The 288,358-nt window shown below is 36.9% G+C and overlaps 2 protein-coding genes and 2 non-coding genes across 15 annotated transcripts; 3 read left to right on the forward strand and 1 right to left on the reverse strand.

Annotated features, from left to right (window-relative positions):
• Window positions 1-13,181: 13,181 nt before the first annotated feature.
• On the forward strand, window positions 13,182-13,288 carry LOC118151837 (U6 spliceosomal RNA). The gene has a single exon (XR_004740242.1). It is a non-coding gene; the product is annotated as a U6 spliceosomal RNA (small nuclear RNA).
• Window positions 13,289-20,968: 7,680 nt separating this feature from the next.
• CCNH (cyclin H) lies at window positions 20,969-71,607 on the forward strand. 11 transcript variants are annotated; one of them, XR_013532251.1, is made up of 13 exons: window positions 20,969-21,229; window positions 22,534-22,656; window positions 24,471-24,544; window positions 25,643-25,853; window positions 35,158-35,321; window positions 38,685-38,755; window positions 40,875-40,986; window positions 44,894-44,954; window positions 45,531-45,610; window positions 47,105-47,234; window positions 64,388-64,506; window positions 65,271-65,366; window positions 71,204-71,607. XR_013532251.1 is itself a non-coding variant. In XM_035291241.3 (10 exons), exons 1-9 carry the CDS (start codon window positions 21,113-21,115, stop codon window positions 45,567-45,569), a joined length of 972 nt encoding a protein of 323 aa, XP_035147132.2. In that variant the 5' UTR covers window positions 20,969-21,112; the 3' UTR covers window positions 45,570-45,610; window positions 62,774-63,036. The 11 variants fall into 11 exon arrangements, 3 of the variants coding, with proteins under 3 accessions (XP_035147132.2, XP_017825288.2, XP_017825289.2); XR_013532248.1 differs by lacking the exon at window positions 45,531-45,610 and having other exon boundaries at window positions 62,774-64,506; XR_013532249.1 differs by lacking the exon at window positions 45,531-45,610.
• On the reverse strand, window positions 48,089-164,843 carry RASA1 (RAS p21 protein activator 1). 2 transcript variants are annotated; one of them, XM_002744778.7, is made up of 25 exons: window positions 163,698-164,843; window positions 104,768-104,920; window positions 103,638-103,773; window positions 102,962-103,032; window positions 98,743-98,860; window positions 95,566-95,597; window positions 90,242-90,294; window positions 86,859-87,009; window positions 83,865-83,943; window positions 76,684-76,804; window positions 75,871-76,027; window positions 69,291-69,378; window positions 67,052-67,129; window positions 64,874-65,031; window positions 64,322-64,398; window positions 62,727-62,899; window positions 62,286-62,445; window positions 61,064-61,206; window positions 59,836-59,951; window positions 59,065-59,151; window positions 56,218-56,285; window positions 54,617-54,705; window positions 53,257-53,334; window positions 50,377-50,511; window positions 48,089-49,190 (listed from the first exon to the last, which is right to left on the reverse strand). In XM_002744778.7, the coding sequence occupies exons 1-25, from the start codon at window positions 164,252-164,254 to the stop codon at window positions 49,107-49,109; spliced, it is 3,162 nt and encodes a 1,053-aa protein (XP_002744824.4). In that variant the 5' UTR covers window positions 164,255-164,843; the 3' UTR covers window positions 48,089-49,106. The 2 variants fall into 2 exon arrangements, with proteins under 2 accessions (XP_002744824.4, XP_008990094.1); XM_008991846.5 differs by having other exon boundaries at window positions 163,573-164,445.
• On the forward strand, window positions 140,067-140,172 carry LOC118151882 (U6 spliceosomal RNA). The gene has a single exon (XR_004740285.1). It is a non-coding gene; the product is annotated as a U6 spliceosomal RNA (small nuclear RNA).
• Window positions 164,844-288,358: the final 123,515 nt, after the last annotated feature.

The following is a 288,358-nucleotide window of genomic DNA, read 5'->3' on the forward strand; positions in this document are numbered from 1 at the left end:
AAAGTTGGAACTGAAATATTAAAGTGGTGGTGTCAGATGTTGGATAGGCACAATGTCTTAGTCTGTTTGAACTGCTATAACAAAATACCATACACGGGGTATTTTACAAACAAAAGAAACTTATTACTCACAGTTCTGGAAGGCAAACAGTTCAATATCAAGGCATCAGCAGATTCAGTGTCTGGTGAGGGACTATTCTCTCATAGATGACATCTTCTAGCTGTGTCTTCACATGGTGGACAAGGGAGGGGACCAGTCTCATAGGGTCTCTTTTATAAGGACAGTGACTTTTTATCTGGATGCTGAGGAGCCCTCATGACCTACTTGCCTCCCAAAAGGCCCTACCTCCTGATACCATCACATTGGAGATTAGGTTTCAATCTTTGAATTTTCAGAAGACAAACGCATTCAGACTATAGTACATAGGCCTGCATATTTCCAGTTCTAGAAGGATCTCACACTTTGGAGTGGTTTTCTCTACCTCTCCTATAGCTTCCTCTATGCCTGGTAGTAGCTATACCAGCAGTGCCATCCAAGCAGGGTTCTCCAAGCTCAGATCATAAAACAAGGTATTTATTCTCCATTTCCCCACTAAGATATTTTTCCAACCCTCTTTTCAGAACATGGGTTCTACCAAATGGCCATGGGGCCCTAGGGCTCGTGCTGATGGGGTTGTCCTGAGACCCCTGCCTGGCCTCTAATCCAGGAGAGCAGACCAAAGAGTGGTAACTCCCAATAGTCAGCACAGCATTTCTTTCTGTGGGACCACACAAGACTGAGTTTTCATAATGGAACCAACAAGCAGCAGATATTGGCTGACTCTCTTAACAATGTAAGACAAGTTTAGGACTCAGGGCTACAAAGAATCTACTCTGAAACTTAAGCTTGATCTGTGTGTATGGTCTAGAATGTGGGCTCGCACTCATCTCTGTTCTGACCACAGTACCACCTTTGATCTAGCACTGAAGAGTATTTTTTACCCTGTGTACCCTTGGCCATCCCTATGGCAGATACCTACCGCTTCTTCAGAGTCCATGCCCCATCTCTGGCAGTTCTCTGTGGTTTGGTCATATTACCTACTCTAAGGTCTTTGGATCTGTATCTACTGTGGCTGTTGATCACTGCGGTAATGTTATGCTTTTGTAAGATGGACTTCTTCACACAAATCAGACCAATCTTTTCCTATCTCACTCCCCTTTCCCCCAAACTCATCTATTCTCTTCTCTGGTAGAGAGAGTCAACTTTAAGAAGATCATATTTTAGGTATGCAGTGATTATAGCCTAAACAGTTCAAGAGAAAACATGGTTGGAAGTCATGTTCTTCTACATTTATGCATTAAAATTCAAAACAGTAAATTTAACATGAGTGGAGAATGAATTGTTTTTCACATGTTTCTGCATAGCCTGGGTAAAGTTTACATTTCTATTTATCATTGAGAAAGCATAGTAACAACATTTAAGAGAGTCTTTGTGGGCCAATAATCGTGGAAGGCACTGTGGATGATGCAAAGTCATCAGCAATCATGTATCCAGAATTAAATACCTGGTATTAGGGAACAGCAGAGGCAAGCTCTGTATTTTTCAATATGAGCAGGTTCCAGCAAGCCAGGACCTTATGGGCAATAACAATGTTGATGCCTCTTTCTTTGAGTGAGAGATACAAAATTAGCCAGGAATGGTACATTTTACAATAAAGAAGAGAGGGTTCCTGTACTTGAGCAAAAAAAAAAAAAAAATGATCCCTGGATACTATTAGAAAATGTCATTTGAGAAATAGGAACACTTTTACACCATTGATGGGACTATAAATTAGTTCAACCATTGTGGCAATTCCTCAAAGATCTAGAAATAGAAATTCCATTTGACTGAGCAATCCCATTGCTAGGTATATACCCAAAGGATTATAAATCATTCTTTTATAAAGACACATGCACAGATGTGTTCGTTGCAGCACTGTTTACAATAACGAAGACCTGGAACCAACCCAAATGCCCATCAATTATAGACTTGACAAAGAAAATGTGGCACATAAACATCATGGAATACTATGCAGCCTTAAAAAAGGATGAGTTCATGTCCTTTGTAGGGACATGGATGACTCTGGAAACGATCATTCTCAGCAAACTGACACAAGTACAGAAAACCAAATACTGCATGTTTTCACTCATAGGCAGGTGTTGAACAATGAGAACACATAGGCACAGGGAGGGGAACATCACACACTGGGGTCTGTTGGGGGCTGGGGGTCTAGGGCAGGGACAGCAGGGTGTGGGGAGGTTGAAGAGGGATAACATGGGAGAAATGCCTGATGTAGGTGGTGGGGGCATGGAGACAGCAAACCACCATGGCATGTGTGTACCTATGCAATAATCCTGCAAGATCTGCACATGTACTGCAGAACTTAAAGGACAATTAAAAAAAGAAAATGTCGGCCAGGCACGGTGGCTCACGCCTGTAATCCCAGCACTTTGGGAGGCCGAGGCGGGTGGATCACGACGTCAAGATATCGACACCATCCTGGTCAACATGGTGAAACCCCGTCTCTACTAAAGATACAAAAAATTAGCTGGGCACGGTGGCGCATGCCTGTAATCCCAGCTGCTCGGGAGGCTGAGGCAGGAGAATTGCCTGAACCCAGGAGGCGGAGGTTGCGGGTGAGCCGAGATCGCGCCATTGCACTCCAGCCTGGGTAACAAGAGAGAAACTCCGTCTCAAAAAAAAAAAAAAAAAGAAAAGAAAATGTCATTTGCCATTGGCCTGATCAGGCTTCCACATTCTTGTTCTGTGTGCCAGATTATAAGCACTATCCATTCCCTGTTACTGATCAGAGCACACAGGCACTAAATAGGTCAAAGTGATCACATTAAGACTCCACGTTTGTTGCAGGGAGGAGTCTGAATGATTTGCTACCTACTACAACATTTTGTAGCTTGATCAGAAAGTCCTGGACCGTTGGGGCCTCTACTTTAATGCAACTCACTGCCTGTATAGGTGTCATCTTAGCCAATTTCACTAAGCCCTGATACTTGACAAGAGAACCAATGCAAATATGCTAATGCTCATGGTTTTTGCTGAACTGTGAGCAATTAAGTCCTTTGTCTCTGACCCAAGTGTCTCCTTTTTTTTTTTTTTTTTTTTTTGCCAGTATCCTTGAAATAGTAGCAAACTAACTTGTTAGATTGCATTAGGGTAAACTCTCAGAACCTTCACAGTTTTTGGCAGATACTACAAAGAATCTCTTCTCAACTCATTATTCTAAATCACCATCAATATGTCACTATAACCCACATGGGCCTGTGAAATTCATATTTAAAATCAAATTAACCACATAGACAAAAGTCTGACAAAAAAAATTTTCCCTAGACTCTGCAAACTCTATGGATGGCCCTAGATAGGTTCCCATTATCTGAATGGCTACTTATGTTGTAAAGTAGAAAATGTACTCAAGTTGGCTTTTTGTTTTGTGAAACTGACAGTCCAGAAATAATCTAATAATCCAAGTGTGTTTATACACATAAAGAAAGATAATTTTAAAATAGCCAACTTTTTATTAAATTAACATATGGCAGGCAGTGATCAAATATTTGAGGAGTCCAATCTCTCTCCCCAACTGCAAGACCCATTGCAGTGGTTCCTGTACCTATTACTGTGAGCCCCTCTTGAATAAAGTCTGTTTTTCCATCTTTAAGAAAAATTTGAAAAAGCTGAGTACAGTGGTGTGGGCCTGTAGTCCTGGCTACTTGGGAGAGGAGCTCTTGAGCCCAAAAATTTGAGTCTAACCTGGTGTGATGTCTCAAAAAAAAAAAAAAAAAAAAAATTCACTTCTTGATCCTTTGGTGAAGATCGAGTATGAATATTTGATATATATTATCTCATTTAATCCTAAAATTCTATTATCCCCAAATTTTGCAACCAATTAACAACGTGCTTAAAGTTTAATCCTTAGTTAATATATTAAAGCATTCTACTCAAAGGTATGGATAAATGTAAGCTTAAGATAAAAAGTGTGTTAAGAAAAGAAGGTGGGTATATTTGCAGGTATTTTTAAAGGACACTGGATCAGCTCATAGATTGAAAATGAATGACCAAGACGAAGAATGGCAAAAAATAGGGTTCTTGAGGATCACAGGAATTATAACTAGAGATGTTAATAACCTTCTCAACGCTGTTTCCTGTCTTCTTTTCTTTGGTTCCCTCTTGTCTTTTATTCCTCTGTCTGCTTAGAACTCCCATTCCAAGGCTGAATTACTACCACTCGTGAATGCTGGATTAATATCGTCACATCTTTACCATCTGAGATAGAAGGGCTCATTCCTCTACCTTAAGCTTAAATTCATAAGAAAGAGTCTGACTGGTCAGACATATGTCTGGTGCCCACTCCTTGGATTAATCACTGTGGGCACAATGTACTATGATTAGCAATCTTTACTAAATGTAAGCTGTTAATCCCAGAAGAAGGGAAAGATGCTGGGTAAAACAAGCAAAGGATGGTTTACCAAAATAATAGTTTAAACAATTAAGAGTTTATCTTTATTTTAAAATTATGAACAAACCACTTCAATATCTTTCATTTATTTTTTGATAGAACGAAGAGTTCTTATTCAAGTTCACAACTTGAATGCCATCTAGGGAGCCAGAACTCACACAGCTAAGAGATTCCTACTACTTATGAACATGACACTGAAGTTGTTTTTTTTTTAAATGTTCTATGTAGCCCAGAAATGTACTATAAACGCATTGTAGTTATCAAGGATCATCAACCTTAAAATATTCCTAGCTCCGAAAAGGGATTCCCTGATATAGTTGATACAGGCAGTAGGGCTTATTATTTATGTTTAATGAAGAATTATATTAACCCTATTCAATGTCATAGAAATATGAGTTAATTAATTCAGCAGCATGTTTGAATTTATATTAGAAAATAAAAACCACTTGTTTAGCATTGTAAATAAATTTCATCCATTTTCTAATCATAAATTTTGACATCAAAAGTGTCAGTTAATGTGAGCTCTTTGCAATGAGCAATACTTTCAAAAACATTTATTTTTATACTTGAAAACTTTGGCAACATATTTAATTAGAGAAAATTTGATAAGAGTGATTTTAAGACAATCTGAGTATAAATGATAGAACGCTATGATTTTTATGACTATACCCATTTCTAGTATTGGCACCTTTCCATTAAGGCAACATCAATATGTGACTGTTCGATATACAGACCACTGGAACAGAACAGAGGCAACACATCTACAACCATCTGATCTTTGACAAACCTTACAAAATCAAGCAATGGGGAAAGGATTCCCTATTTTAACAAATGGTATTGAGAAAACTGGCTAGCCATATGCAGAAAATTGAAACTCTACCCTTTTCTTATACCTTATACAAAAATTAACTCAAAATGGCTTACAGACTTAAATGTAAGACCTAAAACCATAAAAATCCTAGAAGAAAACCTAGGCAATACTATTCAGGACATAGGCATTGGCAAAGACTTCATGAGTAAAACACCAAAAGCAATGGCAACAAAAGCCAAAATTGACAAATGGGGTCTAATTAAACTAAAGAGCTTCTGGACAGCAAAAGAAACCATCATCAGAGTGAACAGGCAACCTACAGAATGGGATAAATTGCTGCAATCTATCCATCTGACAAAGAGCTAATATCCAGAATCTACAAGGAACTTAAACAAATTTACAAGAAAAAAAAATAACACCATCAAAAAGCGGGTAAGTATATGAACAGACATTTCTCAAAAGAAGACATTTATGCGGCCAAGAAACACATGATAAGAAGCTCATCATCTCTGGTCATTAGAGAAATGCAAATCAAAACCACAATGACATACCATCTCACGCCAGTTAGAATGGCAATCATTAAAATGTCAGGAAACAACAGATGCTGGGGGATGGGGAGAAATAGGAACACTTTTACACTGTTCATGTGAGTGTAAATTAGTTCAACCATTGTGGAAGACAGTATGGCAATTCCTCAAGGATCTAGAATCAGAAACACTATTTGACCCAGCAATCCCATTACTGGGTATATACCCAAAGGACTATAAATCATTCTACTATAAAGACACATGAACTCGTTTGTTTATTGCAGTACTATTCACAATAGCAAAGACTTGGTACCAACCCCAGTGGCCATCCATGATAGACTGGATAAAGAAAATGTGACACATAGACACTGTGGAATACTATGCAACCATAAACAAGGATGAGTTAATGTTTTTTGCAGGGACATGGATGAAGCTGGAAACCATCATTCTCAGCAAACTAACACGGGAACAGAAAACCAAACACATGTTCTCACTCATAAGTGGGAGTTGAACAATGAGAACACATGGAAACACGGAGGGGAACATCACACACCTGGGCCTGTTGGGGGGTGGGGCCTAGGGGAGGAATAGCATTAGGAGAAATACCTAATGTAGATGACAAGTTGATGGGTGCAGCAAACCACCATGGCACCTGTATATCTATGTAACAAACCTGCATGTTCTGCACATGTATCCCAGAACTTAAAAGTATAACAATAAAAAAAGAATTTCAAATTTTTTTAAGAGATGTGTCTGTTCAAAAGGAGTAGCTTTGACATGCTAAGTGACTCACTTGGATATAAGAAAGGTACATGCCACAGTGAAAAATCGGGTTAAAGGTATGATTACAGGAACCTTCTAAAGTTGTTTGATATATGAGGACCGGCAACTAACTCTACTTCTCTTGGGGTGGGGGTGGGAAACCGTATTGAGATAGATACTGATGGTCTGAAAATAAAGACCAAGATACCTTACTACCTGCTATCAGTATTACTATGCCATCCTGCAGGCACATCTGAGGAGACATTTCAGGTCTGAAGGGCACCTCCCTGCTTTTTCTGAAATGAGGGCTACATGACATTCCTAGACCCTCACCACCTTTGCCTTCATGGCCAAAATATAATACAATTACATATTGTATTTTATCACTGTGTTGGCATAAAGATGATTATATTATTATTTTGTACTAAAACATTTTCTTTGACTTGAAAGTCTTTTTTTTTCCTTCTAACTTAAAGGACATTATTAAAACATGATTGTGGACCCCTAAAAGCATGGTGGTCCCTAGACACTGCATCTACTGTGCCTAATGGAGGAGGCCCTGACTAAAATCATACCACTTACTCTTCCATAATATCCAGTCTTGAAAATGCAGTTCAATTAGGGTTTTGGCAGTTGAGAACTATGATAAAGCCAAAGATTCTAAATGACTAGCCAGTGGATACAAGGATCCACTAATTTAAAATGAGTATCTACACCATCACTCACATGCAAGCAGTCCATTTTCTGTTAACTTAAACAGAAAAGTTAGAGTTGAGAATTTTAGATTGAAAAGAAGTACAATGTAAGGCCAGGTGCAGTGGCTCGGCCTGTAATCCCAGCACTTTGGGAGGCTGAGGAGCGCGAATCACGAGGTCAGGAGATTGAGACAATCCTGGCCAGCATGATGAAACCCCGGCTCTACTAAAATACAAAAAATTAACCGGGTGTGGTGGCGTACGCCTGTAGTCCCATCTACTCGGGAGGCTAAGGCAGAGGAATCGCTTGAACCAGGAGGTGGAGGTTGCAGTGAGCTAAGATCACGCTGCTGCACTTCAGCCAGGCCACAGAGCGACACTCGGTCTCAAGAAAAAAAAAAAAAAAGAGGGGAGGGGAGGGGATGTAAAAGCAACTGTTTCTAAGGAAGTTTCTGATAATGTTACCTTTGAATTCAATAAGTTTCAGAAAAGTTTCTTCTTTAGAATATATTTAACATTTGTTAGTTGAACTGGTGTCACATTCTGTACTCCAAGCCACCTAAAGGCAAACACTTGAGAGTTGTTTGACAAAAATAAACATCCCTGTCCTAAATGAGAGGAAGACGTTTTACAGTATTCATCTAGTCATTCAATTAATATTAATTAGCGCCTCGTGTATTAGTTGCTAGAGATATGAGGCCATTCTGAAAGTGTGAAAAAGCCTGGTAAATTTAGAAGCCTGCAAGCAACTCTGTAGGCTGGAACTCTGCATGTGTTGTGGGCTGAAAGATGGTGGTGATGCCAGAAAAGCAATCCTCAGATATTGTCGGGACTGTTTGCCTTGTCAATGAGGTTGGTTTTATCCTAAAGTTGATGAAGAGGCAATGAACAATTTTAACTGGAAGAGTGGTGTGATTGATTAGATTTATAACTGTAACAATGTCTGCAGTGGTAGTGTGCACTGGTTTTCAACCTTATTTTCAAATAGAATCACACGTGGAGACTTTAAACGTGTGCCGTTGTCCAGAACCCACACTGCAGATTGCTGCTCAATTAGCCTGAGGTAGGGCTCTCTGCACGAGGGTTTGTGAAAATTGCCCAGGAGTTACCAATGTGCAGCTAAGATTAGCAAATCACTGCTATAAAAGACAGACTGGAAAAGAATAAGACTGCACTCTGCTACAGTGAGTGATCATAAGGAACTAAACTGAGAGAACCAGAGAAAACTACATGCAGGAAGAAGAAATGTGGTTGGTTGGATTCATCATGAGTTATTACAAAACGATGAGGATAATAAAATTGGTGTCTCCAGGATCTAGCCACATGGCTCCACCATGTGGATAAACTCTGATGTACCAAGTTAGCTCATTGCTTTTTTCCTTCTGATCTTGGTTTTTAACGTGACAATATTAGTTTAGAAATAAATTTTAAAAAACAAAATGAATCTGCTAATCAGCAGAAAAATATATATTCACACCTGAAAATATTTAGAATTGCAATATCTTATTCAAACCTAATACTTAAATGTGAAATTCCCTTATAACATTCCCTTGCATACAGCATTTATTTTTAAAAGATATTTATTTTCATTTATTAAGTCCAAAAGGTATTAAGTAGTAAAATTATTATATTTATTTTGGGGTAAAGGATATAAAGTGTATTGCTTTAAGAACTCAAAAGTTGGCTGGGCACAGTGGCTCAAGCCTGTAATCCTAGCACTTTGGGAGGCCGAGGTGGGTGGATGACCTGAGGTCAGGAGTTTAAGATTAGCCTGACCAACATGGTGAAACTCCATCTCTACTAAAAAAAAAAAAAAAAAAAAAAAAAAAGACAAAAATTAGCCAGGCATGGGGGTGGTGGGTGCCTGTAATCCCAGCTACTCAGGAGGCTGAGGCAGGAGAATTGCTTGAACCGGGAGACGCAAGTTGCAATGAGCTGAGATCACACCATTGTACTTCAGCCTGGGTGACAAGAGTGAAACTCTATCTCAAAAAAAAAAAAAAAAAAAAAAAACTCAAAAGTTCATAAAATGCCAAACATATGTAACTGCCTTTTATATCTACATATAAGATTTCTTGAAAGCAGCTTTATATTCATACTACTTTTATTCTTGGAATATACTGAAATAGTTCAGGTAGAAATTTTAAATTGATTAGAAGAAGAGCAAAGTAAATTGGCTAATTTTTATGACAGCAGAAGTTTCTCATCTTATTTGAATTACTCACATAATTTTCTTCAAAAGCTGGATTGTGTAATTTTTAATGCCAAAAGAAAACATTTTCATAGTCTGTAAACTTTCATACCTGATTGGCTATTACAATTTGTTAATATCACTTCAAGCAAACTCTGAAATGAAATTATTAAAGTAGTGAAATTAACATTGCATTTCTAATTCTCCAACATCCAGACAATTTGCACAATAAGCAGTTTTTCAGTTCGTAATTAAGGTGTACTTTTCATCCCAAGACTCAAGACAAGTTTAAATTTCAGTTCGATAGCCTGATTTAATATATTAATCCAAATACTTGTATTTTACTTCAATACTGTCTTTTGTTCAGAAAGAAACACAATTCTTACCACTGAAATTTATCAAAATTATCAAAGAGAAAAAATGAATTAGTTCTAAAAATGTATCAATGGCTAAGAATATCACTTCACGTACTGTGATGATGTACTGTTGATTTAGCTCTATCCTTTCTAGTTGTGGAACAGTAATTAATTTAATAAATCTCTTGAGAATACCTTCTATATGTAAGGAACTGTGCAAGCATAATAGGTAATAGATGCCTAAAAGCAGAATATCCAAATTTAAATCTTTTGAAGGAGTTAAAATAGTCACATATTAAAAAGTCAAACAACTAGGCAACACAGAATACATTGAAAGTCTTAAAGTGTGAAACGAAGTAAGTATAATTTGGAAGAAGAGTTTACAATAAGATGACATAGTTTGGAGAATAAATAGAAGTAACAGAATTTAAGTTCAATGGACCTAAAGAGAAGCTGCATAGGCAGGAGTTTAAGGCATTATAGTTAGGGACTATGACAAGAGCAAAAATTGAGAAATAGAATGTACAATTTTCAGTCTAGCAGCACTGGCCTCACCCAGAAGCATGACAGTAATGGAAAATTTGGCTATGACCTACTGAATCTGAATCAACAATTTAACAAGATCCCCAGTTGATTTGTACATATATTAAAATGTTAAAAGCACTCTTTTAGAACATTAGTGAGCAAAATTTTTTATTGTAAAGGGTCAGATAGCAAATATTTTGGGTTTTGCAAGCCAAATGGTCTCTGTTTCCACTCCTCAGCTCTGCTGTTGTAGCTTGAAAACAGCCAAAGATAACCATATGGAAAAGAACAAGTATGGCTTTGTTTAAATAAAACTCACTGAAGTGTAGGTTTTTATGTTCACTTGACCGGAATGCATGGTGCAAGGTGTTTGGTTGGATGTTGTTCTGGGTGTGCCAGTAAGGACCTATATAAATGAGATTAATATTTGAATCAGTAGACTAAGTGAAGCAGGCTGTCCTCCACAATGTGAGTGGGCCTCAGTCAATCCATTGGAGGCCTGAATAGCACAAAAGGTGGGGTAAGGGAGAATTCACTGTCTGTCAGACTGCTTTTTTCTCCTGTACTTCAGCTGAAACCCACACCAGTAGTTCTCCTGGTCCTTAACCTCATACTGGAATTATACCACTAACTCTCTTGGGTCTCCACCTTGTAGAATGCCATGGACTATCAACGCTCCTGTGTTTATATTTACTATAAGAAATTGGCTACATAATTATGAAGGCTGAGAAGTCTCATGATTTGGATCTGCATTCTACAAGGTGAAGGCCCAGGAGAGTTAGTGGTATAATTCCAGTATGAGGCTAAGGACCAGGAGAACTATTGGTGTGGGTGTCAGCTGAAGTGCAGGAGAAGAAAACAGTCTGACAGACAGTGAATTCTCCCTTACTCCACCTTTTGTGCTATTCAGGTCTCCAGTGGATTGACTGAGGCCCGCTTATATTGTGGAAGGCAGCCTGCTTCACTTCGTCTACTGATTCAAATGTTAATCTCATCTATAAAGGTCCTTACTGACACACCTAAAACAATGTCCAACCAAATACCTTGCACCATGTGAACTGGTAGCAGAGATACACAAAATATCTGTGCTGAACACTCTTAATCAACGACTTCCAAGAAGCAACAAGCTGGGTGACTGTATATATGGTACTTTCAAGCTTTTTTGGAAAATTAATCAATACAATAAGATTGGCTGGTTGTTCCAATGTTGCTGGACAAAGTGGTGAAGGAAAAGAATGAGCTCAGGGACTCAAATTCACAGCTCGAGTACCACATAAATGACCTGAAAATTTGTATATGTGTCCTAGAGGAGACCCTTATCTCCTAAAGCCAAAGGGCTAAGTTGAAAATCAAATGCAGAATACCATCTCCAGACTAAATTACCATTCAAATTATTATAAATTCCCAGCCTTGCTGAATGCTACTGTTAAGGTGTGGGTATTGACTGGGAAAGAGTAAGATCCTGTTTGTTGGGATGACGATGTGTGGGAAGACTTTGACAAAGTTGGAGACATTGTGCCTCTAAATTCTGATCCTCTTTACTAGTGGAAGAGGCCTCCCCACCCCCAGAAGGTGTGGTCTCACCATCCCCAGTGTTAGCGGCCTCCCCACTATCAGTGGCATCAGCCTTTTTAATCCAGTCTGAGGAGATTAACCCTGCATTACCTGAGGAAGGTTTAATGGCCTCCCACAAGACAGTTGCCATGCAAGATAATGCTGACTATCCTTAAGACCCACTCTCTTTGTTGCTAGACCTATGACGAGAATCAAGTCCCAGCAGGCTCCTAAAGTTGAGGTAAAAAGTATGACTCATGAGAGGGTACACTACACTTCAACGGAACTGCTTGAGTTCTCTAATTATACAGACAGAAGTCCAGGAAACAATGTGTGGGAATGAACACTAAGAATGTGGAATAACAGAGCCTAACGTTAGATCAGGCTGAATTTATTGATATGGGCTCAGTAAGCAGAGCCTGCATTTAATGTTACAGCTCACAGAGTTAGAAAGGGCACTATGAATTTATTCAGTTGGTTGGCTGAAACAGGTTCTAAAAGGTGGCCCACAGTAAGTGAATTGAAAATGTCAGACTTGCTTTGGAATAATGCAGAGGAAGACATACAAACCGTTAGGGAGATTGAAATGTTAGAGTGGATTTGTCATGTAAGACCTATCCACCCACATTGAAAGGATCCAAAAAACAAACTTTCACCAGTATTGTGAAATCAACATGTGAGGGGGGGCCCTGGCATCCTTGAAGAGCTCTTTGATGGCTCTTCTCTATAAGCAAGAGTTTAGAGTAGGAACTGCAGAAACTCATCTTGTGCATGGATTTGCATGCAGTGCTTCTGCCAAAACTGTGATCCTGGACTTACAGAATGCCTTATCCACTGGCGCAGTATTACACACAGCATTTCTTCTAAGGAACTTCACAGCAAAGGAATTATGGTAATGGATCCATACTCACACAATGTATAGGCCTTATTGTGTTCCCCACTATCCTGAAACAATTGGCTTGATAGAACAGTGGAACGGTCTTTGGAGAACTTAGTTACAGCAACCAGCTAGGTGGTAATATTTTACAGTGCTGAGGCTACACATTCTCTGAATCAATATCTAATATGTAGATAGAGCTGTTTCTTCCATAGCAAAGACTCATGGGTCCAGGAATAAGGGGCAGAAATAGGAAATAATTTATTCACCATTACTCCTAGTGACCCACTAATAAAATTTTTGCTTCCTGTTCCTATGACCTTTACACTCTACTGGCCTAAAAGTCTTAGTTCCTGAGGGAGAAACGCTTCCACTAGGAGACACAACAATGAAAACTGTGCTCACTTCAGCAGCACGTATACTGAAATTGGAACATTACAGAGAAGATTAGCATGGCCCCTGAGCTAGGATGACATGCAAATTTGTGAAGTGTTCCCTTGAAAAATACATTAATTAATAAAACTGCTGCCCAGCCACTTTGAACTCTTTGTGCCTCTGAATCAACAAGCAAAAATGAGAGTTGCTCTGCTGTCTGCAGTGATTGATCAGAACTAGCAAGGAGAAAGGGACTGCTACTGTGCAGTGGAAGTAAGGTTGAGCATGTCTGAGATGCAGTAAAACCAGTAGGATGCCCGTCTCTACCACATGTCCAGTAAATTAAGGTCAATGTAAAATTACAACCCAATCCAGGCAAAACTCTAATGCCCTAGACCCGTTAGGAATGAAGGCTTGGGTTACTTGACCAGGTAAAGAACCAGCTGTGGGGCTTGCTAAAGGCAAACAAAGGAAGAAACAAAAAACAGGATAGTGAAAGAAGGTGTTTGTAAATATCAGCTGCAACCATGTAACCAGTTACATAAATGAAGACTGTTATGAGTATTCCCCCTTATTTTGTTGTGAAATGTTCATGTGTGTATAGTAAATACCTTTTTCTCCCTCTTATTTCCTTATTATGTAACATATAATGTATTGATTTATTAGCATAATATTTAAGTATTGTTCATAGTATTTTTTTTTTTACATCATAGTGTTTTTTAAGTTACAGGATGTCAAGGAGAAAAGTAAACCTGAAAAACTTTACCTCCTTTTCTAGGGAATGGGTAATGTACATTCAGTTGTATGTGAGATGTATTATGCGAAGTGGAATTATGAGCTTGTTATTATGTTTATTTGGAGATTAAATATGATTTAAGGAGATGTGTATGAATGCCAAGCTGAGAAGGGATAGATTTTGTTTACCAAGTTGACTGGGACAATGGGGTGCCCAGATATTTGGTTGAACACTGTTCTGGGTATGTCTGTGAAGAGTTTATAAATGAAATTAACATTTGAATGAGTAAGGAGGGTGAAGCAGTTTAACCTCCCCAATGTTTTTGGGCCATAACCAATGTATTGGAAGTCTAAATGAAACAAAAGATAAGGAAGAATTTTCTCTTGGTGCCTGACTGTTTTTGTGATGGTGCATTGATCTTTTCTTGCACTTCAACTAGAACTTAAACAATCAGCTCTCCTGGGTCTCCAGCTTGAAGTCAGCAGATCACGGGACTTCTCAGCCTCCATAATTGTGTGAACCAACTCCAATATCCAAACTATTGTGTATTATATACACATATGTATATGTATACACACACGTACACACATACCTCCTATTGGCCTATTGGTTCTGTTTCTCTAGAGAATTCTAATACATCGACACTAAAATTTGAATTTTGTATAATTTTCATGAGTCATGAAATACTACTCTTCTTTTGATTTTTTTCAACCACTTAAAACTGTAAAGACCATTCTTGGCTTGCAGACCATACAAAAATAGGCATTGAGTAAATTTGATCTGTGAGCCAAATTCACATTTTGCTGCCCCCTGTCAATAGAGCAACGACAACAACAACAAAGTATCCTTGCAATTATCTTTATCATCTAAAGTCCAGATGTTAAAACATCAGAAGAATAACAAAGCGGTTGATAATTTTTATTACTCTACAACAAAAGGATATTTCAATTCAACTGTGAGAGAATAAATTTTTTCTTCACCTTTTATTTGTCCAGTGAGAATGTTATTAGTCATTTTTTTCAAATGGATATTACATTTTACCATGATCATGTTGTCTGTATAAGGCCAACAAATGATTAAACATCCTCCATTTTTTTCTCTTAAAAGGTAACAAGGAATAAAAGTATGGTTTTCTTCAATCCAATAGAAAAGGTGAAGATTCTTGACAACAAGGACACCATCATTCTCCCCATTACCCAGGCTATACAAATCAGCTGGAGTAGCAGTTCTCAAACTGTGGTGGTTCAAGTTCCCAGTATTATGTGGAAACTATTTAGAAATGCAAATACTTGGGCCCGCCCAGGACTGGCTGAATTAGAAATTCAGCAATCTGTATTTTAACAAGCTTTCCATGAGTATGATGAACACTAAAGCCTGAAAATCATCAAACTCAAGATAACACTTATGGATCAGATTCAGCTGGGTGCAGTGGCTCACACCTGTAATTCCAGCACTTTGGGAGGCTGAGGCAGGCAGATCACAAGGTCAGGAGTTCGAGACCAGCCTGAACAACATAGTGAATCCTTGTCTCTACTAAAAATACAAAAATTAGCCAGGCATGATGGCTCATGCCTGTAATCCCAACTACTCAGGAGGCTGAGGCAGGAGAATCACTTGAACCCGGGATGCAGAGGTTGCAGTGAGCCAAGATTACATGACACTGCCCTCCAGCCTGGGCAACAGAGCAAGACTTCATCTGAAAACAGAAGGATCCAGATTCCTGGGGCTCCATTCCAGAGTCACTGAATTGGAATCACTGGTTTGTGTTTTAACATGCTCCAGGTGATTGATTTGATCCATATTTGAAAGTCAGTACTTCAGAGTTGCTGTTCCTCTTTCATCCCATCACCTTATCTGCCCTGTAGGACTTTGCCAAGTACTGTAAATTTTACATTTACATTTGCCAAACTTTCAAACAAGATTTTTATAAACCAAAATTCCTAGGCCCTGCTTCATAATTTCACACAAGAATATATCATATGGATAGGTTACATCTCATAGAGCATACATTGTATGATATACACGATATACCACCTATTTCTCTATTTGGAGATACAGAAAGGAATTTCCCTTTATAATCCTGAATCTCATGTAGCTAGTTCAAGAACAGGCATTTGGGTATCACTTACAGAATTAATCCCCTATTCCATTTCAATTTATTTTAATGAGGGCTTTGTAAAGTCTTTGCTATCAAAATAGTCACAAATAATTTCCAGATTAAAGTAATGCAACTATGATCATTTTGTTCTTCCATTGAAAAGTCTTGGCATTCAAAGCCCTCTCATTCTCCAATCAATCAAGCTTTTCTACTTCCTATTCTTTTGACATACCCTGTACATGGTGCCTCTTTGCTTTTATTCAAGCAGATCCTATCCACTGACAGTGCACTCTCCCTCAACATCAATACGAATTCACGAAAATGTTTTATTTTCCAATTAGTCTATGCCATGTGTCAATGAAGTAATAACTAACAATTTAGAACATTTTATAGAAGCCAGCCAGTCTGCTATATCTTCATATGTATTAACTAATTTAATCGTCACAACCACCTTATGAGGTAGCTACAACTATTTACTTCGCTGTATAAGAGATGAAACTTAGGGTAGATAGGTTGAAGTGACTTTCTCAAGAATACTTTATTAATGACACTTGTGAAGAATGGTAAGACCTTTTCAAAGCCAGCTATGGAGATAGCTTTTGGGACTATGGCAGTAAGGTCTGGCAATGGGGAGTGAGATTGGACTCAACTCTAACTCCCATAAGGACAAGTGGGAATTTATAACCAAGAAGCAGGGCAAGGAGCAATGGATGAAAAATTACTAAGAGGACACATAAAGGATAAAGGATTTCTGGCTAAACTTACCTGATAGGATTATTGCTGAAGGCAGGCCATGGTGATAAGATATTGAGGGTGGTCTGATGCCAAGGGTGGGGGATATTCATTAAAGTGATGTGGCAGGATTCTTGCTCCAACTGGATTCTGTAGATGGTTCTCAACTTACAATGACTTGATTTTATGATGATGTGAAAGCCATACGTATTCAATGGAAACATACTTCCTATTTTGAATTTTGCTCTTTTCTCAGGCTAGTGATTTTGCAATATAAGACTTTCTCCTGGTGCTGGGCAGTGACAGTGAGCTGATGCTCTCAGTCAACCATGCAATCACGAGGAGCGTGCTTAAGGTAGGCTGGGCTAAGATATGATGTTCAATAGGTTAGGTATGTTAAGTGAACTTTCCACTTGGAATATTTTCAACTTATAATTTTTTTTTTTTTTTTGCATTGTAACTTCATCCTAAGTCGAGGAGCATCTGTACTAGAGGAAACCCCAAGATCAGGCCTCGTCAAGCAGAGGACTCAGAGAAAAGCCTGACTAAAGTTTTGGTCAAATAAGAGAGTGCATGTTAGCCCTATTCAAGGTTGCTGTCATTGAGAGGGGATCGTATACATACATGTCATAATTCTATTGTCTCAGGACCCTGGGATAGGAACTGTGAGATAATCATTCTTGTGTCCCCATCTCCATGTCACTACCACCTAACAATTAGCACTAGGCCTTGTGTATAGCAGTGATTTAGTAAGTATCCAATGAATTCAGGATGGCTTTATAGGATTTTCTCTTTAGTATGTTGTCATGTCTTCTTTATGCCTTAATTTGTAATAGTCTTAAAGCAATAAAAAAAGCATTTCAGTTTTGAGGGGGTCAAATATATCAATGATATTTTTAAAATGCTATTTCTTCTTTTTGTTTCTTTTCCTTTAGTAGTACTCTGTTTTCTAGAAACTAGGTATTTACTTCAGGTGACTCCTTTTCTTCTCTTAGTTGTAACTTGACAACTGAGAATAAAACTAAGAAAGGATTTTGAGGCCAGTGCAACAAATACAAATTTGTTAATTGTGTATTAACCAAATACAATTGCAAAGGGTTATTAAATATTCATTGCAACGCTGTATTTCAAATGTCAGAAATCCATGTCAGTAGCTGAAGGCATATGGTTTTGTCAGATTTTAAAGTAAGAAAGATATTGTGTGTTTTTGTGAGCATAGATGTGGTTTAGTCTCTACTATCCCTTTTTTTCTTTGTGGCCCTACAATCAGAAATGTGAATATGAGTATGCTGATATGTTAGGGAAATGAGAACCGTAAATGAATCTGACCATTTTATAAGATGTTTTGTATTAGACTGCAAAATTATTCCAGTTGCAAACATATTTCCTGATCACTCCCACAACCTTTTAATTTCCCTTTTCTTCCTTTTCTCCTAAGATCAGACAGTGTGACCTGTTTATTTTTGTTTTTCCCTAAACATTAAGATCACTAGGTAGAGCCCAAAGAGAAAGGAACTCCTAATACCCTCATGGGAATTTTTGGAATAACATGTGGATAAATACAGGGCATTTCTGTGGTAGCCAAACAGATGACACCTGTTTGACATCACCTGATCTCTGATTGACAACCCTTAGTTTATAGTAATGCCTCCAAGTCAAAATATTTAGAATTTATCTGCAAGTACACATCATAGCACAGTTTAACAACTGCAGCACAATAAAAGAGATTATATTTACTTTCAAAAGTCACTGAAATATTTTTTGTTAACATTTCACTTCTGAGTAGTGTCTAATGCGTAGTAATATCTTTGTCAACAAGCTGTGAATTTCCCTATTACTCTTCTAGGAAGAATAGGTTCTGTCTGGTTAGTTGATTTGTTCTTGTCTGAAACATCTTCATTTAGTAGCAGGGAAATTGTGATTTAAAACTAATGGAGTTGGGAGGCTGAGGCAGGTGGATCACTTGAGGCCAGGAGTTCTAGATCAGCCTGGCGAACAAGGTGAGACCACCTTTTCTACTAATACTACAAAAATTAGCTGGGTGTGGTGGCATGCATCTGTAGTCCCAGCTACTCAGGAGGCTGAGGCTGCAGAATGGCTTGAACCCGGGAGGCAGAGGTTACAGTGAGCAGAGATTGTGCCAGAGCACTCCAGCTTGGGCAACAGAGCAAGACTCTGTCTCAAAAAAGAAAAAAAAAAAAAAGAAACTAATGGAGGTGTGGGTGGCCATGTATTGATAATTTTTGAAATATGTTTCTCTGTATTCTCCTATTTGAAATTTTCCATAATTAAAATAAGTAAAAATAATAGAAGTGAAGAGAAACACTTGCTACTTTTTAGTTGAAACTATAAATGGAAATAGGTAAAGGCACAGGTTCTGCATTCCAGTATGCCCTGTGTTAGCAACAGCCAAGAAACGCTGCTGTACAACAGGCTGAGTAGGAGACGTCACTCAGGCTGACTAATACAGCATCCAGCTGCTTACTTTAATAAGAAAAATCAGACGTGAGCCTTAATGTTAGAGCATCAGCAACAATTGTGTTCTGTAGACAGTTAATTTAGACACAACCCAATTCCTACTACGTCTGAAAAATAAGATCAATGTCAATTTTCATAGATCAAAATTTGTTCAAGTTTTAAAAAAAGTTACACGGGCAATGCCAGTTTTCTTGTATATTTTTCCTAAATGACATTCAGAATTTTTACTCATATCCCTGTGGAAATCATAGTCTGCCAACTCTCTTAAATGCCTATTTTTATTTTCCTTTACATAACACTAAGGAGTTGTCAACTATCTTTCAGAAAAACAAAATGAAAAGGATTTATATGATATATATATAACTGTTATGAGTCTAAGACTTTGTATAGACATTTAATTATCTAGATCACTTATTTTCCTACGTTTTGTACCATTATTTTTTTCTTTTATTCTTCTCCCAATATGCAACATTTTAGGTTGTTCACAATTCATTGTAATCAATTTGCCATGCCCTTCAATCTTCTCTTTTTCTCATTTCTTAGCCAATTTACAAGTCCAGATTAGCCACATATGTTGAGTGTGTGGATCTCCAAAATTATAAACTACAAATGGCATAAGTTTGAGGAATTCAAATAACTGTCCAAACTCTATCCTCAACTGCATTCAACAAAAATGAAAGAGAAAAGACTCCCTTTCTTTAGGCTCTAAAAACATTTTCGTAGAAAGCAGACTTAAAGTCGTCCTGCCACTTCTTTTACCTTTTTACCTTTTAGGCTCTTCAAGACCTAAATTCTCCAGGCCTCATCATCTTTCTCTTTCTTTCTTTTTTGGAAATCCATTTTGGATATATAATAAATATGTGGAGGAATAAGGTATGCCTAAATGTGACAAACCAGAATCAATGTATATTTTGAATCTCACCTGCAATTTTGAAAGTCCTATTAATTTAAAAAATTGTAAATATCTTAATATTCATGATAGCTTACCGTAAGTCTCCCTAGAGGCAATGAAAATGGGAATCTCAAGAAAACTAAAACCACCATACATCTTGGCTTCAGAGACGAAAACGGGGGAAGAGGATTGGCTAGTTATCAACAGAAGGGTAAGGAAAAAAAAGTACAGAGAAAGAATAGACAAGGTCACAAAAGTGGCAGAACTCTAAGGGCCAATACATATCCACTGCTTCAAGTTTTTCAGCCATGCTCCATTCTCTGAGATTTTTGGTAGAGCTTCAAGAACACTGGTCTCCAAAGTCTTCCTGACAAGCTCTAGGAATGCTTCTGCATGAAGATCTTACCTATTTTTCTGGGTCCCATGATCTCCCTACATGATTGATCAACCTACTATTTCAACTCTTTCAAGCCTTTGCACAAATGTCAACTTCAGTGAGGCCTCTATTTAAAAACTGACACCCTACCAAGTCCTTTCCTCATTTCTGATTACTCCCTGTGAATTTACAACAGCCTACTCCATAACAATCATGATAGACTGTGTGAATATGCTCACAGTTGGGATGTATTATTTATAAATTAAAAAAGTAGATTATGTCCTAGCTTATGTCCCCTTTGAACACTCTTCGCCAGGCACTTCTCCTTTAAATCCTGAGTGGAAGGGGCGGAGCTATGTCCCAGGCTCCCTAAGAGGAGCTTTCCGTAGGCTCCGCCCACTACGCCTCAGTGAGCGCCCCAAAGAACCCTAGATATGGTCTCTTCCTAGTCCGTTCCGGAAATGCGACTGCGTACGGGCTCGCCACGTGATCGTGACGTCAGCGCGCCGGCGCGGGCGCCGGCTGGCCGGACGCCCAAGGCTTCCGCGACATTTTCGGTGGGTGAAAGGCCGCTTTACGCCACGGTGTTGCTGCGTTTGGGTTCTCTTCTGCAGGCTCTCTGCACCTGGTCACGATTCACAATGTACCACAATAGTAGCCAGAAGCGGCACTGGACTTTCTCCGGTGAAGAGCAGCTGGCAAGATTGCGGGCCGACGCCAACCGCAAATTCAGATGCAAAGCAGTGGCCAACGGGAAGGTGAGGTTCTCAACGGTTGCCCGTTTGCCCTGGTCTCTAAATTCTAAGCAGCTGCGGGGGCTCTTCTGGCTCCCAGGACAATCTCATTCCCTCAATTCTCTGTCTCCACGGCGCGGAATGCGCTTATCTATTTAAACAGGCGAGCACCTTGCCAGTTCCGTGGGTGCAAAGACGAACAACGCCGTCCCCGTAGTAGAATGGCAGACAAGTCTTTGTAACGTGGCGAAGGAGAGACTAAGTAGTGTGCTAAGGTAGTGCCTGGCAAGAGCCGTTCACTTGTCAAACGGTGATGTCGGGGAACATTTTACCCAGTAGCTAATGCGGAGAAAATGGGGAAAGGACATTCTAGGCAGTCAGAGCTACCGTGCAGAGTGGGAGGGAGGTCGGAAATTACAGAACTGGTGCCTGGACGTGTTTGTGGTCGTATATGGTCGAGGTTGAGTACCTGTGCAGGAATTGCTTGGGAGGGTAGGAAGAGAACTTGTAAGTGGAAGTGAGGCGTTTAAAATTTCTACTGAAAGGATGAGGAACCTTTGAAATACTTAAAATGGGAAACTAACCTTATCAGATTTCCGTTCTAGAAACCGCTCTGGCAACCTCGTGGTGAATGGGTTGGATGAGGGAGGGAGACAGGAGACCGAGTACAAACCAACTGACTAAAGATGGTTTGGACTATGGCCCGCTATGTCCCTTCTGTTACGGCTCTCGGACTGGTAAAATCTTTCCTACGAGTTCCACTCCAGCAAGTGTTCAGCGCCTCCAAATTATTGATACAGAGTAATTTCGCTTTCTACTTTAATTCACATCTGTTTCAAATAACTGATTTTAGCACCTGAATTCGTTTCGTAAGGGCTGCCTTAAAATCACCACAAACTGGATAGCTTAAAATAACAAATTGAAACATTTGCCTTTTTTTTTTTTATACCTCGCTTGTGTGACATAATGACTTACTGAGAAACGGATGTTGAAACTTTCCAATCATTTTTTATTTAAGTGTATCTATTTTTTAATTTATAAATAATGACATCACAACTGTGAGCATATGCACACAGTCTATCATGATTGTATCTTGAAGCAGAGGTCTAGCTGACATTCCGAAATGTTGCGAAATGATGGTACAGTTTTAGTTTATTAAATATTTTCCTAAAGCTATTTTGTGTAATGATAGGGGAATCTATAAAGAGAAAATGAGGCGTGATGTATTTTCCTTCGTTGGAGATATAAACTAAATTTAATCTAGTTAGAGAAAAATATTTTACAGTTGTTTAATTCACTGAACTTGTGTTGTAATTGTTGACCTAAAGGTTCTTCCGAATGATCCAGTCTTTCTTGAGCCTCATGAAGAAATGACACTCTGTAAATACTATGAGAAAAGGTTACTGGAATTCTGTTCAGTGTTTAAGCCGGCAATGCCAAGGTCTGTTGTGGTAAGTTACGGTAGTGATGAAATATGATGTCCTTTAGTTGGCTTGTGAAATCTGACCTCTTCTAAATTTGTAGCTAAGTTCCCAGTCCATTTTAGTTTTAAAAATCACCTTTGTTACATTTAATTAGCTTTTGACACATTATATATTTTTCAATACAGGCCTTAAATCATGAATTGCTGTATCATCTCTTCCAACGTATTTCAAGTCTCATTTTGTAGTAAAAAAAAAAAAAAAAAAAAGAAAATTGAGGTCAGGTAATGGTATAAATAAAGAAAATTAACTTACTTTCCTCTAAGTTTTCAACTAGTGAGCCTTAGAACCAGAAATAGAACTAGACTACTGCTTTTCCAACTCTATGACACCCGGTAGATGTTTGAAATAATACATTCATTCATCATTTGTAATCATATGCTCCAGCTGAAACTGATGCCATAAGATTTTTTTTTTAAGCTTTGATTAGTAGAAGCTGGAGTTTTATCTTTGGTTAAAAAGATTGTCATATTGTTTCAGATGTATGATTCTGAGGACCTGTGGGTTTTTTTTGTTTGTTTGTTTGTTTTGCTGGGGTGCACAACAGTGAGGAGAAACAGGTAGCTGAGATTAAAAAGCTGAAAGATAAAAAAGTGTAATGGGGGAGTGTTAAAAATGTTTTTATGTTATTTTATCAGGTTTGTTGTGAAGACTAAATGTAAAAGTCTATTTTAAGTAAAAGTCTGTTAAGTTTTAAAGCTATATACAATGCGATTAGCTTCTAGGAAATTATCTCCATTTTTATTGTTGAAAAAACATTGAAGTATGTCGAAAATATTAAGTCATATAACTTATTTTTTTTTCCATATGAGATATCAAAGATTCAGAGAGTTTTAGGTGTACTCAGTTTCTGTCTTCAGATTTGGCTTATTCTTACAAAAGAATTGTAAAATGAGGCAGTAAATTTAAGTGATTTTATCAAATGAAGAAACCTTTAATAAACTTCTTTATGGAATTTATCTTTAAATAACATGTTTGTGATTGGTGAATAATTTTTTGTTTTAAATAATGACAAAACTAAACTTTTAAAATATTTAAAAGGAAATATTTTTTCTATCATAAAATAGATAAGTGGTTATTTTATTGGTTCCAGCCAAGTGATATAATGGTTAAAAGTACAGGCAGGTGTTAACTTGAATTCATTCCTGTTCCTTATTAGCTGTGTGACTTAGATAAGTCAGTTAACCTTATTGATAACTCAGTTTCCTTCTCTGTAGAGATAGTAATACTTCACTAAGCTGTTGTAGGGATTAAAACATGATGATAGTTTAGAGTCTGGCACATGGGATGCATTCAGTAAATAGTAGTGCTGCTTTTGCTGTTCAGTTAGCAGCAGTGATCACAAATCATGGAGTGGACATACGGTTATGTAAAAAATATGAAGTGACTTTAGAGAGAAGGCTTATTACCTTACCCATGTATTTTTGTTAATATTTTTATAAGATTGGTTAATCTCTGAACATTTGTATTTTTTCTCCTTGAATTTAATTCAGGTCATTTTTGGTACTCTGAATTCTGAAACACACATACCCTATTTTTAAATCCAGTGACCATAGGAAGGATTAGCCAGAGTAGTCTGGGGATAGACAACCAAAGGACGGGAAAGGGTCTTTTGGCTATGGCATTTATGTAGTAATTCATCAATTTATTTTGATTAAAGAAGAATTAATATTAGCATTTTTATGGGTAATCTCTACAAAGAAACCTTTCCATAAGTAAATTCTGTTTCACAAAATTTAACAGGTAACATTTGTGAATACTGATGATTTTTTTTTAACCCTTAGGGTACAGCTTGTATGTATTTCAAGCGTTTTTATCTTAATAATTCAGTAATGGAATATCATCCCAGGATAATAATGTGAGTATGTCTGTCTAATTTATTTTCATTTAAAGAGACTTTTATACTCTTTGAGTATTTGTGGAAGGAGAGTTGTGTCAGAGAACTGACTTCCTAATCTAGGTCATTTAGACTTGAATTTTTTTTTTTTTTTTTTTTTTAATTCAGAACTTAAGATCTCTATTTACCTATACTTCGGTAATACTGATGGCATCTGAACTTCAAGTTGTCCAGATTCAAATTTTGTTTTTCTCAATTAGGTGCTTCTCTAATATCTCTCCCTGTTAGACGCCTAAGTTCTTCCAGTTGTTCAGACCGAGAATCATTTGTAGTGGCCCCTCTCCTTCCACATGCAGTCAGTGTTTGGATGCTATAACTTCAGATTCATTTCAGTTGAACAAAGGTCTCTTGTTTCTGCTCTCTGCTGAGCACTGTGTCTATCATTAAAGTTGAAATTAGTATGAGACTCATCAAAGAGCTTGTTCTCAATGACAACGTACCTGTTTTCTCTTTTCGATTCCCATTTCCTCCAGTCAAGATTAGGCCCTTGATCTCACTTCCAACCTTGATTTTTGCAATAGCTTTTTTAACTAGTTTCTTATACTGAACAGCATGAAGTGGCCAGGTAAATTTCACACATTTGTCCCTGAAATAATAATTCCTTATTCAGATGCCCTCAGAGACTTCCATGGATGGGCTTCCACAAAGTTCCTTAAACCTACTTTTCTTCCCATGCTTATATGATATATAAGCGGGTATTGCTTTATTTTTAACTCTTTGTCTACATGATACAAAGTATTCTTATTCCTCAGTTAATTTGTTTTTCCAGATACTTAGGTTGTCCTGCATGACACTGTCATTGAGTGAATGATGGTTGAATGCCATGGCAATATTAGTTGGTTTGACCTGATTTTATAGTCTGCCTTATGTCTCCTAATGGATGAAAGTGTGAACAAAGAGCTATCTTAAAAATATATATATATTCCTGCAATGTCTACCAGTCACTTTTGAATATCAGACAATTATAGAATATACTTTTAGAAATAAATTAGATATTTCTCAAAGTATATGCATGTTGTTCCACCCCCCACCCCCGTACCTCCTTATTTTTTCCTCTAGGCTCACTTGTGCATTTTTGGCCTGCAAAGTAGATGAATTCAATGTATCTAGTCCTCAGTTTGTTGGAAACCTTCGGGAGAGTCCTCTTGGACAGGAGAAGGCACTTGAACAGATACTGGAGTATGAACTACTACTTATACAGCAACTTAATTTCCACCTTATTGTCCACAATCCTTACAGACCATTTGAAGGCTTCCTCATTGACTTAAAGGTAAACTTGATGTAAAATAAACGAACACATCGCCTTTCCTATTCTTTAACCAAGAGAATCCAAAATTTTAAAACCCTTAATTGTTATACCTTGGATATACCACAGGCCCTCGATGACATGTGGATCTGACCTGGTCATCGAGGGCAGTTGTTTCCAAACTTCTGTGGGCATGAACAGACATCTGGAGAAATTGTTAACTCAGATTGTTGGGTGGGACTTACAGAGTTTCTGATATAAGTGATCTGCAGTTCTGCTCCAGGGACGTAATGAAGACCATGGAGAATTTAGAACAGTGCCTATAAAGGTTTGAGATAACTCTTCTGACTTTGAATTATATTGTCATGGATATTGGCATGATTTAAAGAACCATAAATTCTTAAACTTAAACTAGAAGATTGCTAAGTCACTTCTATTTTTAGAGGTTTGTGAACTTGAGTCACTATGTAGGCATCAATAATATATGTAAACAAACATTGACAAAAGCAACCTTTAGATTGTTTTGTTTGGCTCTGACAGAATAGTTGGATAGTCTAAGTCGAGTCAAACAGAAATCAGAAACTGGTTTATTCATATTAGTTCAGTGGCTCAATTTGGGTACTTTTTATGTGCCAGACTTTGTGCTTGAGGATGTAACCAGAAACAGGAGAGGAACAGTCTTAACTTTTGGGAATTTTACAGTCTAACAGTTTTAGATAATCATATCCAGTGTGCTAAGTGATACAGAGAGGAAGATATATTTTAGAAGGAGATAACAGATTAAGGGGTAAGGAAAATATTCTGAGAATGTATCATTTAAAATAAAATTCAGAGTAGGAATAGGTGAGAGAAGAACATCCCAATCAGAGACTTCACTGGTCAAAAGCTCAAATTCAAGAAACCATTCTTTGCTAAAGAACCTGGGCAGAGCCTAGCAATGCAAGGGGAAGAATATCACAGACAACAACTACCAGTGTGGAAGGCAAAGTCTAGAATGTGGAGACAATGATACACATTTCCAATACAGCAAAGAGAAGCCAGTGAAAGGTTTAAATTTAGAGTGGCATAATTAGATTTTCAGCTTTAAAACATCATGTTGGCAACCTTATGCATCAGGCTGCATCAGGTATTTATTGCACATCTGTTGTGTCAGGCATACGTGGAGAAAGGATTTGAATGAATTAAGGGAGTAATGGGGTACTGTTAAAGGATTCCAGGCAAAAGATGGTGGTGAGCTTCACTCATATGAAGTTCATGAACTCTGGGCTTGAGTTACAGTCTGAATATCCCTTATCTGAAAAACTAGGGACCAAAAGTATTTGGGATTTCGCACACACACACACTCAAAATCCTTATATATTTTGTTCCACTTTAGGTTCTGGGGTGCATGTACAGAACATGCAGGATTGTTGCATAGGTACATACATACATGGCATGTGGTTTGATGTCTCCATCCCTCTGGTCACCTGTATCTGGCATTTCTCCAAGTGTTATCCCTCCCCATCCTCCCTACCCCTCTATGTCCCTCCCTTATTCACCCCACAACAGACCCCATTGTGTGATACTCCCCTCCCTGTGTCCATGTGTTCTCATTGTTCAACACCCGCCTGTGAGTGAGAACATGCAGTGTTTGATTTTCTGTTCTTGTGTCAGTTTGCTAAGAATGATGGTTTCCAGATTCACCCATGTTCCTACAAAAGACATGAACTCATCATTTTTTATGGCTGCATAGTATTTTATGATTTATATGTACCACATTTTCCTTGTCCAGTCTATCATCAGTGGGCATTTGGGTTGGTTCCAGGTCTTTGCTATTGTAAATAGTGCTGCAGTGAACATACAAGCGCATGTGTCTTTATAATAGAGTGATTTATAATCCTTTGGATATATACCCAGTAATGGCATCTCTAGGTCCTTGAGGAATCGCTACACTGTCTTCCACATGGTTGAACTAATTTACACTCCCACCAACAATGTAAAAGTGTTCCAATTTCTCCACATCCTCTCCAGCATATGTTGTCCCCAGATTTTTTGATGATTGCCATTCTAACTGACATGACATGGTATGTCAGTGTGGTTTTGATTTGCATTTCTCTAGTGACCAGTGATGAACATTTTTTCGTATGTTTGTTGGCATCATATATGTCTTTTGAAAATTGTCTATTCATGTCCTTCACCCACTTTTGAATGGGTTTGTTTTTTTTCTTGTAAATCTGTTTTAATTCTTTGTAGATTCTGGATATTAGTCCTTTGTCAGATGGGTAGATTGGAAAAAATTTTTCCCATTCTGTTGGTTGCCGGTTCACTCTAATGATTCTTTTGCTGTACAGAAGCTCTGGACTTTAATTAGATCCCATTTGTCTATTTTGGCTTTTGTTGCCAGTGCTTTTGGTGTTTTAGTCATGAAGTCCTTGCCTGTGCCTATGTGCTGAATGGTATTGCCTAGGTTTTCTTCTGGGGTTTTTATGGTGCCAGGTCTTATGTTTAAGTCTTTAATCCATCTGGAGTTAATTTTAGTGTAAGGTGTCAGGAAGGGGTCCAGTTTCTGCTTTCTGCACATGGCTAGCCAGTTTTCCCAATACCATTTATTAAACAGGGAATCCTTTCCCCATTGCTTGTTTTTGTCGTGTTCGTCAAAACGTTCGTTGTAGCTGTGTGGTGTTGCCTTTGAGGCCTCTGTTCTGTTCCTTTGGTCTGTTTCTCTGTTTTGGTACCAATACCATGCTGTTTCGATTACTGTAGCCTTGTGGTATAGTTTGAAGTCAGATAGCATGATGTCTCCAGCTTTGTTCTTTTTGCTTAGGATTGTCTTGGCTATGTGGGCTCTCATTTGGTTCCATAAGAAGTTTAAGGTGCTTTTTTTCCAGTTCTGTGGAGAGGTTCATAGGTAGCTTGATGGGGATTGTGTTGAATCTGTAAATTACTTTGGACGGTATGGCCATTTTCATGATAATGATTCTTCCCAACCATGAGCATGGAATGTTTTTCTATCTGTTTGTGTCCTCTCCTATTTTATTGAGCAGTGGTTTGTAGTTGTCCTTGGAGAAGTCCTTTACATCCTTTGTTAGTTGTATTCCTAGGTATCTTATTCTCTTTGTAGCAATTGTGAATGGAAGTTTGCTCATGATTTGGCTCTCTGTTAATCTGTTATTGATGTATAGGAATGCTTGTGGTTTCTGAACATTGATTTTGTATGCTGAGACTTTGCTGAAGTTGCTTATCAGTTTAAGGAGATTTTAGGCTGAGATGATTGGGTCTTCTAAATATCACGTTGTATGCAAATAGAGACAATTTGACTTCCTCCTTTCCTAATTGAATGCCGTTTATTTCTTTTTCATGCCTGGTTGCTCTGACTAGAACTTCCAATACTATATTGAATAGGAATGGTGAGAGAGGGCATCCTTGTCTAGTGCCAGATTCCAAAGGGAATGCTTCCAGTTTTTGCCCATTCAGTATGATATTGGCTGTGGGTTTATTATAAACAGCTTGTATTACTTTGAGATACATTCCGTCGCTACGTATTTTATTGAGTGTTTTTAGCATGAAGAGCTGTTGAATTTTGTTGGAGGTCTTCTCTGCATCTATTGAGATAATCATGTGGTTTTTGTCTTTGGTTCTGTTTATGTTGTGGATTACGTTTATAGACTTCTGTATGTTGAACCAGCCTTGCATCCCCGGGATGAAGCCTACTTGATCATGATGGATAAGCTTTTTGATGTGCTGTTGCAGTTGATTTGCCAGTATTTTATTGAAGATTTTTGCATTTGTGTTCATCATGGATATTGGCCTGAAGTTTTCTTTTCTTGTTGAGTCTCTGCCGGGTTTTGGTATTAGGATGATGTTAGTCTCATAAAATGATTTTGGAAGGATTTCCTCTTTTTTGATTGTTTGGAATAGTTTCAGAAGGAGTGGTACCAGCTCCTCTTTGTATGTCTGGTAAAATTCGGCTATGAACCTGTCTGGACCTATGCTTTTTTTGGTTGGTAGGCTATTAATTGCTGCCTCAACTTTACCCCTTGTTATTGGTCTATTCAGGGTTTCAACTTCTTCCTGATTTAGGCTTGGGAGGAGGCAAGTGTCCAGGAATTTATCCATTTCTTCCAGGTTTACTGGTTTATGTGCATAGAGTTGTTTGTAGTAATCTCTGATGGTAGTTTGTATTTCTCTGGAATCTGTGGTGATATCCCCTTTATCGTTTCTTATTGCATCTATTTGATTCATCTCTCTTTTTAATTAATCTGGCTAGCGGTCTATTTTGTTGATCTTTTCAAAAAAAACAGCTCTTGGATTTACTGATGTTTTTGAAGGGTTTTTTATGTGTCTGTTTCCTTCACTTCTGCTCTGATCTTAGTTATTTCTTGTCTTCTGCTAGCTTTTGAGTTTGTTTTTTTTTATCTTGCTCCTCTAGCCCTTTCAATTTTGATGATAAGGTGTCGATTTCACATCTTTTCTTGCTTCTCATATAAGCATTTATTGTTATAAATTTCCCTCTAGACACTGCTTTAAATGTGTCCCGGAGATTCTGGTATGTTGTCTTTGTTCTCATTGATTTCAAAGAACATCTTTATATCTGCCTTCATTTCGTTGCTTATCCAGTCAACATTCAAGAGCCAGTTTTCAGTTTCCATGAAGTTATGCTGTTCTGAGTTAGTTTCTTAATCCTCTGTTCTAATTCGATTGCACTGTGGTCTGAGAGACCGTTTGTTATGAATTCCATTATTTTACATTGGCCGAGGAGTGATTTACTTCCAATTATGTGATCAGTTTTAGAGTAGGTGCAATGTGGTGCTGAGAAGAATGCATAGTCTGTGGATTTGGGGTGGAGAGTTCTGTAGATGTCTATTAGGCTTGCTTGGTCCGGATCTGAGTTCAAGCCCTGGGTATCTTTGTTAATTTTCTGTCATGTTGATCTGTCTAATATTGACAGTGGAGTGTTAAAGTCTGCCACTGTTATTGTGTGGGAGTCTAAGTCTCTTTGTAGGTCATTAAAAACTTGCTTTATGTATCTGAGTGCTCCTGTATTGGGTGCATATGTATTTAGGATAGTTAGCTCTTCTTGTTGCATTGATCCTTTTACCATTATGTAATGCCCTTCTTTGTCTCTTTTGATCTTTGTTGGGTTAAAGTCTATTTTATCAGAGACTAGGATTGCAACTCCTGCTTTTTTTTTTGCTCTCCATTTACTTGGTAAATTTTCCTTCATCCCTTTATTTTGAGCCTGTCTGTATCCTTGCACTTGAGATGGGTTTCCTGGATAGAGCACATCAGTGGGTTTTGACTTTTTATCCCATTTGCCAGTCTGGGTCTTTTTATTGGGGCATTTAGCCAGTTTACATTTAAGGTTAATATTGTTATGTGTGAATTTGATCATGACATTTTGATGCTAGCTGGATGTTTTGTCTGTTAATTGATGCAGTTTCTTCATTGTGTCAATGGCCTTTACCATTTGGTACATTTTTGGAGTGGCTGGTACTGGTTGTTCCTTTCTATGTTTAGTGCTTCTCTCAGGAGCTTTTGTAAGGCAGGCCTCATGGTGACAAAATCTCTCAGCAATTGCTTGTTTGTAAAAGATTTTATTTCTCTTTCACTTATGAAGCTTAGTTTGGCTGGATATGAAATTCTAGGTTAGAAGTTCTTTTCTTTAAGGGCATTGAATATTGGCCCCCACTCTCTTCTGCCTTGTAAGGTTTCTGCGGAGAAATCCTCTGTGAGTCTGATGGGCTTCCCTTTGTGTGTAACCCGACCTTTCTCTCTGGCTGCCCTTAGCGTTTTTTCCTTCATTTCAGCCCTGGTGAATCTGAGGATTAAGTGCCTTGGGTTTGCTCTTCTTGAGGAATATCTTTGTGGTGGTCTCTGTATTTCCTGTACTTGAATGTTGGCCTGCCTTGCTAGGTTGGGGAAGTTCTCCTGGATAATATCCTAAAGAGTGGTTTCCTTGGATTCATTCTTTCTGTCACATTCAGATATGCCTATCAAAGGTAGATTAGGTCTTTTCACATAATCCTATATTTCTTGGAGGCTTTGTTCATTTGTTTTCACTCTTTTTTCTTGAATCTTGCCTTCTCGTTTTATTTCATTGAGTTGATCTTCAATCTCTGATATCCCTTCTTCTCCTTGGTCAATTCAGCTATTGACATTTGTGTGTGCTTCGTGAAGTTCTCCTGTTGTGTTTTTCAGCTCCATTAAGTTATTTGTATTCTTCTCTAAGCTGTTTATTCTTGTTAACATTTTGTCAAACCTTTTTTCAAGGTTCTTAGTTTCTTTTCATTGGGTTAGAACATGTTCTTTTAGCTCAGAGAAGTTTGTTATTACCTACCTTCTGAAGCCTGTTCCTGTCAATTCATCACACTTATTCTCCATCCAGCTTTCTTCCCTTGCTGGTGAGGACTGTCATCCCTTGGAGGAGGAGAGGTATTCTGATTTTGGGTGTTTTCATCCTTTTTGCGCTAGTTTCTTCCCATCTTCATGGATTTACCTACCTGTGATCTTTGTAGTTGGTGACTTTCAGGTGGCGTCTCTGAGTGGACATCCTTTTTTTTGATGTTGAAACTATTTCTTTCTGTTTTTTAGTTTTTCTTCTAACAGGCTCCTCTGCTGTAGGACTGCTAGAGGTCCACTCCAGACCCTGCTTGCCTGGGGATCACCTGCAGCAGCTGCAGAACAGTAAGGGTTGCTGCCAGTTTCTTCTTCTGTTATTTTTGTCACCGAAGGATACCCGCCAGATGTCAGCCTGAGCTCTCCTTTATGAGGTGTCTCTTTGGATATACAGTGGTCGGGGAGCTGCTTGAGGAGACAGTCTGTCCTTTATAGGAGCTCAAGTGCTGAGCTGTGAGCTCTGTTGGTTCTTTCAGAGCTTCTGGGCAGGTATATTTGAGTCTGCTGCAGCAGAACTCATAACTGCCTTTTTTCTTAGGTGCTCTGTCCTGGGAAGGTATTGCTTTATTGATAAGTTCCTAAGGGGCTGCTGCCTTTTTTCCAAGATACCTTGCCTAGCAAGGTGGTAGCCAATCACAGTCTGCCAGCAGAGGCGTTGCTGAGCTTTAATGGGCTCTGTCCAGCTGCTGTGTGAACTTCCTTACGGTTTTGTTTACAGAGGTATAGTTAGAACTGCCTCGGTAATGTCAGACTGCCTCCGAATGGTGGACTACTTCAGTAATGTCAGACTGCCTCCGAATGGTGGACTACTTCAGTAATGGCAGACTGCCTCGTAGTGGTGGACTGCCTGGGTAATGGTGGATGCCCTTCCTCCCCCACGGAGCTGAACATCCTGAGTCCAGCTGCCCTTGCTGTGACCTCTCAATCCAAATTGTTTCAGATTGCTGGCTCCCTGCTGAGCCAGACCTCCTGGCTCCCTGTTTCAGCCTCCTTTTTTTCAGTTGAATGGGCGGCTCTGTCTCCCAGGCTTTCCAGGCGCCAGTTGAAACGGCCACCCAGCTTTGGGTGAGTTTTTGTGCAGGGACCCACTGCGCCAGTTGAAAGAGCCGTGCTGGAAACTCATGGCGTTTTTCAGCCTGGGAATCTCCTGATCTGTGGGCAGTAATGACTCGTTTGGAAATGCGGTGATCACTCGCCCTCTGCGTCGTTCTCACTGGGAACTACACTCTAGAGCTGTTCCTGTTCGGCTGTCTTAGATCCTCCCCAACATGAGTTCCGCCTGGCTAATTTTTTTGTAGAGATGGGCTTCTGCCATGTTGCCCCGGCTGATCTTACTTTTTTTTGTTTTTTTTTGGCAATATTTGCGTTGTACTTACTGGTTGAGCATTACAAATCAAAAATTTGAAATGCTCTAGTGAGAATTTCCTGAGTGTCAGTGCTCAGAAAGTTTCAGATTTGGGATCATTTCAGATTTTGAAACTTTTGGATTTGTGATGCTCAGCCTGTAGTTAGGTAAAATCAATAAAACTTGAGGATTGACTGTTTATAGAGATGAGGACAGAGGAAGAACCCCCAGGTTTCTGGCTGGGCGAGAGTTTTTTTGTTGTGCTTTGTTTTATGGAAAAGACTGATGCAAATTTAAATACTGATGCAAAGAGCTAGTAGTGAAAGAAAGATGAAATACAAAATAGTCTCTTTGGAGTAAGGTGGAAGGGGTTGGCATGGGATTTAGAATCAAGGTAGAAGAACTGGGCTTAGAAAAAATAATGGCTCCTTTTAATCGTGGAAAGGGAAATTAAGGGTTAGGATACTGTTATGCCTCAGGATTTGGTGTTGGCAGGAAATAGCACCTTTCTTTGGTAAGAGATAGTTTTCTGAGAGTGATGGAGTTTCTGAGAATTATCAAGGAGATAATTTAAGATGGAAAATATTTATGTAGTTACTAAAAAATAGGAGGGTAAATTTGCTGTGGAAATACTGTGGTTGCTTGGCAGTGTTTAAGAGCCTTGCTGAGGTCAATGAACATGAGTTTATAATAACATTACCAGACCTCTGGTTGTATGGTTTTCTCTGGCAGTACTCAGAAATCTTTATGTAGTTGCAAAGTGAAGGTTTGTTGGATTCAACCACTGTTAAATTTCTGGTTTTGCAAGAAATGTATTGGCAGCATATTGGGGCAGGGAATTCGGGAGAGAAACGAGGACCAGAGGACACTGTTAAGTGGGAGCTAGTACAGGGATAAGTGATCAAAGGTTCTGAGGAGGGAGAACAGCTGTGAAGTAAATGAGTCAATATATTTTAAAAGGAGGCATTGTGATCAGAGTAGTGTGTCTAAATTTCTCATATCACAGATAAGGCATTTTTGCACAGTTGACTCTTGAGTATTTTGTTTCAGAGTGTAGAAAAGGTTTCTTAGTGCTTTAAGTGTTGAATATTGATATCTGAGGGCTTAGGATTTATGGTTTATTTCATAGGGCATAAAGAACTGTCAGGAAATATGAGGTCTTCCATAGCTGTTGGGCATATTCTAAAACTTTTTCTGTGAGAATCTGAAGTCTAATGTGTTCTAACCAAATCGAAATTCATTTTTATTTACTTCTTCCTGAAAGTAAATTTTAAGTAGAAGGAATTTATATAAAAATAAGGTTTGTTTCCCAAATGTTGCCTTACGTTTGAATCACATGGGTTGTTTGAGAGACGTATTTACCTGGGAATATGTATTTCTTGGCTCTACTTTAGACTCAATGGAATCTTTAAGAGTTTCCCTTCCCTCCCCTTCCTATTCAGGTAGAAAATGACCAAGAGAAGAGATTAATGTAAATTGAGGATAATGTCAATAATTTCGGATATGTTATTTTAAAGCACATATTTCTTAATGAGTTGTGTAATTTTAAACTCTTGTTACTCCATTTAAACCCTTAGAAATGGTAACATTTGCAAACTTTTTTTCTAGACCCGATATCCCATGTTGGAGAATCCAGAGATTTTGAGGAAAACAGCTGATGACTTTCTTAATAGAATTGCATTGACGGATGCTTACCTTTTATACACACCTTCCCAAATTGCCCTGACTGCCATTTTATCTAGTGCCTCCAGGGCTGGAATTACTATGGAAAGGTATTAATTAGTGTTTTAACTTAGGTCAAATTCAATCACTGGGTTTATTTATTCATGGAGTCATTTGTGACTAGTCTGTAATATCCCTTGTAGCAGGGATGGTTGGTGAAAAGAAGAAATGAAATTGCCTTAGGGAAATCTTTAAATATTATGAAAAATATTGTTGAACTCAGAGGATAACTTTAGGATTAAAGTAGAAGTAAACCAGGTGATCCTTGAGAAATTGATAAAGATATCAGTATATGACAAATTTAGAAGTTCCTCTGAACTGGTGAGGAACTCGAGTGCAGCAAATATGTCTGCCTTGTTTTATCTTCTGTAAAGCATGTATGACACATGGAATTAAATATTGTTCGCTAACTGTAACAAACTGCAGTCAGATTTTTTTAGTTTCTATATTATTTCTCAATTTATGGCCTTTGAAGTTCTGCTTGATTTTATTCCTAGAAATAGCTGAGGAAGGATGATAAAATTTCCTGAAGTTAATTAAAACTATTTTACGTGACTATAATCCCTTATCCATAATTTCAGAATTCATTGATAAGGTGGCAGCAAATATGAACTGATTGTATTTAGTTTTTATTTCACTTAATAGGAATATTTGTGTTTCGTTGCAGAAATGTTAATATTCCTGATTATAGGATGCTATCCCACACATCACTTGGGTATTTCACATTTCATAATATATACACCAGATAACTTTTCTAAGACATGAATAATTATTAATGAGAATTTCACAACATATCTGCATCTAAGATAAGGGATTATAGGTTTATATTTGATGATATGCCTCTTCTCTGCAAACACAACTCACCAACTATATATAAATATATACATTTAATCCCAAAGTGATTTCTATTTACTAAGCAAATATTCACTGAATGCCTTCTATGTACTACTATACACTGTACTACACTTTAGGAATATGAATATGAGTAAGATAAAGCTCTAAGTTAGGAAAGATAGTCATGTAAGTTATTGATGTATATGGAGTTAAGATGTGGACTTCCATTCATTTTGGGGAGAGTTGGTTATTTTTTTGAGACAGTGTCTCATTCTGTCACCAGGCTGGAGTGCAGTGGCACAGTCATAGCTCACTGCAGTCTCAACCTCCCAGGCTTAAGCAATCCTCCTGCCTCAGCTTTCTAAGTGGCTGGGACCACAGGCACACACCACTACATCCCACCTAAACTTTTTGTTTTTTGTAGAGTTGGGGTTTTCGTATGTTGCCCAGGCTCATCCCAGTCACTCCTAGACTCAAGTATTCCTCCTGCCTAGGCCTCCCAAAGTGCTGAAATGACAGGTGCACACCATTAACCTAGGCGGCAGACTTCATTCTGTAGGGAAACAAAGGCCTTCTTTTCCACAGTTCAAATAACCAAAAGTTTGATTAATCTTGAAGCACTGTATATAGTGCATAAATAAATTCTTCAATGATGAGATTTTAATTATGTAGAGTGGGATAAAGCATTCTTAAGTCCAGATGAGTTTACTGTATCTTAGAAGTTTAGTTCATTATAATTCCAGATAGGTAAAATTGAAATTGTGATACCTTTGGCTCCTTGCAAATTTAATAGGCTTTTGTAACATTCTGGTGACTACATATTTGGGGCTTTTTTTTTTCACCCGTTAGGGAAATGCTTTCCAATCATTTTAAACTTACTGATACAGGCAAACTTTTGGCATATGTGGAAATTGAGTTTACATTTATTGCTGATTTCAGAAGGGAAAGCCCTCATGCTGTTGTCATAGTCTGGATAATGCCTCAGATTATTAATCATAGGATTATTACTGTTATTTCTGAGTTTTCTTCTCTTTCTTGTAGACTTCAAGCTTTATTTCTCATCTGCTACTTTGACCCTTTAGGTATTCTTACTTGCCTGTGGATTTTATTAAAATATCACAATATTAAAATTCAGATTTGAAATTGGATTAAGAGTTGCTAGGCTGGGCATGGTGGCTCATGCCTGTAATCCTAGCACTTTGGAAGGCTGAGGTGGGCAGATCACCTGAGGTTGGGAGTTCAAGACCAGCCTGACTAACATGGGGAAATGACGTCTCTACTCAAAAAAAAAAAAAAAAAACAAAATTAGCCGGGCATGATGATATATGCCTGTAATCCCAACTACTCTGGAGACTGAGGCAAGAGAATTGCTTGAGCCTGGGAGGCGAAGGTTGCAGTGAGCTGGGATCGTGCCATTGCATTCCAGCTTGGGCAACAAAAGCGAAACTCCATCTCAAAAAAAAAAAAAAGTTGCTAACTTCACAGAGAGAAAGAGGCTAGTTAGCCAGCTCTTAGCACCAAACCTATGACCTTTATGCATAAGAAATCAAAAGAAAATGAAGAGTAAAAATAAAGGAAGATGACAAAAATAGGAATTTTAAGTAGAAAGGGAAAGGAAAAAACTAGTTATTTTGAATTACTAGTAACTGGAAATGGATTAGTTGTCAGGGGATTTCCTGATTTTCAGATCCAAAATTTATTTCCACAATAGATGATGAAGATGTAATAACAGAGTTATCAAAACTTGATAACAAAATGAAAATAATCTGGATAAAGACAGCAACAAGAGTTCTTAAAGTATTGCTTTCTATTTTTATAACTATTACATCCAAGAGAAAAATCTTTTTTTGCATTTCTGTTTGAAAAACTAACACTTTGAGAATCTGTTCATTTGGACTTTTATCAATTATCGGTCAAGTTCAGGTATGTAAAACCTTAGAGTAATTAAAAATTTAAATATAGAAATTATGTTTTTATACTGTCAGTGGCCCTGAGAAAAACAAGTAATTGAGTTTTATATCACATTGATGGAGAAGTTTAACACCTTTGATTTGGACTTGATGCAAATAAGTATTAGGTGATAGTCTTGTTGGTTTGAATGTCTGTTACTCCAAAGAAGTACAACTATAGGTAAAATGGCTTTCATATTAAGGGGACAGAAAATACCAGTGCCAAATTCCAGTTTTGCTGCTTCCTAAGTTTATTTCTTTGGGCAGGTTACAAGATCATGACTTGCTCATCCCTGTAACTGAGATTCCTCTTCTGTAAAATAAGGTTAGACTCATAGGATTTTTATATTAAAAGGTATAAATTTATAAGTATTGGCTATTACTGCTGCTTTCATACTATTTCCTTCTGAAGGTTTATGCCTGAATATCACTAAATTTAAATGAATATAAACATCTTTTAATGTAATTGGTAATAAATCCTTAAAACATAAGAGTTATGGATTATATTTTTATACATTTAAACATTTTAAAGTTACCATTGATGAGATGGAGGAAAATAATTGATGATGCCATGCTTTTGCAATGTGCTGTATGTTTTCAGTAGATTAAATTTTTTCTTTCCTTTACCAGTTATTTATCAGAGAGTCTGATGCTGAGAGAGAACAGAACTTGCCTGTCACAGTTACTAGATATAATGAAAAGTAAGTAAAACAGAACACTCTACATATGTTCTTCCATTACAAAGTTCCTTTCTAAATAAATATCTTGGTGTTTAACTAGAAATATAACTTAGATTTTTGTTTAGATTTATTTTCATTGAGTGACTATATTATGGAAGCACTGATCTAGAACAAATAGAAGGTACATGGAAGTAGTGTTCATGTATATAGAACTTATGCAGAGTGAAACTATAATTGGATTTAGAAAGGGTTTAGAGATTGACAACAGGATCCTTTTAAAGAATAAAGAAACATACTAGTCACTAAAAAAGATGTAATGGGAACTAACTTAAGGATAATGTTTAAATTTGGAACTTCTATTTTGTGGATAAATCATTTTTTTAAAGAGAAGGAGATTTGACACACTTAGAATAGGCGCTGCTAAGACAACAGAGAAAGATTTAAAGATGCTCACCTTGAAAATTAGAGTGATGTGGCTGTAAGCCAAATGAAGCTGGCAGCCACCGGAAGCTGGAACAGGCAAGGAATGGATTCATCCCTGGAGCCACCAGAGAGTATGGCCCTTCTAGCACCTTAATTTTGACCAATTGAAACAGATTTCAGACTTCTGGGCTCTAGAACTATGAGACAATACATTTCTGTTGTTTTAAGCCAACAAGTTTGTGATAATTTTAATAGCAACTTCGGGAAACTAATGTAGCCCTGCATAACCAAGAATTATCCCACCCAAAAAGTCATTAGTGCTAGTGTTGAGAAATTCTGTCCTAAGGGTTGAGTAGAATCTCATCTTATTGACTGAATTAGCCAGCATTCTCTATTCTTCATTCTTGCCCATGGCACACTTGTTGATGGCTGCTAAGCTACTCTTTGGGGTTAAAGCTCAATCATGTTTGTTCCCAAACCTTGTTGTCTAAATTGTTCTTAATTAGATTTGTAATTTAATTAAATATTAAACCAGTGTAAGATTGAAGATCTTGATCTTGGATGACAGCAAATGGGTATACATTTTATATATTTTGTGTTTTAAAAGTTAAGATGCTTGAGGACATCTGTATCATTTCTTGATTCTCTGCTTGAAGTGATCTTGAGAACTTTCTTTGAGAGTGATGGGCTCATGGTTTATGAATTAAACTGTAGCTCTTTAGTTATACCACTAGGGGGTTCACTTTCAAAGCTAATTGTGAGTTGACTATAGATAATAGGAGCATAGAATTTAGTAGGTAAAGGGAGTCTTATTCCACTTTATTTATTTCATAGCTTAGTTTTATTACTGATTTCTTCTCAATACCTTTATTTTGCTCCACTTATTTTAAATGAAATAAAAATAGCTCTTCATAAAATATTTATAGATTTAACGTACTAAGATATTTGTAATGTTTGGAACAGATAGTGTCTTATGGGCGTTGAGTCACAAGTATTCAGTTGAAAATACTGCTTTGTTTGCATTATGAAATAGGTCAGTATAGTCATTTGGATCACAAGGCTGGCAAATAATAATAATAAGCCAATTGGCGCTCTCCTCATTCCCCTAATAGGTTTTGAAATTTGTGTTCTTTGGTTTATTATAGTTGAATAAAAAGATCAGCTAGAGGATGCTTTTGCAGTTATAAAGTTACTGATATAGTAGTTTGCTTTTAACCTAAAATGGACATTTTTTTCTATAGGGTCTGTTTTTTGTTAAAGCAAAGGATTATTAACAAATTTTTACTAAGCATCCTCCCTTTATTGCATGTTGTGTAATAACAGTTTCCTTTGTAAATGGGAAATATACTCTTAGTCCACTATCTGTGGAATAGAATATTATGAAGATGGTTGGTGATAGAGAACAAAGCATGTTCACTAAATCATTTAGGGATTTTTTTAAGTCTTAAGCTGAACAAGTGACCCCAGTAGGATTTGCAAAAAATTAATACTAGATTACACAGTGTGCTTTATGCTGTACATGGTATGGGCTAAACAGCAGAGAGCCATAATTACTTGAATTAAACATATGGTGCCTATAGGATTTTAAAGTAGAATGATGCAAATCTTGAGAAGAATAACCATGTCATTTGAAGAGTGTTTCGTTGAAAAGTAACAAGCTCCCTTACTATGGAAAGGTTTGCTTATTCAGTTTAAATTATTTTTTGTATCCACATAGGCATGAGAAACTTAGTAAAAAAGTATGAACCACCCAGATCTGAAGAAGTTGCTGTTCTGAAACAGAAGTTGGAGCGATGTCATTCTGCTGAGCTTGCACTTAATGTAATCTCGTAAGTTGATGTTGATCTCGACAGTGTTGATCAGTAGACATAACTTTTATCCAGTCCAGCTGGTTTGTAAATCATTTTATTGGTGTTTGCTCATTTAAGGAAAGCTGACTGATCCATTGTATCAGATTTTCTTTGTTGAATGGACATTTCTAATAGATTAAACTTAAGACCTTAATAGTTCAGCATTCACTGTGCAGTTCTGATCCTGCTGTGACTTGTGTTCTTTGGCTTGCATGCCCTGTCCTGTTCTGTTACTTGTCATGGACTCTCAGGGGTCAGGGTCTTCTTAAGGAATCCTTTAACCTTTTCCTGTCATTTTAATCTTTGGTCTCTGCAGTTGTGATATTTGGTCTGAAGAACAAATGTCCTTTCCAGACTTCTGTTAGCTAAAGTAGGGAAACTTGGCATACATACTTTCTTTCAGTGCCAAACTTTATATTGAAGATAAAGCCAATAGGAAAATAGGCTGTTTAATCTCTTCTTGTAGACATAAGAACACCTTTAATGTTTCTTAATTGATTTGTAAGCTGAATATGAAAATCACCATACAATTGGCAATTTATGCTTTGCAAATTGAAAGATCCATTGAAATTTTTAGGTGTTTAAGCAGTTGGGAATTTGGGCAGGTACTAGGAATAATGAAACTGACATTTTCTATTTCCTGTGGGATGCATTTTGTTGTTTAAAGTTATAACCTATATGTTAAAATTTAATGGGAGTTACTTGTGGCATCTTATAGTTAAGATGTATTTTGGATATTATTTCTATAACTGGTGAATATGTGCTGCTGGATACGTATGAAAAGCCAGAACAGCATTCTTAGGTCCTTATGTCAAGTACACATGACTTAAATTCCTATACAGTTGTAGTGCAGTAAATATCTAGGGACTTAGGAAGTGTGTAGAATAGCATGATTTAGCACAGAAGTTGAAATTGATGGATTTCATTCACTTCCAGGTTTGAGTGGTAACAGGAATTTTTCAGATTGGTTATAGAGAAGAAATGTTGGCTTTAATTAATGAAAGTATTGCAGCACTGCTTATGTTCTTTTTGCATTAATTTTGAAATGGGATTAGACCAGGAGTTGGCAAACTATGACCTACCAGACATATCCAGCCCACTGGCTGTTTTTAGAATACAGTTCTGTTGGAATATAGCACACCCATTCATTTATTTATCACCTATGGCTGTTTTCTTGATACAATAGAAAAGTTGGTTGTGACAGAAACTGATAATAGGACCTGCAAGGCCTAAAATATTTGCTGTCTCTTTAAATAAAAAGTTTATCCATCCCTGGATTAGATCACTGAACTATTAATCCTACCCCTTCTAGCTAAGTAACTGAATGGAACATAATCCAAAATTCCTAATTGCCATAGCTTATTCCAGATTGCCATCTGCTTTTTATTGGGCCAAGCAAATTCTGAGTATCTATGAGTATTTGAGGAGTCCTTCTCAAACTGTGAAGGACTTTTAAAAAAAACTTCACTAGATGTATACTTTTGAAAATTCAATAAAAAATGCATTACTGGAAAAGTGAAGACACAAAAACATAAGTTTTTTTGTGTGTCAAGTTTTATTAGATTCAGGTCATAAAATGATTATATCAAATTGCTATTAAAAATTTCTAAACACGGGCTGGGCACCGTGGCTCATGCCTATAATCCCAGCACTTTGGGAGGCCGAGGTGGGTGGATCACGAGGTCAAGAGATCGAGACCTTCCTACTCAACATGGTGAAACCCCATCTCTACTAAAAATACAAAAAACTAGCTGAGCACGGTGGAGTGTGCCTGTAATCCCAGCTACTCAGGAGAAGGCCAAGGCAGGAGAATCGCCTGAACCCAGGAGATGGAGGTTGCTGTGAGTCGAGGCCACGCCATTGCACTCCAGCCTGGGTAACAAGAGCGAAACTCTGTCTCAAAAAAAAAAAAAAAAAAAATTTCTAAACACACGATTCCTATACTTAACTCACCACAAACTGGAAATAGTCATGGACCACCCCATGAGTTGTGCTACTTTAGGACTATTTGTTTTCCTTGATTTTCAAAATTATTTTACCTCTATTTTTCATGACACAAAAACTGTATTGTCATTGTCAGTCAATACAGGTGAAACCAAAGTTCCCTTTGATCAAAATCCAAATCTCTCATGACCTCAGAAGTAACTTAGTAGTTATTAACTTTTGCCAGCCCTTTCTCTGCACATATATCCATATGTGTGTATGAAATAAGTCGGTTTTTTTCTCCTTTGCATTAATTTTCATATTATACAAAGTGTTAATTATCAATGTTTTACTTTTGCCAGTCTGGCTAAAAAAGTATCACACTGGCATTTTAATTTGCATTTTCTTGATTACTATGGGGCACTGAAGTTTCCATGTTTAACAGTCACTTATTTCTTCTGTATTGCTTATTTATAGCCCTTGCCCAATTGTCTGGCATTATTTTTGTGACTTGTAGTGCTTTATAGATTCTATATACAGTTATCCTTCAGTATCCATGGGGGATTGGTTTCAGGACCTTCTGCTGATAACCAAAATTCACAGATGCTCTAATACAAAATGGCCTATTTGCATGTAACCTATACACATCCTCCCATAAACTTTAAATCATCTCTAAATTACTTCTAATACCTAAATACAATGTAAATAGTTGTTATACTGTATTCTTTAGGGAATAATGACAAAAAAGTCTGTACATGTTCAGTACAGATAGAATTTTTTTTCATATTTTCAATCAGCAGTTGGTTGAGTCCACTGATGTGGAACTCACAGGATACAAAAGGCTGATTGTACTTATTTACATATGATATATTCTATTGTTTTTCACAACCTTTTTTCCAAATACTAGTTTTTGCCTCAGCTCCCATCTCCTTTTTTGAGATAGTCTGTCTCTGTCATCCAGGGTGAGTGCAGTGGCTTGATCTTGACTCAGTGCAACCTCTACCTCATGGGCTCAAGTGATCTTCCCACCTCAGTCTCCCCAGCAGCTGGGACTACAGGTGTGCAACCACATTCAGTTAATTTTTAAATTTTTTTTTTAGAGAGGAGGTTTTGCCACATTGCTCAGGCTGGTCTCAAACTCCTGGGCTCAGCGATCTGCTGGCCTTGGCCTAAAGATCTGGGATTACAATGGTGAGCCACTGTGCCCAGTTCATTTTTTATTTCATGTTTTTCCTAGTTATCTGAAATACTTTTTATCACACATTAAATTCCTACTTCTGCACAGTCATTATTTTGATTATCTAGTCTGATCATTGATCTGTTAATATCTCACTTTAATTACCATAGCTTTTATAGTGTGCTTTGAAGATAGCACATGGTTCTTCTTTAAATTCTCTGCTATTTTTTCACACACTCTTTCCTAGGTCAGTGTTAGACTTGACAAGATTCCATGAAAAGTTTTATTGGGGTTTTAATTAGAATTGCATTAAATGGCTGGGCACGGTGGTTCATGCCTGTATTCCCTGCACTCTGGGAGGCTGAGGAGGGTGGATCGCCTTAGTCAGGAGTTTGAGACCAGCCTGGCCAACATGGTGAAACCCCATCTCTATTAAAAATTAAAAAAATTAGCCGGGCATGGTGGCAGGCACCTGTAATCCCAGCTACTCATGAGGCTGAGGCAGCTGGGAGGCAGAGGTTGCAGTGATCCATGATCGCGCCATTGCACTCCAGCCTGGGTGACAGAGTGAGACTCTGTCTTAGAAAACAAAGAAATGCATTAAATTTAAAGATTGATTTTAAAAGTATCATTTCCCCTACCCGTAACTCTTCATCTTTTTTCATGTATCCAGGCCTTGTTTTTCAGTAGATACATGACATTGCATATAGCCTTGCTAGTTTATTTTATATTTTTTAGTTTCTGTGACTGGTACTGGATTGCTTATTGATAGTTGCTTAATTATAGGAAGAAGAGGAAAGGCTATGAAGATGATGATTATGTCTCCAAGAAATCCAAACATGAGGAGGTATGTTTTACTCCAAAGATAAACTCTTAAGTCATTTTTGTTATACATTCTGGTGTGACTATACTGTTCAGATTTATTCTCCACGAGTAAAAACACTATAGAAGTAAAAGAATTATAGAGTTGTGGGTTTTTTCTTTTGCATACTTTCTTATGTACAGTGCAATTGTCCATTATTAAAGGGATTTTTATCTCTTCTGTCTTTACTTGACGAATCCTTCCTGTGTTCATAGAAAGCAAAAGGGATACACATACATACTAGAGTTTTGCTTTATTTCTTATTCTCCAAGGATTTTATGCTTACCCCCTTTTTAAAAACAAAAATTACACTTGTCAAGTCAGATAAGTGAATAATAATCAGAGGCAGAAGGTCACAGCTGTAATCTTTATTCCTCATTGGAGGAGTCTGGTGAGACCATGCCAACATTACTAACAGTGAAGTATTACAAAATTTCCTGGTTTATCTTTTGTAATCCACATAGGTAAAAGGAAGAGAATATTTTCCTAATGGGAGGTAAAAGGTAAACAATACTGGTTATGCTTCAGTGTTATCCTTACCACATTTTTTTTCCTTCTTAGGAAGAATGGACTGATGACGACCTGGTAGAATCTCTCTAACCATTTGAAGTTCAGTTGTCAATGCTAACTAATCAAGAGAAGTAGGAAGCATATCAAACGTTTAACTTTATTTAAAAAGTATAATGTGAAAACATAAAATATATTAACCTATTTGTTTTTTTCCCCCTTTCACAGTAACTTTATGTAAAATAAAACATCTTCAAAAGAGCTAGAATAGCACCTGTTTGGGATATTCTTATTCCATCATGACTCATATCAAATTAAAGCTGCAACTTATTTGCCTAATCATTTTTTTAAGCAAAATATGATAGGTAAACCTATGCTTTTTTAAAAAAAGACACCACAAAAACAATTCAGTAGCCACTTTAAAAGTGTTGCAAGGAATGTGTTTTGCCCTCTAGAAACATTTACAAATGGTTTTTTGAATGCCATCCTGATATATTTAGCTGTTTTTGCATTACTATTAAACTGCAGAAGGTATTTCAACTGTTAGATGAAAGCCAGTCATCTGGGTAATGGATATTACTTGTTTTCCTTCGTTACCTGAAAACATTTCCAAATGGGTTTTTTAAAATCAAATATATGATTTTGAACAGCTGTCAGCTAAAACTCTTAGGCTGGTATAGTTAAGTAGGTAGCAAAAAATTGTATACAGTTGTGGTTTTTTAATTTTGTTTTGAGGTAGGGCCTTGCTGTGTTGTCCAGGCTGTCTCAAACTCCTAGGCTCTAGCAATCCTCTGCCTCAGTTTCCTGAGTAACTGGGCCAACAGGCACACACTACCATGGCCTTATAAGTAACCTATTACATCTCCTATAAGTGAGTCCGTGTAAGTAGATTATAACAACAATTACTAGGAGTTTTGCAGATTAAATATGTTCAAGAAATTTAATTCAAATTGAAATGAGCTGATATAAAAATATAAAAGCACAGACTATGACAGCAAATTACTTAGATATGAATCATGGCTGCCTCTATTTCAGTATGTGACCTTGGTAAGTTATTAAACCTCTCTGTGCCACTTTCCCACACCGAAATATAGGGAAGACAATAATGCCTACTCCTTATAGGGTTAATTAGAATAGTACTTGCATACACTAATTATTCAGTAAGTGCTAGCTATTATAGTTGGAACCAAACTGCAGACGTTGGTATATCAAGCCAGATTTTTTCCAAGAAAACTGGCTGGAAGGAATTCTGAGAAATTTGTGTCCTGAATCTAATTAAATTGCATGAATATACACACCTCCTCAGTCTCAATACATTCCCAGGCTGTACTTTCCAGAAGGGTAGGTACCATTATAATTACATCTTTATATTTTAAGGCAGTACTTACTCTATGCATATTCATCTCTCTAACAATCCTTTATATTGTAGGTTTGAGTTTTGTGGGGTTTTTTTCCCCTTCTCATTCTGGAGTGAAAGGAATAAAATTCATGACATGAGATTTTGCAAAAGCAAAGTGGAAGAAGCCAAAAGTTATAAATCCTCCATTGTAGTCCTAGTTAAGTACATTGCTGCTAGGCTGTAGACGGAATTGCAAGATGTTCACAATTTGTCTCATTTTCCCTTTCAGATCGCCAAACTTTGGCATCAGAGCAAGGTCCACACTTACCACTGAAAATTTTCCCACCCAGCCCCATTAAAAAAGTTAAAGTTTGAGAGATTTTATTTCAACACTGACAAGCTAGTTACTACCTACAAAGGTAAGTAACAAGTTTCCATTTCAACTTGAGAGACAAATTACATTAAAATATAAGAAGCACAGGGTAAGTCAGGTTTGTGATTTTAAATAAAAGGGGAGAAGGATTTCAGGCTGAAGAATGACAGCTTAGTATGGCTAAAGATTGAGGAGCGATTAGTGGGAACCAAAATGCACAGCAAAAATATCTTGACTAGTTCATACCCTCCCTGTCGGCTATCAAGTAACCAAGGAAGGAGACCACCAGGGATACTATGTTGGTCCAAGTTCAGCTGAAAAACAGAAGGGATGGAAAAGAGGAAAGGAGAATAATTTGATCAAGAGCCAAGAAGGGAGAAAATGGAATGAATTGAGTTGATGTCAAGGAAAAGGAGCACAGGACTTTAGATTTTTGCTATCATTGTTGAACTATGATTAAGTCAAATAAGGTTAGCAGCTCCCATAGAAATAATTGACTTTTGTAGCTTGAAACTATTAAGCAGACATCTTTTAAAGCCTTAAAAATTTTTTCCCTGTATTTTATACATTGGAGGAATAGCATAAAGTGTTGCTCTTGGAGTCTAGGCCTTTCCTTACTGTGGGAATACCTAACCTTGGGTTCCTGTCTCACCCACTTTGATTACCAATGTCATACTGCCACATATGTTCCATATGTCTTATCTCCCCTGCACAATTATGAGAGGGAAGGAATTGTTGAATAATACAGAATTCTTTTCAAAAGATGCCATTAGTAAAAGTACTGATCTGAAGCTTCAGCTTCTCCCTGGGCCTTGCTCTGGTGCTAAGGTTTAAACTGCCCCTGAAGGAGGAAGAAAATAAACAAATGCTTAGCTCTATTTAGACAAAAGTAATCAATTATGCAAGATATCCCTTGGTTTTATTTTAACTTAGCCTTTGTGAATACTTCACGAAAATGCACATACAGAAGTAAATAAAACTATACAGTTGAACTAAATATCCAGCAGATACAACAAGTAGTCAGAAGTTCAAAGATGGATAAGTTAAGCAGCTGATGAGGTTGTCTGCATAATCAAAGGGGTAGCACAAATAATGAACAAATACGTTTAACAAAAGCATTCTAGTTAACATAAAAGAAATTGGTAGTTTATAAAATGGTTGCATGGGTGACATGCATTGATCAATACAATAAACCAGTAATATTTACTGAATTCAAACTATTTACTGTAGTAAACATTTAACAAAGCATTATGAGATCTAAATACAGTCTTTGACAATTTCAAAATAAGTAGTATGTTTAAAAAATAAAGCTGACGAGCAATAGATCATTTTATATATTTTCTTTCAACAGTTCCAGCAAGAGAAATAGCACAATGTTTTTTAAACGTATACAGCAAAGATTGTTCCTGTTATAATGACAAACTCTGGAAACTGTAAATACAAATAATCATTGAACAGTCAAATGGTCGTATTTCCTAATCAGGAAGTAATTACAGTGAGAACAGTCTGCAATCCAGTTATACACATAAGAGAATGCTTTTTTGTCAGTTGATTTCATAGTTCTTCCTCCAAGAGACAGGAAAACTTTGGCAACTGGGTGTACTGAAAATATATTTTCAAAGTTCAAGATACAGTCATAGCATTTCATTTTGTGAAAGGTGATCTGTAAACCAAGGCTCAGAGGTTGTTAAAGATTGATTCCATGTGGAAAAAGTGCAAATAGCCTGCACAGATAGCATACAAGGTTGCTGGCACAGTTACTCAACAGCAGAATCTTAGATTTTGTTTGCATAGCTCACACATCACTGGAATGTGGAAAGGTGTGCTGTTTTTTGGCAAGAGCAAAGGAGACATTATACTGATGTGAATTACCATACTGCACATGCCGAATCCATGCAGAACAGTGGGGCGAAGGCTGCTACCTGACATCATTGGTTTTTGTATACTGGTGTTGTTTTTGTTGAAGCAGTTCTGTTATAGCCAGAAGCTTTTTCAAGACGTGCTAGACAGAAGGAAAAATGGTATGCAAATAAATGAAACCTCAGTCAGCAATTTCAGGATGGAAACCTAGATTTGAAAAAAGCCGTATCAAAGTAAAGGGATTCATAAGATATTATCACAATTCCACTCAAAACGTTAAGTTTCTATTACTCAGTCATTGGCTGAGCATTTCTGGTCATAACTAAGAATTTTTATACCCTAAAGTGAACAGAAATTCATTTGTGCTTGGCATATTGCTATTTTTTAGGCCAGAACTATCTTATTTTGCCAGAAGCAGTTTACCTCTTTTTTAAAGTCTTCTATTTTTTATTTAATATCTAAGGCAAGCCATTTAATTATTTTCTAGGATTCTAGTATCTCAGGTTGAAGAGAACTCAGTCACCAAACTCAATGCTTTAATCGCTTTTACAAAATCCCTGCCGAATGGTTAGCCAGTGCAGTGACAGATTCACTATCTCCTGAAACTACATTAGAAAGTAGTCAAAACTCCTTGTGCTCACTTCCTTTCAGTGGCCCTTATGTCAGCTGAAGACATTCAAAATGTAATTCATTTTGTTCTAATACCTTAATTGACCTGGTTTTAAATCCCTTGAAATTCTAGTCCCTCTTTGAATACATCCTAATCTGTATCTGGTTAGTGCAGATGGCAGACAGAAGTCTATGTAAGTCTACTGTTTCCCAAAGTGTAGGCCATGGGTCACTTGCATGTGAATCCCTATAAATTCCTGTAAGAGTTTGTTAGAAGTGCAGTTTTCAAGGCCACGCTTCAGAATCTCTGGATGTGAAATCTGACAAACATCCCAAATAATAGTAATTTGTTTCACAATTTCAGAATCACTTTGGTTATGCACTGTATCTGTATATGACAGAAGACACAAACTGAAAAAAAATCAATACTGACTTACTAGCAGTTTTCACATATGCCACCAAAGTATATTAACAATGTTTTCCCATACAATCAACATTCAGACTTAAGAGCAAAATCAGATGTTTTTCAGTTTTAAATGTACATCATTTTAGTTTGGGCCTGTTATTTCTGTCTGCTGAGATCTTTTGTTATATGATTCAGAGTCTCAAAAATTTAATATAACCAGATAAAAATGTTAACCAGAATTCAGCTGTTTATTACCTCTCAAGAGTGTTAACCCTTGAAATGTCGCTGATAATGAAGGCTGGCAAACACTTACCTGCTGTGCACCACGCTCATTACTGAGTGTTCGAAGTTCATCTGAATGAGCCACACAAATCTCATGCAGTGCTGCTAAATCACGGGACAGGTCAGTTCTAGGATGCTCTGTAGTGTCCGGAAGTTCAGGCACATTCTTGAAGGGAATCATAAAATTGCATTTAGAAATACAAAAAATAAAAATCTTATTTTTTTTTTTGAGATGGAGTTTCACTCTTGTTGTCCAGGCTGGAGTTCAATGGCATCATCATGGTTCACTGCAACCTCCGCCTCCCAGGTTCAAGCAATTCTCCTGCCTCAGCCTTCTGAGTAGCTGGGATTACAAGAACCCACCCCACCATGCCTGGCTAATTTTTTGTTAGGAATACAAATCTTTATAGTCTCATGTGAAAAGATTCTAATCGGGTATTTTAGATAATTTTTTTTAATTCTCAGATTTCTCTTAAAATTCTAAAGATTCTTACTGAAACATTCAGCATTGATTATGGTATAAACTCTGTAACCTTTCTATTCATATGAAAGCCAGATTCCATTTTCTTCCACAGAATGGCAGGATATGGTACAATATTATTGCTATTCTAAAAATAATGGTGGAGGGTGTGGCTTCATAACAATTTATATCTGAAATCTAGAACATATACCAAATAGTATAGGTTAACTGTTAATCTGGATTAAATTCAACCTAAACTTAAAATTCCTAGACTAAATTCCATTATTAAGCTCCTGTAGTTAGTCCGAATTGATCTGTATATAAGTAGGAGCTGCACTATGAAAATGCAATGAGAATATGTCAGGTTTGCAATTATCTGTGGACTCTGCTCAGAATGCTTGCTAACATGTGGGAATAATCAGTGTTAATTATGATACTTTTAGATAAGGTTCATAAAGTAACTTAAGTCACTAGAATTAAAGTTTATCGTATAGGTTGAATATCACTTAACCCAAAATGCTTGGGACTAGAAGTGTTTAGGATTTTGGAATATTTATCTGCAGTATACTTGCCAGCTGAGTATCCCCAATCCAAAAATCCAAAATTGGAACTTCCAAGTAGCCTTTCCTGTTGGTGCTCAAAAAGTTTTGGCTTTTTTAGCATTTCAGATTTTGGATTAGGGATACTCAACCTGTACCATTATCAATACTAAATGCCAATGCTACTTTAAGCCTTGGAATAACATTTAGCAAAGGCTTGGGTTACCAGTAAAATGGGGACAATATTTGCCTAACATTACTAAAAACTGCAAAACAATATTTTCTATAGAATAAACAGTTATGCAGAATACACTCATTTAGTGATTCAAGTAAAGGATTACAGAGATGACATACACCAAGTTTGCCTTCAGAGAGCTGACTCTAGTAGAAAGGCCTTTAGAAAAGTAACTGTAGCAACAGAGTTATGTATTGCAGGTATGCAGGGGATACTTAGGAGGTAAAACAAAAGTTACAAATTTTATTCATCTTTGGGGCTCAGCAAAAGCTTCCTGAAGGAGATAATAATCAAGGTGGGTCATCAAAAGTGAATTTGGTTTATATGGATGGTGAAAAAATCAGAATATTATATTTGGATTCTAAGCAGTATGAAATCCTAGATTGTTTGGCATAATTTCTCACACAGCTCCTTTTAAACATTACAGAAAAATGGTTTCAAATGATTGACCACTTATATCCCAGTTCACATATAGAAGAATGAACTTATAGCATTTTTGTCAATTTCACAATAAAGATAGAGCTATGCCATAATTTTTCATATACTTGTTTTTATACCTGAGGTTGCAAACCTGTGACCTACATGCATTCCTGATTTGTTTGCCACAGTGGTATGGTTGTGGTGGTCTTTTTTTTTTTTTTTTTTTTTTTTGGAGACTAAGTTTCGCTCTTGTTACCAGGCTGGAGTGCAATGGCACAATCTCGACTCACCGCAACCTCTGCCTCCTGGGTTCAGGCAATTCTCCTGCGTTGGCCTCCTGAGTAGCTGGGATTACAGGCACGTGCCACCATGCCCGGCTAATTTTTTTTTGTATTTTTAGTAGAGACGGGGTTTCACCATGTTGACCAGGATGGTCTCCATCCCTTGACCTTGTGATCCACCCGCCTCGGCCTCCCAAAGTACTGGGATTACAGGCGTGAGCCACCGCGCCCAGCCGTGGTGGTCTTTTTAACTGAATCTGAATGCATTAAGATGGAAGATGGACACCCCAGTCTCCAATCCTGGCACTCCCTAATGCCACGCCATATACCTGGCTCTATTCATGTGTACATGTACCTTCCTGGTTTCTCTTTATATGAACTGAATTACTAATAAGTTTAGTTTGGCTTAAAATTGACTCAGTACCTGAAAATACAATCATGAAAATTTAACTTAAGAAATGCAGGGTCCTAGAAATTACAAAATATCCTCATTCATAATTTTGTAATCACAGTTTATTAACAAGGCCCAAATGAGGCATTGGTATTCACACTCAATGAAGCATAACACCAAATTCATGTCTTTTATTCTAGAAAAGAACACTCTTCAGTCTATTTATTTAACCTGGTCAGAACTCTGTCATTGTCTTGCTTCAAGCCCCACATAGTAGCAGCAAAGTAGGACTCAACAGAATGTCATGGCAGTCAGATATGATAGCTTTAAAAGGATATGAAAGGCAAGACAGACCCTAAAATATGATGAAAGTAGTCCAAAAGCCAAGAGTAATGTATGCTTTGGTGTTAACTATTAATTACAAACAAAAATGCACTGTTTTATTTAGGAAGGCAGACAAAAATTTGCAGGCTTTTTGTCTTTTTAGTTCTGGATGGAAAAATCTTTCTAAAGGTTGCTGCTTAAGTGGGTTAACTCAGCTATACTAACTATAAATTTTAAAGTACCTAAAAATTATATACATACCCCAAGTTCATCTAGAAACATGATCATACGATGTTTGTTGCTTTTGATGAATGGATTGACACCTTCCATGTAGGGCTCCTAAAAAATAAAATGCCTCTATTATATGCACCAGAAACAAACATCACTGTTTCATCTATCAGATTGGTGCAAAAGTAATTGCTGTTAACAGCAATTCACAAGGATTAAATCATATAATGACAGTATTTTCCTTCTAATATATAAGCAAATGGCTATACTGAGGAGCTTGTTCTTTTAATGAAAGAGCAAGGAATTCTGGACCCAAACACAAATCATAACACATAGCCTGGCAGACACAAATTGCTTATATATAAATTCATTCAAACATGGCCCCAGGTAGAATCCGGCAGATTACAGGGAATTAAAATACAGTATAATAAAGACTGCAATAGAAAAATATCTTATTTGTAACCTGCCTCAAGATTCAGATAAATTCAAAAGCTAGGCCATATATGTTAACTGCTCATCATACTAAAATCCTACTTAAAAGTATGCTATAAATATGGAAAAGGTTCAGATTAATGCACTCTTTAAAAGTCAGTAGGAAACTCAATGAGATAAGAACCTCAATAGGCAATTCCAAAGATAGAGACATGAAAGTCTAAAAGAATGAAACACAAAATAATATGTCTATCAAATTGGGCAAAAAAGAGAAAAGCATACTACCCACTGAGTTTTGGCAAGGCTGCAAGTAGCAACAAAAGTATCTTAAATTGCTGACAGGAAATCTTGCAATACATAGCAAAAGCCTAAACCATGTATTTAACTTTAGTAATTTTACTCCAAAGTTCAGCTAATAACTGAACAAGTATGAAAGAAAATGTATGCAAGGATATGTTACAGCAGTAACAGGGACAAACTGGAAGCCATCTAAATATCCAATATTAAGAACAATGAAAATTATATATTTCCACCTATGGCAAGATGTCTGTCACATGTTAGGTGAGAAAAGCAGAAGGCATTATATGATCCTAACTATTAGTCTTATCCTTAGATAGTACAACTAAGTGTGGGTGTTTAAAAAGAAAACAAACTCATCTGAGTTTTACTATTTACAGTGAATATTGGGAAATAAAATTATGCTCACTGATAATTTTTATGTTTAAAAGTGAGAATTTGAGTACACTAGACCTTGAAAAATTTGTTTTCTGTAATGGCTGACGTGGTGTTTTTTAAAGTCCCACTATTAAAATGTAAAATTTAAACAAGATGCTTTAAAAACAAATACCAACAAAAATTATCTCATTGCTAAAAATTTCAGTTAAAAATTTACTTAAGCTATATTTTGTGGTTTTATATCAAACTTGCATTCATAAATTTTAAAATATCAAAATGTTTTTACCTTAGCTCCAAATTCCACAAGGTTTGCTAAATTTTGCACAGATTTAGCCACCAATGTCAGTGTTCTTGCAGCAATAGGAGATGGGGAATCTATAAGAGAATTGGGCACAGCTAATGACACCAACTTCAACGGCAATTCCAGCTAACCCATTTTAAATTTAGCACTTTAATATTACTTTACTGTTAAAATACTACCCATTCTTCCAGTCAGAACTCAGGAAAATGTATGGTCTGTATAATCAAAAGAACTTCAGTTAAAAGAGGAAAACTGAATATGCTTATCTGTATCTCTAGACTTGTGAAAAGCGTACTACAAACTCAGCAATTCCCAATGGTTGATACTATTTCAGAGGACCTTAAAGATTTACCTTTATCACTAGAAAAGACTGTCACTCCTGACATCCTTTGTGACAGTTCACAAAGCTAATTTCAGCCTACTCAGGTTAGGAATTTGCAATCTGAGCAATTCCCTCCTCCCAACATTATTTGCAGTCCAAATAATTCACTTAAAGCTCAAGAACCAAGATAAAGTCTAGGACCTCTGCTTTGAAGAGAAAAACATTAAATTTAATAAACTATTAAAATGTAAGTCAGGAAGCATTTCCCTGTAGAACACAGATAGTGGGATGTAAATGAAAAATATTGGTGTCCATTAAATATAAGCTCTGAAACTTAACGTAATTATTTAACAGTAAAATCTCATAGGTAATCTACATGACTGCCTAGTTTTAGATAGTGTTCTCTGAGGCCAACATCAGAAAAATCTCTCCAAAAAGAATTTTAAACCCTTAATCTTAATAGATTTTATCCACTTTATTAGCAGTAAAATTATCCACTTTATTAGCAATAAAAGGTAATTACGGAGATGTGATGGCTATAAAAGTAAAACTTAAGACAATCCAAAACATTTTTAGTACAATTTTAAGCTTCAGATTATTAAGGTAAAAATGGTTCAGGGTCTTACTGTTTATAATGGTTCATTATTATATTCAAAGTCACAAATATCCCTGTTATCCTTTCTTTGAAAGAAGCTTGTAACACCTGAAAGTCATCTCAATATAGCTATAAGGATAATAAGCAAAGCTGGATCAGGTTTACCAGAGTTTAAAATGGCCAATTAACACTATATATAACTGGTGACCTAAAAAATCTCTAATGAGAAGGAACCAATACTGCTTTCTTCGTAAGTACTCACAGAATACTATTCCAAATATAGATATAATTTATTTTGATTTTGAAGATCCAGCTGGCAGCAGTCTAGCAATGGGCTAAGCAAAGCTCTTCCCAACTTGGAAAAAGCCAACTTGCAGACTCTAAGAAGTCATCTATTATAAAGGTTTGAGACACAGTATGGGCAGAAAAAAGGTGGAATGTGTATAATCATACCGTCTCCGACCAGATATTAGATGAAAGAAAACATAAAAAACAAGAGAAAAGCTGAAGAAGGACAAGGAAGGAAGGGTGCTCTGGAACACTTTATGTATGCCAAGATTTAGAATTGGATAATCCAAAAAAAAAAAAAAAAACCACACATTTAAATTAAAAGTATTCTTATTAACATACTAATTTTTTAATTTCAAGATTTTATCAAAAGCTGATTACCTGAGATGATATTGAACATCCGTGGATTCAGGATGGCAGGACAGATAAGTCGAAGAAAAACAAAACCACTAAATGGGAGGGAAATTGTTTTGTTTTTTTTAGAAAACACCTATATAATGTGTTACTTTAAAACAATACATACAAACAGAATTTTTAGCACTCATAGAACCATAAACTTCACTCTAAACCAGTATAGGAAAGCCCAGACACAGTAAGTTTTAGGAAACAGTAAGCCAAAGCATCATATTTTAAGAATATACCTATTATATCTGATTCTTGAATGTATTACTTACTCACTTTCTCAATTTAGAATTTTAGATTATTAGAACAGCCTAAGTTGGTTGCACTGATTTTGTTGATGAGTCATATGAAGATAAGAATCCATTGCACTAGAGAAAAGGCAACTTACTGATAAATGAAAATGTATACAATAGGAGGCTGAAAAGGTTTTCTTTGAGACAGGGTCTTGTTCTGTCACCCAGGCTGGAATGCAATGGCCCACAATCACAGCTCACTGCAACCTTGAACCCCTGGTTTCAAACACTTCTCTTGTTTCAGTCTTCAGAGTAATTAGGACTATAGATAGGAGGGTACACATCACCATACCTGGCTAATTTTTTTTTTTTTTTTTTAATTATTTTTGTAGAGACCAGAGTCTCACTACGGTACCCAGGACAATTTCAAATTTCTGACTTGAAACAGTCCTCCTGTCTTGGTCTCCCAAAGTGTTGAGACTACAGGCTTGAGCCACTACGTCCAGCCTGAAAAGCTTTTTAAGGCAAGACATAAGGAATAATAAAGTTTAAAAAGTTGTCAAATTACAAAATGATAGCAATAGCAAAAATTATACTCATAGCTGTCATATGTGATTTTATCTGCTCATTTTACTTTGGGACAATGTCAGTGTAAAAATAAAGCTTTTGCACATAACTCCTTTTCTGCCTCCTTTAGTCACTGGTAGGGAGCATACGTTTCATGTAGATAAATTCTAATTTCCTTTTAAGAGGAATACACACTAATAACCTCTTACTTGCCCCATGTAAAGACAAGCATTATTCCCAAAATGAGTTACCCAACTCCTTCTAGAGATTAGTAAGACACAATCTCTGTTCTCTGTTAGAGTGAATTACCTAGTATCTCAGCATTTACCTTTGAACATGTGCCTGTTTGCTAATTTTTGAACTCTTAGAAGTAAATACATTACCTCTCAACAGCATTTATAGAAAGTGTAATACATTGGCCAGCATGGTAGTTCACGCATATAATCCCAACACTTTGGGAGGCCAAGGTGGGCCTCTCACTTGAAGCCAGGAATTCAAGACCAGCCTGGCCAACATGCTCTCACCCCATCTCTATTAAAAATACAAAAACAGCCAGGTGTGGTGGTGCATGCCTGTAATCCCAGCCATTTGGGTGGCTGAAGCACGAGAATCACTTGAACCTGGGAGGTAGAGGTTGCAGTTAGCCAAATTCACACCACTGCACTCCAGCCTGGGCAACAGTGAGACCCTGTCTCAAAAAAAAAAAAAAAAAAAAAAAACTAATATATAACAGTAACGATTAAGTCTTTAAATTTGGACTTCTCAAATTACAAAGACTCTTATGTAAACTTTACTTGAAAATACTGTGATACTTACACATAGTAGGTCTATGAGCCTGAAATCAACCTTCGCAAAAATGCCCCTAAAACACCCTATTGCATCTAACAGTTCACAATTTCTTGCTGTGGTTGCTTAACAATTATGCTTGTTTGAAACATACAGATTTATAGAGCAGTTTTAATTGACGTATCACCCATAACTGCTGGAATATTATGCTTGTAATTCTTTTCCTCCCAATGACCACTAATGCCAAGAAAAGCAGAATCTGTGGTTCTTAAATATTGCGTCACATCATAACCAAGAGAAATTTTATCTGCCCCCCTCCCCCACCAAAAAAAAAGAATTAGAAACCCCTTGACAAAATTTAGGTTGGAGGCAGGATTAACACACATTTTCAAAATGAATTGTGTAATAATGGTGGTAATGATTGCTTAATTTTTTTAAAATAGAACATGACATGGCAGTGTATATTCTAAATAACGAATTATAAGAAGACTGCTATATACCATGACACTTTTGCATTAAACTTCCATTTGCCTGGAATTAATTGGTTGTAGTATGCTTAACAAAAGCAAAAGCCTACAATAAGAGTTAAGGATATCATATTGGGTCTTAGTTGCCTTTAATTCTGCTTACCCACTAGCTTTCTATATAACCTTAGTCCAGCAACTTAACCTCTCCAGACAGATCTGCTTCTTCATTGGAAAAATATGTTAGAATAATGATAATGAAGTAACCTTAGAAACTCCCAAATTCCAGGATTTGCCAAAGCAATTCTTCCTATAGAATGATGATAATGAAGTCCCTTTATATAAGCTCGCAAATTCAATGGTTTGCAAAAACAGTTGTTCCTAATTATGGTAAAATGAACAGACTGAAACACAGCTTCAAAATTACATGTTCTGGATTAGCTCAGAGTCACAGATTGCAACAAACCAATTAATATCTAAATGGGTCAATTACTGCTCTTCTCTCTTAGTGCCAATCTGTGTGAGTGTGTATATATGAAGAATAGTATATGAAGTTAGCTACAGATTTTGTTATATAACTTTTAACCACATCCTGTAAGGATTTAAAAATCCCCAATACTTCAATACTTATTTGACTGTAAATGAATGTTCATGTTTTTATAAAATGCAGATGGTAGCTAAATCTCAGAGTAACTTGAAGTTTACTTCAATTTTTTACAATTATCCACCTAATGGATATTTGGTATGTGATGTAACAAATAATTGATGAGCCTTACCTAACAACTCTTGTTCTCATGGTGGTATTTGTAGGCCACTTATCCTGAACAGATTTTTGTAAACACCCATAAATATATCTCAGTGTCCTGCCAAAATAAAACAACCATCTCAGCACAGAAAGCAAGTGAAAAGCACAGAAAGCAAGTGAAAATACTGATCTCATAACAGCCAAAAGCTTAATTTACCCAAATATACCACAGTTTAATACAACTGACCATTTCCCTCAAAAAAGTATTTTGCCAGAAGTAATGAGACATTTAGCAAGAGGTAAGGAAAATTTTATCCACTAAGTTTATCATCATCAGTTTATTCAGTCAACTTCTTGACATTTGCTTTCAGATACAGAGAAGTAACCAGTTGCAAATTCTGAGGAGAAATATTTAGACTTAAGTTAACTTCTATCTGAACAAGTGAGTTCACTAATACTGGAGGCCTAAAAGCATATTAACAGAGTGCTTAGCCTATCAAATATAGACAAATGGATAGAAAAGATGTCTTACAATCTCAAATCTGAAACTCTATTCACTCCCCAAGCTACTATACAAACCAGACATACTGGCTCGTACAAAAACAGTGGTTTAATTTTAATGTAAATATTTCACTCTGGGATCTTTAAGGCAGTTCTTTTCTTTAAATACTACTTATAAAGATTAGCCATGACTTTTTCAGAATATAATAATAGGACAACAGATAAGCTTTCACGTGTATTAGGAATATAAATTTTTCAAGACATACACAATTTCTTGTCAAATGAAAATTTCATCACTTACGGTGGAAGTATTTCTGAAGCCATGAATATTTTCTCCACAAGCTCTGAAAGTATGTTCAATAGGTGTGCTAAATTAGTGTTCACATCTTCATTTTTTTCCAACTTTGATGGACTTAACTAAGAGAAGTAATAAATCAATATAAATGCATCTTGGCAATGACAAATGCAATGAATTGAGGTAAACAAGTAGTTTTAAAGGTTGTCTTTTTCAGTATCTCAGTGTGTATTCATCTTTTTTCTTTGTATAAATGGGGGTTTTTAAGTAGTTTGCTCTATGAAACTCCTTCTGGCAGGTTTCTTACCATTTATTCCCAATTACCCAACTGAAAAGCAAACAGTAATTAGTCAATTATGTTTATTTAGAGGGGGAAAAAGCCAATTAAAAGCCTTTTCTGAATGAGACTTATTTAATGGCTAATAAAAGTATCAAATGTCTTAGGCAGAATCACAAACCTTTCTCAGAAGTGTCAGCAGAGTAGATTTATCTATGGAAGTCCAAATTCTGTAGCCTGTCTCTAAAGTCTGGAGACTCTACCTACTTGCTGCATTTCTGTATCATCCTCATGTTAGGCTAACTATGGCATTACTCCAGATTTCCAACATTAAATCATTAATTTCTTCCCTTCACGTTATTAGTATGAATTGACATCTTTGTGCAGGATTAACATTTGCTAGATCCCAGTGTCCACTGTGAGAAATGAATTCCTTACTTTATTGATTTTTGTGTCAAATCTAAAATATGTATTTCTTTATAGTCGCTTTACCATTAAAATGAAAGGGTATACATGTGAGATTCCACTTACTATCTTAATAGTTTATTATGAGTTTGTACTTAAGCTTTAATAATCCTAAAAGGTGTTTTTTTTTTTTGCTTTTGTTGAGGTTATCTCAATTCTCCTCTCACAAAAAAACCTTCAAGGACAAAACGAGATGTTATGAAATGCTACATAGGTTATAATGTAAGTCACTAGCAAAGCCTTCAGTTTATGTATGCACACTTTCTGTAAGGAGTATATAGTTTGTCGTTAGTACAATAGAAGAAATGACCAAGTATTTTCAAAGTTCATTTTGCAGAACATTTTTATAAATGTATTACAAAAGGGTATAACTGCTATGAGGAATAATTTTAGAAATTTAACATATTTTCCTTAAAATGTAATGAGCTACAAATTACCTATTAAATTATTACCTATTTGCAAAAAATACTTCTTAAAACATTAAATTCTTACCTCACAAGACTGCTTGCTTTCCATTATCTTTAAAATAGAGTCTTTCAAAGCATGATGAACAAACTGTGTAGCAGTGGCTTTCATATACTGCTCCATCAAGGTGCTTGCAAGTGTTGTGGCTCGAAATAGGGTAGTGGCTTCATCTATGCAAATATTTACATTAGAAGATTATTTGTTGAGGACTCAATGTGACCAAATTGGAAATTAAGTGAATTCATCTTACCTCAACAGGAACAGCCTTTTAAATGTACTTTTTGCATGCAACATTGAAGTACTAATTACAATGACATCCTATACTTCTACAACTTAACTCTGTAAGACTTTCAGATGTATTACCTCATCATATCATGAACAGGAGAAGAGATTAACACTGCATGTTTATATGGAAAAATGAAGACTCAGAATGGTTATGTGACTTGTCTAAGATCAATTAGCTAGTGACAAAATTAGGACCATAAATCAGCTGTGTTGTCCAAGGACCCCATGCTTTGAAATTTGGGTATTTATTTAGAATTACGAATATAACACAAAAAATCCCAATATAGATTCATTTATTAGCCTAAAACATGTCTGATGAGTTGCAGTAAAATTTTAATAAACGACAAATGCTGTCAGAAAAGATAAACTCAATGTAAAATAAGGACCACCATTTTATCTATTCCTTGACAAATTATATACCTTTATAATTTTTATGAGGAGGACATAGTTCTAAACTTTACTATTTGGGGAATCTAGAAGCAAGAACTGTTACTGAATCAAAGTGCTTGGTCGGAGGGGCAGGGAGAGGATAATTATTTCGATGTATTTATAAGTCATTAAAAACTGTGTGTCCATCAGCTTGGGAACTACCTATCTATAAAAGCTAGAAATAAAAGGCAGGTGACACCCAACTTCTGTGCAATGACGTAAAAAGTAAGAGAATATAGTTAAGTATGCCAGACTTTTCTTGATAGTCAAGCACTATGAGCCATCGATGTGGACACAGATACCACTTTCTTGGAGCTTCTAATACTCATCTGCCAAAACCTCCATTAGAAATATTAGCTCCCCAAAGTAACCGACATAAGCAGAACATCCAACTGCAATTTTTAATAAGGGAAAACAGATTAACTTGATTTGCATTTTAACAATTTAGTATATTCAGAGATAGAGTCCATATATGCGTGATATAAAATCTAAACCCAGTTTCTTAAAGTTTCACACTAACACAGCCATACTATACCTTCCATGCTTATTTCTCTGTCATTTAGTGTGCATAACAACAACGATTCAAGCTTTTCATGAAGAAAAATCCTCAGTAGGATGCTGGCCAGTAGTGTTCGGTCTTGTCCACATACATGTGATAAAGCATAGACTACATGAAGTTCCTTTTGCAGTATAAGCTAAAATGACATTTTAAAAGATGGTTTAAAGTACACAGCATTAAGCATTCTTTCTTTCATAAGTTCTTAATAATTAAAATGCCCCACTGAATACATTTATTTAAAATAGAATACATTCATAGTCTACCTATTTCTAGTCTAATCAAAATCACACTATAATACAAGGTTTTTAATCTTCTCTGGTGTCACTGTGCCACTAAGCTATGAATTACTATGTCTAGCTTAATGGATCTTTTATTAAATGTTTATGTTAATTCTAACAAAAATTAGACAAATAATACCTCTTTAAATTCACTGTACTCTTCTTCTGGCATGATTTTTTCCATAGAATATCGTGCTCGAACACGCAGGGACCCTGGTTCAATACCTTTTAATGGTATATGGGAGCTGAGCAAAAACCATTCATCTGTGGCATGCCCTTTCTGTAATCGGCTCAACTGGCAACGCATAAATACTTGGGAAGAAAAACAAGCAATTATTATCTAAAAAGATAACATGATAATTAGTCATGCAAGTAAATTTTCCTGGTGTTCAGTCTTCTCAATGGTGTTAAATTCTTTTCATTAAAAAAGTTTTCAGTAACATCACAAATTCAATATTTAACTGCTTCATTCATTTATTGAATGTCTACCATGCACTAAACTCTGATAGGTGGGGGAAGTATAGAGAAGATTCAGATGTGGTCTTTAAGTTGCACGGGGGTCAGTTTATTCCAGATGGCAAGAAATCAGTCATGTTTCAGCATTGATAAGTGCTGTTAACAGTGGTGAATGCTATTGGAATACAGAGAAACCATATCTAATTCAGCCTGTGGCGGTGAAAACTCCATTTTAAACAGGCAACCCTTAAGCTGCCAAGATCTGGAGGTATATCTAAGAAGAAAAGTCGTGAAAAAAGAACACTTTATATATAAGGCATGGCCTGCTTTCTTTGTCATTACTGTGGGGTTGGGATTTTATCGTAAAAGGGAAAACTAAAATTAGTACAAAAAAAATTACAGAATAAACATTTTATAGAGAAATATTTAGGCTTTGATCTGTCTGTTAATACATATCACTTCCTTCCCTAAGCCTGAGTTTTAAGAAGGCATTAACCTAATTCACCCCGATGTGATTGGTAAATCCCACTGCCAACTGTTTTAGTAGCAGGATGGAAAGAGTTGTGCTGCTAAGAACAGGAACTGAGAGCCTTTGACTACCAGAAGTGAATAAATGACATATTCAAGGTTAAGGGTAATTTTTAAATAGAATTCTTTTTTGCTTATATGCTAATGTAATACTAGCACTTTGGGAGGCCGAGGTGGGTGGATCACCTGAGGTATGGAGTTCGAGACCAGCCTGCCCAACATGGTGAAACCCCATCTCTACTAAAAGTACAAAATTTAGCTGGGCATGGTGGCAGGCACCTGTGATCCTAGCTACTCAGGTGGCTGAGGCAGGAGAATCACTTGAATGTGAGAGGCAGAGGTTGCAGTGAGCCAAGTTCCTGCCACTGCACTCCAGCCTGGGTGACAAGAGTGAGACGCCATCTCAAAAGAAAACATGAAAAATCTAAAAAGTAGAAAGAAGGGATGAGGGTAAGCCCTTCAAAACGACCACTGTAATCATTTTCTTATTCTTCCTATTCATTGGAGAAAGGAGGGTGGCTAGATATTTTAAAGTACTTAACTGTACAGTTGAATCAGGTTGGTGTTTTCTTTCTTAGGTATATTCTTTCTCAATAATCAATACTTTAAGAAGTACAGAAAGAAACTATCTCAAATTATACTACTTGCATTTGTTTTATTTTTTAATTTTTAAGATTATTTCATTGTGAATTTTAAAAGTATATAAAACATGCTTTTTCTACTTCAGAAAGAGTTTCCATATCAACTTACAGATATCAGGATCTTTGCTTTTCTTTGTTTTATTACTAAGAGTTATTTCAAATCTATTGATGTCAGGAGGAAGATCACTAAAGGAAGAAGGAGAAAAAGAATTAAGAAAATGTTTTGACATCAAACTTCTTTATTCCTTTAGTTCTACTATCAAATAAGCCCCCTATTTCAGCTTAAAAAGAAAAGTGAGTGTGCTACTTTTATTTCACAACATATTTTATTCTTTGGTATACAGAAGACAAGCAAATTATATACTTTACCTAGCATCTTTAAACTCCTAAATAATTCAAATAAGTACTGGAAACTCTAGTAAACATTTTCATTTTTTGACTTGCTAATTCATGTTAATAACTAGGTGGAATAACCAAGGGCACAGCACTTCACAAATAAAGGTGAACATATAAAACAAACTAACAAAAAATATATATATATATATGCTGTTAAAACACCTGGAAGTGGTACCTTGTTCTGATGGTTTAGATAGAGACCCAAAAAAATGGAAAGAAATGAAATATGGTAAAAGAAAATGATTAATGATAAAATAAGACTTACTCAAAGACAAATTCTTCTGACCATACTGGGTTTTGCCCTTCCCTTGCATGAGTTTTTGCTACTTGGACACTATTCAGGTAGATGTTACAATATGGATTAGTAAAATGTTTTACTGGGAGTTTATGGGCTTCTTCAATATGTAAAACAAGGCTGCTGACCTAAAAAAAAAAAAAAAAAAAGAATTATTACCCCAGATTTCTAGAATTGCGCTAAGTTTCAAAAGCAATTACTCATAAGATAAAAAGCCAAATATAGCGAATTATTTTCCCCTTTTTTTCAGAAAATATGAGCTTTGGTTTTATTTTGCCTTTTTATACGACATACTTAAAATGTTAAAACATTTAAAATAATTCTTCCCACCTAAAAAGATAAAAACAATGCAATTTTATTTTACAAGTTATTTCTACCAGTATCTTCTTGGAAAAATACACCTTTTCTACCATAAAACAATGATACAGAGAAAATGAAGTCAAGAGGAAAATTCTTTATTCATGTAAGTAAACAACTGTCACTACTCAAATCAAAATCCCGTATGTTATATAATGGTTATCTAGAAGATTTTATTTCTATAAAATACAGTTCCACGGCTACAACTTTTTAAAACACTGACTCTGCCTTCTTATTTTACAGGAAAGGATACAAATGTAAAAAAAAACTAAGTCATTTGTCAGTTTGGATGCTAGAATTTAGATCTTCTCCCTTCTACTGTCAGGTCCTCTCTCTCTGCTGCAGTCAAATGATCTACCACTGAGCTATACCCCCACTAAGTCCTCTTACTCTCTTGCCATGTACTACTTGTGTGGCCTTGGACAAATCAGTCCCTCTAAGCCTCATTTTTCTAATATGTAAGTAGAAAGTCTACACTACAGCTTTTCATAAGGATTACAAACTAGTCCCTCAGTATCTGCAGGACTGATCCCAAGCCCTCCCCTTCTGTCCTGGCAGACAACAATGCCCAAGGATGCTCAAGTCCCTTATAGAAAATAACATAGTACCTGCATAAAATCTATGCACACCCTCCTATATGCTTTAAATCATCTCTAGATAACTTGTAATACCTAATACAGTGTGAATGCTATGTTCATCATTGTGATACTGTATTTTTATTGTATTTTTTTCTGAATATTTTTGACCTACAGTTGGTAGATTCCACTGATGCAGAACCCATGAATAGGGAGGGCCAACTGTGTATGTAAATCACTGAATCTCACTGTCCACTGATACATTAAAAGTGCTTGAGAGATGTTAGCTATGATTATATTAAACCTGCAAATGTCAATTTAATGGCTCAAGTTTCATACAAAATACAACTTGCTCTTATTTGCAAAAATCCAAACTGATTTTTTATAGCTTACAAATGTTACAATGTTATGAACACATGGTGATTATGTGTATACTTAAATTTCCTTGGGGAACAGCCAGACTTTGGGTTACAGGGACTATTTAGTCACCTAAATATCAACAATTATCCACTCCCAGTAGAACAGTATATTAATCACTCAGCTTATCAGATAGTCACATGAAGAAAACAGAAGACACTTTGGTCAGTAAATAAGTATTATACCAAACTTTCTTTAAAAACCTCAAGAATGTCAAAATTTGCCTAACTTCTTCCAATTATATAGGGGTTACTATAAAGAAAAAAGCCAAGAAATGAAGGTTATAAAGTTACCCTTACACAGGCAAAAAAGAGAAAGCCTACTCTTCATGAATGAAAGTAATAGCCATGTTATGGTTTCAAATAAGATTAAACATTTCCTAAGAGTTAAGCAGTATGTTTCAAAAGCTGTTTTTCAGAATGAAAATCCCAAAAAAGTTTATTGGGATTAGTACTATAAATCTGATGATCTTTTCAATGTTCTACTTTTCTGAAAGAAGCCAAAATAATTTTTTGAAGGAAAATTAAATGCCCAACAGAACAGTTTCTGTTGTGGTGGTACAGTATTGTTATTTTAAGTGGAAGAATAAATCATCTTTCTTATGTTTTTAACGGTTGGCATTACGTACTAAGAACATTCTCTTTCATAAACAAGTAACGTTTTCCTGCTACTGAAGCAAGTGGCAGCTTAACCCTTCATAAGATATGATGCCAAAACAGTTCACATAAAAATAAGACATAAACGGCAAAGTGTTAAAGCAAAATTTGACAATTACAAATCAAAGAAAATTAAGCTTCACCTGACGAAGGCGTTTATTGGATGTCCCTGGACTACTTTTCCGTAAACTGCAAAATGCCTGCAGAGCTTTCATCCAATCCTACAAAGAAAAACAACATTTCAAACAAATACACACTAGTTTATCTGGTTTCCAAAATTTTTTTTTCAAATTCAATAATTCTTTCCTTCTCTAGACTGCCATTTCTATACTCAGACTATACTGCACTTTATTTATGCCCCAATAAAACAGTAACCAAAACAATTATAATTCTGTATAAATCTTGGTTTGAATTTATGTATTAAATGCACCATGAGTGACCACTAATTAGCCAAAAAATCAAATTTACATTAAAGAAGTTGTTTCTCTCAAACAGATACTACCTTGGGGAAATTAACTGTCTATGTTTAATGAAGCTGTTAACACTTGAGGCAAGCTTAGGTGGAATTTAACTTGATTTTGTGAGAAGGGGAGAGGCCTGATTGCAAAACCAACTGATACTGTGATGACTGATTCGATGACAAGCATGCTAATCTATACTTTAGACCATAAATACAGGTAGAAATGTATAAGAGGACTTGGGTTATTTTTAAGCTTCTCAAATATAACATTAGATTTAAAAAATCATTTCAGCCTAATATTCAAATTGAATTGCAGCCATGTTTTTTAAAATGTTTAGTGCTTTGGGAGAAAGTAGAGAACTACTTAGGTTTATTAAAAATAAATCCAAATATTCACTTTTGTTTTTACATGTTTCTGGAAACCTGTGTACTATTGCTTTATTCAATTATGTTTTTAGTTTGTTGGTTATTTCAATGAAGCTGAACTTTGTCAATGTTTAGACAATGTCTTTATATTAGAGCAAATTAAAATCAAATCAGTTACCATAGCTTTTTGAAATAGAAGAGAATAACCAGAGACCCCACAGCTCACCAAATCAACAAAAACTGGAAATACCATTTATGGAAATATAGAATATAGAGAGATTATGTATTATAAATACATTTTTTAAAATGTTATAAGGCTTGTAAAACATGCTAAAATGTCATTATGGCATGTGACATATTTTTATTCAGAAAGAGGGACCATGATAAAATAATTAGAAAATAGGATACTGAAGTTTAAATTTCTATTCCTAACTCAATTTCTAACATTTAAAACAACCATCTAAGTTACCAAAATGTTTTGAGCCCTATCTTTCTCATCTAAAGATTAGTGATACATAGTCATAGAAATTTTACGTGCATTATATGTGAAATGAGCAATGAGATAGTTTATAAAGATGTGAAATATGATATTTAACATGAGCCACAAAACACAGTGGCTCATTCAAGTTTATGAGTCTCATGCTGGGATCCAGTTTTAAGAGCATGTTCTTCATATCTAGGGTTGGCAAATTGTATTTCCAACAAAGCCACTTTCACTTCTTAACCACCTTTAAGTCCTTCGAGTATCAGCAGAAATTTAGCCATATTTGTATAAAATACAACCATATACTCCAGTAATATTAGGATTCAAAGAAAGCAAAAAAAAAAAAAAACAAAAAAAACAAATTTAAGAGACAGTGTCTCAGTCTGTTGCTTAGGCTGGATTACAGTGTCTTAATCTTACTCACTAACTCAAACTCCTGTGCTCGTGTAATCTTCTTGCCTATAAGCCAGAACACCCAGCTTATTTTTTACTTTTGTTGTAGAGCTGGGGTCTCCCTTTGTTGGAAAATATTTTTATTAAAGAGTTTATTAAATATTATTTCTTCACAGAATTACTTAAAACAATAGAAGCTATAAGGACATTGCACATGGATTAATAGCTAGTGCTAAAGTAGACATTTTATCTAGACTTGGCTTGAAGAACATATAGAAAGGAAGATTCCTAAAAAGATCTTTCTTGGTGTTGACTGAACTTTTATTTTCAGACAGAGTTCAACCAGTGAAGAATAATTAATGCTTGTTAGCAAAACTAACTGGCTTATCTTTGCATCGTACTGAGATTATCTAGAACCTTTATGCAGAGTATTTTAAATGAGCATTCTCAGTTGGCCTCAACATCATGGATTATTTAAAGGTCATGGAGTTTTCATTCCTAATAACATTTCTGCAAAAAAATTTTCTACATATGAAACTTCTCATTCCTTAAGAGATGATTAGATTTCAGGCATTCTTTCTACCACTTTATCTTGAATGCGGTCGTTTTCTATTCCAGTTAATAAGAAAACATGGGCTAATATAAAAGTTTACAGTAGTTTAAGAAACAGTAATCTTACCTCTGCTTGTTCTGGAGTTTCTCCTGCAAAGTAAAAGATGTAATGTTCTTCACTAAAGTGCTGAACTACTATCTGAAAACAGTTTGGCCTTTAAAATAAAAACAAAAATTATTAGGAAACTTAATAGACAATAGCAAAATATTTATACCAACTTTAAAATACTCATAATTCACATAAAATTGTAATTCTTAATTTAGAGAAATAATTCTTCACTGTACCAGATCATTACCAAAAAAAAGTCAGCTGTATATATTTTAGAAAACTTTGTCAGCATTATTAAAATGTTATCAGTCTTTCAAAGTGTAAAGAACAATTAATTGTAAAAGACATTAGAAATATAGTTACCCAAAAATTGAAGCTGAATTGCTAGAACTGCCTACAGCTAATCTGAAAAGCTTTATATGTACTGGAAAAAGACTAGAATGTTCTTAGTCCAAAAATATTCTAAGTAATTATCTCTAAGGAGATTGTAGGTGATTCTATGTTTTCAAATTTTTCTAAACTGACGATTTTTCTTCACCTGTTAAAATGGAAACATCATCTTCTCATACATATGCTTGTTCTAGAGTTTAAATGAACAGTTGTGTATAACAAATGTTCTTGTCTTCCTTTAGTATTATAAATCATTTGATATGTAAGTGCAATATTAGATAACAATTTATATGTCTTCTGGAAATATTTTTCTAACTAGACTTGAAAATGTTAATAAAATGTTTATTAGGGGCCTGTATGTTTTTAGAACTCAATAAATGTTATTTCTATTCCTGCTTTAAACAAAGATTTTATCTCACACTATAGCAACATACACAGAGCACAGGCTTAATACTATCTTCTCAGGCTTTGAGAATGTCCTCAAAGTAATCATGGAAAATAGGAATTGGAAACTTCCAATTCTAAAAAGTTGCCTGTATCAGACTAACCATCCTGGCTGGATAAAATTTAAAACATTATACAAAACAAAACAAAAAAAAAACTATTAGAAAGCACTGGAGAATAACCAAAGTAGCTATCTAAGGAGCCAAGATCATACTATAATGAACCTGACATTCCTCCACAGCTTTTCTGTTCAAGGCATTTACCAATTCCTAAGCTGTGTAGTGGAGATGCTAAGCACAAAACAGTAGCTCAATGGCTAAAAAACTAACCACAAATCCAGTAGTTTGACAGTGCTGGGAGAAAAAAAAAATGGATTTCAGGCTTTCTATTAGGACCCCTAAAGGGTTATGCCTTCATGATAAGGGTAAACCAGAAATAGAATAGCCTTCACCAGATGTACTATCACTACATCATCCGTCAGAACAATCCTTTCTGGACACAGTAATATTATCCATAGCTTCCATAGGTTTTCATGTACAATGTCTACCATTTAATCAAAATAAGTAGACACTACAGGCATCAGGATTAAATGACTAAAAGCTAAGACAAAAATAAGAGAAAGACATACAAATTATCCAGATATTGAAGACAGATAAGACTTTCAAGTAATTATAATTAAAATGTTTAAGAAAGTAGGTAAAAAGAAATTTGCCAGAAACTGGGTCTTTTAAAAAATGTAAATTCTAAATTGAAAAATTTAGAAATTTTCAAGAAAATGAAGTCCTGAAAAAGTGGACTTCACTGCAGAATGGTAGATTAGTGAACTAAAAGATCAGAAGAAAATACAGTTTGGTACAGAGGAAAAAGTGATGAAAAACACAGAAAACAGCGTAGGGAAAAGTGCAACTTTTTTAACAGGAATCCAAGAAGAAAAAAGACTGGCAGAACAACTGTTTAAATTAGATATTAATGGTTTTAAATAGATACTAACCAAGGGTTTTCTAAAACTGACAAAGAACACCAGGTCTCGGGCTGAAGAAGCACTACAAACATAAGGATAATTTTCTTTTCTTTTTTTTTTTTTTTTTAATTTACAGTAGGTAAATTTTGGTTTTACTGCTGAAAATATAAGGAAAAATCGCAAAACATCCAAAGAAAGTTGAGTGAGATACACTGCCTCTAAGAGAAAAGACAAAGATATATTACCTCTAAAACAGAAACAACTTGAAAGGCAACGAAAATGTTGGAAGACAGAAAACTATCTTTAAAACGGCAAAAGAAAATGACTGCCAATCTTTAATATCCAGCAAAACATTTTAATAAATAAATGTAAAGCTATCAATACAATAAGATCCAGCTATGAAAAAATGGTGTAAAAATTAATTACCACATGGATATTCACTAGAATAACTTTGTATCACTAAGACATCTTTCTACTTGCGCTTCTGAAATTGTTAATATTTAAAGTAATGCAGTATTAAAAGTTAGAAGTTTAATACAAGGAAATAGAGGACTTGGAGTTTTCTTAATATTGAAAATAAACTGGAAAAATTACACAGCTGTGTAACTAGAGCCATGCAAGAAAAAAGCAGTGCCATCCAACATTCATTCAGCATCAGGCTGAGCAAGTACACTAATCACCTACTACAGAAGGCTGCTATTAATTTTCATATTAGACTTCATCTAAATACCAAAGGTCAACATACCAGGTTCTAGGTACACACAAAGCAGGAAATGTTCCATGCTGGCATTAATATGATAACATAAAGAAAAAGCATTAACATTAATGTACAATTTCCCCTACTGTCCTCTGGCATTTGTATCGTATTATGATTCATTCTTTATCAACCTATTTTTTATTTGTCCTATTATATGGTAGAGATGTCTTCTCACTTTCTTGAAATTTACTTTGTTAATGCCATTTGCCTTGGCATTCAATCTTCCTCACTGTTTCTCTTACTGTTTCACAGAAAGGCACGTTTTTTTTTTTTTTTTTGAGACGGAGTTTCGCTCTTGTTACCCAGGCTGGAGTGCAATGGCGCGACCTCGGCTTACCGCAACCTCTACCTCCTGGGTTCAGGCAATTCTCCTGCCTCAGCCTCCTGAGTAGCTGGGATTACAGGCACACGCCACCGTGCCCAGCTAATTTTTTTTTGCATTTTTAGTAGAGACGGGGTTTCACCATGTTGACCAGGATGGTCTCGATCTCTTGACCTTGTGATCCACCCGCCTTGGCCTCCCAAAATGCTGGGATTACAGGCTTGAGCCACCGCGCCCGGCCAGAAAGGCACATATTAAAAAAAAAAACAGCTGACTGTAAACTAGCATACTTTGAAAAAAATATTTTTATTTTGTTTTATTAGAGACAGGGTCTCACTCTGCTGTGGGTGTAGTGGTACACAGTCAGCCCTCTGCAAACATTTACCTCCTGGGATCAGACAATCCTCATACTTCACCCTCCTGAGTAGCTGGGACCACAGGTGCGCACTACCACACCTGGCTAATTTTTTAAAGAGACGGGTTTCACTATGTAGGCCCAGGCTGGTCTCCAACTCCTGGGCTCAAGTGATCAGCTTAACTTGGGCTCCCAAAGTGCTAGGATTAGAGGTGTGAGCCACCGTGCCCATACATAAAAAAAATCTGTTTTCTAAATAATGAGACACTTTAGTTCCTACGAACATAACTTTTTCATACTAGGTTTCAGACTTAGTATCATTAACTATAAGTCATAACGAAGACTTTTTTAAAAAAAAAAATCTTTAAGTTCTTTTAAGTCACCTTCAGCAAGAAACTGCACAAGCAGCAAGCTACAACCTTATAGCAAGTTGTAAATGTGTATTTATTGCTTTTCCCCCTACCAGATAGAAATTCCTTTCTTGTTGGTAACCAGAATAGGAATCATTCAGAATCTTTTAACTTGTACTTCAAGGATCTGATCCTTCATTAACTCTAGCAATTCTTTCTCTTTTACTGCCAAGTGTAATGTGGATCTTTCTTTTGATTGTGCCAATAGATTTCCAATCTAACTGCATCTGTTCATATAAAGTTTACTGAAATAATGCTAAAGCTTTTTGTATGATCTTACAGATATTGCTATATTAATCTTAATACTTTAAGATTCATATCATTCCAGTTGTAAGTATCACTAGTGAATCATTTTTAACCTCACTTTTCCAAGGCTGAATTTCTGCCTGAAATCCATAAACTGTCAAAACATGTACCTATAATTTGAGGAAGTTCACTCATTCTTCAGTAAATCTACAAAATGAGAATCATTCACCAAAAAAGTTTTCTCCTGTAATCATAAACTTTTATCAAAACTCTTCTTTTGGACAGCTAACATGCTCCAGCATCCAACAGTAGGTATTTTGATTCCATCTCACATAAGACTGAAAACAGATGCAGCTGAAGCAGCTCAGATTTTATTAGAGCCTCCATTTAATAATATTTAACATGGAATTCAGGTCTACAAACATAAGACAATCTTCATATAAATCTTTGAATGTTCCTATCATGATGCCTCATCATCAATCATAAACGTAACTCGCATTTCCATAGGACCTTCTTTGTTTCAAATGTATTTCTTTTCTGGCCTAGTGAGTTAAATCTTTATCTTATGAATCTAATTACTTTCCAGTGTTAGTCAGCAAATTGCCCTTATGGTGGGAAAATAAGTATCTGTAAATTAAAGCTAATTTATAAAGTAGTAACAATGAAAAAGATATCAAATTCATTATGTTATTTTCAAGAACCTCCTTATATATTTTGCAATGATAATTAAAACAATTTGAACTTCTGTTAATAGAAAAAATGTAAGAAACAAAATGAGACAGTTTCTGCTTTAACACAAGAAGTAGCTTCATAATGATCAACAAGAAACTGTGAGTAAAGTAATATTCAGAGTACCTGGATGACTGAACAAGTAGGAAGTACTGAACTATAGCCACTATAAAAAACTCTCTCCAAATGTTATGCACCATTCTTTTGCCCCAATAAAATAATGAATTAAAACAGTTTTTACAGGATGACAGGATTTCAAGTGTTACAATTTTTGAAATATAAAACATTTGTTAAATGTTTGTACTACGATAGGATTTTACAACCACTAGTATCTCAAGGGACACCTATACTGATTAATTGAACACTGGTTGGGAAGCTCTCCTCAACTATTCAAATAAATTTATACCCATCCTCCAAGAATCAAGAACCACCTATTTCATATTACTGATCTCAACAGAGTTGTTCCAAAAATACCTTACTGTTTTAACTGTTTTCATGATAATAAACTACACTTAGTAGGGAATAATGTTGTCTCCCCAACATCCATTTCAAACATACATATAAGTATAGCAGCCTCACTATTTGGGTGCGATCATTTCCAGCCACAGGTCTGGGCACAAAAGGGCCTCCTCATTCTATCAGGATAATCCCATTCCTTTTACCTCAGGTAACCCAGAACTAAAAATTGGTTCAGAGGTGACTCAACAGCATGTTTTCAAGATTTTTAATAATTAAGGGAGAGAATGCTTACAGCCCTTTCTCTGGTGCTGTTTGCCACCTTGCTACCATGTAGGGAACTGGTTGAGGAATTCAACCCACAAGAAGGGTGCAGAGTAGAACTAAAGAGAAAAGGAGGCAGAGGCCTGATCCAACCACATTTGAAGGCTAAGATTATCAGGTTGTTGAAGGAGGGGGAAAAAAATCTCAAGAAATCCTATCTCACCCAACCCTTGTGTTTTTTGGAGCAACTCTTTATGAGTTATTAGAGAGTATTCAGGGGGAAAAAAGGAAGGTATCTTTGTAAAATAAATTTATGAAGTAAATCATACTATTTTAGACATGCACAATATAAATACTAAGGTAGCAAAAAGCCATGCTATAAGTAAAACTATTTATTCAATCAGCATTTCCCAAACTTGTTTGATCATTTTTTAAAATTGTCAAAATCACATATAACACTAATGTGATCTCCTAAACACACGCTGAAAAAAGAAGTGACAAGGCTATATATTTTAGATATTTCTCTTGAAGAGAAATATTTCAACAGGATAAAACATACAGAAATGCCATCCTGTAGCAGAAAAACAGCTGCTGAAACATTTGTTTTAACTGCCTTTTTTCTTATTAATTATAAAAATGAGTAACAAAAGTAGTAAATACATCTAAGAAGACTGGGATGGATTACTGATAATACTAATAGTGAAAGGTAAAGAAAGGGCCTTGTTCTTGAGCAAAAATCCAGATGTAATCAAAAGCTGGATTTGTCTTGTGATGTTTAGGATTCAGCTTATACATTTATATTCATTTTTTAAAAACCGAGAAAATCAATGTAAGAAGAATTTTTTTTTATTTCAAATACATTTTTCCTATCAAAACAATTTTAATATTTTTAAATATTAACTTTCTTAAGAACTTTTACAGAGTTAATAGCAGAATTGAGTGCAGCTAGTACTATTGGGTGCACTGAGGTAAAAGCATGTGGAAAAAAACAGAGGAAAGGTGACAAAGACTCTAAGTCACTCAAAAGATTGCTGGTGGGGGCAGGGAGGAAACATATACTACAGCAAATGTCATTCCAAAGATTTCTATGCAGTACAATGGAGTAGACTTTATGCATACGTTAGTCTAAAATTAAGCAAAGAAGGCAAAAATTACCTAGAAAGTAAATTTGCTTTTAGAACATGATCTTAGGGCTCTCAAAATTGGTTTAACTTTATACCCACTATTTTATTGTTAAGACAATTCCAAAAGAAAACCATCTTACCTGTCAAAGAGACTATCGTGAACAACATAGACAGAACAGACACTGAGATCTATTAATCCTTTTGGTTTTGTAGCTCGTTTTTCACTTTCGAAATAAATAAGTTGGGCATCACTACCCTCTAAGATAAAGTACAAATTTTTCCAACGTTTTCCTTTGCCTGTTTTTTTTAAAAAAACAAACAAAACGCTTTTAGCAAACAATAAATTGTGAAATCCTATATATGTGTTGTTGAAAATAATTAAAAATGAATCAATTTTTATTCCAAAGTTTATGTAATATGCCAATGCTTACATAATGAGAAAATTCCTGTAACGAACATGTACAAAAACGCCTTTTGTTATATTACTTGTTTTAATTAGTCACAGAGTATATCGTCAGAGATTTCAACATGATGAAATCATGAGAATTCTTGTTTTGGAGTAATTATTTTCCAGCTTTAAGAAAAAATTCTTCCACTGAAGGATACCCCTAGCCACAATTCCCCAACATGCCTTTATGTCAAATTGAGGAAAATCTGTAAAATATCAATACTATGATGGGCCATGTGCCATAAGGAGTAACTAAAAGAAAAAGGAAAAAAAAAAAAAAAAAAACATGGACAGAAGAAATAAAGATTCTGGTTGAAACTGTAGACCTTTAATATACCTACACTCTTAATTTTGAAGGATGCTTATATGTAGGCTGTAAACAAGTGTCAATTACTAATAACTCATGTCAAAACAACTTATTGACTATGTATTACAATAATTTGGAGCACCATATTTACAGTGTCTCTATCAAATTGGTTAATGATAAAATTCTGAAATTACTTACCCTTTTTCAGAAGATAACCTTTCTTAACAATATTTTTATAAAAGGCATCCTTTGTTTTACGACGGATGGTATTATAGATTTCCTTGCCATCCACTGTGTCATTGAGTACTTGTTCTTGATCCTGAATTTTAAAAACATTAAAATTATTTTATACATTCTTGATGGAAATGAGGTAAAAATCTATTAAATTACCAATTAAAAGCCAAAGTGCTTAAAATACTAAAATCTAGATGTACATAACACATAAACAGTCTTTTGCTTTCCAAATAAATTCTCAGAAAGGTTTACTTATTTTTTTCCCAAGAACACAGACAACAACTTTCACAGAAAGGTTTCCTTGCCATTCCCAAGAACAAGTTGTCTTTTTCTATGTACAACTAATAAACTATTTTTAAATACAGTCAGTTATATTTTACAGCAAACAATGTATTAAAAACATAAACTTGTCCCAGCATAACTAAATTGGGACCCAATATAAGCATAAAGCAAAATCATGTTTGCTTATGCACAATTATGTCTGTAGAAATGCTAGCTGAATACAGACAACAGAACCCAGGTGAACTAATAAGTAAGAATGTACAAAATATACACACCTCAAATACCTAACAATTCCCTCAATTCACTAAGTGTGTCACATGCTACACCCATCCATCCATAGCTAGTGTTAAAACCCTGATTTCAGATAATCCTCCTCTGCCATTCTGCAACATTCCCATGCTTCAACCCTACCAATGGCCATTTCCACATGACTTTCCACTTCAGGCCTTTATTCAAGGTAAAGTGCCATATTTATTGTAGTATGTACATATTTGTTAATCATTTTGCATATATAAAACTAAGCAACATATTAGGTTCTTACTTTCTTAATATATCACTGATGAAATTTGTGTTACACCCCTGACCTCACTTTTCCCAAAAGCCCTGTGATTTTTATTGCCTGATTTTGCATAATGCCATTTTTAGGATTGCATGTTACATTTTGGCAGAACGGACATAAATTGCTAAATCCCCTGAAAAAAAGAATTATATCAGGAAGCCTTTATTATGATCCTTCCATAATAAACGAATCTTTTACTATCAAGGTGAATTGTTTTCGTTTTTCTATTTCTTTTTTGGCATAGTTCTTATATTTTGCAAGCATTAATATTTTATGACTTTTAGTCCATCTTACAAACTTCATTGTTCCATTCAATCCTCTTATAAATCTAAGATATGCTGTGGTATTTTCATAATTCTCTCTCTCTCTCCTTTATCTTGAAACATTATGCTGTCTCATCATCCTAGAAACTATACATCATTACTTAGAATTATTCCCAAGTATGCTTAAAAAAATCCTAAAATAACAGAAAACAGAAGAATGAATTGCCTACAACAGGGCTAACATATTATGGCATCCATGCTAAATGCAATCCACCACCTGTTTCTTATACATAAAGTTTTATTGGAACACAGCCATGCTTATTCCCTAACATCCTGTCTGTGGTTGCTTCCAAATAGGCAGACTTTAGTAGACAAACTAAATGAACTACAAAACCCTAAATATTTACTATCTGGCCCTTTACAGAAAACTTCTGCCAATGCCTGACCTAGAGGATGATGTGACAATGAAATAAATCATCTCTATTGCATCACTCTGGGCTTTTTTGTCCTTTTTTATTTAACTGTGTTGTAAAGTAGTGAAGCATCTTTTGAAAAAGTATAAAAGGCCATCTTTGCTGTCTTTTTAGCTTTCAACATACTTAAAATATTCAGAACTCTTTATTTTCTGCTCATAAATGGTAAAGAGAAAAAACTGACACAGGAAGATGTTTGACAATTAGAAAAATAATAAGATGAATGCAAAAAAAACAGCAGCACTCTATCACGATGGCAGAATTGATTTTGATAAATCTCAAACTGTGATTTTTCAGTGATGATATACTTGAATTTCCTCAAACTCAAGAAACACTAAGTGAACCATATTATTTCTAAGGGAAAAAAAGGAAATATAATGTTATCATCTGATCAGTTATTGAACAGGAAGAACGTCACCATGCAATATTTTGTGATAAGAACCTGGATTATCCTGTTTTGCTAAAAAGAAATGAGAGACTATTGTTTAAATTTCTATGTACATCAAAATTTACTTAACATGATTTGTGAATAGACAGACATTAAAGGCCATTTGTATAAAACATTACTGAAAGTAAACATATGACAGAAATTTTTAAACTCACTGGATTGATCACTCTCCAACATCAGTGTTAATTGGTGTTTTAAAATCTAAACAAAAATATTTTACAAATATGGAGCAAAGGACACTGTACTCTCCAACAAAATTATGAGCCATCAATGTTTTCAAAAGTACTGCATTTTGCTCGCACTGTAATTTCAGCACTTTGGGAGGCTGAGGCGGGCCAATCACCTGAGGTTAGGAGTTCAAGACCAGCCTGGCCAAAGGATGAAACCCCGTCTCTACTAAAAATACAAAATTAGCCAGGCATAATAGACACGCCTGTAATCCCAGCTACATGGGAGGCTGAGGTAGGAGAATCGCTTGAACTTGGGAGATGGAGGTTGCAGTGAGCAGAGATCACGCCATTGCACTCCAGCCTGGGCAAAAAAGAGTGAAACTCCATCTCAAAAACAAAAAACAGAAAAACCCCGCATTTTGATAATACAAAAACAAGAAAGAGGCCGGGCGCAGTGGCACAAGCCTGTAATCCCAGCACTTTGGGAGGCCGAGGCGGGTGGATCACAAGGTCAAGAGATCAAGACCATCCTGGTCAACATGGTGAAACCCCATCTCTACTAAAAATACAAAAAAATTTAGCTGGGTATGGTGGCGCGTGCCTGTAATCCCAGCTACTCAGGAGGCTGAGGCAGGAGAATTGCCTGAACCCAGGAGGCGGAGGTTGCAGTGAGCCGAGATCGCGCCATTGCACTCCAGCCTGGGTAACAAGAGCGAAACTCCAGCTCAATAAAAAACAAACAACAAAAAAAGAACAAGAGTCATAAGCTAGACTTCAGTAGTGATGTATTTAAAATCTGGAATTGATACTGCATTTGATAGATACAATGCAAGAAGAACCAAAGTAATTACAAGTAGAACATTATCAGACATGTATCTGCTTCTAAACGTGGAATCAGAATTTACAAATGGCTGTGTTCCAGGTCTGTGCACCAAGGGTAAAGAACTGTTAGTTGCATTTAAAAAATTGTGCATTTCAGGTATGTAAGCCTTTCTAACCATAAAAACATGAAACAAAAATTTGGGTATGCTACATCTGAATTCTTAATACATTTTCCAATGAAATTGTTTTTGGATTATAGTTTGATTCTTGCTGATGCGAATTATTTGTAAGATGATTTAGGAATATAAAACCTTAGAAGTACTGCAGATTTGGATCCAGACCACCGCAATCAAGCCAGCCATATAAATCTTTTGGTTTCACAGTGCAAGTAGAAGTTATGTTTACAACTATACTGTAGTCTATTAAGTGTGCAATAGCATTATGTCTAACAATGTACTTGTGTTAATTTAAAAATACCTTATTAATAAAACTGTTGGTCCATCCAAGGTGGTTTACACCTATAATCCTAGCGTTTTAGGAGACCAAGGCAGAAGGATTGCTTGAGGCTAGGAATTCAAGACTAGCCTGGGCAACATACCAAGACTCTATCTCTACAAAAATATTAGCTAGGCACAGTGGTGTACAGCTGTAGTCCTAGCTGCTGGAGAGGATGAGGCATGATGATTGCTTGAGCCCAGGAATTCAAGGTTGCAGTGAGCTACAGTTGCACCACTGTACTCCAGCCTGAGTCACAGGGCAAGACCCTGACTCCGGTCATCTAGGCCTTCACTGAGTCTCTTGCCTTGATACTGATGTCTGCTGAGTGATTAGGGCAGTGGTTGCCAAAGGTTGGGGTGGTCGTGGCAATTTCTTAAAAATGAAGTCTGCTACATCAATTGACTCTTCCTTTGACAAAAGAATATGCTGTTTGATACCATTTTACCCATAGTTGAACCTCCTTCAAAACTAGAGGCATTCCTCTCAAACCCTCTTGCTGCTTTATCAAGTACGTTTATAGAATATTCTAAATCCTTTGTTTTCATTTCAACGGTGATCACAGGATCTTCACAGGAGTAGATTCCATCTCAAGAGACCACTTTCTTTTCTCATCCATAACAAGCGACTCCTCTTTCACTCCAGTTTCATCATCAAAGTCTCAGTCTCATCTTCAGGCTCTACTTCCAAATCTAGTTCTCTTGCTGTTTCTACCATATCTGCAGTTACTTCCTCCTCAGTCATCTTGTAGCCTTGAGCCCCTCAAAGTTATCCTTAAGGGTTGGAATCAGGTTCTTCCAAACACCTGTTGTTATTGTAGCCTATGCCCATGAATCACAAATGTTCTTAATGGCATCTGGAACAATGAATCCTTTCCAAGGGGTTTTCAATTTACCTTACCCAGATCCGTAAAAGGAATCACTAATTTTGGCAACTGTAACAGTATGAAATTATTTCTGAACTAAGGATTTTAAAGTCAGAATTACTCCTTGATCCATGGGCTACAAAATAAAAGTTGTGTTAGCATGAAAACAACAATCTCCTTGTATATCTATCTCTATCAGAGCTCTTAAGTAAAGAGTTGCATTGTCAGTGATCAGTAATATTTTGAAAGAAATATTTTGTTCTGAGTAAGTTTCAACAATGGCCTTAAAATATTCAGTAAACCATGCTGTAAACAGATGGGCTATCATGCAGGCTTTATAGTTCCATTGACAGAGCACAGGTACAGTAGATTTGGCATAATTCTGGTACCCCTATGTTTTTCAGAATTGTCAATTGGCTTCAACCAAAAGTCACCAGCTGCATTAGCCCCTCACAAGAGAGTCAGCCAGACCTTTGAAGCTTCAAAGCTAAGCATTAACTCTAGCCATGAAAGGATGGTTTCTTTACACTGAAAGTCTGTTGTTCAGCCACCTTCATCAGTTACCTTCTGGATAGCTTGGCTAGTTACCTTCTGAAAAACTAGCTAGATGTTTTGGGTAACTTGCTACGGTTTCTACATCAGCACTTTTTGCTTCACCTTACACTTTTATGTTATGGAGATAGCATCTTTCCTTAAATCTTTTTTTTTTTTTTGAGACGGAGTTTCGCTCTTGTTACCCAGGCTGGAGTGCAATGGCGCGATCTCGGCTCACTGCAACCTCCGCCTTCTGGATTCAGGCAATTCTCCTGCCTCAGCCTCCTGAGTAGCTGGGATTACAGGCACGCGCCACCATGCCCAGCTAATTTTTTGTATTTTTAGTAGAGACGGGGTTTCACCATGTTGACCAGGATGGTCTTGATCTCTTGACCTTGTGATCCACCCGCCTCGGCCTCCCAAAGTGCTGGGATTACAGGCGTGAGCCACCGCACCCGGCATTTCCTTATATTTTATGAACCAACCTCTGCTAGCTTCCAATTTTTCTTCTGCAGCTTCCTCACCTCTATCACCCTTCAAAGAACGGATGAGAGTTAGGGCCTTGCTTTGGATAGGCTTTGGCTTAACGGAATGTTATCTGTGGTTTAGTCTTCAATCCAGACTACTCAAATTTTCTCCGTATCAGCCATAAGTCTGTTTCACTTTATTATCATTCATGTGCTCAATTCAGTAGCACTTTTAATTTCCTTCAACAACTCTTCAACTTGGCTGTTTGGTGCAAGAGAGACCTAGTTTTCAGCCTATTTGGCTTTCACCATGCCTCTCTCACTAAGCTTAATCATTTCTAGATTTTGACCTGATGTGAGAGACATGCGACTTTATCTTTCACTTGACCATTTAGAAACCATTGTAGGGGTATTAATTGGCCGAATTCCAATAGTGTTGTGTCTCAAGGAATAGAAAGGCCCAAGGAGAGGAAGATAAACAGAACAGCCAGTCAATGGAGTAGTCAGAACATACACCACACTTATCCATTAAGCTTGCAGTCTTCTTCAGATGCAGTTCATGGCACCCCAAAACAATTGCAATAGTAACATTAAAGATTGCTGATCACAGATCAACATATAATAGTGAAAAATTACCAAAATAGTGTAAGAATTACCAAAATGTGACACTAAGACATAAATGAGCACATGCTTTGGAAAAACAGTAGCAATAGATGTCCTTGTTGCCACAAACCATCAATTTGTAAAAGACTCACTATCTTTGAAGCATAAGACAATGCACAATAAAACAAGGTGTGCCAGTATATTGAAATGTGACAAGTTTATGATGATTCTTGAATTTGTATTTGGCTTCAGAATGATGATTCCTTACCAGCAGCCCCTCCCATAACTGCAATAAGTAGTAGGTATAGCCATCTGAAATGAACTTGTTAAGAGGAGGAAACATCAAGAAACGAGGCACACTACAAATCACTGTACAACTGCAGCTGAGTACCCAAAACCCTTCGCAATCTTTTATGTCACTAGAATATCAGTACCTCCATTTTCCACTTAGGAAAATTATTAATCCCTCTTTTGAAGCACCTTTTTCTAACCCCTGTTACACCATTTCCCTACCATACACTTCAGAAAATGCAATGAGGAAGAAATAGGCTAATCACCATAAGCAACTAATATTTAATAGGCTCTCTTGCTCATGGCCAGTCTTTCCTTTTATATTCTACATTCTATTCATTTTTGTCTTCTCTAGGACCTTGTCCATAAGATACTACCACCACCCATCTCCCTGTACATCATCATTCTCTTTATTACTATATAGTTTTTACTCAGAGTATACAGACATTCTCAAATTCTCTCACCATAAAACTACAGGCAAATAAAGAAAAGTATAAACCAGTTTTTACCCTAATCCTCTTCTATCACTTTTTATTTCCTTTTAGTACTCCCCAGTCTTTAAAAAGCATGGCTGTGGTTTATCCCTGCTGTCTCTACTTTTGCCTCCAAAAAACTCCCTCCTGTTCCTAGTGCAACTTGCCTTTCCCCACAACTGGTTCTACTCTCAAAAAGACACTAGGATGTTCCTGATTACCTAAATGAACATAGATAAAAACTAAGATTCTCTTACAGTTCACCTTATAAAAAAATCTAAATTATCTGCAGTTTTAAATTGTATCCAAACTTAATTGTACAAATGTGTGCAAAAACATACCACCAAAATGCATTTTAAAATAAAATGTTAATTACTGCAATAAGAAACGCAACACTGACCTGCATTGGTACAGGTTCCTTAAGATAATACCCTTCAACAATCTGTTCTTTTCGATAGTGATCTATGATGTCCCCAATGCTGTTAAAATAAAAATTTCTAATATTAATCTGTCTCATAAAAATGCAAAATCCTTAAAAATATGTGTGAACTTTCTACCAAAGATTATCTAATAAATAAATTTTTTTCAAAGCACATAACACAAATATATTAATAGAATAAATATGTAATGTTCATATTATTTTAGAAAAACTAGAATGTTCTCAATATAGGTTTACAGGCCAGAATACACAGCACAGATTCTGATTTTCCATACACATCAAGAGGGCAGCCAAGTCAACAATGCCATACTCAAAGAGTCATCATAAATGAGGAAGTAACTGAAAGTCTACCTTTTTTTTCACCCCCAAGAGTACTTCTGAGATACTAAGAATGAAGAATTCACAGAAACATGGTACTTATTTAGGAAGCAAGTTCAAGTAAATTAAGAATTTTTATTGTTACAACATTTACACATTCTGGTTTCAGATCAGAAACAGGTCATAAAACACATGAAAAACAGGCAAAAATAGAATTAAAAATGAGTTAATCTTACATGTAAGATTATCACTATAGAGAGAAAAGTTTATTGATTATTTTGATTAGAAGTGCTACAAATTATTCTAAATACTGGGAAAATATTTTAAAAAACAAAATTGAAAATAAAATGACAATGTATTTTAATATAAATTTTAGTGAACCACCTAATTTTTAAAATATAAACTCATTCCTCTATAATCAGTAAGATCATTCTGTTGTCCTAAATATGGAAATCTTGGAATTTTAAACTTCCCTTTAATATACTGGACAAATGGTAACTTTTGAGCCACCTAGGAAACACTTCTCCAGACAGATTTTAATTTTCATAATGCACTTATCACATAAAACCATGTGCACTCTTCTTGAAGCATAGATAAATGTTAATCCTCAAGGTCTGGCCAAAATCCATTCTCTTCCTTCTCACCACCCACTGAACTCTCATCTGCTGATTCCCATGCACATTTATACATCACCTGAATTTATCACAGTCTGCATACTATACTATCTCTTCTAATAAACCTGAGCACTAATAATGAAGAAATTCTTTTTCTTTAATGTATTGACACAGGATTTGTACAGTATATTTCACAAAGTAGATAAGTCTATAAATTTCTGCTGAATTAAATTTGCTATTAAATGCCTTTTTGGCTTTTTTAAAACTCTCAATATAGGAACATTAAAGTTATGTCTTCATAGTTTCTAAATGAAAGACATAACTACTGCCTCTCTTTCTCAAAGGTCTCATATGTATAGTAGATGGAGAGATGGGACAGCAGAGTATGGCTGTATTTCTTCCTAGGAATTATTTCCAACATTGTTACTAATGTTAATGCTGAAATGAAATATATATTTCCAAAACAATTACAAAATCCTTCATTTTCATGATACCTGATTAACATAATTTGGGGCTTTCTTTAAAAAGTTTAATGTTAAAACTAGAAACAGTAAAATGAATTTGTAAACAAATTCAGAGGGAATAAAAATTCTAAAAAATCAAAGTTCTTGGGGAATGGTCAAGGCCACTAAATTAATATACATTTAACTTTAAAAAAAAAAAACCTGATTTTGAAAACAGACTAATAATATTGCAATAATTTGGACAGAAATCACTTAAAATACTTCTTTTTTCATGTTCCATCATGGTATTTGGCAAAAAAAAAAAAAAAAAGCAACTACCTTTTCATGTTTTACTTAGTACCTCCACTATGCAGCAAGAATTTCCAATTTTGTGTGATATGTATTAAGGAAGTTTTAGTCAGTGACAAAACAAACTTCCAAAAATTCTATGTAAATTGTTTTATCTTTAAAAACAATCTCAATATGGACTTCATTCAGTTAAGAAGAAAATATGTTTTCAGTGTATTATTTTATATGTTCTAAATCTCTAGAAAACTGGAAATGGGAAAAATTACATTCTTAAAGAGTTCAAATTGCAGTTAGCTGTATTTTCAGTGAGGACATCTAGAACTCAGATTGTCATGCAGAAAGTACTCAAGCAACTTGTATATGAGGTAGGCAAAAGGGTCCCACTGCCTAGACTCCCATTTTACATTTGATGTCTTGTAACAGTCAAGTGAGCTTCCAGCAAGCAACCAGAAGAACTTGTTTTATTTTTTGGTTGTTTTTTTTTTTTTTTTTTTTCCCAGATAAACCAGCTACAGAATCTCTCTTCATTCAGATGTCTAGTTTGATAAATTCTAATTCAGATAGAGATTGCTACTGTGGTATTGAGGGGTTAAACTAGGCAAATGTAAGTGTTTTAGAACAAGATTATGCCAGCCTCTGAAAAAGGAAAATAATGTTACTCTAGAGTTATTAGTTATAGGAAACCCTTTACATTCACAAATGAAGATTATTTTCTATTTGACAGAAAAATGACAGAACATTCTATCATATGGTTTCCTCTATTAACTTATTTTCCTAATCAAGTAATAATTCATTCTGAGTTTTGGGACAATTAGTTTACTTTGAAAGTGAGAAGTAAAAAGCAACAATCACATATAAGAAATGTCAACTTGAGAACAACTCAATTACAAGATAATCTGTATAGTAAGTCTCAGGTAACTTTAGAAACTTTTTTTTTCATACTAAAGTATCTCACTAATAAAATAATAATATTTTCTTTTTCTTAGATATTTTGCTCCTCCTACAGATTATATATGGATTTAGCAAATTTTTTTGCAAACAGCTTATGTCTAATTTTCAAATAGCAAAAATTACTTTGGAAGGAAACAAAGTATAAGTTACTAATTTGTATTCATATTTGACACTGTCTAAAGAATTACTGGGCATGACTATTATGAAGTTCTTATAATTTTTTGAAGCTAGAAACTTTTATATAATTTTGAATCTTTTATTATCAAGATTTCAACTATTTTTGCTAAAAGTAAAAGGTAACTAAAAAAATTATGATTTACCTGTTATAATACCGGCCTCCCATCATAAACTGATTGTTTGGTGTTGGACATATTTTAAATCGCTGAATATTTTCACTGGTCCGAAAATAAAGTGAATAATCACCAGGAGTATTATCTGAGGGCCTCACAAGAAAACTGCAGACTTGACCAACTGTAAAAATTAATCTGTTAGTTTTGTTACCTAATTATCAAATAAAAAAGAAAAGATGTTAAGTAGAATTATTACAAAGTCCATTCAAAGTCATAAACATGTAAATTTTCACCAGAACATGTTTTTTAAACAAATTTTCTGGTTTATGATTCACAACTATCCATTTTGTCTATCTGCTCTCTCTGATGTGTCTTACCAGCTTTAATACATAAAAGTAGAGAGCAGAAATTTTGCAGCATAACTTCTGGTCAGTAATGGCTACACCTGTCATAATTTGGAAAGGTAACCTAAGCAAAATTAGGGAATATGAGCTAAAACTGCTAAAATCTGTTTGTAAATCCTCTTGATAAGATTCTAAAAAGTAAAGACTAATTTTGCTTAAGAATACACTGTGCCTAACGTTTTCAATTAATCATTAAACAATAATGACTGTGCCAGGCATAGAGGTATACATGCATATAATCCCAGCTATTCAGAAGAATCACTTGAGCCCAGGAGTTCAATACCAGTCAGGGCAACATAGCAAGATCCTATCCTATATTTAGTAAGAATAAACAATGACAGGATGATTAAACCAACAATATAAGTCAATTTTAACTTTGTATTTATAAGCAAAAGAGTTTTGGGAAATGTTAAAATTAATACATATTAAATAGACTAAATCATGTAATTCCACAAGTGTACAAAGATATATACAAGAATCTCTTTTAAAAAATAACGATTGTAATAAAATAGTACCAAAACCTTTTAAAAAGGTAGATTCAAAACAACTGAAATATATATATGAATTATCAAAATCAATACACACACACTGTATTTTATTCAACAGGTATGCTCCTACAAGAAATTATAGAAGAAAATTATCATACATTAAATATGCCATATTAATTTTAGAGAACTGTTGATATCTTTGATTGGCAGTGACTCCTAATACTGAGATGCTCTACCTTTTCTCTTTATTTAAATATCTAATTTATTTATAAATTAGATAAAGTCCTTTTTCTGTTACCACATGATCAAAACTAAACAATCAATACAGTAAGTTTAATTCAAATTGATACAATGAAATAAATGCAATTAATCAAATAATCTCATTCTTAATACATTTTTATTATATTGTATATACATACTATATTTTATTTCAACAAAATGTAATAAAACTAGGAACTATCAAATATAAACTACAATTTTCATTACCAATACAAAAATGGCAACAATTTTTAATCCTGATTAATAACAAACTGTTATAGGTTTTCTTTTTCTTTTCTCCATTTAAGTCCGAATGATATAGAAAAGATCAGGACTTGATTGTTTTTAGGAAAGCACAATAAATGCGTAAGATATAATTTTTTTTGGGTAAATTACTAATAGTTCCAATCATCCAATCAAGGCACTTATTATCAACTAACTTCCTGTTCAGTAAAAAGAAAAAATAAATCTCCTAAAACTGAATCTTCAAGACTCAACACATATGTAAACATAAAAGTTACAAAAACTGACTGCATAATATAGGCTAAAATGAAAATGTTTCTAAGTTGATAAAACGAATCTTAGTGACAAGACTCCAAGATACTCTCTAAATGTCTTCTAAAATATGAAAGGAATTTCATGCAAAATTGTTCATGTAAGTGCTTATTTGTACTCCTCAGGAGAGAAAAATCCCACCAGTTCTCAAAAGAGCACATAACACAAAGAAAATGCAAACTAATGTAAGGAAATTAAGCTTAGCTCCTTTTCAACCTTGTATGCCTAAAACAAGAGTAAGTACCTCAAGTACTTGGTGATACGAGTTCCAGAAGAGAAACTTATATTCAAAATTCAGTAAATTCACTAAACTATTTATTTTTGGTTCCACACTGAAATGGCTGTTAGAATGTCATTTTAGTTTAAAATTTCTTCTCTATTATTATCATATAGCATTATCATCTTTTTTTAACTTTTTGGAACCTAATTAACTTACATGTTCACAATAAAATTGAGTACTTCAAAAACTATCTCAGATCTTTCAATAAAGTATTAAATTAAAATGCAATGCTTTTAGGCTGGGAGCTGTGGCTCACGCCTGTAATCCCAGCACTTTGGGAGGCCAAGGCAGGTGGATTAAAAGGTCAAGAGATCAAGACCATCCTGGCCAACATGGTGAAACTCCGTCTCTACTAAAAATACAAACATTAGCTGGGGCGTGGTGGCACGCACCTGTAGTCCCAGCTGCTCTGGAGGCTGAGGCAGGAGAACTGCATGAACCCGTGAAGGGGAGGTTGCAATCAGTAAGATCGCACCACTACACTCCAGTCTAGTGACAGAGCGAGACTCTGTCTCAAAAAATAAATAAAATAAAATAAAATAAAATGCTCTATGGATTAAAACAATTCAGATTACATCTTTAATAATTAGTGTTATCAACATAAGAGTTTATTTCACCAAATACAGAAACTACTGAATAGTCAACATTTTTGAAGAAATAAAACTTTTAAATTACATACTAAAGCTTAAACGCGTCTGAAATCTTTATAAGATGTGCTCTGCCGAAGAAATGCTTGGTTTTTAAATTAATTCAGCCTTAAATATTTAGTAAAAATAAACAATGACAGGATGGTTAAACCCACAATACAAGCCAATTTTTTTTGTATTTATAAGCACAAGAGTTTTGGGAAATGTTAGAATTAATAAATATTAAATAAGGGTAATCATATAATTCCACAAGTATACAAAGATAAATATAAGAATCTCTGCTGTAGCTGAACAGCAAAAGAGTAAAATACAATATCCTTCTATTAAAGACTAGTTAATTACAGTACTTATATATTGAAAAGTTTAAGGCCATAAAAAAGAGTAATGAAAATTTTTATCTGCAGATACAGAATCATCTCCCAATATATATCTAACATGAAGAAATTGTGCTGCATATTTACATGTGTGTATGTGTAGGGGTGAGAGAGATTCACAGAGACACAGAAAACTTCTAGAAACATATGGAAAAAAACTGTCATCTAGTATTACTTCTAAGAAGTGGACAGGAGCCTGAGGTAAAAGAAAAACACTTTACTAAATTTTATACTACATGCATGTTTAAAATATAAACAAAAACACCAGCTTCTTAGCACTGGACACAAAATTATAACATGCATAAACACTAAGCGTTTTGCTAAATGCAAAACACATAATAAATGCTTTGTTCACCTTTTTATTCTCTTTAAATAGACATTAGAAAAGCAAGTAAATACAAAGGTACCTGTCATTAGTAAATTGTAAGCTTCTTGTTTGGAAATCTTCCCATGGAACCATCTTAAAAAGATAATAAATTAGATATATAAAGTACTTTTTTTGTTATATGATCAAAACTAAACATTTAAATACAATAAGTTTAATTCAAATTGATATAATGAAATAAATGCAATTAATCAAATGTCATTCTTAATACATTTTTATTACATTGTATATATATACTATATTTAATTTCAACAAAATGTAGTAAAACTAGGAACTATCAAATATAAACTACAATTTTCATTACCTATACAAAAACGGCAACAATTTTTAATCCTGATTAATAATAAACTGTTATCGGTCTTTTTTTTCTTTTTGTGGGGAGGAGGGAAGGAGTAGTATAGACAGCACCTACTCCAGAATTTCCTGAAAAACGTAATAAATTTTTTCTCCTATTTCTGTATTTTCCTATAACATGGAAAATTTAACATGATGATAAATTCTCTCTTCCAATAAATTCAAGATGTGTTGACTCTTACTTTGCTAAAAGCCAGAATATAAGACTGGGTGATAAGAACAAGTGGATACCAACACCAAGAACTGAAAGAAAAGAAGGACTTAGTGCTCCTAACTCTATTGGAGCTAATAGCCTATCAAACTAGGTTGCTAAGTATTTTATAGTCTGTATTCTTAAATTAAGCCTTTCCAAATTTTATAAATGGCATCACAGTAAAAATATAGAGTATATAATAACATAAATATTTAAATTTTACCTTCAAATAAAATAATCTCTCTGATTTAAAAAGTAATTACTAGTTATCAAAGTACATAAAATCACCTCTTATTTACCTAAAGGCCTGATTAACACATCTTAATGCCAGGCTGACAATTCCCAATCACCTTTCTACTACTTTGCTGTATCTTATTAGGGTCTACAGTTAATCTAAATAATAGATTAAAGAGCAAGCCGGAAAGTAAACATAGGACTGAAATACATAAGTGCTCTAAAGTCCAGAGTTACAGGTTCAGAGGTTGTTCACATTGTTTTAAATGATCCATACTATTATTACTGCTGAAGAATGAAAATATAATTGAATTTCTTTTCATATGAATAAAAAGGTAAACTTTTCTTTAATACCATTCCAAGCATGAACTCACTAATTCAGATCTCCTGGTGCTCCCTGTGCAAATTTTGAATAATATAAAGCAAAGTGTACAACAACTAAAACAGTCCAGACTGCATGTAGTGAGGATCTACACTGCATTTGAGCATAGGCTAAATGACCACTTACTACAAATGTTAGAGCAGGATTTTTATACTCTGGAGGAGAGTCAACTGAATGACCTTACCTCCAAGGGTAATCCTCTACTTTTACAGTTTGAAAAAAAATTCAGAAAGAGAATGGTAAAAAAATGATAAGGTTTACAGATGAAAAAGATTATTTAGCAGAAGCACACAGTCTGAAGTTAAAGCGGCAATATCACTTTCTAAAAACAGTTTCATTCTTCAGACATTTATTCCAGTATAAAATTTATATATTTCAACCACATGGTTTGCAACAATGATAAAAAGATGAGTCCCTGATCTTATAAAGTTCTCACTCCTAGGCCAGGCATGGTGGCTCACACCTGTAATCCCAGTATTTTTGGAGGCCAAATCAGGAAGAGCTCTTAAGCCCAAGAGTTCAAGACCAGCCTGGACAACATAGTGAGACCCTGTCTAACTACAGAAACGACATAGAAAATGTAAGCACAGTGATAGGTATTGCCCAAGGCATTATGGGAATAACAGAGAAGGGTACCAATTCTGTTGAGTGTGTAGGGAAGAAAATAAAGGAAGATTTCCTAGGGGGAAGTGATAAATGAGCTAAGTATGAATGGAAGAATTCTGGTCTAGGAAGCAGCTTGAGCAAAGGTATAAAGAAGAAAAATAGCCAGGAACAATGGCTCACACCTATAATCCCAACACTTTGGAAGGCCAAGGTGGGAAGAGGCCAGGAGTTTGAGACCAGCCTGGGCAGTAGAGTAAGACCCCCTCTCTACAAAAAAAAATTTACAGCATTTGCCAGGTGTGGTGGTACACATTTGTAGTCTCAGCTACTTGGGAGGCTTAGGCAGGAAGATCACTTGAGCCCAGGAATTTGAGGCTGCAGTGAACCATGATAGCACCACTACACTCTAGCTTAAGCAGTGGCAAGAACCTATCTCTAAAACAATAAAGAAAAAAGTAGTATGTGTTTGAAGACCTACAAGATGGAGATTAGAAAACTAGAGATGATAAGTGATACGAGTAGTAAAGGACAAAACAGCCATATAATGGATCATTTTTTTAGGCTCTGCTAAGGTAAAGGTGGAGAATCAGTGTAAGATTCAATTTTTTAATTTTTTTTTTTCTGTTTTAATGGATAATGTATATAACTATTATGTTGTATATTTTTATGGGGTACCAGTGATATTTTGATACAAGCATATAATGTGTAATGATCAATTCAGGGTATCTGGGGTATCCAACACCTCAAGCGCATATAATAATTTCTTTGTGTTAGGCATATTCCAATTCCTATCTTTTATTTTTAAATATTCAGTAAATTATGGTAGCACCTTATTGTGCTACCAAATACTAGATCTTATTCATTCCATCTAGGCGTAGTTTTGTACTCATTAATCAGCCCTGCTGTATCCCCCCTCCCCACCCTTTGGTAAGCACCATTCTACTATCTACATGAGTTCAATTTTCTAATATTTTGCTTCCATATGAGTGAGAACACATGGCATTTGTCTTTCTGTGCCTGGCTTATTTCACTTAACATGGTATTCTCCAGTTCCATTCATGTTGTTGTGAATGACAGGATTTCATTCTTGTTTATGGCTGAATAGTATTCCATTATGTGTACGTACTATATTTTCTTTATCCATTCATCCACTGATGAACACTGATTAAACATCTTGGCATTCTGAATGGTGCTGAAATGTGGGAGTGCAGCTTTCTCTTTGATATACTGATTTCTTCTCAATTTTCTGAGGAACTTCCATGCTGTACTCTATAGTAACTACACTTATTTATACTCTCACCAACAGGGTACAAGGGTTCCCTTTTCTCCACATCCTCGCCAGCATTCATTATAGCATATCTTTTGGATAAAAGCCATTATAACTGGGGTGAGATGAAATGTCATTGTAGTTTTGATTTGCATTTAACTGATGATCAATAATGAATGGTGAGCATTTTTTCATGTATCTGCTGGTGATTAAGGATTTTAGGTGAAAATGTGATACCATCTAGGTAAATTATTCTAGCTCCTGGAAAAAAGGATTTGATAAGGCTAAAGAGTCAAGGGAGATCAACTTGGAGGTTATTGCTATATTGAATCCTGGCAAGAGATTTAAAAAGGCCTGAACTAGAATATAGTTATTTAAGATTTGAGAAGGCGGTAAACATTCAAGAAATATTTTAGGAGACAAAACCATCCGGACTCGGTGCCTATATCATGGCAACAGAGAGCTGGAAAGAAACCCAAAATTATACCATCTATTTAATCTCAAAGGGTACTTATGGATGTTACTGAGGACACTTTAAAGAATTTAAAGTACCGCCTCAATGCCATAGTCCTGTATTAAGAAATTAAAGGGAACAAACACACACATAAAATAAACCAACAATGCAAACTTTAGTTATGCTAAATACCAAATAAGAAATTACATAAAGTTAAGAAAAATGGAAGAATGACAATGCTATCAGATAATAAGACTTCTAAGTGAAAGTGGGATTTATGTTTTATGAGAAATATATGCAGCTTTAAGTGTTTACTGGCATTTAACCTATATTTTTAAATTAAAAATTCCATTGCTATAATCCAAAATAAAAATAAAAATCTAGATTTATGGTCTTTTGAAAATCAGGAGGCTCTCACAACACTAGACTCACATCCCTACACATATCAACTAGAGAGATTACCTTACAACAGGCAAACTCTTTCTAGTTTTCCACCTCCCAGTTTTCTCTAATAGCATGAATGAATGTCAGTTGCCATTTGTTACCACACTTAGTGTTGTTTTTTGATAGTAGGAACATAGTTCCATGTACCTTGATCTCTATCAAAGAGGGAAAATAAGAAAGATCAAGATTATTGTCTCTAAAGAAAACTGGGAATATATATACCTGACCTACTTCACTTGCTTACATTGTCTATCTGATCCTCAAAGCATTAATCAAAATTTGCAACTCCTAGCCAGGCACAGTGGCTCACACCTGTAATCCCAGCACTTTGGGAGGCCAACGCTGGTAGATTACTTGAGGTCAGGAGTTCAAGACAAGTCTGGCCAACATGGCAAAAACCCATCTCTACTAAAAGTACAAGCATCAGCCTGGCATGGTGGTATGCGCCTATAATCCCAGTTTCTCAGGAGGCTGAAGTGGAGAATCATTTGAACCTGGGAGGAAGGGGTTGCAATGAGTAGAGATCGTGCCACTGCATTCCAGCCTGGGTGACAGAGCAAGGCTCCATGTCAAAAAATAATAATAAAAATAACAAAAAAGAATTAAAAACTCCTGAAGAGTATTAGTTTGAAGAGGGGAAGACTTGTAACTAATACAAACAGCAAGGTACAGTCTCCCTAATGAAGTCTGTTTTGTAGCCACAAGAAATAATAAAAATGAACTCAGAAAATCTTACATATCTCACTTAAAGAAGGGTGAAGCATTAAATAAGGTGATTGCAAATGGAGTAGTCAGTTTAATGTTTTTATATTCTAACGGTTAGCAAACAGAAAACCCAAACACTTGAGGCAAGCCTCAAGTTCCATCCATAAATGCTGAACGATAAGAAAAAAAAGTTGTACTACTGAAAAGATATTACAAGATGAATAATCTATTAAAATATAAGACAGAATTGGGATTAATGGTTCAGATCTTTAAAAGAAAACTTACATATACATAAAATCAGTCTGAAGATTATGAAAAAAAGACCTTGCAGAATCCTATTAAAATTGTGAAGAACCGTTATGAGGTTGGGGGGGTTGGGATAAAAGATGTGGCTTTAAAACAAGAAATACTTTGAATAACCAATAAATACTACGAATAATTTTAAATTGTGCTGAACTGTGACATTCATAATGTTATAAATGTAATGTTTATTGAAAGTTTTTAGGTGTGGTGATAAAGAGAGTTGTATTTAGTTGTATCACTAGATCCTTAATAAAATATTTACAAATCAGTTCCGTAAGCCAAATTAAAAAGATGTTTAAGTCAGTCTAAAAACTTTAAAAAAAATTTTGGCCAAAGTTTTCCAATTAGTAAATTTACAATATAGATATATATTTTTTTCATTGTAATAATTAACACAAACTCACATTTTTCCTTCATGTGGATCTTCTTCCCGGCCCTAAAGGGAAGACACATTAAGACAGTATTTTATATAATTAACTATTAATCTACTTCTATTAAAAATCATATCTTCAACCCACACTGCCCTTCACATTTATGTGTATACAAGAAAAGATGTTTCCGTTCAAGAAATATCTTTCCATACCTATCTTAATCTTTTCTTGTTGCCATTACCCTAACTCAGGCCCTCTTACCCATTTTTCTTAAATTAGTACAACAGCCCAACTAATATAATTACCTCTATGTCCTACTCCACCACTCTAACTTGGACACATCAGTTTCAACAGCAGCTTTGCCCTACGTTAAGAAAAACCAAACACCTCTCTACTGCCTACAAATTTCTCATTCTGCAACTGAAGTCCTTTACCACAGGACTCAAGTCCACATTTTCTGTCTCATACTACCAATTCTTTTTAGGTACCTATGCCATGGTCACACATAACCTCCTATTTGCCAATTTCCTACCTGTAGCTTTTTCTTTTTGTTCTCAGAATGTACTTTCTACTTTTTGCTTTCTACCTGTTAGTTAAAAACCTACCCCATCTAGGAAGGAACCATCACAAACGCTACCTCTTCAGCGAGACATTTGAGCCCCTAAAAAGTGAACACCAACTTCGAATATAAAAGACATCCCCCTTTTATCATGTTTTGAACTTTATTTTATACTATACTCCTCTGATTTAAGATACTACAGTGTTACTCATTCCACATGGAGAAAAATGATCTAACTTGGATTTATTTTTCACAATTTGGTCCTCACTCATGAAATACCTAATCAAACTAAAATCAAACACTCACTGAATGCTACTATATCCAAGGCAGTTGGAAAACAAAAAAACTATAAAAATGAATAGCATTACCATTATATCACTGCCCAAAAAGGGTTACTCTCTTATAGAAGAAGTATACATAATAAATTAATTTTAGACAGTGTAATAGAAGGAAACAATTTTGCCTAAGAGATTCCAAAAAGGCATAAATCCTCTGTGAAACAAGAGGTGACACATGAACTGAACTGATAAAGATGAATCAAATTTCACAAGGCACTCTAACAGGGCAGGAATGTCAAGGAAGAGGGAAAACTATAAGCATAGAGACATTCATTTACGTAACAAACATCTACTGAATGCCTACTAATGCCAGCCACTATTCTAGGCAATGGGAATACATGAGTCAATCGGAGACAAAAGTCCCTCCCCTCACAGAGCATACATTCTAGAGTTAATATATAAAAGCATAAATGTGTTTGGGGAATAGTAATTATAATTTTAGAGGGAGAAATTCTTTAAATCTAACCACTAACTGAATGCCTGAAACATCTTTGCAATCTAAAAATGTCCGAATGGTTTTTTAATCTACAAGGAATTCACTATCCTCTAATAAAGCCCATCATGAAAATTATTCTACATATTGGAGTAAAAATTATTTATAACTGACCTTTAATTATTCCACTATTAATTTATAATATTACTATATTCATTTTTAGCAACCACATCACATTATTCAGTTATACAAAGTTACTAACTTTTTCTTCATCCCTTGTATTGACTGATGTTAGGTCATGTCTCCTTATTCTGGTTTGGGTTGTTACTATTTTTCAGTATATGTTGAATAATTTTCACTTACTCTTATTAAAGTTTATCTTGTTAAATTTGATCCAGAATTCCAAGAGCTCAAGAAAAGTTCAACAACAGTGCAATTCCTTTAAGTAATCAGGATGGGGAAGATGGTGGTATAGGAGGGAGAGGGAAACCCAAACTAAAAGTTTTACTAACAAATTTTATAGGAAAACTAACATAGTAAGATGCTTCAGTATGAATACTGTTTGCCTATATGGAATAAATACCTCTTTCACTGTACAATACAGAACAATACACTGTACAATAATCTAGGAATTAGGAGTCCTAATCCTAGCTCTTTCACTAAACAACTATATGACTATGAGTATAGAATGTATCACACCATTTCCTCAACTTTTTCCACCTCTACACACAGTATGCTTTACTTCTATATATGAAGATCCAGTTGCCAGAATAGACAGATAAGAGTATAGGAAAAGAAATATATTCTCCACTGCAGTCTTCCAGGAGCAATAATCAGCACATACATTTCAGCATATTATCAGGTCTTCTGATGGTATGATTTAAAAATAGTAGCTTTGAGGGTTGTAAGAGACAACAGAAAGCCACTCCATCCCACTGGACAAATCAGAAAGGAAAGGGAGAATTCCAAAGTTATAATGTTTGACAAATTTGATACTGAGTGCTGTCTCTGAAGTATAAAGGCTATTCAAATGCTAACCTGTTATTAAAAATGCACGTGGGAATAGATACCACATGATAACGTATTATATGATGGCAACAAAAATAAGGATGGTATTCAAACTGTAAAACCATGCAGTAACGTATGCATAATACAAATGAATTCTTCCAAGTTTACTAGAAAATTATACATATATTTGAAAGATAAAGAATCTGAAACCAAATCTGTGCAACCAGTTGAGAGTCCATGATCAGACTGATATAACTTCATTTATGAGGAAGATCAAGAAGGCAAAAAAGAGGACAAAAATAAGCACAAATGAGCCAGGTACAGGGGCTCACACCTGTCATCCCAGCACTTTGGGAGGTCAAGGCGGTGGATCACTTGAGGTCAGGCGTCTGAGACCAGCCTGACCAACATGGTAAAACCCTGTCTCTATTTTAAAAAATTAAAAAATTAGCTGAGCATGGTGGCGCATGTCTCTAATCCCAGCTACTTTGGTGGCTGAGGCACGAGAATCGCCTGAACCTGGGAGGTGGAGGTTGTAGTGAGTCGAGACTGTGCCACTGCACTCCAGCCTGAGCAACAGACCAAGACTCTGTCTCAAAAAAAGCACAAATGTTAATATATTTCTAATTCATAGAAACTCATTAAGGCTTTCTGAATATTGGCAGCTACATATTATAACAAGCTAGCTTATGTGCCACACTAACAAACAGCACTTATAATAAATAGATTTTAACGAAAAACTCCTTGTACTTACCAATTAAGTTCTTTTATAAAAGAAATGTATTCATAGCTACTTTCTCTGTTTATGGGCAAGATCCAAATTTTATCAAATAATTAGAATTTAGAATTGAGAAGAAAAGAACAAAACTTACCACCTCTTCTACTAGGTCTTCAACAATAAGGCCTTGTTCATCTGTTCTTAGATTTGTAACCCACATCCATCCATCTTCTAATTCATTATGAACAATGAACATATCTCCCTTTAGGAAACTGAAAACAGCAATTTTTAAATTATTAAAAAATTTAAATACATAAATTCGAACAATCATACACCACAAAACAGGATAGTTTTGAAAAATACTATATTTTTCAAAACAGGATAGTTTTGAAAAATACTATATTGAAAAATACAAGGAGTCAAATACCCTAAATTTGTATCCTGTTTCTGGCATTATCTACATGTAAATCTCTGAAGATAATAAATAATCTGGATCTTAATTTCCTCATGAATAAAATGAGTTTGATAATAGTATTTGTACTATCTCTAACACTGAATTATTGTTAGACTCAAATTACAATTTCTGTTAACAGAAACTAATTATACATATATTAAAGGTTTTGGGGTGTAAGAAAACAATTGAAAAATTTATGTAAAGAGTAATAATGTTATTACTCTTTCAGATGTAGGTTATATATAAAATCAAAAACAAGGATGATATTCGAACTGTATAAATGAATTCTTCCAAGTTTACTGGAAATTTATATATGTATTTGAAAAATAAAGAATCTGAAACCAAACACGTACAGCCAGTTGAGATTTCATGATCAGACTGATATAACTTCATTTATGACAAAGAACAAGAAGGCAAAAAATACATGCTTTGAAAGAATGCTTCTTAACACAAAGTTTCAAGATTTGTTGGATGCTACCATTAATCCTGTATCTGTAACTGTATCTATCATATTTTTCAACAATTTTCCTTTCAGTCTTAATATTCACAAAGCAAAGTCTATTAAGTAAATTTAAGTTAATCTAGTCTCCTATCCTTGAAAGCTTTAACTGTTTTCTCTATGCTATCTCAAGCTTCACTGTTTGCACAATGTTTCAAAAAACAGAACTTATATACAACATTTAACTCAGTAATTGAATAATCATAGAATATTATATTCTATCTTGATTCTACAGTCATTCTTAATGATGGCCAATATTTCCCTAGCTGAATGGCAGCAGACATGATCACTTAACCAATTAAATTATTCCTTTCTAGAACCACTTAAGCACATTAAGGAAAATCATTGAGTGTGTAAACGGAGGGTGCACATGAACTGGTAAATTTCATTTCTTAGTTGAAAGTAGTCATTTCTTAGCTGAAAGTTTCAATGTTGTTACTATACCAACTTTTCATGGTGCAAAAACTAAAAAAAATTTTTAAATAAGCTTGTTAGTAGTAATACAACATAACCATAACTCACTCTGTATTATTTTGTGTTTTCCCCCTCAAAACAAACTAAAATGATTTATTAAATCATTAATTTTTAAGGTATTTTATTTTAAAATTCACAGGTATGCACAAATTTGTTAAAAGACTCATAAACCCAAATTTATATCATCTAATTATTGTTTAAATTCCCATCCTCTTTTTCTTTGCTCTCTCAGGACCTCTTACACTCTTAAAAATTGATAATCTAAGTGGCTTTATTTATATGGATATCTATAGATATTTACCATATTCAAATTTAAAACAAATATTTAAAAAATATTAATTCCTTTAAAAAACTCATTAAAAATATGAAAAATATTTATAACTTTTACAAATTTAGTGAGAATATCACTGTTTTGTAATTTTGCAAATCTCTTAATGCCTGGCTTAATTGAAAACTGCTGGAGTCCCATATCTGCTTCTGTATTAAATTTGCTGCTATATGATTTTTTGCTCAAAGCATATGAAGAAAATCTGGCTTCACCTAAGAATATAGTATAAAAGAGATAAATATTTTAATAACCTTTTCTGATAATTATAGATATTCTATGAAATCACACCAAAATCTCAACGAGTGGTACTATCTTGAAGGTTAGTTGTAATATGGAATCCAAAACTATTTATCAGTGAACTTTCTGTATGCATTCCAGTAACATCTACTGGTCTATCTAGCACTTTGAATTAATCTTTTACTCATGCATAACGTCATACATTTACCATTTAGAAAATATTAGTTCGCTGAGCTATGTCTATCTTCTAGTTATTAACACATTATATACGCTATCAAAACCTCTTATTCTTGGCCAGGCACAGTGGCTCATGCCTGCAATCCCAGCACTTTGGGGAGGGCAGGTCACCCAAGGTCAGGAGTTCAAGACCAACCTGGCCAACATGGTGAAACTCCGCCTCTACTAAAAATACCAACATCAGTCAGGTGTGGTAGCAGGCGCCCACAGTTCCAGCTACTCAGGAGGCTGAGGCAGGAGAATTGCTTGAATCTGGGTTGCAGAGGTTGCAATGAGCCAAGATCGTGCCATTGCACTCCAGCCTGGGTGACAAGCAAAACTCGTCTTTAAAAAAAAAAAAAAAAAAAGGAAAAAAAAATTTATTCTTTATTATCACCACCTATCTCATCAGAAAAGTCATTATCTCAGAAATTGTAAAATTCTTAATGGCCAATACAGAAAAGTCTAAAATTCTCATTTTTACTCAAAACTCAAATTTTGTTATTGACAACAAATACTAACAGTTATTTTCCTTGAAATAATAGTCTCACTTTGTTTTTTTTCAAAAAATGTTAAACATTCTCGCAAGTGAAATGGTGTGCACAAAAGTAACAGCTAAGCCAAGCGCAAGGGCTCATCCCTGTAATAACAGTACTTTGGGAAGCCAAGGCGGGCAGATCACTTGAGGTCAGGAGTTCGACACTGGCCTGGCCAACACGGCAAAACCCCATCTCTACTAAAATACAAAAAATTAGTTGGACCTCGTGCCACACGCCTATAATTCCAGCTGCTCAAAAGACTGAGGCATGAGAATCCCTTGAACCTTGAGGAGGTGGAGGCTGCAGTGAAACAAGATTGTGCCACTGCACTCCAGCCTAGGTGACAGAGCAAGACTCTGTCTCTAGTTCAGTTATCTCACATTGCTTTTTCTCATGGCACTGATCTTGGGTACATAGCAGAAGTGTTTTATACATACTTCCCATTTCATCATACAGATTAAAGTTGTATGGTCACAGGTTGAAATTTAATAAATATTGTTTACTTCCTCATTAATAATGCTGTTACATGAAGCTGTCTTTAACCCCAAGTGTGTAACAGTGAAGAATACTGTACACTTTTGTACCACAGTCTTGATTTCTACTAAGACACTGCAGTTTTACCACCCATTGCTTTTGTACCATCACTGTAAAATTCACAATGAAAAAGGCAAATTATGTCTTAGTATGGTTATGAAAATAATCTGATCTCATGGGTTGTGATGATCAATTTTATGTGTCAACTTGGCTGGGCTGCAGAGTTCCCAGATTAAATATTATATTTCTGGGTTTGTCTGTGAGGGTGTTTCTTAATGAGATCAGCATTTGAATCAGAGGACAGTATCCTGCCGTCCCCAGTGTAAGCAGGCATCATCCAGTTGACTAAGGGTCTGAAGAGAACAAAAAGTGGAGGAGGAAGAAATTCATCCCTTTTTTTCTTCCTCACTGATTGTGCTGGGACATTTCATCTCATCTCCTGCACTCAAACTAGGATTTACATCATAGGCTCCCCAGTTCTCAGGTCTTTAGATGTAGATTGAATTATACCACTGGCCTTCTTGGGTTTCCAGATTGCAGACAGCCGACTGTGGGTCTTTTCTGCCTCTATCTATCATTGGGGGAACCAATTCCCAATAATAAATCTTCTCCTCTAGAGAACGCTGACTAATACATGATTCGAAATGGGTCTCAAAGATCCCCAGAGTTACATAGAACATGCTTTGAGAACTGCTGTCCTAAATGATTCCACAAAAAATTAAAAATTACCTAAATTCCTAAATTTATAATTCATCACTGTTCTTCTTTAATGTACGCATTTTCTCCTTTGTCTTTTATAGGGCTTTCCAGTTTATATTACAAATTACAATGTGTCAATAAGAATTAAATGAGATAATTAATGGCAAGAAACAAAGTTTCCACTAGAAAGTTAAATAGCTTATAGAAAGACACAGAAAATTTGATTATCAAGTTACAAAATAAATTATATAGAAATTAAAAAAACTAACATGTTGCATAGTTCTATAACATTCCAAAGGATCTGATCCACCCTGACAGGAGTGAATATAATAGGAGAAATCTTCCAATCTAGCTCTTTAAAATGCCTATACATGAGAATAGATTATAAAATACCTTATTTCATCAGTGTCTGGTACTTTTGTGTAAGGCAGAATAGCTCGTACACGTCTTCTATCTTCTACTGGCTAGAAACCGTTAAAAAAAACAGGGTTTTAAAAAGACAATCTTTTTATCTGAAAGTCAAAAGAGGCATATCTACACAGTTAAAGTCAATAAACATTCACATCAGACACTCCATGAGATCAAATAAATTTTTACTTGGACTATAAACACCCAGTGCCTAGCAAGGCTATTTTGTTGTTTTTGTTTTTATGAAAATTATATTTTAAATATAAGCAATCTGCTTTTATCAGGTAATATGAATGATCATTTCATTTTAAATATACCATATGAAACATGTAAGTTAACCTTTCTCTTATGATACAGAAGGCATTTCAGAATCCAGCAGCAAAGTCAGGTTTAGTACTATGAAATCAGTAATTTGCCCTTATACATTCAGAAATATTTGTTAGGCTATCACCTTACAGTATTTTTTTAAATCTGATTTCTTAAATAAAAAATTACTGAAAAGTATTTTCTTTTTCAAAGAAGTTGTCCATTTCGTTCTGACATTATAACCCGAATTAAAATTTAATACAACGAATACTTCTTGAATTATAGTAAACATAAGAAACTGAACAACAACAGCTAGTCATTATTATAGTGAAAAAATAAACTTTTGAAAACTTGCCTCTGGTGGTGCAACTGGATAAAGCAATTTTTCTCCTTTAAGCAAACAAGAAACATGACTGTAATAACCTATTAGATCTGACAGTGAAGAAAAACGTCTTCCACCAATGTAGTAATCACCACACATAGCAATAATCCTATTTGAACAGGAAAAAATAACAGGATAAAAAATCTTTACAGCCAATTTTAAAGACCAAGTTTCACAAAGAAATTACAAATCCGAAATTTCCATGCTCTTTTCCTTGTAACTACATCCTTACACTAAAATACCATCTTTATCATAGCAAATTACTTGGGGCTATTTCTCTTACATATATATACATGCATTTGATATGAAATACGTATCAGGCTTATAAACCTCAATTACAGAATTCCATCAAATATTTGAAAATTCACCCTCAGATACCTCTTCTCACTTTCCGTATTTAGGGCCAAATTAACAATTTTGTAAGTTTTCTCTGGCTAAAAGTAGCTCACAGATCTGTTGAAATATTTACACAAAGTACAGTAATAATTTTACATACTACATGTGGGATCATGGTACTAGTAAAGCTTACTTTAAAATCTAAAAACCAAGGGTACACAAACATTTTATCATTTAACACTATATGCATTAGATGATTTTTTTCAACTTCTTCTGTAAAAGTGAAACAGAATATAATATACATAAATATATTTATATATACAGAATTAATATTTGCACTTGAAAATTTACATGCCTGTTTCACTGAAGTACATGTCTACAAAGGGTTTCAGAATAGTGAAGCTAAAATAAAGCACACAAACTGAGTTTTAAACAGGGTCTCCTATACTTTTTGTTATTCTATAGTCTAAAAGTATGTAATTCCTTTCCTTTAGCCTACTAAAGTTTATTTGTAATTCTTTATGCTTTAAAAGCTATAAATATATTTGAGAATCAGCACAGTAATGCCCAACAATATTGTTTTTAAAAAAAAATTTGACCATTCAAAAGAATCTCTCTAAATCACTGATGAAATCATTTGACTGAAAACAAGCATCCTTTTCCATTATTTGTTACTGAGTAATTCATCTTTATTATACAGGTATATTTATAAATATTATATAAAAATAATTATACCATGTGGCTTCATAATAGGAATAAAGACTTACCTAAAATGGTTGACAACATTCATCTGGCTAAGAAATGAAAGTACAAAGGACCCTGGCCTCCGATCACTCTCTCTTATAAGATAACTGCCAGATTTTCCTGCCTGCCTGAGGCGTTCTTCTGCTATCGTTCTATCAAGTTTTCCATGATACCACCTAGGGGAAAAGAGAGAAGATATTACAATATAAATTGCAACTGTAAAATTTCTATTGGTACTTGAAAAACATATCACTAGGGTTTTAAATGCCTACATGTAACTTTAAACATTTATATTTTACTCTGAACCAATTAATCCAATTTTAACTCAATTCTATTTAACCTCAGTCTCTCAAAAAATACTCATTTACTTGGTCTTTAATTTGTTCTAGAAGTTCAGTCCTAGTCATCTCATACATAAATTCTTCCATTTCTACCCATCTTCCTACCTCCAGGATTGCCTGCTATTCAAAATATAAAACTACAGCAACCCAATCTTTACTTAGAAAAATAAAATTTGGACAAATGGAAATGATTAATTTACCACTTGTATCTTATACTAAGGAATCAAGACTTTACCAGTTCCATGGAAACTATGAGTATATAAAATGTTTTATTCTATTTTAGTGTTTGTGCCCTGAGACAGGAAAACAGAATTACACTGTCTAAAGGATGCTATTCTAATTTCCTATTTGAACATGAAGCTGATTAATCCCTTTGGCTCTAAAATAATCTACTCCATGACTATAAATGTGCACTCAACTTTCCAAACTTATTTAACAAACATGTGGAAGAATAAATAGCACCTTTGTCCCTTCACCCTTATGGCTCTCAATTTAACTGTACTCTACCTACATACTATCAAATGATCTGCTTAAGAAACTGGCTATAACTCTAGCATCATCCATGATACCAAGTATACCTATCAAAGCCTCATGGACTGATATAAACAGAAACATACTTAGAAATATACCAGAAATATCAAACAAGCATGGTAACAAATCTCCAAAGTAATTGTTATAAAATCTTTTTACATTTTTGATAGTTTAGCCAAACTCATCCTTAGATACTTACAGCCGAATTGGAAACTTTCAGAGTAAAACAATAAACATTCATATTACATTGATATATTCAATTATGTTACATAATATAGTATTTCAGCTTTAACAATGTTTCTTTGTAATCTTAATGTTTATAATAATGTAGTATGTATATTATATATGAGCCAATGATAAATGCATTATGCTATTATTATTTTTGTAAGACTGTTGTAGTAAAAGCTCATTATTCTTGATTCCTTAATTTATAAAAATAAAACAGAAGGGCCGGGCACAGTGACTCATGCCTGTAATCCCAGCACTTTGGGAGGCTGAGGCGGGCAGATCACAAGGTCAAGAGATTGAGACCATTTCTGGTCAACATGGTGAAACCCCATCTCTACTAAAAATACAAAAATTAGCTGGGAGTGGTGGCACACGCCTCTAGTGCCAGGTACTCAGGAGGCTGAGACAGGAGAATCGCTTGAACCTGGGAGGCGGAGGTTGCAGTGAGCTAAGATCACGCCACTGTACTCCAGCCTGGTGACAGAGTGAGACTGTTTCTAGAAATAAAAATAAAACAAAAATACAGAAACTTAAAACTTCTTAAGAATTACTTTTAGTTTTCTTCTAAAACCAACCTATGTATTTAGAGCCCTATGCATAAGACTAAAAATAATGAAAAACTTATTTATAAAACATAATTGTAAACTGTCAGTATTAGAACAATCAATCTTGCATTCCTCTGAAATCCTAATCTTAGTGTAGCCATTATCTTTGAGACAAATGACAATTAAATTTAACTTTCAAGAACTCGAGGATTTTTTTAATCTGAAATGAAAAGTTTACACTGGAGATCATAAAGGTCCTTTGAAGAACTATAATTTAACTACACAAGAAAATAAAATTTTGAAATTTCAGGCTATAAGGTTTAGTATAAAAATATATGGGATATCCTTAGAACATAAAACTAGTATATTCCCCATTACTTAAAGCAGTGGAACTATCCCAGAGAACAGATTTATATATCCAACAAAGATAAAATTAAGGACAATTTTAAGCAAATCTCTATTTTTATGTACTTGTTATTTGTAAAATTTCTGTTGTGTCTTAGGCACTATCAAGATGAAAAGGTTTTATTTAATCTCCTTCATCTTTTGAATTCACCATGAAATGATACACAGAGATCCATGAGGCATTACAAAATTACTACTTTATAATAGATATCTGACTTAGGATTTTAATTGATACATGTTTATTTGTGGTTTTCAGTTTTTTTTTTTGTTTTGTATTTTTAAGATGGGGGTTTCACTCTGTTGCCTAGGCTGGAGTGCACTGGTATCATCTCACCTCACTGCAACCTCCACCTTCTGGGCACAAGCCATCCTCCCACCACAGTCTCCCAAGTAGCTGAGACTGCAGACACATGCTACCATGCCCAGCTAAAATTTTTTTTTTTTTTTTTTTTTAATAGAGAACAGGGTTTTGCCATGTTGCCCAGGCTGGTCTCAAATTCCTCGACTCAAGTGATGTGCCCACCTTAGCCTTCCAAAGTGCTGGGATTACAGGTGTAATCTACCACACCGAGTCAGTTTTTTACATCTATGTACTTTCCCTAAGATCTGAGCATTAAAATGGGTAGGTCAGTTCTGGAAAAAGACATTAATCTAAATAAGTAACTGTTTCCTACACAATAGTAATTTCCTTTCATGTCAAAAGGTCATAAGCTTCAAACACATAAGGCAAAACATGTCAATTCTTGATTATGACTATAAACTATAATTAAATTATCCAGCCATCAGCTTGTAAACATTTATGCAGTTGATTTGATCCTTAAAAAATGTTAAACCATTTCAACTGTAACAAACCTCTGGCCCAGCCAGAAATTCTGATATATGAAAACAGTTTAGGCTGATAGAACTCAGAGAAGGATGGCTATGCTGACACTCCCTGAGCTTGTTCAAAAGAGAGAGAGCATACTAACAGAAGACCAAGACTTACCAGAAACCCAAGAAACCTCCAATCTATGGTGAGGCCACCCTAAACATACCCAATCTCATCAGAAACATCTCCAGTTATGGCCAAGTGTTTATTTACGTTTTGTATGTCGTTATCATCACTTGTAAATGAGAAAAATTAATTTCTATCTTAACCTCAGAATATAATTAAATACTTGTCCTAAATTCCTACAAAGAAAAACACAAAAATGAAAAATATTACATAGGCTTTATAGTGGAATGGTTAGGAGAAAAGTTTCTAGAGTCACTGTTTTTGAATCCCACCTCTACCACCTAGCTGTGCAAATGTAGGCAGATTACTTTATCTCTGAACCTCAGTTTCCTCATCTATAAAAGGAATACAATAGTGTCTATCTCACAGACTGTTGGCTTAATATTATTAAATGAGCTAGCATGTATAAAGTTGCTTAGAAGAGTACCTAATGGATAGCAAGAACTCAGTAAATATTAGCTGGATTATTATCAAACCAACACAGAGGAGTAGAGGATACTCAAAGGCTATGGGACTTCTTCAAGAAAACTATCCAGTTTTATGACTGTTACATAATGGGTGATCAATCTGTGAATGATCTTAGTCTCAATTACCCTATTTTCCAGTCTTGTTTACTTTCCATCCAATTTGAGGTAGAGAAAAGGAGAACCCAATCATTCTTCTTCTACTAAGGCATTAATTTTAGGAAGAAATTTTCTCAAAACACTTTTTGAACATTATAGATTATACAGACTGCAGGGCTGCAGATGCCATAGTATTAATAAACTAGAAATTCTTACATTTCACCTGGCAACTCTAGAAGGAAACTCTAAAGGAGCCCCTATTCTTTTCCCAATGTGCACATATTTTTGGAGGCTGAGGTACAGTATAAAGGACAGTATGTACTTGAGATACCGTGACTTAAAACTGCTTAATATAACACGTTAATAATAAAGCATTTAATGTTCTCCTATTTTAAAAGTAAATTTCCCTGTCTCTTCTTCTTTGCCTCTCTAAGGAAGATGGGAAAAGGAATAGAAGCAGGAAATTCAAGAAGTACATATATGTATTCATAGCTGGCTTTGTAAATTTTTTTTGAGAAATCTTACAGGCAGATATGGAACCCCTTGATTTCATTTTTCTTAGAACTACAAATCAATTTATATACAATATCATACATCTAAGATAAAATCACATGTAGAATAAGTGAACAAAAAAAGTTACAGAAATTGCTCTATTTTAAATTTGGAATTACATCAATATTTTTTATAAAATGTGTGCTGTAGCTAGCATGGTGGCTCACACCTTTATATCCCAGGACTTTGGGAGGCTGAGGCGGGGACTGCTTGTCCCCACGAGTTCATGACCATGAACAACATGGCAAAATCCCACCTCCACAAAAAAATACCAAAATTAGCCAGTCATGGTGGAACATGCCTATGGTCCTAGCTACTCGAGATGCTAAGATAGGAGGATGGCTTGAGCCCAGGAAGTCAAGGCTGCAGTGAGCTGAGATCGTGCCACTGCATTCCAGACTGGGCAACAGAGCAAGATCCTGTCTCAAGGGGGGAAAAAATATGCTGCATATTGCTGAACACCTTTGAGGAGCCTTAGAGTAGTCTTTGTGTTTTTTAGTCTGTTTCACTTGATCAGAGAAAAATATGGAAATCTATGCTACGAAAAAATATCCTACTGTGAATACAGACAGGCATTTCATTGAAACTGTACAATTATTTACAACTAACTTGATAATCCCAAATGAAAACTGTCTACTACACAAAAGAAAACCATTAAAACAGTGCTAACATAAATAGACTTCCTTTTAGAAAAAGAAACTATATTGAAGTTACCAGCAGATCACTTTTAGTTTCCACTGTGTTCTTCCTTTTGGTTATATCACCGACAGGCACCAAGTTGTTACAGAGAAACATACATGCAGAAATCCAATTGCCAAAAAATACTTTGTCGTCTCAATCACTTGGGTCTCTGTGTGCCTGATCATATTACAAACTTCTGAAGTTACTCTGTAAGTCTCAAAATGCTAATCAGACTTTCCTATACATGTTTGTGTCTTCTAAAACTAAATTGGTGATTTCAGGTTGGTATGAATTTGCTAAAACATAAAAATCATCTAAAGTTCCCATATTTATTTGTAACAAATACAATTCTTACTGTCTGTGATATGGTTTGGCTGTGTCCCCACCCAAATCTCATCTTGAATTGTAGTTCCCATAATCCCCACATATTGTGGGAGAGATCTGGTGGGAGGTAACTGAATTATTGAGGCAGTTAACTCCATGCTGCTGTTCTTGTGAAAGTGAGTGAGTTCTCATGAGATCTGAGGGTTTTATAAGGGGCTTTTCCCCCTTTTCCTCAGTACATCTCCTTGATGACACCATGTGAAGAAGGGCATGTTTGCTTCCCCTTCTGCCATGATTTTAGGTTTCCTGAGGCCTTTGCAGTCTTGTAGAACTGTTAATCAATTAAACTTCTTTCCTTTATAAATGACTCCATCTCAGATTTGTCTTTTTAGCATCATGAGAATGGACTAATACAGTCTGAGCTAAAGGTTAAAAAATAAAAGCAACTGATTTCTTAAAGTGAAGAAGAAAGTAAAGAAAATTCACCGCGTACAAAGTGATTTACTTGGCCTTTTTTCAAATCACTATGATACAGACTAACATTGGGTCACTGGTAAATTCATTTGAAAAACCACTAGGCTAAGCAAAACAGGTATAGTACTCCTTAGACCAACTATGCACTACTTCAACTTGGGAAAGGGGGGAAGAGAGCATGTTTATGTTAGCTATTCTTGGGTATATTTGTATATACCCAGATATCTAGTGCATCTATGTATGTGTGTGTGCACATGCATGCGTGTATGTATTTATCTCAAATCAAGTTAGTTCAAAGGGCAGAAATGTTGTTTCCTTTTTCAACAGGTAACATATTTACAGACTCCAAAAGAGGTTTTAGTTTTGAGAGTATTTCTAAAGAAACAGCATTGTCATACATTCTGTCCATCCAAAATTAACTAAAAGACTAACATACCAAAGGTGAGAATACAAAAGTTTACACTGAAATGCAATCAACCACGACTGTGTAGTTTTTACTACCTTTAACTCCCATCACCCTACTGAACAAACAGATAACAAAGAGAAGAAAAGCCACACACCTCTCCAAGAAATGTTATGCGCTAATCAAATGTTGAAAGAGAGGAGGAAAAGAGAGGGAAGGCTAGCACAATACCTACTAGCAGGTGGCTAATATCAGTTCCTACAGCACATTTCCAATCTCTTGTATCTGTGTACTTTAAATCCTCAAAACAATCTCAATTCTTATAGTTGGGTTTTTCTTAGATCTTCAACAATTACAATAGCATACCATTATGAACATGAAGACAAGAAATCACTATATCCGAAGGTTAAAAGTAAACTTTAGTCTAACATTGTCTCTTATTTAGTTCATCTCCAACAAACTATGTGCCAAGCATTGTGCTGCATGGTAAAAATATAAAGTAAGTAGCACAGAACACTATGACATGAAGGTTTAGGATCTAGTGGAGAAGACAGACAAATCAAGCAACTGTAATCTGGTATAGTAAGTGCTGAGATACACAGGGACACAAAAAAATGATCTGTTTTAGTCTTAGAATTTTAGTATACATTTCCTGAAAGAACTAACTGATGGCTAAACTGAAACCTAAAAGATGAATGGCAACTGATTTGGAAAAAGTGAGGGACTGAGAAGGAAGGTAAGAAAAATGTTACAGGCAAATGGAAAAAGCACAGGCAAAAAAAAAAAAAAAAATAGTTGACTTATCAAAAGATATGTGACCATAAGAATACCTTACACATTCTTTATAATATACTTTACAAATCTAATTCCCATCAAATAAAATGTAAAGAATATAAGCTTATATATAGACATGTTAACTTACTTGCTGAATACAGACATATTACCTTATGAAATTTCTTTCAGTTCCCCAAACCAAATATGCCTCAAAGAACGTTTTAAAAGTTCAAAATATTCTCAGATCTGTCCTTTCATCCAGTCTCAGCAATAACCCTATGAGAGCACAAGGCAGGGGAGTGGGCATTATCCACTCTGTCCCTCAAAAGTTCTCCACAATATGCCCATTATTCTCCTGTATGTACGCTTACATCCTTAAATAAGTTACAATTTTTCATTCAACGATTTTTGTTAAGCTCCTATTATGTGTTAGGTAATGTTTTAGGCATTAGGTTTCTCCCTTTGTGCTTTCTCAAGGTGTTTCTCCTGTGTAAGTTTTAAAAAAAAAAAAAATAAGGGTGCAATATTACACAATTTATTCAAAGGTCATCCTAAAACGAAGGCATTTTCTACACGCTTTTCCTCAGGATTTTACATTTCTATATTTATTTGTACTCATGGAAATATCAGTTATCAATTGGATCAAATTATAACCTCTACTGACAGTGATCCCCAAACTTCCCTCTTTAAATCTAACTTCCTTCCTAAACTCTAGGCTTAAATTAACAAAGCCCTCCCAAGAATCTTCACCTTAAGGTGAACATATCAAAATCTTACAAAATTAGCAAATACCTCTCCAAACACACACATCCACACACACACACACACACACACACACACACACACACTCATGCTCACTCCTTTTTATTTTTTTTTGAGACGGAGTTTCGCTCGTTACCCAGGCTGGAGTGCAATGGTGCAATGTCGGCTCACCACAACCTCCGCCTCCTGGGTTCAGGCAATTCTCCTGCCTCAGCCTCGTGAGTAGCTGGGATTACAGGCATGCACCACCATGCCCAGCTAAATTTTTTTTGTATTTTTAGTAGAGACAGGGTTTCACCATGTTGACCAGGATGGTCTCGATCTCCTGACCTCGTGATCCACTCGCCTCGGCCTCCCAAAGTGCTGGGATTACAGGCGTGAGCCACCCCGCCGGCCACTCCTCCTCTTTATTAACGACACCAACATCCTTCCTAGTGTCCAGACCTGAAACTTCAAAAGCAACTTTGATGCCTTCTTGCAGTGTTACTTTATTTTTATGTTTGTGCTTAGTAACTGTATTTTAAAAAATAGGTTTTGATCCACAGTTCCCGGCTTATAACTCCCATAGCCCTTTGTCTTAGTCTGTCTTTGCATTGCTATAAAGAAATACTAAAGAAAAGTGGTTTATTTTGGCTCGTGATTCTACAGACTACAGATGAAGCATGGTGCTAGAATATGCATTTAGTGAGGCCTCAGGAAGCTTTTACTCATGGCAGAAGGCAAAGGGAGAGCTAGCACATCACATAGCCAGAGAGAGTAAGAGAAGAGAGGAGGAGCCAGGCTCCTTTAAACCGGTGGTCCCCAACCTCTGGCACCAGGGACTGCTTTAGTGGAAAACAGTTTTTCCACAGAGAGGGATCAGCAGAGATGATTTCAGGATGAAACCGTTTCACTTCAGATCATTAGGCATTCGACTCTCATAAGGATTGTACAACCTACTCTTACGTGAGTTGTTCAAAATAGGGTTTGCACTCTTGTGAGAATCTAATGCTGCTCCTAACAGAAGGTGGAGCTCAGGCAGTAATGCTCACTTGCCTGCGGCTCACCTCCTGCTGTGTGGCCCAGTTCCGAACAGGCCATAGTCAAGTACCGATCCATGGAGTAGGGGTTGGGGGCACCGCATATTTAAACAGCCAGCTCTCACCTGAACTCATTATCACAGGAAGGGCAGTAAACCATTCATGAGGGATCCACCTCCATGATCCAAATACCTCCCACCCCACCCCACTTCCAACACTAGAGTTCTCATTAAACATTAGATTTGGAGGGAACATACATTCAAACCACATCACCCTTGTTATAGTCTTTTATTATAACGTTCAGTGTGTTAGACCTCAGGAAACAACAACCTTCTCCTGCCCTTCTTTCACCTGCACCAAGGCAGGACTCTAATTTTCCTCCACTTTTCCAATAGTGGGTTTAAGGCTCTCATTTCAGAGAATGTCCTGTGGGGACCTTCCTATTGGGAAAAGTGCTGATGTCATAAAAATTCTGTAAAAAAACTAAAGGACTGGCTTCACAGCTGAACATGTGAAGGTGAACAGGAAGGTGAACAAGAACTCACCCATTTGCTGGGAGGGTGGCACACCTAGCTCCATGGAGACAGAAACATTTGGGACCCTCCTGCATTTGGGACCCTTCCAAAACTTGCCCTATTGCATCCAGACCTTGCCATCTGGCTGTTTACTTGTATCTTTTAACAGATCTTTCTTAATAAACCAGTAAATGTGCTTCCCTGAGTTCTGTGAGTAGCTCTAGTAAATTAATTGAACCCAAAGAGGGGGTTGTAGGAACCCCAACTTGAAGCCATCTGGTAGAAGTTCTAGAGATCCAGACTTACAATCAGTGGGAAGGAGGCCCCAAGTCCCCAAGACTGGGCCACCAAGACTGGGCCCTCAGCCGTTGGGATCGGACACTATCTCTGGATAGTGCTAGAAATGAATTGGAGGCCAACCAGCTGATGTTCACTATAAAACTGGTTGCTTATTTGCCAGGGAGAAATACTGTGTATTTAGACAGAGACGACTTCTGTGTTGATTATGGTGTGTAAATACAGAGGAAAAACAATTTGAGAGTTTTTCCTAAACACTTCTTATCTTCCCAGCTACTGCCAACTTGCACACCACAACTCCAGTATCACTGAAATTATTCTCCAGTTTTCCATTCCTGTATTCATTACTACCCTTCTCCATATCATACTGCTCCAACCCTTCCTACAACTAGGGAAAGATTCATCTCCCTAACAGGTTCTTTCTTCCTAAACCACAGGCTTAATCTTTTCACCCTAATAGCTCATAAGTCTGCAAATGGCAATGCAATAACAAATAAAGCAGAAAGTATTCACCATGGCATTCAAAGGCCACAATGAAAGGCTCCAGCCTCCCTTCCAGCCAAATCAGACTCTACAAATACTACCTTGTTTCACCATGTCTTCTCACAATTCATTCAATTTCTCCTTTGAAAACACTATTATATGTTGAGTTCCAAGGAAAAGTATACTTGCATAAAGCCATTTTTAATCCACTTTAACTGAATACATTATCTCCCTCTGATATGGTTTGGCTCTGTATCCTCACCCAAATCTCATGTTGAACTGTTACTCCCAGAGTTGGGGGAGGACCTGGTGGGAGGTGATTAGATCACAGAGGCAAATTTCCCCTTGCTATTCTCTTGATAGTAAATTCCCACAAGAGCTGATGGTTTAAAAGTGTGTGGCACTACCCCCTTCCCACTCTCTCTCCTGTTACCATGTGAAGATGTTATTGCTTTCCCTTTGCCTTCTGCCATGATTGTAAGTTTTCTGAGGCCTCTCCAGTCATGCCTCCTGTATAGCCTATAGAACTGCGAGTCAATTAAACCTCTTTTCTTCATAAATTACCCAATCTCGGGTAGTTCTTTGTAGCAGTGTGAGAATAGGATAATACAGAAAACCAGTACCAGAGAAGTGTGGCACTGGTACAAAGATACCTCAAAATGTGGAAGCAACTTTGGAACTGGGTAATAGGCAGAAGCCGGAACAGTTTGTAGGCATCAGAAGATAAAAACATGTGGGAAAGTTTTGAACTTCCTAGAGACTTGCTGAATGGTTGTAACCAAAATGCTGATAGTGATATTGGTAGTGAAATCCAGGCTGATGTGGTCTCAGATGGAGATGAGGAACTTATTGGAAACTGGAGTAAAGGTCACTCTTGCTATGCTTTAACAGAGACTGGCAGCTTTGTGTCCCTGCCCTAGAGATGTGCGTAACTTTGAACTTGAGAGAGATGATTTAGGGTATCTGGCAGAAGAAATTTCTAAGCAGCAAAGCATTCAAGATGTGACCTGGTATTTTTCTAAAAGTGTATGCTCATATGCATGAAGAAAGAGATGGTGTGAAATTGGAACTTATGTTTAAAAGGGAAGCAGAACATAAAAGTTTGGAAATTTTGCAGCTTGACCATGTGATAGAAAAGACAAACCCATTTTCTGGGGAGAAATTCAAACCAGCTGCAGAAATTTACATAAGTGACAATAAGCCAATGCAAATAGCCAAGACAGTGGGGAAAATGTCTCCCGGGGCATGTCAGAGATCTTCACAGCAGCCCCTCCAGTACAGGCCTGGAAGTCTAAGAGGGAAAAATGGTTTCATGGACCAGTCCCAAGGCCCCACTACTAAGTGTGGCCTGGGGACTTGGTGCCCTGTGTCCCAGCCTCTCCAGCTCCAGCTGTGGCTCTGGCTAAAAGGGGCCAATATACAACTTGCGACATGGCTTCAGAGGGTGCTAACTACAAGCCTTGGTGGATTCCACATGGTGCTGGGTCTGTGAATACACAGAAGGCAAGAGTTGAGGTTTGGGAGCCTCCACTTTAATTTCAGAGGATGTATGGAAATGCCTGGATGTCTAGGCGGCAGTCTGCTGTGGGGGCAGAGCATTCATGTAGAACCTCTACTAGGGAAGTCCAGAGGGGAAAAATGTGGGATTGGAGCCCCCATAGAGGATGGTCCCCATAAGGGTACTGCCTAATGGACTTGTGAGAAGAGGTCTATCATCCTCTAGACTCCGGAAGGGTAGATCCACTGACAGCTTGCACTGTGTGCCTGCAAAAGTCACAGGCACTAGATGCCAGCCCATAAAAGCAGCTGTGGGGGCTGCATCCTGCAGAGCCATGGGGCAGAGTTGCTGTAGGCCTTAGGAGGCAACCCCTTGCATCAGCATGCCCTGGATGTGAGACATGGAATCAAAGGAGATTATTTTGGAGTTTTAAGATTTCATTAGTTTCCGGCTGGGTTTCGGACTTGCATGGGGCCTATAGTCCCTTTGTTTTGGCTATTTCTCCCATTTGGAACAGCAGCATTTACCCAATGCCTGTACTCTCTTTGTATCTTGGAAGAAACTAACTTGTTTTTAATTTTACATGCTCATAAGTGGAAGGAACTTGCCTTGTCTCAGATGAGACTCTGGACTTTTTAGTTAATGCGGGAATGAGTTAAGACTTTGGGGGACTGTTGGGAAGGAATGATTGTGTCTTGACATGTGAGAATATGAGATTTGAGAGAGGCTGGGGCAAATGATATGGTGTGGCTCTGTGCCCTAACCCAAATCTCAGGTTGAATTGTATAATTCCCTGTGTTGGGGAGGGGACCATGTAGGAGGTGATTGGTTCTTGGGAGCAAATTTTCCCTTGCTGCTCTCATGATAGTGAGTGAGTTCTCATGAGATCTGATGGTTTAAAAATGTGTGGCACATTCCCCTGCACATGCTGACTCTCCTGTCACCATGTGAAGATGTGCTTGCTTCTCCTTTGCCTTCTGCCGTAACTGTAAGATTCCTGAGGCCTCCCCAGCCAAGCTTCCTGTACAGCCTGCAGAAGCGAGTCAACCAAACATCATTTCTTTATAAACTACCCAGTCTCGGGTAGTTATTTAGAGCAGGGTGAAGACAAACTAATTCAGCCTCCTTTAAACTCCTCTGCATTTAGCCATCAATCTTCCTCTATCTCATTGTACTTTTTTCCATGTTCCCTATTCTAGACCATAAACTCCTCCTCTAACAGGCCAAATTTTGCTGATTTTTATATCCCCTATAGCATTCTTAGTACAGTGCTTTGCATACAGTAGGAATCCACAAATGTTTGTGGGGGTTATCATAAAAGCTCAGGTAGAACTGTTCTCCGGATTTTTATTTATGAAAGCACCCTTCAAAATGCCAAGAAAACGTATTAGCCCAGAAATGAATCTCAACCTTATATCCTTACTCTTAATCTAATGGTAGTAACATTACTCTAAACATCCCGTTGAAAACTGTTCCATTACAACTATCTATTATAACAGGGGGATATTTGACAAAGCAATGCTCTAAAATAAATGAGAAAAAATGAGTTTAAGAGTATTAGAAAAACAGCTGGGCACAGTGGCTCACGCCTAATCCTAGAACTTTGAAAGGCTGAGGCAGGCAAATTGAGCTGAGGACTTCAAGACCACCCTGGACAACATGGCGAAACACTCTCTCTACAAAATATACAAAAATTAGCTGGGTGTGGTGGTGGGCACCCGTAATCCCCGCTACTCAGGAGGCTGAGGCATGAGAATTAATTGAACCCAGGTGGCAGAGGTTGCAGTGAGCTGAGATCATGCCACTTTACTCCAGCCGAGATGACAGAGCAAGACTCTGAAAAGGAAAAAAAGAGAGCATGAGAAATACAGTCTTACCAGGGAAAAAGGTCATCTTTTCCTTAAAAAACAGGAAAGACAGAAGAAGATTGGTGAAAACACAGTATCTACAATTGTAAAATGGTAAAAGAACAAATATACAGTTGCCTCACAGTAAAAAGTAGAGAAAATTATTTTAAGATGAAACATCTGGGATGGAAAAGGCTTTCAGATATCTAGTCTAATTCCTTAAGGTCACAAATAAGCAAAGTGATGACTGAACTTGAAAATATGTAATTTTTATTCTCTCTATAAAGTAGTAATTAAGGCCATCTAATGAGGAAGAAGATAGGCCTTAAGCAGTGTGGTAAAAATGTCAAGGAAGGCAGCTAAGGGGAAATATATTAAAAGTCTGGAATGCATGAACAAAAGGACTGCAGTAAGAGCACCATGTAACAAAAAGCACAGATGAAGTTAGCACAAATCTGCGGTATCTACCAAGCACAGTGGTTCACACCTGCAATCCCAGAACTTTGGGAGGTCAAGACAGGCTGATCGCATGAGACCAGGAGTTCGAGACCAGCCTGACCAACATGGTGAAACCTGACTACTAAAAATACAAAAATTATCCAGATGTAGTGGCACACACCTGTAATCCCAGCTACTTGGGAGTCTGAGGCATGAGAATTGCTTGAACCTGCAAGGTGAAGGTTGCAGTAAGCTGAGATTGTGCCACTGCACTCTGGCCTGGGCAACAGAACCAGAATCTGTCTCAAAAAAAAATTTTTTTTTAAGTGGTATCCAAGTAGCACACTCAGGTGACTTTTCCCATAAACTCAGATTCAAAGCTCCTTTTCTCACATGGAGAAGAAATCAGTGGCACCACAGGTTACCAGAAAACAGTTTTGTATCTACAACTGTGAGAGGCTTTGACAGTTTACGTACAGGAAGTTCCCCAAAACAGGGGTGCTGAGGCACAAGGTATTAAAAACAGATACAGGAAGGACCATGCAACTTCCTTACTCCCACTCTCCATGTTCTCAATTCTTAGTGTCTGTGGGACAGGTCTAGAAATCTCAAAGAAAGATATTTAGATAGTGGCAATCCTGACACACAAAATAAAATGCCATAAAATTTGAGGGAGAGGGGTAGAAAATTTAGGGATGAGAAAAATGAAGAAGGAGCCTTTGGTTTTGAAGTATTTTTGTGATTATCAATTTAACTGTTTATCCACTGATTACCTGTGAATCAGAATAAGATATCTGTTACTGTCTTCTAAAAAGTTAATTTTTTTTCCGCAGCTATTTTTCACATTTGTCTCTTTTTTGAGATGAAGTCTCGCTCTGTTGCTGGCTAGAGTGCAGTGGCACCATCTAGGCTCACTGCAACCTCCACCTCCTGGGTTCAAGCGATTCTCCTGCCTTAGCCTCCTGAGTAGCTGGGACTACAGGTGCACACCACCACACCAGCTAATTTTTGTACTTTTAGTAGAGATAGGGTTTCACCATGTTGGCCAGGCTGGTCTTGATATCTTGACCTCATGATCCTCCTGCCTTGGCCTCCCAAAGTGCTGGGATTACAGGCGTGAGCCACTGCACCCAGCCTTTTCACATTTCTTAAAGTACATTCTGAAACCAACTGGCCCTTAATAAGATAACTATAGTAACCATGCAAAGAAGGAATTATCTTCCAGATACCATAGCCAGAACACCTTAGAGGGTACATCTGTTACAGATAACAGAAGCCAAGGTGCAAATTAATCGTTCATCATATTTGCTTTAAATTTATACTAGCAATTTGTCTTTTCAAACAAACAGATCTTGTCTCAGGGCATTCTAGAAAAAAAAAAAAGTTAAACATTAATAGTTCTGAAAATTATTTAAAAATATCAGTTTTTTCACACTATGTTAAATGTTTATTAACTAAACATTAATAGTTCATTAATAAATTAACTGATAATTTAAAAAATATCAGTTTATAATGTATTGGTATACGGATTTTAACAGTGTTACATTTTAACACTGTTACATTTTAACACTGCTAAAATCCGTATACCAAGTAATACATTACAAACTGTTATTTTTTTAATTCTGATGAAATTTTAAATTTTTTAAAATTTTTGATGAAATTACAAATAAACTTTTTAAAAATTCTGATGAAATTACAAATAAACTTAAATACAAGTTATTGAAGAAACCATAGAAAAAATTTTATTGCAATTACAAACGACTTTCAATAATTTAAAAAAAGGATCAGCCTATATATCCATTTTTTAAAATTAGACGTTTTTTACCTGCAGTGTACTTTATATCAACACTGTTTTTAAGGTAAGACAATAATAATTCCTAAGAAGTGTTTAATTTGCTTGATCACTAATATGCAAAAATAATTGAAGCAGACTATTATTCTCAAGGTGCTACTTATCTAATAGTACATAAAATAATCTTGACAGCAGTTGTTCAACTCTCTCCCATATTAAACATTCTAACATGAAATTATTAAATAGTATTCTGTATTTACTCTAGGTTGAGAGGTTCTATAAAAAACCCAAAAGATAGCACACTTCTTTAAAAACACAATTTTTTTTTTTTTTTTGAGACGGAGTTTCACTCTTGTTACCCAGGCTGGAGTGCAAGGGCGCGATCTCGGCTCACTGCAACCTCCGCCTCCTGGGTTCAAGCAATTCTCCTGCCTCAGCCTCCTGAGTAGCTGGGATTACAGGCATGCACCACCATGCCCAGCTCGTTTTATGTATTTTTAGTAGAGACGGGGTTTCACCATGTTGACCAGGATGGTCTCGATCTCTTGACCTCGTGATCCACCCACCTCGGCCTCCCAAAGTGCTGGGATTACAGGCATGAGCCACCGCGCCTGGCCAACACAAAATTTTTTAAAAAGGAAGTTGCTGCTTTTCGAGGTAGGAGGCCAGTTTTTTCGGGTATGGAGCTAGGTGCGGATGCGATGTGGCTCTCAGTAGCACCTTATGGATAGTTGTGTCCCAGAGGAAGGATGAGAATAGCTGCTGAAGTCCTAAAGAGCAAGCCTAACTCAAGCTGTTGGCACACAGGCATTACACAGAAAGCTGGAAGTTGAAATGGTGGAGTCCAACTTGCCTGGACCAGCTTTATGGGTTCTGCTGGTAACGTTTTTATCCATGGATGGCTTGCTTGGGTGCAGATGTTGGAGACCTTTTAAAGGTATGGAGAGTCAGCTTGACTACACCGTGTGGAGCAATTTGTGGAGCAAGTTTTAAAGAAGCAAAGGACTTGGAATTCATGCTTGAAGAAATGCAGGCAGACCTGCTAACCTAAAAACTAGAGTTTAATGACCACAGCAAGCAAGCATGCAGTTTGGCCCTTGAAAGGGTCTTTCCTCACCCAGGCTGTAGTGAGCCCTTTGCAGCTCACCACAGCTCAAACTCCTGCGTTCAAATGATCCTCTGCCTCCCAGTGGCCTTTGTAGACAGCCTGATATAGAATCTCAAGAAGATTAAAAAATGTCTTTAATTTCAATAAATGGCTGCAATCCAAAAAAAAAAAAAAAAAAAAAAAAAAAAGGAAGTTGCTATGATGTGCCCCCAAATTTCCTGTGTTAGAAACTTAATCCCCAAATTCATACAATGATGGTATTTGGTGGCAGGGTCTTTGTGAGGTAATCAGAATTAAATAAGGTCATGGGTTGGGGGTTGGCCATGATAGGACTGGTGGTTTTTTTAAGTAGGGAAGGAGAAACCTAAGGCGGCATCCTCCCGCCCTCTCACCATGTGACTACCTCCACTATGTTATGATGTAGCTAGCTAGAAGACCCTCACTAGATGCCAACCTCCGCGTCTTGGACTTCCCAGCATCCAAAACTGCAAGAAATAGTTTTTTAAAATACATTACCAGTTTCAGATATTCTGCTGCAGTAACCGATAATGGACTAAGATACAAGTTTTTGCCTGCTAGCCATTAATAGAAGCTGTGATGTAATTCTGTACTTCTTTATGAACACAGTGAATATGACAATCAGAATAATATATCCACTTTAATATAAAGCTCTTTATACTTTACATAATTTGGAAACCACATTCTGCCTAGCTCCCAAATATAATGCCCTCAAGAGTGTATTATTCAAAAAGGTTTTTATTTCTAAAACAAACTTAAAGATGGGAGTGTCACTTATATAATCTAGCTCCCATATCTGTCATACTCAATCCAGTGTCACAATAAAGAGTATTTAACAATGTAAATAATTTCTAACTCTCCCATTACCCTTAAAGACAGAATTGCATTTCCACCATCTACTGGATCTTTCAATCTGGATATCACAACAACTAAACTCAACACTTCTTTTTAAAAACGACCATCATCATTCCTCCCACAGCATCTCTCTTTACCTCTTCTCCCTCTCCTGTTTCTCATCTTTACTTGTCATTAACATCAATCCAGATACTCAAGCTACGAGCTGAACCATCTATTGCTGGTTTAAGACCAAAAAATTAAATACAATTTAACCTAATAAAAACTTCTCATGAGTATCTCTGACCTATTTCTCTACCGTTTCCCTCATATCCAATCAGTCAAAAAGCCTCAACAATTACATCTTCTTACTGCTCTCTTCTTCTATCCCGTCATTTCCTTTCCTACTCATTATGTTCTCTATTCCTCCAATAGATCTTTCAATTTTACTGGTCTTCTTACTGTATATCTATAATATTACATGTTATAGATATACTATTATACATCTATAATATTATCTCCAGAAACACCTATGCCCGAAACACAAATCAAAACTGAAAAGGTCCCATTAATTATAGAATTAAATCTAAACTACTGGCACAGCATTCAGTAATCTTTATGACTTGGCTAGTCTCCACTGGACTACTTGCCATTTCTTAAACAAATCAAACATGCACTTTCAGACCCTTAACACCTTTGATCGTACTATTCCTTTAATTTGAAATGTTCTTACTGCCATCCCTTTACCTACAGAAATCTATCTCATTCTTGTGACAGTGTCAGAAGACAGAAATCAGTCAGAAGACAGTGTCTTGTGACAGAAATCAGTGTCTCACTTAGGTGCCATCTCCTTGATCCCTTGGTCATAATTAATCTTCTGTCAGCTGATTTGTTACACTTTTTTTTTTTTGGCATTTTTTTCTTATCTGTAATACAATCAGTCATTTTCATATCTGTTTTCTCCACTAAATTTAAAAGTGCTTGCGGATACTGGGGACACTTAAGTCATCGTCACAATTCTCTAGTCTAGCACATGGCATAATGCCTTGAACACAGTAGGCAATGGCAGGTGGGAGATGAGGAAAACAAATCTGTCAAAAGCCCTGCCTACGCGGAAATTCTAAAGTCATAATCCCTTACTGGAGTCTACTTATCTAGCCAAACTGGAGAATGACTTTCACTCTCTAATTCAAGCTATTTCTCAGCTGCACTATCCTCCCACACTGTGGTAGTTATTTATCACTCTTCTCTTCAAGAAATACCTATGCCTCCAGGGACAGCCAAAATTCAACCACCTGACAGATATAAGCTAAAGACCACCTGTGCCCAAAGTGATGTTTTAAAACTAAAAATCACCCAGTATAAAATATCATTTGATTACATCTAAAACAGATAGAAATGTGAGTTCCCTCACTTTAACACCCTAACTTTCTCTAATCTGAACTCCCATAATATCTGCAGTCTATACAACTTGTTGTCACTCAAAGATGATTTGTAAAATGCCTGTTCAGCACCCACCCATTCATGGAAAACACTTAGAGCCTCTCTGTGGGAACTCCTCCCTCAATTCCAACATGAAAACTATCATTTTCCTTCAAAATAATCTGGCCTACTCACGGTTGATCATTTCATGATAAGCACTCTGAACCAAGCTTTTCAAATATTTTTTTCATGCTCACACTAACAAATCTTTTTTCTCTGATAACAAAAGATTTAGGATGCAAGGTCAAAGAAAGAGTTCTTGTTTATTTGTTTGCTACATTTTCCAATATTCTGAAGAGCCCATGTTTAATAAGAAAAAACGAAGCTGAGAAGGCCAAAGAGACGAAGAGATGGAAATGAAGATTCATGGTAGCATTCAAATATCTGGTTTCAGATACTCCCGAGATTCCAGTTGCAAACTATATTTACCTTAGTTTAGTTGTTCATCTCATCCTTTGATAACCTCTAGATCAGACACAGGAGACCCAGTGAAAAGGTCTCTAGGCCCCTTCACAGGTTTAAAAAACTACTGGCCCCTAAAGAACTTCTGTTTTTATAGGTTATAGCTGTCAGTATTTACTGTATTATAAATTATAACTGAGAAAATTTTAAATGTTTACAAATTAATTTAAAAAATAAGACATAATGGAGTAACTGTTAATGCAGATAACATATTCTTCATGTAAAATATATTCTCCAAAAAAATGTATGAGAAGAGTAGCACCAACTTACATTTTTGTACAAATTTTTAGTATCTAACTTAACAGAAGACAGATTTCCTTATCTGTTTCTGCATTCAGTATGTTGCTCTATATTGCTTTGGTTCACAGTATATGAAGAATATTACTTAATACAGTTACTTGTTAGATGAAATGTATAATCTCACCACATCTATAAACATCTGTACTCTATTCCATTAAAATCCACTGGTCTATCATTTACTGATGCTTATCATGAGTTGCAACATGTAGTGGTCATCTGAAAAATATTACTTCACTGAGCTATGCAGATCTTCCAGATATTAACACATTTCATTACAATATCAAAACATCACATTCTTTATATATCACCAGTATGCAGTAAAGCATTAATAACTCAGTAGGGCTAGGTTGTCCACACCTTCGATATTCCAAAGAAAAGGGTTGGCCCTTGCCCATCTCCTAGGAGTTAACCTCTAAGCCACTGAAATATCCTGCTTAATAAAAATATCCTTTGTTTACTGAAAACCTTGAGCCACACCATTCAGATTATACTAACAATGTAATTTATGGTAGGGGCCTTGGTCCATGTAATATCAGTCTGACCTCTGGAGTCAAAACAGATGGAGTTACTAAAGTCATTAATGTGGGCACTTTAGGCCTTAAAATCCCTGGACACCAAGACTGGTGAGTTCTCCAGGTTGGTAATATTTGACATGTGTTGTCACATACTGTTGCTGGGAAGATTAAGCACTGTCCCTATGACTCCCCTGGGAGAGAGCAACTGGAAGCTTGCATCTAGTCTCTGCTGGACTCTGCCCTATGCACCTCTTTTGATTGCTGATTTTAAACTGCAACCTTTTGCTATAATAAACTATTACTGTGAGTATAACAGTTTTGCCATGTTCTGTTAGTCCTTCTAGCAAATCACTGAACCTGAGAGTGGTCTCAGAGACTTCTGACAACCATCAGTCTCATCCAAAAATTCATTAAGTATTTGGGAAGCCCTCAAAGTCACAGTTGCAAATACAAGGCCTCCAAAATTCTAATTTTTGCTTGAAAATTTAAATATTGCCTGAAAGCACCAAATACTGCCAGTTTTTGTTTCCTTGAAGTGACAGGCTCACTTAGTTCTTTTTCAAGAAAATGTCTACCATGTACTGAAGTCTAAATAACCATAGTTTGTCAGTTATTCTTCAAAGTAAAACTAATATACCATAAAAGAAGTGGCTAGTTCAGCTATCAACTCAATAATTGCATTACTACTTTTTCTAAAGACATTGCACTTCAGGATATAGTATGATGTGTTCTTTCAACTCATAAAATGCTAAAAGGACATATACTCAATGATTGCAGCTTAATAAAATTAATAATTTTTACTGTTCTATCAAAGACATTGTTAACTAGAACTGGTTTTTTTTTCCTGCAGCTATGTGGCAGCAAAGAATACAGTAATTACTAGTATAGTTTGATGCATAAATTACTTGATAATGAATTACTTGGTACATTAATGCAATTACTACATTAATTTATACTAAAGCATCAGAAATTTTTGCTTTATACCATAGTGCAAATGTCAAAAAACTGAAAATGGTAAATAATGCATTAATATTAAGAAAATTATTTGACTTTATAGACCTCTTGAAAGGGAGTCAGGAAACCCCATGGTCTAGAACTCTACTGAAGGCTAGAAGAGACTATCAATAGCAGGAAAGCCATTCCAACCACTTTCTTGAACAATCTGAACTAAGTCTGTCAGTGCCTACATGAAAGACGAGATCATCACCAATACTGTAACCAAAATTTTAATTCCTTCCTACTTCTTTATTCAAAGCCTACTTAGCCTCCATTAGTTGTAAATTTTTGGTGGCCATTGTTTTTAAATAAGATCAACTCTGTCACAAAAAATAACTCTGGAAATAAGTTATTTCTAAATAATGTATTAATACAACTCTACAGTCTATTAATATATTTCAAATTTAACATTCTAGCTTTGCATCTTTCTTTGGTTACAAATATTTTGATGATAAATTCCAGTCTCTCTTGATTAGTAATTTTTCTTTAGATGAATCATGCATTTAAGGAATTCTTTTTTAACATTCCTTATTTTCTTCGTGATAGTTTGCTATGATCCTCATCTTTAACACAATTTCAGAAATTATTTAGGCATATCTTACATATAACTTAAAGTTATTCACAAAGAAATCAACCTCAACGGCCAGGCTCAGTGGCTCATGCCTATAATCCCAGCACTTTGGGAGGCTAAGGAGGGCAGATCACCTGAGGTCGCGAGTTCAAGACCAGCCTGACCAACATGATGAAACCCCATCTCTACTGAAAATACAAAATTAGCCAGGCATGGTGGCACATGCCTGTAATCCCAGCTACTCAGGAGGCTGAGGCAGGAGAACTGCTTGAACTCGGGAGGTGAAGGTGAGCCACTATTGTACCACTGCACTCCAGCCTTGGCAACAAGAGTGAAACTCCATATTTAAAAAAAAAAAAAAAAAAAGATAAGAAAAAAAGAAATAAACCTCGAAGTAGTCAATTATTACCTAAATTACCTTCAAAAGCAACAAGCTGCTTGGCAGAAGTCAAGCCCCAGCCAATAACAGAAGTCCTTCCCGTAGTTAAAGCATTACCTCTCCTTCATCTTTTTCCTGGTAAAGCCCTGCCTTCAAGTCACCCAACAAGTAGAAGCTTTCAACTAGCACATACACATAAATCCTAGAAAAGAATCTTATCACATATAAAAATTTAATGTATAATAGAAGGCATACCATAAAAAATATTCAACAAATATTGCTGCGACATTCAGTTCAATGCTTGGAAAGTAATCAACTTAGAATCCCAAACCATGCCAAATTAAATGTCAAACAAGTTAAAGTATTATTTTTTTAATACTATAAAAACTATAGGGGTATGTATAAAATACTGATATATATTATAATCTTTACTTAAAAGCCAAAACAAAAACCAAAGTCAAAGAGATATACAAAGACTGAGATTTTATAGTACAAACCATGGGTGAAAGCAGACAAAATACAAGATGTGTATGTGTTCACATAATACAAGAAAGGATCGTCACTATGGCTGTTTTCAGTATTATAAGATTAGGTAAAACTTATTTAATCACTAGAAATAAGAGTAAATAAATTGTGTACATCCAACAGAAAACTATGTGGCTACTTAAAGGAGTAAAGCAGTTTAAATATTCACAAGTACACAAACACATCGTGTGTATTACCACACACTTATCTTCAAATCTTTGCATAAAAATCTCACTCAATGAGTCCTAATCTTGACCACCCTATTTAAAATGGCAACAACTTCTCTGGTATTGCCAGTGCCCTATTATCCTACCTGATTACATTTTCCTTTTTGCAGTAGCATTTACTGTCTTCCATACTATTTATTTACGTACTTATATTTATTACATGTCTCCTCCCAGCAAAATATAACCTACAGAGCAACAGTTATCTTAACCTGTTTATTCATTTATCCTAAGCATCTAAAATAAAATAGTGCCTAAGACAGGTTCTGGAAATTTCATCTATTAAATAAATAAATATACACAGAAGTAATAAACAATTGACCCTAAAAAGTCTAACTGGGAAACAGAGCCAGTGGCAGAAAGAGATCTTTTTAATTAAAGGGTACCTTTATTTATATGTTGTATTTTTTCCCTGTATGAAAATATACATTGCCTATTAGAAAACTGAACAATCTATGCATTGCTTAAAGACAGGGATACATTCTGAGAAATGTGTCTTTAGGCAATTTCATCACTGTACAGACAACATAAGGTATATGTACACAAATATGGAGCATGCAAAAGTTTTGTGATTAAGGTGATCTAACTGCACTCTATCTGCTTAACAGAAGAGATGCTAAGCCATCCTCTATAGCAAATGATCATTCAGATAACCTATAATATAAAATTGTCAAACGCAATGTCTGACGTTTAACTAAAATGTAACACATGCCAAGAGATAGTATACAAGAAAACAAACAAAGTAAGACAGATCTGGAAATTTCATCCATTAAATAAATCAATTTACACAGTACTAAAAGTAAATAAAGGAAACAAAGATATATAAAACTTCAGAAAAAAGATCAAAAGTTGGTTCCTGGAGAGAAAGAGTTAACATTTTGTTAAGACTGATCAAAGAAGAAAAAGTCACAAATTATCCATTTTGGAGCCACAGGGGAATACAATTTAAAATTATAACCAGAATGCTGTAACTGTTATTCAAGAAAACATAGGAAAAGACAAAATAAAATAAAGACAGAATTTAACCATGAAATTTAAATATTTAAAAAGTAATCAAATTTATAAAATTAAGAGTTAAATATAATATTAACAGCAGATTGGGCATATTTTTAAGAAGCTAATAATTTGAAAAGTTTCATAAAAAATACACTCACTAGAGCATTAAAAAAAAAAAAAAGACAGAGAGAGGACTCAAGATGGCGCTGTGAGAACAACCCAGGATTGAAGCTCTCGCTGGTTGCATGGAGAGGGTGAGTGGGGGACGCATTTCCAGACGGATCTTAGTTGCCCACAGAACGGGGAAATTCCCAGGTATAAAAGAGACGCGGGACGCCAGGCAGAGGTCTTGGCTGGTGTAGCCGGCAACAGGTGTGGCTGCGGCCCGTGCCTGAGCGCAGAGGCGCTACTCAGCACTCCATACAAAAGCGCACTGTTACGGGTGCCCTGTTGAACCGGCAAACTGAGACCTGAGAGGGCTGAATTTGAGACTGAACGGGACATGGACAGTGAGCCAGCCCAGGAAATCCCAGGGACACAGCGTTTGGGGTAGCGCAGTGCGACAAACAAAACGAAGATTCCAAGCACTCCCGGTGAGAAGGTTTTCTTAAAGCGCAGCTCCGTGGGGGAGGGGCGTCCGCCATTACCGAGGCAATCAGCCCCTACTGAGGTACACGCCAATTGCTGACACAGCCTGCCATTGCCGAGGCAACCCAGTACAACAGAGAGACTCCGCCGCAGGGCGTAGCCCACGGCAAGAGGGCAGAGACTGCAGCAGAAGGGCAGAGCCTGCAGCAACAGGGCGAACCTCACACCAGCAGGGCAGAGCCTCGGCAGGCAAATGGTGACTAGACTGCCTCCTAGCTGGGCAGGACAGCGAGGCAGACACTCACAAGGAAAGCCCCACCCGCCCCCCAAGACAGAGCATCTGAGAAAAAAAGGGTTTTTTTTATGAGTTATGTTGCAGCAGAATTAAACAAAGCAGCCTAACAGCCCTGAATGAACAACAGAGCTCACAGCTCAGCACTTGAGCTCCTACAAACTACAGACTGCCTCCTCAAGCACCTTCCTGACCTCTCTATATCCAAAAGACTGACATTTGGCAGTCATCATTCTGGGACAAAGATAGCAGAAAAAGAAACTGGTAGCATCCCTCACTGTTCCGCAGCTGCTACAGGTGCACCTCAGACAAGCAGGGCCTGGAGTGGACCTCAGCAGTCGTACAGCGAAGGGGCTAGACTGGTAGAAGGAAAACCAAGTAACAGAAATACTTCATCATCAACAATCTAGGTGTCCACTCAGAGACCCAATCGAAAAGTCAGCAACTACACAGACGGCAGGTGGATAAATCCACAAAGATGGGAAGAAACCAGTGCAAAAAGGAGGAAAACACCCGAAACCAGAACACCTCGCCACCTAGAAAGGACCAAAACTCCTCACCAGCAAGGGAACAAAGCTGGACGGAGAATGACTGTGACGAAATGACGGAATTAGACTTCAAAAGGTGGATAATGAGAAACTTTTGTGAGCTAAAAGAACATGTTTTAAATCAATGCAAAGAAACTAAGAACCTTGAAAAAAGATTTGAGGAAATGATAACAAGAATGGATACCTTAGAAAGGGATATGAATGAATTAAAGGAGCTGAAAAACACAACACGAGAACTTCAAGAAGCATGCACAAGTTTCAATAGCTGAATTGACCAAGCAGAAGAAAGAATATCAGAAGTCGAAGATCAACTCAATGAAATAAAACGAGAAACCAAGATCAGAGAAAAAACCGCAAAAAGGAATGAACAAAGTCTCCAAGAAACGTGGGACTATGTGAAGAGACCTAACCTACGTTTGATAGGCGTACCAGAATGTGACGAAGAGAATGAATCCAACCTGGAAAATACTCTTCAGGACATTATCCAGGAAAATTTCCCCCACCTAGCAAGAAAGGCCAACACTCAAATGCAGGAAATACAGAGAACACCACAAAGATATTCAGCAAGAAGAGCAACCCCAAGGCACATAGTCGTCAGACTCAACAAGGTTGAAATAAAGGAGAGAATACTAAGGGCAGCCAGGGTGAAAGGTCGGGTCACCCACAAAGGGAAGCCCATCAGACTCACAGCAGATCTCTCGGCAGAAACACTACAAGCCAGAAGAGAGTGGGGGCCAATATTCAACATCCTTAAAGAAAAGAACTTTCAACCCAGAATTTCATATCCAGTCAAACTGAGCTTCAGAAGTGAAGAAAAAATAAAATCCTTTGCGAACAAGCAAGTACCCAGAGATTTTGTCACCACCAGGCCTGCTTTACAAGAGCTCCTGAAAGAGGCACTACACATAGAAAGGAACAACCAGTACCAGCCATTCCAAAATCACACTAAATGCTAAAGAGCATCAACATAATGAAGAATCTACAACAACTAATGGGCAAAACAGCCACTTAGCATCAAAATGGCAGTATCAAATTCACACATAACAATATTAAGCCTAAATGTAAATGGACTAAATGCACCAATCAAAAGACACAGACTGGCAAATTGGATAAAAATCCAAAACCCATCAGTGTGCTGTATCCAGGAAACCCATCTCACATGCAAGGATACACAAAGGCTCAAAATAAAGGGATGGAGGAAGATTTGCCAAGCAAATGGAGAGCAAAAGAAAGCAGGAGTTGCAATTCTCATCTCTAATAAAATAGACTTTAAAGCAACAAAGATCAAAAGAGACAAAGAAGGCTATGACATAATGGTAAAAGGATCGATACAACAAGAAGAGCTAACGATCCTAAACATATATGGACCCAATACAGGAGCACCCAAATACATAAGGCAAGTTCTTAACGACTTACAAAGAGACTTAGACTCCCACACAATAATAGTGGGAGACTTTAACACTCCACTGTCAATATTAGACAGATCAACCAGACAGAAAATCAACAAGGATATCCAGGGCTTGAACTCAGACCTGGAGCAAGCAACCTGATAGACATTTACAGAACTCTCCACCCCAAATCCACAGAATATACATTCTTCTCAGCACCACATCACACCTACTCTAAAATTGACCACATAATTGGAAGTAAAGCACTGCTCAGCAAATGCAAGACAACTGAAATCATAACAAACAGCCTCTCAGACCACAGTGCAATCAAGTTAGAACTCAGAATTCAGAAACCAACCCAGAACCGCACAGCTTCATGGAAACTGAACATCTGGCTCTTGAATGTTGACTGGATAAACAATGAAATGAAGGCAGAAATAAAGAAGTTCTTCGAAACCAATGAGAACGAAGACACAACATGCCAGAATCTCTGGGACACATTTAAAGCAGTCTCTGGAGGAAAGTATATAGCAATAAGTGCCCATATGCGAAGAATGGAGAGATCCAAAATTGACACCCTATCATCAAAATTGAAAGAGCTAGAGAAGCAAGATCAAAAAAACTCAAAACCCAGCAGAAGAAAAGAAATAACTAAGATCAGAGCTGAACTGAAGGAGAATGAGATATGAAAAACCCTCCAAAAAATCAATAAATCCAAGAGCTGGTTTTTTGAAAAGATCAACAAAATTGACAGACCACTAGCAAGATTGATTAAAAACAAAAGAGAGAACAACCAAATAGATGCAATAAAAAATGATAAAGGGGAAATCACCACAGATTCCACAGAAATTCAAACCATCATCAGAGAATATTACAAACAACTCTATGCACATAAACTAGTAAACCTGGAAGAAATGGATAAATTCCTGGACTCCTGTGTCCTCACAAGCCTAAACCAGGAGGAAGCTGAAACTATGAATAGACCGATAACAAGGGCAGAAGTCGAGGCAGCAATTAAGAGCCTACCACACAAAAAAAGCCCAGGTCCAGACGGGTTCACAGCCGAATTCTACCAGACACACGAAGAGGAACTGGTACCATTTCTTCTGAAACTATTCCAAATAATCCAAAAAGAAGGAATCCTTCCCAATTCATTCTATGAGACCAATATCATCCTCATACCAAAACCCGGCAGAGACCCAACAAAAAAAGAAAACTTCAGGCCAATATCCATGATGAACACAGATGCAAAAATCTTTAATAAAATATTGGCAAGCTGATTGCAACAGCAAATCAAAAACCTTATCCATCATGATCAAGTAGGATTCATCCCGGGGATGCAAAGCTGGTTCAACATATGCAAGTCTATAAACGTAATTCACCACATAAACAGAACCAAAAACAAAAACCACATGATTATCTCAATTGATGCAGAGAAGGCATTTGACAAAATTCAACAGCCCTTTATGCTAAAAACCCTCAATAAACTCAGTATTGATGGAACGTATCTCAAAGTAATAAAAGCTATTTATGACAAACCAACAGCCAATATCATACTGAATGGGCAAAAACTGGAAGCATTCCCTTTGAAATCTGGCACTAGACAAGGATGCCCTCTGTCACCACTCCTATTCAATATAGTACTGGAAGTTCTAGCCAGAGCAATCAGGCAAGAAAAAGAAATAAAGGGTATTCAAATAGGAAAGGTGGAAGCCAAATTGTCTCTATTTGCAGACGACATGATAGTATACCTAGAAGACCCCATTGCCTCAGCCCAAAAACTCCTGAAACTGATAAGCAACTCAGCAAAGTCTCGGGATATAAAATCAATGTGCAAAAATCACAAGCCTTCCTCTACACCAATAACAGTCTTAAAGAGAGCCAAATCAAGAACAAACTGCCATTCACAATTGCTACAAAAAGAATAAAATACCTAGGAATACAACTCACAAGGAACGTAAGCGACCTCTTCAAGGAAAACTACAAACCACTGCTCAACGAAATAAGAGAGGACACAAACAGATGGAGAAACATTCCATGTTCATGGTTAGGAAGAATTAATATCGTGAAAATGGCTATACTGCCCAAAGTAATTTACAGAATCAATGCTATCCCCATCAAGCTACCATTGACTTTCTTCACAGAACTGGAGAAAACCACCATGAACTTCATATGGAACCAAACGAGAGCCCGCATAGCCAAGTCAATTCTAAGCAAAAAGAACACAGCGGGGGGCATAACACTACTGGATTCCAAACTATACTACAAGGCTACAGTAATCAAAACAGCATGGTACTGGTACCAAAACAGAGATATAGACCAATGGAACAGAACAGAGGCATCAGAGGCAACACAACATATCTACAACCATACAATCTTGGATAAACCTGACAAAAACAAGCAATGGGGACAGGATTCCCTGTTCAACAAATGGTGCTGGGAAAACTGGCTAGCCATGTGCAGAAAGCAGAAACTGGACCCCTTCCTGACACCTTACACCAAAATTAACTCCAGATGGATTAAAGACTTAAACATAAGACCTGGCACCATAAAAACCCTAGAAGGAAATCTAGGCAAAACCATCCAGGACATAGGAGTAGGCAAGGACTTCATGAACAAAACACCAAAAGCATTGGCAACAAAAGCCAAAATAGACAAATGGGACCTAATCAAACTCCACAGCTTCTGCACAGCAAAAGAAACGGTCTCTAGTGTGAATCGGCAACCAACAGAATGGGAAAAAATTTTTGCAGTTTCCCCATCTGACAAAGGGCTGATATCCAGAATTTACAAAGAACTCAAACAGATTTACAAGAAAAAAACAAACAAGCCCATTCAAAATTGGGCAAAGGATATGAACAGACACTTTATGAAAGAAGACATATATGAGGCCAACAATCATATGAAAAAATGCTCATCGTCACTGGTCATCAGAGAGATGCAAATCAAAACCACACTGAGATACCATCTCACGGCAGTTAGAATGGTGATCATTAAGAAATCTGGAGACAACAGATGCTGGAGAGGATGTGGAGAAAAAGGAACACTTTTACACTGTTGGTGGGAGTGTAAATTAGTTCAACCATTGTGGAAGACAGTGTGGCGATTCCTCAAGGCCTTAGAAATAGAAATTCCATTTGACCCAGCAATCCCATTACTGGGTATATATCCAAAGTACTATAAATCGTTCTACTATAAGGACACATGCACATGAATGTTCACTGCAGCACTGTTTACAATAGCAAAGACCTGGAAACAACCCAAATGCCCATTGATGATAGACTGGTTTGGGAAAATGTGGCACATATACACCATGGAATATTATGCAGCAATCAGAAATGATGAGTTCGTGTCGTTTGTAGGGACATGGATGAATCTGGAGAACATCATTCTCAGCAAACTGACACAAGAGCAGAAAATGAAACACCGCATATTCTCACTCATAGGCGGGTGATGAGAAATGGGAACACATGGACACAGAGAGGGGAGTACTAAACACTGGGGTCTATTGGGGGGAAAAGGGGAGGGCCAGTGGGAGGGAGAGGTGGGGAGGGATAGCCTGGGGAGAAATGCCAAATGGGAGTGAGGGGGAGAAAGCAAACAAAACACACTGCCATGTGTGTGCCTGTGTAACTGTATTGCATGCTCTGCACATGTACCCCAAAACCTAAAATGCAATAAAAAATAAAAAGAAAAATAAAAAAGCAAACAAAGAAAATACAGAAAAGTGGTATCTGTCAAATGGTAATGCAGAAAAAAAGAAAATACAGAAAAGAATACAGAAGATGAATGGACCCAGCAATCCCATTACTGGGTATATACTCAAAGGATTACAAGTCATTCTGTTATAAGACACATGCACAGGTGTGTTCATTGTGGCATTGTTTACGATAGCAAAGACTTGGAACTAACCCAAATGCCCATCAATGATAGACTAGATAAAGAAAATGTGGCACATATACACCATGGAATACTATGCAGCCATAATAAGGATGAGTTCATGTCCTTTGCAGGGACATGGATGAAACTAGAAACCATCATTCTCAGTAAACTGATACAAGAACAGAGAACCAAATAACGCCTGTAATCCCAGCACTCTGGGAGGCCGAGGAAGGTGGAACATTAAGGTCAGGGGTTCGAGACCAGCCTGGCCAACATACTGAAACTCCTGTCACTACTAAAAATAAAAAATTAGCTGGGCATCATGGTGGGCACCCGTAGTCCCAGATACCTGGGAGGCTGAGGCAGAAGAATTGCTTGAACCCGAAAGGCGGAGGTTGCAGTGAGCCAAGATCATACCACTGCACTCCAGTCTGGTGACAGAGTGAGACTCCATCTCAAAAAAAAAAAGAAATTTCCTAACCCCTAAAAAACTCTAAGATTGTCATCTATTTGGAAATATGTCTTCACAATATGCTTGTGAAGAAATCAAATGCAGATAGGTCATATAATAAATTGTGACATGTAGCTGAAGTTAAGCTTAGAGGGAAATCTGTAACCTTAAATGATTATATTAAAAAGAAGACTGAGAAGAATTATTTAAGTATCTACGCAAGAAATTAGAAAAGACAAAAAGGTAAACCTGAAAAGACAGAAAGAAAATAGGACAGAGTTAATGAAATCAAAAACAAAGGTACAACATAAGACTTCAACAAATGAAAAACTGGTTCTTGGGAAGAACAAAATTGGTAGACTAGAGGAAGACTGAACAAATGAAAAAGATCACAAAGTATCAATTTCAGTAGTGAAAAACATATAGGTTTTACTGAAGGAGAATCAGTCATGCTATTATACATTAAGAATTAATGCAAGGATAGACAAATAGAACAATCGGGACAGAGTGAGATGTAACAAACTCACACATCTATTGCCATTGATTCATGACCATGGTAAGCCTTTTTAAAAAGTAGGAGCTTTTCACTTGATGGAAATGGGTCAACTAGATACCCACATTTTTTTAAAATGAATCTTGACCTATTCCTTGCTCCATTCACAAAAATCAATTCCATATGTATATTACGTCTAAAAGAAAAAGATAAAATAATAAAGCTTCTAGAAAAAAATGCAGGCAAATATATTCGTCTCCTTGGAACAGGCAAAGATTTCTCAAACATGACTCAAAAAACCTCAACCTGTATATAATTCAATTTTATTACATAAAACTGAAAAAATCAGCAATAATCTGGGATGTAAGAAGTTAGAATTCTTTTTATTCAGTAAGAGGTAGTTGCGTATTAGGCAGAAAGCAGGCACAAAAAGACATCTAGGATGCTGGTAACATTCTACGGTTCTTTATGCATGGATTACACAGGTACATCCACTTGTTAAAATTCATTGTGCTGAACTCTTAGAACACTATGCTTTATGTGTGTTACACTTCAACTGCAAATAAAATTAATTTCTGGTCAAAAATAAAAGTACAAAATTGAAGATTTCTCTAAGATACATACTCATCAAAGGACTCACAGCCAAGACAGAGAATAAACAGAAATACAAAAAAAAAAGACAAACCAATAGAAAACTGGACAAAAGACTTGAACAGAGGTTACAAAAATGACCAATAAACATGTGAAAAGATACACACTTCCATTAGTTATCACATCAAGAAAATAAAAACTGAAACCATAAGAGCCATTACACCACCAACCCACCGAAATCACTACAATGAAAAGGGTAAACAACAATATTAAGTGTTCACAAGAATATAGAGCAACTAGAATTCTCACACATTGCTACTCAGAATTTAAATGGGTACAAACGCTTTGCAAAACTATTCAGCAATACCTAAGCTTATTATATGGACATCCTATGACCCAGCAATTCTAATTATAGGTTTATAACATAAATGTCTATGTATGTTCATCAAAAGTCATTATCAGAAAATTCATGGTAATGCTATTTGTAATAGTCAAACTGGACACAAGCTAAATGTCATATCCATCACTAATAGAAAAGAATAATATACTGCCGGTATAGTCACAATGTAACACCAGCAATGCAGATGAGTGAAATACTGCTACATGCAACAAAATAAATAAATCTCATAAACATAACAAAGTTAATAAAGTAACACACAAAAGAATAGATACTGGCTGGGTACAGTGGCTCATGCCTGTAACCAGGAGGCTGAGGCAGGCAGATCACCTGAGGTCAGGAGTTCAAGACCAGCCTGACCAACATGGTGAAACCCTGTCTCTACTGAAAATACAGAATTAGCTGAGTGTAGTGGTGCATGCCTGTAATCCCAGCTATTCAAGAGGCTGAGGTAGGAGAATCACCTGAACCCAGGAGGTGGAGGTTGCAGTGAGCTGAGACTGCGCCACTGCACTCCAGTCTGGGCAAAAAGAGAGAAACCCTGTCTCAAAAAAAAAAAAAAAAAAAAGGAATAGATATTAAAGTTGAGTATCCCTCATCTGAAAATTTGAAATCCAAAATGCTCCAAAATTTGATATTGTTAGTACCACCATGACACCCAAAGGAAATGCTTACTGGAGTATTTGGATTTCAGATTAGGGATGCTCAACTGGTATAATGGAAATAAAGTCCAAAAAAAATACAAAATCTGAAACATTTCTGCTCCTAAGCATTAGGGGAAATGCAACCTGTATATGATTCAATTATATCACATAAAATTCAAAAAGTCATTAATAATCTAGGATATAAGAAGTTAAAATTTTGTTTTTTTGGGAAGACGTGGTGTGCGTATTAGGCAGAAAGCAGGCACAAAAAGATATCTAAGATGCTGATTATATTCTGGGGTTCTCTAAGTATGGATTACACAGGTACATCCACTAGTTAAAATTCAATGCACTGAGCACTCAATATACTAAGCTTTATTGTGTTATACTTCAATAAAAAGTATACTCAAGAAAAAAACAGAAAAAACTCTATACTAAAACTTTCATTTCAACACTAAAGGGAGCACGCTTTAAAATATTCATATGTGCATATTATATATAATTGTACATATATATAAAACATTAGTAAAAATTGTATCTGCATTAAAAACCTGAAAACAATGCACTGTCCAGCTGTTACCCTCTCCATCATCTGTTATATTATCTTAGACTTAATCTCCCTTAACCCCCAATACTGCCAAATACTTGCAGAGGCTACAACCGTAATAACTTGAAAACTCACATATGTCCTGTTCAGCAGCCTAAGACTCAGTGGTCGCTACTAACAGCTGAGTCAATGGGTGACTCAGAGCCAGGACTTAGCCCTGCCTCATCTTTTCTGCCTTTCCATGACTAACGTCTCATGCCCACTGAGGTCAGAGACAGGACGGAAATTTATGCATCTGCCTTTTTGGCATATGTAGTTTTATACCTCTCAAGATTTTGTCACCATTTTTTCATTTTCTCTGTTCATTATGTAAATTTTAATCATATACTCATCTTTTAAACTTTTTCAATACAAAACAAATCTGAATATTTTCATATAAAAAGCTCTTGCATCCTCAACTATTACAGGCATTATTCTAAAATTCATTTTAACATCCTTACAACAAAATCATTAAAATTGTAGAAAAGATCTTAAAAATAACTGCATAAGGCTAGGTGTGGTGACTCATGCCTACACTATAATCCCAGAACTTTGGGGGTCCAAGGTGAGTGGATCACCAGAGCAAGAGATAAGAGACCATCCTGGCCAAGGTAAAACCCCTTCTCTACTAAAAATACAAAAATTAGTTGGGCGTGGCAGCACGCGCTACAGTCCCAGCTACTTGTGAGGCTGAGGCAAGAAGATCACTTGAACCTGGGAGGCAGAGGTTGCAACTCCACTGCACTCCACCCTGGCAACAGAATGAGATTCTGTCTCTAAATAAATAAGATTTCATCCAAAACTTTATCATGTTTCAACTATATTTCTGTTATTAGTAAGTAGGATAAGCTTCCCAGCTAAGGACATTTTCCTGTAATCCATCTAAACTCTTTTTAACATTTTTTTGAGACAGCGTCTTGCTAGGTTGCCCGGGCTGGTCTCAAACTCCTGGCCTCAGGCAATCCTCCCACCTCAGCCTCCCAAGTAGCCAGGATTATAGGCAGGAGCCCCGACGCCCAGCTTATGAGACAGATCTTGCTTTGTCAGCCAAGTGAGAATGCAGTGGCAAGATCACAACTCCCTGTAACCTCAACCACTTGGGTCAAGTGATCTCCTACCCCAGCCTCCCAAGCAGCTGGGACCACAGGTGTGCCACCACCATGCCCTATTAAACTTTTTATTTTTATTTTTTGTAGAGACAGGGTCTCCCTATGTTGCTCAGGCTGGTATTAAACTCCTGGGCTCATGGAGTCCTCTCTCCTTTGGCCTCCCGAAGGGCTGGGATTACAGGCATGAGCTGCACTCAGCCCCCAGCTTAACTTTTAATAAGCAACACTAAATATCTATTTTGTTTTATTGGTCATCTCTTGGCCACATATTATAGTGTCCAAAGGAAAAAATTTACAAGAAAACAGTATACTCCTTAGCATTATTGCCTCTATTAACATACCATTTACTTTTGCATACTAATTTATTCTTTCAACATCTATATAGGTTTCTGACTCCTAGAACAATTCACATCAATATCACACCTACCACCAGAAAGCAGGTGTCAAACGTTTGTAAGAACCAGATACAGTGCTCACTTCTGCAGCACTGTAAATACTAACAACTGGAATGATGATAGAGAGAAGATTAACATGAACCCCGCTCAAGGATGACATGCCAATTTGTGAAGCACTCCATATTTTTTAGGCACTCTTACCCCCCACCCCCCACACACAAAAGGTTAACTATGGGAGATGAGGGATATGTTAATTTACTTGGCTATGGTAATTACTTCACTACATATATGCATATCAAAACATTATGTTGTATACCTTACATATAGAAATAAAAAAAAAGAACTATAAACAAACCTTCTATGTAAGTACTTTATTATAGCCTTTTGGTAACTATAAAACATCAGCATCACTGTGAATTAGAAATGGAGAAATGTTACTGTATTTTATAAAAGGAAACAAACATGAGGAACTTAAATTAGCTTTTCCAACACAGTGATTCACTAAAAGCAATAAAAACTACAAACTCAGGTTTTCCAAAGGCTAAACTTGGGTTCTTCCTCTATACTACTCCCACTGTAAGCACCAGGTAGATAGAAACTTAACTACTTGCTATTGCTATGTTTCTCAAAACACACCCTGCAAAGAATGACCACTAGAGATGTAAGTTTAGAAAAAGTAGAGTTAAACAAGAAAGTTTGTTTAGTATATTAATGACTCATAGGACTCCTGTATTTATGCCTAAGTTGCAATTTTTTGAGTGAAAACAATCAGACCTTGGTGATGACCTTGAGCGGGATATAAAGAACTCCCACCTGCTCAGCATTCCATTAATGAACATAGGCATAAATGGGTTAATGTACATGCTGGATTTCTAAGAGCACAGGCCCAGAATGCAGAAGTTCTCAAATTATTTAACTGTCAAAAGGTCACAGAATACCGATTCCTTAAACTGAACAATGCAGTGCACAATTTAGGAAACACTATGACATGCTTATGAAACATGTTAATTGGTTAGTAATTCCCTCTCTTTGTTCAAAACTGTTTTCTTCTGATACAATGTCTACCGCAATTCTCTAGGTTTTGATTAAATATATCAGCAAATATTGAATATAAAGCATCATTTACTTTCAAACATACTAAGGTAAAAACCAAAAATCCAACCTTAATGACTGATTTAAAAGATAGCTTAATATTTACTATTAGGACTAAAAATTATTATCTATCAAATATTATCTTTTGCTATTTTGAAAAAACGCTCCCCTTATTTTGCTGTCCCTTCTAACTACTCATTCTCTGAAAGGATTTAGCCTCCAAATTCTCACAAATCAATCTCTTTTTAACCCCTTTATAACTTGTAACCTAAAACCTGTAAGCCGCTGTCAGTTTCCCGTTCCGTCTTTACATATAAGAACATTAAAAGTCACCACTCCATCCTAACAAGTAAAAAGCTGAACAAACTGAAAAATCAACAGCTCCTGTTAGAGCCTTCAGAGTAGTGAGGTCACAGGACAAACCACTATCCCCCAAAATTGAGAGACAGTCAGGCAGGCAGGCAGGCAGAGAAAAATCACAAGTCATCACAGCAGAAACCCACAAGCAGAAACTTCCCTGGGAACTAGTGCCAGATTAAGAAGGCTTAAACTACTATGACAAATTGCTGGAAAGTCAGTGCAGAAAAATGACTATTAAAAACTTCAGGAAGACCCCGCCATGTGAAGCCCTCACACTTTTGTGAATTTTACCTCCAGGAGCTCTACCAGGCCCTTACAGTAAATATCAGAGAAAAATCTGATATTTGCGCTTCTGGTAGGGGGAAGGAAAAACGAACACTTTTGAAATATGCCAGGGCAATCAGTTCTTAGCAAGGCCTGCCTTGAACAGACACTAATTTACCAGAGCCTAACCTACCTGTGTGTAAAGAAATACTGTGAACAAAACCAGTTCGCTTTAGACTTTCACAATAGGGAAGGGAAATACCAAATTCAAGCCCCTTCTAGCCATTCTGTCCCACCTAAAGGCGACAGGAATAAGGCCGGGAGACTGAAAAACAATGGTTACTTTCACAGTCCAGGAGCACAGGTTAACTAAAAAACTGAGACCTAATTATAATAGGACTATACAATCCTTCCCTTCTAACTACATCACTAAAGGCCTATTTACAGCAGTTCCTTTTACCCAGTACATCATGTATACCTTTCAATAAAAAGTTACAAGACATAATAAAAGGCAAAAAAAAATTTGAAGAGACAAAGAATCAAAAGCAGACATGACAGGAATTCCAGAGTTACCAGAGAGGGAATGTTTTAAAACTATGATTAATATGTTAGGTGCTTTATGTAAAAGGTAGACAATATGCAAATATATAAAAAATGTAAGCAGAGAAATGGCAATTCTAAGAAAGGATAAAAAGATATGTTCGAAATCAAAAGCAATGTAACAGAAATAAAGAATGCCTTTAATGGCTTCATTAGCATACTGGACACAGCTAAAGAAAGCACCTCTGAGCCTAAGGGCCTAACAACAGAAACTACCTCCAAAACTGAAAAACAAAGAAAGAAAGAGAGGAAAAAGAGAGCGCCAAACATTCAAGAACTGTAGGACAACTAAAAACAGGTGTAACTTACATATACTGGTAACAGAAGGAAACAATAATGACTAAGAATCTCCCAGTTCATATCAGACACCAAACCACAGATCCATAAAACTCAGATAACATTAAGATTGGGGCCCCCACAAACCTAAAAAAAAAAAAACTAAGCATATCATGTTCAAGCTACAGAAAATCGAAGATACAGAAACAAATCTTGAAAGAAGCCAGAGGCAAAAAATCTTGCCTACAGCAGACCAGCTTCTCCTCAGAAATAATGCAGAGGAGAGTAGAATGAAATATTGAAGTGTTGAAAGCAGAAAACCATGAACCTAAAAATTTATATCATGTGAAACTATCTTTCTAAAGTGAGAGAAACATTCTCAGCCACAAATTGAAGAGAGATGTTGCCAGCAGACCTGCCTTGCAAGACATATTAAAATAATTTCATGATAGAGAAGGATAATGATATAGGTCAGAAACTCAGAAAGGAAGAACTTGAGAGTGTAAGTGAAGGTAAAATAAAAACTTATTTTTCTTACTTTTAATTCAGCTAAAAGGTAACGGTTTGTTCAAAATAATAGCAATGATGTATATGTGTAAGTGAAATGAATGACAAGACAGAAAAGGACAAAAGAAAAAGCAATGAAACAGGAATACTTTGTTATTATGAAGTACTCACACAACCCATGAAGCAATACAGTATTATTTGACAGTGTGCTTCGATAAACTGTAAATGTATATTGCAAGCTCCAGGGCAAACACTTAAGTTCAAAAAAAATTTTTTAAAAAGGCCAGGCGCAGTGGCTCATGCTCATGGATTCATGCCTGTAATCCCAGCACTTTGGGAGGCCAAGACGGGTAGATCACCTGAGATCATGAGTTCAAGACCAGCCTGGTAAACATAGCAAAATCCCGTCTCTACTAAAAACACAAAAATTAGCCAGGCGCACACCTGTAATCACAGCTGCTTGGGAGGCTGAGGCAGGAGAACAGCTTGAGTCTGGAAGGCAGATGCTGCTGTGAGCCAAGATGATGACACTGCATTCCAGCCTGTATGACAGAGCGAAACTCCATCTCAAGAAAAAAAAAAAAGTGAGGGACAGGCATGGTGGCTCATTCCTGTAATCCCAGCACTTTGAGAGGCCAAGGTGAGTGGATTGCTTTAGCCCAAGAGACCAGCTTGGGCAACACAGTGAGACTCCATCCCCCCCCAAAAAAAAGTTGGGGACAGACGTCAGGGCTCATGCCTATAATCCCAGCACTATGAGAGGCCAAGGTGAGTGGATTGCTGTTAGCCAGGAGTTTGAGGCCAGCCTGGGCAACACGGCAAAACCCTGTCTCTATAGGGGGAAAAAAAAGGCACAAAAATTTGCACCTGTGGTCCCAGTTACTCATGAGGCCAAAGTGGAAAGATCACTTGAACCAGGGAGGTGGAGCTGCAGTGAGACAACCTCATGCCACTGTACTCTAGCCTGGGTGACACAGTGAGACAGTGTTAAGAAAATAAATACATACACACACATACACAAACACAAACTGATGTGCTCAAAAATGAGAGAAAAATAAAATCAAATAAAATACTCAATTAAATCACAAAAGGCAGAAAAGAGCATAATAAAAAGTTACGAAGGAACAGGGTAAAAAAACAAAATAGTAAGATATATGATATTAATTTATATCAATTACCACTTTAAACATCAAGTCTAGGCCGGGCGCGGTGGCTCAAGCCTGTAATCCCAGCACTTTGGGAGGCCGAGGCGGGTGGATCACGAGGTCAACAGATCGAGACCATCCTGGTCAACATGGTGAAACCCCGTCTCTACTAAAAAAATTACAAAAAATTAGCTGGGCACGGTGGCGCGTGCCTGTAATCCCAGCTACTCAGGAGGCTGAGGCAGGAGAATTGCCTGAACCCAGGAGGCGGAGGTTGCGGTGAGCCGAGATTGCGCCATTGCACTCCAGCCTGGGTAACAAGAGCGAAACTCCCTCTCAAAAAAAAAAAAAAAAAAAAATCAAGTCTAATATACCAATTAAAAAACACTGTCACAGTACACCAAAAGAGATCCTACTATATGAACAAGAAACCCATTTTAAATATAAAACACATACAGATTAAAAGCAAAGGGACAGTAAAAGATACACCATGCTAACACTAATCAAAAGAAAGTGAGAGAAGCTATATTAATTTCAGACAAGAGCCAACTCCAGAGCATGAAAAGTTACCAGGAATAAAGAGAGGCATTAAGTAATGATAAAGGGATCAATATCTCAAGAAAACCACTGAAGAGTAAAAATAAACGAAGAAAAAAAAAAACAGAACTTCAAGAGGAATTACATAAATGCATCATTAGAGTTGAGATTTCAACATGTCTCTATCAGAAATGGGCAGATCCGGCCAGCAAAAAAAAAAAAAAATCAGTAAAGATATAGTTTAATTCAGCAGTGCTTTCAATCGACTGGATATAAATCTATAGACTGCTTCATCCAACAACAGCAGAATGCACATTCTTTCCAGGTTTGAATGAGACATTTGCCAACATAGACCACATTCTGGGTAATAACACGCCTTAACAAATTCATAAGTACAGAAATCCTATTCTCAGACCACAGAATTAAAATAGAAATAAATAACAAAAACATAGCAAGAAAATTCCAAAGCACTTCTAAATAAACACATGAATCAAAGAGGAAATGAGAAAGCAATTTTAAAATACTTTAAATTAAAATGAAAATATAAAACACTTGTGGATGAAACAAAAGCAATGCTTAGTTTGAATGCACATGTTAGAAAGATAAAAAAATCAGTAATCAGAGTTTCAGCTGGGAACACTGGCACACACTTGTACTACCAGTTACCTGAAAGGTGGAGCCAGAAAAACTGATAGAATCCAGAAGTTCTGGACTGTTAATATACTATGCCCAGTGAACCTCTATGATTAGTTTGGCATCAATATGGTGACCCCCCTTGAAAGCAGGATACCACCAGGTTGCCTAAGGAGGGGTGAACCAGCCCAGGTTGGAAACAGAGCAGGTCAAAACACAGATCAGTAGTGGGATCACACTTGGGAACAACCACTGCACTCCAGCTTGAGCCACGTATCAAAACCCTGTCTCTTAAGTAAAAATTTTAAATAATAATCATCTAAACATCATACGAAGCAAGAAAAAAAGAGCAAATTATATCCAAGTTAAGCAGATAAAGATAAATACATAAATTACAGCAAAAGTTAATGAAATTGAAAACAAGAAATCAAGTAATTAACAAAGCCAAAAGTAACTTTTTTGAAAAGATCAATAAAACTGATAAGCCTCTAGCCAGACTAAGAAAAAAAGAGAGAAGAAAAATTACTAGTATAAGGAATGAAAGAGAAGATCTTTACTGATCTCTACGGATCCCAAAGCCATTAAAAAGATAATAAACTAATATTGTAAATAAATCTATACCCACAGATTTGCAAATCTAGATGAAATGGAGCAATTCCTTAAAAAACACAATCTGCCAAAACTCAAACAAGAAAAAAACCCCAAATAGACCTATATGTATTAAAGAAACTGCATCAATAACTAACAACTTTCAAAAACAGAGGGAACTACATCCAGATGGGTTCACTGGTGAATTCTAATAATCATATAAAGAAGAAATAATACCAATTCTTTACAATCTCTGTCAGAGACATAGCAGTTACTTCCTAAGTCATTCTGTGAGGACAATATTAACCTAATACCAAAACTAGACAAAGACACTACAGGAAAAGAAAACTACAGACCAATCTCTCCTATGTATATAAATGCCAACATCTTCCACAAAATATTAGCAAATTACTTCCAACAATGTACAAAGAGAATTACATACCATAATCAAGCAGGATTTATCAAGACTGGCTCAACATTTTAAAAAATCATGGTAATCAATTACAACAGGCTAAAGAAGAAAAATCACATGATCATATTAATAGATGCAGAAAATCCATTTGACAGTATCCAACACCCCATCATGATTAACATACTGAGCAAATTAGGATAGAAGGGAACTTCCTCAACTTGATAAAAAAATAATCTACCAAAAAAACCTACAGCTAACACCATAATTAATGGTGAGATTGTCAAAGCTTTCCCACCAAGATGGGGAAAAATGCAAGGATGCCTCCTCTTACCTCTGCTTTTTAAAATCATAGCTAATGCAGTAAAACAGGAAAGAGAAAAAGGTATATTGACTGGAAAAGAAGAAATAATACTGTCTTTGTTCTCAGATGACATGACTATCTAGGTAGAAAATCCAAAGACCTGACCAAAAAAAACCTCATGGAACTAACAAGCAATGTACAAAATGAACAAGTAGAATTTGAAATTTAAAACACATTACCATTCACATTAGCAACCAAAATATGTACAAGACCTACATGAGAAAAACTATAAAACTATGATGGAAGATAACAAAGAACTAAATAAATGGAGAGATACTCCAAGTTAGTGAATAAGACTCATGAACATGTCTGTTCTTCCCAACTTGATGTACAGATTCGGCACAATCCAAATCAAAATCCCGGCACATTATTTTGTGGATATCAACAAACTGACTCAAAAGTTTTTATGGAGACGTAAAAGACCTAGATTCTCCAACATAACATTGAAAGAAAAACGAAGTCGGAGGGATGGCACTACTAGACTTCAAGACTTATTATAATGCTATAGTAACCAAGATAGTGTGTATTTTGGAAAAAAAACAAGTAAGTCAATGGAACAGACAGCAAGCCCAAAAACACACCCAAATAAATATAACCAACTGATCTTTGAAAAAAAAAAAAGAGCAAAGGTAAGATAATGGAGCAAAAACAGACTTAAAGAATGTAAACATTCACCTTACACCCTTCACAAAATTTAACTCAAAATGGATCACAGACCTAAATTAAAATACAAACCTATAAAACTCCTAGACAATAACAAAGAAAATCTAATGACCTTGGATATAGATGACTTCTTAGACACAAAAGTCACAATCCGTGAAAGAAACAACAGATAAACTGGATTTCATTAAAATTAAAGACTTCTGCTCTGCATAAGGTACTGTCAAGAGACACTGAGTCACTGAGGTTTAACTGGGGTCATGGTTCTGCAGGCTATATAGGAAGCATGGTGTCAACTTCTGCTCAGCTTCTGGGTAGGCCTCAGGAAGCTTTTACTCATGGTGAAAGGCAAAGCGGGAGCAAACATATTACATGATGGTGAAAGCAGGAGGAAGAAAGTAGTAAGCAAGGTGCCACACTTCACAACAACTAGACCTTGTAAAAACAAATTCACTATCAAGAGGATAGCAGCGAGCCATGAGGGATCCTCCCCCATGACCCAAACCCCTCTCACCAGGTCCCACCTCCAACATTAGAAATCACATTTCAAAATGAGATTTATTTTTTCTTTCTTTTTTTTTTTTTTTGAGACAGGGTCTCGTCCTGTTGCCTAGGTTGAAGTGCCATGACACAATCACAGCTCACTGCAGCCTTGACCTCCTAGGTTTAAGCGATCCTCCCACCTCAGCCTCCTGAGTAGCTGGGGCCACAGGTGTGCACCACCACCTGGCTAATTTTTTCTTTTTTGTAGAGACAGAGTCTCATCCTGTTGGTCAGGCTGGGTCTCAAACTCCTGGCCTCAAGCAGTCCTCCCACCTCAGCCACCCAAAGTGCCGGGATTATAGGCATGAGTCTTCAGCCTGGCCATAACATGAGATCTAGAAAAGTCATATGTCCAAACCATTATATATCATCATACATGACTAGAAAATGGCATATTCAAACAAGATATCACTATACACCTTTGGCCAGAATCCAAAACCCTGGCAACATCTAATGATGGTAAGAATGTAGAGCAACAGGAACTGTCATTCACTGGGGGTGAGAATGCAAAATGGTGCAGCCACTATGGAATACTGATCGGCAGTTTCTTTCAAAACACGCTTTTACTATACTATTCAGCAATCAGGCTTCTTGGTATTTATCCCAATAAACTGAAAACTTATGGCCACAAAAAAACCTGCACACAAATGTTTAAAAGCACCTTTATTCATAATTGCCCAAATCCATAAACTCCACTAGCTGACCAGATAAATTATGGTACGCTCAGACAGAAAAAGAAATGAGCTATCAAACCATGGAAGGACATGAAAGAATCCCAAATGCATATTAAGTGAAAGAAGCCAATCTGAAAAGGCTACATACTGTACAATTCCATATATACAACGTCCTGGAAAAGGTAAAACTATGGAGACAGTAAAAAGATTAGTGACTGACAGGAGCTAAGGGGGAAGGAAGAATGATCAGGCAAAATACACAGGATTTTTAGGCAATGAAACTATTCTGTATGACACTACACTGTGGGATACATGTCATTAAACATTTGTCAAAACCCACAGAATGTACAATGCCAAGAATAAACCCTAATATATACTATGAACACTGAGTGACAATAATATGTCAATGTAAGTTCATCATGTGAAACAAATGTGCCAGTATGCTAGATGTCAATAGTGGGAGAGAGAGGAGGTAGAATATGGGAACTCTAATTTCCCCTCAGTTTTGCTATAAAGTGAAAACAGTTCTAAAAAAATAAAGTTTATTAATTTTTAAAAAGTGAACTAGAGGAAAAAAAACTTGTGTGCCTATCTAGAAGTACTCACCATCTTACTCAAACTGCATTCCTGTCCCTTATATACCACATTTAACCATTAAATCCAATGTCTTTTTTGATTTTGCATCCTCCTTGTCCTCATTCTCTTGAAAAAAAAACGAAATCACTGTAAAAATACAATACAAATACGTAAAGATGCAAGGGAGAAGGGTTTCACCCAGAACAAGCCATATACTTTGCTAACTGTCAAGGAACGTCATTAAGTACCAAAACCCAAGATGACTTCTCCAGGATATACAACTTAAACTCAAGGAGTCAAGGATTAAAATTTGATGGGATGTAAGGTTGTTGATCCATTCTAGTAAAGCTCACAAGTGACTAATATAGAAACCACAAGGACAATTTATCTATTAACAACAACAAAACTAAGCCAGGCACAGTGGCTCATGCCTGTAATCCCAACACTTTGGGAAACCAAAGAGGGAGTATCAGGCAAGTCCAAGAGTTCAAGACAAGTCTGGGAAATTGGTGAGACCCCATCTATACAAAAAATAAAGCATTCTCTGGGCCTGGTGGTATGCACCTGTAGTCCTACTTAACAGAAAGGCTGAGGTGGGAAGACCACTTGAGCCTGGGAGGTTGGGGCTGCAGTGAACTGTGACTGCACCACTGCACTCCAACCTGACCAATAAAACAAGACCTTGTCTCAAAAAATAATAATTAAAAAAATAAAATACATGCCTATATTTATCTCTGCCCAGCCTAATCTTGCCAACAAGTCTACTAAGTGGCAAACCAAACTGTAACCATAAAATTCTCAATGGAGAATGCCAATTAACAAATATCAAATAAATTACAAATTGGGGGGAAATCACCATTTTACTGTATCATTACAAGAAAATAAATGATTCAGGCAAAAATAATCAATGGATACTAAAACCAATGGGTACTTGTTATTTATTAATTATAAAGGGAAAGGTACCTTTCATAATAGCAAAATCTGGCAGAACCCACCTTAGCCAAGTTCAAACTTACATACATGATCAAGAGGATAATTGATATCATGTGCCCCTATGTACTGAGAACCCATGATCTATGGCATATCTCTGCCAGTGATGGTTAATCTAATTATGAGAAAACAATCAAATACAAATTGAGACACATTCTGCAGAACTATCCTAAGCTCTTCAAAAATGTTAATGTTATAAAAGAAATAAAAAGCAAAAGGGACTGTTCTAGATTAAAGGAGACAAAAAAGACATAATGATTAAATACAATTCATTAAAACAGACAGATACACATGACATTATAGGAACTACTGATGATATATGATTAATATATTAATGTTAAATTCATTATATTTGACTTTGTAGGCTATTGTCCTTATTCCTGGGAAATACATTATAAAGTATTTCAGTGGAAAAGGACAAGATCTCTGCAACTAACTTTTAAACAGTTCAGCAAAAATAATATATACATGTGTGCATAAAGAGAAAGGGATAAACTAAAACATGGCAAAATGTAAAGTTACTCAGTATTCCTGCAACTTTTCTGCAAATTTCAAATTTTCCAACACAAATACTTGAGGGAAGTTTGCTTATTGAGCATGCAATCTGGCCAAAAAAAAAAGAAATCGTATCTCTAATAAAAACATTTACATAATAACAAAAATAACTCCACCAGAAACAGGTTCCGTCCCTGGGCTAAGAAAAGCCCACTCACTTGAACTTAGATGATATCTGACAAGTTAACCCTTAATAAGTTTCCATTTTACATGAGTCCATTTTGACCACATCATTTGCTACAATCCCTATAATTTAAATAAGCTAGTATCACCAAGCAGGTTACTGTCAGGTCTTTCTAACCAGAAAACTTGTATAATTCAATGTACATGGATTTAATTGAGATAGTGTGACTTAATTCTCTGAGAAAACAATTCTTTCCAAGTTGGTTAGATGACATCATTGTTGTCACTAAGAAGAAATCTTTATTTTTGTCATATTACATCAACTTCAAGAATGTCCCAGCTGTATTCAAAAGAATAAATGAAAGTCTGTCATGTAATCAAGGTAGGGAGAAGATGTACCAACAGAAGAAACAGTAAATGAAGAGGCATAAAATTGCTTCTGGGGTGTGTGTGTGTGTGTGTGTGTGTGTATACACACATTTATGCATATATGTTTGCTGGGTCACAGATGTAAAATCTATTTCTTTTAGTGAGTCACGGTCAAAATTACATCTGAAAGCCACTACTCTGTAAACAATAGAGATTCACAAAAAGGTTTCAAGAAAGTATAAAATTTGTCTTTATAAGACTACACTGAAAGTAAAACAAAGCCATTTTTCAAACTGCTGGGAGTTTCAAACTCTACTTGGTTACTTTCTACCAGTAATTTTTAAGTACAGTAGATCAGAATTAAAATGAAAATAGAACTGCTTCGCAAGTAGTAATTTAAAAGAGTATTTTTCCTTAAACCTTTGTGTTTTTTTTTTAAAAACATATACATAAGCTCTGTGTTACAATGTACCAGGAATTTCTTAATTTTTACTTGGGTTGAAGTTAAACATTTTTGAAAGCCAATAATAAAGAGTTATGAATTGCCCGAGGAAGAGATCAGTAAAAGGGAGAAAAGTAACCAACCTCTCTAATAGGAAGAAAGAGAAAATGAGGGTGTGAATCAAAGTAAAGGAGATTGAAAAAAATGTTAAGATCCTTTTGGGAGGCCAAGGCAAGTGTATCACTTGAGGTCAGGCATTTGAGACGTACCTTGCCAACATGGTGAAACCCTGTCTCTACCGAAAAAAAAAAAAATACAGAAATTAGCCAGGCGTCGTGGCATGCACCTGTAAAATCCCAGCTACTCTGAGGCATGAGAATTGCTTGAACCCAAGAGAAGGAGGTTTCAACGAGCCAAGATCGTGCCACTGCACTCCAGCCTGGGCAACAGAGCAAAACTCTGTCCCAAAAATATTAATAATAAAAGAAAGAAATGCTAGATCAATTTTGGAGGTAGAATATAAAAATGCGGATAACTGGTTAGAGTGGAAAAGGAGAAAAAGAGACAGACTAGTCAGGCATGGTGACTCAGACCTGTAATCCCAGCAATCTGGGAGGCTGAGGCAGGCAGATCACTTGAGGTCAGGAGTTTGAGACTAGGCAGGCAGACATGGCAAAATCCCATCTCTACTAAAAATACAAAAATTAGCTGGGCGTGATGTTGTGTGCCTCTGATTCCAACTACTCAGGAGGCTGAGACGGGAGAATCGCTTGAATTCAGGAGGCAGAGGTTGCAGTGAGCCAAGATCACACCATGGCACTCCAGCCTAAGTGACAGAGCAAGACTCTGTCTCAAAAAAAAAAAGAGACTGACTGAAATCTTAGAAATGAAAAATTGCTTTTAAAAGTTGAGAAAAGGATTGCATTACGATTCCACGTATCTACACTATAATGCTATGCACAAGCCCTTACCATAGCATTCAAAGCATAACACAATTTGTCTCCTATTTTATTTCAACTTTTATTCCACTGTAGTCTCTCAAGGGTCCTGTGCAGTAAGAAGATCACACCATTTCCACAAAAATTAAAACTAACTTATTAAAAGGTACCATTATCTCCACAGCACTCAAATTTTATATGATTTCTAACACTAACTGTAATGTTAAATGCTATTTTATCACATACATAAGATTCTTAAAAAACATCAAAACAAAAATATTAGCTACTTCCTATTCGCTTTTAAAAACGGCTTCATGATAAAAGGATTCTGATCCCAATGATCATACAAGAGGAAGATATTCAGAAATTCTAATATTAACTAGAGGATATGATCTCCTGTTACTGTGAGGTTTGTGTTCTTTTTTTTCAAATTCCATGAGAAATTCATAGGGTTTATGTGCTAACTAAACACAAACAAATACAAACAAACCATAGTTATCTTCTTTTTAATTACCAAAGATGACAAATGTGGAGATTACATGATTCCAAGGAACTACGAAAACCGAACAGAAATTTTATTTCTTCTACTTAAAACCGGAAATTACCCAAATGTTCCCCAATGGCTGAATGGTTAAACAAAGTGGCACATCTATACCATGAACTACTACTCAACAATGAAAAAAAATATATATATGGATATTTCAACTTATATGAACTTGACAAATTATGCTGAGTGACAAATGCCAATCCCAAAAAGTTACATACTATTTTATTCCATTTATATAACCTATTTTTTTTTTTTTTTTGAGGCAGGGTCTCACTCTGTCACCCAGGCTGGATGACAACTTAACTCACTGCAGTCTTAACCTCATAAGCTCAGGTGATCCTCCCGCCTCAGCCTCCCGAGTAGCTGGCACTATAGGTGTACAACACCACAAACAGTTAATTTCTGCATTTTTTGTAGAGACGAGGTTTTGTCATGTTGCCCAGGCTGGTCTTGAACTCCTGGGCTCAAGAGATCCACCCACCTCAGCTTCACAAAGTGCTGGGATTACAGGCATGAGCCATCACACCCAGCCTGCATAATCTTAAAATGACTTAAAAAAAAAAAAAAAAAAGAGCAAATTAGCAGTTACCAGGGGATAAGGAAAGAGGAAGGAGAAGTAGACTCTGGTTATAAAAACGAAGAACAAAAGATCCTAGTGGTAAAGAAACTGTTCTGTATCTCTAGTATGGTAATGATTACACAAATTTACATGTTATAATACTGCATAGAACTATATACTAAGTACATCACACACCCACGCAGGCACACACACAAATAAGTGTATGTAAAACTGGTGAAGTGTGAATAAAATAGGTGGATTACAGCAACGTCAATTTCCCTGTTGTGATACTGCACTATAGTTACGCAAGATGTTACCACTGAGGTAAAATGGGTGAAGGCGTACATCTCTGTCTTATTTCTTAAAACTGCATATGAATGTACAATTATCTCAAAGATTTAAAAATTACAGAAATGGGCCGGGCGCGGCGGCTCAAGCCTATAATCCCAGCACTTTGGGAGGCCGAGGCGGGTGGATCACAAGGTCAAGAGATCGAGACCATCCTGGTCGACATGGTGAAACCCCGTCTCTACTAAAAAAAAAAAAAAACACAAAAAATTAGCTGGGCATGGTGGCGCGTGCCTGTAATCCCAGCTACTCAGGAGGCTGAGGCAGGAGAATTGCCTGAACCCAGGAGGCGGAGATTGCGGTGAGCCAAGATCGCACCATTGCACTCCAGCCTGGGTAACAAGAGCGAAACTCCGTCTCAAAAAAAAAAAAAAATTAGAGAAATGAATCAATATTTAGATAGACAAGAATATACACGGGATATGGTTCTATCATTACACAACTGTCTTAAATATGAACCCAGTTTAGTGAGTTATCCCTAGAAAAAAAATACTTAAAAGAGGTGAGGGAGATCTCTAAGTCTTTCCCTTAGCTTGAGACAGATGTATTAGAGAAAGGAAATTTTTAAAGTAAAATGTTACCACAATGAACACACAATGAATATAGAAAACTTGCTGGAGTAACAGCTTATCCATAGGATGTTCCATGGCTGCCATGGTCATGTGCAGGATCTTTCCACACTATAATAATAAGACATGCATTTAAATATGCTTTCCATCTTTCAACAGAGGTACAGCCAAAAAAAGATAAAGGTCACTGACTGACAAAGAAAGATGTAAAGTAACGCAAGATTTTCTCTCCCACAGTGAAAGGAATTAAAAGAATGAGGACCTTATTTCTCAAAGAGCAGATACGCATTTAATCTGCTTCAAAATAATCCAATTCCACTTTTAAAGATGTAGAATTATCCATGTATTAGTCAGTTTGGGCTGCCATAACTAAATACCACAGTCTGGGTGGCTTAAACAACAAAAATTATTTTTTCACAGTTCTGCATTCTAGAAATAGAAGTATCAAACTGCTGGCAAGCTTGGTTTCTGGTATGGCCTCTCTCCTTAGCTGACAGATAAAGGCCTTCTCACCATGTCCTCACATGACCTTTTCTCTATGCACTCATACTCCTGGTACCTCTTCTTATAAACATACCCATCCTATAGGATTCACCAACCTCCCTTATGACCTCATGTAACCTTAATTACCTCTTTAAAGGCCATATCTCTAAATACAGCTACATTTGTGGTTAAGCCTTCAACCTATGACTCTGAGGAGTGGGGAGACTATTAAGTCCATAACCCCAGTTACTGCCAGCCCTGAAATATGTTAAGTTGTATGTGGGTGCATATATGTGTATACATTCTACATAATGGAAGGTGGCAAGACAAAATAGAAAGCATAGTATTTCCATTAAAATTCCAGCTCTATCACTTAGTTTTCTGAACGATGAGGATGATACCCATTCTCACTATATCACTGTAAAAATTAAATAAGATAATCCATATAAAGTACCTGACATATAGCAAATGATTAGTAAATACTGAGTCTATGCTGTTAGCCCCCTCCATAATTAAAAAAAAAACTGAATTACAAAAATTACCCAAATCTAAATATATGTGAAAAATTATGAGAATTGAATTCTGTCCCAGTTCTACCACTACCTGATTATACGAACTGAGCTAGAGTATAAGGGTAGAGTGAAGCAAGCCACTCTACCTGAGGCTACTTCCGAATCTAAGCAGAGAAGGCTTCCCTTTATCACTAAAATTCTATGTATCTCTGCATAACAACTTGACAACAGTTTGAAACACAAATGCTACAAAAGTTAATCACACTTTCTCTCTGCAATAATCCTAAATGAAAGAATGATACTGAAATTTCCTCCAAAAGGATTATGGTATGAAATTTCAGTATCATTCTTTAATTTACTTTTATCCTTTCACTCTTTGGCAACTATCCTCTGAATCTGAAACATTTACCTGTACAGTATATCTGTAGACTACTTTTACCATCTTATTACTCTATCAGTAATGCCTCATTTTCCAACTAGACTGTAGAATTTTATATTTCTTTTTGTCCCCTATACTGTTTATTGTTTTACTCACTAAATCACATAACCACTAAAACGCCTAAAATCATCATACCCTAAATCCTCTTAAGACCTATGTAGTTATCAGTAAGTTGTATCTAATAACAATTTTTATCATAGCACAAACTGAAATGTATTGCAAGTGATTTCAAGACAACATACTTTACATATAAATATCTGCATTTTCAAACAACAACCAACATCCATATTCAGTATTTTTGGCTTAAAATCAAGATAATGGTAGCCAAAAAGCAACATCTATTGTGGAGACATTTAACTCATTTAATGAAAGACAACTTAGCTTGTTGACCCAAAGGAAGAAATTCATAAGTATTTGCAGTATCTCCCACCCCATCCCTCACTACTAGTATTCTATTATCTGGCATTACATGTAAATAAGTAACACACACGGTATAATGCTACCCTGGTGACCAGAAGAACGGTCAACTTGCTGTATTCAGGCCCTTTTATAGTCCCCTCCCATACTTAAAGCACACTGGATTATGTGATCAGCACTGGCCACTAGAACATTAGCAAGCATAAGGAACACAGAGGCTTGATAAATACTAATACACTGGGGCTTGGAAAGGTCTTTCATGGAACTGCCATAGCTGCCATGCTATGAAGAAGACCAAGCTGGCCGGGCACAGTGGCTCAACGCCTGTAATCTCAGCTCTTTGGGAGACCAAGGCAAGCGGACCACGAGGTCAGGAGTTCAAGACCAGTCCGGTCAACATGGTGAAATCCAGTCTCTACTAAAAATACAAAAAATTAGCTGGGTGTGGTGGCACACACCTGTAACGTCAGCTGCTCGGGAGGCTGAGACATGAGAATTGTTTGTTCCCAGAAGGCAAAGACTGCAGTGACCGGAGATGGCACCACTGTACTCCAGCCTGGATGACAGGGCAAGACTCTGTCTCAGGAAAAAAAAAAAAAAAAAAAAGCCCTACCTTCTTCAAATGGACAGGCCACATAGGGATCGAGAAAGAGGAAAATGCCCAGCTATCTACCAGCTACTCCAGCCATCCCAGCTGAGGCACTAGATTTGAGTTAAAAAGCCACCGTGACCATTATAGCCAACAGACGACATGTGGAGAAGTCTCCATAAAGTCATACACAAATTTTAGAATCAAAAGCAAATACACAATTGTTTTAGCCACTATGTTTTGGAGTGTTTTATTATGCAGCTACAGATGACCAAACAATACAAGTAAACCCATTAGAACTGTTCCCGTTTGGTAGTAAGCAATAACAACAACAAAAAATGTCAGTGGCAACCATTGTTATAGTTAATAATTATTATAAAAAATCTTCCCTCCAAGGTATTTTTTTGGGGTATTTAAGTGTTCTTAAAGGCACTCTGTTCATTTCTCTAATGGCCAGTAAAGAGAGAGGAATAATGCAAACAAAAAGCCTACTCTTCATTTTTCCTTTTCTCTTCCTAATTTATGGCTGTCCTTTTCATTTTTGTCAATAATGTTTGCCTGTTTTCCCCAGAGTGGCTAATCAATGATCCCTACCAATTCTAGCATTCAGCTGTGCTCTGTACCTCAGTAACTACAGACATCCCCTTCAACTTCCCTCTAGACCACAGGTAAATAAGAGTTCTGTAGACCAGATTCTTCACTAAGAGTGAAAAGTTCATACTCATCTAATTCATAATTATGTTTTCCTGACAGAATCATTAGGCAAAGAGCATCAGAACCAATAACCTCTTGCTCAGAAAATTAAGTAGCAGGAAAAACATATCTGCTATATTTTGCGCAAAGAATTTACTGATCCTAATTATGTAAATTTATAACCCTCGTGACCTTTGCTTACACGTCACTCATGATATTTATCTTAATCTAGCCTGAATCACAGAAATTGGTTTACTTAATTTCCTACTAGATCTAATACTCCCTTTTCTCCCATTGAGAAAAGGGGGCATTTCAGTCATTGTAACCCTTGAAGCACCTACCCTGTATCTCTACTACTCAAATACAGTAAAAAATATGAGTTACGGTCATCACTCACTTTCCATAACTAATCTTAGCAAGTCTCACCCCCATATTTATTAAGAAACAATGACTCACCCATATGTATAAGGCAATCAGTAACAACGTTAATGAATGCTGTATGTTCTAACATTAACCTTCAGCAGTTAACTTAATTAAGAATTTATTTTATTTTTGTAGAGACAATAAATGATTTTTATGTACTATTTACATTCCTTATTTTCTTTTCCTTAAAGTTTCAGGCTTGAGAAATATGAGTATTAGGTTCGGGGTAAGACCCAGGCCAGATGCCAAATACTGCAATAGCAAAGGCAAAGCAGACCTGGTAGAGACTGCAAATGGAGACCTCAATACCCACCTAAGAGTCAACCGATACTCAGCTCTGGCAATCTAGTCTCAAGCAGGAATGGTCACCAGGTACAGCAAAGTCTTCGGGGTTTTTTAGAGATGCTAGAATTTGAGACTTCAATATGAAATCTTCCTATTGGCCACACCGTGGCTCACACCTGTAATCCCAGCACTTTGGGAGGCCAAGGCAGGTGAATCACCTGAGGTTAGGAGTTCGAGACCAGCCTGGCCAACAGAGTGAAACCCCATCTCTACTAAAAATACAAAAATTAGTAGGGCGTTGTGGTGTGTGCTTGTAGTCCCAGCTACTCAGGAGGCTGAGGCAGGAAAATAGCTTGAACTCAGGAGGCAGAGGTTGCAGTGAGCCAAGAGCACACCACTGCACTTCAGCCCAGGCAACAGAGCAAGACTCTGTCTCCCAAAAAAAAAAAAAACAGAGGGCCAGGTGTGGTGGACTGCAATCCCAGCACTTTGGGAGGCCGAAAGAGGCAGATCGCAAGGTCAGGAGTTCAAGACCAGCCTGGCAACATTGTGAAATCCCATTTCTACTAAAAATAAAAAAAATTAGCTGGGTGTCCTGGTGCACACCTGTAATCCCAGCTACTCCAGAGGCTGAGGCAGGAGAATTGTTTGAACCCGGGAGGCAAAGGTTGCAGTGAACAGAGATTGTGCCACTCCACTCTAGCCTGGCGACAGACAGTGTGAGACTATGTCTCAAAAAAAAAAAAAAAGAAAGAAAAAGAAATCTCTATTCTTAAACGGTGACAATTACTAAATATTCCAAATACTCATAGAGCAAGCAATATACATCTGTGGATTGGATTCTCACCAATGGCCACCTACTACTGCAGACTCATAGTTAAAAATCTCTTGATGGTGTACTACACAAACAATACTCCTTTACTAACACCCCACAATACTCTTTACATCACCCCACAGAAGAAAAAATGAAAACCATGAAAAGCAACTCCAGAAACTTACAGAGTACTAGTGACAAACTGCCTTAATTTAACCTTTTCTCTCTCTAGAAAAAGAAATTCGTTAATAGTTTTAGGTATAGAAACTTTTATGGTAGAAAAAATGTAGACAGAGAATTTTTTTCTTTTAAAAACTTTTTTCTCCAAACTTTCAAAAAAAATTCAAATAAATATAATAGTACAAATTACACAAACATTTCTAGCCTCAACCAAACTAATGAAAATGCTCAGTAATAAACATGAGACTGATTCACCGTGTACACAGAAAAACAAGGTACAAAATACTGTTAATTTATTTACACTGGTCTGTCTATATATTGTCATTTGACTCTTTTGTGATCAACAGCATAAAACTAGCTAGAAAGAAGGTTGAACTAATTCCCTGATCAGGGAACACTCAAGTAACAAACTACTTGTGGACCCAATCCTGTCACCTAAACCTCCTTAATACCATGCTATCCATAACTAAGGTGACCAATTACTCATAGCCAGTATTAATTTAGTCCACATTTCTTCAATATTTTTACAAAACATAAATATTACTTGACAATGTCTTTAAGGCTTTCCTTCCATTTAAAAATATGGATGTCTGGGTCAGGCTTGGTGGCTCACACCTGTAATCCCAGCACTTTGGGAGGCCGAGGTGGGCAGATCACAAGGTCAAGAGATGGAGACCATCTGGCCAACATGGTGAAACCCCCGTCTCTACTAAAAATATAAAAATCAGCTGGTCATGGTGGCATGCGCCTATAGTCTCAGCTACTTCGGAGGCTGAGGCATGAGAATTGCCTGAACCCAGGAGGTGGAGGTTGCAGTGGGCTGAGATCATGCCACTGCACCCCAACCTGGTTGACAGAGCAAGATACTGTCTCAAAAAACAAAAAGGAAAAAATATATGAATGTCTACATTCAGGAATATGAATTTATGGATAACACCTGAATTTCATCCTTAAAAGTGCTTAACCTACTGCTGGAAACGCTTATGAAGTTAAAATAAAATTATTAATATAATTAATCATGGTCGGCTTGATTTGGAGTTCAAAACTTTCTCTAAAACAGTTATTAATAAGGGAGACTCTATAACTGAAAGAATTAGTAGATAATTTAGTGATAGTAAAATATTATGACTACGGGGACGGGGACTGTGTATTTATCGAACACCTACTATTCCCCAAGTACTGTGCTGAATACAGCAGGGTATTCATTAAATCTTTAAAAAACAACCACATGAGGAAGGTACCATTCTTATCCCCATTTTACAGATGGGGAAACTGACCTTTCCAAGATCACACAGCTAGTAAGTGGCAGAGTCAGGATTCCAATCCAAATTTTTTCTAACTTCAGAATCCGCACACTTAACCACTACACTGTATTGCCTCCAGTGACTCTGGGTTGATATCTAAGATAAAATAAGAAGGAAATTTGTACTTCTCAGTGGCAAATTTTAAAAAGATATTAGAAATGGAGGGTATTTTGGCCAGGCATGGTGGCTCCTGCCTGCAATCCCAGTACTTGCAGGCCAGGGTGGGCGGTTCACATGATCAGGTGTTCGAGACTAGCCTGATCAACACAGTGAAACCCTGACTCTACTAAAAAATACAAAAATCAGCCTGGTGTGTTGTTGGATGCCTGTAATCCCAGCTACTCAGGAAGCTGAGGCAGGAGAATCACTTGAGCCCGGGAGGCAGAGGTTGCAGTGATCCGAGATGGCGCCACTGCACTCCAGCCTAGGCAACACTCTATCTCAAAAAATAAATAAACAAAAAGAAACGGAGGTTATTTTTTAGAACATAAACAAGTCTCATATACACAGTCATACGAATATAACTTTTTCTTTCCAAATACATGTAATCATGATGAAAATCCCACACAATCAATTTCTCACAATTTTTCATATGTACTCAATCATGTTTTTTGTTTTTTTTCTTGACAGAGTTTCCCTCTTGTTGCCCAGGCTGGAGTACAATGGTGTGATCTCGGCTCACTACCTCCGCCTCCCTGATTTTAGCGAGTCTCCTGCCTCAGCCTTTCGAGTAGCTAGGATTACTGGTGCCCACCACCACACCCGGCAAACTTTTGGGGGTTTTTTGGTGTTTTAGTAGAGATGGGGTTTCACCATGTTGGCCAGACTGTTCTCAAACTCTGACCTCAGACCTCCCAAAGCACTGGAAATAGTCATGAGCCACCAGACCGGCCCAATCGTGTTTATTATTAAAAATTTAATGGGAACACCCCGTATCTTCCCCTCAATTTTGCTGTGAACCTAAAACGACTCTAAATAAAATAGTGTTTTGGGCTGGGTGCAGTGGCTCATGCCTGTAAATCCCAGCACTTTGGGAGGCCGAAACAGGTGGATCACCTGAAGTCAGAGTTCGAGACCAGCCTGGCCAATACAATAAAACCCCAACTCTACTAAAAATACAAAAATTAGCCAGGCGTGGTGGAGGGAACCTGTAATCCTAGCTACTCAGGAGGCTGAGGCAGGAGAATCACTTGAACCTGGGGGGCAGAGGTTGCAGTGAGCCAAGATCACTGACACTTCACTCCAGCCTGGATGAAAGAGCAAAACTCTGTCTTAAAAAAAAAAAAAACTATTAACACAAGTTTTTTTCAACTACAATATCCTAAATATATCTAATTTAGTTATAAACTGTCATAAGACTAGATTCTTTCAGTATGAAAAGTTACATTCTGTTCTTCATAACCACGGTACTGAGCATGCAGTGAGCATTTAATAAAAACTGAACTTTTTTCAAAAGCAGTGCTGTAGATGGCATTTTTAACCCTCTCAGAACACTCCCAAAGACTCTGCATTACAGACATAAGTTGGAATACCAACTTATGTCTTGGTATTCCAACTTATCACTTGAGGTCAGGTGTTCAAGACCAGTATGGCCAACATGACAAAACCTCGTCTCTACTAAAAATACAAAAATTCTCCAGGCATGGGGCACGTTCCTGTAATCCCAGCCACTCGGGAGGCTGAGGCAGGAGAATCGCTTGAACCTGGGATGCAGAGGTTGCAGTGAGCCGTGATGGCACCACGCACTCCAGCCTGGGCAACAGAGCAAGACTCCGTCTCAGAGGAGAGAAAAGAAAAAGAAACAAAACCTCTGAATTGTCCAGCGTGACTGTCAACATATGAACCAAATCTTTTGTCCTGATATGCACCAAGGTTGTTAAAATTCTAAGGGTCAATTAAGAGTTACATTCGAAATCTATAAAACAAGTTTTGCCTGATACCACTTCCCATCTCAACATTCTCATCAAGGTTCACCTTTACAAATAAACACCTAAGTTCAATTAAGAGAACAAGTGAGGAGGAGGTATTAACTAACATGAAAAACAGTCACTGTCCTGTATATTCTGCAGACTGTAGAACTTAATTTTCAAATAGAATACTATTCTGGCCACCAACAAAAATGCTTAAGGGAAGATTTATTAATTTTGTTTTACCTCACTGTTGTACTTCTAATGTCTCAACTATAAAAGCAGTGCATTAATAAGTGGGAAGCTATGGAAGAAGATACAGACATTGTTGGAGTATAGGCTCTTAATCACACCTATAATTCACACTACTGCTTTCCTTTCTCTCTGACCCAAGTTCTCATTAAATGACTCTAAGACTTTTCTGCATCACTGTTTTCTATAATCTGAAGCTGAGATGTGCACTGAAATAAAAACATTCTAACCAATATATTTCTCAAATTATTAATATAGTACTTGTTTAAATATTGGTATTCAAAGCTTCCCACTCATCATCTAGCTTTATCAAGGAACACACACAGGTTATACACTATGACTGCCTTGGTAGCTGCAGCTTGACTGAATCCTGGGACATCACCTCAACTTGGAAGGGACAGAACCATATCTGGTTCTCACTGGATACACATTTTCTCATGCTTTCCAGCTTAAAGACTTTACATCTTCCCAGAGGAACAATAAATGTAGGAAGACACCAGGTAGTATGCCTGTAAGGAGGATGAGTGATCAAATTAAATTCCTACTTCAAGAAATCTGAAACTTCAAAAACTTTTCCTAACAAATCACAGCTGAAAAGATTAAAAAAAAAAGGATGATTTACCCCTTCATTCTCTCTTTCCTGGAGACAGCTTCACACATTCTGAAGAGCAGTCTTAACTTAACTGAAGAGCAGTCTTAACTTACTGAAGAGCAGTCTCAACTTACTGAAGAGCAGTCTCAACTTACTGGTTAGTTGGAGGAGCGGTCAACGGTATGGCCACCTCTTCCTCCTCGTATTCTGGTCCATCCAGAGAGTCACCTTCGTCCACTGTCCCCAGACCCGCCCCCAAAGGGGGCAGGTGAGGGGGAGGAGGCAGAGGGGGAAATACACCTCCTGGTCCGAGAGTCTCAGCAGGCAACGAAGTGAGCAGCTTGGTGAGAGACATGTCTCCACTAGGTCCAGCAGCAGCAGCAGCAGCAGCAGCAGCAGCACCGGCCACGCCAGCAGCAGCACCAGCCACGCCAGCAGCAGTACCTCCGCCTGTCAGTCCGGCTCCCCCCAATGCCCCTGCCACAGACCCGGTTCCTAGGAACCCTGACCCCAAAGCGGCTCCGCCACCCAGAGTCCCAGCCACTCCGGTCTCCACCAGCCCAGGATAGGGGGCGGCTGCCACTGGCAGGGCCGCGGGTATCCTCACCCGACACACTGCGGGATAGGCACTGGAGCCCGCAGCCGCGCCGCCTCCCCCTGCTCCGGCAGTTACCGGGCCGCCTTCCTCACTGCCGGCCTCGGCCGCCATCATGTTGAAGCCCGCTCTACTCTGCCCTACACTGCCCGCCCGGGAGCCCCGGGGGCCACCAGGCCCGGGTTCCGAGCCGCCCCACCCAGGCGCGTCTCCCCTTCAGCTCCCCAGGCGGAGGAAACAACAACAAAAGGAGAGAGCCGGCCGCCGCGCCCCCTCCCAGGGCCACAGCCCAGGCTCCGGAGCTGCCTGGGTTACGGGAAGCGAAGTGGGCAAAAAACCCAACGCCTGCACAAACGCCACCCAAACCTCACTGCACACACCCACACTCACGCACACACACACGTACAGAAGCGAAAACTTCCTGACTGCACTAAAGAAGATAGGAAGCACAGGGAAAGAGGCTGAGGCGGCTATCGCTCCTTTAGACACCACCACCGCTTCTTCACCACCCCAGTTCCGGCCACCCACACCGCAGCCACCGCCGGTGCCGCTGTATACGCTGGGACCACTGCAGCCCCTTCATCCTCCACCAGGCAGATGGTGGGGAGGGACAAGAGAAAGAGGGGCTGGGTAATGAGGAAATCTACTGAACTGCTCACTACCTGGAGCTCTCAGTGAGTGAAACCGGAGAGAGAGAAAGGAAGGCGGGGCAGGGGAGGAGGGACGGAGGGAAGGAAGGGCGGAGGAGGGAGAAGGGCAGCTTGTGCGCAGGCGCGTTCCCGGAGCGGTGGCGGGGGGCCGGACCTGGAGGAAAAGGAAGAGTCCAGAGGGAAGGAAGCGGCGGGGACGCGCGGTGCGTGGTCGCGCATGATGTCCTGCTCCGGTTCGAAGCGTGTGTCGGCTCGGCTGCATCATCTGTCGGCGTGGCTGGCGACGCGCGCCTGTCTCCCGGGGCTTTGTTTGATGAGCAGGAGAAGAGGGAAGGGGTACCTGAGCTCGCGGGCGCTCAGCACTGTTAAAGCCTGAGAAACGAGAAGGGGACCGGGAGGTGGTGGAGAGGAAACGGGGGAAAGGGAAAGGAAAATGCCCAGAAACTACCGGAGGAAGAAACAGCCTTAGCCAGCAGCGCAGAAACCAGGCAAGGGTCAGGTAGCTTTGAAGATCAGGGCAGTACTATTTATGTTTTCTTTTTAGTTTCATGCTATAAATCACCGTGACTATCACACACGCACAAATAAAATAGATTCTGAAACTCAAAACGAAATAAAAGGCACCATATGAGAAGGATGGAGAATTTTGGTAGAAATGGTGGTTATGAAGTCAGATTTCTATGTATAGGCGCACGCTTTTCTTTACCAACTGTCTCATATACTTAACCTTTGCCGTTTCAAGTATGTTGGATACTAATGAACCGGGGTGGGGGGTGGGGGTGCCACAGAAAACACTCATCAATGCACCTTTGTCCTCGTCGTAATCCACAGTGCAAGCACCTTCAACAAGTCAAATGTCAAAAATGTCCCAGTTATGATTATATATCGTTTCAAAAAGTATCAATAAATTGAAAACTCATATTTAATACAATTACGGAGAAGGGTTTTGTCTTTTATACTAAAATATATACAAACTATTATATGCTTCATATAGAGGGAGCTTCCCATGGTTTGAAATTAACCGTATTGTTATTTTTAATTCTCCCACGAGTGATCCCAACCACATTGACTACCACTTAATATTGATCTTCGAGATCAATGTTTTCTCTGCTAAGGATGATTAAACCAACACTAGGGATGGCAAGTGGCTTTGATAGAAACCCAGGAAAAAGAGAAAAGACCACTAAAAGAGGTGACAAGATGCAGGCAATGGATCTTCTTTGTAAGCTTGCCTATTTACCTAGTCAATGACAACAATCTACCTTGATTAAGGAATAGTCCTGGGGCCACCATTGTGCTTATCTCTTAGGCAGTGTACCACCTGGCAGGAGGAAGATGGACCACTCACAGGAAATAGAGTTCTCAGAGTGAACTGAGGTCAGCAACATCCTAGGAATTCAGAAATGCCACCTCAGACCCGCTAAATCATAAACTGCAGCAATTCCATTTTAACAAGCCCTCCAAGTGATCTTTTGCACACTAAAGTTTGAGAACCACTATATTAATGTATAGTATACTAATCAAGAAGGAGTTATACAATACCTAAAAAACAGAAATAATAGATGTCATTCATTAGGTAGGTGGGTAAGATATGTGGGTTTTGAGTTGCTAAGCCCTGTGCTGTTCTAGAAATGAGAATGAAATAGTCCCGTAATACTTAATAATGAAGTACTACTTACGGTGGCTTCCCTGAGAACAGTTTTCTTTTCTTTTAAATTTAGACCCTCAGTTAGCCAAGACTATCAAAATTCCTACTCTACTTACTGCCTGCTGTGTAAACCCCAAGTGCAACATTCCCAACAAATCTTCACATAGCCTGTGCTTGAAAACCTGCAGTGTGTTAACATCCCAATCCTCCAGCATTCCTGCCCCAATCATCGCTGTCAGTCCTTGAATGCAAGACATTGGACTGCCAGGTTATCACCAGCTCTTGGTTATCACTGATCTCTACACGTTCACACATGATCTGTATGTTGCCTGGGAGTCCAGGTGAGGCTCACTACTCTTACTGCAGGATTACCTCCTCCTTTTTTGACAATTCTTTAGCACTTTTAAAGGTCAATATTTAATGCAGTCTAAAATCTATCAAACACTCAGTTAGATAGTTTTCTAGACTTTTAGGTGTATGGAGGACCTACAAAACTGTACTGCAGATACAAACTGTGTTCTATTTTACTGCCTAACCCTGTGCTAGGCAACCTCAGTATGCTACTTTGAACAGATCTTCATCCTTTTAACAAATACCAAATTTGATCAGCTCCCTTCCATGGAAATCAATTTCTTAACCAGTAGGAAAGACTTACTATGTCTATTTGTAAATCAACCTTTATGTTTAGCTTTAGAGTTAGCACTGTTCTTTTCATCCAAAGAAATTGCCACATATTTTTATGAGGTATATTCAAATATTTAATATCTATTATTGGATAGACGTAGGCTCTAATCTTTACTATTGCTTGCGTACTTTCTGAATCTCAAGTTGTTTATCTTTAATTTCTTTTCATTTTTTTCCAAAAGGACTTAATGTTTCTACTTCCTTTATTCCTCCCTAAGTTGCTAGGAAGGAATTTTGTGTATCCTTTTTATTTTCTTCTAAACCTCTGAATTTTCTGACATAAATATAGTTCTTGAAGTTTCATGAGTTAAAAACTAAAGAACAAGTTTAAAAAAACTATGAAATATCTATTTGAAATAAAGCATTACAGGAATTCTGCAGGAATTGGTATTAGGTATGGTCTTATGGAACATCAGTTAACAAAGGGAAGTAAACAATCTTAATTAAATTCACAGATAATATTAAACAGGGACTACTGAAAAACAGAATAGTACGTAAAAGAAAGAAAATTCAAAATACATTTTGCCTTTAGTAAAATAAGCTATTATATCTGTGATTTTAGAAAAGTTACTGTATATTTTGAAATATAGTATTTCAAAATGAAGACTAAATAATAAAAAGTGCTGGACAAAGACTTGTGTATGAAAAGAAATTGAAGATTTAAGAAAATGAAGTTGGCTCATTCTGGTTTCATTGGCAACTCAAATATGGATGTACTACAACCTAAAATATTTTATAGTTTTGATATCTTGATTTGTGGAAAGGTAATTCTAACTCAGTAACATAACTATAATTGTAAAGAACCTTAGAGCATATATATGAATAGTTTCTGATGGGGGGACTAACCAAGAAGTAATAAAGAGCTCACAGCTGTGTTTGAAGAATCCGCAATTGTGTTTCATGTCCTAGGACATATTAAGCTATAAAAGTAGCCTTCCAAATTTACCTAAATAGTATCAAAAGGTTTCATTGACCGAACAATTTTGAAAGAAAGCCTTTACTTCTAACCCTAATATCCTCACTGCATTTACTGACCTTATCTTAAAATCCTCCAGAGCACAAATTTTTTTATTAGAAAGCTCTTTTGAGAAAATAACATTGAGGAGATGCAGACTAAAGAAAATACTTTCATGAAAAAGTAAATAACTCTGCAGAGATTACAGTATGTGGTATAATAACTAAATAAGATTTATGAAAATTATAAACACCATAGAGAAATTGAAGAACTATGTGACAATCTCTGAGGGTGTAAAATAAATTCCAAGGTAAATGATCCAGAGCTCTCTCAGAACATTTAAACCAATGTATGGGTAAACAAGATTAGAACAGTTAGATTTAAATATCTCTTCTCTTGAAATATAAAATAATAGAAAAATATATTTCTTTTTTGTTATTTAGTTTATTGCTATTTTGTCTTTATTTTGCAGATATTTCATTATTTTTGGTCAGACACTTTCCTCCTTTATGATTTCTAGGCTCTTTTTCTTAACCTATTATTTTACTTTGACTGGGCACATTTATGTATTTTTCTTTCTTTGCCTGGCTCCTATATATGATAGTACCCCATGGTAGAAGTGAAGGAGGAAAGGGAATGGAATGGTTTCAAGGCAAAGAATGTGGGCGAGTCAGGTGGATGGGACTCTGCCATATTTTCCTCATTATTACACTACCATTTTTTAATATGTCAGCAACAATTTAAATAGCACCTGAAGCACAGTCATGAAATCCAGCCAAGTTTTGGTCTTTTCACCTCAAGAATCCTGCAAAGTTTCTAATTCAAGTTACATTTTTCCGTCTACCTGAGAGTCTCCTAGGAACCCTTTCACTTCCAAATACAGTTAGTATGACAATACACACTGCTCTTTAAAATAACTCTACACTGAAAGGGCTAAGTGGAGCCTTGAGTCAGATAATTATCATAAACAAGGTGAGAGTTTTAAGTACTGCAAATACATTGTAAGTAGTGTAACTTTACTCAACTAGCTTTCTAACTATAATTATTTCTCAATCCACATGCTCTTTTGAAGACTTCAACTTTACTTGTTATCTTAATAAAACTCTTATTTTTCAACTTTCTATTCATTGTGTATCTAATAGTTTTTAGAAAGCAATGAAATATAACATGTAGTATAATGGTATGTATTAATGATTTTCAGACTTCTGAGTTTTATGGACTACTAAAGATTCCACAAAAATTGAGAGGCTACTGAATTGCTAATTATGAGTTTGCCAGTTTTGTGAAGAGAGAAGTATTTTGTTGTTACAACAAAACTGCCATTTCCTGCTGCTTTATTTCATAAAAGGAAAGGGCATTTCAAGGCAGGGAGAAAGAAGGAAGGAGGAAAGAGAAAGGATGGAAATTTTAGAAAAAAAGGATAGTCCTTAGAATTACATAAATTTAGCTTCATGATATCTTCATTATATATTATTTTATCTTTTTCCATGGATGCATTAAAAATTGGCATTGAAGGCCAGGCAATGTGGCTCAAGCCTTTAATCCCAGCACTTTGGAAGGCCAAGGCAGCAGGATCACTGAAACCAGGAGCTCCAGACCAGCCTGGGCAACATAGTAAGACCCTGTCTCTCTGAAAAACAGAAAAAATTAGCCAGGTGTCGTGGTACATGCCTGTAGTCCCAGCTAATTGGGAGGCTTATGTGGGCAGATAGCTTGAGCTCCAGAGGTTGAGGGTGCAGTGAGCTGTGATTGCACCACTGCACTCCGACCTGGGTGACAGCAAGACCCTATCTCAAAATAAAATTAGTATTGGTTTGACAAAGTATCTTAGTTTGAATTTTCCCAGAAGCAGACTTTGAAACTAGTACTTGAGTGTTAAGTCATTTCTTCAGGAAGTGATTCCAGAATACTTCAGTTCAAGAGCAAGAAAGGGGAGGGGGCCAATACAGGGAATGCTAAAATAAGCAGGTTGCTGCTATAAGTAATTAGGGCACTCCATTGATGTAAAACTCTAGGACACAGCACAGACTCCACCTGAGAGTTCTTACAACTAAGGGACAAAGAAACTGTGTTTTATCCATCAGTTCTTACTTGTCCTTGGTTGAGGGCTGTTCCTGGAATTATCTCTGCAACACCTCCATACTGCCTTGTGTGCAATTTGAACATCTTCATGGCTAGAGAAAGCCCTCGGGTTTCAGAACCCCTGGATTGAAGAACGTATTTCTATTAAGTATAGATGCTCCTTGACTTAGATGGAGTTACATCCTGACAAAACCCCATTGTAAATCGATGAGCATAATGAACACCCATCACTTTCATACCATCGTAATGTACAAAAATCATTAAGTGGAACCATTGTAAGTTGGGGACTGTCTGTCTAAGTACTTTGGAATGTCATTGTATTTCAGCCATCTTATATTTATCTTACTCAATAAAGCCTTAGTATGCTAAGGCTATTTAGCACACATGGTTAAGAAGCTTATTCAGCTTGGGCCTGGTAGCTCATGCCTATAATCCCAGCACTTTGGAAAGCTAAAGCAGGAGAATCACTTCAGCTCAGGAGTTTGAGACAAACCTAGGCAACATAGAGAGACTCTGTCTCTACAGTTTTTTTTTTTTTTTTTTTTTTTTTGAGACAGTCTTGCTCTGTCACCCAGGCTGGAGTGCAGTGGTGCAATGGAGGCTCACCGCAGCCTTCACCTCCAAGGTTCAAGTGATTCTCCTGCTTCAGCCTCCCAGGTAGCTAGGATTACAGGCACCTGCCATCATGCCCAGCTAATTTTTGTACTTTTTTAGAGATGGGTTTTCACCATGTTTGCCAGGCTGGTCTTGAACTCCTGATCTCAGGTGTTCCTCCAACCTCAGCCTTCCAAAATGCTTGGATTACAGGCATGAGCCACCACACATGGCCTACAAATATATTTTTAATTAACCAGGTTACAGTGGTTTATGCCTGTAGTCTCAGCTACTCAGGAAGCTGAGACGAGAGAATAGCTTGAAGGCAGGAAGGTCGAGGTTGCAATGGGCCATGATCATGCCACTGCACTCTAGCCTACGTGACAGAGTAAGACTATATCTAAAAAAAACAAAACAAAAACAAAAAATTTACTCAGTGTTAATGGTGTGACGGAGACAGGAGCTAACTTCTCAGTGATGCATTTTGTCTCTAGATCAGTGCTTACCAGAAGTCCTTTTCTAAGACTATTTATTTATTGCTTGCTTCGAAACATATCCCATGTCTATACTTTTTATTTAACATGTTTTTTGAGCTAGAAAATAGAAGCATGGTCCAAAGGTCATGACTTAGTAGAAAATTTTAAAGTTTTCAAAGTGCTTCCTTGTACATTGTCTCTTTCACAACTCCAGACAGTATTATTGTCTTCAACTGACAGATCTGAAAGGCTTTTAAGTTCCAAAGGTGTGGTCAGTTCACCTCAAGTGATGAAGGTTTATTATAAAGATTCCTGGAGGAGTAAGGCAGGACAAGAAAACTGTTCCACAACAAAATGTCTAATGTCATAGGGAACCATAATAGTATTTATTGTTCAGGATTCAGAAGCTGCTGCAGAGAATGAACAGGCGTGCCCGTGTCATGTCTGAAAAATAAGGACCATGTTATTATCTCCTTCGGTGCTGTACCATTCCCATGACTCAAGTGCTCTGACACTGCTTCACTCACTGCTCCCCCAACACAGTCAGTGCTTTACTGATTCTGAATCTGTCCCCAATACCAGCCGTCCCTCTCTCCACACTTCTCTAGCTCATGATTTTTGCTTGCTCATGGCTCCCACTACTTCTCTGCTTTCACTTACAATTATTTTCGAAGTGCCAGGGAAACAATGGTACGTCAAAATAGGTATGTATGCTCTTTGCTGTCATAGAGCTTACAGTTTAGAGAGAGAGAGGGGTAGACATTTAATCAAGTAACCATATAAATAAATGCAGCATTTAACACTAAGATTATGCTAGGGAAAGAAAAACTAAACTAACTTAAATCTGTATAAATTTTGTAGTCACTTGACAACCTTTGTTGGGTGTTCACAGAGTGTTGCAATGTAATAATATAGACATGGTAAATTAGCCCCAAACCTAGAATCCTGCCACAGATAGACTATGTTTGATTCGTACCTCTGCCAATACTAGCGCCATAACTCTGGCCAAGTTAATTAATCTCTCTGAGTCTCAGTTTTCACATTTGTTATATGCACGGAAAGCAACACCTATTGGCTTAGGTTGGGCTCCCCCAGAAGGAACTTGAGACTAGAATTGCATTGTAAATTATTTATTTGAGAGGTTATTCCAAGAAGCTCCATTGCAGAGAGGGAAAGTGAGATAGGAAAGTAAAGGGAGCCAATAAAGGGTGTGTCATCAAACAAGTAACCACTTGGGGCAATAAGTTAGGGGAGTGGAGGGCGAGACCCATGGGGGAATTATGGAAGACCATGTAAACATTCTCAGAGTTAGCCCACCGGAGTAAGGTAGCTGGAGGTACTTAACCTCCAACACCCTTCCGTCTTTGGTGAAGGTTGCTTTGTCATTCATTAACCCTCTGTACTCCTAAGATGTCTCATGCTCACAGTGAAGAGAAAGATGGATAGTCACCAGATAGACAGATTCTGTAGCCATGCACTAGAATGGTGAGTGACAAGGGAATATGAGTGGGGCACTGACAGTTGTTACACCTACTGTATAAACTTAATCAGGGTTCTCCTGGAGGGACAGAACTAATAGGATATATACATATAAATATATATATATATATATATTCACATATATATGTGTGTGTAAAGGGCAGTTTATGAAGTATTAATTTACATGATCACAAGGTCACACAATTGATTGTCTGCAAGCTGAGGATCAAGGAGAGTCAGTCCAAGTCCCAAAACTGAAAAACTTGGATTCTGTTAGAAGACAGGAAGTATCCACCATGAGAGAAAGAAGAGAAAGATGTAGGCTGGGAGGGTGGGCCCGTCTTGCCTTTTCACGTTTTTCTTCCCGCTTTATATTTACTGGCAGCTGATTAGATTGTGCTTACCAGAATAACAGTGAACCTGCTTTCCCCAGCTCAGTGATTCAAATGTTAATCTCTTTTGGCAACACCCTCACAGACATGTGTAGGATCAGTACTTTGTATCCTTCAATCCAATGAAGTTGACACTCAGTATTAACTGTCACACTTACCTTTAGGAGATTTTTATGAGGATTTAAAATTAGGAAATAGTGGAACAAAGTAAGAGCTAAATGAATTGTATCTATTATCATATCTATATATATCTATCAGTATTGCCATTGATAAAAGTCTCATTGAAATAAACTATGCACTCATGAAATAGTAACATAATACAAGGTAAAATTCAATATATAATTATTAACATGAGTAGTATAGATTACTGTAAGCAGTTTAGAAAGTCAGATAGTTTGTGTCCTGGAGTGAAAGTGAAGAAGCCAGCCTTACCAGAGCAGAGAACTTGAATCAGAAAAAAACACAGAAGTGTAAGTTAGGACAAGGTTATGGAAGTTTATTAAAGCTAATCAGAGGTATCAGGATTTTATCTTGAGGCAAATATGCAGCTGCTGAAGATTTTTGAATAAGGAAGACTATCATGAAAATGGAAATCTAAAGATTAGCATCAAGTCTTAGATCTTGAAAAAAACACCTAGCATAAGTCCTACCAATACAAAATACTTTTCTAGAAAGCTTGCGACTTGGTGACAATTTGAACATTTTCAGAGATTCAGTGTTCATAAGAAATGTCAGAATGTTAGAAACTGGTTTCCTTTATAGATTAGAAACGTGCTTTTGGTGACTTCCTCACATTGATCCCAGTGCGTATTTCTAAATCTACAGTAAATATAGAGCCCCTAAAATACTTGAATTTAACTAGGAAATCCTCCAAAAAATTCCTTACATGAAAAATTCTAGTTCCTTTTCTCATATTTCAAGTGACCAGCTATAGGCCCCTCACCATCTTGTTCCTGATTCTCTTGACATGCTCGTATTGTCACTGTCATTTGGTCGCGATACCTTACACAATAGTAAAGATATATTCTGACCAATCTAGTACAAAATATAAATTTTATGTCCCTCATTCTAAGCTTTTATTAATAAAGCCTAAGATTGCATATATCCTTATCATAACCTTCAGCAGCTTTTAAAAGTTGGTCCTTTCTCCCTTTTAGATAGAAACTTTTTTTTAACTTGGCTTCCAATAATATCACATTCTCTTAAGTTGCTGGCCTCAGATTCCTGTGCCAGATGCTTTCCCTCTTCTAAATGTTGAGAATTCTAATGTTAAGCATATCCTGGATTTTCTTTGCTATCAACTGTTCTTCCTAAATGATTTAACCTAGATTCATGAATTTAAATTTCACATATATGCAGATGACCCACAAATTATTATCTCCAATCCCAGTCATTTCTCTCAGCTTAAACTGTTCCTTGTCATCTCCACTCAAATATTTCATGTCCAAAATAAAACTTGAATTTACCACACATAAAACCTTCATCCCTAGTATTATCCATTTAGTAAATGATGGTACCACTCAGTAGCTAAAAATCTAGAGTACATCCTTTGATTCTCTTTCTTACATCCCACAGTTAATTTATCAGCATATTTGGTCAACTCTGAAAATATATACTATCTGTCTCTCTCTTACTATATTGCCCAGGCTGGATTTGAACTGCTGGGCTCAAGTGATCTTTCCACCTAAGCCTCCTAAGTCTTCACGTTGTTTAAGCGATGAGCTATCTTTTTTTTTTTTTTTTTTTGAGATGGAGTTTCGCTCTTGTTACCCAGGCTGGAGTGCAATGGCGCCATCTCTGCTCACCAGAACCTCTGCCTCCTGGGTTCAGGCAATTCTCCTGCCTCAGCCTCCTGAGTAGCTGGGATTACAGGCACCCACCACCATGCCCAGCTAATTTTTTTTTTGTATCTTTAGTAGAGACGGGGTTTCACCATGTTGACCAGGATGGTCTCGATATCTTGACCTCGTGATCCACCCGCCTCAGCCTCCCAAAGTGCTGGAATTACAGGCTTGAGCCACTGCGCCCAGCCTGCGCCCTCTTTTTTAAGGACACTAATCTTATTAGGTCTTCATTCTCATGATCTAATCACCTCTCAACAGCCCCGCCTCCTAAAACCATCACCTTGGGGGTTACCATTTAAACATGAATTTGGGCATGTGGGAACAAACATTCAAACCATAACACTGTATTTGATCACATTTCAATCTTGATTGCTACCACTCCAGTCTAAGCCACCATACTCTCTTACCTGAACTTCTATAATAAGACCTTCTTGCAGTCTTCCTGCTCCCACTTTTACTCCCACTGTCTATTTCACACACATTAGGCTTAGTAATCTTTTAAAAGTGTAAATCAGGCCAGGCACGGTGGCTCACTTCTGTAATCCCAGCACTTTGGGAGGCTGAGGTGGGCAGATCACATGAGGTCAGGAGTTGAAGACTAGCCTGGCCAACGTGGTGAAACCCTATCCCTACTAAAAACACAAAAAATTAGCTGGGTGTGGTGGCAGGTGCCTGCAAATCCCAGCTACTTGGGAGGCTGAGGCAGGAGAATGACTTGAACCTGGAGAGTGCAGTTAGCCAAGATTGTGCCATTGCACTCCAGTCTGGGCAACAAGAGCAAAACTCCATCTAGAAGTAAAAAAAAAGTAAATGAATAAAATAAATGTAAATCAAATCACCTCACATCCCTTTTAAGAATTCCTCCATGACATATAATAAAATGCAAACTTCTTCCTATGGTCAAGAAGGCCTTCCAAGACATGGCTTCTGTCTTTCTCTTATACCTCAGCTTCTACCACACATCTCCACTTTTCAATTGCCTTTGATACCTCCTGAGTGTGACACCTCCTGTCATACCAAATATCTACCTATTTATTGAATATTCTGAGAATCCTACTACCGCATAGCCTTTAGACTTGCTATACTCTCTGAGTGACATAATCTTCAACAGAACTTTGCCTGGCTAACTTCCTCTCAAATGTCATATTCTCATTAAGTTCTTCGCTGACCACTCAAACCACAAAAAGATCGCCATCTACACTGTTTGGTTTTTCCTGAAGTTATGTCATGTATTTGTTTACATGTTTATTTCTGTCTTAATTTGATGAGATTACTACAACAAAAATATAATAAGGTGGCTTTTAACAACAAACATTTATTTCTCACAGTTAGGGAGGCTGGGAAGTCTAAGATCAAGACGCTGGCAGATTTGGTGTCTGGTGAATACTGGCTTCTGGTTTATAGATGATTGTCTTCTTCTGCATCCTCACATGGTGGAAGGGGTAAAGGCACTAATCCCATTTATGAGGGCTCCATCCTTATGACCTAATCACCTCCCAAAGGCCTTACTTCCAAATATCATCACATTGGGGATTAGGTTATAATATATAAATTTCAGGGGAACATACACTTTCAGTCTACAGCAGTTGTCTACCTCAACAAATTAGTGTGTAAGTTTCATGAGTTCAGGGATTTATGCTTGCATTATTAACTACTATATTCCTTTCTCCTAGGGCAATGCTCACCACTGAGTAAGTGCTCTATAAATCTCTATGGAAGAAAGGAATATGGAAAAGGGATGAGGAAAAGAAGGAAGAAAGGAAGGAATTGGAATTTTGGCAATTCATATCCCACTGTTGAAAAACATTGAGTTTACAGCAATTATTATTGAAATATTTTCTCTGAGAATGTGCATCAAGTCACATTTTTCCAGTGCTGTATTTGTATAATATGTAATATTTAATTTGGTGAATTCTTTTGGCTTGTATTTAACATTTCAAGCTTCTAAGATTTAAATACTATCTAGGTGTTGCTGTGAAAGTATTTTGACGATGTAGTTAATATCTATAAACAGTCAACTTTAAGTAAAGATTACCCTTGACAAAGTGGGTGGGCCTCATTCAATCAGTTTGCCTTAAGAGCAAAAACTGAGGGTTCTTGGAGAAAGAAATTGTGCCTTATGACAGCAGTGTCAATTCCTGCCCATTTAAACCTGCCATTCTGCCTTGCGTATGTTGAATTTGCCAGTCACACAATTGTGTAAGTGAATTCCTAAAAATAAAAAAAGACTCATAATATATATCCAAATATATATATATTTACATATATTTGCTATATATAATCATAAAGTGATCATCACATCTGTAAGTTCTTTCAGGAGCCTAAGATGTCTCTGACTGATACAGTGCTCAATTATGTGAAAAGCAAATCATCAATAGTATCACTTAAATCCAAGACTTCAGGCAGAGCATAGTGACTCACTCCTGTAATCCAAGCACTGTGGGAGGTGAGGCAGAAGGATGGCTTGAGCCCAAGAGTTCAAGACCAACATGGGTAACATAAGGAGACACCTGTCTCTACAAAAAAATTAAAAAGCTAGGAGTCGTGGCACAGATCCCAGCTACTCAGGAGGCTGAGGTGGGAGGTTCATTTGAGCCCAAGAAGTCAAGGCTATAGAGAGCTGTGATTGTGCCACTGAACTTCAGTCTGGGTGACAGAGTAAAACTCTGTCATTAAAAAAAAAAAATCCGAGTCTTCAGTAATATAATGAACAGAATAAATACAAAGTTAGCAACCTCTTGATGTGGATGTGCATCCATTATCTAGTATCCCATATTACTTAGGTTTATTAGATTAATAGGCAGTAATTATCTTAACCTACTTTTCTTTATCACCATGTATATTATGAGTTTGAAAAGCACCTTGCTAATTCCAAAAACAATGTTTACAGCATTTTTCTATCAATTTATTAACCTTATCAAAAAACAAAAGAAAGTCAAGCAGTGCTTAGTATGTCTTGTTATGAATTTCTAACTAATCATTTTTGTTCATTCTACCCTTGAACTGAATTGGCTAACAATCTTTTCCAAGGTTTTGTTAGACATTGGTATATGTTATGCATCTTAGGAAACATTTATAACAGAGGAAAGATATAATTTTTTAAAATTCTACTCTTGTCATATATCATCTCATCTCATTTAATCCCATCAATGACCTTAAGGAATAGATAATAATGTTCTCATTCAGTAAATGGGAAAGCATGCTCCCAAGTTTAAATATTTGCCAAAGTCATGCTATACCACAGTATTCTTCTAGCTACAACATGTATCCAACATCTATCTTTTGATTTCTCATGTGATCATTACCACTTATCAAATCTACTAGCATCCATTGTCACATCTGTAAATCTTTCAGTTTCAATTAAACCTAAGTTATAATTTTTATGAATCTAGTTTTTGTAGCCCACTTAACACAGCCATCTTCCCTTGTAGGATTCTCTCACTTATTTTGGGTCACAGATCTGTTTTAGGTTGATCTCCAATCAAGCAATACTTAAAGTAGAGTGGGGGATAAATGGAAGGAAATTGTGACTGACTAGATGTGAGAAGCAAAGAAAGATTTTTTAACTAAGCCGACAACCACAGGTCCTATATCCACAATCAGCTTGTCACCTGCTTGACTGTAAGAGGATTATATATCCCCACCCACTGCCATGTAACTTGCAATGCCACCCCATCAGTGGAGTATACTTTTCTACCACATTGTTCAAAGATATGTATACAGAAAGTAACATGTCATCATATCTTTCTTTTTTTTAGGGGAGAAAATTATCATTATTTTAAAATTTGCTTACAACCAATTTTGTTGGCATTAAAATTAGAGGCATTAAGCTGGAATGTACATATACCAAAAACGAGAAATTGAGTCTGGCAAAGATGGGAATAGGAGTTTTCCAGTAATTTCAAATTAGAAATCAATTTAGAGAAACAAACCTCATGTTTTTTTTTCTGTCTTTCATTGTTTTTCCTTCTCTTTGTCTCTGTCTCTCTGTCTCTCTCTCTGTCTCCCCCTCCTCTCCCTTTCTTCTTTCTCTCCTCTCTCTTTCTCCTTTGTTTGCCCAGGTTAAAGTACAGTGGCAGGATCATAGCTCACTGCAACCTCAAACTCCTGGGCTCAAACAATCCTCCCATCTCAGCCTCCTGAGAAGCTGAGATTACAGTCACATGCCACCACACCTCTCGTGGACATTTCTGTCAACTATCTTGCTTTTATCCATTGCCATAAGAATAGCATGTTCCAGACAGAGACTGTTCCTTCAGTCAGGATCTCAGAATTAGAAGACACATGGAGCGAGCCACAGGCAAACTTGGCAGCCAACATGTAACACAAGCAAGGAATAAGCCATTGTTAAGTAACAGAATTCCAGGGTCATTTGTTACTGAAGCAGAGTTGATGAATAAAGGCAATGGGTTCATAACAAATAGAATCAAATATACCAAAAAATAATGGTAATTTAGGATTATGCTAATGGATTGGATAATATAGCCTGAAATCTGAATTATCAAAAAGCTTTTGCTACCATTTAGAAATAAACAAAAATATCTTCCATAAGATTATGAAGAATTATTGAACAGAGAAAAGGCTTTTGTTATGAGTTGAGTGTATGTGTCCCTCCAAAATTCCCATATTGAAGCATTACCCCACAATGTGACGGTACTAGGAGGTAGGGTCTTTGGGAGATAATTGGGATTAAATGAACTCCAGAGGATGGATGCCTCATGGATGTGCTTAGTAGCCTTATAAGAGCTTGTTTCCCTTCTTTTTTGTCTACCATGTGAGGATATGATAAGAAGTAGGCAGCCTACTACCTGGAAAAATAGCCCCACCAGAACTTAACCATCCTGGCACCTTGATGAATATCCAACCTTCAGAAAAGTGAGCAATATATTTCTGTTGCTTATAAGTCACCCAGTCTATAGTAATTTGTTACAGCAGCCTAAACTAAGATAGCTTTAGAATCTTCATATGCTAGATAACAGTTTACATAGCCATAGCTAAGTAAAAATCTTTGATTTATCTACAGATTTTGAGCTACAACTGATAGCATAAATAATGAGGTTTTTGTTTGGGGATGAGGATTCTTTATTCTTTTGGACCGAGATATTAGAATTGATTTTATGTTTTCATTTTTGCCATTTCTCCATTTGCTTTGTTTAATAATAAACCCTAGGGGTGATGAGAGTTTCTGAATTTAAATTTTTTATTCTTTTTTTTTTTTTTTTTTGAGACAGAGTCTTGCTCAGGCTGGAGTGCAGTAGCACAATCTTGGCTCATTGCAACCTTCACCTCCTGGGTCTCCTGCCTCAGCCTCCTGAGTAGCCGGGACCACCGGTGCATGCCACCATGCCCAACTAATTTTTGTATTTCTAGTAGAGACGGGGTTTTCACCATGTTGGTCAGGACGGTCTCAATCTCTCGACCTCGTGATCCACCCACCTCGGCCTCCCAAAGAGCTGGGATTTATAGGCCTGAGCAGTGAGGCCTGGCCAGTATAAATATTTTTTATGTCTTAGTTAATAGAAAGGATATCCATTAAGTTTCTATGCCTTTTTGAGATGCTTGAATCAACTAGAAAAGCATGTTAAGAATTTTGGTTTGAAAATCAAAACAAATATAGTAGGATAAAAAAATACAGTGACATATTATTTTTCTAGTCGACTAAAAATGTGTGACTTATGTACATAGACTGACTGGTTTAAAACTTTGCTTTCCTCAAGTAAAGTAATCGTCTTTCAAGACTAGGCATTATTCAAAGCATGAGATGATTTGGGCCTAAAGTTAAATGGCTTATGTATTGATGTTCTTATTTCCTGAGCCTTCCAACCGAGGACACGTACCGTATGCTGCTTATATCTGCTTATATAATCTTGGTTCTTAGACAATAGAAGCATGTTTAACTCTTTTGTTCCACAAAACCAATGATGATAGCATTACAGAAATAAATTCATCTAATTAAATAATTATTGAAAGATTAAGTGATTATACTTATTATTTCTTTATATTTTACAGCTTTATGATATTGGTTCTTTAAAAAGTTTATATTTTACCATTGATTCTTTGATATAAATAAAGACATGAGTAAAAGTTTCATTAAAGGAATAAAACTCTGTTTTTCATTTTCATCTAAGACAATTTTCTATCCCTTATGGCAAATATTTTCATTTTTAAATTGAAATTTTCTTTTTTAATAATACATATTAACATTTCCTTTCATTATATATTGACTACACAAACATGTTTTCTATAACTCTTTAATATAAATGATTGTTAATTTATTTTAAATTAACAATCATTTAACATATATTTAAATATATGTTGTTATTGTTAATTTAAAATAAATTATTGTTAATTTATATGTTGTTATGGGATTCTTTGTTCCATAACAACAGTATATATAAGTCATATGTTTATAAAAATTTCATGCTATATTCTATAGCAGCAAATATTTTATGTCTTATATTTTCTGATTGTTTTAATATATTAGCATTCATTTATATGACTGCTAATATATTAGCAGTCATATAAAACATTAAAAGATAAAATCAGGCAATGCTCATATAAGAGTAGTCCCAGCTACTGAGGAGGCTGAGGCAGGGGAATAGCTTGAGTCTGGGAGGTGGAGATTGCAGTGAGCTGAGATTGTGCCACTGCACTCCAGCCTGGTAACAGAGTAAGACTTTGTCTCAGAAAAAAAAAAAAAAGAATTCTGCAAGGAAAGGACAGAGTGATTACAGAACATTCTGTTACAATCCTCTTCCTATCTCCTTTCTTACTAAACGAACTTTTCCCAGCCACCCTTGAAACTAAGCATGGGTATGTGATTCAGTTGGGTTCTTTTATGCCTTCTAGACTTGTATGATACTTAAAACACCTCCATTACAAGACTACTTTAAGAAACCCTCTCAAGTTATCTTCTGGTGTTTTTTAGTTTCAATTTTCATGCTGCTTAAATATTTGACTCATCTGGAATTTATTTTGGTGTAAGGGGTGAGGTAGTTATCTACCCTTCTCCCCCTTTATATAGCTTTCTCCTTTCATGCACTTTGTTATTGACTTTGCATTTTCTCCCATTACCCGGTTATTCAACTTTAAAGAAATTTCTTACTTTCAGCAGTAAGATAGTACTAAAGGAGGAAATTACATTAGGACTTTCATATTTTAATTATCTCTAGCATTCAGGAAAAGCTTTTATTATATTTAAAAGTTTGGGTAATGAGAGATCAAGAATAAACTGCTTGAAATTACTCTCTCTTTCTCCACCCCATACAAACATCCACTTTGTAGTAAAAATACCAAGGCAGAGAAGAGAAAAACGCCACACATATATGAGAAATATAATGATCTAGCCAAAATTTGTTTAAAATCTTTTTTCCTTTTTTTGTTTTCAAATTTCTAGCTCCACAACTATTAAAAAGTTAAATGTAAGCCTTTTGTAGTCAAAATATATATATATTATATATAATTTATATATTATATATATAATTATATATATATATTATATATAATTATATATTATATATATAATTATATATATATATATAAAAAATTGTTTTTTGAGATGGAATCTTGCTCTGTCACCCAGACTAGAGAAAGGTGGTGAAATCTCAGCTCACTGCAATCTCCGCCTCCTGGGTTCAAGAAATTCTCTTGCCTCAGCCTCCCAAGTAGCTAGGAGTATAGGCACCCACCACCATGCCCAACTAATTTTTGTATTTTTAGTAGAGATGGGGTTTCACGTCAGCCAGGCTGGTCTTGAACTCCTGACCTCAGGTGATCTGCCCACCTTGGCCTCTCAAAGTGCTGGGATGTCAGGTGTGAGCCGCCATGCCCGCCCTAAACATTATATTTTTTTAAAGAAGAAAGGAATCACTTATCTGGAGGAGATATGTTTCATGCATCTCCTTTTTCTCATTTCATGTATCTACTTTTCCTCTGAGTAGATAATGATTCTCTTTATCCGTAGACATAGAATACAACTACTTAAAGGTATGATCAAGTTAGAAACATGGGGTTACAGGAATATCTGCCTTAAAATAATATGTATCCTTATCAAATACATTTGAGAAGGGATAATTAATTATAAAACTCACAAAATATTGATATGTGTCGAAGCTGGGTGATGTACACAAGGTATTCATTCTTTTTCATATGTTTGGAAAAATTCGATAACAAAGAGAGAAACACATTAAAATTCTGTTGGTCATTTATACCTGACTTTATAAGATCCTTAGACAAGCAAGAGAAAAGTTTCCAGCAGGAGGTGAGGAGGGCTCCCTTCAGAAAGACTCATTCAAATCAACCAACAACTGGTAATAAAATGTTACCAATTCTCAAGTATTTGGAAATAACTCATGTCCAGCTGGAAAGAAGGAAAAGCATGAAAGGAGAATAGTACAAAATGGATCTGAAGACATCTACAAAATATTTGGAAAACACAATGCCTTTCTGTTAGAAGTCAAATCACCAACACTCTATTAGTGTGGATGACTAGTTGTTATGAGTCAATATTATATCCTAAATTTTGGGACATTATGTCATAGTTTCATAGCTATTTATTATTCCTTTTGTTAACAAATAGTCTTTCTCTGCACTATAGTTTTGAGCTGTTAAAGCAAATTTAGATCGCGAAAACAGTATGGCACTTATATTAGTAGGGACCAAAATAAATAAACAAACCTCTGAGTGCCATTTCAATTCTAAGATTCAAATATTCTTTGATTTGAAGTGAGCTAAGACTGGAAAAGCTTGATGTTCATTAACATCTTCTCACTCAAATTTTTCCAATCATATAACTTTATTTTTATTAGAATTCACTTCTACAAAAATATAATTAAATAAACAAGAAGAAAGGTTTCAGAGAATGTGATGTGCTTTGTTTCCAACCAGATCTCTCTTGTTGGTAATTCAAGCCAAAAGTTAAATCATGTTTATTCTTATCCAATTCTCCTAACAAAACAAAAAAAAAAAAATCAAAAATTGTTTTCAAGTACTTTGCAAAGATGTAACTGAAAGGAACTGAATAAGACTGGCTTGCTTTATATAATAAAGAGTTGGCAACCAAGGAAGAAATAGAAGAAAAAACAGGCTGAAGGTGGAGAGCAGAGTTGTATGTTTTGACGGTTGTTTTATTTTTGTAGGCAGAGAAAGAAAGAAACTCTGGAAAAATGAAGATTATAAAGACGATTTTTTCAAAGTTTTGAATGGTCATTTGAATATATATGATTAGGTTGTACAGTCATATTTATATTCATTTTGGATTTATATTCATTTCTAAATTGACACTGATCTAAGGTTAAAATAAAGTCGGCACAGTTTTATTCAAGCTTTAGTTCTATAAAATAAGCTTTACATAAATTAAGCTAAAGTATGTGTGTTAATGCTGTTCCTAAAGGTCACCACTATAGAGATGTTATATTAATTTTTTATTACTGACTCAAATGTTAAAGTTGAATTGAATTCAACCTCATATATATATAAGGCAGGAAACATTATATAGTAAATGCCCTCATTGCTCACTATTTTTTTCACTAAATTCAAGACAAAGTATAACAAAAAGATCATAGGCATTGTTTTTACCTAGAACAGTTTGTATTTCAGATATAGCATGCACAGTTGGGTGATTTTAGGCAAATAAAACTTAATGAACTATTATTTCTACATATGTAATTTCAATAACTTTTTTATTTTAGTTCTAGAAATCTATTTGGTATTTTTCCAAAATTGCCTAGTATGATTTGAAAATACCATTTTTTCTTTTTTTTCCATTTTTTATTTCATATCTTGAATCATAAGAAACATACTTTGTAGTCAATATCTAATAATTCTATTTTCCAAAGTTTTCTGGTGGGTCCAAATATGTTGTTTGTTGTACTTTCTGACTTTACCTCACAGTGGACTATTTCATGTGTTTTGTAATTTCGGATTGTAAGTACATTTTAACCCCAGTGTTATCTGTTTGAATCCTGCATGGTGTGTCCTTCTAGAATAGTTTATACTTCCACATCTAGGTAAGATGGGATAACAGGGACTATATTTGCCCTCCTGCCTGAAACAACAAAAAATTTGGAAAGAATATATGTTTTTGTTTTTGTTTTTTTAGACAGAGTTTCACTCCTGTTGCCCAGGCTGGAGTGCAATGGCTTGATCTTGGCTCACTGCAACCTCCGCCTCCCAGGTTCAAAAAATTCTCCTGCCTCAGCCTCCCTGAGTAGTTGGGATTACAGGCATGTACCACCATGACCAGCTAATTTTGTATTTTTAGTAGAGATGGGGTTTCTCCATGTTGGTCAGGGTGGTCTTTAACTCCCAACCTCTCAGGTGATCTGCTCACCTCAGCCTCCCAAAATGCTGGGATTACAGCCACCACACCTGGCCTTGGGCAGAATATATGAAACAATTGTTTTTAAAGACACCCAACATTGAGCAAAAAAGACAGTGATTCTTGAGACAGGAACATGAAGAGAGCTCCAAGGAAAGATGGGAAACAAATGAGGATTTCCAAGGAAAGGATCCACAGAAAGAGACTGCAAGGTTTTCTGAGATAAGGAGATGGAACTGGAAACATGGAAAGGCCAAGGAGACTAGAGTTTATGGATCAGAGTGTTAAGAAGGAGAAAACTGTATAAAAGGGGAATTCAAGAGATCTCTAGAAGGTTTCCTTGAAGTCAACACCCTAATAACAAAAAACACATTAACAGATTGGACAAAAAAGCAAAATCCAACTATAGTCTATCTACAAAAAACCTACTTTAAATAAGGCATAGCTAAAAAAGAAAAGGATAGGAAAAGATATACCCTGCCAACACCAATCAAAATAAGGATGAAAAATGAATTTCAAAGCCAAAAATATTACCAGGGCAAAAGAGGGTCACTTCTTAGTGATTTGGTATTTGCTTCTGCAAGGATCCCTGTGAGTATTAGCTTTCATATTCATGGACACAGGGAGAGGAGAGTAAGCCTAAGAATAAGAGGCAGAAACTTGGCACTGTGACTGGGATTTTTTGGCTTAAAGGTCTTCAGGCCCTATAGAGAGTGTAAATTCAAATCTCAAATCTGAATGCAGCTCTGAGGTAAATTCTAAGAGGAGAGACCCAGAATGTAATGAGATGACAAACTTTCCTGTCCCCTGGTGTCACCTGTTTTTTTTTTTTCCTTACTTCACACTTTCACTGGATTCCAGTGAGCCCATCTTTTTGTAAAGGGCCTCAGTTCTAAGCCTCTACCTTGCCTCATCCAAGCCTCACCTCTCTGTGTATCTCTGCCTACAGTGAATGAAAACACCTCCTTTGCCCTACCCTAAGACAACTCCAGCATCAATTCACATTTTAAAGTCTAGTTTTTAGTTTTGTCTTCATGTTTGACCTCTGGGGATTTCCTTAATCTCTTGCAAGCTCAGCTATGAATTAAAAAAAAAAATAGTTATATTTTATCCAGCATTATTTTGGTTGTTTCATTGGAATTTTTTCAGATATAGATTGCATATTGCTGTAATGGAAGTCTGTGTTTCTCTAAGTGAAGTAGTAGTAGAAGCAGCTACTATAGGATGAGGGTAAGGTTGAGATAATATTCACAAAATAGTGAGCACAGTGCTTGGACCCAAAGTTAATGCTCAGTATGGATACTTATTACGGGGTGACACATTGTCAAAGGTATACTGCCTTACAGATACAAAACAGGAGAGAATGCACTCTGGAGGAAAGAAAAATACACTGGATGGAGGTCTTGCTATTTTTGTAGACTTTCTGTAGAACTTTTATCAAGACATCTTTTTTGAGAACTTGCTATTTGGGGTATTAAGCAATTGCAAATGTAATTTTTTTTTACATGAGTTCACTCTTTAAAAGAAAATCTGTATATAAAATGGTTAAAGAAAAGAAAATTTGTATATAAAATGATTTGTCTATAGGGATTCGTTATTAGACAGGAAAATGATTCTGAAAGAAGGAAAGTTCATTTATGTATGTTAAAGTCAGGGTTGTAGATACTGAGACATAAAAGAAACAGTTTTTGCTCCTAAAAGAGCTGAGGATCTGGTCAAGATGTTATTCAACACATACATACTTGCAAAAAATCAGCTGCCTATATTATCAGATAATATGTGCTTTTTAAAAAAAAAATAATAAAGGTTACCAATAAGTACTGTGAAAGGTCAGAAGTGGGAAAGCATCTTGGGGTGAAATAGGAAAGACTTCACAGCCGATGTGAGATGATATTGAGCCTCAATAACTGATTAGTAATTAGGTGATGGGGGAAAAGGTAGCCAGAAAAGGCATAAAAAAGATAGGCACAGGGCATGGTGGCTTACACCTGTAATCCTGGCACTTTGGGAAGCTAGGTGGGCGGATCACAAGGTCAGGAGTTCGAGATCAGCCTGGACAACATGGTGAAACCCTGTCTCTACTAAAAATACAAAAAAAAAAAAAAAAAAATTAGCCAGGGAGTGGTGGCATGTGCCTGCGGTCCCAGCTACTGAGGAGGCTGAGGCAGGAGAATCGTTTGAACCTGGGAGGCGGAGGTTGTAGTGAGGGGAGATCGAGCCACTGCATTCCAGCCTGGGGGAAATAGCAAGACTCCAGCTCCAAAAAAAAAAAAAAGAGGCCGGGCACGGTGGGTCTCTACTAAAAATACAAAAAATTAGCACGCGCCTGTAGTCCCAACTACTCCTGAGGCTGAGGCAGGAGAATCATTTGAATCCGGGAGGCGGAGGTTGCAGTGAGTCGAGATCGCACCAGCCTTTGAGACTCCGTCTCAAAAAGAAAAAGGCACAGGCATGGAAATGATGGCTGCTACTGGCTGTCAGATGTGGCTGCTGCCATCACGCTGGGCACCACAAAAGGAGAAGTGGACAGCCCACGTGTCCCACCCTGCAGCCCACCATCTTGGAGGGCCACTGTGATAAAGCCGAGCCTGGTTACACAGAGCCTCAGTACTCACCGGTGGCGCTCCAGTGCGTCCCTGAGCGCTGAGCCACAGGAGGAGCTCGCAGTAACCTCACCTCTGCACCAGATGCCGGCGTAGGCCAACCGAGGACCTGGAGCCCTTGCCCCAGGCAGCGAGGTGGTACGGCTGGGTGCCCACTGTGCCAGTGGGAGCTGGGGACAACCGGAAGCCCTGCTCCTTCCAAGTTGGCGGGGAGAGAGCTCCCCAGGTACAACTCTCCAGGTATAACCCACGCTGGCTGCAACAAGGGCGCTGGTGCTCTTGGGAGCCGGCAGTAGGCAGAAGCTCCGCCTTTTTGGGCGGGGTTGATGACCGAGGTATCCCTGCACTCTTGGGGGGTCTGGGAAGGCCTCTTGCCCTTGCAAGCTCAGAGGTGCCTGCTCCAGCTTTCTGGCCTCTCCTGGCTCCTGGTACCAATCAGATCTCCCAGCAGGGTTGGGGCTGAGTTAGGGGGCTGTCATAGTTCTTCCAGGTGTGTGAACGGGGCAGCGGTGACACTTCAGCCCCCTGCTGCCTCCGCCCTCTCCAGACTTTGGGCGTGGAGAAGCACTGGAGCGGAAGCTAAGGTGGTGCTAAGGGAGGCTGGGCACTGTAGGTGCTCCTTGGTATTGGCCATGGATGCCAGGGGGAGGCCGCTCCTGGGCGGAAGTGGGTGGGTCACCAGTGAAACCTCACCTTCAGGCCAGGGGAGGCCTGAGGCTTGGGGGGCAGGTCGGCCACTCCTGCAAATGGGAGGGGGATTCATAGTGCTTTCCCCTGGGCCTGCCCATGGACCAATCAGCATGCACTTCCCCCTTCTGAGGCCTATAAAAGCCCTGGGCTCAACCTAAGCAGAGGGACCAGATGACCCTTGTCAGGAGTTGGAGACTAGCCTGGCCAACATGGCAGAACCCTGCCTCTACTAAAAATACAAAAAGTAGCCGGGGGGTTGTGGCAGGCAGCTGTAATTTGAGCTACTCAGGAGGCTGAGGCATGAGAATCACTTGAACCGGGAAGTGGAGGTTGCAATGAGCTGAGATTAGGCTACTGCAGTACAGAGTGAGACTCAGTCTCAAAAAAAAAGAAAATAGGAGAGAGAGGACCTACCTTCTTTGCTGTTAGAAAGACAAGACCACCTGCTGCAGAGGAGCTACCTTCTCCAGGGTCTCCTCTGAGCTATTCTAACACTCAGTAAAACTCCTCTTGGTCTTGCTCACCCCACACTGCCTGCGAACCCCATTCTTCCTGGAGGCAGGATGAGAACTCAGGCAAAGGTGCCACCAACCACAGAGGTTTCCAACAAGAAAAGTTGGAACACCCCAAAGCTCCCATAACAAAAGCAGTAAAAGTAAGTATTGAAAAGGGGAAGAATACACACTGGGGCCTGTGGGGGAGGGGGGCAGTGGCTTGGGGATGGGGGTGGGGATGGTCAGGAGAGCATTAAGATAAATAACTAATGCATATGGGGCTTAATACCTACATGATGGGTTGATAGGTGCAGCCAGCTACTATGGCACTCATTTACCTAGGAAACAAACCAGCATGTCCTGCACATATATCCTGGAATTTTAAATTTAAAAAAAGAAAGAAAAGCATATAATATAATAATAAAAGAAAAGCTGAACTAAAGAGGATAATTTGTACAAAGAAGTAGTGGAAAGGAGGGAAAAGCAAATTGAGGAAGGCTCTCAACTGGTTAAGTTTGTGACAATTTGTTATGCAACAAAAGAAAATTAGCACAGTACCTATAACGTTATTATAATCTGCAATCTTTATCTTATATATTAAATGTTTGTATCATATCCTACTTTTGAAGTTTCAGAAACTGATGCCCTCAATTTATATATTTCTTTGTCCTTAGTTATCTAAGTCTTAGGTTTAATGGCCTCTGGTATGGATTAGTTGATAAATTGCATTTGGGTTATCATTTTAATGTTTTAGAATACCTTATCAGAAGATTATCACTGACAGACCATAACCTTTTCCTCAATCTTTGTTAAACATATAATTCAGTTGAGAATGCTTTTGGTTACATGTTGAAAATGCAAATTGATATTAAAATATTAATTATGATTAATCATCTTTGGTACTACACATAAAGGTATGAAACCATGGGTTTGTGTGTACATGTGTGTATGTGTGAGATAGAGGGATCTATAGGTTATAATTTGCATGCTTTTTCATTTCAAATCTGTATTTACTACTCTTATTTTTTCCTGAAGTTTTAGCAGTAGGTTTAACAACCTTTTAAATGTTAATTTTTAGTTAATCAACATTTTAGATAATGACAAATTAGTTAAGTGTTATTTTTTTGGTGGTGAGATGGGTAGTGCTTTAGTTTTACTTTTGAATACAATTTTGTTGATATAATATATCCACAGAAGTATACAAGTCATAATGTACTGCTCAACTGATTTTCACAAAAGAAGTACTACCAAGAAATCAGCACCAGGTCAATAAGTAAAACAACAGAATCTCAGACACTTCTTTCCAGTTCCTACCTTGCTTACCCCAATGGTAATCACTAACCTGACTTCCAACACCAGAGATTAAGTTTTGCTTATTTTTGAACTTACACCAAATATTCTCTTTTGTGTCTGTATTCTTTATCTCAGTATGATGTTTGTGAAATTCAATTATGTTGTTGTAGTTCATTCATTTTTATTGCTATATTGTAGTTTATGGTATAAACAAACAATAAGCTGTTCTGCTGTAGATAGACATTTGGCTTGTTTCCAGTTTCTGGCTATTACAAATAGTGTGGCTATAAACATTCTTAACCATGTCCTTTGTTGAACATATATATATACATTTTTGTTGGTTATATAGTTAGGGTTAAAATTTATTGCTCTCGGTGCAGTGGCTCACATTTATAATCCCAGCACTTTGAGAAGTCAAGGCAGGAGAATTGCTTGAACCCAAGAGAGTTTGAGACCAGCTTGGACAACATGGCAAGACCCCATCTCTAAAAAAAAAAAAATTGAGCCAAGCGTGGAAGCATGCACCTCTAGTCTCAGCTACTCAGGAGGCTGAGGTGGGAGAACTGCTTGAACCCAGCAGGTCCAGGCTGCAGTGAGCCATGTTTGTGTACTGTACTCCAGTCAGGGTGACAGAATGAGACCCTGTCTCAACATTTTTTAATTAAGAAATTGCTTCAATTTATGATATACATATTCAGCTGTACCATATACTGTGAAATATTTTTCTAAAGTGTTGTTTCAATTTACACTCTCACATCTTCTCCAGCACTTGATAGTGTCTCTTTTATTTATTTTTTTATTAACTTTTTTTTTTTTTTTTTTTTTTTAGAGCAGGGAGTTTTGCTATGTTGCCTAGGCTGGTCTCAAACTCCTGGGCTCAAGCAATCCTCCTGTCTCAGCCTCCTAAGTAGTAGAAACTGTAGGCATGAGCCACTGTGTCTGGCTTTATAGTCAATAGTTTTAATAACCAGTAATGCACAGACAACAACCAATCAGAACAGATGTTAATTAGGGGATAATGGTAGATATAAACTGCATAATAGCTCACTTGACACCCAAAATACTCTTTCTTATTATTTCACGAAATAATAGAACTATTTTTCCACATGGCTTCATAAATCCTGAACAAAACCTTTTTCCTTTATAAAAATAATAGTTAAAGAACTTGGTCAGGTAATTGTTTCAGTAAAGTAATTCAGTTAAAAATCTGGTGCTCACAGTGGGCAAGACTAGGTAAATACACAATGTTGTTTAACAACTCCCCTTTCTGCCTTGGTGTTTATTAAACATTTTAACTGCACCATTTCATTGCTTGCATAACATTTTGTTCTCTGACCTCTTCTCCTAAAAGCTACATATAAAGTTGTCCCAAATATAACCATATATCCTGTGGGTGACATACCAGCCTTTTTTTTTTTTTTTTTTTTTTGTTGAAGAAACAAATAGTCATGAGAGTTAACAGATCAAAGAGAACTTGTAAGACCACTGACAATTTTTGTTTAATATTCTTTAAATAGTAATCTTCTTACTGATGGCATATGTAGCCCAAGTCCAATTTAATGCTCAATTAAATAACAAATATATTAGATGTTGAAATTAACATTTTGGCTTCTTCTTTTCATCATTTCATTTTTTTCATTTGTGTTTATTCAACTTTGTGAATGATTTACAAGTTAAGTCACCTCAAGTCCTTTTTGAAAAGCAATGATGTATAAATAACTACTATTAAGACCATCAGGCATCTTCTACACACTACAGAAGCCAAAGTATTTAAAAAGCACTACGTAGCATTTTTTTACTGTTCCTCCTGCATCCTATACCCTTACTTTCTATGTAACATCATGACATCCATGCTGATTTTTTTTCCTAACCATTTAGTCAAACTTTAATTGGTGAATTTCTGAAACCTTATGTACTGATTTCAGAGAACACCGATTGTATATTTATTTGAATCTTTTCCAATTTTATACACCATATTTTAAAGGAAGATAGGGTAAAGTTCCAAAGTATTAATTGCAAGTCCAACCATAAATTGAATATGATAGCTATTCTAAGTGAAATAAATTATGTTTCATGAACTAAAAATATAAGTATAAATTATATCCTTCCTACATTCAAAATCAATTTGAGGTGGGTTTGTGGACTACTTTACCCTAAGCTTCTTTCATTTAAATGTAAAATATTAATGGAAATAGATATATTACATATACCTTTGTCATGCATTGTTTAATATTTTCATTTTAGTATTTTTAATTTAAAGATGACATACTAATGTCACATGAATGTTATAAATAATGCAAAATGTGTGGTTATTAAAACTATCCAGAACTTAGTTTTAAAATCACAAGTATAGTTTCATATTTTGCCCTTCTTAGAATTATCTTACCTTTACCATGTAACACATCAAAATTTCATTCCTTCATTCATTCATTCATTCATTCTACATATATTTATTAAACACCTACTATAGGACAGGGTATTAGTTTTCTATTTCTGCATCACAAATTATCACAAACTTAGCAACTTAAAACAACATAAATTTACAAACTCACTGTTCTCTAGGTCAGAATTCCAGATGCAACATGAATGGATTCTCTACTTAGGGTTTCATCAGGCTGAAATCAAGGTGTTGGCTGGGGATGCACTTCTCACCCTGTGCTCAGGTTTCTGTCCTAGCTCCTCCTGGTTGTTGGCAGAATTCAGTTTCTAGGATAGTAGGACTGAGGTCTCTGATGTTTTGCTGGCTGTCAGCTGGGGGGCTGCTCTTAGCTTCTAGAGGCTGCTCACCATTCCCTGCCATGTGACCCTGTCCACAATATGGCCATTCCTTTCTTCTGAACGTGTCATATGCATCTCTCTGACTTCTGAAATGGGCAGAGAAAAACTGAGTTTTTCAAGGCGCATGGGATTAGAACAGGCCGGCCAAGATGATCTCCCTATCTTAAGGTCAATGATTTGGAACATTAATTACATCTGTAAAATCTCTTCACAGCAATTCTTGATTAGTGTTTGAGTAAGTTGGAGAACACATCAGAGACTGGGAATATTGGAGGGCCATCTTAGAATTCTGCCTAAAACAGCCAAATATTTACTATGTGTCCTGTTACTTAGGACCCACTAGTAAAGAAACATAAAAATTCTAGTCCACGTAGAGCATACATTCTAAGAGAGCTTAAGGGGAAAACCGTTTATACTGTTTACTTGTATTGTCTTATCACTTCAGGAGTTTTAGGAGATAGCCAGATATAAACAGTCATCAGAATAAGCTAATATACCTGTTTTACATTTTTTAATCTCCAGTTAGTATTCAGTTAACTATTTTTAACAGATGGCATTTTTTCTCTGTATGTGCTTATAAATGTGTATATAACGAAAATGTCTGAGTTGTGTTGAGCACTTCTTATTTTTTTAATTTTAGACTCATGGAATTTCCAAATGGGAGAAGGGGACTTAAGATCATGCTATTTTTTTCTTAGCATTTAAGAGTAAAAGCAGTCAAAAAGAGACTTTTCCTGTTTATATTTAATAAAATACCAAGGTGCTATTATACGTTTTTGGAATATGTATACTTCTTTTCAAATGATCACAGATGTAACCATACCTAACGAGTGCATTTCTTGAAATAGAGCAGAAACTTAAATAACAAGAATGGGCAGGATACCAAGGAAACAGACTAATCAGGCAGATGGTGACTATTTCATAGGGAAAGTCTGAGTAAACCAATAGCTCTACAGCAGGGATCTGAAAATAAAGGAGCATTAATGAGCGTGAAAGAAATGTTTTTCATTACCTTACAAAAATCATTAGATTTACATACACATTTTCACCGATTACCACAGATTATATGATGAAACTTAGTTTTTCTTTCATTATAGTGTTTTCTCTTCAGATTAGCAAATTTTGTCCAAAAAAAACCTTTTTCATCATTAAGATTCAGTAATGGATTTCCTTTTGTTTTTTTTTTTTTTTTGCAATACTTTTTGAAACCTATTGATCTTTTAAAATCACTTAATCATTTTAAAATGAATTGATTTTTAAATTTAAAAAAAGATTTATATTTTGTGTAAAATAGAAACACCACAATAAACTGAAATACATTTGCCGAAGAACAAAATTTTGTGTAAAAAACAGAAGTAAAAAAACATCCTAGCAGGAACGGAATAAAAACACAAAAAGGTATCTCGGGCACAATGCCCTGAAGGTCAACAACCATGGCCAAGAGCATGAGGTAATGTCAGGAATAAGAAGACACCCTGGGTTGGATCCTTGACACACTGATCCTAAGGCCATTAGTGATGTGCAAAAATGTAATGTGTAAAATGACTTATAAAGTTATCAGGTGAATGTTGCTTCTCATTCCTACTTCACAAACCCTGGTGAGGCAGAGGTTCTTATTCCCAGATGACAAATTATACAGAAAAATTAGTTTGTCAAAATTCATAGTTGCCAAAGTGGCAGAGGAGGAACTAAAAGTGAGTCTTTTAATTCTGAATCCAGTACAACCTGGGACTGAAGAATGGAATGAATAATCAGGAGACAGACAGGCTGTCAGTTGAAGAAATGAACTTTTTTCCACTTAGCATCTTAATATATCCATAGCCTGTATTTAACTATATTCTTACTACAGCATACTGTATAAAGATAATGCTTTGGGGTTAGCATCATAAAAAAAACTTCCTGTCCTTAGTTTCTTTCTAAAATCTGTGAAGGGTTTGAATTGTTTCATGGACATTTCACTGCACAAATTTGTTTCTCTTCCTAAGAACAGTAAGTAATCAGAAAGAGTGGCTGGATGCAGTGTCTCAAGCCTGTAATCCCAGAATTTTGGAAGACTGAGGTGGGCATATCACTTGAGGTCAGGAGTTTGAGACCAGCCTGGCCAACATGGTAAAATGCCATCTCTACTAAAAATACAAAAATATTAGTTGGGTGTGGTGGTATATGCCTGTAATCCTAGGTACTTGGGAGGCTGAGGTGAGAGGATTCCTTAAATCCAGGAGCCAGGCATTGCAGTGAGCTGAGATTGTGACACTGCACTCCACCCTTGGTGAGAGAATGAGACTGTCTCAAAAAAAAAAAAAAGAAACATCACAAAGAACAACACCCCCCACACACAGAAATCTGATGGGCCTGACAGGGGTGAATCTCTCACACTGATTTCATGATGCTAAAGATACTTTCCACAAACATCCAAGTTAATTGCAGTAGGGTAGGAAAGGTGAATTTGAAAAAGGCAGTGAAGAAGAACTAGGTTTTTAGGGACCTGCAATCTGATGAAAGCACAAACATCTGATCTTCTCTTAAAAGAGAACCACTCTTTTACGAGGCACAGTTGTTCCATATGAGTCTGCTCTCCTCCCCTATCTATCACAAAGTAAAGGTAATACCTTAAGAAGAGTAGGAGTAAGTAGAATAATTCCAATCTCCCAACATCTATAATCCATAGTAACCTGTAGTCTTCTAGAGAGAAAAGACTGTTGATATACTCTTAAATTTTTCCTCAAGTATAGATAGAAACACTAAAAATATTATTGTTTACAAGCATGTATATATGGAAATTTTTGGCACAGGCTAACCGCTATTAACTAGACCCTTTTCCTTTTATTCTTGGATGAACCACTAAAAATACCTTGAATTCCTTGCAGTTAGGTATACACGCAAGATGAAATCCAGCCAATGGAATATTAGAGAAAGTACTGTGTGTCATTTTTAGATCAGGTCCATGCCATCCTACATACTCCTTCCTTTTTTCCACTTGTTGGCTGTTGATGCCCAGTGTGTTCTTGGAAGATGTGTATGGAAGTTAGCATCCTCCTTTAGTCCTGGTCCCTGGATGACTGTGGTGGAGCAACAAACAAACAACCAACCATGCTACATGAAAACCTTTAGCTGCCTTGGTCTGGTTACATATAAGAGAAATAAATTTTCATTATATTTGAATCATTATATTGGGTCAACTTCTTATAACTTTTAGGCAGTTAGCTTACTTAACTAATTCAGTGCCCTAGACAGAGTGCCCCATGAGAGAATATACTTGTTATTTCCTTCTTTCTTTGTGACTGAGAACAGTTGCCAACCTCCTCCCTGTGACCTAGTCTTTCTACCTGAGAGTCTTCACTATTGCCTAACCTCTGAGCTTCTTGTATCATTTCTGAAGAAAACAATGTGATGTGTTGCCATAGCATTTTGTGCTCAAAAGTGCTAGCCCACTCTACCCCTAATCTCAACTGTTTCATGTCTGTTAGGTCAAAGTACCCTAGCCAGTTCAGTTGAAATTTTTGTTTACTGAATATAATCGTGGATGAGAAATGGTCACAATTTGGTCATTCTTAAGTGGCACAGTTGGTCCACCTTGGAACCTGAGACTAGAGAGGCCAGGGTATCAGCCATCTTCTATGCTTTGGCTATGACTCACAGCACTGTGAATGTCACTCTGCTGTAGTTAAAGCTTGGAGCTGGACTGAAATTCTCTGTCTTTCCCAACATTAATGGATCTAAGGGAAATATTAGAAGCATAACTGGGATTGTTAGCAAAGAAGTTAGATTTGTAATCTGTATGCCTAACATAGCAGAAAGTGGGTTAAACATTTATACTCTGAAGCATATTAGCTACCTTCCAAAAAGGGTAGGGGTCATCCCAGTTATAAAGAAATTCATTCAGATGTGGCTAATATGATACTTTAGCTACAGAATGAAGAACAGGAAGGGTAGTGGCACCTACTGAGTGGACTTAGCAGTCTTTTTTGTTTCTGGTAATAACTTTCACATACATGAGAACATGATGGGACTTTATTTGCTTATTTGTTTCTTTAAAAAACTTTTCATTTTGAAACAATTCAAGATTTGAAAACAGTTATTAAATAAAACACAGCATTCCTATATTAACTTCATCAAACTAGTGTTAGCATCTTACCACACAGCAAGTATCAAGCAGAAAATAGTGAGAAAATATTAACTAATTTACAGATTTTATTTAAATTTCATTAGTTATCTTCCTAATGTTTTTATCTGATCCAGGATCACACATTGCATTTAGGTGTCATGTCTCCTTAGTGAGTTCCAAACTATGAGAGTTCCTCAGTCTTTCCTTGACTTTCAGTTCCGTCTTTCATAACCTTGATACTTTTCAAGATAGCTGGTCAGGTTTGTTTTGTTTTTCCCTGTACTCAGTGATGGCAGATAGTCACGTATTTTGAAGAATGTCCCTCAGTATGTTTGATGTTTCCTCATAATTACATTCAGGTTAGGTATTTTTTGCAAGACTAGGACATCAGTGGTATGTCTTTCTCAGTGTGTCATAGCAGAAGATGCATGATTGAGATATCTCATTACTGATGTTACCCTTGAGACACATTGATATCATGTGTCTCTTGATACTATTCACTGAGAAAGGCACAACATTTTCAGAAATGCCTTTTTTTTTTTTTTTTTGAGACAGAGTCTTGCTTTGTCTCCCAGGCCGGAGTGCAATGGTGCAATTTCAGCTCACTGCAACCTCTGTCTCCCAGGTTCAACTGATTCTCCTGCCTCAGCCTCCTGAGTATCTGGGATTACAGGCATGTTCCACCATGTCCAGCTAATTTTGTATATTTTTAGTAGAGATGGGGTTTCACCAGGTTGTCCAGGCTAGTCTCGAACTCCTGACCACAGGTGATCCACTTGCCTCGGCCTCTCAAAGTGCTGGGATTACAGGCGTGAGCCACTGCACCCAGCCTCTCTTCTTCTTTTTATTGGCTGAATGTTTTTGTTTAGAATGACCCTGGAAGTTATTTGTGGTGGATGAGAAAACCACCTTCAGACTGGGTCCCTGCATGATTGTGTAGAGCAGAATCACCTCCAGCTCCACCCACTGATTTCCAGTGGTGTTGGTCTGTTTATGTGTGAGAAAAACAAACTTTTATTGTGTTTGAGACATTGTACATTTTTGTTCTTTTCACTAGAGTCATTTGTCTACTTCATTATGTTACCTAGGATTAGTTAGATTCAGTTCCCTGCTAGGGAAAGCACTTCATCCAAAAACATTCCAGTGATTTTCTTCTCCTTGACTGATAGTTGCTAACTCTATTCCCGTAGCATACCTCTCCCATCAATATTTCTGTCCAATTTGTTTCAAACTCAAGTACTTTGAAATATTTTGTTTAATATCCCACTCCTAGCTTTAATTGTACCATATTTTAAGTTGTCCTTTTTAAGAACCTCCAAATTCAGCTTTTTTTACAGTATTTAATCAGATTTATCAACATGTTCTCCAAGTATTATTTTTATAGCCATTGCTTTTTGCATCCCACATACTTTAGCGGTTATTTTAAGGGGGGTCTGCAAGTAGTAAATTTTCTTATTCTGAAAAATGTTTATTTCACAATACATCTTGAATGATTATTTTGCTCTTTGAAAATATCTGTTTTCTAGCATCAAACTTGTAAAACTGAAAATGGATTAAATTCACCTGAAAAATATATAGATTCTAAGATTAGATTATAAAAACTAGTTTAGACTATATGCTTTTTTAAAAAAGAATCACACTCAAAATATAACAATCTCAAAAGAGGCTGGGTGCAGTGGCTCATGCCTGCAATCCCAGCACTTTGGGAGGCTGAAGTGGGCAGATAGCTTGAGCTCAATAGTTCAAGACCAGCCAGCTAACATGGTGAAACCTTGTCTCTACTAAAAACACAAAAATTAGCCGGGCATGGTGGCACACACCTGTAATCCCAGCTACTCTGGAGGCTGAGGCATGAAAATTACTTGAATCAGGAGTTGAAAGTTGTAGTGAGCCAAGGTTGCACCACTGCACTCTACCCAGGGCTACAAAGTGAGATTCTGTCTCATCATCGTCATCATCGTCATCATCATCATCATCATCATCTCAAAAGACTGAAATTCTATCAGATGCTCAGATAATGTTACTTTGTTATAATGTTGATGGGAAAAATATTAATTTCTGGCTGAGGCTATTGTCTTTGTGAAACCTTCGCCCCATGTGGATTTTCTTCAGGTACTCCAGTTTCCTCTCACATCCTGAAGACGTATATGTGAGGTGAGTGGGCATGTCTCAGCAATCCCAGTCAGACTAAGTGTGGGGGTATGTATGAGTGTGCCCTGTGATGGGATGGTGTCCTAGTCAGGGTTGCGTCCCACCTTGTATCCTGAGCTACTGAATGGGCTCTGGCCACCTATAACCTGAACTGGAATAAGCGGGTTGGAAAATGAATCAATAAATGAATACAAATTATTATGATAAAAATTTGTAAGGTATATGATGATCATACAAATGCAAAACAATAAACAACATTGTATGAAAGTGCTTAGAGATGTTGCCTTATTGGTTATTGTTTGTTTTTGAACTGTGTGTTGGTAGGACGTGCTCCTGACAATTTTCACTTTGCAAACATTTCTTCCTTGATTTAATTTACCATCAGGATGACTGCTATCACTCACTGATTCTACAAAAATTGGGCAAATATCTTACTTATTTTTGTTGATTTTTCTTGAGAGTATGTACAGCTTGAATTTATTTCAATATTTAACATTAGAAGTGTTTCAAGTCTTCACTTAAAAATTTGGTAACGTTTTTGTAATAAAAATATGCCATAGGGCCAGATGCAGTGGCTCACGCCTGTAATCCCAGCACTTTTGGAGCTGGACTGAGGTGGGCAGATCATGAGGTCAGGAGTTCCAGATGAGCCTTGCCAACATGGTGAAACCCCATCTCTACTAAAGATACAAAAACTTAGCCGGGTGTGGTGGTACGCCCCTATAATCCCAGCTACTCAGGAGACTGAGGCAGGAGAATCACTTGAACCCGGGAGGTGGAGGCTGCAGTGAGCGGAGATCATGCCATTGGACTCCAGCCTGGGCAGCAGGGTGAGACTCCATCTCCAAATTAATTAATTAATTAATTAAAATAAAATAAAAATATGCCATAGGAACTAATTCTTGTTTATATTAATTGGCCTATGCTTAAACTGGTTTTGTTACATGGCATTTCACTTGAAGTTGAAGTTTCCAAGAACCTATCAACAACACTGAGTACTCACTATCATAGGTTGAAAAAGTGTACACCAGGAATCTCACCAACAGAAATCTGAGAAGTAATATTGATAGTAGAAAACAGCTTTAACCCTAATAATGATTTTTCTCTGAAGAGGTTGCTTACTTCATGATAAAAGGATCATGTCACCATGATGGATGGCACAGACTGTTAGAGGACATCAATATTCATTTCGTCCTCTTCGTTTTTGGTACACAACCCAAGCCTTCATGGATTTTATAATGTTATTGGGCTTATATAACTGATTTTTAGCCAGTGGAATATGTCCAAGTGACATCTGCATCTTCAAGGTCTGGCACATTAACACTCGCTGTGTGATGTTTCAGACCCTCTTATCATTCTGCAGTATCTTTGGTGATCTGTTGTTTAAGATGGATATGCACTGGATACTTCCATTCCTACCTTTCCTAATCAGATTCCTATTGCTTCCATTCCTTGCCTTCCATTCCTACCCTTACTAATCAGGTTCCTATTATAGCTATTTCTGTTCTTGATTCATTTTGTATATTAGATGTGTGTGTGTGTTCACATGCATGCACATACCCACACACATAGGTGTATATGGAAGTGATGGTAAAGACAGATAGGATGTTTCTTTAGTTCATGGGATTTTATTTAGGAGAATTCAAACATTCACATATTGGAGAAGAATACATATTTCTTGAATGTCTTTGGCTTTCAGCTGAATGCCCTAACTAGAAGGAACTTTGGATTGTCCTCCTTGTGGGGAGATAAGTATATTCTTCATATACCGGTAAGAGTGAAATGATAAAAGAATGTTCCTCCTCTCCTTTTCTTCCTGGACAACAGATCAAATATTTCTCGGATATTTTACAGTTGAATTGCAGTCACATGAAGAGGTATGATCTTAAAATACAAAAAATTATTTTAAAATTACATGCTAAAATTTTATAAAAATAAATTCTAAAACTAACTAAAATGAAAGGATTTGATTTAAAAATTTAACAATTTTAATTTTATATGAAACAGGATAGAAGATGAAAAAGCTGAAGAAATAAAATATAAAAAAATTATGGCTGGGCTCAGTGGCTCACATCTGTAATCCCAGCACTTTGGGAGGCTGAGGTGGGAGGACTGATTGAGACTAGGAGTTTGAGTCCTGTTATTTGAGGCACATGGGAAGGAAAGTTTTATTTGAGATGTTTCATATTTTATAATATTCTTCAAGAGATTTACAGAGTTCCTTGAGTGAGTTGTTGGTTTGTTCTTAATACTGAATTTCCTATTCAAATTTATTTAGAAGTTTATTTCTTACAGTGATCCCATCTCCTATTTAAGATATTCTTCAAGGTAGTTTCTTGGCCAGTTTCTTGATGACAGAGTTTTTAAAATATTGTTAATCTCTTTATTAAAATGAGAGCATAATTGTTCCAGATCTGGAAGCCATCCATTAAGCTTCTTGCTCTGGTCTGGGAGCAAACAGCCCACTTACCACTGGGTAGTGAGCCATGGACACCCCAGTCTCTACCAGAAGTCCAGGATTGCAAAATGGGACTCTGGCAGCAAATTTCAAACTGTATGCCAGACCTGGCCTCTTGCAGGTAGCCATCAATAAAAATTTAAATTACCAAAATTGACTCAAGAGTAAACCTATGTCTGAGGAGACAGCCTTCAGAAAAATTGAATCAGTAAGCAAAAACCTACCCAAAATAAATACAGCAAGTCTAGAAAATTTTATATAGGGATTACCAACAAATGTTTCAGAGCACAGAAAAATCTCTTTTGCACAAAATGCTACAAAATATAGAAAAAGAGGAAAATTCTGTAGCTTCTCTCATGAAGTTAATGTAGTCTAGTTACCTGAACTAGAAAAATGAGAAAGAAAAATCATAGGTTAATCCCTCTTATGAGTACGTATCATAAGATGTTGATAAATTGAATCAAGCATTTTAAAAAATGCATTATGATCAAATATGATTTATTCCAGAAATAATGTATGAGTATTATAAGATTTCCATTAATATTAGGAACAAGCATTAAAACCTATTATCTCCACCAATAATCATCATTGCTCTGGAGTTCCTAACCAATGAAATAAGAAAGAAATAACCAGTTAAATGGATTAGGAAAGATCAAATATTATTTGAAGATTATTTTTATAGAAAATTCAATAATTGTACAGCTAAATAACTAGAATAGGAGAGTTAAGCAAAGTTTCTGCCTATAGGAGCAAAGTACCCAAATCAATAGGTTATCTGTATGCCAGTGCTAATTACATTGACACAGTGTCCTTAAAATTTTTATATGCAATTCATAAATGAGTTTCACTGGTATTACTCTCATCAGATACTGATATTCTCTCTCTCTCTCTCTCTTTTTTTTAAGATGAAGTCTCACTCTGTCACCAGGCTGGAGTGCAGTGGTGTGATCTCTGCTCACTGCAACCTCCAACTCCCTGCTTCAAGTGATTTTCCTACCTCAGTCTCTCAAGTAGCTGGAATTACAGGCATCCGCCACTGCGCCCAGCTAATTTTTGTATTTTTAGTAGAGAGGGGGTTTCACCATGTTGGCCAGGTTGGTCCCAATCTCCTGACCTTGTGATCCACTCACCTCAGCCTCCCAAAGTACTGGGATTACAGGTGTGAGCCACTGCGCCCAGCCAGATATTGATATTCTAAAGTTATAATTATACAACTGTATTATAGTGTTAGAAATAAAAGTAATAGACCACAAAACAAAACTCAGAACAGCCTCACATATTTGATAACTTGGTATATGACAAATGTGACATTAAAATTCAGAGGCAACATAAAAAAATAACAAATAATGCTGGGACAATTGGTTAGTTACATGGGAAAAAGTCAGAAAGATCTCTGCGTCACTCTGTTTACAGGAATACACTTCAGATGAAGGAAACTTAAATATAAAGAGCCAAGCTTTCAAACTTTTAGAAAAAGATAAGAGAATTTATGACTTCCAGCAAGGAAACCTTTCTTAAACTTGATGTAATGGCATAAACTATAAAAAAATGTCGATTTTTTAAATAACATTAAATAAAACGTGTTTTGTAAAAGATGCCAAAATACAATTAAAAGATAAGTCACAGTGTCTTAGTCCTTTCTGGCTGCTATGAAAAAAAAAACAAAAAAAAAAAACAACCATGGACTTAGTGGCTTAAGCAACATTTATTTCTCATAGTTCCTGGAGGCTGGGCAGTCCAAGTCAAACAGCCCACTTCCTAGTTTATAGACCACCGTCTTCTCACTGTGTCCTCACATGGCAGGAAAAACAAGATGGCTCTCTGGAGTTCTTTTTACAACAGCACTAATCCCTTTTATGAGGGATTCATTCTCATGATATAATCACTTTCCATAGCCTCATGTACAAATATAATCACATTGGAAGGCAGGACACGGGTGGGTGGGTTGGATTTCAACATAGGAATTTTGGGGGGACACAAATGTTCAGTCCATAAACACACAGACTGTGAGAAAATATCTATGATGCATACAACTTACAAAATAATTCATATTTAGACTATAAAGATCTCCTTAAGCAGATGAGAAATATCAAAAGAGAATAAAACGTACACATAGTTCACAGAAGAGGAGACTCAGATGGCCACAAAGATGTGTAAAAAATGCCTAACCATTTTATTATCATGAAAATGTGAATATGAACAACTGAGTTTACCTATAACATACAACAAACTTCCAAAATGACTGAAAAAAGCTTGTATTAGCAAGTAAAACACACACACACACACACACACACACACACGCACACACACTCTTCTATAGGAATAAGAATTTATACAACCACTGTGGCAATCACTATTGGTTGCATATAACATATCTATCCACCTTTCTTCCTAAAGAACAGAAGCACAATTTTATAAGTGTGTGGATTTATTTCTGGGTTCTATGTCTATGAGTCTATTTTTATGAAATATCATGCCATGTAGTTACTACAGCTTTGTAACTGTGGTAAAAGTGGGCATTCTTGTCTTATTCCAGTTTTTAGAGGAAAAGCTTCCAAATTTGGAAGTCAGGATTGCTTTGGCTGTTTGGATTTCATGTGGCTTTTTTTGTGTGTGTGAATAATGCCATTGGTATTTTGATAGGAATTGCATTGAATATGGAGATTACTTTGGATGGCATGATAATTTTAAAAATACTAATTCTTGCAGTCCATAAATATGGAAAAAAGGATGCCTTTTCATTTTTTGTGTCGTCTTTAATTTTTTCATCAGTGTTTTGCAGTTTTCACTTTAGAGGTATTTCACTCCCTTTGTTAAATTTATTCCTAGACTTTTTTGAGGTAGGTATTATAAGTGGAAATGCTACTGATTTTTACATGCTGATTTTGTATCCTGGAGCTTTACTGAATGTATCAGCTTTAAGAGATTTTGGTAATCTTTAGTGTTATCTACATATAGGATCATGTCATTTGCCAACAGGGACAATCTCAATGGCTTTTATTTCTTTCTTTTGACTAATTCATTGAATTAGGACTTCCAATATTATGTTGAATAAGAGTGGTAAAAGTGGGCATTCTTGTCTTATTCCGGTTTTTAGAGGAAAAGCTTCCAACTTTTCCCCATTCAGTATGTTAGCTGTGGATTTGTAATATATGGCCTTTATTTTGTTGAGGCACTTTTCTTGTATGCCTAATTTGTTGAAAGTTTTTTATCATTAAGTGATATTGGATACTGTGAAATGCTTTTTCCGTACTATTGAAATGATGATGTTTTTTCTTCTTCATTCTGTTTATGTGATGTATCACAATTATTGATTGGCATATATTAAACCATCCTTGCATCCTTGGGATAAATCTCACTTGAACTTGAAGCTAGGCTCAGTGGCACATGCCTGTAGTTGCAGCATGTGTAGTTGCAATAATTCTCCCACTCCTGAGGTGGGAGGATTGCTTGAGCTCAGGACTTTGAGACCAACATATTGAACATAGTGAGACTAACTTGGGGAACATAGTAAGACCCCATCTCAAAAGAAAATAACAACAAAAATCCAACTTGATCATATATAATCTTTTTGATATGTTGGTAGATTCAGTTTTCTAATATATTGTTGAGATTTTTTGCAACTATTTTCATCAGGGATATTAGCCTATAGTTTTCTTTTTTGTTGTATTTTTGCGTACAATTTAAAAAAAAAGATCTACACACTATCTCTGCTAATTGGGGATTGTGGTTGAAATGTGACCTTTTTATACACAATTATTTCAAATTAGACATTAAAGTTTTTAATACACTTAGTTATAACTGCCTTTTAAATTACAACCTCAAACACCAGTATTTACTTACACTGTGATTTTTTTTTTACTATTAGCCAATATGTAGCTGTTATAATTTTAGATATTTTCTAAAAGAAACTTCAGATACCAGATGTGTAGGGTTATCTCTCCACACACCAAACAAGCACTTCTCCAGCAGACACAAGCTGAGTGTCCTGTAGTTCAATTCAATTCTGACACTGTCTACCTGGAGATAACATCAGATTTCACAGGTTGAGTCAGTCCCACAAGACTGTCCCCCACTTCAGATGCCAACTTCAAGCCCCAGGTTGTGGCCAATGCTTCTGCCAGACCAGCTATAAATCAGGGTTCCCATAGCCCACCTTCTCAGTTTCCATTAATTTACTAGAGGTTCTCACATAACTCAGGGAAATACATTTACCCATTAATTATGAGAAACATTATAAAAAAAAAACAGATGAACAGTCAGATGGAAAAGTGCATAGGGTAAGGTATGGAGAAAGGGACATGGAGCTTTCATGCTGTCACTGGAACATTACTTTCCAGAAACTTTCACATGTTCAGCTATCTGGAAGCTCTTTCAAATCCTATATTTTTGAGTTCTTATAGTGGCCTCATTGCATAGGCATGAATGATAATATCATTGGCCATTGTTGATGGCCAAGTCAATCTTCAGCCTCTCTCCCTTCTTCATAGGTTAGAGCTAGAAGTCTCAACCCTCTAATTATGCCTTGGTTTTTCTGCCAACCAGCTCCCATCTTGAAGCTATCTAGGAGTCCCCACCTACTAGTCATCTCATTAACATACAATCCATTATTCATGAAATTCCAAGGGTTTTTGTAGCTGTATGCTAGGAAACAGGGAAGAAGACCAAATGTCAGGTGAATGGCAGAATGTAGGACATCTTAGCATAATCTCATGAGCTAATTTCTTATAATACATCTCTCTATGTGTATACAGACACACACACACACACACACACACACACACACCCCTATTATAAGTTGGTACAAAAATAACTGGTTTTACCACTAAAAGTAATGACAAAAGCCGCAATTACTTTTGCACCAATCTAATAATTTTGTTTCTCTGGAAAACCCTAACTAATGCCAAGTTTCACCCCATGAAGCTTTGATTTTCTCACATTTTGGGCTTGTACATATGTGACTGCTGAGCAATCATGTGGCATCTTATCCCTTAGCATCAAAAGATAATACCAGGGTTGGAGGATAGGAGCTGCTGTGAAGTCACACGAGTCACACATACCTGTATGTTGCTGCAATAGCTGCTGGAATAAGTACACAGAGTCCCCAAATACTAGTGAGGCCGGATATATGAGTCATTTTCCATCACACATAAAAAAACCCGATGGTTCCAATTATGTATTTTACCAAGCAGCTTTATAGAAAAAAAGAAAAAAAAACCTTGGCCAAGCATGGTTGCTTACACCTATCCCAACATTTTGGGAGGTTGAGGCAGGTGGATCTTTTAAGCTTGGGAGTTTGAGATCAGCCTGGGCAATGTAGCAAAACCCCATCTCTACCAAAAATACAAAAACTAGCTAGATGCGGTGATACACATCTTTAGTCCCAGCTACTCAGGAGACTGAGGTGGGATTATCACTTGAGCCCAAGAGGTAGAGGTTGCAGTGAGCCAAGACTGTACCACTGCGCTTGAGCCTGGGCAACAGAGCCAGACCCTGTTTCAAAAAACAAAATCAATCCTTATATTCAATATCTTACCAATAAAAAATAGTATTTTAGCAATTAGTAAAAAGTATCTTGTTTTTGAAAGAAATTTGTTATGAAAAGAGCATTTTGAATATAAACTGAAAAATTTCCCATATTTAAGTGATACAGCTAAAAATGATTACAGCTCTTATAAAATCCCCTTATCTGCATACCCAAAAAGATTTTTCTAATTTATTCTAAATCTTTCACATAAAGAATTCAGTGAGTTTTTTTTTCTTCTGTATCTCTCCACTGTGGAGAATTCAGTGATTTTTAAATTCATTTGTTACATAAAAATATTGTACCTTTTGATTAGTTTATAGAAAAGCTTAGTGACAGGATAAATTGATATTTATTATATAAAATGTATGAAAACGTTTGCATAGTGGGTAAATAGAATTGAAAAATGAGTATCAGAATTTGGTAAACACAGCCAATGTTATATTTCTTTCATTTGGACACAAATGTTTTGTGAGGTTTCTTTTTCAGTTAGGAAAATCATTAAAATTATGTACTGATAGAAACTAAACTTCGTACCAGAATTTCAAGTCACTTGATTACAAAGTTTAAATCAGGGTTTTTACAAATAAAGTATGTTCAATTATAAAATGATTAATAATTTTCTAATGAGAGTAGAGATGTTTATATTAATAAATAAAATAAAATAATAGGCTCAGTTTATTCAATATATATATTTAACCCTATCAAATTTCTTTTGTGGTAACTATATCTCTGGAGTAGCATATTTGTGATTTATAAATATTATATGTTCAGAATCCTTGATTGATAAGAGTATATGATTAAAAAATAAAAACATTTATCATAGAGTTGTTCATAGTTACATATATATATATATAAATATATGAGCTATACTACATTGTCTTTAGGACAATATCCTTCCAAACTTAGCTGATCAGGTACTCTGTGGGTTTCTATCCAGTTTTGCTACCCATGACTTCTCCTTGGTGGTAATTCCTATCTACCTTCCTATTCATTTCTCTTCATTCACTTAATACTTCAACTACTGACTCACTGCCTTCCTGTACATCTTCATTCCTGTCATTGTTCTTAGTGATTCCAAGAACCATGTAGATGAAACCCTCTGAACTTTAGCTTCTCTATTCTTTGACCTCTCCTCTTTTACTGTCTTCTTCTACCTCACCTTTGTCACATATTCACAAGAGCACTGGTACTTATCACCACTGATGAAACCACCTCCTAAATCTTTATTTGAAGCATCCTACTTTATGACTATCACCTCCTGTTCTTCTAATTCACTTATCTGAGTCTTTCATTGCTGCAGCTCTGTAGTCCTGTTGTAATCTCGAAACTACTGTTTTGTTTGAACTCCAGTAGCTGAACATTGGTGGAAAATACTAGGGTGACTGATAACACTTGAAATTCATCATAAAAACTTCAACTAGCTATTCAATACTGCCTACCATTTTTGTATGTTTTCCTAGCAAATTTGCTTTTGACTTTCTCAGATAATGGTTGAAAACCTGCACTTCACCCTTCACACACCTTCCCTGAGATTGACTGAGAAAATAGGTTTTCTGCTGGGCACAGTGGCTCAAGCCTATGATCTCAGCATTTTAGGAGGGCTAAAGTGGGAAGACTGCTTGAGTTCCAGACCTGCCTGGTCAACACAGAATGACCATAACTCTATTTTAAAAAAAAATTGATTCCCAGCACCGGAATCTGAGCAACCCACTGTGCTGGCCAAAACGACGGAGTTATTAAGCACAATTATTGGCAGAAAAGAGGTTTTCAATAACCATTTTTAGAATAAAGCAACATTCCCGTTGTTCTCTCTCCCTCTTTTTCTTTCTCTTTTTTCCTCTCCTTCACTCCTTTTTTTTCTTTCTTTCCTTCTCTCCTTTCTTAAAAAAAAAAAAAAAGAAAATAATACACTACCTGCTACCTGCTCTTGATAAGTTATTGTCAGAAAGATTAGATAGCCATATGTACAGTTATAACACAGTGGACAGATGAAATTGAGTTTGCCAAATGAGCAAGGAGAAATGGGGCTTTAAAATAAGTCAGTCTCCTATGCAAGAGCAGAGAGTTTTCAAAGCATGTACTCAACTTATACAATAAATATTTTACCTAGGTACCTACTATGTGTCACACAGTGTGGAGGAAATATGTTTGGAAAAGTGTGAGAAGCATGTTATGGCCAGAGCATGTCGGAGGAGAAAGATGCAAGATAGGCCTGGAGGCTGGCAGGGACATTTACAATGCCATTTTAATAGTGTCATTCCCAGTTTTGTTCCTCTTTTCAAAGTAAATGCTTTTTTTTTTTTTTTTTGACAGTCTCTCTGCTGCCCAGGCTGGAGTGCTGTGGTGCGATCTCAACTCACTGCAGCCTCCACTTCTTGGGTTCAAGTGATTTTCCTGCCTCTGCCTCCCGTGTAGCTGGGATTACAGGTGTGCACCACCATACCTGGCTAATTTTTTTGTATTTTTAGTAGAGACGGGGTTTTGCTATGTTTGCCAGGCTGTTCTGGAAATCTAGGCCTCCAGTGATCCACCTGCCTCAGCCCCACAAAGTGCTGGGATTACAGGCGTGAGCACTGCACCTGGCCTTATTTTTTTAATTTCTATGCTCACCACATTTCACAAGTTTTTTAGGCAGCTTAGAAGACTATATGAAGCCACAAAAAAGTTAGTAACCAGCAAAAGACCAGGGACAGAGAAAATATAAATTAAGATAGAAAATATTATGCTAAAAAGAAAGCTAAAACTGAGCTCTCCTCTTCCTGGTGCTGGTGTAAAAACCAAAATATAATTAATCATAGGCTCCCCATTGTTCATAGAAAATACTTCAAGACAGATGATAATCAATAATCATTTTTATTATCCATAATGAAAGATTCTAATACTTATGAAGAGCCATTTTTTCATTTAGTTGTTAAGGTATGAGTAGACTCAGCCCTCCAGATTTTGAGGAACATGTTCACTAGGGGACTCTGCCAGTGGGTTAATGTAAGTGCTTCCAATGCCTTTCATGTACAAGGCATTTTGCTACAGAGTTCTCATGCAGGAAAAAAAAAAAGTAAAAAAAAAAAAATTAGCCAGGCATGGTGAAGCATGTCTGTAGTCCCAGCTACTCTGGAGACTGAGGAAGGAGGATTGCCTGAACCCAGGAGGTCAAATGACTACATTTGTGAAGGCTGCAGTGAGCCATGACTGCACCACTGCACTTCAGCCTGTGCAACAACGTGAGACCTTGTTTCAAAATTAAAAAAAAAAAAGAAAGAAAAGCAACTAGAAAGAATTGAAGGTAAACTCCCTCATCTTCCCACATGAATTCTAACAAAACAGAACCTTTGCCCTCTTTGTTACAGTGAAAGAAGTATCCCTGCCTTTATCAAATGCAAATCTTCCTACTTTTCTCTGGATGTAATCCCCTCTTGCTTTCTCATGGACTAGGAGAATTTGCTCCTCTGCTCCTCAGCATCACTCTCACCCTTTCTGGTTAGATCATACCTATTAGTATATCTGACATGCCCCATTTAAAAAGAGAAAAAAAAGTAAACACACCAGCTGATTCCATGTTATTTTCTGGATACTACCCTATTACTTTTAATCCTTCTATTTAACATCTTAAACATGTTACCAATGCTCACTATCACCTCTTTATTTCTTCCAATTAATTATTCACCCCATTCTAATCTAGCTTCTGTTTCCACCTCTGCAGTGAAACTGCCTTTGTCAAGGTCTCCCACAGTCTCTGCATTGCCAAACCCAGCTGCTCTGTTCTTACCTCATTTGATGCCTTGGCATCAGCAAAACACACCCTCCTTAAAGCCTTTCTTTCCTTGATTCTGTGACATCATCCTCCTGGTTTTTCTCTTACCTCACTGTTACTCCCTCTCTCTTTGCCAAGGCTCAGAGCTAGCCTCTTTTCTGTTCTACAGAACTTTCTCCCCAGGTGATCTTATTTAGTCTCATGGATTTAAGTATCTTGTACAGTATACACCCATGGTTTTCAAAATTAATTTCTATCCCAATATCCCAAACTGAGCTTTTAATTTTTTTCACAAATCTAGTCATTTGTAACTCCTTCCCATCTTAGTGTATGGCACCATTATTCATCAATTTTCTAAAATAACACGCAGGTATCAGCTTTGATTTTTCTCTTTCTGCAATTCCCTACATCTAAGTGATCATCTAGTTCATTTGTTTCTACCACGAAAAAATATCTCAGGTTTTGCCACTGCCATCTGTCTACATACTACCATTCTAAATTAAGTCACCGCAATCTCTTTCTGTACCATGTGAAATAGGTTTCTTTGCTTTTTCTCTTGCTTTTCTCCAAAATATATATCCTTTCACATCACAATCAGTAATCACTTAGAAACATAAATCAGACATCGTTTTCTCCTTAGATTAATTAAGCGACTTCTCACTGTCTTTCCATTCTTCTTACATTGTCCTGGCTGGATGACCTGGCTCCTGTATACCTCTACAATGTTACCTTCTACACTTTTTATTCCCCCTTAATTATTTTATGGCAATACAATTGGCCTCTCTTCTGTTTTTCAAATTCCCAAAGTGCTTGCTGATGTCAAGGCATTTGCACTTCCTGTTCTCTTTGCCTACAAAGCTCTTGCCTCAGCATTTTTGCATAGCCAGCTCATTTTCATCCTTCAGGTCTCAGCCTAAATGCTATCTCCTCAGAGTTCTTCATTGACTGCTCAAGACACACCTGCACTGAATATTATTATTCTTTATTTAATCTTCCTTTGCAACACTTCTCATGATCTACATTTGGCTTTTCTATTATTTTTTTTGTGTGTGTGACATGCCAAAAAATGTAAGTTCTATGCAGACTGTATCACAATCATTATCCTAACCTTGGGATCTAGTACAATGTCTGGCACAAGATATATTTTCAATAATATTTATAAACACTCTACCCATCTGACAAAGGGCTGATATCCAGAATTTACAAACAACTCAAGCGGATTTACAGGAAAAAAACAAACAAGCCCATTCAAAAGTGGGCAAAGGATATGAACAGATACTTTACGAAAGAAGACATATATGAGGCCAACAATCATATGAAAAAATGCTCATCGTCACTGGTCATCAGAGAGATGCAAATCAAAACCACATTGAGATACCATCTCACGCCAGTTAGAATGGCGATCATTAAAAAATCTGGAGACAACAGATGCTGGAGAGGATGTGGAGAAAAAGGAACACTTTTACACTGTTGGTGGGAGTGTAAATTAGTTCAACCATTGTGGAAGACAGTGTGGCGATTCCTCAAGGCCTTAGAAATAGAAATTCCAGTTGACCCAGCAATCCCATTACTGGGTATATATCCAAAAGACTATAAATCGTTCTACTATAAGGACACATGTACACGAATGTTCATTGCAGCACTGTTTACAATAGCAAAGACCTGGAATCAACCCAAATGCCCATTGATAATAGACTGGATTGGAAAAATGTGGCACATATACACCATGGAATATTATGCAGCAATCAGAAATGATGAGTTCGTGTCGTTTGTAGGGACATGGATGAATCTGGAGAACATCATCCTCAGCAAACTGACACAAGAACAGAAAATGAAACACCGCATATTCTCACTCATAGGTGGGTGATGAAAAATGAGAACACATGGACACAGAAAGGGGAGTACTAAACACTGGGGTCTATTGGGGGGAAAAGGGGAGGGCCAGTGGGAGGGGGAGGTGGGGAGGGATAGCCTGGGGAGAAATGCCAAATGTGGGTGAAGGGGAGAAGAAAAGCAAAGCACACTGCCACGTGTGTACCTACGCAACTGTCTTGCATGCTCTGCTCATGTACCCCAAAACCTATAATCCAATAAAAAATTAAAAAAAAAAAAAAAAAAAAAAAAAAAAAATAATATTTATAAACAAACAAAAGAAGGTGTTTTTTTTTTCTTGTCTTAATTTATGCTCTTACTATTCACATTTTGTTCAGTTTACCCTCTTGTAACCATCTGTATTAGGCAGCCAGGATGCAAAAACAAAATACTGTAGGCTTGTTGGCTTAAACAACATAAATTAGTTTTCTCCCAGTCTGGAGGCTGGAAAGTCCACGATCAACGCTTTGGCCAATTTGGTGTCTGGTGAGAGCGCCCTTCCTGGCTGCATTCTCCATATACCTTGATGGCCTTTTTTCTTGGTGTGCACACCCTGCAGTGAGGGAAGGGGAAGAGGGAGCTTTCTGGTGTCTCTTTTTATGAAGACACTAATCTTAGAAGATTATGACTCCATGCACCTGACCTTATCTAGCTTTAATTAATTCCTTAGAGGCCCCATCTTCAGATACAGCCACACTGGAAATTAAAGCCCCAGCATATATATGAATTTTGAAAGTGTGTGCATGGGGGTGGGGGTGGGCTCTGTCTACTGAACTCTCAGCTAGTTTTATTTAAGCGCATTTACTGTGTATTGTTATTTTTATATAGACATATGCCTTGATTTGCATTTTAGTACACATCTCCTTCCCCTACTCCACAGAGAGCTCTTTAAGAAGGGGTTCCATATGTATTTACTGATTGACTAAATCTACATCCACATTTCCATTTACAAATGTTCACCCAGCATCCAGTTCTTTATCACCAGCTGCGGATTATGTTTACACTTGGATTATCCATTTTTGTCTCAAATTTGTTGTGTCCCAAACTTATTCGCTAAAACCACCAGGAAGCTTTCTTTTGTCACTGCATTACATTCTCCTTACAATAGAGGCCTAAACTTTGGCATAATCGTGACTCACTCATTAGTTTTTGTCTACTTTATCTAATTAATCACTAACCCAGTTGTTATTTCCTTTAAAATCTTGCATAAAATATTTCTGCTCTAGAATTTCTCTGTATTTTAAAAATAAACTTTTGATTTAAGAGATTTATATTTACAGAAAATTGCAAAGAAAACAGGGAATTTTCTTATACCCTTCATGCAGTTTATCCTGTCATTAGCATCTTAACATTAGTATGGCATATCTGGAAGAACTAAATCAAACAATACTGATGCATTATTATTAACTAAAGTTCATACTTTATACATACTTCCTTGGTTTTTACCTAATGTCTTTCCTATTTCATAACTTTAACCAGGATATTACATTGCATTTAGTTGTAATGTCTTCTTAAGCTTCTTTTGGATGTGACAATTTTCAGATTTTCTTTGTTATAGATAATGTTTAGAGTTTTGAGGAGTACTGGTTAGGTATTTTTTAGAATGTCCCTCAGTTGGTGTTTGTATGTAGTTTTTCTCGTGACTATATTGGGGTTATAAGTTTTGAGGAGAAAGACTACAGAGGAAAGTGCCATTCTCATATCATATCAGGAGTGCATGCTGTCAACATGACCATTGTTGCTAATGTTAGCCTTGATCACCTGGCTGAGGTGGTGGTTGTTAGATTTCTCCACTGTAAAGTTATTCTCGTTCTCCATCTCTGTACTGTATTGTTTGGAAGGAAGCTATTATATGCAGCCCACACTTAAGAAGTGAGTAGTTATGCTCCCCTCTTTGAGGACAGAGTTTCTTCAGGATCTACTTGAATTTCTACATAGAAATTGGTCTATTCTTGCCTATTTATTTATTTATAGCAGTATGAACTCAGGGATATTTATATTTTGGGTTATAATACAATGCTGTTATTTACTTCATTGCTCAAATTGTTCCAGCATTAGCCATTGGAAGCTCTTTCACTCAGCTCCTATGTCCCTTTTGACATACCTCATTTTTTTTCCTTTTAAATATTTCCTTACATTCTGGCACTATAAGATGCTCTAGGGTCATCTTGTATATTTCCTGCCTGTATTAGTTTCCTATTGCTATTGTAACAAGTTACCATAAATGTAGTAGCTTAAAACAACTCAAAATTTTTATCTTATAATTCTGATGTTAAGAATTCCAAAATGGGTTTCATTGGGCTAAAATAGAGGTGAACCAAGAGCTGCATTCCTTGTGAAGGCTTTAGGGGGAATTTTGTTTTTTACCTTTTTCATCTTCTGGAGGCTTCTAACATCCTTGGATCATGGTCCCATTCCTCTATTTTCTTTTCTTTTGGTTCTGTTTTCCTTTCCTCCTTCCCTCCCTCACTCCTTCCTTCCCTCCCTCTCTTCTTCCCTTCTTTCCTTCCTTCCCTCCCTTCTCTCTCTCTCTCTTCCTTTCTTCCTTCCTCTCCTTCCCTCCTCCCTTCCTTCCTCCCTTCCTTCCTCCCTTCCTTCATCTTGCTCTGTCACCCAGGCTGGAGTGCAGTGGTGCAATCTTGGCTCACTGCAGCCTTGACTTCCTGGGCTCAAACTACCCTTCCACCTCAGCCTCCCGAGTAGCTGGGACTACACAGACATGCCACTATGCTTTGCTAAGTCCTTTTTTTTTTGGTCTCACCATGTTGCCCAAGTTGATCTTGAAGTCCTGGGCTCAAGCAATCCTCCCACCTTGGCTTCCCAAAGTGCTGGGATTACAGGTGTGAGCCACTTCATGTAGCCTCCATTCTTTCCCTTTCAAAGCCAGCTATATCAAGCTGATTCATTCTTGTGCTGCCATCTCTCTGGTTCTCCTCTTCTGCCTCCCTCTTCTACACTTAAGGACCCTTGTGATTACACTGGCCCATTTTAAAAAGTCCACAATAATTTCCCTATATTAGAGTTAGCAAATTAGCAAGTTGAAATCCATCTGCTAGAGTGGGTGTGTTGGCTCATACCTGTAATCCCAACACTTTGGGAGGCCAAGGCTGGAGGATTACATAAAGCCAGGAATTTGAGACAAGCCTGAGCAACAAAGTGACACTCCTTCTCTAAAGAAATAAAGAATAATGATAATCCATCTGCTATCTTAATTCTTCTTTGCCATTTAACATGACTTATTCAGAGTTTCTGGGAATTAGAATGTGGACCTCCTGGTAGAAAAGGACATTATTCTACCATATTGCCACGGTTATAGTCTCAATCATTTCTGCAAAGATTGCTGTTTCCTTTTATTGGAGAATTGTATTGGCAATCAAGATTTGGGCACCGGATGTGCCTATTGCTGTTGGGGTATAGTTTCTTTTAGGCCCTCTCAACTGAAAAAGCAAGGAAATATATGTATGTATACTAATCCATTCATATTTATATTAAGCTAAATACAAGTTCATATTGATATCTTCACCTCTAATATAGTGTCTGTCATTAAAATATCTAGGCCGGTTACAGTGGCTCACTCCTGTAATCCCAGAACTTTGGGATGCTGAGGCAGGTGGATCACTTGAGGTCAGGAGTTCGACACCAGCGTGGCCAACATGGTGAAACCCTGTCTCTACTAAAAATACAAAATTAACCAGAAGTGGTGGCATAAGCCTGTATTCCCAGCTACTCGTGAGGCTGAGGCAGGAGAATTGTGTGAACCTGGGTGGCAGAGGTTGCAGCAAGCCAAGATAGTGCCACCACACTCTGGCCTGGGTGACAAAGCAAGACTCTGTCTCAAAAAAAGAAAAAAAATCTAGCCCTAGGCAGTGTTAGCATAAGTTACCATAAAGCATCCTAAGGGGTCACTTTAGTTCATTCTTTTATTTATTGTGCATAGCACCAAAAGATCAATTTTTCTTAAAGACTGCTTTTTATCAGGTAACCATGTTTAAAAACACCCAACAGTATTCTATTCAATAACAATTTGTCCATAGTTTAGGCAAAAATCTTTGCCTTATAAAGCTTTCTATAATCATTGTCCATACTAACCATCCAACTTTACTTCCCAGAATTCCCTAGGAGAGCTACTGACTTCTTATAGCTCCTCATAGCTTCTCATAACTTCTCTTGTTAATCAAGTTAGCTTCATGATCCTTCAAAAATGCACCATTTTAGGTTTTACATGGTATCTTTGCTTTTGTAAATATTTTCTTCACTAATATTTCATTTGTGTTCAATTCCACTTACCATTGAAAATCCACTTATTCCAACTATCATTAATGTATTCCAGCCAACATTAATTTTTCTTTTAGTTCCTATAGCACTTGAATAAATAATAAGTAATCTATGCCTTATACTTAAAAATTTAATAATCATTGTAAGGAGTGTTCAGTGTTCAGTATACACCACTGAACAAGTTAACGTGTTTATTTCTTAACTTTCCCAACTTTGTAGGTCTTCCAAACAGAACCCTGACTATTCTTGTCTCCCTTTTTTTTGCCTATATTGTAAAGGTAAGAAATTTATCTTTCCTTTAAAATATCTTCAATTTGTTTTTTAAACCCCTCAAGACTAATTGTTTTCAAATGTTAAAGGATTCACCTGGGAAACTGATAAGGCATATTTCTTGATCTTATATTCAGAGACTTTGATTTGGTGCATATTTTTAGTTTCTTATTGCTGTTTTAATGAATTAAAGCCACAAACTTAGTGGCTTAAATAACACAAATTTATTACCTTACATTTCTGTAGTTAGAAGTTCGAACAGGTCTCACTGGGTTAAAATCACAGTGTCAGGAGAGCTGGGTTCCTTCCCGGAGACTCTAGAGCTAGAGAATCACTTTTCTTGCTTCCAGAGGGCAACCACATGCTTTGACTCATGGGTGTCGTTCTCCTTGAAAGCCACCGCATGGCACCTCTGTGCCTTTCTTCTGTAGCCACATTTTCCTCTGAGTGGTTCTCCTCTTCTGCCTCCTATTCTACTTTAAGGACCTTCTGATTACATTAGATCCATCTGGATAACCTACGTGACTCTCCCTCTATTTAGTTAGTTATTTTTTTGTAGAGAGATCTCACATTGTTGCCCAGCCTGGTCTCTAACTCCTAGGCTCAAGCCATCTTTCTGCCTTGGCCTCCTAAAGTGTTGGGATTACAGGTGTGAACCACTGTGCCCAACTTTAACCTCCCTATTTTAAGGCCAGCTGATTAGCAACCTTCAGTCCAGCTACAACTTTAATACTCCTTTGCCAGGTAACACAACATAGACTGTGGTTTAGGGGATTAGGATATAGACATTTTTGAGGGCCATTATTCTACCAGTGTAGGACTGGGGTGGTGGAGCCCAGGAAATTATCCTTTTAACAGTCATCCCAGCAGATTCTAATGAAAACAATCAGACACCACTTTGAGAAACACTCCTTTGGTTATCTATGAATAACAGCTATATTTAGTCAACTTTGGAATTCAAACAAACATAGAGGTGGTTTAAGACTTGATTTAAACAGAAGATTTGGTACAAAGAGAAAAGTTTATCAGACTCTGATAAACATGATTATGTAGAAAGAGCCGTTTACATAGGAAGAAGAGACACTGGCAGATTTCTTGATCTTTACATGTTTTATTCTGAGATTTTGCAGAGTGATAACATAGTTTTACAATGTAAAGAAACAGTTTATAGGCTGAATACCATGTATTAGGAAAGACAGCTTTAATATAACTTAAGTTATGAAATTAAATTTTGGCTTGGTTTTAAGAGTATACTTGGCTGAAGGTTATTACTTGATCCATTTTATACACACACACACACACACACACACACTGACTATATATGTACATATATAACATTCAAACAACATCCTAAAGCACGCTTTTCTTTTTCTTTTTTTTTTTTTTGAGACGGAGTCTCACTCTGTCCCAGGCTCAAGTGCAGTGGTAATCTCGGCTCACTGCAACCTCCGCCTCCCAGGTTCAAGCTATTTTCCTGCCTCAGCCTCCTGAGTAGCTGGGATTACAGGTACTTGCCACCACGCCTAGCTAATTTTTGTGTTTTCAATAGAGATAGGGTTTTGCCATTTTGGCCAGGCTTGTCTCAATCTCCTGACCTTGTGATCTGCCTGCCGTGGCCTCCCAAAGTGCAGGGATTACAGGTGTGAGCCACCATGCCCAGGCTAAAGCACTCTTTTCTCTTCAAACCAGTAACTAAGCTGAACTATGCTAGGAATAGTCTATAGTCCCTTAACATATCTTATTGAAAAGATTGAATTTGCTGAAGATTTATATCATATATAAGAATAAATTCAGTTATTTTATTGAGTGCTTTATTCTAGCTTAATAGTACTTTGAAACATCATCTACTTTTGCATAGACTATTTATTGGTTTATTGCTCATAAATCATATTTTCTCAAAGCTAAAAAAAATTACTTAAAAAATCTGTTTGGAAGCTGGGCATGGTAGCTAATGCCTGTAATCCCAGCACTTTGGGAGGCCGAGGCTGGTGGATCACTTGAGGTCATGAGTTTGAGAACAGCCTGGCCAACATGGTGAAACTCCGTCTCTACTAAAAACACAAAAATAAGCTGGGTGTTGTGGTGAGCTCCTGTTATCCCAGCTACCTGGGAGGCTGAGGCAGGAGAATTGCTTGAACTCGGGAAGTGAAGCTTGCAGTGAGCCTAGATTTTGCCACTGTACTCCAGCCTGGATGACAAGGGGAGACTCCATCTCAAAAAAAGAAAAAAATCTGTTTGGAGAAACAGTCATAGGAGTTAGTAGCAAAAGATGTTAAAGTTAAACATAATATTTTTGAAAAATGTGTTTCATCAGTTTAGTTCCCTTGTTCTTTAAAATCTAAAATATTTAATCCTAATTATATGCTTTATTTTTTAAAAGTAAACTTTAGAGCTCATGTTTAGGAGAGCTATTTACAATATTATTGTGAGAGAATAGAGAGGAAAGAACTTTAGGGAATGATTAAAATTTTAATGAATGAACATATGAATTCAACCAATTAAATCCAACTAACCTGTAATGTTAATTCAATTGAACTCTCATAACAATTCATAAATATAATTATCCCTCATTTCTTAGAAAACATGCTATGTTGTGTGATTTCACCCAGCCTTTACAGCTGTTAAGCAGTGAAGTTAAGTAACTAATCAAACTTGAGTCTCTGACTCCAAGGTAAATGCTCTTCATAGTATAATCAGCTTCTATAAGCCTAACTTACTAGACTAATGTTTTTTTTTTGGTAGGGAGACACTCACTAACCTGCAAGGGCAGAAGGTAGGCATAGGGTGGGGAAAGATCAGCTAGTGTTGATCCTGGAGGTAGAAGGCAATGTCTTCCAGGGTTGGCTTGATTACCTGTTGAACCAAAGAGCTAATTTATGGAATTTAGTAATCAGTCAAGAGTTAGTATTAGAGTGTGTCTTTGTTTTGTGTTACTATAATACAATACTGGAAACTGGATAATTTACAAAGAATAGAGATTTAATTCTCGCTGTTCTGGAGGCTAGGACGTTCATGATTAAGGCACTGGTATCTGGTGAGGGCCTTCTTTCTGTATCTTAACGTGGTGGAAGGCTGAAGGGCATAAGAAAGATGAGTTTCTTCCATCAAACCCTTTTATAATGGCATTCACTGTTCATAATGGTGAAGCCCTTATGACATAATTACTTCCCCAAAAGCTCCACCTCCTAATACTGCTAGATTGGTGTTAAGTTTCCAACATAAATTTTGTGGGACACAGACCATAGTAGGGTGTCTAGTCCATAGTTTCAGAAGTAATTCAGTATCCTTCAAGTCACTGGAATAAAATATCTTCTATATATAGCAATTATTTTTCCATATGAAATTATTTTGTGTATTCAGATACTTCAGTTGTTGAGACATATTTTTATTCTATCTCATCATTGAACAGTGTGTACTACTCCCAGCTGTACAAGACAGAGCCAAGCAGAAGCCAGACCCTGAGAGTACAGAGTGTGAATATTTTTCTGTATCAGATCATAGTCTGGTCAGTAGCTATCACCTCACTACAATGGGGTCCCTGGGCAAAGGCCCCCAATGCTAGATGCTTCAAAAAACACAAATCAATTAATATTCTAACTCCTAATAAAAGATATGGATCACAAGCCAAATGGCTGTGATTCCTAAATTCTTCTCAGTTTGTAATTAAGAGACTTAAATCAGCACTAATAGACATCCACAGAACTCTCCACCCCAATTCAACAGAATATACATTCTTCTCAGTACCACATGACACTTATTCTAAAATGGACCACATAATTGAAAGTAAAACACTCCTCAGCAAATGCAAAAGAACAGAAATCATAACCAACAGTCTCTCAGGCCACAGTGCAGTCAAATTAGAACTGAGGATTAAGAAACTCACTCAAAACTGCATAACTACATGGAAACTAAACAACCTGCTCCTGAATGACTATTGGGTAAATAATGAATTTAAGGTAGAAATAAATAAGTTCTTTGAAATCAATAAGAACAAAGATACAATATACCAGAATTTCTGAGACACAGCTAAAGCAGGGTTTAGAGGGAAATTGTGATGTTTTCACTCTAACATCACAATTAAAAGAACTAGAGAAGCAAGATCAAACAAATTCAAAAGGTAACAGAAGGCAAGAAATAACTAAAATCACAGCAGAACTGAAAGAGATAGAGACACAAAAAACCCTTCAAAAAATCAGTGTATCCAGGAGCTGGTTTTTTGAAAAGATGAACAATACAGACTGCTAGCCAGACTAATAAAAAAGAAAAGAATCAAATAGACACAATACAAAATGATAAAGGGGATATCACCACTGATCTCACAGAAATACAAACTACCATCAGAGAATACTATAAACACCTCTACACAAATAAACTAGAAAATCTAGAAAAGGATAAATTCCTGGACACATACACCCTCTGAAGACTAAACCAGGAAGAAGTCAAATCCCTGAATAGCACAATAACAAGTTCTGAAATTGAGGCAGTAATTAATAGCCTACTAAGCAAAAAAAGCCCAGGACCAGACAGATTCACAGGATACCATTCCTTCCGAAACTATTCCAAACAATAGAAAAAGAGGGACTCCTTCCTTACTCATTTTATGAGGCCTGCATCATCCTGATACCAAAACCTGGCAGAGACACAACAAAAAAAGAAAATTTCAGCCCAATATCCCTGATGACAATCGTTGTGAAAATTCTCAATAAAATACTGGCAAACTGAATCCAGCAGCACATCAAAAAGCTTATCCACCACTATCAAGTTGGCTTCATCCCTGGGATGCAAGGCTGGATTAGCATATGCAAATCAATAAATGTAATCCATCACATAAACAGAATGAATGACATGAGTCTCTCAATAGATGCAGAAAAGGCCTTTGATAAAATTAAACACTTTTCATTTTAAAACTCTCAATAAACTAGGTATTGATGGAATGTATTTCAAAATAATAAGAGCTATTTATGACAGACCTACAGCCAATATCATGCTGAATGGGAAAAAACTGGAAACATTCCCACTGAATACTTGCACAAGACAAGGATGCCCTCTCTCATCGCTCCTATTTAACATAGTATTGGAAGTTCTGGTCAGGGCAATAAGGCAAGAGAAAGAAATAAAGCATATTCAAATAGGAAGATAAGAAGTCAAATTTTCTCTGTTTGCAAATAACAGGACTGTATATTTAGAAGACCCTGTCATCTGAGCCCCAAATCTCCTTAAACTGGTAAGCAACTTAAGCAAAATCTCAGTATACAAAATCAATGTCCAAAAAATCACAAGCATTCCTACACACTAATAATAGAGAGCCAAATCATGAGTGAATTCCTATTCACAATTGCTATAAAGCAAATAAAATACATAGGAATACGACTCACAAGGGGTGTGAAGAATCTCTTCAAGGAGAACTACAAACCACTGCTTAAGGAAATAAAAGAGGACACAAACAAATGGAAAAATATTCCATGCTCATGGATAGGAAGAAGCAATATTGTGAAAATGGCCATAGTCCCCAGAGTAATTTATAGATTCAGTACTATCCCCATCAGGCTACCATTGACTTTCTTCACAGAATTAGGAAAAACTTCTTTAAATGTTTTATGGAACCAAACAAGAGCCCAAATAGCCAAGACAATCATAAGCAAAAAGAACAAAGCTGGAGGCATCACGCCACCTGACTTCGAACTATACTACAGGGCTACAGTAACCAAAACAGCATGGTACTGGTACTAAAGCAGAGATATAGACCAATGGAACAGAACAGAGGCCTCAGAAATAATGCCACACATGTACAACCATCTGATCCTTGACAAACCTGACAAAAACAAGCAATGGGGAAAGGATTCCCTATTTAATAAATGGTGTTGGGAAAACTGGCTAGCCATATGCAGAAAACTGAAACTGGATCCCTTCCTGACACTTTATACAAAAATTAACTCAAGATGGATTTAGACTTAAACGTAAGACCTAAACTCATAAAAACCCTAAAAGAAAACCTAGGCAATACCATTCAGGACATAGACATGGGCAAAGACTTCATGACTAAAAGACCAAAAGCAATGGCAACAAAAGCCAAAATTGACATATAAGATCTAATTAAACTAAAGAGCTTCTGTACAGCAACATAAACGATCATCAGAGTGAACATGCAACCTACAGAGTGGGAGAAAATTTTTGCAATCTAGCCATCTGACAAAGGGCTAATATCCAGAATCTACAAGGAAATAAACAAATTTACAAGAAAAAAAAAAACAATCAAAAAGTGGGTGAAGGATATGAACAGATACTTCTCAAAATAAGACATTTTTATGGCCAAGAAACATATGAAGAAAAGCTCATCATCACTGGTCAATAGAGAAATGCTAATCAAAACCAAAATGAGATACCCTCTCGCGCCAGTTAGAATGGCGATCATTAAAAAGTCAGGAAACAATAGATGCTGGAGTGGATGTGGAGCAATAGGAACACTTTTACACTGTTAGTGGGAGTGTAAATTAATTCAATCATTGTGGAAGACAGTGTGGCAATTTTTCAAGGATCTAGAATGAGAAATACCATTTGACCCAGCAATCTCTACAGGATACATACTGAAATGATTATAAATCATTCTACCATAAAGACACATGCACACATATGTTTATTGCAGCACTGTTCACAATAGCAAAGACTTGGAACCAACCCAAATGCCCACTAATGATAGACTGTATAAAGGATGTGTGGCACATATGCACCATGGAATACTATGCAGCAAACCACCAGGGCACCAACAATGAGTTCATGTCCTTTGCAGGGACTCGGTTGAAGCTGCAAAGTATTGTTCTCAGCAAATTAACACAGGAACAGAAAATGAAACACTTCATGTTCTCACTCTTAAGTGGGGTTGAACAATGAGAACATACGGACACAGGGATGGGAACATCACACAGCGGGGTCTGTTGGGGGGGCCTAGGGGAAGGATAGCATTAGGAAAAATAGCTAATGTAGATGACCAGTTGATGGGTGCAGCAAACCACTAGGGCATGTGTATACCTATGTAAAAAACATGTACGTTCTGCACATGTATCTCAGACCTTAAAGTATAATAAAAAATTATTTTTCTTTATGTAAATGTATTAAGTAAATACTGAGTCAATTTCAGAAAAAAACTGATCGTATTGGTGATACTAAGATAAGGCAAAAAAGTGAGGAAACGGAAATGACTAACAGTTGGCGAACATTGACATAGAATAATAAGAAGCTTTACCTAGTTGTCTGAAGGAGATTCTGTCAACTAACTTATTAGCTAACCTTGGGCCCATCACTTAATACTTGTCTTCTCAGTTTTCATATACTCTAATTGAACAGTTTGAGCTAGATAATCTCTACAATATATTTTAGGAATAAATTCCTGAATATAGTTATATTAGTAAAGATGAGGGTGAGCAAGGTTAAGATAAATTTTATTGACTGGAAATATGTCTCAGGCCAATTAGATTTTGTTCCTTTGATTTTGGGGTAGTCTCTCCAGAGGCACAGTGATCAAGTCAGCTAAATTTACTGTTGGTGTAGTCTATCTCACTTTTTATGACTTTTTCTTCTCCTTGGTCTCTTCTCTTTCAAGTAGCCAATTTCTACTTGATTCTCCAGTCTACCCAGAGAACCCTAAGGCCCCAACAGCCAGCCCAATTGGACCTTTCTAGGGTGGGTCTAACTTCTGTCTTTCTTACTTTTCTTTCTAATCAGAGTTCACCTGTATTGGTGAACTGGCACTACTGGCACTATTTCCGCTTCCACACCTCCATGCTTTTAGTTTAGTTTAGTTTAGTTTTTGAAGGAATCCTTTATGTTCCAAGGCTAATCTTGATGCCGTCCCATCACAGCCTCCAGGTATGGAATGGCAAAATATTTATCAGAAATTCCCCCTGATGCTTTTGGCATTCAGTCAGGCTGTACCTCTGAAGGACTCACTGTACAATGTAAAGTAAGCCCATTTTCCATTAATATATTTAACTGTACTTTTCTCTTCCACATTTTTAGTCAAAGGTTGATTTTTGGTACTGGGTATTCATAAAATTCAGCCCACTTTTGACTGAGATCAATGTGAGTTTCCACAACTATATATATATTTTTTCATCTAGCTATGCTTTATGTGATTTTGTTTCTACCACATTAGAGAGTTGTTATTTCTTCTTGGTTGGCTGGCTTCCCAGTGCATCTAGATATTGAAAAACAGGTTAGATTAGTTTAGTCCATGTCTGTCAAGTTCAAGTTCTTTAGGTGGAGGAAATGATTTAAATAAATCTCACTCATTTTGAAACAGCTCTGTCAAAGGCTGCTTACAGAATAAGGCATGTAGATTTCAAAATTACTATCATAAATGTATACCATGGTAGTCTGCTGCCAAATTTTACAATTTCCTTTGTCTCTTTGTTAAATCTAAATGCCAGACTTTTCACCACCATTTAATTAAAAAAATCTAGAATGTGAAAATTTAATGCTTACTTTATTATTTGTCCATGTGAGTGCTCTCATTTATATTTAAGAAAAATATTTCAAGTAAAAATCACCCAAAATACACATTTTTGTATGAGGATCACCTCTAAAAGGTGCTGGCTGTGGAAAAAGTAGTTTCTTTCCCTTTTATATATTATGTGATGCTAAAGTTAATTTTTCTTCAATTATAGCTGGAGTAGCAGAGCAAGTGTGCTAATGTAGGAAAAAGGAAAAGTGGAATTTGGAAATTGTAACTCAGTTACAATGGGTTTAAGATACTACAAGTGTGGTTTATAGTTGTTATTATAATTATATTTTTGTTTAAAATTTTAGCCCATTGGTCATAGAAAAGGATTATCTGGGATTGTTTTGCTAACTCAGAGAATTCAAGAGAAGGTTAGGAAAATTATTTTTCTCCAAGTACATTATAATAAAATAACAATGACTAAGGGCTTAGTTATGATTATCTGTGCTTTCAGTCTCATTCCTGTTTTGAATGAATGTGAAGCAAAGTTAAAGTAGAAAGCCAAGAAGAGAGCTAACTCTAGCTCAGACCCTAAGATATATAAATTTAAATACATATATATTTAAATTTCAAGTTATTTATTTGCTTCAGTTAGCTGAATTATATACTGTACTACAGACCTTATACTCTGACTTCTAGGCTTGATTCTGTGGGCTTGGGAGGCTGAATATGGATTAGTAAGTTTAGCATTTTTGGGGACAGATGATACAGTAATTCAAAATGCATATCCTAAATATTGTCTTGGTCAGGTAATTTCACCTCACCTCCCTTAATCTCAGTTTTCTCATTCGTAAAATAGGAAAATAATACCCCCTTGTAGGGGGTGCTTAATGTGAAGATTAAAGTTGATGTATATGAAATGCATGATGTTTGGCAATATCAGTGTTTAAAAAATGTTAGTTGTAATAATTCATATTAAGTAAGAGTAAGCTATAAGTTTAGCCTGTATTATTTGTAGATGTTGGCTTAATAATTATCATTGTTCAAATCAAAGCCAATTCCTAGTTCTTAGCCTTATGGCAGGATATTTTTCTCTGCTATTGTAATAGTATAGTAACCATAAATCTTCCTTTTAATTATATGTTATGTTAGTGGAACAATTAGTAATGGCTTTATAAAGATTACAAATCTACTTATAAAATAAACCAACCATATGGGAATACCTTCAATATCCATTCTCTTATACTGGGACCGAATTATTTTTAAGGCTCCTAATATAATTTTAGTTCTATGAAAAACAACTAATAACTTTTTTTTTTTTGAGACAAAGTTTTGCTGTGTCACAGGCTGGAGTGCAGGCATGAACTCGGCTCACTGCAACCTCTGCCTCCCAGTTTCAAGTGATTCTCCTGCCTCAGCCTCCCAAGTAGCTGGAACTACAGGCATGCACCACCACACCCAGCTAATTTTTGTCTTTTTTGTAGAGATGGGGTTTCACCGTGTTGGCCAGGATGGTCTTGATCTCTTGACCTTGTGATCTACCCACCTCGTTCTCCCAAAGTGCTGATATTACAGGTGTGAGCCACTGTGCCCAGCTGTCAACTAACAACTTCTAAGAATGAGTTGGATTTATAGTTGTTTATTTGCATTACTATAAATAGTTAATAAAAAATAGAACAGAAAGCTTTCTCCTCTTAGGACTTAGTCTCCTTGATTAATATTTGTTAACAGTCCACAGAGTACAATATATAGCTTAATTGCAAGATGTAATCACACTTCTAAGATCTTATGATAAATATAATAAAGAGAACTTCAAGACTGACTCCACTGCATTGCATAATGGTACCATGAAAGCTCTGCAAAGGTAGAGATATCTGTTTTGTTAACTTCTGCACTCCCAGGACATAAAACAATTATTGACATGGATAAACATTGAATGAATATTTGTTGAATAACTGAGCAAGACTTATTATAATATCAAGAAGCAGGGCTTTTTAAAAAAATGTTTTGTGTTTAAGTTTTGTGTCTGAAAACACCACCAGATAATACATATATTTGATATTATAACTTAAAGAATCATTGAATAAAAGTACACCTTTGCGACTAACCCAAAAAGCTCCTAGATCTGAGGAATGGATTCAGTAAAGCATCAGGATAGAAAATCCATGTACACAAATCAGTAGCATTGCTTTACACCAACAATGACCAAGCTAAAATTCAAATTGAGAACTCAATCCCTTTTACAACACCTGCAAAAACATAAAATAAAATATCTAGGAATATGTTTAACTAAGGAGATGAAAGATCTCTCTACAAGGAAAACTACAAAACACTGCTGAAAGAAATTACAGATGACCCAAACAAATGGAAACACATGCCATGCTCATGGACAGGAAGAATCAATACTGTGAAAATGACCATACTGCCCAAAGCAATCAACATATTCAGTGCAATTCCCATCAAAATACCATCATCGTTCTTCACAGAATTTGAAAAATAATCCTAAAATTCATATGGAATTGAAAAAGAGCCTGCAAAACCACAGCAATACTAAGCAAAAAGAACATACCTGGAGGCATCACCTTACCCAACTTTAAGTTATACTACAAGTTACCAAAACAGCCTGGTACTGGCATGAAAACAGGCATGTAGACCAATGGAAGAGAAAAGAGAACCCAGAAGTAAAGCCATATATGTACAGCCAGCTGATCTTCAACAAAACATAAAAAACATAAATTGGGGAAAGAACATCCTATTCAATAAATGGTGCTGGAAAAACCAGCAGGCCACATGTAGAAGAATGAAACTGGATCCTCATCTCTCACCTTATATAAAAATCAACTCAAGGTGAATCAAAGTCTAAAATTAATTCCTGAAACCATAAAAATTCTAGAAGAAACATTGGAAAAACTCTTCTGGACATTGGCTTAGGTGAAGAATTCATGACTAAGACCCCAAAAGCAAATGTGATGAAAACAAAAATAAATAAATGGGATGTAATTAAACTAAAAAGCTGCACAGCAAAATAAATAATCAGCAGAGTAAAATGACAACCTGCAGAGTGGGAGAATATATTCACAAACTATGCATTTGACAAAGGGCTAATATCCAGAAACTAAAAGGAACTCAAACAAATTAGCAAGAAAAAAACCCAAATAATCCCATCAAAAAGTGGGCAAAGGACATGAATAGATGATTCTCCAAAGAAGATACACAAATGGCCCACAACCATATGAAAAAATGCTCAATGCCAGGGAAATGCAACTTAAAACCACAATAAGATACCACCTTACTCCTGCAAGCATGGTCATAATTTGAAAAACAAAAGACAATAGATGTTGGCATGGATGTGGTGAAAAGGGGACAGTTTTACATTGCTGATGGGAATGTAAATTAGTACAACTACTATGGAAAATAATATGGAGATTCCTTAAATAATTAAATGTAGAACTACCATTGGATCCAGCAATCCCATTACTGGATATCTACCTAAGGAAAAGAAGTCATATAAAAAAAATGGATGCACACGCGTATTTCTAGCAGCACAATTGGCAATTGGAAAGATATGAAACCAACATAAGTGCCCATCAATCAATGAGCGGATAAAGAAAATGTGGTATATATACACCATGGAATACTACTCAGTCATATAAAGGAATAAAGTAATGCCTTTTGCAGTAACATGGATGGATCTGATGCCATTATTCTAAGTGAAGTAATTCAGGGATGGAAACCCAAATATCATATGTTCTCACTTGTAAGTGGGAGTGAAGCAATGTGGATGCAAAGCAATGAGACAACAGACTTTGGGGATTTGGAGGGGGTGAACGTGGGAGGGAGGTGAGGAATAAAAGACTACCTATTGGGTACAGTGTGCACTGCTCTAAGGTGACAGGTGCCCTGAAATCTCAGAAATCACTATTAAAGAGCTTATGCATTCATCGCTTCACAGCCTTTTAGCTGAGATCAAGTGTAGAATTTATCCATGTAACTAAAAACCACCTATACCACCAAAACTAATGAAATGAAAATAAAAAATAAAAAATAAATGCACCTTTGTGATATAAAGGTAAACTTTTTATAAAAAGTATGACTTTATCTACCTGAAATAAATTACAGCAGCATAGGCTATAAGGAATTTTAAAGTATTAAATTTAAATTTATTTTGGCATATGCTCTGTTTCTCTATATATATAATAAACATGTATAAATGTTTAGTATGTGTGTAGTGTGTGTATGGAGAACATATATGATATGTATCTACATATAGATATGTATATTTATATATGTCTGTTCTCATATACACATACATACATATTAAATACCTATGCATATTAGCCAGTTACTTGACGGTGTGAAGATACTCTCTAAATACGCATTTAATTGAAGTAATTTATCATTGTGACTGGTATGTGGTAGATGCTCAATGAATATTTATTGACTTAATAAAATGTTCTTCTATATAATATGTATGCATTCTGTTCTTAATACATCTATTTATAATACTTATGAATTTTCTAGTGTGTTTGGAGTACAGAGTAAATCAAATAATTTTATAAGTAAAACTGAATTTTCTGAGACACAGGACACATTATATTAACCGAATTATTTAAATCACTAGCTCTTTTAGCCTCTAGGACCTAGAGTGTGAATTCATGGTTTATTTTTAAGGATAAAATGAGTGAGTAAAACAATTAACATCTTAACCGTTTTAATTTTAAAAGCCAGTAAGAAACTCTTCATTCTAAACCACTGAATATAACTTAAGAACAGAATTTAATTGCTCATACATTTTATTTATTAGTTATATTTTTCCCTTATGAGTGAAAATACTCCTGTTATTTTATTCCAACATCAGGGAACAAATTTAGATTCTTTTTATCTGAATATTTTTGTTATAGCAATAGCATCCTAGAGTCCTTAAAAGCTTAGGCAGAGCAAATAAAGACATTCAAGCTGTTTTTCAAGTGTCTAGTTAGATTAAAGCAAATGACAGAATTAATTATTATCTTTTCTTTTTGGGGGTGAGGCTCTGCAATTCTAAATGTTATACATTTTAGATTTAAATAAAACTATACTTTTGATGTTCTTGGTAACTCTAGGTTAAGGAAATTGTTCTCTAAATGTAGCACTGCTCAGATTGTCAGCTGCTGATGCGAGAGAATTGCATAGTTTTCTTAAACTGACAGTAAGTGTAAAAAATTATGGAAAACTGAGGAAGATTATATTATAATCAGTTATCTTCACCCTTCTCTCTCTCTCCCTTTCATACTATTAAAAAAAAAAAAAAGCCAGGTGTGGTGGCTCATGCCTGTAATCCCAGCACTTTGGGAGGCTGAGGCTGGAGGTCAGGAGTTTGAAACCAGCCTGGCCAACATGACAAAACACCATCTCTACTAAAATACAAAAATTAGCCAGGAGTGGTGGTAGACACCTGTAATCCCAGCTACTTGGGAGGCTGAGGCAGAAGAATCACCTGAACTCAAGAGGTGGAAGTTGCAGTGGGCTGAGATCGCACCACTGCACTCTAGTCTGGGCAACAGAGTGAGACTCCATCTCAAAAAAAAAAAAAATTGCTACTACTCTGGAGGAAAAAAATAATCTTTTTTTCAAATTTGGCAAGGGGTGTGTGTGTGTGTGTGTGTGTGTGTGTGTCTTGTGTGTATCATGCATGCACACATATAAGAAGTTTGGGGGTTATGTTTCTCCATACCACCCAAACCCTAAAATAATTTTCATGTACATTAACACTATATCTAGCATTTGCACTAGAAAATGGTGGGACTATACTAATGTATACAGCACTGTCTTAGAATTTGGATTTCTTGCTAGTCTATAGTAGTTAACTCCCTTAGGACAGGAAGTCAGTTTTTAAAACTGTGATGTCATCTGATAGTTTATCATTATTTTGAGTGAAAAAAATCTGTTTGGCAGAAATTAATATGATGAGTTTCCAACTTAACCACAGGTTACAGTCCAGAGGTTTATGTGTGAGTTTGCTATCTGAACAAAGAACAAACATTTTTCTCAGAGAGACAAATTTTCTAACATCAAGACTGATAATAGAGGTGGTATGAAATTGAAGGTCTTTAGAGGCAGATAGCTTAAGTACTTAAGATAACAACATTAAATACTGGGCTGTCTTATGGATGATTGTGTGGTCACAAAATCTGAGCAAAGACCACAGTGTTGAATTCATGTTCACACCTCCAGCAAGGTCAAGTTTTACAAAGACCTTCCTTGCAGGAAGATTAGAAAGTAGTTGACTGTCTATAGGAGCTGAATTTCATTGCAGCTTAATAATCTTTTTCATAATTCACGGGTGGTCTCTTCATTGCTCCTTATTATTTAGCTCTACTTTTAGTAGTATCACAAAAGATGTATTTTACTAGGATCTGAGTTTGTTTCATTTAACTATTCCTTAATTTTTTTCCTTATAGTAATAGGAATATTTCTGGATTTGTAATCTCTCTGTTCCTCAGAAAATGTATTGAAAAATAGATTGGAAGGTCGGGCATGGTGGCTACACCTGTAATCCCAGCACTTTGGGAGGCCAAATGGAAGGTTGCCTTGAGGCCAGGAGTTCGAAAAAAATCTATTGAAAACTACTAAAATTACTTCTTGGAGACTTTGTTCGTTTAAAGAAAGAAAGAAAGAAAGAAAAACTACTAAAATTGCAACTTTTTAACAGGTTGCATGCTTTGGTTGCAGATTATTTTCTAAATAGTTTTTGTGTCATCCCCTTTTGGTGATGACTAGAAGATGCTAGAACAAAATATCTTCATTTACATTCACAACTTATTTATTTATTTATTTGTTTATTTGAGACAGAGTCTCACTCTGTTGTGCCCAGGCTGGAGTGCAGTGGTGCAATCTTGGCTCATTGCAACCTCCATCCTGAGTTTAAGCAATTCACCTGCCTCAGTCTCCTAAGTAGCTGGGATTACAGGCGCGTGCCACCATGCCCAGCTAATTTTTTTGTATTTTTAGTAGAGATGGGGTTTTACCATACTGGCCAGGCTGGTCTCAAACTCCCGACCGCAAGTGATCTGCCTACCTTGACTTCCCAAATTGCTGGGATTACAGTGCAAGCCACTGCTCCTGGCCACAACTTGATTAAGACTGTGTTCACTGTAAACTTTAAGGGAGCATGAGGACTTCAAGAAAAATACAGTTGATCTTATGAGAAATGCTTAGGAATGCTCTGTGAATTTGTGGTTCTATTTTGAGTGTATGTTTTTTCAGAGGGATACTTCCAACAGAGCATGTACTCCATGTTCTCCACATGTGGGACTAGAATTGTAGGGAATGTCTACCTATATATTCTGGATGTACATTTCCTTTATTCTTCTGTCCTTTTGGAAAAATCTTTGTTTCGACATGCTTTGGAAGACATTTAGAGAAGTTTATACTTTCAAGTTTGTAAAGAGTAGAAGAGTAGATTTTAATTATAGCTTTTCTTAGGGCATAATTGACCAAATCAGTATAGTTATAGGATACTACTGAAGTCTTAATTAATAAATTTATATGCAAGATGATAGTATAATATATCACCTAGAATTCAAGACTTCAGTGTGAAGAAGGTAGCACATATTCCTCAAAAAGCTGAGACAACAAAACTATTTTTGAGAATCTATGTAATATTCACAAAAATGATCATATACTAGGCCAGGGATGAAGCCTCCAAATGTTCTAAATGTTAAGACAGACTATGCTCTGTTACCATAATACAGGGTCATTAGAAATCAATAACAAATGAACATTAAAAAAAAACTCTACATAGCTTCAATATAAGCAATATTCTCTCTGGGCTGCAAATTCTGCTTAAGAAATTTAAGTCTGTAGAAAAGAAAAAGGTTGTTAACTGCATGTTTTATGAAAACCAAAACCAAAACCAAATGACACTTAATAAGCGTGTCCTTTAATAACACAGCAAGTTTATCAATAGTCTAACAGTTCAGGTAATAGGCAGTAGATACTTTCTTTCTTTTTTTTTTTGAGAAAGGGTCTCCATCTATTGCCTATGCTGGAGTGCAGTGGCACAATCATGGCTCACTGTAGCCTTGAACTCCTGGGCTCAGGTGATCCTCCAGCCTTAGCCAACTGAGTAGCTAGGACAACAGGTGTCTGCCACCATGCCCAGCAAATTTTTTAATTTTAATTTATTTTTTTTATTGTACTTTAGGTTCTGGGGTACATGTGCAGATCATGCAGGATTGTTGCATAGGTACATACATGGCAATGTGGTTCATTGACTCCATCCCCCCATCACCTATATCTGGCATTTCTCCCCAGGCCTCCCCATCCACCGGCTATGCCTCCCCTGGCTGCCCCCAAAAGAACCTGGTGTGTGATGCTCCCCTCCCTCTGTCCATGTGTTCTCATTGTTCAACACCCACCTACGAGTGAGACTATGTGGTGTTTGATTTTCTCTTCTTGTGTCAGTTTGCTGAGAATTATGGTTTCCAGATTCATCCATGTCCTTACAAAGAACACAAACTCATCATTTTTTATGGCTGCACAGTATGCCATGATGTATATGTGCCACATTTTCCTTGTCCAGTCTATCATCAATGGGCATTTGGGTTGGTTCCAAGTCTTTGCTATTGTAAACAGTGCCACAATGAACATACATGTGCATGTGTCTTTATAATAGAATGATTTATAATCCTTTTGGTATATACCCAGTAATGGCATTGCTGGGTCAAATGGAATTTCTATTTCTAGGTCCTTGAGGAATTGCCACATTGTCTTCCACAATGGTTGAACTAATTTACACTCCCACCAACAGTGTAAAAGTGTTCCTATTTCTCCACATCCTCTCCAGCATCTGTTGTCTCCAGATTTTCTAATGATCACCATTCTAACTAGTGTGAGATGGTATCTCAATGTGGTTTTGATTTGCAGTTCTCTAATAACCAGTGATGATGACCATTTTTTCATATGTTTGTTTGCCTCATATATGTCTTCTTTTGCAAAGTGTCTGTTCATATCCTTTGCCCACTTTTGGATGGGTTTTTTTTTCTTGTAAATGTGTTTTAGTTCTTTGTAGATTCTGGATATTAGTCCTTTGTCAGATGGCTATATTGCAAAAATTTTTTCCCATTCTGTTGGCTGCTGGTTCACTCTAATGATTGTTTCTTTTGCTATACAGAAACTCTGGAGTTTAATTAGATCCCATTTGTCTATTTTGGCTTTTGTTGCCAATGCTTTTGGTGTTTTAGTCGTGAAGTCCTTGCCTGTGCCTATGTCCTGAATGGTTTTGCCTAAGTTTTCTCCCAGAGTTTTTATGGTGTTGGGTGTTATGTTTAAGTCTTTAATCCATCTGGAGCTAATTTTAGTGTAAGGTGTTAGGAAGGGGTCCAGTTTCTGCTTTCTACACATAGTTAGCCAGTTTTCCCAACACCATTTATTAAATAGGGAATACTTTCCCCATTGCCTGTTTTTGTCCAGTCTGTCAAAGATTGGATGGCTGTAGATGTGTGGCATTGCCTCCGAGGCTTCTGTTCTGTTCCATTGGTCTATATCTCTTTTTTGGTACGGGAACCACACTGTTTGCATTACTGTAGCCTTATAGTGTAGTTTGAAGTCTGGAAGCCTGATGCCTCTGGCTTTGTTCTTTCTGCTTAGGATTGTCTTGGCTATGTGGGCTCTTTTTTGGTTCCATATAAAGTTTAATGTGTTTTTTTCCCATTCTGTGAAGAAGGTCATTGGTAGCTTGATGGTGATAGCATTGAATCAATAAATTACTTTGGGCAGTATAGCTATTTTCATGATAATGATTCTTCCTAACCATGAGCATGGAGTGTTTCTCCATGTGTCTATGTCTTCTCTTATTTCCTTGAGCAGTAGTTTGTAGTTCTCCATGAAGAGATCCTTTATACCCTTTGTTAGTTGTATTCCTAGGTATTTTATTCTCTTTGTAGTAATTGTGAATGGGAGTTTGCTCATGGTTTGGCTCTCTGTTAGTCTGTTATTGGTATGCAGGAATGCTTGTGATTTCTGCACATTGATTTTGTATCCTGAGACTTTACTGAAGCTACTTATCAGTTTAAGGAGATTTTGGGCTGAGATGATAGGGTCTTCTAAATATACAATCATGTCATCTGCAAATAGAGACAATTTGATTTCCTTCTTTCCTAATTGAATACCCTTTATTATTTTTTTCTTGCCTGATTGCCCTGGCCAGAACTTCCAATACTATATTGAATAGGAGTGGTGAGAGAGGGCATCCTTGTCTAATGCCAGATTTCAAAGGGAATGCTTCCAGTTTTCACCCATTCAGCATGATATTGGCTGTAGGTTTGTCATAAATACCTTTTATAATTTTGAGATATGTTCCTTTGATACCTATTTTATTGAGAGTTTTTAGCATAAAGGACTGTTGAATTTTGTCAAAAGCCTTCTCTGCATCTATTGAGATAACCATGTGGTTTTTGTCTTTGGTTCTGTTTGTGTGGTGGATTATGTTTACAGACTTGCATATGTTGAACCAGCCTTGCATCCCCGGGAGAAAGCCTACTTGATCGCGATGGCTAAGCTTTTCAATGCACTGTTGTAATGAGTTTGCCAGTATTTTATTGAATATTTTTGCATCTATGTTCATCCTGGATATTGGCCTAAAGTTTTCTTTTTTGTTGAGTCTCTACTGGGTTTTGGTATCAGGATGATGTTGGTCTCATAAAATGATTTGGGAAGGATTCCTTTTCTTTGTATTGTTTGGAATAGTTTCAGAAGGAATCGTACCAGCTCCTCTTTGTACATCTGGTAGAATTTGGCTGTGAACCCTTCTGGACCTGGACTTTTTTTGGTTGGTAGGCTATTAAATGCTGCCTCAACTTCAGCCCTTGTTATTGGTCTGTTCAAGGTTTCAACTTCTTCTTCCTAGTTTAGGCTTGGGAGGGTGCAAGTGTCTAGGAATTTATCCACCTCTTCCAGGTTTACTGGGTTATGTGCATAGAGTTGTTTGTAGTAATCTCTGATGATAGTTTGTATTTCTGTGGAATCAGTGGTAATGTCCCCTTTATCAATTTTTACTGCATCTATTTGATTCTTATCCCTTTTCTTTTTTATTAATCTGGCTAGTAGTCTGTCTATTTTTTTGAGCTTTTCAAAAAAACAGCTCCTGGATTTATTGATTTTTTGAAGGGTTTTTTTGTGTCTCTATTTCATTCAGTTCTGCTCTGATATTAGTTATTTTTTGTCTTCTGCTAGCTTTTGAGTTTTTTGATCTTGCTCCTCTAGGTCTCTCAATTTTGATGATAGGGTGTCAATTTTAGATCTTTCCTCACTTCTCATGTGGGCATTTATCGCTATAAATTTCCCTCTAGACACTGCTTTAAATGTGTCCCAAGGATTATGGTATGTTGTGTCTTCATTCTCATTGGTTTCAAAGAACATCTCTATTTTTGCCTTCATTTCATTGTTTATCCAGTCGACACTCAGGAGCCAGTAATTCATTTTCCATAAATGACTGTTCTAAGTCATTTGTGTGGTTCTGAGTTAGTTTCTTAATCCTGAGTTCTAATTTGATTGACCTTGATCCAAAAAACTGTTATGAATTCTGTTCTTTTGTATTTGCTAAGGAGTGATTTACTTCCAATTATGTGGTCAATTTTAGATTAAGTGCAATGTGGTGCTGAGAAAAATGTATATTCTGTGGATGTGGGGTGGAGATTTCTGTAGATGTCTATTAAGTCTGCTTGGTCCAGATCTGAGTTCCAGTCCTGGATACCTTTGTTAATTTTCTGTCTCGTTGATCTGTATAATATTGACAGTGGAGTGTTAAAGTCTCATACTATTATTGTGTGGGAGTGTAAGTCTCTTTGTAGGTTGTTAAGAACTTACTTGCTTTATGTATATAGGTGCTCCTGTATTGTATGCATATATATTTAGGATCCTTAGCTCTTCTTGTTGCATTGATCCTTTTACCATTATGTAATGCCCTTCTTTGTCTCCTTTGATCTTTGTTGGTTTAAAGCCATTTTATCAGAGACTAGGATTGCAACTCCTGCTTTTTTAGGATTGCAACTCCTGCTTTTTTTTGCTCTCCGGTTGCTTGATAAATCTTTCTCCATCCCTTTATTTTTAGCCTATGTGTGTCCTTGCATGTGAGTTGAGTTTCCTGAATGTAGCACACTGATGGGTCTTGACTTTTTATCCAATTGCCAGTCTGTGTCTTTTTATTGGGGCATTTAGTCCATTTACATTTAAGATTAATATTGTTATGTGTGAGTTTGATCCTGCCATTTTGATGCTAGCTGGCTGTTTTGCCTGTTAGTTGATGCATTTTCTTCATTATGTCAATGTTCTTTACCATTTGGTTTGTTTTTGGAGTGGCTGGTACTGGTTGTTCCTTTCTATGTTTAGTGCCTCTTTCAGGAGCTCTTGTAAAGCAGGCCTGCTGGTGATGAAATGTCTGAGTACTTGCTTGTTCACAAAGTATTTTATTTTTCCTTCACATATGAAGCTCAGTTTGGCTGGAAATGATATTCTGGGTTGAAAGTTCTTTTCTTTAATGATGTTGAATATTGGCCCCCACTCTCTTCTGTCTTTCAGGGTTTCTAAGAGATCTGCTGTGAATCTGATTTGCTTCCCTTTGTGGGTAACCTGAACTTTTTCTATGGCTGCCCTTAGCATTTTCTCCTTCATTTCAACCTGATGAATCTGATGATTATGTACCTTGGTATTGGTCTTCTTGAGGAATATCTTTGTGGTGTTCTCTATACTTCCTAGGCTTGAATGTTGGTCTGCTTTGATAGGTTGGGGAAGTGCTCCTGGATAATATCCTGAAAAGTGTTTTCCAGCTTGGATTCATTCTCTCCATCACATTTAGGTACACCTATCAAACATAGATGAGGTCTTTTCACATAATCCCATATTTCTTGGAGGCTTTGTTCATTTCTTTTCACTCTTTTGTCTCCAATCTTGACTTCTCATTTTATTTCATTGAGTTGATCTTCAATCTGTGATATCCTTTCTTCTGCTTAGTTGATTCAGCTATTGAAACTTGTGTATGCTTCACGAAGTTCTTGTGCTGTGTTTTTCAGCTCCATCAAGTCATTTATATTCTTCTCTAAGCTGTTTATTCTCGTTAGCATTTTATCAAATCTTTTTTTCACGTTTCTTAGTTTCTTTGCATTGGGTTAGCACGTGTTCTTTTAGCTCAGAGAAGTTGGTTATTATCCACCTTCTGAAGCCTGTTTCTGTCAATTCATCAAATTCATTCTCCATCCAGCTTTGTTCCCTAGCTGGTGAGGAGTTGTGATCCCTTGGAGGAGGAGAGGAGTTCTGGTTTTTGGTGTTTTCATCCTTTTTGCACTGGTTTCTTCCCATCTCTGTTGCTTTATCTATCTTTTGACTTTGTTGCTGGTGACTTTTGGATGGAGTCTCTGAGTGGACATCATTTTTGTTGATGATGAAGTTATTTCTTTCTGTTTCTTAGTTTTCCTTCTAACAGTTAGGCCCCTCTACTGCAGGATTGCTGGAGGTCCACTCCAGACCTTGCTTGCCTGGGGATCACCCATGGAAACTGCAGAACAGTAAGGGTTGCTGCCAGTTTCTTCTGTTATCATCATCCCAGAAGGGTACCTTCCAGATGTTGGCCTGAGCTCTCCTTTATGAGGTGTCTCTTTGGGTATATGGGAGTCTGGGAGCTGCTTGAGGAGACAGTCTGTCACTTATAGGAGCTCAAGTGCTATGCTGGGAGCTCCATTGTTCTGTGCAGAGCTGCTGCGCAGGTACATTTAACTCTCCTGCAGCGGAACTCATAACTGCCTCTTTTCCCAGGTGCTCTGTCCCAGGAAGATTGGGCTTTATTTATAAGTTCCTGATGTGCTGCTGCCTTTTTTCATAGATGCCCTGCTCCACAGAGAGATAGTCTAGTCAGAGTCTTCCAGCAGAGGCATTGCTGAGCTGCCATGGGCTCTGCCCAGCTGCTGTGTGAACTACCTTGAGGCAGTTAGAACTGACTTGATATTGGCAGACTGTCTCTGTAGTGGCTGAGGCCCTTCCCCCCACCAAGCTGAACCATACTGGGTCCAGCTATGCTTGCTGCAAAACTCTCATCCAGAGTGTTTCAGATTGCTTGTTTTGTGGTGGTGGTACCCACCAAGTCATATCATCTGGCTCCCTGTCTCAGCCCCCTCCCTTTCAGTTCAATGGGTGGCTCTGTCTCCCAGGTGTTCCAGGCACCAGTTGAAATGGCTGCCCAGATTTGTGTGAGTTTCTGTGCACCAACCTGCAGCACTGGCTGAAGTAGTTATGCTAGAAACTCAGGGAGCTTTTTGGCCCAGGAATTTCCTGGTCTGTGGCAGTGAAAACTAGTTTGGAAATGTGGTGAGAACTCACCCTCTGTGTTGCTCTTTCTGGGAACTGTACTCTGGGGCCATTCCTATTCAGCCATCTTGGATCCTCTAAATTTTTTTTATTTTTTGAGGAGATAAGGGTCTTGCTATGTTACCCAGTCTGGTCTTAGACTCCTGGGCTCAAGCAATCTTCCCACGTTGGCCTCCCAAAGTGCTGGAATTACAAATGTGAGTAACCACATCCAGCCTAGATAATCTTAAGGCAAATTCTTGGGTACTATAAACATGATTGTTCCATGTTATATTTCTGTGTCAGTGTTTGGTGAGATCAATGAATTAGCTGATTTTTTATTTTCTCTTGTGTATTTTAGAATTTGTTTTAATAATTGGCAGGTATTACTCTTAAGTGAAAAAGATAAAATCTCAAGGAAAGGGTGGTGTAGTGGCTCATGCCTGTATGCTAACACTTTGGGAGGCAGAGCAGGGCATATCACTTGAGGTCAGGAGTTTGAGATGAGCCTGTCCAATGTGGTTAAACCTTATCTCTAATAAAAATACAAAAATTAAAACCCAGCAGAGACCCAACAAGAAAAGAAAACTTCAGGCCAATATCCATGATGAACATAGATGCAAAAATCTTCAATAAAATTTTGGCAAGCTGATTGCAACAGCAAATCAAAAAACTTATCTATCATGATCAAGTAGGATTCATCCCAGGGATGCAAGGCTGGTTCAACATACACAAGTCTATAAATGTAATTCACCACATAAACAGAACCAAAAACAAAAACCACATGATTATCTCAATTGACGCAGAAAAGGCATTCGACAACATTCAACAGCCCTTTATGCTAAAAACCCTCAATAAACTTGGTATCGATGGAATGTATCTAAAAGTAATAAAAGCTATTTACGACAAACCAATAGCCAATATCATACTGAATGGGCAAAAACTGGAAGCATTCCCTTTGAAATCCGGCACTAGACAAGGATGCCCTCTTTCACCACTCCTATTCAATATAGTACTGGAAGTTCTAGCCAGAGCAATCAGGCAAGAAAAAGAAATAAAGGGCATTCAAATAGGAAAGGAAGAAGCCAAATTGTCTCTATTTGCAGACGACATGATAGTATACCTAGAAGACCCCATCGCCTCAGCCCAAAAACTCCTGAAACTGATAAGCAACTTCAGCAAAGTCTCAGGATATAAAATCAATGTGCAAAAATTACAAGCCTTCCTATGCACCAGTAACAGACTTAAAGAGAGCCAAATTAAGAACGAACTGCCATTCACAATTGCTACAAAAAGAATAAAATACCTAGGAATACAACTCACAAGGAACGTAAGCGACCTCTTCAAGGAAAACTACAAACCACTGCTCAACGAAATAAGAGAGGACACAAACAGATGGAGAAACATTCCGTGTTCATGGTTAGGAAGAATTAATATCGTGAAAATGGCTATACTGCCCAAAGTAATTTACAGAATCAATGCTATCCCCATCAAGCTACCATTGACTTTCTTCACAGAACTGGAGAAAACCACCATGAACTTCATATGGAACCAAACGAGAGCCCGCATAGCCAAGTCAATTCTAAGCAAAAAGAACACAGCGGTGGGCATCACACTACCGGATTTCAAACTATACTACAAGGCTACAGTATTCAAAACAGCATGGTACTGGTACCAAAACAGAGATATAGACCAATGGAACAAAACAGAGGCATCGGCGGCAACACAATAATATCTACAACCATACAATCTTTGACAAACCTGACAAAAACAAGCAATGGGGACAGGATTCCCTGTTTAACAAATGGTGTTGGGAAAACTGGCTAGCCATGTGCAGAAAGCAGGAACTGGACCCCTTCCTGACACCTTACACTAAAATTAACTCCAGATGGATTAAAGACTTAAACATAAGACCTGGCATGATAAAAACCCTAGAAGGAAATCTAGGCAAAACCATCCAGGACATAGGAGTAGGCAAGGACTTCATGATCAAAACACCAAAAGCATTGGCAACAAAAGCCAAAATAGACAAATGGGACCTAATCAAACTCCACAGCTTCTGCACAGCAAAAGAAACAGTCACTAGAGTGAATCGGCAACCAACAGAATGGGAAAAAATTTTTGCAGTTTCCCCATCTGACAAAGGGCTGATATCCAGAATTTACAAAGAACTCAAACAGATTTACAGGAAAAAAACAAACAAGCCCATTCAAAAATGGGCAAAGGATATGAACAGACACTTTATGAAAGAATACATATATGAGGCCAACAATCATATGAAAAAATGCTCATCATCACTGGTCATCAGAGAGATGCAAATCAAAACCACATTGAGATACCATCTCACGCCAGGTAGAATGGCGATCATTAAAAAATCTGGAGACAACAGATGCTGGAGAGGATGTGGAGAAAAAGGAACACTTTTGCACTGTTGGTGGGAGTGTAAATTAGTTCAACCATTGTGGAAGACAGTGTGGCGATTCCTCAAGGCCTTAGAAATAGAAATTCCATTTGACCCAGCAATCCCATTACTGGGTATATATCCAAAGGACTATAAATCGTTCTACTATAAGGACACATGCACATGAATGTTCATTGCAGCACTGTTTACAATAGCAAAGACCTGGAAACAACCCAAATGCCCATTGATGATAGACTGGATTGGGAAGATGTGGCACATATACACCATGGAATATTATGCAGCAATCAGAAATGATGAGTTTATGTCATTTGTAGGGACATGGATGAATCTGGAGAACATCATTCTCAGCAAACTGACACAAGAAAAGAAAATGAAATACCGCATATTCTCACTCATAGGCAGGTGATGAAAAATGAGAACACATGGACCCAGGGAGGGGAGTACTAAACACTAGGGTCTATTAGGGGGAAAAGGGGAGGGCCAGTGGGGAGGGAGCTGGGGAGGGATAGCCTGGGGAGAAATGCCAAAGTGGGTGATGGGGAGAAAGGAAGCAAAACACACTGCCATGTGTGTACCTATGCAACTGTCTTGCATGTTCTGCACATGTACCCCAAAACCTAAAATGCAATAAAAAATTAAAAAAAAATACAAAAATTAGCTAGGCATGGTGGCACACACTTGTAATCCCAGCTACTTGGGAAGGTGAGGCAGGAAAATCTCTTGTACCCAGGAGGTGGAGGTTGCAGTGAGCCAGGATAGCACCACAGCACTCCAGCCAGGGCAACAGAGTAAGACGCTATTATGACAATAACAGCAACAACCAAAAAAAACCCAATAAACCTCAAGGAAAATAAAAAGTACACTCGTGGCAAGTAGCGTTTTCTAAAGCTATTCTTGAAGAGTTTCTATATCAGGAAAATCTAATTTCCTCATAAAAGCAAAATATTTTTGTAACTCAGTATTTCATAGAATCACAGAAAACAAAATCTCATTATATATATATATATATATATATATATATATATATATATATATATATATATTTGGTTAAGTAAGGAAAATATACTAAGAAAATCATCTCAGATTCTATAGCAAAGAGTAAATTCAGTATTTTCTCAGAATTTACATTTTGTTAAGAGTAGCAACTAGGTTTATTTAAATGCAATTTAGTTAGTTTAAATAAACTCAACAGTAGGTGTTCAGGGCCTTGTAGCCAGCATCCTTGCTGCTGTGCCTATAGCCTCCTGGCCTACCCCGAAAGTCAGCTGTGGCTGGGGTGGGCAGTTGCAGTACCTGCTAACAGTTTTCTGCCTCAAGCACCTGCGTCTTTGCCTCAGGTTCTTCTCTGGATACTTGGAGAAATGCTTGGCCTAAGTATAGGACAAGCCAGAAGTGATTTGTGTTGATCATCCTAGGATCAACCTTCAAACAAGGAAGGCAGAATTGAGAGATTTATGTCCCAGCTTCCTCATCTCAGGAAGACAATCTGAGGCATGTCCTCTATGGTTTCTCAGCAGATCCTCAGCAGGATTGGGCCCATTTGCCCATAGCGGAAGCCTGCTCATTATTAATGTACCCTTTTCAACTTTCCTTCCTTTACTATGTCACTTTCTCACTCCTCACTTCCCAAATGAACTACCGACATCCAAATTCTGTGTCACAGCCTGCTTTCTGACAGGGGAATACAATCTAAGGTTGCATGCTAGATGTGAGATAACTTCTTGAAACAAAGATCTTTTTGTGTTTACTCTGGAATTCCTGATACTTAACATGTCCCCGGAACATATCAAAATGAGATATTTTTGAAGGCCTCAGTTAGAACTGAATACAGCAGTGAAAACAGTCAAGTGTTCTCCAGAATGATGTATGCTGAATTAATTTCTATAAGAGACACAATGAAAGTGCTATGTAAATAGTCACTAATTATAAATTAGAAGATCAGCAAAGGCTTTAAGGAGGAGGTAGTAGCAAATCAGGTGTTTGAAGGATGCACAAGATTTTGTCAAGTGGAGAAGAAGGATTAAAGTGACATTCCAGGCAAATGAAAGAGCAACATCAAAGTCTCAGAAGCATTAGGGTACATGGACTACTGAAAGAAAACAATAGTGCTCCTGGGCTGAACCTCAGAGCATGCGAAATAAGAGGGTAGAAAGCAAAATGAACCTAAGTTAGTCTATGGCAGCCTGAACCTTTGAGGAAGCCCTGAATAGACTGGGAGAGAATGTTACAGAACTGCACATATAGAGCTATTTTTCTGGTGTGACTTTCAAAATAAAAGCCTCGCCCACGCATTGACGGGCTAACATTATTTTGAAAGTCTGACTCACTAATAGAGCATTTTTCCTGAAACTCAAGACATTTAGAATTTGGATATATTTTTCTTTGTTTCTTAAAGAGGACAAGAAAAAGATAAAAGAGCTCCTCTTCTCTCCTGGGATTTCAACAAATGTTTGTATCTTACATTGCCTAATTTATTAGAATTCATTTCTTTTTTTTTTTTTTTTTGAGACGGAGTTTCTCTCTTGTTACCCAGGCTGGAGTGCAATGGCGCGATCTCGGCTCACCGCAATCTCCGCCTCCTGGGTTCAGGCAATTCTCCTGCCTCAGCCTCCTGAGCAGCTGGGATTACAGGCACGCACCACTGTGCCCAGCTAATTTTTTGTAATTTTAGTAGAGACGGGGTTTCACCATGTTGACCAGGATGGTCTCGATCTGTTGACCTCGTGATCCACCCGCCTCGGCCTCCCAAAGTGCTGGGATTACAGGCTTGAGCCACCACGCCCGGCCTCTTTTTTTTTTGTATTTTTAGTAGAGACGGGGTTTCACCATGTTGACCAGGATGGTCTCGATCTGTTGACCTCGGGATCCACCCGCCTCGGCCTCCCAAAGTGCTGGGATTACAGGCTTGAGCCACCGCGCCCGGCCTCTTTTTTTTTTGTATTTTTAGTAGAGACGGGGTTTCACCATGTTGACCAAGATGGTCTCGATCTCTTGACCTCATGATCCACCCGCCTTGGCCTCCCAAAGTGCTGGGATTACAGGCGTGAGCCACCGTGCCCGGCCCTAGAATTCATTTCTTTAAGCTTTCCACTTTGAAGCTATTGCTTTTCATGAAAGGGATCATGACATGCTCATTCACCTTACATAAATTACTTTGTGAACAGGAAAATTTGGGAGACCGATGCAATGATCATGTAGTACGATGGGTGGGATTAGCACTGGTCTGGACGCCAGGGAACCTGGGCTCTAACTCCAGATCTTCCTCACCCTGGCTTTTTGGCCTTGGGGGAATGTTAAAACTTTCACTGTCTGTTCAGTGAGGTGTTGGACTGGAAGATCTCTAAGATTTCTACTAGGGCCAACCTCTTGTCCACTTGACAAAATACTGTGACACCATGGAGGACATGTCTCAGACTGTCCTAAGATGATTAAATTAAGGTCAGAGGAGACAACTGAATCTCTTATGAATGCCACTAAAAAATGGTTATTTGAAAATCAATGACATTATAACTTTTTGAGAAAAGATAATGCAAACGTCATCTTCAGTAGTCCCTTTAAAAGATCTATTTTTTCGGATGTTTTTAATGTAAGTGCCATCAATTAAAATAGGCATAATAGTGCCATATAAAATAGTAATTTTCTAAAATGCATCTGATGGCACCAGGCCTTGGGGTATATTTCATTAGTTGCTGGAAAGATGATAGCATTTCATTAAGAAATTAATCACAATGAAAGAACTGGATTCTGAATGTGTTTCCCACTGAAATGTAGACATTATTGACAGATGATAGTCTGTTTTTAGCTATAGCATTCCTTAAGATATTATTGTTAAACAAAATGAGGTTCAAAAAATCTTATCTTCTTATACTCTCAATAAAGTAGCCAGAGAAGCAGTCATCATAATTTATTTCTACTTAATCATGCACCTTCTAAATCAAGTTGTTTTTTCATATTGGAAAATACTTCATTTTATTCTGTGAGTGATTTTTTTTCCACACATGATACTGCTGGGAAGGTCTTAACTTACAGAGAAATAAATATGAGAACAATATCTGTTTAAGCAGCAAGTGTAGGGGCAGGTGAGAGAGTCTGGGAGGAAGTTATTTTGCCTGAGGGTCACTCTTATGGGAGAGTGCTGCACACAGTAGCATCCTTTACGAACTTTAAAATTTAGAAATCTCAGATAGAGTACCAGTATTATCCAGGGAATCTGAAAAGAAAAACCACTGTGCTCAATAAATATTTTTTTTTAAAGTCATATTGGTCTTGAGAAATTTCTAGCCTGATTATTTACTTTTTAGACCTCAAACAGTTCAAGAGAATACAAAACAAACTATACTTTGAACCTAAGAGTACAATGACAAAATAACTATTTTCTTTTCAAAACATTCGAAAATATGTCCAGTACACTAAGACAAACTTCTAGGTCCACAATTGTTAAAGTCACAAAAATGGCTTTGGTGAGAAGTGTGGAGGCCAGGCAGGAAAGGTGAAGAAAGAGAATTAGCATTCACAGCATACTTTCCTGCCAGCTAGCCTGCTATACACTTTCTTTATGCTAATTTATATAATCTTCACAAACAACTCTATAAGGCAGGTGTTATCTTTATTTTACAGTGGATAGAACTGAGGTTCATTAAAGTTAATTAACTTGCTCATCATAGTGTGGTTGTTAATGTCAGAGACCTCATTTGCTTTCAAGAGCAGTGCTTTTTAACACCATGCTGTGTTCTGCTTCAGATGATGCATCTCTGCAGGAATTAAAAGCACATACTGTACATTTATTTCTCAAGAATAAAATCACTATCATTTGTTTTTAATATAAACGTAGCAAAAGTCCTACAATACAAGCTTATCTTTGTGAAACTACTGCAGATTTTGCTATCACAAGGTATACCTGGTGGGCTGGTGGAATCTTAGTTTAGTCTGACTGAAAGTTTGTTACACTTGATGGGAGCAATGAGGACTGAATCATCAGAGGCTGGTGACTGGCCACCAGGAATTACTTGAGCCAGTTGCTTATTGGCAAAATTGGAATGGGGTGAAGTGAGTAAGTCCTTTGCTCCAAGTGTAAAATTTAAGGGGGCACCCAAAACTCAGTAATTAAGATAAAATATTTTAATGCAATTTCTTAAAAAATTCAAATCAGCAAATTACTTGCTTTTGTAAGTAACTCCAGGGCTCTGAGTTCTAAGCCACTTGAAACAGTGAATATCTTTATCTCTCAGAGGTCTAAGGAAGAAGAAAGATCTCACTGGGGAAAACCAGAAGGATTTTTACTGGATTCAGGCACTCTGTTTTGGGGGCATAGGAACAATATTTTCTCTGGTCCTATGCTAGCAGGAGTCTCCTACTTTCTTAGAGTAGGAGCTAGATTTGGGGTGACTAAGTGTCTCAATTTTCCCAGACTATGCAGGTTTTAGAGCTGAAAGGACTGCTCCCCACAAAATCCTCAGTCCTGAAAAAACTTCAATGATTGGTCATCCTAGCAGAAGGAATGTACTTAGAGTCATACTATTAAAAAAAAAGAAAAGAGAGAATATGTAGATATTCTGTTTGGCACCAGCTCTTAGAGTTTAACATAGGTAGAAGAAGAAGAATATTTGCATATATATTTGACTATTGAAATAGAGTCATGCCAACCAGGTCGAGGTAATAGGTGATGTAGTTTATGTGTCCCAGGCTACCCCAGCCTGGGAAAGGGGCATGGGGACTCATAGTCTTGGTGATTTCTCTGGAAGATATCACTACATGCTTCCTTGGGCTTCCCAACTCCTTTAAGTCCTGTTCTCCTTATTCGTTGAAATCCTTGAAATCCTGTTCTACTTATGGCAGGGGTCTTGCACCTGTCATATTGAGCAAGTCCCCTTATCTTCCAGTGTTTGACACAGACATTGATGACCATCACTGTGACTGTGATTGAGGGTTTGGGGTTTCCAAAGCATCCAGAGCAGTCAATTGTCCACTTCCTGCAGGGGTGTGCTCTGCTGTATCCAGTCAAATCCACCAAAATAAGATTCATTTCCCAAGTCTTTTTTTTTCAATGAGTTCCCTGCACATTCACTCCACCCCTGACCTGATTTAGATATGAACAGAAATCTAATGAGCTGCTCCCTCCAAACAGAGGCAAAATTACTGTAATTATGGAGAAATTGAAATTTCAGGGGCCTGTGAGTGAATTTGTACTAATCTTGTACTTTTTTAAAAAAAGAAGACCCCTGGATCCATGCTGTAGACTGAATTGCATCCCCCCTCCAATTCATATATTGAAGCTCTAACACCTAATGTGTTTGGAGATAGGGCTTTTAGGAGATAATTAAGCTTAAGTGAGGTCATAGGATGAGGTCCTAATCTGACTGAACTGATGATTTTATAATAAGAGAAAGGAGATTACCATGTCTTCCTTCCCTGCTTTTCCTCTCTCTTTCCCCTCCCGTGCCTCTTCCCCTCTTTCTCTCTCCATGTGATAACATAGTCAGAAGGCAGCCTTCTGAAAGCTAGGAAGAGAGCCCTCTCCTGAGACCAATCATGGTGGCATCTTGCTCTCAGACATATAGCCTCTGAGGCTGTAAGAAAAATAAATGTGTGTGGTTCAAACTACTCAGTCTATGGAATTTTATTATGGCAGCCTTAGCAGACTAAGACAATTCATTTTGTCCGTGAACCTGTTATTTGACCAATAGGAATGCAAATTGAAATCTTCATCTCTGCCTTTATTAACTTTATGTTACAGTGATAATTTATGGCCCAGAGAGGGAAAATCAATCCAAAGACAGGAAAATTTTTTGCCTGCAGCACTGATAGCAATTTAGTTACTGGGAAGCTATTGTTGTGAACATCAGAGGTGATTACAAGAGTGAAAGCCAGAAGGAGAAAGTTCCTTTTGTTTGAGCAACTCAAGTGAAACAGATTTGGGGGCATGGCAGTGGAGGCTATTTCTGAGTGGGAGACAGCATAGTACAGTGGCTAAAAGCATGGACTCTGGATTCAATACCTGCATTCACTATTTATAATCTGTGTAAAAGTGGGCATGTTGCTTAATCTTTCTTTGCATCAGTTCCTTATCTATAAGATAGTACCTATATCACAGAGTTTCTATAAAGAACAAACTTTATAAAATGTGTACAGCTTTTAGAACAGTGCTTATTGCATAGAAAATGTTCAGAATATATTACCTATTTCACTTAGAAGACAACGTCTTTGGTATTTCCTAAACAAACAGCATTCTCATTTTCCCAGCTCTACAAACTCTTGAACTACACCCTGTGCCTGGTATTCATATCCAGTCTATTCCTATGACCTATCAATGTTATCTTCCAAATATTCCATTAATCCATATCCCTTCATCTCCACTACAGAGGACAAATTTCTCTGGGAAATACAGTACTTTCCCTGTCTTCCAGAGATGGAAGGGTGGCTAAAAGTCTTTACAAAGTACTTAGATTCTCGCCATTTACTGCAATAGTCTAATTCATCTAGCTTTGCCTCCATCACCCCCACCATTTGTTTTCCACACCTTGAGAAGAGTCCTTAAGGCCCTTCCTGAGCCTCCCCCTACTATTACCTGGTGAGCAGTTGACACATCGTAAGTCAGCTCAAGTGTCCCTTCCTGGGGACACTTGTCTTTATCGCAGTTCTCCTCCTTTCTCAAATCTAGGTTAAGTTTTATTTGTTATTTGACAGATTTTTTTTCCTTTATAAAAGATATAGTCCACTCGACTCTTGCTCACCATCATACTTCTAGTGCCTGGGAGAGTGCTTGACTCCAGTGATAATCAGTATTTGTTGAATGAATGAAATAATAAAGAAATGACCTGTGGGTTAGAGTTTCATCTGTTTTGATGTTGAATGTTGTCTATACTATTACTTGACAAATTGTTTTAATTGTCCTTCAGGTCCATATGGCCTGGGCAATGTGCGTTGTGAGTGCTATCATTTTAAAAAATCATATTAAATTATTCACTTGCATTGAAATATTCAAACCTACCTAACAAACTTTATCTGAATGCCTGAATACAAAAGAATATTTCCAAACAGCCTTCTTAGGGCATAAAACTTAGTTGTACTCTCTCTACGTTGAGTCTTACATTTATTAGAGGTCTTAATTAAGACTCAGTTTTACTTGCAGGATTCCTAGAACTACACATATTTGATGCATCCAAAAATCACTGACAACAACCTTTGAAGAGTTCAGAAAATAAAGTTTGCAACTGAAGGTAGTTTTTGCTTCACAGGTACGACTTGTTCCCTGTGGTTCTGAGAAAAAGGAAAGTGTAGTTTATCGAGCAGCACTTAGAAAAACGTTTATTGAACACAAAATCTATTATTGTAGCCTGCAAAATATTTCAAACCTAATTTTCTTATGTAGAAATGGAGACTGAAAAGATTATTTTGATCAGATTGTCTCAGCTGGTAATAATAAAGTGAATTTCAAAATTCCAGAACTTCTGATTTCGAAGTGTATGCTCCTGATAAGCCATGCTGCCTCTACCTTTAGGGTTGGCAAGAGCTTGTCTGCTGCTCTCCTGGCCAGGAGGTGGCCAACGCACTGTAAATGGGTTGCTTAGGGTATTATAGAAGCTCTGGATTCCTTCCTTCTTTCCGCCTTTCTTCTTTCCTAGAGGAAATGCTGGAGTTGTTTAAGGTGAATTTTCTCTTGCTTGTCTGTCATTTAGCTGTTTCTCCTTCCTGTATGTTTTTTGGTATGTTATTCAGAGTTACATGACAGTAATAATACTCAGGAGTTAAGTGGGTTTAATTCTTCATGCTTTTTAAAAAAGCTCCACTAGTATTCAAATTCTTTAATATTGAAATCATTTTACCACAAACCCTAAATTAAAGTTGCATGTGCAGGCACTTCAATCCTTCACACATGAACACTTCTATTTAGTTATTTATTTAATTCCACTTCTGGAATAAGATAGGAATACATTACAGTTTGGGTAAATAATGATTGCATTGTTCTCTTCTCATGTAATTTACTGGGATTGGCACATCCTAGAGTAAACTGCAAAGACTGGAATTGGATTGAAGTGTAGTGCAGCTGTTATGTGCCTGTGTACAAACAGCTTCTAAATAACAATCTAAAATAGTCTTCCAACAGCGTTTGGTGATCTTGCCAGCAATTTTTCTCATTGTCCTGGGATGTAATTCAGCTGAGTTAGGATGCATAAACTTAACAGATTGTCTTTTAAAACAGCTTAGTCAAAATTATTTTTAAAATGCAGTAAATGGCCTGAAGCTTGGTGTGTGTGTGTGTGTGTGTGTGTGTGTGTGTGTGTACATGCATATTTTTATATTGATTTTGTAAACTCTGTAATTTTTATTCCACATTGTGTCAGTCCCACACTTCTCCTGGGATCCATCTGACATGGAATCTGTCGCTTTTCCACCAGTAATAATTTCATGTAAGATCTTAAATCTGACCTGAATGTTTTTTCATCTTACTGATTATCTTTGTATCAGTATTAATCATTGTGATATACTGACGTGTAATTCAGCTGGTTCATGACTGTGCCAATAGCTCTATCTTTATGTGCAAATAGACATGCCTAAATCCAGTTCATTTTAAAAAGTTTCACTACACTACAAAACAGGTTGAGTTATTCTCATTTTGTTTATGGATATGTTGGCTGTCGGAAGTGGAGAGTAATAACTATGATATTATTGATCATTACGGATTTAATGATTGATACAGATAATATAAGGATTCATTAATTTAATAAATGTTAACTGAGTGGTCCCCCATGATTATATAAGGCTCTGGGATTACAGAGATGAAGATTCTATGCCCCATTATCGAAGCAGTCAGTTTCTTAAGGAGATACCCATGCAAACAGAGAGTGTACAGTATGATACTCTTTTAGTATAAACAGTACCATTGACTTCCAATCAATTAGTTTTGATAATATCTGAAAGAGATATTATCTGTATAGCTGCTATAATAAATGTATGTACAAAAAAAATAAGGAAATAGGAAAAGGATTATCTAACCCTACCTGCAAGAGCGAGAGAAGGCTTTACAAAGAAGATAATGACTGAGCTGGCAATGAAAGGTGTTTGAGGTATTTTGACATAGGGGACAGAGTCAGAGGAGAACATTCCCATAGAGGGAGTAGTATATATCAAAGGTGCAAACATACAGAACTTGAATCATTCATGATGCTACAAATGGTTCAGTATTTCAGGGGAGTAAAGTGTGAGCAAGGAAGTGGTAAAAGATAACCCTGAAAAAATAGGCCAAAATTAGAGTGAGAAGAACTTTTCATGCCATGCAAATGGGATTAGATTTTTATGCCCTAAAGTAGTTGAGAATTTTTGAAAGTCTTAAACTTCAGAGTGTCATAGTCATCTTTTTGCATTAAAAATATTATTCTAAAAGTACTATGGAGAATGGACTGAATGAGGACAGTACCAAGGCTTGGGAAATGTGTAAGGAGGCTTTTGCAGTCATCTCAGTGAGAAATGATAAATGCCTGAACCAGGGCAGACACAAGGAAATGGAAGAGGGAGTTCTGCGATGTCTTGAAATGTAGAATTGACCATCTTGGTAATTGATTTGATGTGGGATATTGTGGCTGGATAGGAAAGAGGGAGAAACTTAAGATATCTTTGAGATTTGTCTTTTGCAACTACATGGATGATGGTATATTTCCCTAAGATAATAAATTTAGAGGGTAGAAGGTCCGTGGGTATTAAGTTTAATTTTGATAAATCATAACTGCAAGGTTCATGAGTGACTTTCCAGCTGCCATGGAGAGTGTGCTACTGGGCATAGCGCCCTGGAGCTTAGCAGAGACATGGGTATGTGTTTATAGATGAGTTTGTAGATGGCAGTTACATGTTTGCAGATGAAACTGCCTAGGCAGTGTGGACAAGAAGAAAAGACAAAGTGTAGAGCCTTGAGGTACAACCAACATCCATGGAGGGCACGCTAGAGAATCCTACAAATGGAACTGAATAGAGGCCCAGTGGAAAAGTAAGAGGAGAGCCAAGGAAGCCTGGTGCCACTGAAACCAAGACAGTCTTCTTTGTATTGCCGCTGCCCTGAAGAGAAGAACATATCACATTTTGAAAAGTTTCAGGCATTGCTCAGACATTCCCTGTGATTTCTTCTTTTTTCTGGAATGCCTTCCTTAACCTCTACATAAACTTCTACTCTCCTGTGAAGCCCTCCTGGCTACTGTATCTGTAAGGTACAATAAACACTTATGACCAAATCACTGGTGGCATTAATCAGAAATTAACTTTGTAATTATATATGCCCATGTTGTTTAGTCAAACAAGAAACCAAGTGTTTATCACGCCTTGCCTGTTGTAGATGTCTCAGGCAAGTCCATTACAAGCAGAGCCCAAGAGAGGGACCCAGGTGCACATGATTCATTGATAGAGGAGTGGAGAAGTATGTGATCTTGGGTTGTCTAGTCCTGACCTGGTCCACAGCAGCCAGGGAGAATAACTGCACCATAAATTTATCCCTGCTTGAAGTAAGGGTGTTTGGCTTTGTACTCCTGAGTTGGCCAAGGGCAAATCTCTGGAGAAGGTCACAGGTGACAGTCACTAGTCTTGCCCTGGCAGCAGATAGGGGAGGGGTCTGATGACCTATCAACAGTGTCCACTGAAGCAGTCAGGCATTTGAGGGTTTAGTGATTGCTTTGGATGTCCTGGACCCTGGCTCTTTTGGTATTTAGCTTGGAAGCTATGGTGAAGAAAAATGGTTTCTCTCTTCATCTCTCTCTCTTCCTCCCCTCTTCACCTCCAATCCTTTTTATTTAAAATGAAACTTTATTTTTTGTTTTTCTTATATTGAGGAAAACAAAAAATTTAAAAAAGAAAATAAGTATTGCCCCAAATTCTAGCACGTTAAGATAATTATTAACATTTCAACATATTTTCTTCAATCTTTATAAAAGCATTTTAGTCAAGATCATTCTGTAAATTAAACAAAAATAGGTATTCTACTTCAAATGCATAACATGATTAAATCTACACCTAGATACAATTTTATTATGTGATTGAACTATACTTTATTATAACCATTTCCTTAATTTGGGGCTTCTAAGTTTTCCCATATTTTCACTTTTATAAAAAATACCTTCAGTAATATATTTTGCCATAGACCTATTCTTCACATTTTAGATTATTTCTTTAGATTAAATTCCTGAAAATGGAATTACTGGGATAAGAGTAATAAGAATTTAACGTTCTTGGTAGATATTGCAAATTGCTTTTTTTAAAATTTGTTTTACAGGATGTGCAATTTAGACTTTCACCAGCAATTGATGGGAATGCCTTTTGCTATACTATGCCAGGGTAGTAGAATTCTCCCTTAAAAATTAATCCCTCAGTTCTTTTCAGTGGAAACAGCCACTGAAATACAGTTCCTGTATCCTCTTCCAGAGATACACTAGATATGATTTTTTTATGTATGAAAGTTTTGTAGTTTTACAAAGATGAAGTCATTACATAGTCAAATTTGCTAATATTTCTCATGACTGTTTTCCTTTGGCTCTCAAGATAGTCCACTTTTGATTTTCCTCTATCTTTTGTCATTGACTCATTGATATGATTAGTTTGGTCAAAGAGCCTTATTGATCTTGAAAACAGGCACAAGAAAACTTTATAGAGTGTGTTTGCTCAATCCATTTCACTCTTCTCAGTGGAGCCCATGGGATGACCCACACACAGTGTAAGCCTTGGATTTTCCAAGCAAGGCAGAAAAAATCAGCTTCATCTTGTCTGAGAGTAGGGCTCAGAAACAATGTCTGCCTACCACTCAGAGATTTGGAAAGTGATGATGATTCTACCCATTGTTGTTAGAGAATATAGCATTTGCTGTAAAGGAAGGTTGTGTGTGTGTCTAGGGTCAGGGTGGAGGGGAGGCATAAATCAGAATGAAGCAAACTCATGATAGAGGCTAGGTAAGAATAGATAACAACATGTTTTTCAGAATTTATTAGGAAAGTATGCTTAGGAAAGTGTGCAAGCTCTCTCAAATGCCCTCCTTTTGCTAAATTCCACAGCAACATGCTCTTTTATTACACACAAGATTGCATGCATAGGAACCTGCCGTACTGGATGGAGTTGTTTTCTCTATGTTCATTCTTCTTAAATTATTTTAAATTTATTTTGACATTTAACTACTTAAAAATAGAAGCCTGAACAAGATAATTTAATTCTAGATCTATATGATGTTAGGATTTGGGTAAAGTGAATGAAACGGTTATTACTCAAATGTGCCATAAAACAATATAACAATATATTCCAGAAGGTGTTAGGAAACAATTATAACTCTCCAAAAATCTTGTCTTAAAGATCAGATATTGTGAATTTTTCTTTTTTTAAAAATCTTGGTGCAAACAGTTTATGCTTTATTAAATTTCTTCATAAAAATCCAAACCCTTTCTAGTGTAAACCCAGCAACATACTCAATAGCAGTATCTGACAAAATAAATCTAAACCAGTGAGGCAGTCTGAACTGAAGAAGAAAATTTGACGTAGGACAGCACAGTTTCTCTTGTCTTAAAGAGTAGTGTTGTAAGATTTCCTTTCTTGTTGGGATGAGAGAAGGGAGTAACAATGAATGGAAATTGAGGTTATAATATGTCATGATTTCTTGTAATGAATGAAAAGCAGTGAACATCTTTGAGTCTCCATTTCTTTAATATGGAGAGATGGGCTCGATTTTTAAATTATATGATTTGTAACTTGGGTTCTTCACGTTCTCTCCTTGTAGTGAAATAGGAATAGGGACCCACAGATTTTTCACTCTTGCTAATGGTTGTTTTCCTTGGGGCAGCTGGATAAAGGACATAAAGGGAAAGAGAGGGTTTTCTTGTGAAATAACAATTTAAAGAGAGCTTGATGGAGAGCAAGGATAAAACCTTGAGAACAAACTATTAGCTACTGGAAATAGCTTTTAACACAAACTTGTGGCTAAGAGGTACTCCTGCTTTTTAAAGCAAGTATAGTGATAAAAGAGGGAAAGGGATGAAGGTGAATAGTGAAAGGGCCAGATACCAAGTGTGTTTTTCTACCAGTGAGGTATGACACCTGAGAAATGGTCAAATATTGGTTGAAACAATTCTAGGCAAAGGAACAAAAATGGGAGCCTTCTTGCTTTTCAAATATACAGAACAAAGAGGTTTGCCTCTGAAATTTTTGTTAAGACGTTAAGTAGGATGCTATTTTCTGACCTCCTCTCATGATAATCTCCCGTGACTCACTCATCTGAACACAAGCACTCTTTTGTTATTCTCAAACATGCCAGGAAAGCTTCCTTTTGGGGCTTTGGGCCTGGTTATTTCCTTTCACGGAGTGCTCTTCCCCAGATATTCTTGTGAGAAATTCCCTTACCCTTCAAGTCTTTGCTCAAAAGTCACTTTCCCATTGAGACCTTCCCATTAGATGATGCAGCCAGCCTCCTCCTTTCACCCCAGTTGATGATCCTTTCCCTCAAACCCTTCTCATCCCCGTTACCCTGATGTACTCCCCTTTTCCATAGCACTTAGGATCTTCTAATACATGGCAAATTTCAGTTGTTTTCAATATTTATTATTTATGGTCTCCTGCTTCCTTCCCCCACCCTTCTTCTATTCCCAGATGGAATGCTAAGCTTCAAAAGGGCAAGGATTTTTTTCTTATGAATGTACCCAAAATAACTAGTACAGTGTCTGACATGTAAAAGGTACATAGGGTACTCAATTTGCATTTGTTACATGAATAAATGAAGGCTTTTGCAATCCACATGAACAAGAAGTACATATCAGCTAACAAATGCAATAGAGAGATTTTATGTATGTCTGCTTTTCCTGCAGCTAGTAGGTTCAGAAACAGGAAGCCATATAGACTAAAGGTTTGTTTTGATTCCTGGGAGAAAAACTACCTAGAAATGAGTCATTTTACTACCAAGTTTACTACAGTGATTTCTGAGATTAATAATATTTTGGTTTTGGGTGATGCTTCAAAGTTTTTTAGAGTCCTGTGTTATATATTAGCTCATTTTAATCTCTATTTTACAGTAAGAAAACCAAAGTTCATAGAGGCCAAAACTCCTATGCAACAAATGTGACCTCACAGAATGGTATTCAGGCTTTCTGATTCCACAGCTTTCCCATAACACAGAGAAGATAAAAGGACTACATCATTTAGAGGACAAAAGACTTAAAAAAGGTGTGTGTGTGTGTGTGTGTGTGTCTGTGTCTGTGTGTGTCTCTGTGTATGTGTATAAAAGGGATTCAGAGTGTAATATCTGTTCACAGAGACAAAGTGACCTACATTTATTTTTCAGTACTCAAAATACGTTTTAAAAGCTTAAAATATCTAAAATATTTTTATTTATTTATTTAAAGATGAGGTTTCACCATGATGGCCAGGCTGGTCTTGAACTCCTGACCTCAGATGATCCACCCACCTTGGCCTCCCAAAGTGCTAGGATTACAGGCATGAGCCACAGTGCCTGGGCAAATTATCCAAAATATTTTCACACTGTTCCCTGATGCCACAAAATTTATACTCTGTAAGGGGTTTTATTATTTTCTCTGTTTCTTGTAATTTGAAAATTTATCAACACTGAAATCTTGTCATTATTTTCCAATAGTTTTTAGCTCTGTAGCCATGACTTTTCAATATTAGACAGCAGTTTTTCCTCTTTGTTAACATGTATTTATCAGGTATTTTATTTCTGGGATACACAGCTGTTCACTGTAAAACTATTCTTTTAAGTGTCAGCCTTCAATCATTTAGCCATTTCATTTCTATTTTTTCCCCTAGCAGCTGTTCTATTGATTGTCTAGAAATTGTTCGTCCTATGTTTAAAATTATAACAGGAAGTGCAAAATTAAAAGGTTACATGTAAAAAAAGGATGCCGGAGTCATAAGAACACAAGTGCTGTGCTCCAAGAAACTAATACACGCACACACACACACACACACACACACATTCCACTATATAACACACACACACTATATATATATAACATACATACACACACACATTCCACTATATAACACACAGACACACACACACACACCACTATATAACACACAGACACAGTATATATATAACACACACATACACACAGACATTTGAAATGCATATCTACAGACAATAATATTGACTTTATTGAAATAATTCAGGAAAAATATCAAGTGAATTAAGTGAATACCACATGCTAGTTACTTTGCTGAATGTTGAGGCACTGTTTCAGGAAGTTGTATAATACTATTATCCTTATTTTACAGATGAGGAAACTGAAGTTCGGGGAAGCTAAGTAATCTGTTCAAGGTTCCACAACAAGTATGCTGCAGAGATGACATTGGAATTAAGTTTTGTCCTGATTTCAAAATGCTTGTGTTTCTCTGCCTCTTAATCTCTTTTTTCCTGAACTATTCCAGATATATAAGAACTATACAGAGAAAATGAAAACATATGTATTTATCATCTAGCTTAAGAAGTAGCACATGGTAGACATAATTGGACCCCTAATTTTATCTCCCAATCCCATTCCCTTGCTTTTCCTTCTGAATCCTGAATTTGTGTTGTTCATTCCCATTTATAATTTTTATAGATGTACTACATGTATATATATGTCTCAAAGCAATATTTAGTGTTGCTATGTTTTGAAATTTTACATACTGTTGTGAAAATTTACATTTTCACTCAACATTATTTTCACTGCCTTTTTATTTCAGTTTTTTGTTTGAATATAACACCATTTTTTGATCCATCTTATGTTTATAGATGTTTGGGCTGTCTCTAACTTTTAGCAACAACTTTACATTTTTGACAAGTTGATGTGTGCAAAACAGTGTTTATTGTTTTATAATTGGCACTCTCCTGATTGTATCGAAGTAGAATTTTTTTTTGTATATTTACTGGCAATTAATATTACCAGTTCAAGTATTTTGCCCCTTTCTTCTATTGAGTTGTTCATCCTTTTCTTATTAATTTTAGGATAACTACAGATGATAATCTCTATAGATGTCTTCCTGAATTTATTTTTCTATTTATCATGTCTTTTGATCTACAGGTAGTTTTCATATGTTTAAAGGTTTATTAGTCCATTTTCACACTACTATAAAGGAACTACCTGAGACTGGGTAATTTATAAAGAAAAAGGTTTTCTTTTTTTTATTTTTCTTTCTTTCTTTCTTTTAGAGACAGGGTTTCACTATGCTGCACAGGCTGGCTTGAACTTTTGGGTGCAAATGATTCTCCTGCTTTGGCCTCCTGAAGTGCTGGGATTACAGGCATGAGCCACCATGCCCAGCTAAGAAAAAAGTTTCAACTGACTCACAGTTCCACATGGCTGGGGAGGACTCATAAAACTTACAATCATGGCTGAAGGTGAAGAGGAAGCAAGGCATGTCTTACGTGGCAGCATCAGAAAGAGAAAGTAATATGAGGGGTGAGTACCAAACACTTTTAAAGCACCAGATCTCCTGAGAACTCACTATCACAAGAACAGCATGGGGGAACTGCTCGCATGATCCAATCACCTACCATGAGGTCCCTCTCTCAACACATAGGTATTACAAATTCAAGATGAGAGTTGAGTGGGGACACAGAGCCAAACCATATCGAAAGGAAAATGTATTTCTTTTTCTGAGTTGTCTATTGATATCCTTTGCCAATTCGCAAAGAATCTATTTTTCTATTGGAGCTTTCTGTCTCTTCCTCAACTTTATTTAAATTGTAAGGGTTATTAAGTATTTTTCTTTTCTTTTCTCTTTTCTTCTTTTCTCCTTTTCTCTCTGTGTCCTTCCCTCCCTCTTTCCTTCTTTACCTCCTCCCTCTCTCCTTCCCTTCCCTCCCTTCCCCCCTCCCTCCTTCCTCCCTCTCTTTCTCCTCTCCCTTTCTTTCCCCTCCCTTCCTCCCTCTCTTCCTCTGTCTCTCCTTCCTTCCTTTCCCCCTCCTTCCCGCCCTCCCTCCCTTTCCTTCCTTCCTTTCTCCCTCCCACCCTCCTTCCCTTTCCTTCCTTCCTTCCTTCCTTCCTTCCTTCCTTCCTTCCTTCCTTCCTTCCTTCCTTCCTTCCTTCCTTCCTCCCTCCCTCTCTCCCTCCTTCCCTCCTTCCTTCTTTCCTTCCCTCCTTCCTTCCTTCCCTCCTTCCTTTTTCTCTGTTGCCCATGCTGCAGTGCACTGACATGATCATAGCTCACTGTAGCCTTGAACTCCTGAGCTCAAGCAATCCTTGACTCAGCCTCCCAGGTAGCTAGGACTGCAGACACCATGCCCAGCCGACTATTTTTTCTTTGGCAGACACAGGGTCTTACTCTGTTGCTTAGGCTGGTCTCAAACACCTAGACTCAAGTGATTTCCCCCACCTCAGCCTCCCAAAGTGCTGTGATTACAGGCTAGAGCCACCACACCTGGCCTCTTCTTGTATTTTTGTAATGTTACTTTTTATATTTAAATCTTACATCCTTTGAGAATGTATCTTAGTTTGATCCACGCTTATCTTGGCTATTCAGTTTTTCCATCAGAATTTATTTAAAAGTCCATCTTTATCTCACCAGTTTCAGATGCCACTGAATTCTTATGTGCAATTTGAGTCTATTTCTGGACTTTCAATTTTTTTCCATTGGTTTGTCTATTTATGTAACATTATACACTATTTTAGTGATCAAATCTTTATAATATAATTTAATATGTGCTAAGGCTAGTTGCTGTTTATTGTCCTTCTTTTTAAGTTTTCCTAGCCACTCCTGATTTAGAACTTTTCTATATGAACTTTTATATCAGTTTGGCTACCTCTTTTACAAAAGTCTTTTGGAATTTTGAGATTTTGTTGAATTTATGAATTAAGTTAGGTAGAATTAATATCTTAATGATGTTTCCCATCTATAAACATGGAATGATATTTCATTCGTTCAAATCTACTTTTTTTTTTCTTTTCTCTTTCTTTCTTTCTTTTTTTTTTTTTTGAGACAGAGTCTTATTCTGTCGCCAGGCGCCAGGCGCCAGGCTGGAGTGCAGTGGCACAATCTCAGCTCACTGCAACCTCCACCTCCTGGGTTCAAGCAATTATCCTGCCTCAGCCTCCTGAGTAGCTGAGGCTACAGGCACATGCTACTATGTCCAGCTAATTTTTGTATTTTTAGTAGAGACGGGGTTTCACCATGTTGGCCAGGATGGTCTTGATCTCTTGTCCTCATGATCTGCCTGCCTCAGCCTCCCAAAGTGCTGGGATTACAGGCATGAGCCATCATGCCTGGCTTAAATCAACTTTTATGTTCTTTAAAAGTACTTAAATTTTTGTAAAAATAAATTATGGATTTTAAAAAACTATGTTTCTGGTTATTTTAGGAATAATGGTTTATTGCTAATTGCTTTATCTTTTTTTGCTGCTGTTTTGAATTAGGTTTTTTTCTCCTATTTTATCCTCTGTCAGGTTATTGTTTGTAAAAATGGACTATTGATACATATATATTAATTTGATTCCTACTACCTCACTGAATTTCCTGATTGTTTTTAGTTTATGGTAAATTCTCTCTGAGTTTTCAGTTATACAATATACCATCTGCAAATAGTGACAGTTTTACTTTCTCCATTAAAATATTTCTGTGTATAGACCTTTCTTTGTTTGGGAAAGGAATAAAATAAAAAATACTTCCATGTGTAATTCTTTTATCATTTTTATCACATTGGCTAATATTTCGAGTATAATATTAAATAGCAGTGATGAAAAAACACATTCTTACCTTTTTCCTGAGTTAAGTGAAAATAATGCCAATGTTTTGCCTTTCACTATGATGCTGATTTTTTTCTTATATGAATAGGGACATATAAATAAATACATACATATATTTACATATGCATATGTACATGCACATATAGGTTTATACATATAAATACCTATATGTATGCATGTGTATATACGTTTATCTACAGATATGTGTGTATACATATTATATATATCTGTGCATATGTATGCTGAGATATGTTTGTATATGGATGTGTTTTATAGATGTATAATGCAAAAATTCAGCTGAATAATCTTAATAAGAATTGGTGTTGAATTTTTTGACATCAGTGAAGATACATGACATTTCTCCTGAAATCTTTTAATGTAATTCATTATATTCATCAATTTTTCAATATTCAGCCATTGAATGTTTAGAATCTCTTCATCAGTGCAGTTGTTTGTTTAAGGTGTTTTTGGGTCATAATTGTTAAACCTTAAGATTTCACCAGGCACAGTGGCTTATGCCTGTATTCCCAGCACTTTAGGAGGCCAAGGTGGGGTGGATCACAAGGTCAGGAGTTCAAGACAAGCCTGGTCAAAATAGGGAAACCCTGTCTCTACTAAAAATACAAAAACTAGCCAGGCATGGTGGCAGGTGCCTGTAATCCCAGCTACCTGGGAGGCTGAGGCAGGAGAACCACTTGAACCCAGGAAATGGGGGGTGCAATGAGCAGAGATCACACTACTGCACTCCAGCCTGGGTGACACAGCGAGGCTCTGTGTTTTTCTTTAAAAAAAAAAATCCCTTAAGATTTATGTGTTGTTATTTACAAGTGATATTGGCCAGAGCCAATAATCTAGTATGTTATTTACTTATTTACCTTTTCCTTGGATTTGTCAGGACTTGCAGCTAATTTGGACTTAAACTCCAGGCAAGTATATGGGCACATTTGGTGAGCAAATGTTGAGTCCCTTCTCTCATGAGTACCTTTGAATGTAAGCTTTATGTACAGGTATGCAAGCCAATGCCTTGTTTCGTATCTCACATATCTTTTAAGACTCAAGTCTTCTAATTACTGAGCTCAATTCAGTGTGTGACAGAATGTTTCCTATAAACAACATGGCATCTGGCTTTCCCCAGGCCAAATGATCTGAAGTAGAGAAACGGCAGCTGAGTTGGAAGCTGCAGTGTCTTTGACAACCTAATCTTAGAGATGATTATTTCTACCACATTCTTTTGGTCACACAGATTAACTCTGGTATAATATGGGAGAGGATTACACAAAGTTTCTAACACCAGGAAGATGTGATCATTGTAAGCCATTTAACATGTTGGCTGCCATAGTACATTCCCAGTTTTAAATTATTTTACTTATACTATGTACTGACAGTTCATGACTGCAAAGACACAATGAAATGATGTGATAGAACAGATATCTGAAGATGTCAAAAGATAGCAAAGGGGAAAAGAAAATTTAAATAGAAGGGTTTTACAGACAAATTTAGCTAGTCAATTGTGGATTTGTTTGTTTCAGAATAATTTTATTTATTTATTTATTTGTTTGTTTGTTTGTTTTGAGACGGAGTTTCACTCTTGTTAACCAGGCTGGAGTGCAATGGCGCGATCTCGGCTCACTGAAACCTCAGCCTCCTGGGTTCAGGCAATTCTCTTGCCTCAGACTCCCGAGTGGCTGGGATTACAGGCACGTGCCACCATGCCCAGCTAACTTTTTATATTTTTAGTAGAGACAGGGTTTCACCATGTTGACCAGGATGGTCTCGATTTCTTGACCTCATGATCCACCCGCCTTGGCCTCCCAAAGTGCTGGGATTACAGGGGTGAGCCACCGTGCCCGGCCACTGAATAATTTTATACTGGTGAATTTGTTTCCTTATAACACAACTGATGTAGGAATTTTCTTCTCAGTCACTCTGCAAGCTGGGGACTCCTGGCTTTCAATGCCCCACCCAGTCCTCACTGTACCACACTTGAGTGCCCCAGCTTGCCTGTGTTATAGCTTGTGCCTGTGTTCAGCAGTTCCTGAGCTATTTTTACCATGCTCAAGAAGAATGAGGATACACTAGACATTGAAGGGTAAGGGGGGCAGAGAAGAATTTAATTGAGTAATAAAAACAGCTCTCAGAAGGGAGGGAAGCTGGAGAGGAAATGGTTAAGGGCAGGTTGTCTGACCCAAAGTCAGGTTGTCTCTACCCTGAAGTCAGGTTGTCTCTCCCTTTACCAACTGTATCTGGGGTTTTTAAGGCACAGGATGGGGAGTGCATGCTGATTGATTTGTGAGGGTGCCAAAAAGTTTAAAGCAAAGACACCACTCAAAGGTGGGCATGACAGTGTAGAAAACCAATTAGCAAATGGTAGGTATATGTAAAATACATGACTGGTGGGGTCAAATCAGAGAAAAGCACACCAAACAGGAAGACAAGTTCTCAGTCTGCTCTGAGGATTTAACTTGTAGCTTGGCTTTCAGGCTTTAAACTGTCTTCACCTTGCAGGTGGGGTTTCACTGGGGACCTGCCCCTATTTGCCTATGCATTTAGCTGCCTCCTGTCACTATCACAACTACCAATATATCAATTTAAAAGACGCTGTGCAATTGCTGAACAAACGTAGAGTTTGAAAATATATTAATATAAATAGTTCTGACAAATGATTGTTCTCTTTTCAAAAAATGAGATATTTCACCTAAACATACGGTTAATCACTCTCAAGAATTTATTAGAGAAACAGATGAATTTTTATTCTCTTCTTAGAACACCTTTAGAATTTAAACATATTATTCTATTGTTTTATGTAGTGAACTCCAATTTTCTCTTTAAAGTAGTAGTATGTCAGTATGTTCAGCTCTCTTATTCTTTAATTTTCCATTTTAAAGTTTAACTTCCTCATTCTCTGTGCCCCCTTGTCTCTAGTTTCGGAAAACAACTTTCCCACCAGTTCTAATCAGTAGTTCATATCTGTTCTCCTGGTCACCTGCTTTGACCTGAGTCACCCCCGGTCACCTGCTCTGACCTGCGTCACCCCCAGTCACCTGCTCTGACCTGAGTCACCCCCGGTCACCTGCTTTGACCTGAGTCACCCCGGTCACCTGCTTTGACCTGCATCACCCTGGTCATCTGCTCTGACCTGAGTCACCCCTGGTCACCTGCTCTGACCTGAGTCAGCCCGGTCACCTGTTTTGACCTACGTCACCCCGGTCACCTGCTTTGACCTGAGTCACCCCGGTCACCTGCTTTGACCTGCATCACCCTGGTCACCTGCTTTGACCTGAGTCACCCCTGGTCACCTGCTCTGACCTGAGTCACCCCGGTCACCTGTTTTGACCTGCATCACCCTGGTCACCTGCGCTGGCCTGTTCCCTAACTGTCCTTCCCACCAAACTACCCACCCTGCCGCTCCAGCTCGTACCCCTGCTCTCTTTAAAAGAGCCAATCAGAATTAGTTTAAACTGTGTGTGCCAATCCTAGCCAATAGGGGAATGACACAGCAGTAGGGGCTACCTGTGTGGAGAATAAGAACCCCTTCCCCTCCCTTGTCCAGGTGTGCACTCACTATTGCAGCATCTGTGAGAAGCACCCTTCTATAGAAGTAAATTGTCTTGCTGAGAAAATTTATATTTGAGTGCTACTTCTTTTGCAGCACTGAAAATTTACATATAATACTGTTTCAAGTACATTGTCAGTAGAATAAGTACTGATTATCTATTGAAAGACAGTCTCAGTGATAGGATGACTAATTTTATTAATGATGGTTACATATTCTAGATGGAGTATTTTCTTTACATCCTGTTTCATTTCCACTTCATTTTGGAGTGTATAGCAGCTGCTATCTGCATCCTGAAAAATTGAGAAGTAAATTTCCCAGATGGCTCTTTAATAATGTAAGAAAATCAGCTAAGGCCTTTCAACTAAATGATATTTATATCACCATTATCAACTCTTAATTTTAGGTAGGGTCTTTCTCAGAAGCCTATCACATTTAGAAAATTTTAAAGATTTTATCTACCAAAGAAAATTGGAATACAACTTTAAATGTCCATTCTCTTGAGTTTCCCTCTTTGAATAATATTAATTTTTAAAATATTGTCTAACATTCACATATATATAATAGTTAGGTGCTTTTGATGTCTTTTTACCAAATTATGGTAGCCAAGATATCCTTCTTCTGAGTCCTCCTTAGAAAAACCTGAAAGCCATCCATCTACACTGTATTTATTTGTAAGAATATAAAATTAATTAATTATTTAATATTATTAAGACACTCTTCTAGATTCCGGAAAAGGAAATCTGTGCCTTATATTTAGGAAATTTACAAACATGTTTACCCTTTGGCCTGGAAAGCTCATTTCTGGGAATCCTAAAGACATACTGAAAAAAATACAAAATGCCATACACATAAATACATATGGATATTAGAGTATTTGTAATAATAAAAGAACCAACCTGAATGCCTATCAATAAGGAAAGGGTTGAATAAAATATGACACATTCACCCAGTGGATTACTTTGCAGATATACAAAGGAATTGGGAGGATTTCCATATATTAATTTGCAGTATATTAATATGTATTGCTACATTGAAAAAAGCAAGGTCAGCTTATAGTATTTGAAATATGCTATGTTTAGTATAAGTATAGAAGCAGAAATGAAAATCCAAATTATATTTTTGCTTGTATGTCTGGGAATAAACAATGGAAAGATAAGTCAGAAACTAATAAAAATTCTTACCTAGTAGGTAGAGAGAGAGGAGAAACATTGTGGCAAAGTCAGAGATGCAGGTGGGACTTTAGAGAATGGATTTTGTTATAAAGGTTTGACTGTTTTACATAATTAAAAACCAACCACATTAAGTAAAAATGGGAAGAAGTTTATAAAGAATTAAAACAATAAATAATGAAACAAATGAACTTAGTGGGACTAAAAAGTTGGTTACATAACCACATGCACAAACTAATTATATCAAGTGATTTAAAAAATGACATTTTGTCTTTCTATCTCTAGTGTGACAATGACAAAAAAAGAATTGCAAAATAACCTGTAAACTGCAATGAGGAGTCTTATTATTAGATGTATTGTCATTTTGAAACTAAAGTATATTGTAAGATAAAGTATTCAGTAATTATGTTAATGTTTTAGGAACCAAGAGTTTCCATACAGGAAGGAAACAAGTATAAAATAGTAAAACACCTTACGATTTTATATTTGAATTGGAAATACCAGTTAGCATTCATGATTCTACCCTTCACCCACTCAAATAAAAGATCTTACTAGTTTCCCAGCTAGGTCTCTGAAAAGGCTTAGAAACAATGAAAATCTAGCAGTATTCTAAAATACCATTTTCCACTAAAAGAAATCAAGTCTCCTTAGAGAATGGCTGATTCTAGCTCTAAAACAGAAAGGTTCAAGATTAGCCTGGGATATCTTGTGCCAAAAAGCATGAAACCTATCCAATACTACTGTGGTCACATTAAATGTAAGTATCATGCACTTGAAGTTGGTCCTAGAGGCCTATGAGACAACTCCAGCATCAAAAATGATTAATGACTAGGCCAGGCATGGTGGCTTATGCCTGTAATCCCAGCATGTTGGTATGCCAAGGCAAGCAGATTATTTGAGGTCACAAGGTAGAGACCAGCCTGGCCAACATGATAAAAATATTTTAAAAATTAGCCGGGCATGGTGGCACATGCCTGTAAGCCCAGCTACTCTTGGGGCTAAGGTAGGATACTCAGGATACTTTAAATCCTGGAAGCAAAGGTTACAGTGAGCTGAGATTGCACCACTGTGCTCCAGCCTGAGTAATAGAGTGAGACTCTATCTCAAACCAAACCAAACCAAAACAGAAAGATTAATGACTATACTAGATCAAAACACAAATATATAAGAATGTATGAATACATGGTGAGACAAAAGAAACAAACAAAATAAACTAATCCCAAGGTATTAAATAACTTGAAATTTTCTGGGGCACCAACTCACTATGTTGCCAACTAACAAAAGATCAGGCATTTATCCTACCTGAACAACAGTTGATATGAGAAAGGTCTCTTTTTATTAATGAATTTAGATAATAAATGCAAAGGAAGTAATTAAGTAAAATTATTAATGAAGGCACTCATCATCAATGGATGCTAAGCCATCAGTAAACTGTTGGTGAGGAACTTCACAATGGAGAAATCAGGCCGACATCATCCTAACCCTCTGATTTATCTTAGCATCACTTAAAGGGTGCCAACCCATCATTTTGTGCCCCAGCATGAGGCACAGCAGGAAGTAATACAGAATTCTCGCCTATAAAAATGAACCTGAATCTAATTAGACCTCTGCATATATTAATAACAAACAGATTATAGAAAATATTAAGAGGAAAGCAATCTGCCAAATTTAGAATGTGAGACATGCTAAAAGACAAATATACTGGGGTTTCCAACAAATCAAGACATGGGAGAAATAGAGAAGCAGGGAGAAGAGATTTAAGACATAAAAAGCCAAATGCAACGTGTGGGTCTTGTTGGGATCCCAATTCAAATGAATTAAGTGTAAATAGACATTGTTGAGACAATCAGGGAAATCCAAATTCAAAATGGGAATAAATGATACAAAGAATTATTGTTAATTTCATTTGATGTGATAATGGTATGATGATTTCAAATATTATGAAATGAGGCTTTATCAGAAAGATATATACTGAAGAATTTATAGGTAAAATAACATGAAATCTTATGTCAAAGATTTGCTTGAAAATATTTCAAGGAAAAAATATGGTAGAGAGATAGAGGAGATGTGATTGGCTAAATATTAAAAAATTTTGAACTTGAGTGATAATGGTAGTTCACTATAGTATTATTCCTATGGAGGATCACCATAATATTCTTCCTAGTTTTTCTATAATAAAAAAATGGAAAACTCTGCTCTCATGTAGCTTACATTTTCACAGAAGATACAGATAACAAACGTGCCATAAGAAAACATATAGTATTTTAAATATGAATAAATAAACATCAATCAAACATGAATGGGGTTGGAAATACAGGATAGAGATGTACAATTTTGATAGGGTGGTCAGGAAGATCCTTACTGAGAAAATGACAATTGAGTAAAGGCTTGAAGTGAGGTAGCAAGCCATGCAAATATCTGCCAAAAGAATGTTTCAAACAGAATGAACAGTAAGTGCAAAGACCCTGAGGCAGGAGCATTAGTTGTATAAGGAACAATGAGGAGGCCAATGTGAAGGGAACATTTTGAGTGAGGGATTGAATAGCAGCAGAGAATAAAAAGTAGAAAGGAGATGCAAATCACATAGTACTTTCTAGGTCATAGTGGGGTAGATGTGCAAATTCCTCACCATCAAGTAAAAGTGATAATGCTGGTAGATGGGATATGTTTCTTCTGTGTCTTTAAATACCCACTACATTACTACATAAACCAGGGGTATATGTACTTTGATTTAAGAAGCACAGACTTAGCTTATTCCTTTAATGTTTTTAGCAAATAATGGCTTAAGAAATTACCTTGACAAGATATATTAAAGACAGGAATGCATAGAATACTCTTAAAGATGTGTGTAACATGATTAGAACAAAATGAACCCTAAACCTAGTAGAGAAGAAACTCTAGCAGAAAGGGAATTAAATAGCTTCTCTCTACTCCAGATAGGTTACTAGGCAGACTGGTAGTGTAGAAGGAGGAGGATCACTGTGCAGGAAGTCTGTAGGCCCCCAGGGGAAATGATTCTGCCTTATTCTGACAGGGGAAGAAGAGCAATTCTGCCCAAGGGTCTTGGGTCTCAGGTCTCATCAGGATTGGCAGGAATGAATGTCTTGTTACCTCAGTTGCCTTGAAGAGGGAGTCATAGGTTCTTTTTTTATAGGGTTGCTAGAGTCACTCTGGGCTCTTTTGGCAAATGGATAGGTATTGAGAAGCTGGGCTGCCATGCACAAAGAACTCAATATTCCACTTAAAATATGTTGTTGGATATCATCACTCTCTTACATTTCAGGTGTGACATTTGCAGCTAATTCTAAATGTTGTATTTTCAAGCCATATAACTGTTTAAATGTTTTTGTTTATTACTTACAGGGCTTAACTATTTTAGAGGATGGTCTGATGATTTAAAAAAATCCCATTACAAAGTGTCCAGGTAAGGTCCCCCACCAAACCAAAAAAAAAACTTTCAGGGACTACAAACAATACAAGACACTGCAAAATATTTTTTTAGCCTTTGAATTTTTTCCTGTTTTGCCAAGGTCATAGAAATATCTCTGAGATTATAAATTTAGCTTTTTAAAAAATTATTATTTTTTACTTACTTACCAAAGAAGTATGGTATTTTGGCTCTATGGTGATGTAATGAACTATTCCATGACTTCCTGAACTGCTCTCTGGAGAAGGGATCCTGATCTTCTGGCTTGGTCTGGAATTCTAGCATTAAGGTAAGATACGAGAATGAAGGACCACAAGGTGTGTTAGAAAGAAGAACCAGAAAAAGTTTTAGGAACTAAAACTCAAGTCCAAAGTAGGAACTTGCGAAGAGCAAAACTTGGCAAAAAATAAGAGATTTGGCCAAGCATAGTGGCTCACGCTTGTAATCTCAGCACTTTAGGAGGCTGAGGGAGATGGATCGCCTGATGTCAGGAGTTTGAGACTAGCCTGGCAAACATGGTGAAACTGCGTTTCTAGTAAAAATACAAAAAAAAATTAGCTGGGCATGATAGCACATGCCTGTAATCCCAGTTATTCACAAGACTGAGGCAGGAGAATTGCTTGAACCCAGGAGGTGGAGATTGCAGTCAGCTGAGATTGGGCCACTGCACTCCAGCCTGGGTGACAAAGTGATACTCTGTCTCAAAAAAAAAAAAAAAGAGGTTTGTGATTGGGGTCAAATATAAAGTATGTTTAGAAGAATAAAAATGAAATGGCACATGGAGACATTGTCTGAATCATCATTACACAAAAGGAAGTTAACTTAGTGCTCCTGCCTTCTCGGCCATGAGCTAGTCAGAAACTCTGATGAGGCCTCTATTTTTAGCCACGGTATGGACTGCTAGGCATCAAGAGGGTAACTATAATGCCCTTGGAATGATCTAAGAGTCCAAAGTACCACACTGGCAATACCATAGTGCCTTTGTTTTTCCTCCAGTCATTTGATCCAGACTCAAGACAGATTATCTGCCTGATTTGATGTACATGTTTGTCTTCCCCATGAAATTATTAAGTATTCAGTATCAGAGATCATATCTTATTAACGTTTACTAATGACTATTTATTGGTGGAAAAGAGAATTATTCTGGTCAAAGACAAAAGAATTTACTTAAACTCACATACCACAAACTTAAGCCAGGCTACCCACCTATTTACAGTGTCAGATAATACTGCACAAGTTTACAGATAGGAAGTTGGCTGCAAAGTCTCAATGTATAGCCTTTGTGAAATTTCAGAGACAAAGAAAATCAATTTCATTTGGCAGTCTCTCAGCAGTAGCAATGGTAACCCTATTCTCTTCTGATTCCTCATCTGGATGCATGTTATGACAGTGTAGAGGTGGAAGGCTAGAAGCAGCAGTTCACATGGTGTGATAAGATAAATTCCTAAAGATTCTCTGCCCAAAATCATTTTCACTCTTTTCTAAGCATTTATGCTTGCAAATTATATATTTTTAATACTAAAAGTGGCACTAATTAAATAAAGAATAAAAATATAAAGTGATTTAGCTACAAACTGATAATTAACTTGGCCGCTATCCCCTCACACCTTACTACTTCCTATGGTTTCCTCTCTAAGCTGCACACCAAAACAGGAAAGACGAGCTTCCTAGATAGAAGAGGGTCTCCTAAAAATGGGGGGATCTGGGTTTCCTTATGAAAAACTTCGAACGAACTCTTGTTAAGATTCATTTAGGGGTATAACATAATTAAATTCCTGAAGGTGAAGAACTGATCGATAGGGCAGATCAGGGCTTAGTGACATGTCTGGGGAAGAATGGGCTAACATAAAAATACTGAATACCTTTAGAGTGAAGAGAAAACGGGCAGGTATGTTTTCTTCTAGTTCCCTATTTCAGAAATTGTACTTTCTATTTTCTTCTATTAAATAATTAATTCTGGGTTTTGGGGGCAAATGATCTTATCAAAATTTGAATACATCAAATTTACCATATAATCAAGTATTTTCTGCATTTGACTAAAAGGTACAAGACATAAAAATCAAAGTATATATATAATTATTATTTATTATTAATTTTTTTGAGACAGTCTTGCTTGGTCACCCAGGCTGAAATGGAGTGGCATGATCACGGCTCATTGCAACCTCTGCCTCCTGAGTTCAAACGATTCTTTTGCCTCAGCCTCCCTAGTGGCTGGGATTATAGGCACCTGCCACCACTCACGGCTAATTTTTGTGTTTTTAGTAGAGACCAGGTTTCACCATGTTGGTCAGACTGGTCTTGAACTCCTGACCTCAAGTGATTTGCCCACCATGGCATGGCCTTCCAAAGTGCTGGAATTACAGGTATGAGCCACCACACCTGACCAAAGAATATGTATTTTTAAATCTCAGCAACATACAATAATCTCAGTAGAGATGTATCATAAATGTTTTGGTAGGCAACAAAATTAAAGCTTTTGTATTTCATTCATCTAAGATATTAACAAGAAACGATCTAAAGAGCCTAGTGACATAAATGAAAATTTTAGGAGAAAAGAGAAGATGTATCTTCAATTTTCAATTATAGAGTGAACATCTAGGTAAACCGCAACCATGAAAGAATATAAAGCCTTGGCAATTAAATTGCTACAAGTTACAGCACAAAAGAGATAAAAAGTATATATTTTTCTTTTATATCAACTGCTTTTCAATTACTAGAAAAACAGTATTCCATTGAATATCTGTCAGTACTATTCTGAGTAGTTTTCTAGAATATTTTTATGTTTAACTAAGGGTTTGTTTTCATATTACCGTGACCACTATTCATTGGTCTAAAGACACACAGAATGGGGACTAGAACAATCCATATGCAGGAAAATAGAAAGTGTTAGTTGAGCCTACTTGTGGGATAAGTTAATTTAAAAACCAAGTTGCTTTGGAACATACTATAAATAAAACAAATGAAAAATACAGTATTTCAGCAAAGACCTAGATTTACGATACTCAGAAAATACAGTAAATGAGCACTAGCTAGATATGTGTTTAAAAAAAGTGGCTGGGTTCAGTGGCTCACGCCTATAATCCCAGCACTTAGGGAGGCCGAGGTGGGTGGATCACCTGAGGTCAGGAGTTTGAGACCAGCCTGACCAACATGGTGAAACCCTATCTCTACTAAAAAAATACAGAATTAGCTGGGCGTGGTGTTAGGCACCTGTAATCCCAACTACTCGGGAGTCTGAGGCAGGAGAATCGCTTGAACCTGGGAGGTGGAGGTTACAGGGAACTGAGATTGTGCTATTGCACTCCAGCCTGGGTGGCAAGAGTGAAACTCCATCTCAAAAAGTAAGTAAGCAAGTAAATAAATAAATAATGTAATCTAGGAATTAATTATCCACTTTTCAAAATAAATCTTTAAGAAAATAATTTTAATTTAATATATTTCACATATATATTTAAAATATAATTTGTTTTACAACTATTTTGTTTATTTATTACAGTTGCTCAATGTAAGATATTCCTGTGTTGAGCCAGAGAATAGACTTGTGAAAAGTTTTTTAATGACAATTGGAAATACTTTAATCCTATGTGTGTGTGTGTGTGTGTGTTTAACTTTCAATGGGTGCAATGCCAATTTTTTTTAAAGCTTTGAAGCCTGTCCAAAGTCCATTTTTCTAAATATGCATATGCAATAAATATGAAGTACCTGTTTTTGTTGTTGTTGCTGGTTTTTTTTGAGATGGAGTTTCGCTCCTGTTGCCCAAGCTGGAGTGCAATGGCACAATCGTGGCTCATTGCAACCTCTGCCTCCCAGGTTCAAGCAATTCTCCTGCCTCAGCGTCCCAAGTAGCTGGGATTACAGGCATGCGCCATCATGCCTGGCCAGGCATATGAGCTTCTTTTATGATAAAAAACTGCAGGTCAATTTTAAGAATAAAATAATAAGTCACAGTACTAAGTAGAAAATGTCAATGGATGTTATACTTCTCACACCATTCTGTGTCTTATTTTAAATTTCTTTTTGGTGCTGTTTGCTACCCTTATGACCTGCTTTTTTGATCTCTACTATACCTTTGTCATGGCCCTCTATTTTTTATTTCTTCCTCTTCTTTTATTTCTGGCTTCTATACCTTATGTCTATACCTTATGTTCTATACGTTTCCAACATTGCCCAGTTTGCTGTTAGTATATATTACTATATTCAGGCTTTAGTAAATTAATATATATGTATATATTGGGGTATAGCAATATGGCCAATGGAACTGCCAGGCTATCCAACTCAGTAGGTACATCAAAAGGCTTTCTAGGAGGGCTTTATCTATGAAACATGCAGCCACATCCATATTTTAACTTGCTCATATTTATGTGCCCTAAGAGAGATTTCTCAGAACTTGACTTTATTTCCAGAGATTCAATCTAAACACCAATTTCAGATTCTGAAAATTAAGCCCTTCCAATATTTCTTAGTGAGATGGATGAATAATTTTACCAATTACTCTGATAGGGTGGATAAAGCAGTTCATGTGACTTCTAGTTATGGTTAACATGCTTGAAAGTATGGCACACATTCACACACTAGCAAACAAAAACACTGTGAAGAAGTACTTAAACTTGAACAGAATTTCCAACTAATGGAAAAATACAGTGCCCTAGAGTAAATATGTCCTAAAATATCACTAGTTTTTCCCCCACAAAATAAGCTATATCACTACTCAGCAGACAAAGCCACTGTTCATTTTTTCTTGTCAGCTGTGTTACCATGTATGTCATTTGAGTCAAAGAATGAAGCATATGTGAATGAACAAGTATAAGGAATATCACCAAATTGGTGAGTGGGAATAGTAAAAAAATATGACTGTCATAGATTTGCAGATTCAGTTTCCAGATTCTAGGGGTGCCTGCCACTTGCAATGCTACTATGCAAAAAACATCATATTTTTATATTGAGGCCATTTTTTTCAAAAAAGTTGAAAATGTAGCTAATGCCATCATCCTACAGGTACTACATAAGTGAAGTATTTTGGTAACTGTTTATTAAGCCACTTTTAGATTTATCAGAACTAGATTAAAAATAAAAAGTAGATACCATATATTAAGTTATATCATTTATTAATCAATAGAACCAAATATGGCATTAAAACAATAAATTTAGGGTTTTTTTGTTTTGTTTTTGTTTTTGAGAAGGAGTCTTACTCTGTTGCCAGGCTAGAGTGCAGTGGTGCAATCTTAGCTCACTGCAACCTCTGCCTCCCAGGTTCAAGTGATTTTTCTGCCTCAGCCTCCCAAGTAGCTGGGCTGGGATTATAGGTGTGAGGCACTGCATCTGGCCAAATTTAGTTTTTAAAAACCTAATTGAGAACATAGGGCAAATATTGTGTAACTACTTTCTTTTACTTAAAAGAAATCAATGTTCCTGATTCTTCTGTGGCTCTCTTTATTGTCCATTATCTAAGATCCCAGAGCATCAGTTCCCTGCTCACTCTGATTTCTTTTCTACTCAGCTGCAAATGTCTGAAAAGACATTCCAGGTATAGTGTGAACCTCACCTTGTTGACACTATACCTGGAATTGCTGTTTTCTATTCATTATCTAAACCAGAACATTGGGGAGATACAGTATATACCTGTGGATTTACTTATAGTTTGGGAAAGCAAACACACACTTGTCTGTTGTTAGTAAAGGAGCTGCGGCCTCAATATTAGAATTTGAAAGTTATTTCCCTTTAGAGAGTCCAAGAGAAGGGAACTTAGTCCAGTTACTTCTGTTTACTTACAAGCTGGTTGAAGTGATTAAAGTCACAAAACTTGTTAGAAACCTGAGTAAAACCAAAGCCCCATGCTTCTAGTTCCAGTTCAGCATCTTGTCCCTTCTTCCAGTGTAGTCTATTTACTTGAAAATATGAGATATTTACTATACTTAGTGTATAGATATGTACGCCATTTTAGGAGTTTTCAGACAAAATTAAATTCACACCCAGTTGTTTCTTTTGCTATCATAAATGCAATAGCAGTTGAACTTACAGCTGAAGGAACACTTGACAATATTCTGTTATTCCTCTTTTTTATGTGTAGAGGGAAGAAAAAGATTCCAGTAGATGATCTCTATTGTTTCTTCTAGTTTTAATATCCTCTGAATCCATGAATCATCCTAGTACACATTGGTATGCAGCAAATGGCAAGAGAGATGTCTTTGTAAATTTAAGATGTTGATATAAATTCCTTTAGTGCACATTTACTACTGAAAGCATAGAATAAGAATAATCACCATAGCTTAAATGAATATTTATTCTCCCTTTACCGTTGTCACATTGCATACTCTCCTGCCCCACCGTTTCTCCTCTTTATTCCCCATCAATCTGTGTAATATGCTCAGTCTGTAAATGCAGGGTAGTGGAATTAAAAGAGCACAGACTTTGGTGTAGACAGACATAGGATTTGAATCCAGGCTGTGCAACTTTGAATCACATAATTAATTTTCCTGAGTCTCAGTTTCTTTAATTATAATAGAGGTATACTAATATAAACCTGAGAAGATGGTTAGAAGGATCAGTGACCATGTAAAATTCCTAAACAATGTTGTGATGATAATAATGAATGATCAATTCTTCTTATTATTATTACGAAACAAGTGTTCTTTAAAATTTGCAGTGGGAGAGGTTAACAGATTATGTGTTCCTCAGAAATAACTGGAAGAGGTCCCACTTCGCTGCCCCCACAACACACCATTTATAAAATTGTCACTTTTCTTTTTGTTCTTGTAATACTCTGATCTGCCTAACTGCAAGGGACAATTTTAGTTCACTGTTATTTAAAAAAAAAATTCATTTAGAGTACGGTTCTACTTTGGTAGACTTTAACATTACTGCCAACAAACCTGATTACAATGGTGTCTGCTTGAATATCTGAAACAACTTAAGATTTCAAAATTATTGTTCTGTTACTAATATAATAGCTTACATCGTAAATGGGTTCTCACTGGCTTTAGATGAAAGTATGATAGGACAAAATGTTGGATTTAGTTAATAATCTGTAATTGTGGTTAGTTTATTTAAAATGAAGTCCTAATATTTAGATGTATCAAGTAAGAAGGGGAAAATGGATTTAATAGAAAATAAGTTATGAAAGAAAAGTCAATCTCAAAAATGGTGCGTATGCATGGTAATCCTAAGTTAAAAGTAGGTGGAGTGAAGGGAAATAATATAAAAATGGTTAACTATTTGGGAGTAAAAATGTCTTCTAGAAAAATATATATTAATTTATTTTTCACGGCTCCTGTTTTGATTAAAACAGATGAAGATGGCTCCACTGAATACAACCTTTAAAAACTTATTTTACTAGCTGGACATGGTGGCTCACCCCTGTAATGCCAGCACTTTGGGAGGGAGGTGGGTAGATCATGAGGTCAAGAGATTGAGACCATCCTGGCCAACATAGTGAAACCCTGTCTCTACTAAAATACAAAAATTAGCTGGGTATGATGGTGCACGCCTGCAGTCCCAGCTAATTGGGAAGCTAAGGCAGGAGAATTGCTTGAAGCCAGGAGGCAAAAGTTGCAGTGAGCCGAGATCACACCACTGCATTCCAGCCTGGTGCCTGGCAAAAGAGCAAGACTCTGTCTCAAAAGAAAAAAAAAAACCCAACTTATTTTACTGTCAAAAGTAACTTATGTTCGTAGTAAAAATTTCAGAACATGTGAGAACTAAAGACAAAAATAAAGATTGCTCCCAAGACAACTTTTGTTATCTTTCATCAGTCTTTTTTCATGCATCATGCATATATGATATTATTTGTTGACTAACATTTGGACATTAGTATATAAATAATTTAAAAACTTTTTGTTATGGAAAATCTTTTACAACTTATTAAAAAGTAGAAAAACTGTGTAATGAAATCCCCATATGCGCATCAACAATTATTAGTCTTTGGCCATCTTGTTTTATCTATACCTTCTTCTAATCCTTCAACCCTGAATTATTTTAAAGCAAATCCGTAAGATCTACAATTTTCATCCATAAGTGTTTTAATATGTGCCTTTAAAAGAACTCTTTTACAAAACAAAAACATAAATATGAAACATTAACAGATTAACCCTGATTCCTTCATATTATCAAATAGCCACACTATGTTTTATTTTTAAAAATCTGGCTTCAGGGTCGGGCGAGGTGGCTCACGCCTGTAATCCCAGCATGTTGGGAGGCTGAGGCGGGTGGATCACGATGTCAAGAGATCGAGACCATCCTGGTCAACACGGTGAAACCCCATCTCTACTAAAAATACAAAAAATTAGCTGGGCATGGTGGCGCGTGCCTGTAATCCCAGCTACTCAGGAGGCTGAGGCAGGAGAATTGCCTGAGCCCAGGAGGCGGAGGTTGCGGTGAGCCGAGATCGCCATTGCACTCCAGCCTGGGTAACAAGAGCGAAACTCCGTCTCAAAAAAAAAAGAAAAGAAAAGAAAAATCCGACTTCTGTTTGACAATATCTTGGTCATCTTTCATTTGCAGTGTGAAAGTCTATTGACTACAAAAACTGAAGTAATTTGTATTGCCAAAAAAGTGAGTGCCAATTTTCCTACATTTTATCCCAGATCGAATTTTAATCATTTTTAATCACCGTAAATTTGCTAGATTAAAAATAAAAACTTTTTTCATTTTTGTTGTCCAGTTATATTTTTGTTAATTGCTTATTCATGCCTTTTAGTTAATTTCTATTGAAGTGTTTATTATTTTTATTGATTTGCAAGGGTTCTTTATAAACCTGTGTATTTCCTCAAATTGTTCACACTCTGGCTAGTCCTGGTATAATTTTACATGTGTTTTCTATTCATTTACTAAGCCAGAACTCTGGAGAGAAACAGTTTCTACTTGTGGATTTATTTGTATTTTGGGGAAACATTATTTTCCCAATTGCCTTCCAAGCCTAGTCACAATGCCCTCTTCTCTGTTAAGAGTGGAGATTAAGTTAACCCCTTGTCATATATGCTTCAAATATTTTTCTCATCATTTATTTTTCACTTTCGTTCACAACAGTTATTTTTTCCTATACTCACATATTTTTATCTTAAGATGAGCATAGTGTATGAATGTTCTTTTTGTACTTTTATCATTTTATTTTTCATTTTAGACTCTTAACAATCTGAAATTATTGTAATAGAAGGCATGAATTAGATTTAATTTTGCCTTTGTACTAAAATTGCCTGCTAAATGTTCCATAGCAATTGAGTAGACCATCCTTTTCCCAATGATTCCATGTGTCTTATCATCTAATTAAATATTTTATATACTAAATAATTTAAAAGCACACATGTATGTTTAAAAATATATGTGTGTGTGAGTACATATGTATGTATACAGCAAAAGTAGGGACCTAAGAACATGAGATAAGTCTTAAGTGACAGTGGAAAGAAGGCAGTCCATATAAGGTGATGTAGTGCTTCACTGAGCATGTAGAAAATAAAAGAAAACTCTACATTTTTAAAGAACAAGCAATGAAAAATATTTTAAATTGAGGTGTAAAAAGATACTGAGCTGAAAATTTTGCCCCTTTCACAAATATGCTGAAGGCTTATTCATCAGAGAGTAGACCTAGCTCTTCCAAGATTACCTACATGAAAATCCCTATACCTCTCATTTATTTGGTCCTTAACTATGTATGTGGCAGGCATTTTGATAGGTTCTGGTGATACTAAAAAGCCTATGATTCAGTCCATGCCCTTAAGGAGTTCATATTTTCTTTGACTGTACTTTTTATATTTTGTTGTAATTGCCCGTTTATGGGCCTGATTCTCTTCCTGGGCTATGACCTTCTTCAGGACAGTGTCCATGGTTTATTCATGTTCAAATCCCTAGTGGTTAGAGTAGTTATTGATACATAGTAGCTGCTGATCAATGAGTGTTTGTTAAGTTCCCTGGGAGCAGAATCCCATTATTTCCAGGGTCTTTCACATTTAAAGCCTTCTGCCACTGGAAGATAAGAGCCATCTATGAAGCATTCATTGTGGCAAATCAGTGACATTTTCTGCTCTGCTCAGGCTCCTTCCAATGTTGCCATGTCAGATAACTGTTCTTTTCTTCTACAAATCCTCTGGCTATCCTTCTCTATCCTGCCTTTTTCCCCCCACGGTTGACTTGTTTCCATTATATCAACAGTCTCTAGCCCCCCAGTCTTCTGGTTGGGTTTTGCCAGTGGAAAGCCCTGGTAGTAGATGGGAGGGAGGAAATAGAAAGAAGACATGATATTTACTTCCCTGTAAGGTTTTATCAGGCTGGCTAGGTTTGCTCCACAGAAAGTCTTCAGTCCTTCCTCTTAAAGTAGCCTGCTGTAATACACTCTCCTCTCCTATCATCTTCCAATGACTTTTCCTTTCCCTTCCTTATCTTTCCGACCCTATGGTGATAGTGGTAGACGGCTGGCAGCTAATAGCTCTGGGTTCTTTTTAGTTTCTTTTTTTTTTCTTAAGGGCATTGATCGCAATAGCTCTGGGTTCTTGATGGTTACATGGCTCCAATATATGCTCCATTCACTGCTTTTTGCATAATTTCTTTGCCAATAAAGCCTCTTCAAATATATTGTGTGCCACTTATTTGTTTGCTATCAATATTTTATTATTATCATTACTACTGTCTTTTTTTCCTGAAGAGTATGTGTTTGGGGTTGGGGTATAGGCAATATGTAGGGGTGCAAGTGTGGTTGTACATCTGCAAGAAAGCAGTTTGATGTTTGTAGGTATCTAATAGCTTGAAAAGTAGTTCCAGGCTAGGCGCAGTGGCTCACATCTGTAATTCCAGTACTTTGGGAGGCCAAGGCAGGTGGATTGCTTGAGTTCAGGAGTTTGAGACCAGCTTAGGCAAGGTGACCAAGTCCTGTTTCTACAAAAAATACTACAATTAGCTTGGTATGGTGGTGCATGTCTGTAGTCCCAGCTACTTGGGAAGCTGAGATAGGAGGATCACCTGAAGATCAGGTCAGGGAAGTAGAGGCAGTGGTGAGCTGTCATCATGCCACTGCACTGCAGCCTGAGTGACAAAGGGAGACTGTCTTAAAAAAAAAAAAAAAAAAAAAAAAAAAAAAAAAAAGGAGTTCCAAAGACTGAAGTGATAATTTGGCAGAAGGATCAGTGAAAATAAGAGAGAGAAAACTAGGATACCACTGTGTGCTCAGGAGGTACATTGATCAGTTGGTAAGTCAAGTGAAACATAGTATTTTAAAAAAATTTTATTTTAACCCCACATTAACTATGCCTGTCCTACATTTTCTGCTTCTTGATACTTTGCCAAGAAAAACTGTTTGCCCTTATCCTCTGAAAGTGATCATTTCCACCCCAAGTAAGGAATTCTAGCTATACATAGTAGTTGAGCTACAAAAATCCTTCAAAGACTCCAAGGGAATAAAACAAATCACACCTTGTTGTTTTTGGTTATTTGTCTCATTATTCTGGTGGATCATTCACTAAGTGTTTGGTACTGTGTTTAGCTTTATATTATATCTATATATAAAGATATAGTGTAGATATTCTATAATTATACTTACTTCATGTATTTTTCTATTCAATAAGCTTTTATGAGAACCAGTTGGGTAATGAACTTAATCCTATTTAGGTACTGAAGAATAAAAAATAAATATGATACATATGTTTTACTAAAGGTACTTAACTGAAGATTAATAGGCCCTGCAAATAAACTTCTTTTCAAAAGTTCCTTTTCCTTTTTGTTACAGAGACATAAGAAGAACTACTTTACCTTAACTGGGAGTTTCTCAAAGTGGCTATTATAGGAGTACCAAGGGCATCACAGAGATGGATCCAAACCTATACAGTTATTGGAGTTTTGGTTGATGATGAATTAGCCTTCTCTATATTCTGAGACTTCTATTTTAGTATGAATACTTTTAGAATGTTATCACATTGCAAAGCTCAACTCTAGTGTAGCAAGTTCAGACGTGATAAACTTCAGGTTTAATTTTTGTTTTGATGAAAGGAAGATATACATTACACAAAGGTTCATAGAAGGCTTTTGTGCATGTGGAGCCAAGAAAGACATGAGTCTTTTTTGGTGCATAAGCTATTAAAATAACTGCAATAAGTGCTTAGAGTCACTTACCCTAACATCTCTGATATTGAAATATTTTTTCTCTATGTTGAATGATTTTATTCCTTTGAAGCAACAGTACTGTTTGATTATATCCCACTAAATAAACTAAAGTAGGTAGGTATCATGTTCTGGAGAACTAAAGAATTCTTGCTTTTAAGTCACTATTTAATTTGTGACTTTGCTATTACTCTGGTCTCCTTGCATTTCTTCATGGAACTCTATTTCATTAATGATAGAAAGATCTCTGGTCTGAACTCACTTCATTTTTATGTATGAAAGTTCTTTTGGCAGGCATCTACTGATATTCCGCCCAAGCTATTTCTATTTATGAGGAAACCATTGCTTTGAAAAGATACACATTTGTCTGGGCGTGGTGGCTCACGCCTGTAATCCCAGCACTTTGGGAGGCTAAGGCAAGCGGATCATGAGGTCAGGAGTTTGAGATCAGCCTGAGCAACACGATGAAACCCTATCTCTACTGAAAATGCAAAAATTAGCTGAGCGTGGTAGTGTGCACCTGTAATCCCAGCTACTCAGGAGGCTGAGGGAGGAGAATCATTTGAACCCAGGAGGCTGAGGTTGCAATGAGCCCAGATTGCACCACTGTGCTCCAGCCTGGGTGACAGAGCGAGACTCAGTGTCAGGAAAAAAAGGAAAAACAGAAAAGATAAACATTTAAGAAACATTTTGGCCAAGCACAGTGGCTCACGCCTTTAATCCCAGCACTTTGGGAGGCCAAGGTGGCCAGATCATGAGATCAAGAGATCAAGACCATTCTGACCAACATGTTAAAACCCCGTCTCTACTAAAAATACAAAAATTAGCTGGGCGTGGTAGTGCGTCCCTGTAGTCCCAGCTACTTGGGAGGCTGAGGCAGGAGAATTGCTTGACCCGGGAGGCAGAGGTTGCAGTGAGCCAAGATAGCACCACTGTACTCCAGCCTGGGCAACAAGAGTGAATGAAACTCAGTCTCAAGCAAAAAAAAAAAAAAAAAACGAAAGAAAGAAATATTTTAATATATCCTACTTTAGGATAAAGATTTAATTTTTGCACCATTTTTATAGATCAAATAATAGATTTTAAATAATAAGTTAATGTCTTTTTAGTAGTATACAGAGGTTGCTTATTTTTCCCTCTAGATAGAAGGGTGTTGGCGTTCTTGAGGATTTAGGTCCCCTGCCTCCTGTTGTTTACCGTTCTGAACCAGGCCCTGCAAGTGCCCAGGGCTAATCAGGCATAGCTTCATATGTCCCATAAATATGTATACATTAACAAGAAGAAGCCCTGAACTACACTTGTGAATGAAAGCAAGAAAGTAACACTGCTTCTTGAGAGAAACTGTATTAAGAACTTAAGAACTTAAAATTCCAAATTAACAAGTGTTACTCCATTTTCTGAGAAGGAAAACTGTCTCCATTTGCCCTTCCACATACAATAATCCTATTTTTGACATGTTGAGAGCTGGGATCACTTAAGAATGATTTAAAAGCATATTTAAAAGATTCAATGGGTTTTTATAAGGTTTGTATTTATTATCTTTTCTATGAAAAACAAGTAGGTATATCTCAGAAAACTAATTAGTGTAATTTTTTTCTTATTTTATTTTATATATCACCAAATTGTTCTTTTATTTAAGATATGTAAAGATGGTTCTGAATATAAAATGTGCATATCAGGGTACTACAAAAGAGTGCAATGTCCTGAGTGCCCAGTGGATGCCTTTACTCTTAAAGATTTCACAGAAAGGGATATTTTTTCCTTGTCATACATTATACTGAAACCAATCCTTACTCTCATTTAAGAACTGTTAGCAAAGCAAAAGGACCACATGCATAGAAAAATCTGTCTAGCTAAGTCTTCTATTTTATAAATGTGAGAAATGAATAAATAAAACATTAGACTTTTTGTTAAAAAAAAGCTTTAAAACTTTTTTTTAGAGTCTTGCTCTGTTACCCAAGCTGGAATGCAGTTACGCCATCTCAGCTCACTGCATCCTCCACCTCTGGGGTTCAAGCGATTCTCCTGCCTCACCCTCTGGAATAGTTGGGATTACAGGCGCACCCTACCACACCCAGCTAATTTTGTTTTGTACTTTCAGTAGAGATAGGGTTTCACCATGGTATCCAGGCTGGTCTTCAACTTCTGACCTCAAGGGTTCCACCAGCATTGGTCTCACAAAGTGCTGGGATTACAGGCCAGTGCACCTGGCCATATGTTTAAGTTCAAAGCCACCAGACATATCTTCTTTTTTTGAACAGGGAGACAACTATTGTGTTTTTTTTTCCCCCTCTCAATCTAGTTCTTAATTTACTTGGCTAGGGAAGCGACTTTAAGCTGTTATAAATAATTAACCAAGAAACCATGTTCTGCATTTATTGAAAGTATACATTTCCCCCCTGAATTTAATGCTTTAATTTTAGGAGAGTGGTCTTTAAAAAAAGGAGCCAAATGCATCTTTAAAAAGCCAAAAATATAATGTCCTGTGTCTCATTAATATGTTCTTGGCATTAAGAAAAGCATTCTTTTAAGGTAACTTCTTACTAATGGTCCTTACAAAACCTCCTGTCATCTACATCCCTTTCACATGTCCAAGTAAGTGGTCATTTGCCATACAAGTTAGTTGTTGTTTATACAGATTTAATTTTAAGTGAAAAACATATTTATCTTTGAGAATCATATTTTGGATTGTGATTTTAAAATTTTCTTGTGAGGTTTCATTCATTTTACATTTTAAAGAAGAAGTGTTTTACAAATTAGAAAGATATTTTGTGATAGAGTAATTTATGTAAGCCAAGTATCTCAGCTAGTAACTATAAATTTAGATCATATTTTCTTTTAATTCCAAAATTACCATAGCTTGAGCCCCTACCAGCCTAATTGTTGGAAATTAGACTTCTTGACTTTTGAGGGTTTTTCTGGGTACTATCTCCCATATGCTCAGGAGCAGGTGGCCTCCTCATCACATTGCTGTTTCTGCCATTGGCCAACCTCCTGAGACCACTACACATATGGGCTCAACACCCTTTTCTCCAAGAATGACAACCACCACTGCTGCCTTTCTGATATCAAGCAGGCCTGACAGTTGCTCTTCTCCATCTGAACAAAACAGTAGACCTCCTTCCTTACTCCTCATAGCACAACTGAGACCATGATAAAATGTTAACTAGACTATTAACGGTTTAGGCATCATGAAGGAAAGTGCAATAAAGAGAGTAACTTACAATTGCTATAAAAGTGGCTACTATTAAAATACACAGAACCTCACATTTCTTACTGGTCCAGCTTGAGGCTGGCTGACATTTCCTTGCCAGGAAAGTCCCAGCATGTGTCCAGTAGAAACCCCTAGTCCAAAGTGAAGATTCCCCTTCACCCTAACCTAAGGCTCTGGGTCCTCATTTTCTGCTTTATATTGGAACTCATCCAGAATGATTGAACATGAAAAGTTACATTCTCTTCAGGAAAAACTTCCCACCTAGCTAAGTTGTGCTCTCTTTAGGAGCCATTGAAAAACACCACAACACCATAGCCCAACAGGGTGTTTTGTCTTAAGCAATGCTTTACCGGAATACAGGATTTTTCTGCTTTGAGCAATGCTTCACTGGAATGCAGCTGACCAGGTGAGTGTGTGCTGTTTAGTCCAGCTTCTTGGTAGCAGCATGATGGGAAGGCATGATTAGGCCTGTAAGACCTTTTTGCCATTCTTTCTATCTTTGCTTTACATCTCAAGAATTCATAGAGTTAGAAAACAACTCTGCAAATATTCAGTAATTGATGTTTACAGTATGACTGAAACTCATTACGTGAAAAGAAACATTTTCTAAACACAGTCTGTGGAAACTCTTCTGATAAAAGTCCTAATTTATGTTACAAAACTGTACATTTTCATTTTGAAAGCATTTGTATAGCGGCTATTTCATTGAGTTCAGGTTTTTCTTTGAACCAACTGGTTGCTATTTTTTCTAGGAACAAAGTAACCGGCTTCCTCAAGGACTCCATCCATCATAGTAGAATTTTCTCAAAACCTTGAATGTCAGTGGCAGAGACAGCAGTGTGAAGAGATGGGTACTGAGTTCTGAGTTTTAAAGATCTCAAGTTTTGGAATCCAGAGTACCTTATAAGACACTAAAATTCAGTGGCCAGCTTAGAACATCTTTTCATTCTCATGAGTCTCAGTGGGGTGAGGCTTGACTCTAGAGTCGAGTCCCTGAGCTGCAGGTCATATTTTGGATTCAGGCCTATAGCATGTGTCTCATTTTGGGGTCTAGGCTGGAAAGGAGGGACTTTCCGAGGCATGTTCTCCCCAGGGTAGATTCCCCAGAGCTCAAATGGCTCCCCCAACAGCACAAGCACATTTCAAGCTTATGCCTGAGTCATGTCCATTAACATCCATGGGCAAAGGAAGACATGGCAGAGCCCTGTGAAGGGGTGGGGAAGTTCACTTAGCCCTCCTGTCTGCAAGGCTGTGGCAAGAGTGTGGATGTATAATTCTATTACAGAGGAGCAGATAATTATGTACAATAATTCAATATTCTTTTCTGGACCATTGCAGACCATTGCTAGTTCTTTATTCTCACTTGTATCTAGTCTTGCCCCATAATCCCTATTATTTAGAACTGATATTGTCATTCCCTTGCTTAAGTCTATACTTTTGTTATAGGAAAAATTTAACCATTTTATGGATACTAGTGAGTTCACACTGGTTCATTTTAAAGCATTAAAAAATTTTTAGGCTGGTTGCAGTGGCTCACGCTTGTAATTCCAGCACTTTGGGAGTTCATGCCAGGCAGATCCCATGATGTCAGGAGTTTGAGACCAGCCTGACCAACATGGTGAAGTCCCATCTCTATTAAAAATACAAAAATTAGCTGGGTGTGGTGGTGTGTACCTGTAATCCCAGCTACTGCAGAAGCTGAGGCAGGAGAATTGCTTGAACCTGGGAGGCAGAGGTTGCAGTGAGCCAAGATGGTACCACTGCACTCCAGCCTGAGCAACAGAGTGAGACCCTGTCTAAAACAATTTTACTCTACTATTTGTGCATGCATTCTTTCCCCTCATCCTCTAAAGCTGTGCTTCCATCTGTTTGTTACTTTTCGAAACACTTAAACGTTTTTTTTTTTTTTGAGACGGAGTTTCGCTCTTGTTACCCAGGCTGGAGTGCAATGGTGCGATCTCGGCTCACCGCAACCTCCGCCTCCTGGGTTCAGGCAATTCTCCTGCCTCAGCCTCCCAAGTCGCTGGGATTACAGGCACGCGCCACCATGCCCAGCTAATTTTTTGTATTTTTAGTAGAGACGGGGTTTCACCATGTTGACCAGGATGGTCTTGATATCTTGACCTGATGATCCACACGCCTCGGCCTCCCAAAGTGCTGGGATTACAAGCTTGAGCCACCGCGCCCGGCCAACACTTTAACATTTTTAAGGGTCATAATTTTGTCCATGCTATTTCTTCTTACAGGGATTTATTTCATTTATCCAACAAAAATGTGTTATATGCCTACAATGTACCAGACACTCAGCAAGATTACAGATACTAGGAGAATAAGATTACACATACATTGGAGGACAAATGAATTTTTCTTTTCTCTCAGAAAGCTCTCTTTCCTTTTTCCCCAGAGGGAGTATTTTTGCCCTTTTTAATGTCTCTTACCACTTTTTATCAGTGTGGCTAAATAACATATTGAAATACAAATTGATGCCATTTTTCTTTTGTATTTTCCCTTTTTCTTCCTCTCCC

The sequence above is a fragment of the Callithrix jacchus genome, chromosome 2, assembly GCF_049354715.1.
Source record: "Callithrix jacchus isolate 240 chromosome 2, calJac240_pri, whole genome shotgun sequence".
Lineage (NCBI taxonomy): Eukaryota > Metazoa > Chordata > Mammalia > Primates > Cebidae > Callithrix > Callithrix jacchus.

Coding starts and splice junctions, on each gene's coding strand:
- CCNH (XM_017969799.4), top strand. CDS start 21,113: ATGTACCACAATAGTAGCCAGAAGCGGCACTGGACTTTCTCCGGTGAA. Junction 35,322..38,684: donor GCTGGAATTACTATGGAAAG/GTATTAATTAGT, acceptor TTCCTTTACCAG/TTATTTATCAGAGAGTCTGA. Junction 44,955..47,104: donor AGAAATCCAAACATGAGGAG/GTATGTTTTACT, acceptor TTTCCCTTTCAG/ATCGCCAAACTTTGGCATCA.
- RASA1 (XM_002744778.7), bottom strand. CDS start 164,254: ATGATGGCGGCCGAGGCCGGCAGTGAGGAAGGCGGCCCGGTAACTGCC. Junction 64,399..64,873: donor TCAGAAGAATTTGTCTTTGA/GTAAGTCTTATT, acceptor TTCTTCCTTTAG/TGATCTTCCTCCTGACATCA. Junction 54,706..56,217: donor GATGTTCAATATCATCTCAG/GTAATCAGCTTT, acceptor ATTCTCTTATAG/ATTCCCCATCTCCTATTGCT.